This window comes from Peromyscus leucopus, chromosome 2 (assembly GCF_004664715.2).
Source record: "Peromyscus leucopus breed LL Stock chromosome 2, UCI_PerLeu_2.1, whole genome shotgun sequence".
Taxonomy (NCBI): domain Eukaryota; kingdom Metazoa; phylum Chordata; class Mammalia; order Rodentia; family Cricetidae; genus Peromyscus; species Peromyscus leucopus.
The window spans coordinates 136254894-136539055 of record NC_051064.1 but is presented as its reverse complement, the minus strand read 5'-3'; the positions used below and the strand labels follow the sequence as shown (position 1 = coordinate 136539055).

The window sequence follows — 284162 nt, the reverse complement described above, 5'->3', positions numbered from 1 at the left end:
CCATGTGGGTGCTGGGAACTCAGGTCCTCTGGAAGAGCAGCCAGTGCTCTTAACCACTTAGCCATTTCTCCAGTCCCTGAATTTTAACGGTAAAATATTCTGCTAGATACATGTATATGTGTTAGGCCATATTATATTTGCTGTATTGTAAAGCTGTTTGTTTTTTTTTTAAGTATAACATATTTCAGTCCTAACTTATTGGACCTTCCTTAATATCACTATCAATTTTGTTTGTATCTTGATATTTCTTATAGCTTTTGAGCTTTGATGATGCATATTAGCATTTATTTATTAGAAATGTCCAGGTTTGTAAGTTTGTAAGCAGGAGAGTAAGTGTGGTGACTTGAAAGAAAATGTCCATAGGGAGTGGCACTATGGGGAGGCGTGGCCTTGGTGGGGGCGTGTCACTGTAGGGGGGGACTTGAGGTCTTTTTCTCAAGTTTCACTCTGTGTGGCAGTCAGTAGACTTCCTGTTGCCTCTGAGTCAAGATGTAGGCCTCTCAGCTCCAGCACCACGTCTGCCAGCATACCACCATGCTCCCTACCATGATGATGATGGACTGAACCTCAGAAACTCTGAGCCACCCCAATGAAATGTTTTCTTTATAAGAGTTGCCGTGGTCGTGGTGTCTCTTCACAGCAATAAAAACCTTAACTAAGACAGAAGTTGGTAGGAGAAGTGGGGTATTGCTGTGACAGACCTGACCATGTTTTTGTTTGGAGTCATATGGACTTTGGTAGCTTAGGTTAGGAAAGCAGTGGAATGCTTTAAGCACTGCTTAATGGGGCATCCTAGTAGGAGCATGGAAGGCTGTGGTATTTGTTGTAGAATATTATTTTAAGATGTGTTACAGTTGTTCATGCTTTGGAATACTTGTTTAATGATGCAAAGATGTGTTGCATTCTTTTATGTTGCATTTGTTTAACTCTGTGAAGCTGTGTTACTGTGCCTGTATAAAACACCTGATGGCCTAATAAAGAGATGAACAGCCAATAGTAAGGCAAGAGAAAGGATAGGCGGGGCTGGCAGGCAGAGAGTATATATATATATTAGAAGGAGAAATCTGAGAGGAAAAGAAGAAAGAGCAAGAAAGCAAGGAAAGGAGGACACAAGGGGCTGGCCACCCAGCCAGCCATGGAGTAAGAGTGAAAGTAAGATATACAGAAGTAAGAAAAGAAAAAAGCCCAGAGGCTAAAGGTAGATGGGATCTGTAGCATGAATCTTAAAAGGTCTTATTAATAAAACAAACCCAGGGCCAGGTATTGGGGTGAATGCTGGAAGATCAGAGAGACAGAACACAACCCACAGCTAACCTCACCAACTTCTCAGCCTATCTTGTTTCCTCAAACTGGAAGCTTCTGTGTCCTCATCCAAATGAACTCAGATGAACTGTAGCTAAAAGCCTAAAATCTTAACAGACTCTATTTCCTGGTGCTGGTCCTCACACCTTATATACCTTTCTGCTTCCTGCCATCACTTCCTGAGATTAAAGGAGTGTGTCACCATGCCTGGCTGTTTCCAGTGTGGCATTGAACCCACAAAGATCTAGATGGATCTCTGCTTCTGGAATGCTAGGATTAAAGGTGTGTGTGCCACCATTTTCTGGCCTCTATGCCTATCTAGTGGCTTTTCTGTTCTCTGACCCCAGATAAGTTTATTGGGGTGCACAATATTTTGGGGAACACAATATCACCACAGGGATAATTTTAAGAAAAGCTGGCAAGAAACAAGCCAAGCTAAGGCCAGGCATTTATAATTAAGAATAAGCCTTTGTGGGGCTGGAGAGATGGCTTGGAGGTTAAGAGCACTGGCTGCTCTTCCACAGGTCCTGAGTTCAATTCCCAGCATCCACATGGTAGCTCACAACCATCTATAGTGAGATCTGGTGCCCTCTTCTGTCATGCAGGCATATGTGTAGACAGAACACTGTGTACATAATAAATAAAAAAATCTTTAAAAAAAAAAAAAAGAATAAGCCTTTGTGTGTGATTTATTTGGGGGTTGGGTGGCGGGCCCCCCAAACGAGCAAAATCAAACAACAGGTGTTGATAATGATTTAGAAGGTACAGATCTGGCTCAAGAGGTTTCAGAGAAGAATTTTAGTATGTTACCTAGAAATCATTCTTGTGATATTTTGATGGAGGAAGTAGCTGCCTTTTGCCTGTGTCTGAAGAGTCTACCTGAGGCTACAGTGAAGAGTTGTGGATTAATTCTATTGGCAGAAAAAAAAATCTCAAAACAGCCTAGTGTAGACTCTGTCATGTAGACATTAGTCACAACTCTAATGAAGATATATAATGAAAAGGAGCAAGCTGAGAAAGGAAAAATATTTGAGGAGAAAAAGGGTACCACAAAGTGGAATGGAGCTGAGTCCTCTGTTCAGGATGAGTGCATTAAGAAATGGAATAAGGGAGCGATGACTTCAAGGTAAGATCCCACCCAGCTAAGTTTCCAACTTTTGAAAAGAAACTGAAGAAAATCTTAGAGCGGGGTATGGCAGGGCACAGCTTTAATCCCACCACTGGGAAGGCAGAGGCAGGTGGATCTCTGGGTTTGAGGCCAGCCTGGGCTACAGAGTGAGTTTCAGGACAGCCAGGCTTAGGAGTAAAGGAGAGGAAGCTGGTGAAGTTGTAATTGAATGAGAGGGTTGTGTTCCAGCCCCAGCAAACAGCAGAACTTGGTAGCTTTGGCCATGCGGTTCTGGCTTTAGAGTTAAGAATTGAAGAAAAGAGTTAAGGAATAACCACTAAGACCAGGCATGTGTCAGGGATGTCCCTGGATGGAGGCCTGGTAGAGAGGCCATTGCCTGAAGCTGTAAAGCTGTCGCCTGAATTGCCTTGGAGAACCCAAAATGTTAGAGATGCCAGAGTCGTGGGATACCTGCCGAGGAGAGCTGCTAACAGGGAGTGGAACCAGCCCAAGAGAAAGAAGTGTGTTGCAGTCAACAAAGCTGAACAGAATTGGAGATGTGGAGAGTGTTTTGACATCTGACATGGAGATGCAGAGTTTGGAGTTTGCCCAGCTGGTTTTCGGTCTTGCTTTGGTCCAGTATTTCCTCATTATGCTCCCTTCCCTGTGTTTTGGAATGGTAATGTATATTCTGTGACAGCATATGTTGGAAGTACATGATCTGCTTTTTGATTTTGATTTTACAGGGGACTGTGGTTAGGGATTGCATGACTCTCAGAAGAGACTTTGGACATTGAAACAAGTTCGGGACTGTGACAGATGATGGGGACTTTTGAAGTGGACCGACTGCGTTTTTGCATTAGGATCTATCTACAAGTCTTTGGGGCCAGGGAGTGAGTGTGGTGGTTTGAAAGGAAACGGCCCCCAAAGGGAGTGGCACTCCTGGGAGGTGTGGCCTTGTTGGAGAAAGTGTGTCACCGTGGAGGGGGGCTTTGAGGTCTTTTTCTCAAGCTTCATTTAGTGTGGCAGTCAGTGAACTTCCTGTTGCCTCTGAGTCAAGATGTAGAACTCTCAGCTCCTTTTCCAGCACCATGTCTGCCTGCACGCTGCCATGCTCCCCACCATGATGAGAATGGACTGAACCTCTGAAACTGTAAGTGAGCCACCCCAATTCAGTGTTTTCTTTATAAGAGTTGCCATGGTCATGGTGTCTCTTCACAGCAATAAAACCCAAATTAAGACAGTGAGAGACTAAAGGAGATAGTGAGATAGTAGGAGATAGAGAATAGAACATATGGGGTGAGGGAGAATTGGGGACAAATCATGTGGATTGTAAGGAGGATGAACAGCTCGGGGGAGGGAAGGGCCAGGATCCTAGCCTGGACCTTACTGCCAGGCTTTGAAATGTGTACTTGTGACACAGAGGGAGCCTGGAGGTCAGCATGGGCTTTGATATGCTAATAGGCGTCACAGGTAGCCTTTGTCCCTTCTGTTAGAGGTAAAGGAAATGACTTCTTTCAAAAGTTCCAAGGAGCACTGGCTTTCATCTAACCATGAGGAATCTCCTAAAGTCCATCTTGAGCTCATTTCCGGATATATGGACAGTGTATGTCTGAGACCTGGCAGTAAGGTCTGAGGTGTTTTTTTTTTTTTTTTTTTTTTTTGTTTTTAATCAAGTTTCTTGTCTGTTTGTTGTTTTCTGAGGCTTCTAGGATCAGGCTAGCCTCAAATTTGCTGTGTAGCCAAGGATGACTTTAAACTTCTGATCCTCCTGCTTCTACCTCCCAACCCGCATTGTACACTTTTAAATTGTACTATATGGAGCAGCTTTGTGTGCGTGGTGGTGTGTGTTTATTTTTGAGACAGTCTCAGTTTACAACCCAGGCTCAATCCTCCTGCCTCAGACCTGTCTAACTCCCAGAGTGCCAGGCATGTCTTGCCATGTTCAACTGAGCAATAGTTTTCCTCTAGAAGTCAAATGATTTAAAGTTTTACATTTAGGTTTATATTTGGGCTTGAAGATGCAATGTCCCCCACAGACTCAAATCCTCAGCCAATGATGCTATTTTGGAAGGATCTAGAAAGTTTGGGAGGTGGCATCTAGCTGGAGGAAGGGTATGCATGAGGGCGTGTCATGCCTTTGGGGGTTATTCCAATTGCCGTCACCTCCTCTCTCTCTCTCTCTCTCTCTCTCTCTCTCTCTCTCTCTCTCTCTCTCTCTCTCCCTCTCTTTCTCTCTCAGTCTCTCTGTCTCCTGACCATCAAGCATGAGGCAGATCCTCCTCTTCCACGTGTGTTTTGTCTCTTAGGTGTTTTGTCTAAATGCACAGAGCCCAGGAACTTTGCCTGGAACTCCCCAAAACTCTGAGCCCAAAGACGTCATTTTTTCCTTGAAGGAATTCAGGAAGATAATTTGGTCACAGCGACACAAAAACAACCACTACCATGTTCGTTTCCCATGAATGTTGTGGTGTATATGTGTTGCTTTTCCACGGCTGTAACAAAATAGTGGACAAAAGCGACTTAAGGGTTTATTTTGCCACACGGTTTGAGGGCACAGGCAGTCACAGCGGGGAGACCTGGCAGCAGGAACATGAGATGGTAGGTCACGTTGTATCTGCAGTCAGGAAGCAGAGAGCCGTACATGCTGGGGCTCAGCTTGCTTTCTCGTTTTTTTTTTTTTTTTTTTTTTTATACATCTGAAGGCTCCAGCCCATGGAATGTTGCCACCTGTGGTTCTAGAAGCTCCCTCTCAGACATGCCCAGGGGTGAGTTTCTGGGGTTTTTCTTTCCTGCATATGACTGTTGTCTTGCCTATGATCTCACACAGAGAGAGAATCCTTTCTCAGCAAGTCTCCTTCCCCTTCTCCAAGACAAGCCCTGCTTTAGACATCCTCACGGCGGGCAGACATTTGTTCAATGAGTCTGTCTGCCTCAAGTGCCAGATGTCAGAGCTGAGACTGGTCTCCGAGGCTAGAGTCCCTCCTCCCATCTGGATGGATTCTCTAACTGAGGACAAAGCCACTCTTCCCCACAGCTCCTGGTGATAGAACCAGAACTCAGACGTGGGGCTCCTAAGCGCTTTTCCTAACCCTGGGATGGCTCTTGTCCCCAAGACCTGTAAATAAGAAAAGGATGAGATAAACAGTGCAACCCCGTGAACTTTCTGAGTGGATGAACCGAGCCATCCTTGGCTAGAGACAAGCATTTACTGTGCGTCTGCTGTGTTCCCCAGTGGTCTCAATGCTTCTGCACCCTGTGAGGGCAGCCATTGACGGTCACCACGCAGATCGGGAAACAGAGGCCCAGAGAGGTCGGGTGGCTTGACAAAGATGACACAGCACAGTGAAGAAGCCAGGGCTGGGGTTCAGGACTGTCAGTGGCCAAGCCTCCCTTTCCCTCAGATCTCCCTTCCCATCCTGTTATAACCTGGAGGGACCTGCTGGGGCAGGACAGCAGGCTTGCCCAATTCCAGAACCATACCGAGTTTTGCACCCCACCTTGGACAAGTCACTCTTCCTTATGTGGTGTTTCCTCATCTCCAACACAGCTCTGGCCATATTAACAGGGACTAGCCATGGCGCTGCCACCCTGGGGGAGGCCTCAGAGCCCTCTGGACACAAGAACGGGAAGTACACTGCCTCAGGAGTCGCTAGCTGGGCAGCTGGAGGCTATGTGAGCACACCTGCCTGCAGAAGGCCAGGGGAGCCTATGTGCTGAGTGGAAGAATGGCCGTGGAGGCTGCCGGGGTGCCTACAGCCTCCCAGTGAGCACTGGAGCCAGAGCTGGTCTCCTGGGCCTGTCTTGAGACTCAGCAAAGATGGAGAGGGGTGGCGGGCTCAGGCACCCTCCCTGGGCCTGAACCTGGCTCCAGGTAGGCTTTCTATACTGAACTTTGATAGACTTGTCCCTTGGGTGGGCCCTGGAGGCCTCTCTCATGCTGTGGGGGTGATCTGAATTCGGCTCATCGGATGGGTGCATGGGCATGTGCACCCATCTGGCACCCGGGATGGGAAGACAGAGTTGAAGATGGGAACTCCCCCTGCACGTACATCCTGAGAATAGGGAAGGATACCATGTGGGAGTCTGCAGAGAGTTCGGACTATGCTGTATCACAGAGCCTCTGAGTTAGAAGGGACTCTGAAGTTAGAAGGTTTTCTCTCTCACACCCCCCCCCCTCCCCTGTGAGGGAGCCAGGACACTGCTGCTTCAACAGGCTTTGCCAATACTTCCTGTTGCAACAAATAAACTCGAAATGCCTGGAAACTGAAAGCCACAAGTTATTCCGATTCTGGGGCTGGGAAGACAAGTTTGCTGGGTAAAGTGCTCACTGTGCATGCACAAGGACCCAAGGGCAAGCCCCAGAAGCCATGTGAAAAGGTAAGGCATGGTGGTATGTGTTTGCAACCAAACTCTAGAGTGTTGGAGCAGGCGGGTCCTTGGGACATGTTGGCCAGCTGGCCTAGGCTACTTGGTGAGATCCAAGCCAGTGAGAGTCTCTGTCTCACAAACAAGGTGGGTGATACCTGAAGAATGGCAGCCGAGGTTGATCTCTGGCCTCCAAGTGCACACACACACACACACACACACCACCACCACCACCACCACCACCACTACTACTATCACTATTACTACTGCATATATGATCAAAAGAACTGAAAGCAGAGGGTTGAACAGATACCTGCCTCCCAGTCACAGAAGCATCATTCGTAATATACAGACCACTGTACCAACCCACATGGAGACATCCACACAATTAACTGCTAGCCAGCCTTCTCCACCAGGGAGAAAGTTCTGACACCTGCTAGACTATGGATGAGCCTCTGCACCATCACGCAACGTGAATTAAGTTGAATACAAAAGTTATGATTACATTCACATGGCAGCCACGGTCAGCTCCCTAAACAGTGAGTACAACAGTGCTCACTGGGGCTGGACTGGGAGGAGAAGGGAGTTATTGGTGCATACAGAGTTCTTTGTCATATCAGAGCTTTGCCTGGTGTGATGTCACAGCCTCTGATCCGTGCACTCAGGAGGCTGAGGCAGGAGGATCAGGAATTCAAGCAAACCTGGGCTTCCATAAGGCAAACTTAGCACCACCAACAAGAAATGGTTAAAATGGTAAAATGTGTGTTACATACATTTTACTACAATTTAAAAAAGGTTTAAAATATAAAAGTTTATTTTTCATTCCAAATGTGTGGCTCCTGGCATCAGTCTAGAGAAGGATTTGCAAAGTAAACCCTGTGGCAAATCCAGCTAGTAGCTGGGTTTCTTTTCATGTTTATGGCTCTTGAATAAGAATGACTTGCTGGGTGGTGGTGGTGGCGGCGGCGGCGGCGGCAGCGGCGGCGCACGCCTTTAGTCCCAGCACTCAGGAGGCAGAGGCAGGCGGATCTCTGTGAGTTTGAGGCCAGCCTGGGCTACAGAGCAAGTTCCACAGGCTACACAGAGAAATGTCTCAAAACAAACAAACAAACACAACAATAAAAAAGAATTTTCCGTTGTTAAAGAGTGAAAGAGTTACGGAGAGGGTGTGTGAAGGGAAGAAGGAGGAAGAGGAGACGGGGAGGAGAAGGAGGGACTGTGAAGAGGGGCAAAGATCAAAAACCGGGAAAGAGGGAGGAAAAAGAAGATGTGACCGAGATCGTTATGAGGCTACAAACCCAAAATATTCAGAGTGCTGGGGATGTAGCTCCATAGACTTGCCCAGCATGTGAGGCCCTGGGCTAAAAATAAAAACAATAATACAAACAAATAAAATGTTTACAGAAAAACATTGTAGCCCCTTGCCTTTGAAACATTTCTATTCTAGACAGCTGAGTGGCAACACTTCCCTACTACCCATATTCCATTGGTTGGCCATGTTTAAGTAACTGCAAAGGTGTATGGGAAATGTAGTCTACCTAGGTACCCAAGAAAGGAAAAATGAGCATGATGGTCATCTGCAGAACCTGCTACAGCATGAGGAACACTGTGATTGTCCCCCACTGTCTGACTTGTCTTCTAATGAGGAGTAGCAATAACATGGGCAGGAGAATGTCCTGCTGCCCAAAGAACTACAAATCATGCAGAAACCCAGCCTGAGTCAGGTTGAGAACAGCCTTCCTCTGGTACCAGTTACTGGCTAAGGGCAAGCAGGACATCCCAGACAGAAAGAAGGTTTTGTTAGATGTGGGAAGAAAGTCTCCCCCCCCCTCTCCCCTCCCCCCTCCCTCCCCCCTCTCTTTCTCTTTCTCTGGCATGTGCCTGGGGAAAAGCAGTACCCAGAACAGCTGCAAGAGGAGCCAGCGTGAGCCTCCCCTGTGCCTTGCAGATTTGGGACCAGAGTGGGGAGTACCCGAAGGCCTGCAGACTCCGTGGGGTCACCACAGAGCTGGCCCAGAGACCTGTGCAGTCTCTGACTTGCAGACACAAGCTCTATAAAAATCTCCTCCTGTTTAAACTTTGAGTCACTGTTTCGTGTACTTTTAGCTGATCTGATGATGGCTTCTAGCATAACCCTGGCAATGGCCAGCCAGCTCTCCAGGAGCTCCTCAGGCCTGCAGCCTCCCTCCCTGGTAGACAGAACTGTCAAGGTTCTTTGTGTATGGAATCCACATTTGCTTATGACCCAAAAAGTCCGAGTCCTCAGAACCAAAGGTGCTAGGAGCCTCCATTTTGGAAGGAGTTTTAATTTTAGTGACTTACAAAGCTTTACTTTTGAGATTGCTATTAGATTTCTAATTTTCTGACCATTTAAAACAATTTCTGTTTTAGATTTTTGCATGCATGAATATTTTGACTACACATATGTCTGCACACCATGAGCATGCTGTGGCCAATGAAGGTCAGAAGGCGGCATGGGATCCCATGGGATTGGAGTTACAGACTGTTGTGAGCCTCCACATGGGTGCTGGGAATTAAACCTGGGACCTCTGGGAGAGCAGCCAGTGCTCTTAGCTGCCAAGCCCCACAGTTCCTCTTTTGAAAATGCAATCTCATTCTTCAAAATACTATCTGTTGAGCAGTGAGCTTCATGCTTTTCTTTTCTTTTTCTTTAGATAGTTAAAAATTAAAGACTAGTCTGAACTGTAACCTGAACTGAACTGAACCTTTTCCTGTGTCCCTTGAAGACCTTTTAGCTCAGCATCCGCCCCACTTCTTTCCTCAGTAAATGGAGCCCCTAACATGAGGCTGACCCACTTAAGGTGCGGTGGAAGCAAGTGTGGGCTGCTGGCCCAGACCTACCATCTCAAGGGACTGTCCATGTGGCTGGCACTCCGACTTGCCAATGACAGCTAGAGTCTTGCCAAGTGCTTACGCCTGCTTTCCTAATAGGTGGCCCATGGCCCCTTGGAAAGCATCCAATCTTCTGGTGTGAGTGAATGATAAGGATTGGGGAAGTTCCATGATATTTGGCAAAATGAAAAAGTGTGAGGTATAACACGGGCTGATCCTCTTGTTGGAAAGATGCCTCTGTAATTCGTTTCAAAGTCGCCACTTTGAAGTCACTCAAATGTAAAGTTGGGAAGAGTTGTGATCAGCTGCCCCTGAAGAGCTGAGATAAGCCAGCTTGTCTGGGTCATCTGGTGCATCACTGGGTCAGACCAATCAGAGTGTGCCTTAGTGATGATCATGACTGCCATTCACTGGACAGCTGGGGTATGGGTAAGTACCAGGACAGAGCTACCTCTTCCTGATTCTCTTATGTCTCTTGATTTAAAGGACTCAAAAAAAAAAAAAAAAAAAAAAAAAAAAAAAAAAAAAAAAAAAAAAACCTGTGACCTGAGGGGCAGGGAGAGAGGAGGGAGACCTGGGAGGCTGCAGACCCCATGACATCCAGTTTGTTAGCACACCAGTTTGCTAGTACTCACCTATGCAGCCCTTTAAAAAAGGTTAAATTATGTGCATATATGTGTGGGGGAAGCGTTGCACCTGAATGCAGTTCCCTTGGAGGCCAGAGAAGGCCTCAGAGTCATGGAACGCTGGAGTTACACGCAGTTGTAAGGAGTCTGATATGGGTGCTGGGAAAGGAACTTAGGTCTTCTAAAAATGATGTGCTTAGACACAGGGCCATCTCTGCAATCTTCCCCCCCCCCACTCCCAGCCCTTTATTAATGCTTGTATTCTTTAAATAATTTGTTTATTCTAGTTTAAGACTCACAAGGAATTGCAGAAACAGTTTGGAGGATTCCCATGGACCCTTCCCCAGCTCCCCCAGTTGCGACATCTAATGCAACCACAGAAAGTAAGACAGTAAGTTGACATTGGTACAATGTCATGAACTCAGGAACTTTCTTTAGAGTCCACAAGTTACTACTCAACACACAGCCTGTATGCTCATGGGCACATGCTTCTGTGAGATTTTATTGCATTGTCTAATCACCACCTCAATCAAGATACAGAACTGTTCCATTACCACAAAGAATGTCCTAGAGCTTCCTCTAACAAAAATGCACACATTTTCAGAAAGTCTACATATTGGCAGGAAGAGCCAATATGCTGGGGAGCAGACCTATGATTTCTAAGTCATAGTCTTCTCTGTAGGTTCCTGGGTGCCTCAGGTTGACATGAAGGCTCACAGAAGGGCTGTAATATGTGCAGGATGCTGAAGAATTGTGGGAGATGCTCATCAAACCTGAGTTCTTTCCCTTTCATTCTCAAGGGTCAGGTGAGGGGTGTTAGAAATTCTCGCTGCAGGCTTCTGGCTTGATGTGGTATTTGGGGCTTGCTCTATGAATAAGAAAATTCCAAGATCCAAAAACCTGCATGTAACTATGGTTGTTTCGCTGAAACTAAGATCTGCCCCATGTGCTCCAGAGACTGGGGTTAGACAGGTTCTTCCAACTAATACTCAATATCCACATGCTGGAAATGACCTTGTGTGCCCTTGTTACTTGAATAAGAAAGCAAAGAAACTGAAAAAAAGTGAAGGCCCCTAAGCTTTGGATATATTAGAGAATGGCAAAGGGCAGAAGGAACTTGAGTCATCGGGCAGTTAATGAGCCGTGCACTGGCTAAGTCCTCCTCCGGATTACAAGTGCAGGGATTTTCCAGAGTCCGCTAAGTGTTCTGGGAAGTAGGGAATATCATCATCCCTGCTAGAGATGAGGAAGACTTGGGCACAAAGAGATCCACATGCTCAGGGCAATAGATCTCCTGTGAGATTCGAACTCAGACTGCCTGGGTTCAGGCTACATACTTTGACTAGAAGGAGTCAGGACCCTTATTCTCAAGAGTGAGGGGGAATGAAGTTCTCCCTTCGAGTCTCAGAATGACCATCCTATATCACTTATGCAAATGAGACATCCTGGTGAATGCTGAACACACATTAGAAAAAGCCTGCAGTCATTCCACACTTGTGAAAACCAGACTGTTTTCGTGTCCCTACTATGTTTATTTAGCACCTATGGTGTGCACACTCTGTGCTAGGCAACAGGAATAGAATGGAGAGGGAACAGGTGTGGTGCCCGTTTTCCTGGAGACCACAGTCCAGCAGTGGCCCTGTCAATTAAAGGACCACAGAAATGCCTTGAAAATCAGGATCAGCCCAGCAATGTGATGGAGCAGTGTTAGCGCTCTTTCAGCAGAGGCTGTGGTCTAGCAGGAAGTTGGCCCTGAAGACCAGAGAGCAGAGGCCTGAAGGACAAGGAAGCATGCAGGAAGCCCTTGAGAAGCCTTGGGGAGAAATAAGGCTGAGTTGAACTCGTGAAAGACAGGGGCTGAAGAGGTGGAGAGCTTGCCTAGCATGCACCAGGCCCTGGCCTGGATCTCCACTGGGCTTCTAAAGGAGCCTTGAAATGATCCCGAGCTGTGTGAAAACAGTGAATGACTCTCTAGAGTGCTCATGTACGAGGCACGCTGTGTGTGCAGTCAGGGGACCAACACATCCCAGTTTACAGAACTTTCCAAAGGACTGAATAGTGACAGACCCCTGAAGCTAAGTACTCCTCCCTTGCCGGAAAGGAGGACGGCCAAGAGTGTGCTACCAGAAGATGCAAGGCTGGAGGTCTGTCTGCCCAGTGCCTCCAGGAACCACCCCCATCCCCACCCCCTTTCTCCATCTCTTCTCACAGCCCCACTGAATTCTGGTGGAGGCTGGGGGTGTACAAACTCTTGAAAACTTTGCCTACCCTTCTGGGGCGAACACATGAACTTCCAGGCACTACATTAAGAAACCCTGGCCCACGGAGGCCATGGCGTGATGGGAGAGCTGCAGACAGCACCCTAGGCCAGATCAGTTTCCTGTTAGGATGAGAACATCCTAGGGCCTAGGACCCAACGAATGAGATGCACCCAAAATCCACTCTTCTATATGAATGAGGAAGCCGCTCTCTATCATCTGGTACTCAATTCTGGGAACACAGAGGTGAATCAGACACAGATCTGGTCCTGGAAGACCCAGCCTAGGTTAGAATGGTTGGGATGAGAGGCGAGTGGAAAGGGCAGAGCAATCCTCTTCTTGCTGACGCTCTCAAGGATGAGTAGACGGCGATGATCAAAGCTAGGAGAGGCACAGCAGACATCGGAGAAAGTTGCCAGGAGAACACAGATGCTTGCTCCTGGGATCCCTAGAGAAGAGCTGAGAAATATTGACAGTTCAGTGATTGAAAACTTTTGTGTCGTGGTGGTTGGCTACCGGCTACCTCCTAGTGACAGGTGATCATGGCCAGCTTCTCTTTTCTGAACCACTAAAGGAATGGGTCTGTCTCTTGCAGAGAGGGTCAGCCCAGGCCAGGGCCAGCACACAGGGCAGGAACCTAACACTGACAGCATGATTACCCCCAGATGATGTCTAGGCAAAGAGGGCCTGCCTCGGGGTTCAGGTGAGCCTTAATGAGGCTAGAAGGCCTGGGAGGGTCTATCTGCTCCATCTTCTCCCTTCACTATCCTGAGTAAAATGCAGGTCACTTGGGGGAAATGAGGAGGGGGTAGTTCCAGGTGTGGAGTCTAGAGCTCAACCTGGGTTGACTTGAGGGTCTGGGATGGTCCACGGGAAAAGGGAAAATAACCTTCCTTCGTAGACACAGAGCTCCTAACTGCTCTCATTAGCCCGTGTGACTCTCAGAGTGACCACGTGAGGCCGGCGGGGTGAACCCAGAACTTGGAAGTGTAAGAACGAGCATTTGAAACCATGGGGGCCCACTCCAAGACCTGCGCTCCTGACCACGGTGCTCCTCGGCCTCCTGGGAAAGCTCTTGGGAGGGCCATGTACTTCGCCATGGCTCGGTAGTGGCTCCGGGTGGACCCACAAGCCCCAGAGCATCACCGCTGACTATGGCCTTTGTACCTTGCAACGGTCTTTCTCTCCTTAAAGCGCGGTCTGTTCCCCGTGACCCTGACACTCCTCTGACGCTGCGTTCATGGGGGCCGTCCTTAAATCCCGTCTAGGATTCCAGTCATTCTCTCCGCCCTTCTCTCTCCATTCAGTGGTTGGTCAAGCTGCCCGACACCTGACTTCGGAGACACCTCGCTGGCCACAGCCACCTAAACATGGGTATGATGGAGGAGCCGAGTCAATCTGTTCACCAAATGGCTATGAAGAAATAGGACCAGAGCGGCTGGTCAAACCGTTAACTCCCCCCAGTCCTGTAAGTTATGGAAAACGGTCTCTTTCCGTCTGACAGGGCAGCCGTCTCCCAGGTGACCCACGGTGCTGCTTCAGCTGATTGGGTTAAAGTGTTAAAGAGAGGCGGGTCTGTGTGGGCTCTGCCCAATAGGAGAGCTCGATCCTAGGCCATGCCGTCACAGGATACCCAATCAGAGCCGTGCAAGGACCACTGCTCCTGGGGCGTCATGGGACTGCAAAGTCAGGTTGAAAGTTTCCAAAAATGGTGCGGCTGGGCTTCGGTTTTTGTGAGCGTGGGGAGAGCAGCAGTTCGTTCCCCTCACGCCAACTCGTCCTCTTGAGACCCCCATGGGTTGTTGTTGGACTAGAAGCATTCTGAGAGTCGGGTCACATTCTACCCCTGTAAAGATCAGGGGACTCTTTGCACGAGTCACAAGCGCCTCTCTTCTGTTTCTTAACCCTTTGGTCTCACACAACCTAGCAAGGACTGGTGTTGTCAGGGCTGTGTGACTCCTCACCGCCATAGCCCAGGGAGGGGAAGAGGCTTCCTCAGACACACAAGCGCGAGTGGCCCAGCTCACTTTGGAACCTGGGTTTGTGTTCCAAGGGGAGCCAGAGGCAGGGAGATTGGGAACTCAAAGGCCATCCTGAGCCTCAGACCGAGACCCTGTCTCAAAAACAAACAAACAAACAAACAACAGCAAAGCCAAACTGAGCCTCACATTAAGGTCTGGCGTGGTTAGCTATTTCATGCATGTCCTCTTGGTTCACTGCAAGCCTAGAAGCATAAGAAAGGCATATCTTTCGAACACAGTAGATCATGATATGCAGGGCTGGTGAGACCGTGTCTTATTGTCTCCTTGCCTGGCTGCCTGATGTCACGAGTGGGTTTCCCGGTGACAGCACTTGACCTAGTACGAAGCCATCTGTTCTCTCAGGTGAGTACTTGAGAGAACAACAAGGTGGATGGGTGCCCCCCCAACAGACCTTCGAGGCTGGTGGGGTGGGCTGGCAGTGGACAGCACAGGCTCGGGAGCGGGAGCAAACTTCAAACCTGGCCTCTGTAAGTTAGTCTCTCTGGTCAGATCTAGTGTCGCCGTGTGTACGCTGGGCACATTTCAAACTCTTTCGAACAAGTGTGACTGGTGCTGGGGACACGGTCCAGTGGGGAGAACGTTTGCTGTGCAATTGTGAGAATGCCCGTGTCTGTAACCCTGGGAAGGAAGGCAGAAGCGGGTGGACCTCTATGAGTTCGAGGCAAGCCTAGTCTGCATGGTGAGTTCCAGGCTAGCCAGAGCTACACAGTGAGACTCTGTCTCAAAAACAAAGCAAGCAAGCAAACAAACAAAAACCATAATAAATAAAAATAAAGTGGAGAGTGATCCAGGAAGACATCCAATGTTGGCCTCTGGCCTCCACGGGAACACAGTCGTGTGCAACTGCATACGTAAGCCTACCACAGGAAGAAGGGAGGGAGGGAGGGAGGAAGGGAGGGAGGGAGGGGGGGAGGAAGGGAAAGAGAGAAAGAGGGAAGGAGGAAGCAAGCAAGTAAGGAAGGAAGGAAAGGAGGGAGGGAGGGAGGAAGGAAGGGCGGGCTTTGACAGTTTGGAAAACTGAGCTAAAAGGGGGGTATTCCCAAGTTACCTGACTCTGGATTACAGTTTTCCCTCCAGATTAATAATTCACTTTTAATAGGCTACCTGAGTTTAAACCTTGAATCCACAACTCTCTTGTTATCTGGTCTTGGATGAAGATGAATGAAATGGTTAGTGTTCAGCCCTGTTCTTCATGGTAGTATATCTTCATGCTTTCCTTTCTTTGTTTCTTTCTTTCTTTTTTCCGAGACAGGGTTTCTCTGTGTAGTTTTGGTGTCTGTCCTGGATCTCTCTCTGTAGACCAGGCTGGCCTCGAATTCACAGAGATCTGCCTGGCTCTGCCTCCCAAGTACTGGGATTAAAGGCGTGTGCCACCACCGCCGGCTTCTTCATGTTTTTCTGAACCTGCCTGCACACACACTCTCCAAGAGTACGGATTTTCTCTGTGCATCCTACGTGCCCTTCCATCCCCGCGGCAATGCCCATGCTATCCTACCGAGCAGATGGCATCCCCCCCCCTCCTCACAGACATGCTGGGAATGAGCCATAGTGAGTTTCTGTGGACAGATGTGGCAACTGAGGATCGGGCAGTTGAAGTAACTGAAGTCCCCCAGTGAGAAAGCCGCGGTGTCAGGTCCCCCCTCTGCCTGTGTGATTCAGAAGCACATGTGGGGTCACTGTGTCACCCCGCCTGAAAGAGAAATTGTTAGGAACCACGATGAATGGGTGAGGCACAGTACCGCTGAGTCAGACAGCAGGCAGACCTCTGCTTGTGTGTTTATTGGTCACCTGCCTCGTCCTTCCTCCATTGACATCCGGGGAAGGCCTTTCTCTAGCCAGACTCGCCTGCCTCTGGAGTCAGGCTGCCCTTCTGTGCCAAGATCTACTTCCTCCATCCTTGGCCTTGACCCCCTCTTGTGCCAGGGGCAAGGGGAAGCAGAAAGACTTGATGCCACCTGTCTCTACAGCAGGGGCTCTGGTCACTTTGTGGGCTGATAGAGACAGGGAGTGGGTGGCTCAGAGAACCCACGGGACACAGCCCTTGTTAGGAAACCGCCCTTGGTTCCAGAGCAGGAAAAATTCCTTCCTGCCCACCTTGGGAGGGACGGGCTGCCTGCCTCAGGGCCGTCCGCCTTCACAGGAATGGAGAAGATTTGGGGGCAGGGATGCAGGTGTGGCAGGTAGCCACAAAACTTTCCAGTCCCTACCCCTCTCCGCTCTGTGACATCTCTGTGATCAATCAGCTGGTGTGCTGGAGTTCTCAGCACGCTTTCACATATGTGACCCCATTTTTGAGCCTCACAGCGATGCTTTGCTGGGAGGTGTGGATGGGAGGCAGCTTGGCCCGGTGACAGGCCAGAGGTGTAGCCAAGCCAAAGTCATCAGATCTATGTTCAGATCCCAACCTGTGATGCGGGGGAAATTGACTCAACCTCCCTGGGTCCAGTCTTCCTCCATCTGTGAAATGAAGATTTATTCCTTCCTTGGCGGGGGTGGGTGGGGGATGAGGGGGTGGAGGGAGTGATGGGGGAAGTAGGTGACGTAAGTTAAATTTCTAAGAATTCTACAAGGAACACTTTAGAGTTAGCTGAACCCTCTGAATGTAGCCTATTGGCTAATGAATGCAAGGCTGAGCCAGGGTCACTTACATTGGCCTGTCAGTTCCCCTGTCTCACCGACAATATACTTAGGAGTAAATTCTAGTCCAGCTGACCCAAGTGAGACGGGAGGCGCGGTCTGGGAGGGCCTTGCCCTGTGTCTCAGCAGGGAGGGGGTGGGGGTTACACTGGGGAGTGGTCCTCTTCTCACAGAGGGTGCTGGAGCAGGATGGCAGGGCAGAAGGCAGGACCCCTCCAACAGTCCCTGCAGCCCTGTCAGCTCCCTGCCTTGGTCTCCTCCCTGAGAGTCCCCTGTTCCTGCTGTAACTTTCCAGTGTCTTGCGAGTTTCCCAAGACGAAGGCGCCACACCTCAAATAAGCTATTTGTCTCCATGACACGAGGCTCTTGGTTCATCCAGGGGAATGAATATTTATGAAACCTCTCTAAGGCTTACCACGGCTGGAGGGTGGAGGCGCTAGACACAAAAAAGATCTGGGCCCGCAAGGATCTTCGGAGAGCAGCAGCGGGTGGATGTGTTCCTGTGCCCTCCACTTACCTTCCATTCCTGCCCACAAAGGCTTTCCTCCTTTTAACTCTGCACGCAGTGGGTGGAGTCCGACTTCTTTAAGTCCCTAAGGGCTGTTTGGCTGGGTGGGTTTAGAGACAGCCAAACAGATGCTCTTAGACATTTCTGGGGGAGAAGGACTGAGTCACAGTTGCAGCGGGTGTATCAGCTGGCCCTCGTCTAATCCATCCTGGGTAGCGGGGACTCAAGAGAAGCCGGGCAGCCTTCCAGGTCTCAGGCACAGGAGGAGACAGGAAGTGCTTGGCTTCTGGGAGGACAAACCGATAGATGGAAGCCAGGATGGTTGGCTATAATATTGGCATTCTTTCTTGAGCTGGGCATTTCATCGGGCCTAGGCTTCCACTCCTGCAGAGACACATCTGGGAACTGCTGCTGCCCGAGCCTCTTGAGTTCACTTTCTTTGTTCCTCAAAAGAAACATCTTGCCTCTTGTTAAAATTGTAATGTAAGTCTAAACCACTTGGAAACGGGAAATGTAGAAAGAAATTTGAAAACCACACATGAACCTATTACCTGAAGACAACCTCAACGTTTGGTACATTTTATTTGAATCCTTTTTTTCCCCTTCTTTTCTTTAATCTCTTGAATTCTATTTTTCAAAATGCCATACTTTGAGACAATGCTAAGTCTCGTGATATGGACTGATGCTGCACAATCCCCCACATCCACGAGGTAGGTGGAGCGGCCAAGATGGTTGACAAGCAAGTCCATTAGAAGTCTTGAGGGATGCTGGAGAGCTGTTTGGGTGGGAGCAGAGTTTTCAGAATGAGCCATAAATAGTTCTGGAAATCCATCATAAAACCATGGATGGAGTCAACACTACAGCCCTAAAAATAGCTAAGGGGCTAGATAATTCTTATTGCCACAGTTTTCCTCCAACCAATTTCTTTTTCTTTTTCTTTTTCTTTTCTTTTCTTTTTTTTTTTTTTTTTTTTTGGTTTTTCGAGACAGGGTTTCTCTGTGTAGCTTTGCGCCTTTCCTGGAACTCGCTTTGGAGACCAGGCTGGCCTTGAACTCACAGAGGCCTGCCTCTGCCTCCCGAGTGCTGGGATTAAAGGCGTGCGCCACCACCGCCCGGCAACCAATTTTATAAACACGCTGTGCTTTGCTTTTGTATGGCTGCTGTATCACTTACGCCGTTTGTAGCCTGTTACATGTAAGGCAGGAAACCCACGTTCTTCATCGGCTGTGTTTGGAATGGCTGTGTGCCATTCCACTAGGTAGAGATAACCGTGGTTCACGCTCCCTTTCTGGATCCTTGGACTGTTATTTTACTGAATACACAAGAACACAGGGAACAGTTCACACGGGAAGGTTTTCTTTCTAGAGTTCCCGAGGCTCACCTCCCCAAAGAAGGTGATAGACGGAAGGAGGTGAACACCCCGGGGCTTTTCAATAGACATCGACAAATGGTTTTCCCCAAAGTTGGTACTCACTCCGCTCTCACGAGCCATGGACAGAGTGCCTGCTCCACAGCATCCTCGGCAGCCAGTGCATCGTCTGAGGGTTTTCTCGGACCTTGGGCTTCACTGAGAAGCTGGTGTTTGCACAGCGTTTGTTCCCATTCCTTTGCACACAGAGGAGAAGGAACACGTTTCCACAAGCTTGTGAGTTGTTTATTCCTCCTGACCTCTGACCCCTCCTACCCTGTATCCACTGAGCTCCAGAAGGCTTCTGGGTTTTTCTTACGGAGTTGTGTAAGTTCTCTCAGGGTGGAACTTGGATGAAATCACATGCACCATGCCCTTCTCAAGCCCTTGGCTTCTTTAGCATGGCTTCTTCCCATCTCTCCACTTCCTGCAAATTTTTCTCCCCCAGTTGAGGCTCCACCCTCTCTCCGGCACCCACCCTGCTAACCGCAGCGTCTTAGTCCATTTTCTGTTGTCAATAACACAACAGTATAGATTGGGTATGCTTTTTTGTTGTTATTAGTTTTGAGGCAGGCTCTCACTGTGTAACCCTGGCTGTCCTAGAACTCACTATGCAGACCAGACTGGCCTCAAACTCATTGATCCATCTGCCTCTGCCTCCCAGGTGCTGCATTAAAGGTGTGCCCCACTATGCCTGGTGGGAAAGCTATTAAAAAGAGATTCATTTTGACTCCTGGTTCTGATCCAAAGCCATGAGCCTGCATTCGAATGATGGCTTCCCCGTGGGGTATCTGGTGATAGCGTCCCCTCTAGTAGAGTTCCAGGTGGCACAGGGCATCAGATATCAATAGGCAGTGTCTCTTGCTCTCCTCACATTGGCTGATCATTCTCAAGATAAATCACTAACCCATTAGCCCATTGACCCATTAACAGCATGAGTGGATGTCAATATGTCTTAATTATCTTTGAAAGGTCCTACTTAGTCCCACTTCTTAGTAACTCATGGTGAGGATTGTGTTTCAACATGGATTTCAGGAGAGATGAAGTGTATTCAACTCATAACATTGGATCTCCATTTTATATACAGGCATTTTGTAGCACGGTGATCTCATGCAGGTCTTCAGTATGTCATAGCATCTTGGCTCTTCACAGATTATTCATGGATCTTCCCAGCTTTAGCACAATACTAGATGTCAGTTGCTGTGGGATGGTCTGTATGTCAAATGCTCTGATTGGTCAATAAATAAAACACTGATTGGCCAGGGCCAGGCAGGAAGTATAGGCGGGACTAACAGAGAGGAGAATTGAGAGAACAGGAAGGTGGAAGGAGACACTGCCAGCCTCCGCCATGACAAGCAGCATGTGAAGATGCCAGTAAGCCACGAGCCATGTGGCAAGGTACAGATTTATAGAAATGGATTAATTTAAGATGTAAGAACTGGATAGCTAGAAGCCTGAGCCATTAGGCCAAACAGTTTAAATAATACAAGTCTCTATGTGTTTACTCGGTTTGGTCAAAGTGGCCGTGGACTGGCGGGTGAGAGAGATTTGTCCTGACTGTGGACCAGGCAGGACTGGAGAAAACTCCAGCTACAGTCAGTGGAAGTTTCTATCCTACAAACTGACTCCCAATAACCACACAGAGACTTATTATTAATTATAAATGCTCAGCCAATAGCTTAGGCTTGTTACTAACTAGCTCTTACAACTTCAATTAACCCATTTCTATTCATTTACATGCTGCTACATGGCTCATGGCTTGTTACCTCATTTTCTACATGTCCTGCTCCCTCAGCATCTGGCTGACAACTCTGCCCTTCTTCCCAGCATTCTCTCAGTCTGGCTCTCCCATCTAACCTCTTCCTGCCTAGCTATTTTGGCCAGTTGGCTTTTTATTAAACCAATGAGAGCAACACATCTGCACAGTGTACAAAAGGATTATTCCACAGCATTTCCCCCTTTTGTCTAGTTAAAAAGAAAGGTTTTAACTTTAACAACTAGATGCAACTGTGAGGTGCGGTTAACACCTGGCAAGTGCACATGGCAGAGACCTGCCATCTCTCAAGCCTCCACTCTCTGTACCTCTACTCATGCCACCAACTTCTACTTCAGGAAAATCATGATTTGGTCACTAGTGGCCCTGGAGTCGAGCATCGGCCCCGCTGAGGACATAAAATGTAACTAAATTCCCTGCATTGCCTGAGCCTCTGCTGTTCTCAGCTGACAAGTGGAACGATGGCCTCTTCTTTCCTTAGCCATGTGGCAATTATTCTTATTTATGCATACGGGATGTGCTTGTGTTTATGCGTGTGTATATGCCGTGTGTGTGTAGTACCCACAGAGGCCAGAAGAGGGTGTCAGAGCCCCTGTAGCTGGAGTTACAAAGAGTTGTGAGCTGCCCCATGTGGGTCCTGGAACCCAAACCCTGGTTTGCTACAAAAGCAGCAAGTGCTCTTCTCTCCAGCCTCTTGTGAGACAGTGAAATAGGCAATTTAAAACCAGAGTTTGGAATACTTCTTGGTATGACATAAGTGTTAAAAAGTCGGGGATGTCCTTATTCCTTCACCATCAAGTTGTTCCTCCCCTTTAGAAGACTTAGCCTTTCTGAGATGTTGCCATATTGGTTTCCTGCCGCTGTGGTGAGACTTATCCCATTTAGTAGCCTCAAACAATGGAGGATTGAGGCTCAGTTTACCTAGCGTGGGGAGGCCCTGAGGGCTGCCCTCAGCACTGCAGACAGAAAACAACACCAAAAAGCAACCCACAGAGTCATTCTCTTACAGTGCAGGGGTCAGAAGTCTGAAATCGGCTCCATAGGGCCAATTCCAGCAGTGCCGCACCCTCTCCGAAGGCACAGGGAAAATCAATCTCTCTCTCTGTCTCTGTCTCTATCTCTCTGTCTCTCTCTGTCTCTGTCTGTCTGTCTGCCTGTCTCTCTCTCTCTCTCCCTCTCTCCAGCTTCCAGAGGTAGCCATCATCCCTTGGATCAGAGCCCTTCCCCCATCATCAAGGTGTGTCCCTCCAACCTCATCTTCACTGCGTCCTCCATGCCACCACCCTCACCTTCCTCCCTCTCTCTGACCTGCTTGCCTCCTTCCTGTGGTGACCACCCTGCCAGATAACCTCCACCTCAAGGTCTCTAACCTAATTACATCTGCAAGGTCCCTTTCACCTGGTAAGGTTACCACTATCCCACCTCTGAGCGGCAGGACTGGCGATGTGGAGTGCCCTCCAGCCTCTCATAGCATGTCTGAATCTGCTCATGTGGCTGTGTTAGAATATATAAATATATATGTATAATATACATATATAGAGAGAGACCCATGATTAAAAATATGGCTAATTACTGAAGAGAATACATCTATTTCTTACAGCCCCAGAGGCTGAGAAGTTCAAGACTTAGGTGCTGAATCTGGTGAGGGCCTTCTCAATGCTCACACAGTAGGCAGCATCTGCCACGTGGCCAGAAAGCTGGAGGGAAATCCAAGCCACCCCTGTGACAATTAACCTGATTTCACGATAACTACATTAGTCCATGAGCCAATCATCTTTTATCAGACTCCATCTCCCAACACTTTTGCACTGGGGACCAACTTTCCAACATATGGACAGTGGGGGAGACACATTGAAGCCATGGCAATACCCATGCCACTGGATTTAGAGTCCACTGGTGTGTGCGTGGAAAGGGAGAGATGGGAAATAGATACTGCTGAGCCAAGCCCCACTACTAGGTATTCCCATTCACCTGGGATAGACGTATCCTTCTGCAAGGATATCCAGGCATGGAGAAGAACAGTGTTTACTCACATCACCCAGGGACAAGGGACAGAGCAGGGTTACTGCTGCAGCCAAGGCCACCGACTCTGGGATCACATGCTCCTTTTGCCGCTGGCTGAGGTGGCTCTCTGCTCATTTGAATCCACGGCATGATCGCTCACGTGGTGTTCTGTAAATCAGTGCTCTAATTGCAGGCAAATCACTTTATCCTCTTCAACGATAGTTTCTTCCTGTGTGAAATGAGGAGGAAGTCACAGAAAAGGAAAAAAGGAGGCCATGAGCAATCCCTTCACAGGGCAGGAAACCCAAACAGCCAGGAACCATGACAGAGTGCCTCACCTCCGAGTAATCTGGGAAATGCAAATCAAGCACTGGGAACCAGAGAGCTTCCGGTCTCCTTCAGCAGGGTTAAGCCTTTGGGGTGACTGACGAGCCTGTTTATCTCTCAGTTGGCTTTCTGTGGCCAGAACAAGATGTCAGTGGCTTCAGATCCATCTCCTCTAGTGCCCCCCACTCCCCGAACCCTAAGAGCTCCATGTGGTTTGGGAGGAAATACCTGAGAGTTGCTAGCATGTTCATTAAGCCAACACCTTCGAAGCATATGGAGCAGCTCAGAGGATGAAGAGCCCGCAGTAGTCAGTCCAGCTTGTTCCCAAGGCAACCGTGAGGGCAAGACAGGCAACCTGTCTTCAATATAACTGCCTTCTTTTGTTTGTGGGTTTGCCTGTTTATTTTTTATTTGCTTATGATATCTACAGAGGTGAGGACCTCATCCGGGCCATTCACTAAATTCATTATAGTGCCTGATTCATAGATGGAACCTGGTGTGTGGTGCTGAACAAAGAAAACAAAGGGGGCTGGAGAGATGGCTCAGCCAGTTAAGAGAACTGGTTGTAGAGGATCAGGGTTCGAGTCTTAGCACCCACATGGTGGCTGACAACCATCTATAACTCCAGTTCCAAAGGATTGGACACCTTCCTCTGGCCTCCCTGGGCATGAGGCATGCATACGGTGAACAGACTTACATGCAGGCAAAACGCTCATATACATAACATAAAAATAAATCTTTTTTTTAATGCCCCAACCTCTCTTGGGACCTCTGTCTTTCCATCTCTGAAATGATAGATTTAGACTAAAATGATCTGATTTTATTAATGGCTTGACCCTGAACTTACTCCTGAATCTGTCGCGTTCCTTTCTCTGTTCCCGCGTGCTCAGCCCCCGCAGGGCTGTGTGTGCACCTGCAGTTTCTGAGATCCTATTCTAGGTCTTTCTCCATCAGCGTTAACAGACATCTCTTTAAGAAATCCAAAGCAGCGCATCCTCCGGGCTTCCAGAGGGTGTGCTGAGGCCTTTGTCATAGCACATCTGTCCCCTTGCCCTTACAGCTGTGCCCACTGGAGTGCGGGTTTGAGCATGAGCTAGGCAGTGGAGGGAACAAGAGAAACCCTGGTGTGAGCCTGTGCAGGCTCAGCAAGCTGCTCTCCTGCCACAGTCTCTGTTTCCCCATCTGAGAAATGGAGGTCCTGAAGCCTCCTTCCCAAGAGGACTGAGACAAACTGAATGCAAAATGAAAAGCATTTTGTAGCGTCTAGTACAGGGTGAGCCCCCGGGCACTCTGTTCTCTACCTTCTAAGTCCATTCCCATTGAGCACTGGGTCTTATCCATTCAGGAACTTTCTAGAAAATATAAAGAAAAGGGAAATTAAAAAAAAAAAAAACAATAATTGTCATTTCCTAGAGGCCGGGCATGGTACCCTCCATGCTCATGTCTTTAATGTTCACAACAATTTCATAAACAAGTCTAACAATTTCATATCTGAAGTCTAAGTTTGTTAACAGAATGAAGACCTGAGCTGAGAAATGAGTCTCCAGGGGCCAAACTGGCTAGGACTAATTCAGCTGAAGTTTCTTAGTGGGTCCCTTGGAAATGGTCCTCAACACCTACGGAATTATCAGTTCGCTGCTGTTTCCCTGTGAGACTGTGTACTCCCTGAGAGCAGAGCCCACGCTTCTTCTGTATTTCTGATAGCCCCAAGCATCCATGTGTGTGTCTGAGACATAGTCCTTTGCAGAAGAGCTGGATAGATGGGCGGGTGGGTAGAGAAATGGATGTACCAGTAGTAGGTGGGTGGATGAGTGGATGTGTGGTTGGGTGGGTGGGGAGGGAAATAGATTCACCAGAGGTGAATGAATGGGTGAAGGTGAATGAATGAATAGGTGGATGGATGCACTAGTTGGGTGGATAGGTGGATAGGTGGATAGGATTAATGAATGATGCACTGGTGGGTGAATAGATAGATGGATGGAAGGAAGGATGGATAGATAGATGGTTGAGTGAATGGATGGGTGTGAGATGTGAATGGATACACTGGTTGGTAGATGAATAGGTAGGTAGGTAAGTAGGTAGATAGGTAGGTAGGTAGATACATACATACATACATGCATACATACATACATACATACATACATGGAATGAAGGGTGTGTGGAAGAATGAATGCATGCATGGAAGAATGGATGGATAGAAGTATAGATGAATGGATGGATCCAACGGACACATGAACAGAAGAGTTCTATGTGAAATTTTTGCACACCAGACATTTCTCTCTAATAGTCTTCGTTCCTGTCACTAAGGACTAGAGTTGGCTTGCAACTGAGAAAGAGAGAAAATACAGTCTTGTGACATCAAGCCTCTCAGAACAGTGGATCCGGGCTGTAACAGGCATGCCCTCAGACGGCATCCCAGTGAGACACACTTCTCAGTCCCCATGAAGCAAGAGACCAAAGGCCAATTCACACTTAAGCCTTTCACGCCCCTTTCCCTCTCCAGCATCCACTGTCCCACCCTGAGGCAGGCCATGGGTCAAATTTTGCTGTCAAACTCTGACAAGAGGGTGAGGCCCTGAGGATGGGTTTGGCCCAGGAAATGGGTCAAAAGGCACTGGCTCATTATGAAAATGTAGCAAAGGCCTGCTGTGCTTAACCACTAGGCAGGGCTGATACCATCTGGTCTCCAGGTAGATACCCCAGGAGGAAGGGTGGGGACCCAGGGAGGGAAGACAGTGGGAGTGGCCCCGCCCACACTCACCTGGGCGGCACAAGACGGGGCCCAGTCTGTAGAAAGCCTTCAGAGAGTGGCAACTGTGATTATTAGAGTTATCAATGATCATTAAAGGCAATTAGCTGCTGTTGAACTGGGCTTCTGCTGGCTATAGCTAGAAAGGATTTATGACCCAGGGTTCCAAGCCCGAGTCTGTGTCACACCCCAAAGTGGCGAAAATAAAGATAAAAAGCAAAGATAGTGTTTGCTGCCAAGCAGTCCATCTGTGGGCTCCTACAGCTGCTAAATGACAGGTGGTGCCAGTGTTGCTGCTGGGCCGGAGGACCCAGAGACATGGTCAGGGTGGCTGATGATCCCAGAGCCTCTGTTTCCCACACCACAAAACAAAGGTGGGGGGAATAATGATCTGGATTCAAATCCCAGTGACTTTGGCAAGCCGCTCCGACAGGCCGGATGGCGTAGCTTTGCTTTGGGGGAGTGGGGACTTGTAAGGGAGCCGAGGGCAGCACTGGATGTTACTAGGTGGTCAGTAGATAATGACCTTCACTTTTATCTTACTTATTTAATGTACGTGTGTAGCTAGAGTTTTCCTGCCTTTCCCACAGTCAGGACAAATCTCTGTCACCCGCCAGTCCCACAGCCGCTCAGACCCAACCAAGTAAACACGGAGACTTATATTGCTTACAAACTGTATGGCCGTGGCAGGCTTCTTGCTAACTGTTCTTATAGCTTAAATTAATCCATTTCCATAAATCTATACCTTGCCACATGGCTCGTGGCTTACCGGCATCTTTTCATGTTGCTTGTCATGGTGGCGGCTGGCAGTGACTCCTTCTGCCTTCCTGTTCTTTTATTTCTCCTCTCTGTTAGTTGCTGTGGGATGGTCTGTATGTCAAATTGCTCTGATTGGTCAATAAATAAAACACTGATTGGCCAGTGGCCTAGGCATGAAGTAGGTGGGACAAGGAGAGAGGAGAATTCTGGGAAGCGGAAGGCTGAGGCAGAGAGACACTGCCAGCTGCCGCCATGACCAGCAGCATGTGAAGATGCCGGTAAGCCACCAGCCACGTGGCAAGGTATAGATTTATAGAAATGGATTAATTTAAGCTATAAGAACAGTTAGCAAGAAGCCTGCCACGGCCATACAGTTTGTAAGCAATATAAGTCTCTGTGTTTACTTGGTTGGGTCTGAGTGGCTGTGGGACTGGTGGGTGACAAAGATTTGTCCTAACTGTGGACAAGGCGGGAAAACTCTAGCTACAGTTAGTCCCGCCATACTTCCTGCCTAGCCATGGACCAATCAGTGTTTTATTTATTGACCAATCAGAGCAACACATTTGCCATACAGACCATCCCCCAGCACAGCCAAGTGCAGACCATCTCAGACACCTGCACTCAGGCCTGTGGTCCTAATCATCCTCTATGCAGACCTGCTGGGTAAAGCCACGAGGAACCCAAGAGCGGGCTCCCACAGGACATACAGAACATCCCACAGCATACGTGTGTGTGTCTCTGTGTGTGTCTCCCTCTGTGTATGTATGTGTGTATGTATGTGTGTGTATGTGGGATGTTACTAGGTGGTCAGTAGATAATGACCTTTGCTTTTATCTTACTTATTTAACGTGTGTGTGTGTGTGTGTGTGTGTGTGTCTCCCTCTGTGTATGTATGTGTGTGTATGTGGGATGTTACTAGGTGGTCAGTAGATAATGACCTTCGCTTTTATCTTACTTATCTAACATGTATGTGTGTTTATGTGTATATGCATGGTGTGTGTATGTGCATGTATGTATTTATGTGTGCATGTGTGTATGTGTGTATATGTGTGTATGTATGTATGTATGTATGTATGTATGTATGTGTATGGCTATGTGTGTGCGTCCATGTGCACTCATGCATACCATAGCATGTACATGGAAGTCAATCGTCTTCTTGCTCTCAGGTGTCAGCCTTGGAGGCAAGTGTCTTTACAAGCTGAGTCACCTCAATGGTCCCTAACTGTGACTTTTATCAGAAGCCTCAGAGCTAACCATGACCACTGTCTTTCTCCTCTCTCAGGGTGGCTGGTTTTGTTTGTCCATCAATCCCTTTGTTGTATTGAGGGTCAAGCCTAGAGCCTCACACACACTGAGCAAGCGGCTTTACCCCTGCACTCTATCCCAGCCCTTCTTGTAGTTTGAGAAATGGTTGCTCAGGCTGGCCTTGAATTTACTGTGTGACCCAAGCAGACCCTGAACTTGTAACCCTCCTGCCTCATCTGCCTAGGTAGCTGAGACGGCAGGCCTGTACCTCTGTTCTACAACATTTCACTTCAAAACTAAAACCCAGGGCTCTGCAGGTCTGTGGCAGCCCTCCTGGAGGCCACCTGGGTTCTTGCCGTCGTCCTGGTTCCCTCTGTCACCCACGCCTCTCTCCCTCCACAGTCAGAGACCCTTCCTAATGGTGAAATCAGAACCTGACACTTAAACCCCTCTAAACCACCGCAGAGTCTGACCTCTCGCCAGGCTTCAGCAACACCGCCCTGTTCTCTGTCCTTAAACTGTCTGCAGCCTCAGGGCCTTTGCACTTCCTGTTTTCTCTGTCTAGATTCAGCCCAAACCATTCTAACCTCAATACTCAGGTCTCAGAGTTACTGCTTCAGAGGTTTCTATGGCCACCCTCCCATTGGGACCACAGCTGGTGCGTTGGAGAGATGTCTCAGAAGTTAAGAGTACTTGCTGCTTTTGCAGAGGACCCAGGTTCAGTTCCCAGCACCCATGTTGGGCAGCTCTCAAGCACCTGTAATATAGCAGCAGGGGATCTGGCTCCCTCTTCTGGCCTCTGTGAGCACCTGCACTCAGGTGTACTTACTCTCACACAGGCACACACACACACACACACACACACACACAAAATTAAAAATAAAATTTCATTTTAAAAACTAAAAAGAAATAATTAAAAAATTTAAAAAAAAACTGTGCCACAGATCAAAAGTATGTTACATAACAGCATGGAAATGTAATCAAAGCCCATTATTCTGTGCAAATAGCATATACTTGTCAACAATAAAAATTTGTGCCATAATTCTCCTTTTCTGAAATTTTATTACCCAAAGATGTGCATAATGGAGCATGGCAGCTCTTCACATGTGAGGTCCGTAGCTCCTGTTTCAGTGTTTGGTCTACTGAAAACACACGTGGGCCGGCAACATGGCTCAGTGGGTAAAGGTACTTGCTGCCAAGCCTGATGATCGAAGTTTGATCCATGGAACCCACATAGTAGATGGAGAGAAGGCATGTACACAGGCATGCACACACGAACAATAAATGTGCGGAAAAGCGTGTATATATATACTCACATAAACATACACACAGATACATACTCCAAAATCTACAGAGGTAAATGACAAAATGTTTATTTATTTTTTTTTAATAATCAAGATGCAGCTGGGCGGTGGTGGCGCACGCCTTTAATCCCAGCACTCGGGAGGCAGAGCCAGGCGGATCTCTGTGAGCTCGAGGCCAGCCTGGGCTACCAAGTGAGCTCCAGGAAAGGCGCAAAGCTACACAGAGAAACCCTGTCTTGAAAAAAAACCAAAAAAAAAATAATAATAATAATCCAGATGCATGTATTTGAAAATAAAAACAGACCCATGTAACACTTTGTTCTTCTTACTTGGTGGTGGTGGTACTGGCGCTTGAACACAGAGTTTGTACATACTGGGTAAGCTGCCTCCCTCTGAGCAACATCCCAGCTTCCTTTTCCTCCTTGTGTTGAGGTAGGGTCACACTTTTTGTCCAGGCTGGTCTTAAACTCACTCTATAGCCTTAGCTGGCCTTGAACTCATGACCCTCCTGCCTCAGCCCCCTGAATAGCTAGTATAAGTCTAAGGCACCATGCCAGGCAGAGATTCTTTTTTAAGTTTTAAAAAAGTAATTAAAAAAAAAAAGATTGCCTGTATGAGCGGGGTATCGTGTCCCGTACATGACACATGGGCACATTGTGTAACGCTTACACTGAGTTAAACACACCTTCTCCCATGTCTTTGTGGCGAAACTTTCCAAATCTGTGAGCTTTATGAAATGTACAGTATGCTATCTTCATCTATCGCCTCCCTCCTCTGCAATAGCACCCCAGAATTTCCTGCTCCTGTCTAACTGTAACAAGGTACCCATCCATCAACCTTTCCCCATCCCCTCCCTGGGAAACCATCTCCATTAAAAACAAAACAAAACAAAACAACCACAACAAATGAGGTTCAAATATATAGTTTTAAAGGTTTGTTTTGTTTTTAGATAGGTTATCACCGTGTAGCCCAGGCTGGTCTCAAATTTGTTATATAGCCCAGGCTGACCTTGAACTCATCATCCTCCTCCCTCAGTTCCCTGACTGCTGAGATTAAAAATATATATTACACACCAGCTTAAAATCATTTTTTTAGGCCAGGCGGTGGTTGCGCACGCCTTTAATCCCAGCACTCGGGAGGCAGAGCCAGGCGGATCTCTGTGAGTTTGAGGCCAGCCTGGGCTACCAAATGAGTTCCAGGAAAGGCACAAAGCTACACAGAGAAACCCTGTCTCGAAAAACAAAACAAAAAAAAATTTTTTTAAATGAAGAAAGCAACCAGTGAGGAAAGGGAGGGCTCACTGGACTCAAGCCAGTGCTCACTTTGTTCCATTTCCAAATTCCCAATGGCCACAAAAGTCTTGAGTAGATCCCAGATTTTATGTGTGCTGGTCAGGGAGACATAATCTTTCTGATGTCAGCTCCAGGAGTAGGGCAGAGGGAAACCAGAGATAAGCGGCGTTGTGTAATGTGGTGAGCCATACCTCCGCTTCACTGGCGACACTGACATGTTCTTGGGTGGCTGTTTGTCACACCCACCATCTATAAAAACCAGGCTATAGCATCAAATCACAACTCAGCAAAGATATTTGTGCTTATAGCCAAGCTAGAGTGCTGTGGCTACATTACTCAATACCGGCATGAAATGGCAGGCGCTTCTGTAAAGTGTGAGCGTGCCAGACTCCGCTCTAAGCACCTTGCACACATCAGCTGGCGTGGTCCTGTCTGCCTGGAGACAGGTGCCGGGAGGCTGTCATCATATCCATTCCCTTTTTAAGGATGAGTGAGCATAGAGAAGTTCGGCTTCTTGCCTGAAGTCACACAGCTAATCAGTGTAAAGCTGGGCTCTGAACGCAGGCAAGCTGGCTCAGGTACCCAGTGCTACAGCCTCAAAGAACCAGGAATCTGGGGCAGTTACACCCTCATTTAGATTGAGGGGGGCTTCTCTTGTGCTCCGTATAGGTATCTGGATACTCCACTGCTCCAGCCAGGCCAAGCAGCTGTTTTTCAGTAGGGTCCAGGCTGGAAGCAACTGGTGCCTTGCCTCCCATGCCAAGGTGGGATGGGCAGAGACCAGTGCCCGGGGTTTGAATATCAGCCCCAGCACATTCTGCTGACTGACAGGAAACTCAATTACTCCAAACCTGTTGAGCCCTGGAAGACGCAAACCGACATCTTGGGGGTTGTGAAGGTGGATGCGGTTTTAGTATCAGCGGGCTGTCCCAAAGCCTGACTCTATCGAGAAAGACACAGATGAGTCCTGCCTGGCATGGTGACTTATGTTCAACTCACAACAACTGGGAGGCCGAGACAGGGGGATTTCTATATGTTCAAGGCCAGCTTAGGCTGTCCAGTAAATTCCAGATCAGCCTGATTTACAGTGTGAAGCCCTGTCTCAAATTAAAAATAAAAAATAAGAAAGAAACAGGGGAAAAATCAGTTCCTTTTCAGGGGTGCATTAGTTGCTTTCCGAGTTGCTGAACAAAATACTTGACAAATCGATTTAGAGATCACAGCTGAGGATCCATCATGGTGAGGGAGGGCATGGTGTGAGGAACCTGAGGTCACATTGCATGTCATCTGCCATCAGAAAGGAGAGATGAATGCCTGGGTTTGCTAGCTTTCTCCTTCAAAAATTTATTTATTTATTTACTCATGTGTGTGCACATACCATGGCATACAGGTGGAGATCAGAGGACAAGTTTTAAAAGAAGTGGCGCCAGGCAGTGGTGGCGCATGCCTTTAATCCCAGGACTCAGGAGGCAGAGCCAGGCAGATCTCTGTGAGTTCCAGGCCAGCCTGGGCTACCAAGTGAGTTCCAGGAAAGGCACAAAGTTACACAGAGAAACCCTGTCTCAAAAACAAAACAACAACAACAAATTTACATTTATTTGTGTGTGTGTGTGTGTGTGTGTGTGTGTGTGTGTGTGTGTGTGTACTCACATGTCACAGGGTGCATGCAGAGGTCACAAAACAACTTGTGGGAGCCAGTTCTCTCCTATCACGTGGGTCCTGGGGAGAGGGCTCAGGCTGTCTGGTTTGGCCACAGGCATCCTTACTGCTCTCTCAGGGCCCCTAGCCTTCCCCTCTTAATCCAGTCCAGCTCCCAGCCCGTGCATTGGTGTGACCCACATTTGGGATGAGGCAGGGTTGAGAATCCTGAAGCCACCAGATCATCTCATCGAAAGTGTCAGCTGTGTGGAGGGCTCCAGGCCAGGCTCTCTGTGTGCACGGATTCATGGGAACTTGGCATCACTCATCTCAGACAGATGTCACAGCTGTGCCTTGTGCAGATGAGAAAGCTCAGTGCTGTCCCGGCTTTTTTGTCTTGGATCACATGGCCAGTAAGTAGCGAAACCAGAAACTTGAACCCAAATGTCTCTGATTTCCAAGCCAGGTTCTACAACCTCGAGTTTCACCGGAGGAATCTGGGAGAATGCTTCAGAGGCCCCGTAGCCCTGACCTTGGCTAAGGGGAGGGAGAAAGGGTGCTGGGGAGGAAGGGATGATGGACTATGGACAGGATCCATGGTGAACTGCCACCTCTAACAGCCTGAAGCAAGACTCGGTAATGTGCAGTCTCTTAAAGACCCATTTTATTACATATAATATGTGTGTGCAGAAAATTATAACATACATAATAGAAAATCATGCCCACTTTGCATTTTTTCAAAGTGAACATTAATCAGTGTATAGATCCAGAAGCAGAATTTTCCAGAAACCCAGACAGACATTCACCTCTCCCAGGACCCGCCCCCATCCTGACCTCCACCATTGTTCTGATTTGGCTTTTTACAGAGCATGGCCACACAGCGTGCTCTTCTGCCCTAACTTCTGTGGTGTGACATCATGGATCTCACTTTTTAGCTAGGCTGGGCTAGAACTCATGATGTCACCTAGGCCAGTCCGCAACTGGAGCCAATCCTCCTGCCTTGGCCTTTCAAGTGTATAATGTTGAGAAAGCATTTTACACTTTATGTTCTCAAGCTGGCCACTGAAATAGTAGTGTGACTTTGATTGTATGTGTGTGTGTTTAGGGTGTGTATGCATGTGTGTGCAAGTATGTGTGTATAGCATGCATGTGTGTATGCATGTGTCTGTGTGTGTGGTGTGTGTGTAGTCTCTGTGTGTGTGGTGTGTGTAGTGTGTGTGTGTGTGTGTGTGTGTAGTCCCTGTGAGTGTGTTGTATGTGTGTATGGATGTGTCTGTGTGTAGTGTGTGTGTGTGTGTGTGTGTGTGTGTGTGTGTAGCCCCTGTGTGTGTATGGTGTGTGTGTAGTCTCTGTGTGTGTGGTATGTGTGTAGTGTGTGTGTGTAGTCCCTGTGAGTGTGTTGTGTGTGTGTATGTGTTGTGTGTGCAGTCTCTGTGTGTGTTGTGTGTGTGGTCTCTATGTGTAGTCTCTGTGTGTGTAGTGGGGGGTTACTCTAGAGCAGGCAGGCATCTTCCTCAACGGCTTTGCCACCCTACAAACTGCATTCAACTGCAGCTGCCTCCTCTTCCTTTAAAGCCTTCCCTCTTCTGTTATCAATGCAGCTGTTTTCCTTCATTTTAAAGGGAACTGCAGACTCGGTAATGTCCCTTGGAGACCTTGTGTGCATAGTGCTGCACACAAATGGACATCCAAAGGACAAAGGTTGTGAACAAATATTCTATATTCTTGTCCTTTGATGTAAAACACATGTGTTGGAATCACTAAGTCCATATTTACTGAGTGCAGATAACTGTGTGCACCTGTGTGGCCTCAAACTCTCTCAAGATGGCGCATGATCTCGTTGCCGTCCTCTCCCAGCTGCTTGCTCTGATGTATTACATCATCGATTGTCTTCAGGGGCCTTCAGCCTCGACGTAGACGGAATGAAACAGTGTGGATGCTTGTTCAAAGCTTCTCTTACACAACACAGCGCTTTTGAGGTTTGCCCATGTTGTTATGAAGACACATCCCCTCTCTGTCTCTCTGTATGCTGATGGCCAAACCCAGGACCTTGCACATGCTAGACAAGCACTCCACCAATGGCCGGCACCCCAGTGTTCCTCCTTCCTTTTCACTGCTGGAATGGGAACACAAGGTTTTGCTATCCATCCTCTTAGGGACACTGGCTGTTTCTAGTTTGGGGCTACTATGACAAAGTGTTATGAGCACTCTGATACAGCTTTTACGACAATAAGCTTTTATTTCCCTTTGGTAAATATTTAGGCGTATAATGACTGAGTCCCAAGGTAGATGTTTCATTTTTATAAATTATTGTTACATCTTTCCCCAAAGTGGTTGTATGATTTATTATACCACATTGTATCATTTTATTACCACTATGAACGAGCTTTCCCGTTGCTCCACAGCCTTGTCAACATCTGCTGGTGTCGGTCTTCATCCAGTTCCTGACTAATGTGTCGTGGCATCTCATTGTAGTTTTAACTCACATTTCTATAGATAGAAGCCTTTCCCTGCATGGACACAGGTCCCTTGTCAATCCTCTTGGCAAAACAAATAGAGCCATGCTCTCTGGGTACATGGCAGCTCTGCTTCTGTCCCCTGACTGTTGGGCACAATGAGCAAAAGCCCCTTCTTAAAGAACCATCTTTAAAGAAGAACGCACTTGCCATGCTCGCCGTTGGCCTCTGCGGTCAGACCATCTGACTTCAGATCCAAGCCTCAGCCTGGGCCAGCCGGCTGACAGTAGATAAACCACAGTGTTTCTAAGTCTTTGTGTCCCCAAACCTATGCCTAGATTTGTGATTTGATTGCACATCAGTTGCCCTGTTTATATCTAATTCAAAAAGTTATATACTATTGTTTTTTAAATATTTAATTTTTCCATTATTTTAAATTTATGTGCAGGTGTGTCTGTCTACATGTAGGTATGTACACATGAGCATGGGTGTCCTTGGAAGCCAGAGTCATTGGATCCCCAGGAGCTGGAGTTATAGATAGTTGTCAGCCACCTGATGTGGGTACTGGGAGCCAAGCTCTGATCTTCTGGAAGAGCAACAAGTGCTCTTAACTGCTGAGTCATCTCTCCAGACACCTATATTATTATTGCTGAAAATTAAAGGTGCGAGGTTGAGCCAGGTGGTGGTGGTGGTGGTGGCGGCGGCGGCGACAGCGGCAGCAACAGCGCACACCTTTAATTCCAGCACTCGGGAGGCAGAGCCAGGCAGATCTCTGTGAGTTCAAGGCCAGCCTGGGCTACCAAGTGAGTTCCAGGAAAAGACGCAAAGCCTGTCTTGAAAAACCAAAAAAAAAAAAAAAAAAGTGCAAGGTTGCCATAACCTGCACTCAGAGAACTATAATTAATACTTGATCTGCCGGGTGTCGGTTGGTGCACACTTTTAATTCCAGCACTTGGCAGGCAGAGCTAGTGGATCTCTGTGAGTTCGAGGCCAGCCTGGTCTACAGAGAAAGATCCAGGACAGGGACCAAAACTACACAGAGAAACCCTGTCTTGAAAAACAAAAACAAACAAACAAAAAGAGTTGAAATACTTGATCCATACTTCCTATAGATTTTTAAAATATATTTGATATCACAATATAAAATTGAATGTTCTCTTTCCTATATTCAGCTCTACACCTTTGATATCTTCTCATGTCATTGTATGCTTCTATATTTTGTTTTTAAAGTCTATACCTTTTTAGTTAGTTAATTAATTAATTAGCTTCTTTATTTGCTGTGGCAGGGTTTCACTATGTAACCCTGGCTAGCCCAGAACTAATTTCTAGGTGAGGCTAGCCTGCAATTCACGGAGATCCACCTGCCTCTGCTTCCTGAGTACCGGGATTAAAGATGTGCACTACTATGCCTGGCAAGTTACTTTATTTAACATTTTGTTTTGTTGGCTATAGGGTCACATATAGCCCAGGCTAGCCTTGAGCTCATAATGTAGCAGAGGCAGGCCTTCAACTCTCAAGTGTTGGGATTGCAGGCCTGCGTTACCACACAAACTTCCATTTTTGAGCTAGGCCCTCCTATAGCCTGGCTGGCCTCAGACTAGCGAGGTAGCATAGGCTGGTCTTGAATTGGCAATCCTCCTGCCCCAGCCTCTCAAGTGCTGGAACCACAGGTGTGTGCCACCACACCAGGCTCGAAGTTCTGCTATTAAAGACTGTGTCGTGTGCCAGCAGCAGACACCCCACACTTGCTCACACACAGGAAAGGTGACAAAGTATTTGGGTCTGACAGCAGTATCTCCAGACACTGTCTCAGACCCAAGTGGCTCTGGGTGAGACTCGGCCCCTTAGGACATTTGAAGGACTTCTGACAAATATTGCAAGTTAGAGCATCAAGTTAAAGCTGCATCATTTCAGTTTTCCAGGAATGTGATAGGAATGCATGACATAGGAGACAGAATAAAGTACTCCCTGGATCCCAAATAAGAGGAAGTGGAAGCCCGGCCACCCCCTAGTCTATCAGTGAAGGATGACGGCTTCCATATATACGCTACCATATGAGGATGGGAAGGTGCTCCAGGGCTCCCCCACACCCAGTTCCCGTCCTGGGCCCACCCTGCTAGTCATGTGACCTTGGGCAAGGTAATTAGCCTTACTTCTGGTGCTCAGAGGTCTTAGTCAGTCATTTTTAGAGGGATTTTTAAAGTGAGGGCCTGTTCCTGAAGCTAGTTGGACATCGTCCTGTGAACCCAGAGTACTGCTGTGTGGCCTCCCTGGTGGACGGCAGGCAAGACTGGGACCCCACGGTTCTCACCTTGTAGACAGTGACTCACCTGGGCAAATGGGGAATTGCATGCATGACCCATGCGGATAGATGGCTCATGCCAAGTTACCTAACATGCGCCCAGCTAGGTGTGGCTACCTGGGGACAGGTGGGTGTCTGGGTGTCACGCATTGACTGGAGACAGCAGCCATAGTCATCATGTCCCTGTTGAGAAGTGGGGGGGGGGTGCCACCCCAGGACCTCCCAATGAACCTTCTCCAGCATGGGACATCAAATTGAGGCTGTTCACCCGGCAACAGCTGGACTTGTGGATAACTGGCAGGTGACCTGAGCCTCGCTCAAGCCCTCCCCAGGAATTCCCCTCTGTCTGTGCCAGACTCCGCCACCATGGGGTCGCTTTACCTGTGTGGGTTGATTTCAGTCAATGCCACCGGACGAAGCAATGGCCATGGCTGACACTAAATCCCGGGGTGCCCTCTTCCTGTGTTTACACTCCGCAGGGTTCTCTCATCCAGGAGGAGGGGCCCAGGCCACATGTTTGGTTTATTTATTTACGTATCTGCACATCTGGCCAAGGTTGCATGGTGATTCATTTCGAGAGAGGTGTATCAGATGGGCTGGTCTCCAAGGAGTCAGAAAAAGGAGGTCTGAATCCCAGAATTACCTTTGAAGTTACCTCAGAGGCAGAGTACCTCTCTTCCCCTCCCCTCCTCTTCCCTCCCCTCCTCTCCCCTCCCCTGTTCTCCTCTCCTCTTCCCTCCCCTCCCCTGTTCTCCTCTCCTGTTCTCCTCCCCTCCCCTCCCCTCCCCTCCTCTCCCCTCCCCTCCTCTTCCTTCCCCTTCCCTGTTCTCCTCTCCTCTTCCCTCCCCTCCCCTGTTCTCCTCTTCCCTCCCCTCCCCTGTTCTCCGCTCCCCTTCCCTCCTCTCCTCTTTCCTTCTCTTCCCCTCCCCCTGAGTTGACTCCAGGAAAACCTTACCACCTCTGACTCTTTCTGAATGTTTTCTTCAGGTGAACAAGCCTGGTCTCTGGAGAGATGGGGTGACTCAGGGTGAATCCTCAAGAAACCCCCACAGGCTCAGCACGCTCTGTGGATCCTAGGCACTTAGCTAACCTTCGAGAACCCTGGTTTCCTCATCAACAAGATGAGGTGTTTCCTCTTGGGGTGTAGTTGCAGGGTTTCACTGAGAGAGATCACATTGCACACATCAGGGCTGCCTGTGGGCCCTCGCACACGCCACTCCCTCCTGCTGAGGCACCATGGCCTTCGCCCACCACAACCCCAGGTCCTTGGTTTGGTTAACACCCACAATCTTGCCTGTGTAGCTTCAATGCCATTTCTTCAGAGAACACCCAGCCTAGTTCAATGCCCAGTTAAAAGCACCCACAGTCCTTTGTACTTTTCCTCCTGGGCCTCCTGCCAGTTGTAATTTGGGGAACTCTTTGTTTCGAGTCTTCTGCCTGGGGCCAGACTGGGAGCTCCAGAGTGATGGCCAAGACTCCGTGTCTCACCCACCCCAGCTGCTCATGCAGGCCTGACACACTGTGCACCCTTGGGAAACAGTAGACCCCTTTCTATGACTCGGAAGACTAAGGCCTGTGGTTACAAATCCACTAGCATACACGTGAGGCCCTTGCACTTGGCATTTTGCCGGATAAGGATTTGGCCAAGGCCTCAGGTGGCCAAGGCCTCAGCATTCAGGCTAAGGGGCTTCTGAGCTCCTCTAGGTCAAGTTGGGGTTCAGTCAGTTCCTTGATTCAGTGGTCAGATTAGGGGTGTTCAGGCTCAGGCAAGCCAGTTCACAGCTTAGACCCCTGGGGCGGGCCAACCCTGTGCCTCACCCAGGCTGCCAAGGCCGCAGCACTCACAGGTTGCTACATGTCTGGCCAGATGCAGCGGGTTGCTCTCTGGACACTGCACGCCTACCAGCCTTCCTTCTTAACTGAGGAGAACCAGGCTGGGGAACCGGGGACGGGAGGGACGACTCTCCATGGGCCCAGCCCAATATGCCAGGACCTCCCTGTCCCCGAGCTCCTGGGAGTCACACAGAACGGAAAGCAAGCCAACAGCACTGGCCCACGCTGGCCACTCACTCCTCACTGAAGCTTGGAACAAGCCCGAGAGTTGTGCTACACACATCCCAAACGGCCAGCACCAAAGGAGGGCCTACTCTGCGTCGGCCCCATGTAAGACTCGGGTTCGAGTCCTGAGTGAGTGCTCCAGGCTCTGCCCTGGGGTAGCTTATGGCTGGAGATGGAGGAAGTCAAAGAACAGTTTATGAAGCAGCTCAGAAGCTGACAAGTGCCAGGACAGTGGCTGCGGGGAGCGACTTGGGGCTGGGTGGGGCAGTCCTGCCACTTTTGTCAGTCTGGTTGAGGAGGCCCCTCTGCCACCCTTCCAGAAAGTGGCCCTGTGACACTCACTACATGTAATCATTTTTGTATGTGTGTGTGTAAACATGTTCATGTGTGTGCCCTTGGATGTGGCAATCAGACATTAATTAATGCTGGGTGTTTTCCTCAGCCACCCTCCACCTTATTTTTTTTTTTTTTTTTTTTTTTTTTTTTTTTTTTTTTTTTTGAGACAGGGTCTCTTGCTACACTTGAGACTCGCCGGCTGGCCAATGAGCACCAAGGATTTGCTCGGCTCTACCTCCTTAGCACTGAGGTTATAGATGCTCACGGGTTCTAGAGATCCAAAGTACACCCCGCCCCCGCCCGCGCCCCCGTCCCCTCCCCCACTCCCCCCCCCCCCCCCCGCAAGCTGTCTCTACAGCCCTTCATAATAACCCTCTTAACTCCTGAAGTCGTTACTATTACAACCCCATTATCTGGATGAGAAGACTGAGGCCAGAGGGGGAAGGGAGTTGCCTAGGGTATCTCTGCCGGTGAGGATTGAACCCAGGCCTTCCTAATTTCAAAGCCTTAACTAGCCAAAAGGCCCTGTTCCTGGCACTGAGGCCTTTTGTGGCCCTAAGAGAACGGGAGCTGGAGCTGAGGGTGATCCCGGAGCTGCTGTAGAGTCTCCTGGGGCCTCGGTGTTCCCGCCGGACATGTGTCTCCACGTCAGACCTGTTTGGCCTGGACAGCTCACCGCTGAAGTTCTTTTGTGCTTCTCAAAGGGCCTCACAAGAGGGTTAGCCACCCTCATATTAGTGCTAATTTGGGGCTGACTTTCCTATTGAGGCAGGGACAAAGCCAGGTGTTTGCACAAGGCCCGGGGAACAGGACCACACGCAGCACCACACCGCCAGCGAGCACACCGCCAGCGACAGCGAGCGGGTTGGAGTCCCTGGCTGCCAGCCCTGTTCTCTCAGGCACCTGTTCCTTACACATGACTGGGGTCACTCTGGGACTGCGTTCCACTGACCTTCATCAGGTCTTGGCACCAGGCTCTTGATAACAGTCCTCGGGAGGAAGCCCGAGCCATACAAGGGCCCTTGGACCTTGGCTCAGTTACAGTTCCCCGCTGAAATATTTGTAGGGGCTGGGAACATCGCTTGGCTACGGAGAGCTTGCCACTAAAGCATTCAGTCCCTAGCCCTGGGGGAGAAACAAAACGAAATGTATCGTAATCATGAAAACCGGAAAGGAGGTGAATGTCCATTGCATGGGGGAAGTGATCCCATGCATAATAAAATGCACAGTTCTAACATACAGATGTTTGGAAAGAGTGAGGTCTGTTTGTGGGCCAAGTACTGCAAAAGCATCATGCAACTTGCTGTTACGTGAAAAGTAAAAGCAACACCTGGAACTCACTGTCTGGGCAGGCCGGATGGCCAATGAGAGGGCCCCAGTCTTCTCCTCCGGACCATGAGGCGGCAGAAGTAATGACTTCCAGAATTAGCAAAATAACATACCCAGTAGGGTCCCAATAGGTTAGTTTAGAAACAACCTGGTGACTGGGGAGATGGCCCATTTGGTAAAGTGCTTACCACACAAGCATGGCGGCCCAGATTTGATCCCCAAACCTTTAAAGCCATAGCAACGGCACGTCTGTCATCCTAGCACTCGGGAGGCAGAGACAGGACCGGTGGGGCTCGCTGGCCGCCAGTGTAACTGAATCTGTGGACTCCAGGTTCAGTGAGAGATGCTGCCTCAAAGCAATAAGGTGGAGGGCTGCGGAGGGGAGGTGCTCAATATGGCCCTCTGGCCTCTGTGTACATGTGCATGTACACCTGCTCATGCACATGAACGCATGCACACACACACACACACACACACACACACACACACACACACACACACATGCGCACGCAGCTGCCGAAAAAGCACAGGCCTTTGCTGGGGGCACAGATGTGTGTGAGTCTGAGCAAGATTACAAAATGACATCACATTGCTTAGAAAAATAAGAAGTATTGTGAGCATTTTACAAAAACAACCTGAAGAGAAACCATCAGAGTATAAAGGGGAAGTGTGGTTATCTGGAGGTGGAATTGAAGAATGAGAGTGAAAGTCTGCATTTTGTTGTTTAAAACATTTTAACACAATAAAACCATATGCATGCATCTTTGTGTATGTGTGTGAGACGTTGTGCTCGTTTGAAAGAAAATGGCCCCCAAAGGGGAGTGGCACTATTAGGAGGCGTGGCCTTGTTGGAGTGGGCATGGTCTTGTTAGAGGAAGTGTGTCATTGTTGGGGCAGGCTCTGAGGTCTCTTTTGCTCTAGCTTCGCTCCTTGTGACATTCAGTCCACTTCCTGTTGCCTTCTGATCAAGATGTAGCCAGCACCACGTCTGCCTGCACGCCGCCACGCTCCCTGCCATGATGATAATGGACTGAGCCTCTGAACTGTACTAAGCCACCACTTCAATTAAATGTTTTCCTTTATAAGAGTTGCCGTGGTCATGGTGTCTCTTCACAGCAATAGAAACCCTAACTAAGACAGAAGCCAACCTTAACATTTTTTTCCTTTTTGCCATGCTGGGGATCAAACCCCAAGCATGCTAGGCAAGCTCTCTGCCACTGACCTACAGTGCTAGTGCAGAGAGAAGCACTTCTATGAACTTCCGTTCTGTCCCATGCAGGTGGTCTTTATTGGCAGGAGTTATCCCACAAAGATGCTGAAACGCTGGTAAACCCAGAAGCATGACTCCCTGGAGAGAAAACAGCACTTTTGCCAAACGAGCAAATCTGTCACTTGTATTTGGTTCTGTTGAAATGCATCTTACTCAATAGAAGCCACACACTCTAACTCATGTGTAAATGAAGTTTACCCTTCATATATTTTCTTGGACCACAATTGTCCTATACTTCAGGACACACACTTGAGAGCCATGTGTGTATGTATATATACTGCTGTCGTGTGTGCAGGTGTGCAGATGTGTGTGCCTGTGAGTGCATGTTTATGTGGAAACCAGAGGGCAACCTTGGGCATCATCCTTTAGGCAACTTTCACATTGTGTTTTCTGAGACAGGGTTTCTCTCTGGCTTGGTGCAGACCAGTGGTAGGTTCTGGAGGTGGGACTTAGAAAATTACTGACTGAGTTATCTCCCCAGTACACCTGAGAGTCCTTCTGAGCCACAAAGTCACCCAATGAAAATCTCCAAAATGTGGGGAGTGAGGTATTATGTAGATCTTCCGAAGGATTCCTGTTCATGGGGAGAGCGCCAAAAGGAGGAAGAAGGAGGTCGATGCTTTGTTTGATCTCAGCGGGGTTTGGATCAGGAAACTAAAGCCTTTGCTACTCTGTGTGTGAATGATGGTTGATCTGAGGGCCACAAACATGCTAGCAAGTTGGCAGACATCTGCAAGGCTGATCAAGATTTCAAAATGATTGTATTTTGTTCATAAGTACAAGTCTTGTCAACATTTCTATGAAACAATCTGGAGAGAAACCATTAAAGTCTGGGGGTGTGGGGAGCAAGGTGGTCTGTGGGGTAGGAACAGAAGCTGTGGATCTGGAGACAGCAATCATCTGCTGTGTGGACTTCATCTTTCCGGAAGCTCCTCAGAAGGCTGTTTGGTTGCTGGAGCTTCTTGGTGTCCATGCCCCACCACTAACCGGCTGGTGACCTTGAGGATGTCAGCACCTGGTGTCTTCCCCTTGGCGTGGCTGTTGGTGTCTGTAAAACAGCTGGTGTAGCCTGGCATGGGTGTTCAGAAAACAGCCATTGTTACACTGGTGAATTCCCTGTGTTCCGTGTGAAGTGGGAGTGTTTGGCCAAGGTTTGGGGAGGGATGTCTTACGTTCATGCCCTCATGGTGCCCATCTAGTCCCTCTCTGGCTCTTCAGACAACTAACTTAATGTCAAAAATGACACTTAATAGAATGATTTCATAACCTTGAGCCAGATCGTAATGTTCCCATTTTCAAAGGGCAGCTCCATCCTCTGGTTTTTGTCATCCCTAAAATGGTCCTGGGTCCCTACTCTTCCCTGGGACTCACAGGAGACTCTTCCACAGGATCTTGCTGGGGTGTGGCTAACAGACAGGGAGAAACGCCGGGTGGCAGCTCACCCAGGGCAGGGCAGGGCTTCCTTCCAGCTCAGCCCAGAGCCTGGCACGGATCGGCACCCTGGCAATGGCTAAGCTGAAGAGAATAGGCCCAGACCAGCAAATGAACGGAAAGCAATTCTTCCCAGATTGCTGTGGATATTGCTCTATATAAATAAAACACTGATGGCCAGTGACCAGGCAGGAAGTAGGTTGCCAGGCAGGAAGTAGGTGGGACAAGGAGAGAGGAGAATTCTGGGAAGCGGAAGGCTGAGGGAGAGACACTGCGGCCACCGCCAGGACAAGCAGCATGTAAAGACTCTGGTAAGCTACCAGCCACGTGGCAAGGTATAGATTTATAAAAATGGGTTAGTTTAAGATATAAGAACAGTTAGCAAGAAGCCTGTCACGGCCATACAGTTTATAAGTGATAGAAGCATCTGAGTGATTATTTTATACGTGGATTGTGGGACTGCGGGGCTTGGGGAACCTGGAGAGAAGCCCTCCAGCAACAAAGACTACAGCTGGAAAAGAAGTAACTGACACACAGTGCAAGCTGGCACAGAGCCTTTCCCTGAGTGGCTGGAAACTCTCACAACAATCCTAGAAAACAGTGTCATTGTCCCCATTTTATAGAGGTACAAACTGAGGCTCTAAAAATCAAAGTCACAAGTCCAAGGTCCCATGACTCAGTCATCATTGGGGACAGCTGGGCTTGAACCCACATGGTTGTCTCCAGAGGTTGCCCTCTCAGAAGGTGGTGATAGCTCAGAGCTGCTCGGCCTGGGCTCAGGCTTCTCCTCTGGCCTCCTCCCAGGGCTCAACTGCCTGCTTCCCAGTGACCCTTTCAGCCCATCCCCTCACACTTCCTCCCTGCAGCCAAAGCTATGCCCAGCCCAGCAACTCCCTCTTCCCTGAGTGTGTTCCTGTCCTTAGGCCTCTGGGCAATTCCTTCTTCCTACTCAAGTCCATCCTGGAGGCTGCCCTGCCCATGCCACCCTCCTGCCCAGACCTGTGAGGATGCCGCCCACCTTAACCACCTCTGGGCTTCAAAAACCAGCTCTCTATCCCCTACCACCTCCACCCCAACTCAAGAAACTCCCAGCCCAGATCCTGAGGCACAAGAGACCATGAAGTTTGTATTCTGGTCCCCACTGCTGAGCTCAGTCCCTGGCAGTAAACGTGTGTGTCGAAGTGACCTGCTCTATGAGTCCAAGACAGGCACCCTGCAGATAGGCATGCCCCTGCCTCTGCATCTTCTGTACTAGGAATCAAGATGCTCTCATTCTGTATCATCTTCCATCATATCTCATGCTCTGGGTACTGGCCCCTCCATCTAGAATGGTCCTCTGTGGCTCTAAGCATCCACTCCTTTCAAACCCAGCTCAGTGTGTCTGTCTCTGGAAGTCTCCTGGCTCCTTTGCCAGAGAGCTGTAGTACATGGGCCTGTATGTCTCTCCTCTGGTGACCCCTGATGGCAGGGACATGTCAGATCATTTCAGTGTCCCCAGGATCAATTGTGCTGATTTTTAAAATATTTGTAGGATGGGCATCTTCATTCAAATGAAAAATCTGGGACTGGGGCGAGTGCTCAGTGGTTAAGCATGAGGCTGAATTCATAAACCCACATAAACCCTGAGGGGGCCTAGTGGTAGATTTGAAATTCTTAGAAAGTGGAGACAGGAAGTCTCCAAGCAAGCTCACCAGGGAGACTAGCCGTATCAGTGAGTTCCGGGTTTGATTGAGAGACCCTGCCTCGAGAGTAAAAGGTGGAAGAGTGATCAAGGATGATTCCTGACATCCGCTTCAGCTTCCACATGCATGCCCAAATGTTTGCACCCGCGCAAACATGCATGTGTGTCTACATACATGCAGATGTGCATACATATGTGCATGAACATACACCCATACACATGGGGAAAGAAGAGAAAAGAAAAACCTGTTTATCTCCATACAAAAGAGATATGAAGACAGCAGGGTTGGGGTTTTGTTTGTTTGTTGAGGCAGGGTGTTATCCCAGAGCCCAGGCTGTCCTAAAACTCACAATCCTCCTGCCTCAGCCACTTAAAGGTGGGAATTGCAGCTTGGAAGGCAGATCTTGACTGAGCTCACTGCAGACCTTGGATCTCCTGGGAATCCACCATGTTGGACTCAGCTCTGAACCTTCTGGCGGTGATCAACAAAGACTTGCAAAAGAGTCTGGAGCCATTCACCTTCAGAGCCCAGAAGGATGAGTTCCCTAGAGTGGAATCCAGTTGACTTCTCTGGAGATAGGGTGTTTTCAGGCTTTGGATCAGGATCTGGGGGTTCAGCCCGGCCAGTGGGACCTCAGCAAGCAGGATGTGATTGTTCTCCTAGCCAGGGCCCTGGGTTATGGCACGGGTCGGAGGTGGGGGGGGTGGGGGGTGGGGGGGGAGGGAGACCCTGTCTGCCCTGCCCCTTTCCTGCAACTACACTATCCATACCCACTAAAGACTACTAGCTGCAGACAAATACAGGCCAGCCTGCTGCAGCAGCATAAGCACAGCTCTGACACTATCTGCACATTGGCTCAGTGCCTTGGTTTACTCATCTGGCAAATGGGTTTATAACAGTTGCTCATGGGGTAGAGAACCCACAGAGCACAGGGTTCAAGTATGTTCACACTCCTTCTTAGAAACCTGGGCCCTTTACAAACAGGCTCTTGAGCAGCCTACCTACCTTCTTTGAGCCTCAGTTTTCCCATCTGTGAGAAGGTTAAAAACAGCACTTAGTAGGGCTAATAATATACTTGTAGTACCCGAGTTGACCGGGACACTCTGCATACCTGAGAGACGGGTGCTATCCTGCTGGGCCATTGGGAGGGGTCCATCAGATCATGGCCAGAGCCTGATGGGTAACAGTGCTGAGAGAAGCTGCTATTTAATATGAATTTGGCTCAAATTCAATCCATTACATCTGTGCTCTTGGGAGGGACCAATAAATGCCTGAATAGAAACCCTAGGCCTATGTCTCACTCGGCCGTCTCTTGGGAAAGGGATTGTAGCCACCTCTTCCCTGTGGATGGCGGCTCTGAGGTACGATTCTACACATGCTCTTCTATCCAACTCAGAGACAAGTATCCTTCCAGCTTGCCCCCACCTGGCCCACCTCCAAACCCTGTGATTGCCCATCCATGCAGAGATGTATGACCTGACCCCCTGAACAGAAGATGTCTCAATGCCCTAGGGGTCCCCAGTGTCGTAGGAGGGACCATAATTACAGCTTTCATCAAGGAAGTTCCTGCTGGGTCCTTCCCCTGCCCCTCCCACCTAGGTGTGCCCCGAAGCCCATGTCAACCCACAGTGACTGATGGCACATGCTAATAGCACTTAGTGTGAAGTATCTCATCTAATCCTCCTGATTTCCCCCAGTTTCCAGATCAGCAAGGCAAGGCTTACCAGCAGCATGCCTCATGCTGACTTCAACACCCGATCCAAGGTCTTTTTGGCTCTGTGACAAGAGACCTGAACTTCTGGCCCAGTTTGCATCCCCGAAGTACGAAAGTTAGGTTGTAAACGCACAGTTAGGAAGCTAGATGGAACGGGCCTGAGCTGAGCAGGGTCTTGTCTGACACTGTGTGACCCTGGCAGCAGTGTGCCCTCTCTGGGCTTTGGTTTTTTTTTTTTTTTTTTTTTTTTTTTTTTTTCCCCTGGGCCTATTGTGAGTGCTAGATACAGTAGGTGTAGGTGTCTAAAGGTGCCTGGGACAGAAAGGGTCAGCAAAGGTCAGATTCTTTTCTATTGCTGTCCTTAGCCTTTATGGACGAAGGGCCCAGAGTCACTGTCTGCATGGATACAGCATCGGGGCTTTAGGAAGCCTGTAGGTGTTGGACGTGTTGTGTGTGGTCTGATGGTGTATTTTCCTGCTTCATCCAAGTCCCGAATCACAAAACTGTGAGACTTCCGTTTGCTTACGCTAAGCCTCCATAGTGCACAAATCTATAGCAAGCCTTGAGATTGCTAGTAAAAAGCAGTAGAGAGCCGCTCCGATCTGTTGTGTGAGCGGGGTGTGGCAGCAACCCTCTCTGTTCCTTACTTTCTCTACAATTAAACGTGTCAGTCTACATCACACACACACACACACACACACACACACACACACACACACACACACACAGAGTTCTTGCTAGTCCTTCCTGGGTGTCCTTTCCCTTCCCCTAGGAAGGGAAGTGGGGGGAGTGTTGTTATGGGGGGGACACTTCCCTAGGCAGAGTGTTGAATTTCGTGTTACCCTGTGACCCACTTCCCTCTGTAGCCCAGAGCAAGGATGACTCTGATGGGTGGGTGACGGCCTCACCTTACTCATCCATGCCAGCCTGGGTGGTGAACTCCCCTCCCCTCCACAGGCCCACCCCCAGCCAGGAGGGTTCAGTGATATGCAGGTGCCATGTGCCTCTTACTCACCCACAGGCTGGAGACATGGCGGTTGCTCTCAAGAGTCCTGCCTTGGGACTTTTATAGGTCATTTATAGTCTTGCGAAGTGTGAGAGTGGATGGAACAGCTGTGTTTCTTCACTGGAAAGAGAAAGGGATGAGGACACAGAGATGCCCGGCGCTTCATCTCTGAAGTCAACATGGCCTTGACTGCCCAGGGCCTGAGTGGCCATTTCTTGTCTCTAGAGGGCAGGAGCTGGGGGACGTGTTCCCTTTAACACTGAGAGCCCCGGGAGCTGTCTCCAGAGATGGAAATATAGTGGGGTTTTGTTTGGTCGGTTTGCTCTTTTGAGGGGGCTCACTCTTCACAGTTGGCAAATATTCCACCAGCCCTCAAAATAATGCCATGCTGTCCTCCTTGGTGGGCTTTCTGTTCTGGGAGGCCCTCTGTGAGTTGTTTTCACAGAAGATGTTTTTCCTCAGCCTCAAGCTGAGGAGGGAGAAGAAAGAGCCTGGGGGGAAGATACACGGTTCCTGTCCACAAAACCTGCCTTCTTTTCTCTCAGTGACAGTGGTGATGTGAGGGAACGCTCAATAAAAGAGGCGGCAGGCCGGTGAGGCGGCCTCCGTGCTGACTCAGCTCGGCCACTCTTTCATCTCGGGCCCTGACTTAGCAGCAGCATTTAACGAGGGAAGATGGAGGAGTTACTCTTCCTGGGCGGCCACCTTGAAATCACTGTGCTTCACAGAGTCCGGGAGGCTGGGGGTGGGAGTGTTTCTGGTTGTATCAATAATTTACCAGGTGTGCCTAAGGATTATTGCTATGGTCATGAAAATTAACAAGAAAAAAAAAATAACCTGATGGTTTCTTATCTGGGACTCTCTCTCTCTCTCTCTCTCTCTCTCTCTCTCTCTCTCTCTCTCTCTCTCTCTGTGTGTGTGTGTGTGTGTGTGTGTGTGTGTGTGTGTGTGTGTGTGTGTGTTGGGGGAAGGGGGCTCTGTGTATAGAAAAATAGTTTACAAGATTTTAAAGTAGTAGCACTGATTGGTGAAGGGATATGGTTTTACACTTTGGTTTCTATATTGCCTTCAGTCATTTGGGAAAAAATTTGAAATACAAATAAATGAATCGGTTACGGTGAAGCCTAGGATACCCCTGATAAATCCAACCCTAGCTTTATCCCCAGTCTGTTAGAATAAGAACCTAAAAAAGTCTGTCTGGACCACATCCCCTCAAACCCAGGGAGGGAAGCTGAGCAGAAAGACTTCTTCCCATGTGGAACTCTGTCACTCTTTCTAGTCCGCCTCCTTCTGTCGTGAGAGCTGTCACAGAAGTACGCAGGAAAGGAGTGGCTGCCTTCCCACAGCCACAAAATATTTGCCCTCCCCTGCCTCCTCTCAGCCCGAGAGGCCCTGGTATTAGATCGGCTGTGCAGTTCTCAAAGAGGGTTTTGTTGACAATAATGTGCTGTTGATCCTGTGCCTGCCCGTATGCAGAGATCCGACCCCAGAGCAGCAAGATGTGGTCAGCGAGCTTTCTTCTGACCTTCTGGGCCTGCACCTGTCCCCCAGCAGGAGCCAGGAGCCTACAAGACCCTGGACTGAGCCTTCTGCTTGTCCCCTGTGCCTCCCTCCTGCCTACATGGCCCACACAAAATTGTGTGGTGCATTTTGGATTGAGAGGTCCCAGGCTGCAGAGGGAGGGGACGGCTAGGACACTTCCACCCCAAGTAAGCCTTGTATGAGGAAGAGGGTTGGGCAACATTGGGGACCTGCCCTCAGCTCACTGCTAACAAGGGCCTTTGGGGAGATCTGCCAGCTCTCCTCTGGCAAACGCTATTGCACCTGGCTCTCTGAAAGGGTGGACAGGTAAACTGAGGCACAAGCGGCCTATACCGTCACACCACTGAGCTGGGTGCCCAGCACCCAGTCCCCTAACACCAGAGAAGAAGAAAAGTGACCTAGCAAAGCAGGGACAGGCTAGGTGCTCTAGAAGACCCATGCACAGTGCTCCATTAGTGTCTGTGTCAGCCCCAGGCCTGTGGTAGCTTCCAGAAGAAAAAAAAAATCTTTTTTGGTAGATGGGAGTTCAAGTCCCAGCTCTGTTACTGAGCTGTGTGGACTTGGGCAAAGGGGAGCTAGGTGCCCACTGTTCTGGATGGTGAAGAGGATGGATGAGCAGGCTGTGGGCAAACAAGTCTTGCAACAATCTCTGGGCAGCCGGGTGGTGGTGCACACCTTTAATCCCAGCACTCAGGAGGCAGAGGCAGGCAGATCTCTGTGAATTCTAGGCCAGCCTGGTCTATAGAGTGAGTTCCAGGGCAGCCAGGGCTACACAGAGAAACCCTGCTCAAAAAACCAAAAAAAAGGGGGCGGGGGTCATTCAATCAGTGTCTTGTGTCAGCCTTTTGTTTTGCTTCTCACGACAGGGCTTCTCTGGAACAGCCTGTCCCGGAACTCCTCTGGCGTCTGCCTTCTCTCACGTAGCTTTCTTTACTCCCCTCCCTTCTTTTGACAAGGGTCTCACGTAGCCCAGACTGTCCCCAAACTCTGTGTAGCTGGAGATGACCTTGAACTTCGGATCTTCCTGTCTCCGCCTCCTGTGTGTTGGGCTTCCAAGCATGTGCCTTTACTCCTGCTTTTTAGGCAGTGCTGGAGAACTGAACCCAGGGCTTCGTGAATGCTAGGCAAGCAGTCTATCACTTGTGTTACACCCCAATCTGATTGGTATGTTCCCAAGGTTCTGTTGAACTTTGCTCTTATTTGTGGCTGTCTTATATTCCAAAAGAAGGAGCATATCACTTTTGGTTCATCGATTTATTTATCAACAGGTGGACATCTGTTGGTGTCCATCCATAGCTGTTTCCATGTTTTGGTTTCTGTCTCTTGAAACTACAGTGTTCTGATGAGGTGTGTTATAATGTAAATTACAGGTTTTGGATTTATACAAGAAGATTATAAAGTACCCAATTAATTATTTATATTCATGCACTTTGGAATTCCTTTTTCTAAATTAGGTTAAATGAAATTTTGCCCTTTTTAAAAAGAGAAAGCCTAAAAGAAATGCGGAGGAAGTGGGGACCCTTCCTCCTAGGGCCCTGGGTCAGCTTGCCGCACCCAAAAGTGGCCCTGCCGTGAGGTGAGGGGCAGGGTCCGGGAGGAGCAGTCATTCTGAGAGTCACTCTGGCACCTAGAGGAGCCACAGAGAGGACAAGTTGGGGCAGGAGTGGGTAGATGACTTCCCCCTGGGAGGGGACCCATGGCTGGAATTATCAGACAAAAGGAATAATTGGAGCGGCCGATGACAATGTCTCCGGCTGGCACCTGGCCTGGGCCGTGCTACGTGGCTGGCTCCTTTGGCTGAAGCACCCAGAAGCTCCTGGGCTCCCCTCCCAAAGGCAGCTACCTGAGAGGTTTTGTTGCCTCCCGGCCCGGGGGCTAGTCCCTGAGCTGCTCTGAGAGGCCGGTCTGCTGTCACCGACCTGCTGTTTGTTCTGTCTCTGGGTCAGGCGAGGAAACTAGATCAGACAGCCTATTCCCGACTCTAACATCTCGGGGTTTGGAGGATACTCCTGAGTCAGGATTCCTGGGATCGACTCCAGACTTCCTCCTCCCCGGTTGTTTAACCTCTCTGCTTGCTCCCTACCTTCCAAGGAGTGAAAAAATACAAAACAAAACAAAACAAATCTCACAGAGACCCAGGGCTCCCTGGGCAACTAACAGGGTCCTAACCCCTTTACCCAGATGGTGTGGCTAGTAGTTGAGGGTCAGTGCCCAGGGACAGCAAGGACTTTGAACTGAGATAGTCCACCTCCTCAACACCATGCAAACCTGTCTCCAGGCTGGCCAGGGGCCTTCATGAGTCATCCAGAAATGCTGGGAGGGGGACAGAAGCTGAACTCTGTGACTGTCACTTCTAGTGGATTGAGGAAAACCACGTCCAAAGATTGAAGCAACAAGTCCTGTACCACAGCCCAAATGGTGACAGTGTAAAACCCAGGCATCCTGCCTCATGGCTTTCTTGAGTTTTATGTGGTTATTAGACAAGCCACCCAACAGTCTGGGGGTTCGGCTACCCCTGCGCTTCACCCTCTGCCTGTGAAGGTGGCATCTAGGCCAACCCTTAGCTTCCTCAGCACAGACTCTCTGAGTTTCATCCAGGGACAGTTCTTGGTTGGGGAGGTCTCAGGTTGACTGAGAATCGGCTGTATGGACACTGAAGAAGTCATATATGGCTTCTGAGATGGAGCTCAAACACTTCTTGAATGTCTGTTGTGGACAGAATGTCTGAGGCACAAGAGATACACAGTGAAGAGGGAACCTCCACCCGCTATCCTCTCCCCGGGGAGTAGACAGTCTCTCCACAAGAAGTTCCGTTGCCAAGAATCATTGTTTAAGAATGCGCAATAATGGCAAAGCCCAGTGGCGGTGATGGTGCAGGGACAGAGGTCCAGGGAAAGGAACTGGGTCCTCTCCTTCCTCAGGGCACTTGGATATTGTGTAAGGAAAGTATCCATCCTTAGGAAAGGGGAGGAAGACCAGGGCAGGGAACAGAGGCTAAGAGACAGAAACAGGGCAGGTGAATATGATCACATAACCAAATACTGGATGTGATGGTGCCCACGTGAACGGGTAAACTGAGGCCCGGGCCCTCCCGTTGTCCAGTGGAGAAACCATAGGTTACAAATGCCGGCCAGAGCATGGCTGCACCCGGGTGACAAACAGATAGCATCTGGTCAATGGCACTTGCTGTGGTAGGAGCTGGTCACTGCTGTCACTTCCTACCTTATTTCAAGCCCCATAGTAGAGTAATATCCGCTCACCCCTGCAGGGAAACTTCTGTGTAGACAGAATGCTTTGACAGAATTAATAGACACAAGATCGAATTCTTGCCAGGGATGTCTAGGTAGTCCGATTTTTATTTTTTAATTTATACTAAGGGAAATGAATAGATCTTTGAAGGAGAGATCAATAAACTTTGGCAGATGAATCCACCCATGCAATCATGACCAGAATCAAGATCTAGACTCTACCCATACTGCCCCAAGCCCCTTTGTACCCCTTTGAGTTAATTACTACACCCCAAAAGCAACCACAGTTCTGATCTGTACCTAATGAGTTGGTTTTGTTTTTTCATCTTTACTTTTTGACAGGGTCTCACTATGTAGTGTGGGCTGGCCTGGAACTCATTATGTAGACCAGAGTGGCCTCAAATTCACAGGGATCACCTGCCTCTACCTCCCAAGTGGAGTTAAAGGCATGCACACCGTGCCCAGCCAAAAACTTCGGCTTTATGAATTTGCGCATCTTCCTGGTGCAGAGGCCACACTAATCGTCTCTGTGCCTTTCCAGTTTTAGCAGATGTGCTGCCAAAGCGAGCACTCTGTTTTTGAGAGAGTCTTGCTCCTCAGGTTGGCCTTGAACTTGCAACCCTCTTGCCTCTACTTCCTGACTGCTGAGATTATGGGTGTGTGCTGCCATACCTAATCAGTTTTGCCTTTTCCTAGCCTTCATACCCATGGAATCATTCTGAATGTCCTCTTTTTGGGCCAGGCCTCTTTCCTTTCACGGGGGGTGGGGGGTGGGGGGTGGTTGAGCCTGAAAACCATGGATGGTTTAAGCAGCATTGGAAGCAGAGGGGGAATCGAGTCAAAGGGGGTAGATTCAGAAAAGGCGGGAGGGGAGGCGAAATGGAAAATGTACCTGTGACCAGAGTGAGGAGTACAGGACTAGCTTGAGCATCCCTCGGAATATATTTGTGGCTTCCCTGAACCGAGCTGAGAGAATCCTGAAGTGGTTCAAGCACAGGATAAAATGAAGGTGTCTCGGAGTGAGGACCAAGGGGGAGGCGCTTCGGCATTGGTTCCGGCATGGGCTTCATCCTGGAGACAGTGAGGAGCCCTCCCAGAGCTGACTGCAAAAGTGGACTGGTGAGGTCTGGAGAAGAAACATGTGTGGCCACAGAAGACGACATAGCCTGGAGTCCAGAAAAGGCGTGGAGGCCAGTCATCCCATTGTCCACTTACTTAGTTCATCTGTCTGTTCATTCACAATGCTTCTCATTCCACCGCTGCCTGTCACCCACTCACTGTTTCTGGGACTTGGTTTTTGTTTGTAAGGATTTATTTATTTCTATTCTATATGTATTGGTGTTTTGCCTGCCTGCATGTCTGTGTGAAGGTGTCAGATCCCCTAGAGCTGCAACTGCAGACAGTTGTAAGCTGCCATGTGGGGGCTGGGAATTGAACCTGGGTCCTCTGGAAGAACAGCCAGTGCTCTAACCACTGAGCCATCTCTCCAGCCCTGGGACTTGTCCATTACATTTCATCCCCAGCTTTGGTCTCTGACTAAGTCATGTGCAGACAGTGAAGGTGGAGGTTGGGGGGGGGGTTGGCAAATCTTGCCTGCTAGTCATTCAAAATTCTATCCTCATCCCCAAATTCTGGAAAATTCTTGTTTTCTGATAACATTCTTAACATCTTAAGAAAATTCTTCCTCTATGCTATATTTTCCCTAAGAATTTGACTGGTCAGGGCTGGAGAGATGGCTCAGAAGTTAAGAACACCGACTGCTCTTCCAGAGGTCCTGAGTTCAATTCCCAGCACCTACATGGTGGCTCACAACCATTTGTAATGAGATCTGGCACCCTCTTCTGTATACATAATAAATAAATGAATCTTTGGGGAAAAAAAAAAGAATTTGACTGGTCAGATGTGATCTTATTTTGTGAGCCTGGTGACTCAACCCTGAGCAGCAGCAGCAAGGACTTCAATTGATAAACACAAGGTCACCTCCATCCTAGTAACATGTGGGGGATAGAAAAGTAAAGTTCTGGATTAAAGAAATTTTTTAAAAAGGGGGGACTCACACTGTTGGGCTTTCCGAAGGATTAACCGCCTTGTCCCTTTCCGGGAGGGTCACGGCTTCAGAACCCTTCCTGCCTGCAGCATCCTGGGCATCCTCATGTTCTTTGGGATGCTTTGTGGGGTTCCCTGGCAGGATCTCAGGGAACCCAGACGTAGGTCAAGTCCAGGAGAAAGAGGTCAAACTTCACAGGAGGTCTGAGTCGGAGCAGGGGAAGACTCTAGAGTTGCAGGGACAGGCCATGCTTCAGGCAGTCACAGAGACAGAAAGTGCCGTGGCAAAGATTCTGTGGCAAATGCAGAGGAAAGCCAGTGGTCCTCAGCCACTGGACGGGACAGCAAGTACAGTGCCGGCATACCCCACTCTCCAGGCCTGCATCTGGCACCTTACCACAGACAGATGCCTGAGGTAGGAGTATTCCAAGGTGGCCATCTGGGTCTTCTGGGAAACAAACCGCTTCCACAGAAGGTGGGAAGGTCTGCGCCCCTCAGTCTGGGTAGCTTCCCCGAAGGGACTCCAGTCGAGTCTGTATGTGAAATCAGGGCTGGCTGCAGCCAAGGTTCTGCAGAGCCCAGGGACTCATCCAAACCCCAGCTCTACCCTCTCCTGAAGTCAGTCTCTCTGCTGCCCTGGGCCTCAGCTGTCCCACCTGACAGGAAGAAGGACACAGTGAAGCTATTTGCTCCAGCGTTGGGCACAGGGAAGGGGGAATTTCTAAAGGGCTCGGGTCTCTTTAGTGAGAGCAATTCCCCTAAAGGCCTTTGTCTCTCTAAAGGCAAACCTGGAGTATTAAAACAGTTAAATGACTTTTTCTTTTTAAAACAGAAGGGGGTGAAAACTGGTAGAACAAGTTAAAATGGCCTGTATTTTATTTTCTGTAAATCCCACCATGTCATCCCCTCAGGGTTCATCAGGGCATCAGAATAGCCCAGTGGGGACCTCCCCCTCTTAGAAGCTAACTCCCCTCCACCCCCAACATTTGTCCCAACTGGGTGTGACTCGGCTGGGGCTTGAGGGGGGTGTCAGAGGTCATCAGGACTCCTAAAGATGATGTCTTTTTCCCAGACGAGGCCTCTTTTATGGTGACACAGAGCATCCTCCAGGCCTGTGGGACACCCTCCCTGTCACAAACTAATGCTGGGGCTGACTAGTTCCTTGGATTGTCTGGCCTCTTTGTGACTTTTCTGTCTTGACCTTTGCTTGCCGGCTTCTACCTCCCCTGGGGCCGTCTTGTGGCTCCAGAAAGCACCCTGGGGTCTTGTCAACAGTTCCCCCGGTGGAGAAGTGTCTTCCTTTAAGCTGTTGGGCACAGTGGCCTTTGAGGATGATATTAAACTCGAGTCACAGTTGATGAAATGCCGAGCCAGGCTTCAAACCTCAGTGTGTCTGAGTCAAGAACTTGTTAGCATTACCACTGACGGGAGGCAATAGGAGACTTTAACTTAGAGTCTTGATCTTCAATACCTCCCACCTACCTTGCAAGCTGCAGGCAACCCCACAGACTGGAGAACAGAGGGGTATGAAACGGGTCACGTCCTGTTTGGACTGTGTCTGTGTTATCCTAGGCTGCTGTAACAGCCAAATGAGATCCTGTGACCCTAGACCAGATCATCAGTCCATTCAGAGACTGTTGAAATGTGGCCAAACCACCGAAGCCACAGCCTAGAGAGTCAGGTCACTGTCCCCTGCCTATCAGGACCCTCATCTTGCCAGAGATATCTTCAGAGCCCTTTTGTGGGTCAGAGTGCCGGTGACCTGGGAAAATACAAATGGTGGAGCCCGTCTGTGCAAGGGGAGGGGACCAGGGCCGAAGGCTCCTCTCCACGCCATTTGATTGCTTGCTGCTGAGGCTGGGTGCTGATTTCTCAGGAACCTGGGCACAGAACAGCAGTCACGCTCACACCCTCTCGGGCAGGGGAATGTGGTGACTAAGCCTCATCGCCAGGCGGATCTGCCCAGGGTTGAGGGCCTTAGGTGGCAGATGCAGAGGAGACAAACACTCCCTGTGCTGCGGGGTGGCATACCCACCCCAGTGATAAGGATGATAGTCAACACTCACCAGGATGGAGCGAAGGGCTTTGTGTTGCCTCACCTAGCCAAGCCTCCCAGGGTAGGAGTCATGCCTGCCACTCTGCAGACTGAAACTATGGTTCAGAGTGCCCAAAGGGCTTGCCCCAGGATTTGAACTCAGAATCCAATTCTCAAGTAGCTCTGCTCTGTATGTGTGTTGCAGTGGTCTATTGTAGAGACTTCTGGACCCCCTAGGGTGAGGACCAAGAACTCTTATGGGTTCTCAACACATACAAGATACTGTAAAATTGGATAACAAAATTGATTTTGCAGAAGTTCATAGAAGAAAACAAAGTTTTCCTGAAGGGGCTTTGTGGAATTTCCCACAAGCTAAATCCGCCTAACTAATTTCCCTCCCCAGCGTGTGGCAGATGGGACACATACATACATACATACATACATACATACATACATACATACATAAATTTGATCTAGGCGAATCACCTCTGGGTGCAAAGTGCTCTAAAGGAGGTCGACCAGAACTCCGAGTCTGATCCAGGGCAGGGGCCCTGGGAGCTCCTGTTGGAACCAGGCCTTTGCCGCCTTCCTTCTGTGGTTCTCACAGAAGGCCCCTAGCTTGACTCCAGCAGAGGGGGTGGGCATGCCTCGGTACTGTTTGCCTTGGTAATGGCAGGATTAACAGGTTTTTCAGAGTTCATTTTTATTTGGAAGTAGGCAGTGTCTTGTTCTAATCGTCCTTTCCAGTCTAGTGATAGGCCCAAGGTACACGTCCCTGGGGGGAGTGGGTCTCAGGGCTCCCTTGGGACCCACTCAGCTGAGATGGCCTTTCTAACAAGCCTGCTCCTTCCAGGACCTGGGCCCTAGTGGGCCCCTCCCTCTTGGCTGCCTCCAGTTCCAGCCAGTTCCTGGCCACAAGGCCAGGACTCCCACACAATACTTTAGCATTCTACTGTTCCCTGCTTGGCTCAGCACAAGCCCGTCTGATTGGCTCCTTTTTAATAACTGTAAAATTCCCTTCTTCAACTTACAAAAGAAGTCATAGGGACAGATGAACGAAAATAATAAAATGTAAATTGCACCTGCTCCCTTTACAAAGTACAGCTTCCCGGTGCCTTCCTCGCTCCATCTGAATGGGCTCTATGGATAGGAGCAGACCAACTTATGGAAGGTAGAGTAAGCGATAGACTCAAAGCCAAGGGCTCAGATCACGGCGGCTCTGCTCGGGTCACCTCGGGTGAGGGGTGTCACTCTTGGGCTTCACTTTTCTCACGGCTGAGAGGGTTGAATGAGGAGGACTCACAGACACTGACAACTGTCCTGCAAGTCTAGGGACAAGCCTCCACGACCCCCTCCCAGATTACAGCCTGGTGTCTGACTGCATGCCGTGTCTTCTTTTATTTCTCTTAGCCTCCTCGAGGGGCACACGTACGAACTGATTTTTCAGGATCAGACGCAGAGTTCTGGTCGACCTCCTTTAGAGCCCTTTGCACCCAGAGGTGATTCGCCTAGACCAAATGTATGTGAGTAAAATTGCTAGACTGAAGACAGGCTGACGAGGTCCACATGGGCCTGGTCTTACCCTTGCCAATGCTGGTAGTGTGCTTCCTTCATCCTTATCAAGAATGATCAGGAAAAACAGCTGCTTATTTGTGGAGTGCCAGGAGATGGTCTCTCGTTTTTGTTTTTTGTTTTTTGTTTTTTTTCCCCACACCCCTCCGTCTCTCCTTTTAAGGCCAGACTTCAGAGTGGTTTTGGACCCTACGAGTTTCCAGAACCACTAGGCAGGAAGGTTGGTGGTGTCAGGCAGAACTGATAAGGATCTGAAGTACAACGTGTAAAGGGGGCTGAAGGTGGCCCATTCCTGCTCATGTCCTGGCCTTCTAGGAACACAACTTCCAGGCCAAACAAAACCTTCAACAGGGGGCCATGTGAGCAGTGGTGGTGCACGCCTTTAATCCTAGCACTTGGGAGGCAGAGGCAGGTAGATCTCTGAGGACAGCCTGGTCTACAGAGTGAGTTCTGGGACATGTCCTCTTTGCCTCCATTTAGGTCCAGTGATGATAGAGGACATCACAGCAAACTGTAGAGCTTGACAGACCTCCAGGACCCCTTGGGTCCATGCTGGTATCTAGGGTGATGCTCCATCCAAGAGTCCGGGTTCTTTGCCTAACCAGGGGCTCTCTCTGAATCTCAGCCAACCTTCCCAATGTGGCCAATGACAAATTCTGACCGTGCGCCCTGGGAAAGAGCTGGATACATAGAATGGGCTGTTGTAAGGGAGGCAGGGTAAGGATGCTGTGAACATGACTGTTCACACTGGAACCAGGAGCTGGTTGATCGGACCCCTGCTAAGCAGCGCCCGCCTACACAGCATTCCTTTATTAGGTACCAATTTTTTGCCACTGACTTTCCATCAAGGGCTTATCTAACTCAGTCCTCGGGGATGAGAGATGATGGGGAAACTTACTGATGTGAAATCACAGGCCCAGGATGAAGACCCTGGGAGCATGGGTTTTAACTTCAGGGGTCCCCTTGTGGGTGAGGGGAGAAGGCAACAACCAGCTTATCCAGAGTGTTAGAACCTGTTGTAAATGATACCCATATTTCCACTGGTTCAAGTTATTCATGGACCGCCTGTTGTGCCGAGGCCTGGGGCAAGTGCTGTGTAAGGCCTTTCTTTACATCATTTCCACTCTCTGGATGCTCACGGCTCCCACAGCTCCTCACACAAAGTGTCAACCACCTTGCCAACTTTCAGTCTGCCTTCCCCCTTTCCCTGTCAGGTCATGCTAGGCCCAGACAAGCTCAAAGGACTGTCTCCAGGCCTTTGGAAGGCTCTGGGGGCAGGCAGACCTCTGTGTGGTCCTGTCCTGGGACCACACGGAGAGCCTTAGATATGACATCACCTCTCAGGACTCAAGAGTCACGTGTTGCACACATCAAGCGTGAGACCTCTGCCTGGCCCACTGGAGTCCATCACTGTTGCCTAATCCTGACATCAGTGATGAGGGAAACTGAGCTCTGCAATCAGTGAAGGCTTTTGTCCAAGATCTCTGACACTTGACTCCAGAACTCACAGCCTTCAGTAAGGCAGAAACAGTTTTACAGGGAGCAGGCCCCTCTGGGAAGGGAACCCTGTGCTCCAGTCTTACAGGGAGAGGTTCCGAGAGTTACAGCTTAGTAAGTGACAGTAACTGTCATTGCCAAGTCAAGGTCAGGTCTAATATCTGTGCTCACTGCTTAGAGCTGGCATGTCAGCTGACTCCGAGTCTTCGCTTTGTGTGGGCACGTGTGTGCATGCTTGTGTGTGTCCAGGTATGTTCTCAAGCGCCATTTTTCAGGCTCACTCCATCTTGGATTCTTTGAGGCAGGCTCTCTCACAGGCCTTGGACTTACTGAGCAGGCTCGGCTGGGGAGCCAGGGACCTGCCTGTCTCTAACCCCCAACTCTGCGATTGTAAGCATGCACCACCACACCGGCTTTGGTTTGTTTTGTTTTGAATGTGGGTTCTGGGGACAAACTTGGGCTGTGATGGCCTGACAAGCCCTTTCCTGACTGAATCATCTCCTGGGCCCTCAGTCTGGTCTCTATCTCAACCTTCGCCCTGGGAAGGACAGGAACACAATGGTTATGCAGTCTGGTCTGTGGTCACTAGTTTTGGTTAATCACTTTCTGGGGTGGGAGGTGCCAGAAATCAAACCCAGGCCCTACAAAATCTGTGCCAGCCAGCTACATGCTTCGCCCTGTTTGATGATGGTGGAGCTGCAGAGCTGTGTAGTTCCGAAGTATTCAAGTGGCACAGACTGCCTGGCATGAGGGGGCAAGGGGTAAATGCAACCTTGTCATTCTGGTCCCCACAGAGCACCACTGCTGGGCATTCACCGTTTCAATATTTTCTTACAGGACACCAGATGTTCACGAGCTCTGGATGGCCAGGAAGATCTGGGGTGTTGGATGACAGGCCATCACATCGAATGTAGTTGTGGGGTCCCAACCTTCACAGGTGTTCAGAGCAACCCTGAGGGCCGGTGCCAACAGCACTGTGGTCCTCAGCTGACTCTTCTGCAGCAGGCGAATCATGAGCAGTCATCATTCTGGGAAGGATGGGGAGGGATGAAGGACGGTGCCACCCTCCAAGGGCACATGTCCCCAGGCCTGCAGAGACAAAGCAACTGTTCTTGGTGATAGTGACATGTGAACCCATCCACATAGTGATTCCCTCATTTGGTCTCTTGGGGGTGGGGACTCTGACTCAGCCGTAAGCCTTAGCAAGTGGCCAGAGGATAGGCAGAACCTGACCCCGGGGCAGTCACCGACTTAATGCAGATCTGAGAAGCACGGAATCCGAAAGAACCCGGGCTCCCATCTCAGCTTTTATTTGGTAGCTTCCGCCTTTCAGCCAATCATTTAGAACTTAGCCTAAGTTCTTAGCTTATAAAAAAGGGCTGCCATTTTTCTTCTGTAGATTGAAATGAAGTTGCAATGGGGAAGCCTGATTTGGAAACGGGTTTTTCTAACCACCAGGTCCTGGGTGCTGAGTACTGCACAAAAAACTTCATATGCACCATCTGATTCAACCCGGTCACCTCGTGAGGGGGAGCACGATTTTGTACCCAAATACAGGTGAGGAAAATGAGGTTAGACCATAGTCACTTGTCCAACCTCATGGTGCTGCTAAGTGCCTGGGCGGGGACTTGAAGAACCCAGTTCTGTGTCTTCTAGAAATACTATCCCCTAACAGAGGTAATGCAGACAGGGAATAGCAGCCATCCTTAGTTAGTGTGATTGTTAGTGGATATAATTATTATGTTACATCTGATTGACTGGCCTCTGCTTATAATTTCTTAGACAGAGCAACCAAGAACTGAGGTGTCCGTGCAAAGGCATGTTCCCAGGAGTAGGTAAGGCAGGCAGCTAGGCATGAGCAGTGTCGCTTCAGAAGCTTGGCCTCTCTGAGCTGTGGCAGTAAAGGTCTGCATTGGCCTTGCCACATGGCTGGGAGGACTCCTGTGACCCTGCCCACCGTCTCCTGGCATCCTTGGTTCCTACCCCAGACCACTAGTCCTTCCATCATCCAGGGCACCTTCTGGAGGCTCCCTGTGTAAGGAGGCACAAAAGCCCTCTGCTGAACTCCGATGGTGGCTGTGACTATAGAGCCAGGACCCAAAGAGGGAGAGGACCCATTTATAAAGGCCAGCGAGCAAAGACATGCCACCTGAGATCCCAGCACAACCCCCTCCCGAGCTCAGCCAGCATGAGTCATACCAGGGCTGTTGCAATACAGCTGACAGAAACTCTCAAGCCGCGCACGAGGCGAGGCAGACAGCTACAGAGAGCAGTGTGCCATCCTTCGGACGGCAGCGGGCCTGCAAGCTCCCGTCAACTGTCACCTCTGTGAGTGACCGCTGGCGGAGCTGGTCCACCGCTAACTCTGCCGCCGCCGCCTTCAACTACACGGAGCTGTTGGCACCCCTGTTCCCTCATCTCAGGGGATGATAAAGAAGTGCCTGGCTCCCTTTTGGTAATGACATGATGCCTATGAAGGTTTGGCATGATACCTGGTCTAGGCAACATGCAGAGCACCTACTGGGAGCCAGACACTGAAGCCAGCCCTGGACAGTGACCGAGACACTGCTCCCATGGAGCTCACATCCCGGAGGAAGGGAGGATAGATGCACTAGATGAGAAGACTACGAGAAAGTCCCAAGGGCTTTGCAGAGGACAGAATAAAGCGGTGTGAAATCCAGGGACGGATGTCTACTTCCACAGCGTGACTGGAGAGGGCTACTCCACAGAGCTGGCTCTCTTAGCAGTCACTATGGTTCTTCGCTGTTATCGGAGCTCCCTGGGGTGGCCTCTAAACAGACTCCAGTGAGAAATCACTCTGATGGTTCTTCAAATCCAGTACCCCAGCCTAAGAGGGCTCCCTTGAATTTCAACGTTACCCTGAAAAGCTCCATCTCATCAGAGGCTTTGCTTGCCTTTCATCAAGAGGGAAGGAGAATGCTCACAAGGAGGTGCCCAGGAACACAGAGCAGAGAAGTGCTTTGCCAAGCAGGGGGTGAGGGTAGCGGTGAGAAAGAGTAAAGGTACAATTCCAAGATGTGTGCCTTAGATTGCTTTTCCCACTAACCCCGATGGAAGCCCTGTGTTTCTGCTGGCACTTGCTGGCATTCTGGGTTTGCCACCCCAGACTGCTCATGGCCATTCCTCCGCCATCCCTTCACTTAAAAGGCATCTGATTTCTCCTGAGCGCCCAGCACAGAGCCAAACACTTAAAATGGCCAGCCAGCTCAGACTTCTGAGGCAACCACCTTCAACTTTTCCATCCTTTCTGGGCTGGCCAGAGGCATGTAGTCTGCCCACATCCCATTGAGATTGGCATCACACAAGATGAAAGGCTGCCCTGCCCTACTTCCCCACCCCTAAAACACACACACACACACACACACACACACACACACACACACACACGGGTTCGTGTGTGTGAAGGGGGTAGGGGGTAGCAAACTCCTCCCAAGCAGAAACCGGGATTTTTTTCCTCTGTTGCCCCAGAATCCAGAGTGAGACCTTGCACATGTAGGTGCTCAGTAAATGTCCTGTGGACTGAGGCCACCAACTTCAACTCAAGGAGCAGCTAGTCTCATAGATGACTGAGAGGGCTCTGACACTCGCTCTCACCCTTAGGCAAGCCCCCTTACCTCCCTCCTCCATTTCCTCCCCTTCATGTAAGGGACGCGGCTGGGGAGGGGGAGGGGGCAGAGTCGACAGTAATACCACCCTAGCTGGTCACTGTGAGAATCAGAAGAAACCACTTGGATAACAAAACTAGAAACCATAATGTACCTTAAGGGGAAAGTTCTGAAGAAAAGGGAGGGGTACAGAGAGCTCCCTTCTGTGAGAAGGGCAGAGAAGGTGAATGGAAAGAGATGTGATGTCTGTGGGGAGATGTTTCTGGGATCCAGGATACGAGCTGGAGGTGGGCCGAGACTTCCTTTGAGCCAAGTACCTGTCTGTTTCTGTATTTTTCCTCTAGTCCCGATGTTCCTTCCCGACATCTGTCTCCTCCCTCCTCCCTCGTCCCCACCCCCTCACCCCCTCAGCAAGGAGGGAATTGGCCAGCTCCACCCGGTCAGCCCCCCAGAGCTCCGCCCCTGCTGGTGGGCCAAGCGTTAACAGCTGCACCTGCTGCTGCGAAGTACTTGCAGTCGGCACCTGTGCCCGCAGCCAATCAGCGCCAACGCCGCAGGGAGCCGCTGTCAGCAAAACCTCCACATCCACAGCTCAACAGAAATCAGACACTTCCCCGGGCAGGGAGGGGATGTCCATGTCAGCCGCGAGTTAGAGACCAGCAGGCAGCGGCGGCGCCTGGGTACCTAGAGCAAGATCGCTGGAGCCCGACCTCGGAGAAGGAAGATGTCGAATGAACTTGAGTGAGTAAAGCGGTGGCTGCCGGGCGTCCCGGCCTCCCCAGCACACCCAGGCTAGCTGGGGTTTCCTGCAGAGGGAAGAGCAGGGAGGCCGGCGCCAGGATTCACACGGCAATTTGTAAGGGTGAATGAATGGGCTGACGATCCTGCCCTGGCGTGTTGAGGCACGTTCAGCTCTCTATCTAGGGCTGACTGTTTCCCTGGGAAAATAATTTTTCTTTCTCTCTGGGCTGAGCAGTTTCGAGGAAGAGAAACACAGGGCTGGCTGAAACTGTGAATTTTGGCATGGTGTTTTGATACTCTGAAGGGGCCTTGGAAATCAGAGACACTTCAGCCCCGTGGACGCTCTCTCTCCTCTTGCCAAAGGGAACTTCTTTGAGGCGGCTCTAGGAGCTGTCTTAGGCAAAGAGTTGGGTTTCTCTAAAGGTACTTGTTTGTTGAGTTGGAACAATCCCAAGAGACAGCAGTGGCTGAATACATGCTCTCTGTAGTGGTTTTCCTTAAGTTCAAACCCAGTGTCTGTCCCTCCCAAGCTGTTCATTCTTGAACAAGTCATTCGACTTATCTGAGCTTCATTTTCCTCATCTGAAAAATGGGAACAAGAATGTTTTTGTAGGATTCTTAAATGTGCTGAAAGCTGTAAAATGCTTACCAAAGAGCCAGGTCAGAAGCTGAGTTCAATAAAATGTGGTCAGTTTTACCCAGAGGCAGCTACGGTAGTTCTAAAACTGGGGAAGCCGAGGCGTGATTTTCGGTGAGGTCATCTGTATTGCCTGGCAGGTGCCTTCCTGCCCACATCTGGGATTCAGAATTCCCGACTGGCTGATGCTGACCTCACTCTGGGCCTCGGCTTCAGGTCCAGACTTAGAGAGGATGGGATAAGGTTAGGGTGTGGACCGGGAGCTAGCAGGAAAAGGCTGGAGTTCTTAAACACCAGCTTCCCTTTCCTCCCATCTTTCGAGGTGCGTGAGCAGATGGGAGAGTTGAACAGTTCTGTTTCCTTCCTATCTCTGTCTCTCTCCTTGGAGCTTTTCCTCGGCAGGTTAAGAATTTAAACACTTAAAGACAGAGGAGTTGGTGGATCCTAACACAGACAGGACTCCAGCATACCTGGTAGCTCTTAGGTATGCCTGGCTCGGCCAGCTCCATTCACTATGTGAATCACATAATGATTATATGGCGAGCGTCAGATTTCTTTTTGAATGGATTCTTGGTACAATGTGTTGACAACTGGATCACAACTAAGTAAAAGTAGGAGCACTGTCCTGGCACCTGGGTTCAAGTCTCCACTCCACTTATTACCTGAGTGACCTTGGGCAAGTCATTTTACCCTAGTCTCCTTCCCCGTAGACTGTGACCAGTAGTAGTGCTTATGGAGTTGTTAAGGGATTGAATTTTAGAACAGCCATTGCTTTAAAGCCTTGTAGGGAGCATGCTTTTTATTTTCCCATACTTTGAAAACACACACACACACACACACACACACACACACACACACACACTTGAGGTATGTCTCCAGCACAACTTAGAATGCCAATTAAAGCTGCCAAGACTGCAGACAATCTATTCAGGTTGCTCCTTAGGGGGTATGTGTCCTGAAGCTGGCCTATTTGAACAGAAGGTTTTCTGCTTGTCCGTAATGGTTTGGGTTTGAAGTCAAATCAGCTGACAGTAGAGGATTCTCCATTCCTGGAAGCCTGTACCTGTGAGTAATTGCAGGCCAACTTTGAAGCTACTATTTGCGACTACAATGGCTGACCCTGAGGGCTCAGCTGTTCCTATAGCTAGCTGGTGTGTGTGTGTGTGTGTGTGTGTGTGTGTGTGTGTGTGTGTGTGTGTGTGTGAAATGCTTGGCTTGCAAGTTCTGAGCGGCGGCGGCTGCAGCTGCTACTGCTGCTGCTGCCTTGGTCTTGAAGAGCCTTGCCTGGAAAATCATGTCAGGCCAAGCAGCCATCTCCATCCCTCAGAGAATGAACAGCTTTGTCGGCCCTGGGGCAATGGTGAAAAGTCAGGTTTGAATTTGCTTCCAGTCAAGTTGAATGAGTTTGCCCTCCCTGACTCTAGCTTCCTCACTAGTAAAATGGGGACTCTGACCACACCTACCTGGCAGGGGAACACTGAGCTCTGGTAGAGGACCACCTGGATCACTAGCCCCATTCCCAGGCCTCCGGTGGGAGGTGGCCCTGGAAAGGCCAGGCAGTGTAGTCAGAAACCAGCTCCAGGCAGCTGGTGGGTGGTGAGCACCCGGCCTTTCATGTGGTCAGGCCCAGTGCCTGGCGCCTCTGCCAGCCCCCCTGGTCCTTCCAGCCCGCAGCCTAGCAATACCCGGCGGGCGGTGAGAGCAGACTGCGAGGGTTCCCGCGGCTGTAGCCTTCTGGCTTCTCAGGGAACACAGCCTGGACTCGCACACTCCCCACCACGGGCCTGCTTAAATGGGCCGTCAGGCTAGTCTGGAGACTGTGGCTCTCTCGGGAGCCAGATCCCTGGTGGCCGTTGGCCTCTTTGGACTCTCTTAAGTGTCCTACACCTGCTGAGAGATGGAGGGCTTCACCACCATTGGTATACAGTTGGTGCATCCTGAGGATACCATGCCTCAGCACCCTGGCCTCAGCACCCTGGCCTCTGCATCCGGCAGCCTGAGCCCTCTGCTATTGGGAACAGAGACTGGAGAATGACCACGGAGGAAGGCCCAAGGCTTGAGGGCTCACAACGTGCCCCCTCCACCCCGGTCCACAGTGCTGAAAGAGTTAACCCGGAGCGCCGCCCCGCTGCGGTTTTGTGGTCGAAACCATGATTGCCAGGAGCAAATTTTTGTCGTGCAGGAGGTGTGTTATTAAAAGTCGGAGTTACGGGGCTGGTGAATGAAAAGTTAAAAGCCCTCATCAAGCTCCGGCTGTAAAACGGGGCGGAGCGGGGGCGGGGGCAAGAGTGGCGGTAGTAACGGCAGTGGCTGCGCACGCGCGGTCTGGGAAGCGCGCTGACCCGGTGCAGTCCCGGCCAGCTTCCCAAGCCTTGGGCGAGGTTTAGACAAAAAGAGGGACAGTGGCCGAGCCCAGGTCCCCGACTACACATAGACGACCTAACAAGCGCTTGATCAGCACGTCTCATTCGTCCTTCTCTGTAACCTCAAGAGGGATGGGTGTGTCAAGGGACACTAACTAGCCAAGATCTCCTGGAAGAGCTAGGGTCTCACCTGGATCCCAACCAGAAACTAAAGCTTCTATGCCTAGACACTAAGTATAAGAACATAGATCAATTCCCTGCTTTTTGTTTTTTCTGTAGATTCCTTGTATAAAAGACAGTGCCTCTGTGTACCCTGTCTGGAACTAAGTAGCTCAGGCTGGCTTTCAACTCGTGATCCTCCTGCCTCAGCTTCACCAGGGTTTGGGATTATAGGTGTGTGCCACCACACCCGAGTCACATTTTTATATACTTGTGTTTTACAAGCCTGTGTAACTTTTGAAATGAGGCAAGGGAAGAGAGAGTTATTATCTGTAAGAAATAATTATTATTGGCTCATCCATAACACCATTCTCAGAATGTAGCTGCTGTGACTGGCGGTGTAGCTCAGGTAGCGCATTTGCCTGGCACGTACAAGGCGCTGGGCTCAAACCCCAGCCCCACCACTGAAAGTAAGTAAATAAATAAAAGAGGTTCCTGGCTCATCCTCACATGGGAACTTGGATATGCAAATTCTTAGCCCTGCCCTAGATGTACTGAATCATAAACTCTGGGGGTGGGGCTGGCCATCATTTGTTTTAACAGGCCTCCCAGGTGATTCTGATGTGTGTTCGAGTATTAAAAACCACTGGCCTAGAAGACCAGGTAGAGGACTTTTAGGGAAAGGAGGTTCCCAGGTTGGCCACAGTCCTGCTGAGTCAGCAGACCTAGAGCAAGAGCGTGTGTGAGCGTACACACACACACCCTGCCCCCCCCCCACATACACACACAGGGTCACGCCTGTGTGTTTAAAGCCCAGCTCTACAGCTTGTGAATTGGTAACAAACTCTTCATATCAGTTTCTGCATGCATAAAAAAAAACACAGTGATTAAAAAAAAACCAAAAAAACAAAAAAACACCCACCTCTCAGTACGTGGGTGAGAAGGCCAGGGGCTCCTTTCCCTGACTTCTCTCCCTCGCTCTTCTCCATCTGCCTCCCACAAAGGCTTGATGGGTTAAGGCACTGGTCACCAAGCCCGATGGCCTGAGTTCAGTTTCTAGGCCGAGATGAGAGGAGGAGAAAACTGCCTCCTGCAAGCTGTCCTCTGAACACACATGATACTACACAGCAGACATGTGCATGCACACACACACACAGGCGCACACACGTATACATATATATGCATATGCATTCATGTAGAGTTATTCCCTTGAGTCTTCTCAAGGAGCCATCGAGAACTGGGGACAGGGGAGGGTAGAGTCAGCATTGTGTCCCCACCACCCAGCACACGCCATTCATCACAGAATAACCCTCAGCGAATGTTTGTTGAATGAATCAGTGAGTAACTGAAGGAAGAGGCACAGCTCTCTGATTGAGACGTAGATTTCAATTTTTTTTCCCACACCTCTATTGGACAGTAGAGAAAGAAAAAAAATCAGACAAGGAGCCAAGGGAACAGAGTGTAAAAGAAAAATTCCCATACAGGGGAGTTTTTCAAAGGGCAGAAAGTGAGTTTCTGGTATAATTAAGAAACGGCATGTAATTAATTCGAACGCAGCCAGCCATGTATCTGGAACCTGGCCTCCCTCAGCTTGCCCACCTGGATCCAGAGGAGGAAGTGGCCTGTGCTCTTACCAGCCGACTTCCAGAAAGAGATGACCCGTCTGAGAGAGGGGAGAACGTGGGGCTGGAATGACCGTTCAGCAGGAGCGCTGGGGTGATAATGGAGGAACAGTTTGCGTCATTACATACCCGCACTTGACCCACATTATCTCACTGCATCTTTCACTAGCGAAACTTCGCGGACTCACTGTAAAAATGAAAGACCACAAGTAGAATAATTTTAGCTTGGTACTTAGTGGTTCCTGAATGAATGATCCCTATCATCACTCTTGGGTGAGATTCTCACTCTCATCTTCCCACAAAGGTACAGAGATGTCAGGTCACTTGCTAAAAGTCACACAGCAGAGGCAAGACTGGAACCCAGGTCCGAATAGCATTGGGGCACACCCCTCCAACCAGATAGGCATGCTACCTCATTCAAACTGGAGCTGCCACACATTCATATCCTGTATTCCACCATCTCCCCCAGTGAGAGCACCCCCAGAGAGCCCCCGTTTCATGTGGGCAAGGCACATTTCACAACATGTGCAGCCAGAAAACCAGATGGGCCACTGGCAAGCACAGGAACCCCGGGGCGCCCCTGTCATGTTTAGGAACACCTTGCGTGGGGCTGGCTGAAAAATGATTCCTCTGTGAGCCGTGGTGGTAGGGCGTCCCTGTGGGTGATTGGTGAGTGTGATTGATTACTGCTGATGAAGCTGGGTGGCTCACAGCTGGGTTTGGCAAGTCACTAACTGGGTGTATCTGGGTGTCAACACCCAGTTCGGGTGGCCCCTGGAACTCTTCCTCCTTAGGCTTAGGGAATTGGAACCCAGCTTGCCCAATCTCTCCTGGGCTAGGTACTTCCATAGGTGAGGCTTGAGGCTGCCCCCTTGGGCGGTAGCCTTCCTCCCACTCTGCTAAACGCACACGCACCCCTGGATTACTGAGATGCCTTTGACAAGTATGGTTATTGATCTCAGAACAGGATGAGATGCTTCTAGACTCCTTTCTGCATTGGGTGTTTTTAGGTCTTACCACTTCTTTGGGACTTCGTGTCTAAGGGCTGCCGATACCTGGAATTGCCAGGATTCTAACAGAAGGAAATGGCACAGGAAGGTCTCAACTTGCAGCTGGGGTGGCATCTACTTCGTGTCCCTGGGGATCTGGAGTGGCTCAGCCCCAGTGCAGGAGCCCCAGTGAGTCAGAGCACAGCTGGCATAAAGCCGTGCTTCTCCACTCTCGGCTTCCTCCGTGTTGGGACGTGCGTGAGTCACGGCATGAGGCTGACTGGACATGAGACAGCTGATACTGCACCCCACCAGTGCCAGGGAAAGGCTCTACTGCCTCGGAACCCCGGCCAGGTGGATTGCACACCCCTGCTGGCCCGTAAGAGGCCTCAGCAGCCAGGCCTCAAAGCCAGGCCTGGAGGCCTCTGTCTTCATCTGCTTTTCAGCTCTCTCTCCACTGGAGAAGATGGGATGGGAGGCTCTAGGGCAGCAGCTTGGTGAAGGCTCTGGACGCAGTGACATGGCGACCCCAGTTCGGGCCTGTTGTGTTAGTACCAGCAGGTGGCTTTACGCGGATCAGGAGCCCTGTCCATGGGTGTTTTCTGTGCTATCAAATTGGGACAGTCATATCTTCCCTCCCTACCTTACAGGCACATTACAGGACCTCAGATATGACAGATGGATGACGGGTATGTGTTGAAAAAACAGCACACTATGCAAATGAGAGGAATTATCAAATCCTGGACTTGAGGTTCCTCCCCAGTCCCGGCTGGCCTTCCTTGAATCTAGACAATACATGCAAAGCACCTGCCTCACACCCAGCACACAGTAGGGCCAGGCCCAGGCGGAGACCTTTGGCCTTGCTTCTCAGAAGGTCTCAGGTCCTCCACAGCCATCTTCTCCCTGTACCCTCCCCCTCTTAATAAACATCCATCATTAACTCAGGCAGGCACAAGGCCTCTGGCTTCACGTTCTTCACTTATTTGGTATTGGCTGTCTGTCTTGTCTTCCTCCTCCATGATGACCAGGAGAACCCTGTCTTGCTGTCTCTAGAACAGGGGCTAGACCATGGCAGTCACTTGATCAATATTGGCTAAAGTGACGTGGGATACCATGCGAGTTTCCTGGGCTTTCCTTTGTCCTCCATCCTTTGGTGTAAAAGGGACTTACCATGGAGTTCCCAGGCCAGATTCTCAGGTCACCTCCTGTGTCCATTGTCTACTCTAGGTTCCCAGGTCACCTCCTGTCTCCATTGTCTATTTCAGGGTCTTTAAAGTGGGAATAATAACCACCATGTGTGTTAGGAGTCTCCGCCAGATAAGGACTTCGAAAGGCAAGGCAAGGGGTTATTATACTGTCTCCCTTGTCTTTTGACTAGAGCTGGTTCACAGCCCAGGGATTGGGGTGTGTGATCATCCAGGGACCTCAGGCAGTCTCCCCTCTACTCTCAGCCTGGAGTGCTGGGGTGATGGCCATGATGATGAGGGCCTATTTACAGTGCCATTATGGTTGGCAGGCTCATAAGCACATTTCTTATGTTAATGCATATAATTCTCCTAACAACCCAGGAGAGATTAACTCCGCTGTAAAGTAGCCACCCTGGGTGACTCTGTGTGATAGTGCTGTGTTCTCATTAATATTCTTCCCAGCATTTATCTCGAACTAAAATTAACTCACCTGCCTGTTTATAGTCTGTCTGCTCCAATTAGACAAAAAGTTCCATGGGAGCTGAGCCTTATCTGCCTTGGACTTGGCTGATTTCCCAGGGCCTAGAAGAGCCCTTGACTGGCACGTGGGAAACGTTCAATAGACCCATTTAATAGATGGGGAAATCAGCCGAGAAGGCTGGGTGCCTTCCTTCCTCAAGAGCACACAGCTCCCCAACTCATGAGCTTGTGTTTCTTCTTCCCATGGTGCACTGGGCTCTCTGTGCTGTGCCCTGATAAGATCTGAGGTCATCACAAATGTGGCCCAAGGACAAGTCCTTTCCGGACTCGCTCTCCCGCTCTCTGTCTTGGACAGGGACATGAACTGAGAATCTGGGCAGAACCTAGGGAAGGTGACCTCATAGGCTAGGTATCACCTGGCTTCCCCTTTGTTCTGAGCTGTCACTCGTGAAAAGGGCTAATTCTTTCTTGGAAGCCCTGTCCCATTGAGCCTGTGGCAGCTTCTTCGATGTTCGGTTCTGCCTCACCACTGGGCCCTCGGCCCTTGTAGTCTTTGAAAGAGCACAGAGCCCGGGTCCTGATGTCAGGGTTTGGCACAGAACTCTGCTCGCCCTATGCACAGTCAAGATATCCAGGAAGCCAAATGCTTTTTGGTTTTTTGGGTTTGTAGCTTTGTGCCTTTTCCTGGAACTCACTTGGTAGCCCAGGCTGGCCTCTAACTCACAGAGATCCGCCTGGCTCTGCCTCCCGAGGGCTGGGATTAAAGGCGGGCGCCACCACCGCCCGGCTACCAAATGCTTATCCTTAAAGTGTGAGGCCAGCTGGTGGCAAACACGGGCATGGGCACCAGGACTGGAGGGCTCTCAGCTCCTGCCCAGAAACTCTTCCTATCATTGTCTCACCTGCTCGTGCCTCCTGCCTGTGTGGGTGGGAAATTCCTCGGAGCCTTGCGGAGAACTGGTTCAGTGTATTCCAGAGGAGGGAATTTTCCAGACTAGGAAAGGCATCGAGAGTGGAGGTGAGCGGGGACTGAGAGCTGACACTTGGAGTCCCAGAGGTCCGAGTTCAAGTTGAGCCACCCCGCACTTCCTGGCTGAGTGGCCCTTAGATGGTGATTGTTCGAGTCTCAGTTTCCCCTTTTGTCAAAGGGGATAGTGGCATTCGTGTCTCAGAGCTGGTGTGTGACAGATGAAGTGCCACCCAGAAACATTTGGCACGGTGTCTGTCTATGATACATGTTTAAGATACCTGAGGGGCTTGTTTATTAAGGAGTCAGACTTGGGATCCCAAGGGAAGCATTGGAGACCCTTTTAGCCCAGGAAGACCCCCATATGAAAACTCTGTTCTTGTGTTTTGGGTTATGACTCTGCTGCCTTTTAAAATTTCTTTTACAAAAAGGGTCAGAAAATGGATAGTCCTACAAAACTGAGACTGACCATTTCTTAGTCAGTAGACCAGGAATGGGAGTCCAGACCTGTGTATGACCAGGCTGGCAATACAGCACCCTCTCAGCATCTAGCTCCAAGCCAGCCTTGAGCGTCAGTGCGGTATGCATACATTAGGTGCTTCTTATGTGCCGACAGGGCGTGTGTGCATTGAGCATTTATGTGCCAGGCAGGGTGCTAAGCATTTTCCCAAGTATGAATCAATGTTCTCAGTCTTCAGAGTCCTACATTTACGATCCTTATTCATAAATGAGAAACACTGTGAGCCCCGGTCAGCCTTGCTGACCAGTGGGGGACCAGGGAAGGTAGGGACCCTCAGACATCCCCTGCTTGTCCCCTGCCATCTTAGTTAGGGAGTTCCCTATAGCCTGGGGCCTGGCAGGGACAGGGGCATGTTTGGTAAATTCCTCTAACCCCAGGCTCAGTGAGGAGGGGCCACCTCACACTACTCTGTCTGAAGGCTTCTTGATTTATAGCAACAGAAACTTGGGTGTGCCTCACTCTTCACGCTCCTAAAGCAGGAAGGTTTCTGTCATTTCTCTTTCCTGTGTGACAGTTCCTGCTGCCTCCCTCTCAGAGTCCCAGACACCTACACCTCGGGGGCCCAGCGGGACGGTAGACACTATCCTGGATGAGAACTGCAGAGGAATCAATCGTCCCTGTAGTCCGCACTGCCTGGGCTCGGCTTGGCTGACAATTCCACTCGAGTGAAAGCCTGTACCTGAGGTACACCTGAGGCAGCAAGGCGTACACTTCCTCCAAGTGCCTCCTAGAGGCCCCTGCCCACCCAATGGTCTGGCACCACCCCTGCAGCTCCAGCACCAGGGTAGCCTCTTGCTCTGGTGAAGACTTGGGTCAAGGACAGGGAGCAGTGTGCCTAGTGGAAAGCACATGTCTTGGGAGCTGGAGGAGACTGAGTTGAAATCCTGGGTGTGGGCTGGGGATGTAGCTCAGTCAGTAGGGTGCTTGCCTACCATGCACGAAACTCCAGGTTCAGTCCCCAGCACTGCATAGACCAGGCGTGGTGCTGCACCCCTATAATCCCAGCACTTAAGAGGTAAATAAAAGAGGTCATTCCCAGCTAAACCCCTAGTGAGTTGAAGGTCAACCTGGGCTACACAAAACACTCTAATAATAATAATCCTGATTGGGTGGTTGACTGGCTGGCTGATCATAGGTGTTTTCTTTTTCTGTCCGAGTTCATAGTTCCTACATCTGTTAGGTGAAGCAAGGTCATCTCCATGTAGTAACGTGTAAGAGGCAGAGCTGCTGAGTGGGAGCAATCCAGACGCCATGTTTCACGGCATCTGGTGCTGTTCCTAAGACCCTAGCAGGGCGAGTCAGTCGGACCCATGTTCCCCTTATAGAAAGGGGGGCTCTGGGACCCCAGCAGACCTGAACACCCCACTTGACCTTTGAGCTGGGCAGCCATTCTCTCGCTTGCCACTTCTTCTGTGTGCCCAGTGTCCTAAAATAATCAGGAGAGCTTTGCGGGTGACTGCACCCACACATTCCCGGACACTCTGCAAGTGTGGTCCCCGGGGCTAGCGGCGGCAGCAACAGCAGCAAGGATGCTGTTAGATATTCACACTCTCAGCTACCCCGGTTGGAGGGAGTCAGAAACCCTTGGGCTGGGGGTGTAGCTCAGTTAGGAGAGTGCTTGCCCAGCATGGTGAAGCCCCGGGTTCTGTCCTCAACAACACATGTCAGTGGCCCACACTTACAATCCCAGCACTTGGGAGGTGGAGGCAGAAAAGATCAGACGCTGAAGGCCATCCTTGGCTACACAAGTTTGAGGCCAGTCTGGGCTATGTGGAACCCTCTCTCAAATCAAAAGACTCTAGGGGCGGCCTCAGTTGTTCTAACCAACAGGCCACGCCCTCCCTGCTTCAAGTCTGAGAGCATGAGGCCACTCCAGTACTGGACCCTAGAAGCTCCTCCACTCTCTGAACTGTCTCCTCCACCAGTGGAAAAAACAGCTGTGCCTTCACTGAGGACAGTGCATGGTCTGTGTGTAGGCTCAGTGCCCGAACATGGCCAGGGCACAGCAATGACAAGCTGTCACTGTCTTTTGTTTTTGAAACAGGGTTTCACACAGTAGCCCAGACTGGCCTGGAATTGCAATCCTCCTGCCTCAGCCTCCAGAGTACTAACAGTAGGTTTGCACCTCCCCGATCCCATACCCTGCTAGAGGTTGATTTTGTAATCATGTTGCTCCCTGTTTGCCTCCATCTCTTTCTTTGAGCCCATGCATACAGCTCATCCCTGGGCTACAGTGCCTTGTATTTATATGGGTGTCTTGGCACAGTGTCAGGCTGCCTCGGCCTGGTCATGAGCAGCTACTCAGGGACCTACCATACATGCCAGTCCAAAATGCCACTCCCCAGGACCAGGCTCTGCCCACCAGCTAGCTCTCTTGCTCTGATGTCCTGTCCTTCACTGTGTTTCTCGATTTGATCATCTGCAGGGCTCTGTGCCTTTCATGGTCTCAGGACCACCTCAGGAGTCATGCCGCACTGTCTGCAAGTTTCATTTGCTGGAAGAGTGTTGCCATGACTCCCTGTGAACAGTATTGCCATGGCAGCACTCTATGGAACTTCTCGGAGGCCTTCTAAGGTTGGCCAACACTATGGTCCTTGTGTCGGAGACCAGGGCTTCAGACCCCAGGTCTGCAGCTTCTGCATAGCAGATCAATTTGGCATTGATCTGTATCCGAGGCTCATTACCTAAGGTGGCCGAGGAAGAAGTCTCACGTTCCTAGGATTGGTGCCTCCGGCAGTGGCAGGAGCTGTGTCTTGGGGACCTTCCTCTGAACCTAGAAGAGAGAATTCTTATTTGTGTGTTTGCGTTTGCATATGCATATGTATGCAAGTATGTACACATGCTGGTGCATGTGCTGGTGCACACGTATATGTGCATGCATGTGGAGAGCAGATGACCACCTTCTCTGTCATTCCTCACATACTCTCCATCTTGCATATTTTTGAGGTTGGTACTTACCTGGAACTCACATCTAGACTAGACTACCTGGCTAGTGAGTCCCAGGGACCTTGCTGTCTCCTCTTCCGCAGGCTGGGATTAAAGGAGCACACTACTGCATCTGGCTTTGTTTTTTTTTTTTTTTTTTTTTTAAACCTGGGGACCAAACTCAACCCTTCATGCTTGTGTGGCAAGCATGTCACCAACTCTCCATCCTCAAGTGACCCTTCTTATCTGCCTGCAGTTTCAGGTCTGTGCGACTGCTAAAGAATGACCCTGTGAGCTTCCAGAAGTTTCCCTACACTAATGAGGACGAGGCCTGGAAGACGTACCTGGAGAACCCTTTGACGGCCGCCACCAAAGCCATGATGAGAGTTAATGGCGATGACGACAGTGTTGCAGCCCTGAGCTTTCTCTATGACTACTACATGGTACGCTTGCCACCCCGCGCCGTGAGCCCGGCTGCTAAGTCTGTCTCTGCTGTCAGGCCTCAGGGCTCAGCAGCCCCTCAACCCTGGGCCTCTGAAAACGCCATTTCCCTTTTCCTGAGTAAATCCTACTGTCCGCCTGGGCCTTAGCATGAATGTCACCTCATTTTCTCATGGTGTGGGGAGCGGGAGGTCCTCCTGGGTCTCCATTCTATATCACCAGTTCTTTCTATTCTCCCTATCACCCCTTTCCTTCAAAATACTGTGTGCCCACACATTTCCATCTCCCCACAAGACGGCTCCTGGAGAGTGGACACACATCATGACCATTGATGAAGCCCCAGCCGCCCGCTGTCACCTGGTGTACAGCGCATATTGGTTGAATAGTTTCCCGGCTTGGCCAAACACACTTCATGGCAACCATCCCCACTGGCCCTCCTTTCTGCCCTGTCCTTTGGGTCACCCCAGCCTCCCACCATCCCCACCCACTGGTGCCCCCCCCCCTCCACCATCTCATCACCTGCAGCAGGGCTCTCCTTTTCTTGATGTGTCTTCCTGTCCTTCCTGCCTCTGCCAGCATGCTGTCTTTTCTTGTCCCTTGGGCCTTAGACTCTGGGGACCGTTGGTTCTCAGGCATGGACACTGGGCCCTTTCAGCTCAATGTGAACCAGCCATCAGTCACAAATATGAACTCACAACATACCACCATCACCACCACCACCTCCTCTAGTGCCTGTGCCAGAAACGGCTAACAGAGCGCAGCCTGCATCCTCACAGGGCATCCGTGAGGCCTCAGTGTCTTTGCTGACCTGGAGCTCGGGCAGCCCTGCCTCTCCGAGCATCTGAATTGTCATGGAGAGCAATGCTGTCTTGCACTGGGGGGTTGCTCCAATAAATCTTCCTGGATTTGTTGAGACGGCTGGTCCTGAATATGAACATTCAAAGCCACTTTGTGTGGGGGTGGGGGTGTTCACCCACTCATGTTGGAAGGTGAATTCTCCTCATGACTTCAGAGGCCCAGGGAGACCAAGGTATGTGGTTCCTGACAGGAAAGGCCCTAGGCTGTCTCTGGTCCTCATTCCAGGCTAGCCTGGCTCCCCTGCCTGCCAAATACCCATAGACTGGCAGCCTCTGGATCCTGTCTAGCTCAGGTCAACAGAGGGGCATTTGAATAACTACTCCAGCTCAAGGCCATGATGGAAGCCAGAATTCTCCATCCATCTTCAGATCCCAGCCTGGGGTTCACAGGGTGAAGCTGGATTGTAAACTAAAATTCCGTGCAAGAGGCCGCTTCCAGGGCTGTGCCTTTGCCCCTAGACTGCCCTGAGCACATACAGTTCTTTTCAGGGCTAGTTGTGTCTTTTACACGTGAGGATATGAGGTCCAGAGATGTTAAGTGCCTTGCCCAAGGACACACAGTCAACATGTAGTATATCTATGAAGGGAATCGAGAAATGGACTTGGAGTCTATCCTCGCAGAAGAGGCTCTGGCCCTTGGTCTCCCCACCTAGGTCATAGTGATGGTGTTGATAGAAACTCAGGATGGTGAGAGACGTTAAATTAGGAAGCATTTTGTACAAGGTCTCACTTACATGATGTGCTCTTTTTAAAAGGGCCACTGTCCTTTTTCTATTAATCTATAGCTTTCGAATCTCCTTGAAGCAGGTATTATAATCCTCCATTTAACATTTGAAGAAACTGAGTCTCAGGGAGATAGTCATTTATCCAAAGTCACAGCACTTTTAAATGGTGAAGTAAGTCAGCCAGGCAAGTCTGACTCCCACTCCCATGTTCTCAACTAGAAAGCCCAGGGAAGTACATTCCCCCTGTCGCTTGGGTTCAGTCTCAGTGGTGGCTAGAGCACCAGGCAGCTTCAACTATTTTCTCCCAAGCATTCCAGGGCCTGGCCTCAGCCCCTGAAAGTTAGGAGGCTCCCAGTAGCCAGGTCCCAGCCAAGAACAACCTGTCAATCTTTCCTTCTTCTCCTCCCAGGGTCCCAAGGACAAGCGGATACTGTCCTCCAGCACCGGCGGCCGAAATGACCAAGGAAAGAAGTAAGGCTTCTCAAGGCCACCTCTGCCTCTTTAGACCCTTCACTGCTCTCCTGTCGGGGACCTTGAGTGCAGGCTGGTCTGCCTGTCAAGCATAAGGGGTGCGGTGCTGGAACCCACACACAGTAACTCTTGGGCTCCTGTATTTTAACTTCCTTTAAGATCAGAAGGAAACAATGTGTACAGTCCAGCCTGGAGTCTACCTGTCTTTATGCTTGCACAATAGGAAGGTTTCGGAACAACTGATACCTAGCTGGTAGTGTAGCTCAGCTGGTAGAGTGCTTGTGTACCGTGCACGAGGCCCTGGGTTCGATGCTCAGCACCACATAAGACCAGGTATGCTAGTGCATGCCTTCATGCCTGCCATGTCAGCATTTGAGAGGTGGAGGCTGGAGAATCAGGAGTTCAAGGTCATCATTAGCTACACAGTGAATTTGAGGCTAGCCTGGGCTATGTGAGACCCCATCTTAAAAAAAAAAAATCTGGTGATGTCAACAGAAGAGTTTTTCGAAATTATAATAAAGCTGTGCTTGAACACGTTAAACATGCACACACACACACACACACACACACACACACACACACACACGCCAGATCCCCATACCATGTGTGCTGGCATTTTCTGAAAATACACTTCAAAACCACAGCAGCAGGACAGCCTCAGAGGCAGCTTTTCTGTCCAGGCTCTAAACCCTTCTCCAAGGGGTCAGGTGACTCCTGGGATTCTACTCCCAGCCTTCTGGCCTTTGCCTGGCATCCACACCTTATGCCACAATGTTCTTGAGAAAGAATCCTAGACTGAGCATTGCCTGGTGAAGGCTGGGAAGGCGGATCCTGCCTCTCTTCCTGCACTTCCTCTCTCCTGGTCAATGGGGACCTCACAGAGGTCACTACATAGGGCCTGCCAGTGGCTTCTGGAAAATCCAAATGTCTGCAGCTCTCCAGGGGCCCAGTGTGAGCAAGAAGCTGGCTCAGGCGCTCCCCTGCACTGCTGGAGTAGGGATCTGGGTGCACAGGCCTCTCTGAAATGAATTCTATAGTTCAGTAGCTTCCAACCACAAGGGCAATGTCTGTTTCTTGCAAAGTACTCAAACTCCATAGACGTATATAGAGTAAAAAGTAAGAACTTTCGTACAGTCCTACGTAGGCAGATTTTTCTTTGGGCCTTCAGCTCACAAAATAAAAACAAACAAACAAAAAACACCGACACAGAGACTTACTATTATAAAAGCTTGGCCTATAGCTTAGGCTTGTCGTACTGGCTCTTATAACTTAAATCAACACATTTCTATTCATCTACGTGTTGCCAGAGACTCGTGGCTTTTACCTCTCCTTCTGCAAGTCTGTCCTCTCCACGTCTGCTGGTGACTCTGTCTTTCTTCTCCCCAGAGCTCTGTGTCCAGAAGTTCCTACTATACCTCCTGCCTAGCTATTGGCCGTTTAGCTTTTTATTAAACCAATCAGAGTGACATATCTTTAGACAGTGGAATCAAATATCTCACAGCAGTGCTCTACCTGCCACACTGATGGTTTGAGTATATTCTACTTGACCTTTTACTGGACACATGACCACTGTCTCACAGGTACACAGCCCCCCCCCCGACACACCCCACTCACTACAGCTGTTGAAGTGGGGCTATTTTGGCACAAGAGCACTTGGCTCAGAAACAAAGTTAAACTTGCAGTGTTGTACATTAACTAGTTGTGTATTAATAACTAAAGCAGGATGTCCCCTCAACCCAGGGCCTGAGAGAATATCAGTCCTCATACTTTCCTCCTTTCATCTCTGTGGCCAACTGGCCTGCGTCGGGTCGAGTGTCTCACATGCTGGGGGGGACGGTGGCAAACCTTACATGGGGTCACCATCAGTTCAGCCTGCAGAGGAAGAATGTGCTCACTTTTACTGTCTCTCCCCCCAGGTTCTACCACAGCATGGACTATGAGCCAGATCTTGCCCCTCTTGAGAGCCCCACGCACCTCATGAAATTTTTGACAGAGAATGTGTCTGGAAGCCCAGACTACACGGACCACCTCAAGAAGAACAACTTACTAGGCTTGGAGGGGGCGGTACCGACCCCCGGCAAGACCACTCCCCTCCCCCCAGGTCCAAGCAAGCTGGAAGCCGGCTCCATGGACAGCTACCTCTTGCCCACTAGTGACATATATGACAATGGGTCCCTCAACTCATTATTTGAGAGCATTCACGGGGTGCCACCCACACAGCGCTGGCAGCCAGACAGCACCTTCAAAGATGACCCACAGGAGGTGAGGGCTCGCCCCTGAACCCGCACAGCGTCCCTGGATAGATGTGTGCATGCACATAAGGAGAGAAGACGGAAGATCAGAGCTTTGCAATTGATGGGAGAAAGTTCTAGACCTAAGGCTGGGCTGCCACATATGCTGCACACCCTGTGTGGCCGTGTGTGTGTGTGCAGCCCTGGGCTGGGCCCCCTGCCGTCTGATCGCGGTCATTTATTCTCTTGTGGTTGTTTCTCTATAGTCGCTGCTCTTCCCCGATATCCTGAAAACATCCCCGGAACCCCCGTGTCCAGAGGATTATCCTAGCCTCAAGAGGTAAATTGGTTTCCTAGGACCCTTGGCCATTTGTGCCGGAAGCTGAAGACAGCTCCATAGTATCCCTAGAAACGTACTAGGCATCTAGTACTAGGCAGTGACAGCGGACTCTAAGCTCAGCACCCTGTTAGAAGACAGCCCTTGGGAGGTAGAACCAGGAGGATTGCTATGAGTTTTAAGGCAACATGGGCTTCATAGTGAGTCTGAGGCCAGCCTAGACTAAATATTAAATTCCTAGCAAGTTTGAGCTGCATAGCAAGACAATCTCTCAACCCTCCCAGTACAAAGAAAACTGAGGCTCGGTTGTCCTTAGTCCCCCATGGCTTTGTCCCTATTCTGGTTCTCCCTGGTTTTCTTTGGACCTCCTTTATCCAACTAGAATGTGACCCAACAGAGCCATTAAATAGACACACACCCACACACCCCCCACACCCCCCCACATCCCGGCCAGGAAAATGACTTAGATCACACAGCAAGCCTGCCACAGATCCAGGCCCCTGCCCTGTGCTCCAGGACACCCCTGCCTGGAGCCTGCCTCACCATCCTCTCACTCCCCACAGCGACTTTGAATACACCCTGGGGTCCCCCAAAGCCATTCACATCAAAGCGGGCGAGTCACCCATGGCCTACCTCAACAAGGGTCAGTTCTACCCGGTCACTCTGCGCACCCCAGCGGGAGGTAAAGGCCTCGCTCTGTCCTCCAGCAAAGTCAAGGTGTGTGGGGCAGCTTGGGAAGGGGGCACTAGTGAGCGTCGGGGGGGGGGGGGGCGGATGGACACTTGTCAACTAAGTGTCCAATAAAGCGGGATGCCGGGCCATGCTCTGGGAGGGAGCCTGGTGCCTGGACCTTCAGACCAGGGTGACATGGCTGCTGCACTTGCAGAGCGTGGTGATGGTTGTGTTCGATAATGACAAGGTCCCGGTGGAACAGCTACGCTTCTGGAGGCACTGGCATTCCCGGCAGCCCACCGCCAAGCAGCGAGTCATCGACGTGGGTGAGCGTGAACCCCAAGCCTTCCTCCTGCGCCCCTTTCCTCTCCTACCCCAGACCAAACCCAGCAGGGCATGGTGCAGGAGACTGCGTCCTCTGATGGACGCAGCAGGCGCTCTCTTCTGCTGCGCTCTGGGATAGACAGGACATGGGACCCGGACGGTGCCAATGAATATGATGTTGGCCACCGTGGGGAACAGCAGCGGGGCTGAACTGGTAGCTCAGCTGACAGAAGGCTTGCCTAGCATGCAGGAAGCCCTAGGTTGCATCCCCAGCACCGAATAAAGCTGGCGTGGTGGTACAGACTTGTGATTCCTGCACTTGGGAAGTAGAAGCAGGAAGGTCATCTTGACTACACAGAGTTCAAAGCCGGTCTGGGGCTACATAAGACTCTTAAAAAAAAAAAAAAAAAAGAGGGTTGGCAGGGGCACCATGTCCCTGGATCACTCCCACATGGCTCCATCCTTTTCTGCATGCCTTTATGACAATGTCCCCTCCCTTCAGTTTACCCAACTGTCTGTGGCTAGCTGCCTGGTTGTGTACAGATGGGAGACTCTTCAAAGACCTGGCTGAGAGGCTGGATGAAGGAGCGATTAGGAAAATGGGCTTAAGAGCCAGATAGTGGGCTCCTTGCTCTGCCTTTCATTAGCTGTGTGACCCTGAGCAAGAAACCCAGCCTCTCTGAGCCCCACTTTCATCCTATGTAAACTGAATATTCAGAGTTAGGAGGATTTGCCGAGGCTTGCATAAATGACAGCCGCTAGGACCGCTGCTCCTACCCCGCTGCCCTATTCCACGCCTCTTTCTGTGCTGTCCCTGACGCATTAGCTAAGAGATCTTCTGTGTCACACTTCCCACGAAACCTCTAAACCACAGCTTGGGGGCCGGGTGCATGTCCTTGCTAGAGTAAGGTCCAGTTCATGGAGCCCCTCCCCACAGCATCCTCATCCCTTTCCCACTGACCTGGGTGTCCTGCCCTTTCAGCCGACTGTAAAGAAAACTTTAACACAGTCCAGCACATCGAGGAGGTGGCCTACAATGCGCTGTCCTTTGTGTGGAATGTCAATGAGGAGGCCAAGGTCAGTGTGGGCTTGGGTGGAGTGACCGAGCCTGGGGAGGGCTGGAGGGGCCCCAGGGGGCTGATATCCACTGTGCTGAACACACAGGGAGGTGGTGGCATTCACAGGCATCAGAGGTACAGGCTCCGGGCCGAGAAGCTGGCCTGCTTCCAGCCCTTCCCCTCAGAAGCCATGCTGCTTTGTTAAGCTTATAGGCCCAGCTGAGTGGTAGTAAGGGGGATCACGTGACCCTGACAGATGTCAGTTTAGCAACTCAGCCTGCCTATCCATCAGAATAGGGCTCAAAGGCCCTAGTAGCATGCTAACCCAGATTCAGAAGTGGCAGGGAGGCCTTGATCCCAGACATTGGCTTCTTAGAGTCTGTGGGCTGTGGTCGAGCTCCCACGCCCACGTCTGAGAGGCTAGAACAAGGCACAGCCATGGGGGTCAGTCGAGTGAGAAGCCAGGAAGAGGGAGCCACGGGCTCCCTTCATGGCAGCTTGAACCCAGGCAGTCTTCCTACCCAGGCACCTGAGCCTATCACCAGTTGGGCACTTACGGCTTTTCTGAGCAGAGAGCCGTGTGGAAAGGGCACCAGCCTGGCCCGCCGGGTCTGGGTGACCTCTCTCCAGTCTGTCCTTCCACACCCTGAACAGGCTGATCACACCCACTGGGCCTGGGACCACTCATCCCAAAGGCATCTGTGGACCCCTTCCTCCCCTGGGGTGACATAGAGAAGACATGGAGACAAGGGTAGGGTCCAGCTGGGGTTGTTATTCAGACAGAGCTAGGGGCTAGAGGAGGAGTCTGCCAGTCATGGGAGGTGGGAGGGGAGGGGTGGGCCAGGGAGGTGGGAGAGTTTCATGGGAGGGGAGAGGTGGGTTTCGGTGAGGATTTTTCTCACAGCCTTCATACCCCCAGGCCTGGGTCTCAGCGCGAGCTGGGAGCTGGTGGAAGCTGCATCACAGCTGGGTGGGGTGAGGGGAGCTCCCCCAAAGCCTGTGACCGAGGGGGTCTGTGGAGAGCCCCCCGCCCCGTTCCCACCATTCAGGTCAGGGCTGTTTCCAAGGGAAATGTCCCAGAGACCAAGCCCAGACTGGAGCGGTAGGGTCTGGCCCCCAGCCTCCCAGGGCCGAGACAGCCCCAGGCTGTTCTTAAGAGAACACAGGCTGTAGGTAGACTTTGAAGCATCCCCTCACCGGAATGGCCAGTGTCCCTGCTTGACAAGAGTAAGTGTGAACTCTCCCAGCCTCACAGGATGCATTTACCCATCCCCATCTATAAAAGAGAGTCTGCCCAAGCCACAAGCTGGTAAACTTCCCCCTGCAGATCAGTGGGTCCAGGGCCAGGCTCATGTACCCCAACTCCCTGGGGAGTGGGAACACTTCTGTCTCTGCTCCAGAGCTGTAGACTAGAGATGACTGGGGGGAACACTGGCCACAGATGGCATGGGTCCACCTAAGCAGAAAGTGCTAGCATCCCATGCTGCCTGTGATTGGTCATTAGGATGAAGGGGCTCTGTCACCTTCTGTGTGCCTGGCTTAGCAGGAAAGCTGTGTTCCTAACTTGCTCCAAGCTGCGGAGTAACAAACCTTCAGATCTGCAGTCCTCAAAGGACCCTTAGTGTCCTCCCAGGGTGGGGTGCCCTCAGTGAGCTAGAAGGGGCATACCAGCCTGGCTCCACCAGCCCCCCCCTTCCCGTCTGTGAAAGGGAAGAGGGATAGTGATGCTTGCCTGCAGGGCCCAAGATGGCTGAAGGTATTCATTGAACACACAGGTCTGAGAAGGCCACTTATCCATCTCCCCACTCGGTCCCCAGGTGTTCATCGGTGTCAACTGTCTGAGCACGGACTTCTCCTCACAGAAGGGGGTGAAGGGTGTCCCCCTGAACTTGCAAATCGATACCTATGACTGCGGGGCCGGCACGGAGCGCCTGGTACACCGTGCAGTCTGCCAGATCAAGATCTTCTGTGATAAGGTGGGGGCAGGACAGGAGACACCACCTGCTCCTCTGAGAAGCCTGTCCCTCTCTGTCCCTTGCTTTCCTCTGGGTATCTGTCTCCACATCTGTATTTATGCCCCCTCTCTGCAGGGAGCTGTCTCCACATCTGTCTCCACATCTGTATTTATGCCCCCTCTCTGCAGGGATCTGAGAGTCTGGCTCCATGGCTCCTTTTTCTCCATTAGAACTCTTCATTCCTGCTCACCTCTCCCTCCCACTCCCCCCACTCCCCCCCCCACCTCTTCATTATCTCTATATGCTTCCTTCTTCCCCATCCCTCTCAAGGCCTGAGCTGACTTCAGGAAGCTGGGCCATATGCTGGTACCTTCCCATTTCCCACTTTCCTTCTGGCCTGGCCCATATTTAAGATGCAAAACAGCAGCTGTGGACATCCTCCCCATCCCACCCCTACCCCGCTGTCACCCCTAATGAGCACCACCCCTGACCAGCCCCGCCCCCAGCCCCGGCCCCACTCCCGGCCCCTGGTGAGCATCACCCCTCTTTGCAGGGAGCTGAGAGGAAGATGCGAGATGATGAGCGGAAGCAGTTTCGAAGGAAGGTCAAATGCCCGGACTCTAGCAACAATGGTCAGTGGACAGGGCCACCTGGGGCGAGCCTAAGGGAAGGAGGCCAGAGAAGCTGGTCAGGGGGTTGTGTGGAAGGGACCCCTGAGTTTAATGGCTTCTTTTCCCCAGCAGGCATCAAAGGCTGCCTGCTGTCAGGGTTCAGGGGCAATGAGACCACATACCTGCGGCCCGAAGCTGACCTGGAGACCCAGCCTGTACTGTTTATTCCCAACCTGCACTTCTCCAGCCTACAGCGCCCAGGAGGGGTGAGGGCAGGGCAGTGGGAAAGGGGACATGGGGGGGGGTGCTGGATCCAGGTAGAGCCTGTCTAAGCACACTATTGGGGGGTTTACCTGCCGCCGCCATGATTGCCCATTAGGGCATTTCCAGGTCCTGCTATTCATGAACTAAAAGAAAACTGCCTCTGTTGACCTACAAGGGGTTCGGAAATAACCAATGTGGGTGTATATCACCGAGCTGCATACAGCCGCCAGCACAAAGTAGCTCAAAGTAGGTCCTCCTGTCCATCAAACCATCCGAGCTCGAGCTCACATGGAGGATGTCAATTGGAATCACCTCTGGGCTGGGCGGCTGGTCCTGGTCACAAACATTATGAAAGCTAAGCAACCGAACAGCATCTTGGCCCTTACTGCACCCCTATGGGTCAACAATACTGGGCCCAAGGGTCAGGATGGAGGCACACTCCTAAAGTCCCATAGCCAGAGTCTGACCCACTCTGAAGCCCAGAGCAGGATCTAGGTGCCAGACAGGGTTGCCATCACTGAGCATCTTTGGCCAGGAGGCACCAGGCCTTAACTCAGCTACGTTATCTCCCTCTTGATTGGCCATCCTTTGAGGGAAACCATCTGTTCCCTTTGCCAGACAAGGCCAGCAGCCAGCCTCACTTCCGACTGCTTACATCTCTGTCAGCTAGCCTTCTCTTGAAGGCCCAGCTCCCATGGCTCCTCAGGAGCATGTGCAGACGGAGTCACATTGCCTGATCTGTGAATGGTGTCTGACTTCGGAGTATATCACAGGGCTGGACAAAGTAGCTCAGACACACCCATAAGCCTACCCCATCCTTCCCATTCTCCTGGAGGCAGCCTGGTTCTGCCCCCCCCCCCACACACACACACACACTGCCTAGGCAGTGACATCAACCCTTTTCTATTGGTTCCATCTGTAGCCTGAGGCCCCAGGAATGAGGTTGCTCATTTAGGTCTAGTGGCCCCAGCTGGGTAGGCAGATATTCTGTGGGAGGCCAGTGCCTGCACATAGTGGGGAAGAGTTGGCCCTGGAGAGAGGAACAGAGTACAGTGTGGCCCTGAGCCATCCCCTGCCCCCTCTGGGTGATGCTCACTGGATAGCGCAGTGGCAGTGGCGGTGGCGGCAGGCACCCAGTGTGCTCAGGGGCACCGCTTCATCTCCATCTCCCCGTTATCGCTGGTCCCCAGCTGCAGGCTCCCTAGCCACAGCTCCCTGCCTCTGGATTGGCTGGAATCACCACTCTGCCAGGAGTACCGCAACAGTCCCTTTGTGACCGTGAGTCCCCGACTCAGCAGCCCGAGTAGGACAGTTCTTCCTGACTTGAGACCCCAGTTCACTTAGGGATTCCTCTGTGCAGAGCATGCAGGGAAGGCTCTAACGTGGTACCCATCCCCCTTCCTTCCCAGGCTGCTCTAATTTTTCTTCTTGTGCCTGACCAGAAATGCCTTTTCTTTTTGTCGCAGGCTGCCCCCTCAGCAGGACACAGCAGTGCTGACAGGTATGGGAAGAGCAGCCAGGAGTCCTGTCCTTCTCCAGTCCCTGTATCCCTCACATTGCCTCCTGTCTTTCCCCTGCTGCTGGGAGCTAGGCCTAGATCCTTCCCACTGAAACCGCCTGGGTTTTTATAGGCTTGCCTTACACGGAAAGTTGGCAGATCTCTGGTGAGACACCTGCTTGTAAAAAATAAAAGGCAAAGAAAGGTCCCCGAGATGGGGGATACACACTCGGGGAGCACAAAGCAGACCTATGCTGGATACCCCACTCCCCAACACATTACCTCCAGAGGCCACAGTCACCCATGCCTTTCCCTGTCAGTCACAGCCTTTGCTCTGGCAGCCCTAGGGGACCCCTGAATGTGTGAAGGGTGAGGCAAGAGGGCAGGGCAGCATGAGTGCGTGGCCGCAATCAGCTTGGCCTTCCAGACAAGCCCTCTGCTGGAATCCATTTCTCCCCTATAAACAGCGTGTATGTTTTATATGGGGTTTTCGCTCCAAATTCTCTCTCTCATCACCTCATACCAACCTTGGTGGGTCAGGAAGACAGCGTCATGGCGGTTCCCTAATGAAGAAACCAGGGCTCAGCGAAGTAGTGCAGCTTACTCCTGTTCGTCCGGCTGTGAAGTAGCAGGGACAGGGCTTGACCCAAAGCTGGTTTCCCTCCAGACCCCTCCCATGGCTCTCCCCTTCCATGGCTCGCTTCTTCTAGAAGAAACTACGTGGATGGTGCTAACAGTCCACTTTGATTAAGGCCATGCAGGTCAGGCCACCTCCTGTAGCATGACGGCTCTCTCCATGCCCTGTTTTTCACATCTGTCACCTGTGGTCAAGGACAGGACTCCCGTCCAGCACGCTGCCGGCATGTGGCAGAGCTGGGGTCTGACCCAGCTAGACCTGCTCCCAGCTTGAGGGCTTCACCTCTATCCTGATGCTTGGCTATCCCTTCCTGGTGCCTTCCCTGTCCCAAGGGCCCCTGGAGGGGCAGCTGTCCTCACCGGTCCCTCTCTGCTGTCCCCACAGGCTGCCCCTGAAGCGTACCTGCTCGCCTTTCGCCGAGGAGTTTGAGGCTCTTCCCTCCAAACAGGCCAAGGAAGATGACCTTCAGAGAGGTAGCCTAAGCCCTCGGGGTCTCTCAGCCCTTCCAAATGCCCCCACAGAGCCTTCTCAGAAGCCCCACCCACCCACCCCATGAGGCTTTTCCTGAAGCCCACCACCCAAGGCCTGATTCACTCCTTGGAGTATGTTTAGGCCAAGATTTGGGGATGGCTGAGAACACTCCAGGGCTTGAACAGGTGGTCACAGAGACAGAGGACATCTGTGGCTTTGCCCCTGTTTGGACATGGCTGTCCCAGGGCAGCCGGGCACAGGCCACAAGCTTGTGAGGCCAGGCGAGGCTGGCAGTTCTCTAAGTGGATAAGAGTACGGTGGGCCCCCATGGCTGGTTGTCTGGCTTAAATCTTTGATTTGGGGGTGGGGCACAGGAGCCCCTGGAGGCTTAGGTGACCTTAGGGAAGCTCCACCAGCAGTCAGGAACCAAGCTTAGCCAAGAACTTAGGGGGTTTCTGAACACTGTCCCTGATTCCAGAGGCAGCTCTGAAGTAAGGAGCAAGAGCCCCATCTACACACAAAGAAGTCTCAACAGTGTTGCAAGATAGTCGAGCTAGACCCAAGATTCAACCCCCTCCACCCCAAAGCCAGGGCAGTCTAGAAAGGGCTGGACGTTGAAGACCCCTCTCCATCCGCCGAGAGCCTCCCACGCTCAGCGTCCTCTGTCCCATTGGTTTTCAGTCCTGCTGTATGTGCGGAGGGAGACAGAGGAGGTGTTTGACGCACTCATGTTGAAGACCCCGGACCTGAAGGGGCTGAGGAATGCGGTAAGGTGCCTCATTTCCCACAGGAGGGCTCTGGTGGGCTACTTTTCCAACCCCACAGAGGGCCAGGGCCCTGCTAGGGGGTGTGCCTTCCGATCTTATCACCTCGTCAGAACCCTGCACCACCCTGAGAGTCACACACACCATAAATCCTCCTTAATCTGATGGCTGCTGTCTGACAGGCCGGGGCTTTTGTTGGCTTTGCAAACCTGTTTCTGTTTTAATGGGAATGAAACCCCCACACACAAAAAGGCTGGGCCCAGAGACATTCATTTTTCCCTCCCGGGGGGGCCTCATCCCTCCTACTTGCAAGACTTGGGGGTGGCCGAGGGTGACTGTATCTGGGCAAGGAGACCTTCCCCATCCCCCAGGCACCTGAGGGCGGGCAGAACAGCCCAGTCTGGACAAGTGCATGGCATCTGGCTACCAGGGTCACCAGGGCCTTGGACTTGAAGGTGGAACCTCTTAGGACAGCCCAGCACCTGTAGCTGGGGGACCCTTAGCCACCTTCATGGGCTGCTTGGGGGAGGCTCGCACATCAGACAGTTACGTTTGCCATGAGTGCCTGCTTCCCCCTTTCTCCACTGGACACTGTCTAGCACCCCCTCACTCCAAGAGGTCAGAGACTTGCCAAAAGTGGTGTAAGTGCCAGTCCAGTCCAAGTTGTCTGCCCTCTGGGCAGTCCTGCTCTCATATCATCAGCCTGCTTGGCATCAGCCCCAGGAAACTGGGCTCACAAAAAGTCAATTATGTCACTTGAATAGAGACAGAATATTTGGGCTAAGCAGCCATTTACGGGATTAGCGTCATCTGCACCCGCTCTTGACTTCTCTGTTTCCAGGGGTGGAGAGCTTGCCACTTTTCCAGACAGCCCCCGCTACCTCTACCCAGCTTGTTCCCAAGGTCTTCCGTAGACAGACTTGAGATCTGCCCCCTGGCAGCATCCAGCTACATTGCCATTGAAATAAAATCTAGGAACATTTCTAGTTTAGAGGGATCTCTGTCAATCTAACCAGGACACTGAACCTGACCCTTATTCTAAAATTCCCAGAGGGCCACCTGCTACTGGCGTCCCAGGCCTGGGCTTAGCTGCAGCTCCAAGGCTGCCAGTTCCATGAGGCACCGGTATATTGGCACCGGTATATTGGCACCGGTATTTGACTGAGCCCCGACAGTGGGCCAGACCTAATCCTTTCAGAGTCATTCTACGCATATCCAACCATTACCACACCCATTTCACCAAAGTGAAACTGAGAGACATGGGAATGCTGTTCAAGGTTCTACAACTCTCGGGGTGTGGTGGAGCACACCTTTAACCCCAGCATTCCAGAAGCAGAAGCAGCTGCAGCGATAGCTATAAGTTCAAGGCCAGCCTGCTCTAAATAGTCAGTTCCAGGACAGCCAGGGCAATGTAGAGAGACCCTGTCTCGAACAACAACCAAAAGTTCTGCAGCTCCAGCACAGGGAGGGACCCCTGGCCGGGGCTCGGTCAGCCTGCGAGCCTCAGCTGGAGAGGACACTCCCATGTGGGCATAACAGGCTTTCAGGCTGAGCCAGGCTTGGGCACTCGGTGTTCTGCCTCCATCGACTGCAATTACTAACTCCTGCCCAGAAGAGGAACATGTGGGTCGCCCCACCTCACAGCAGGGCCCGGAGCGTGCCCATTGCTCCCAAGACAGCGACAGAGCCCACTCATGGAGGCTTTGGTACATGGCAGGACCTATCCTGAAGGTTTTACATCTAGTCTGTCCTATGGGGTGGACATTCTTGCTGTCACCGCAGAGAGTTTGCCTAGGGAAGATAGATCCTTCAGACACAAACATCAGCTGCTAGGTGAGAACCCAGGGAAGCAGCAGATGGTTGGCAGATACTTTATAGACACTAAAATGCAGTTTGCTATGTGTTTGTGATACAATGTATCGTAAGACCATACAAAATGATGTCAGCCCCCCACGGGTGGTGTAAACTTGGGCAAACACACAGCGCACCAAGGGGAAGGCATACACTCAGAGGCTGGTGGTGCTCACCTCGGGGAACTAGAATTGTTGTCATTCTCTTCGTTTTCCCGATATATATTACTTTTATAGCCTAAAAGGCAGTGGTATAAAGTGTGTATAAATCCCGTTATGGCCTCAGGCAGTGAACCCCTACTGTTTCCTTCCAGATCTCCGAGAAGTATGGACTCCCCGAGGAGAATATTTGCAAAGTCTACAAGAAATGCAAGCGAGGGTGAGTGTTGATTCAGCCCTGCCAAGTCTGTACCCGGCCGTGGTGGGTTTGCAGAGAGTATGCTCAGTACCGGTGGAGAGTCCCCCCCCCCAGTCAAGCCAAGGCCACGGTCACCTCTCCACCTGCAGAAACCAGACACTGCTCCTAGGCAACAAGCATGGGGTCAGGGTCGGGGGGGGGGCAGTTCAGGGGTCCTCTCAGGAGTGACCTAACTGGTGTAGAGAGGAAGTACAAGGTCACTCATTGGAAGACCCAAGTTCAAGTCCCCAAACCACAGGAGAACAAAGTCCTTTATTATTATTTTTATTATTATAGTGTCTGCTGTCACAGCCACCATTCACCTGACTCCCATATGTCTGTCATCAGACTAAGCTTATCTCCTCTAACCCTCCAATCGGACTGGCAGGTAGATAACATGACCCATATTTTACATGCAGGGAAACTGAGGCTCAGCGATGATAAGCAGGGGGGGTAGTAGTGAGCAAAGGCATGGTGAGGTGTGAAGGCCCAGGAAAGCCACCCCAGGAGAGCATCATGGGAAGGGGAAGGGGAAGGGGCAGATGATATGAGCCAAAGGGGAAAATTTGATGGGCGGGGGAGGGGCGGTTAAGTGTGAGATCCCGGGTCAAAGAAGCTCCAAGGGCCTCTTCCACCTACAGGCTGAATAGGCAGGAGAGAAGCAGGCCATACCCCCTCAGGGCCTCCCTATCCTCCAGCTGCTCTGCCTAGAGCACAGCTGGACCCCTCTAGATGATCAAATTCCAGCTGCACCTGCACACGACCCACACTGTGGTCTGTGCATTCTCCCATGGAGAAGGCCTTGCCCGCTAAAGCCCGTGCCCAGGCCTGGTTTCCTGCCTCCAGCCCAGCTCACCTTAGCCTGCTCTGGCTCCCAGCTAGCCTCCCATGCAGAAGGCTGGGATGTAGAAAAAGACCCGTTTGGTTTGGATTGCATGAGAATCTAGAGGATTTTGTCTGTGTGGGGTCTCTCCCCCATCCCACCCCACCCCACCCCACCCCTGTCCTCCACCTCCCACCAAGTTTCGGTTTCACACGGGGGCTCACACACTGGAGTAGAATCTACTTAATGTCTGCTTGCCCAGACAAGCCCGGGCCCCACTTCTCCTTTAGTGCCCCACCCACACACCCTGCTTCCTGCCTCTCCAGTGCCGGGCTCCCCTGTAAATCTCACCCCAGGCCAAGCTCAGGGGCCAGGGATAGCCTTTGTGTATGACAGGGAAGCCATGAGCTGTGAGGATCGCGTCTCTCTGGTTCCTGGCTCTTGTGCCAGAGGCCTTCCCATCGACCCCGACAGCGCACAAACTGTCATTGTAAATGACTTCCGGTGTAGAAGCTCTTCCCTCCGGCCAGATGCTGAACTCAGTGAGGCTTGGCGTCATCTTACCAGGCTTTGAGCTTGGTGGGATCTTCCCTGTTCCTACAGACGAAGAAGCTGGGTGCAAAGTGGTGGTCCTGAGTTAGGGACTCGCAAAAGGGATGCTCAGCATCCTAAAATGCGCTCCCCCACAGTTTGATCTCATCCCCTCTCCTTGTTCCTCTGACCACTAAGAAATATGCCAATGAAGTCTGCGGCCAGCCTAGCTACTTTCTTTGCCCAGCTCTACAGACCAGGGCATCACTCCATGGCCCACACGGCCATGAAAACCTCAGCCCAAAGATGGTCTCCAAGGTCTGAAAGAGCGTATTTCCAAATTCGAATTCATTCAAATATATGTCCACATCAGAGAAAGGTGGACCTTCTAGCCCCAAGCCTAGTCTATTCTCATAAACCCTCCCCAAAGTCCTCCCGACCAAGGTAGATAAAATCAATTTTACAAGCATCACAGAGTGCTTGAAAGATTAACCAATACACTGTTTTTGTTGGCTGTGGGCCAGGGGTTTAACTTGATGCTGGCAAAAGAGGCTGGAAGCTCGTAAGTGGCAATAGCTCTTGACAAGCCCCTGCCGCTTGGTACCCAATCATCACTAACCTCTTACGGGAGGGCCCACCTTCACACCACTGCCCAGAGACACTCCTACACTTGCCCAGTTCCCGGAAGCTGATGGATGCCACTGTGGGAAACCGACAGCCCAACCCTTAAGTTGCCAGAGCGCACCCTCTCTTTCCCATCCAGCCCTGCTCTCTGGCTTGTCTCTAGCCTCCAGCCCCCCAGACGAAGATCACCTTGGACGGGAGGGGCGGGAGAATCACCTTGGAGTTCGGGGTCCTGCCAGCCAGCTCCAGCCTCTGGGAGCCCCAGTTCCAACCTTTTCCCCCCAAAGAAGAAGCTGCTGCTAGGCTGGGGCTGGCAGAGAGTGCAGGGCGTAGACTGTGGGCTCCTTCAGGTTCATTGTCCCGTACCCCCCCTCCCAAGTCCCCACAACAGGAGGCATCTACCAGAGCTCTTCCCAAACATGGATTTTTGGTTTCCTTCTGTCTCCCACTTCCTAACTCGTATTTATAGGATTTTGTAGTTCTTTTTCCTTGTCCTTAAAAATGATATCATAGAGAGACAAAGGTCTGGATTTAAATCCTGAGCTCTGCTGTCTACTAACTGCAGCCACAGAATAACTTTACCTCTATGAACCCCAGCTTCTCCATTCTATGAACTGGGGTGACTTAGTTGTAAAAACTCAGTCTCCCTTTCTGTGTGAAATTCTGGTGGGCAGAATTCAGGTCCAGTTAATCTCCACACAGCTGTTATTTTTAGAGCAATGTCTTGCACATGAAAGGGTCCAGTAGCCAAGCAGTGGACAGATCTCCAAGTTCGAGGCTAGCCTGGCCTATAGAGTGAGCTCCAGGACATCCAGAGCTACACAGAGAAACCCTGTCTTGAAAAACCAAAAAAAAAAAAAAAAAAAAAAAAAAAAAAGAAAGAAAGAAAGAAAAGAAAAAGAAAGAAAAGGATCCAGCAAAGACTGAAGGATGAGGGATGAATGGGTATATGGAGGACAGATGGATGGGTGGATGGAGGAAAGAGGTGTGGTGGGGTGAATGGATGGATAGACGGACAGACAGATGTATGTATGGTTGAATGTATATACCCAACTCTATTACCCACTCAGAAGATTAGCAGGGAAGGGACTAAGTGACGCTCAGGTCCCCTCCAGGTGACTTTTTATCAGGGAAGCAGCTCTTACGGGGTACCCCTTGGCATAAACTATGATTTGGTCCTTTCAGAGTCTACAGTCATGGGGAGTCTACTTCTTGGGCTGGCCAGGTCCCTGCCCGGAGGACAGGGCTACATCCCTCCAGTCTATTACTTGACTTCTCACCTTAACAGGAGTCAACTGGGAGGGGTGTTGTATGGCCCCTGCCTCTGGCTCAGGCAAGCACACCTGAGTGGCTCAGTGTAGCCTTTCATTAAACCCAGATTGGCACACCTCCTGAACTTGAATTTAAAGTCCAAGTCCCCAGTCTAGTCACTAAAGAACACAGCATTTCTCCCAGAGTTGTGCCTCAGTCTCTCAGAAGCACCCACACTCAGCTCCTCAGAAAGGAGGCAGTCCACCATTAAACACCAGCATGGTATGAAGGGCAGGCTAGGGTGTGATCGGAGACTTGGCCACTGGAAACGCCCACCTTACAGCCCAGTTCTGAGGTGCCTACAGTGTGGCTGTCATCCTTGTTACTCAGAGGCCCGGGACACAGGGGCTTGTCACGCTTCAACCATGTCTCCCTCCTCGATCTTCCAGAATCCTGGTCAACATGGACAACAACATCATCCAGCATTACAGCAACCACGTGGCCTTCCTGCTGGACATGGGAGAGCTGGACGGCAAAATCCAGATCATCCTGAAGGAGCTGTGAGAGCCCAGCCTCAAGCATCCCACCCCAACCCAGGGCCTGGCTCAGGCCACACACAACCTGTCCTCGTGGGTCAGCGCCGGTATTTGAAATGCCTTTCTCGGGTAGAGGTCTCTCAAGCCACAGACTCAGTGATGTCAGGGCCAGGGAGGGACGATGGAGGTCCCAGGATCTAAATGTCCCATCCAGACTTGAACTCACTCCAGAGCTTCCTGCAAGTTCCCATCCACCAGAGACCAGGAGTCTGGGTCAACACAACTGCCTGCCTTCTCTTCTAAGTCCCCTCGCAGAGGCCTTCGAGGGGTCACAGCAGCCTCTCTGCAGGGTTACACCGGCCACTTTGATGGGTTCTGACCCTCTCTCTGTACCCTTCTGCCACTTCAGACCAAAGAATTCTCACTCTTTGGCTAATTAACTTGAAAACTCTTGACTTTCAGAACAAATACCTTTTTAAGGACACTGGAGAGGAAACGGTCTTTCTCACTGACTTCCAGTACAAGACGGAAGTCAGTCAGCATCATGGAGCTGACAGGAACAAATCCCCTTGCCACCTACTGTTGGACACATTTCTTATTTACAGTTTTCATTATGTTATATATATATAAATATATTGTATATATATGCAGCATTTTGTATGTTTATGTTACATTTTTATCATTTCAAAAATATGGATTTCATATTTCTTGGACTATTTTTTTAGCTGTTATTCGATTATGCATTTTGTATATTATAGGATTTAGTAATAAAAGCCTACCTGTGCACATGTCGCCGGCTTCACATGCTCCTTCTTTCTGGGAGTCTCCAGCCAGAAGAGAGGCTCAGGTGGAGGGGTCCTTCCTCTTTGTCTGTTCACTGTGGCCTTGTTCAAGGGCATCCTGTCCTGCACTTGAAGGCTGAGAATGAGCACAGCACTCTGAACAGAGGAGCTCATTCCGACAGGCTGTAGAATCCACATGAGGTCTCACAAGACTGCTTGTCAGGAGGGGGATCCTTGATGCCGAGAGCTAGGCCTGGAAAGGCTCACGGGGCATGATGGTAGATGGGAGGGAACAGAAGGGGAAGGAGGGGGAACAGTGGTTGGTATGTAAAATGAAAAAAATTTTAAATAAATACACATTTTTTTTTTTAAATCTCAAGAATTTAAAGACAGGATCTGCATTATCTATGCTTCCTTTGCCTGGCGCTTCGCATGGTTGGGTTGGTACAGCCCTGCTCAAGGGACACTGTGGAGCATTCAGGGCTGCCTCCACCCAGCTGGGCTTCCCTGCTGTTGGGACACAGCACTAGGCGTCAGAGCAAAGTCATGTGTGTGGGGGATAGGACGGTAGGGCGAAGCGACGGGCAGTACCAAGCACACCCCAGGACTCCGTGTGGGCACAGTTCCTTCTTAGCCCCCTGCACAGCTTCTGTCCAGAGCAAGGAGGAAACCTGGGGGCAGTCCTCGCTGGTGTATTGGGATCATCTGGCCACCCTCTACCTTGCCCTCTTCCCTAAATCAGCATTCTGGATGAAGGCCCAGGCAATGCACTGTTTGAAGATCCCTAGATGATCCTAGTGTGCAATCAAGGCTGACACAAAAGAGGCATGGGTGCCTTCGGGTCTCTGCGGCTGGCACATGCGCACAGAGGCATCAGCAGCCTCAGAGCGCACCTGCTGCAGAACACAGGATGGGTGCTGGCAGCCTCCACCCCCTCTGCATCTACAGCCTCCAACAAGCCACCAGAACATAGATGAGGGTTCTCAAGCTAAAAAGGTCACCTGGCCCAAGGGTAGCATTCTACAAGCCTTGAAAAGGTTATTCCTGCCTTTAGAGAAAGCCAGGAGGCCAGGGATGCCTTCCCAAGATTGTCATTCCCCAGTGAAAAGCCAGGAGGGACGGAGCGGCAGGGCCCTTCCAACAGCTCTCTCTTCAGGAGGGCAGCTGTTGGCGGGTGGGGAGAGCGCTGCCTGTCCACAGGTAACTGCTGCCCCGTGGATTCACAGCAAGAGAGTAAGGGCCAAGAGGGTAGGAATGAGGAAGGGAGGCGTCCTAGTCGGGGGTATTAGCACTGTGATGAAATACCAAAGCAGCTTGGGGAGGGAAGGGTTTATTCAGCTTACACTTGCACATCACTGTTCATCACTGAAGGAAGCCAAGACAGGAACTTAAAACAGGGCAGGAACCCGGAGGCAGGAGCTGATGCAGAGACCTCGGAGGAATGCTGCTGACCGGCTTGCTCTCCTTGCCTCACTCACCCTGCTTTCTTATAGAACCCAGACCCACCAGCCCAGGGGTGGCCCCTCCCACAATGGAATGGACCCTCCCACGTCAATCACTAATTAAGAAAATGCCCTACAGGCTTGCCTGCAGCCTGGCTTTATGGAGGCGGGTTTTTTTTTATTATTTTTATTTTTTTTTATTTTTATTTTTTTTCTCAATGGAGGTTCCCATCTCTCAGATGACTCTAGCTTGTGTCAAATCGACATAAAACCATCCAGCACGAGGAGAGTGAGGAGAGGAAAGGAGGAAAAATTAACAAAAAGATGGATGAGCCAGTAGAAGAAGCTGGAAGAAGTAGAAGATGAGGAACCGAGTGTGTTTCAGACCTGGCTAATCTAAGTACGGCTCTCAGGCATGCAGCATTGACATCACCTGGAATATGTCTAAATGCAGGCTCTCTGGCCCCACCCCAGACCCGCTGAGTCTGAATTCTAACATGATACCCTAGTGATCTGTGTGTGCATTATCACTGGGGAAGCCCTTTGGTAAAATAGCAGAGCATCCTGGGTCTAGCTAGCTCTGTCCCAGGCACACACAGGACTTCATAAGTCAGTATACTGCTACATGGCTGTAATCCCAGCACTCAGGAGGCTAAGAAAAGAGGCCCTGGAGTTTCAGAACAATGGACTACAGATGGATGCCTTGTATCAAAAAATTAGAAGTAAATTAAAAAAAAAACCTTTAATAACAATGTCTGGATTTGAGTCTGGGCATGTCTGTGAAAGTTTAACTGAAGGATAAAGACTCACTCTGAATGTGGGTGACACCATCTCAGGGACTGGGGGACCAGCCTGAGTAAGACAGGAGGAAGGCGAAAACCAGCTGAGTGCCAGCATTCACCTGCTTCCTGTGACTACAGAGTAACAGCCATCTCATGCTCCCACATCCTGAACTCTCTCTACCACCACACTGTCCCCATCACCATGTGGGACACGCTCACACTGACTTGCCATTCCTTCTGGTTAAGCAGCAAGAAAAATAGCTGATCCCGTGCCCCAATTCAATTCAATCAGAGCTTTTGAGATTCAAGCTGGGCATGACCCTGGTGTGGGACCTGTGTCTGCTCCCAGGTAGCCTGACGTCCATCAGGGGGGTTGAGACAGAACTGTGAGCAGCTTGGGACATCTTCAGAGTGTCGGAGGACCATCACACAGACAATCAGAGCTCAGGGCCTCAGCCCAGCCCCAGCCCCAACAGTGAATTCTAGAAGGTATGGTGAGGCCAGTCTCTCACTGCCTCAGAGTGGCCTGGTTCGTGGTCTACTTGGAGAGACCATCATTACTCAGTGGAGCATCAGGATGACTGAAGAGGCCTGATGTGACTTTCCAGTACATTGCCAGCCTCTGCCCAATGTGACCCAGGACCAGGGGACTCCAGGCCAGCCAGTCCCCAGGATCAGTATGATCAGAAGCCCCCATGCTGCCCCCTTATACCAGGCTACCTCATCATTCCAAAGCCCTAGCTTTCAGGAATCTGAAGTTCACAAAGAGCCCAGCTCTGTGAGAAGCAATAATTCCATTTAATTGGATAAGTTTCTTCATCCCTTCTCTCCCTCTTCCTCATGCCCCGCCCCAACCCCAAGAGAAAAGCCGATCAAGAAGCCAGTCTGGATGGGAGGCCCAGGATGCACAGTTCCCGGAGAACTTCAAGGAAGGGGCCCTGGGAAGCAAGAGGCCCAGGCATCCTGGAAGAGGATCAGGGGCTGGAGGAGGGAAGGGAGCCCAGGAGGATTCCATCTAGAAAAGTGGCAGACATTATCAACACCTGGGGAAAGAGAAGATGTGTGGTCAGTTTAATTTCGTCTCGGTTCTTGGTCAGCTCTTCCTCTAGCCATTGCTGGGGTCTGTTAGAGACACGGTCCAACTTAGAAACTGATGCTTTCTCAGAACTGGAGTGGGAAGTCAGGAAGGCGAGGCAAGGTTGGGGAAGTGAGAACATGGAGGAAGGGACACAGGTCCTCCCTGCCCTGGGGTTCCAGGCCTCCAGCTCCAGCTGGGTCCTGCCTTGCCTGCTGATGAATACAGAGCCTTCAAGTCCATGGTTGATGAGTGATTCATGACCGGTTTCCATGTTCTTACTGTGTGATAACAAGTCATAGCTAGGGCAGGGTTGCCCAGGGAACATCCCTGTGTTTCTGTTGCAGGCATCTCCAAGCCTCCTGCCTCCCAGAAGTCAAGGGCAATTGGAAGTCAGGACCCATGGACCAGGCCTCGGATCCCTGGCTGACTGGCTTCTAAGCAAGGAATTCACCACAGGCTGTCTTGGCAGGAGGCCGGGGCGCCACATCAGAGTCCATACTTCAAGATCCCTTAACTCTGGGGAGGAGAGTCACCCAAACCAGCTTGGAGGCTGACATAGAGGTAGCCAGAGAACTCTGCCTGCTCCTCCTTTCTGTTCAGGAACGAACGCATGGGAGGGGCAGGGGTGGCCAGTCTCCAGAAGGCAGCTCCAGACAGTATGTGACCCCGGGCTGGGTGACAGAGGAAAGGTGTGTTCTGCTGATGGATGTCCAGGGGAGCAGGGTCGGGGGCCTGGCTGGAGGGGCCTTCCCGCCAGCTGCCGTGGCATCACTAGATGGCTGGGATCCATTTGTTGTCCTCATTGTAGAGGAAGGACTGCTTCCCTGGGATCTCTGGCTTGTATGTGGCTAAAAAGAAAGAAAGAAATGATATCAAAAGAGAGAGAGGTGACTGGAGGGGCCGAACCCAGCCTCAGAGCTGGGAAGGGTGAGGGAGTTCTGCTCCTGCCCTGCAGCCCACATGTGTTGAGAGACAGGGAGAGGAGGCGACTGGACCTGTGGTACGTGGCTCTCTTTTTTAAAGGGTAGGGGCAGAGGTCACCTTCGAGTATCTTCCTCTACCCATCTCCACTTTTAATTTATTTTGAGACAAGGTCCCCCAGCAAACCTCCAGCTCTGTCTGTCTCCATCCTGGGTCACAGGCTCACACCATCGATTCTGGCTTTTGCATGGGTGCTTGTATGGCAAGCACTTGACCTACTGGCCCATCCTCCAGCCCTGTCATGGGTTCTTAACCTTGGCCTCTGAACTGTGGCTTCTGATTCTTCGACCTTTTATAACTTCTATAACAGAACCAACTTTACAATACTGCTTTCTAGAAAATGTGAAATGAACATTTCGAGTAAAACAGTATTCTTAAAGAAGAGAAGGTTTAGATGGTAGGATTTTGTGTTCATTCAAAAATTCCCCCCAAAAAAACTGAAAGCCACGGCCATTGCAAGACATATTTTTCTCTAGCAAACAAGACTCGGAAGCCACTGTCCCAGGATCTCTCCCGTGTCCTCTCAGGCTGCAACTGAGAGGAGCCCATGGGTCCAGGCTGACTGGTGCCTACTGGAGGCATGAGGACAGATGTGTACACGTGCACCCTCCCAGCATACCCTCAGGATCATCTTGATGGAGGTGACCACAGCAACAGAAATGGCCTGTTGGAGCACTGCCTTGGGGTCTATGCCTCGGGAACCTCTCGTGCTCAAGACACCATTCCCAGAGGACCTAGCGTACAGCCAGACCAGGAGCCACACCCACCCCAGGCCTCCAGAGCTCTAAGAGTGTTAGACACTGTTCTCCTGCACTGCTCAGATGCCCTCCAGGGCAGGACTGAGGCCTCACTGACCTGACTGCCGTACATCTGCAAAAACCAAAGCTGGAGGCCTGGCCTCCCTCCTCAGCATCCTCGACCACTTCATCGCCTGTGGGTGAAAGAGCGAAGGAGGGGATCTCTCCCGCCAGACAGATGTCTCTGGAGGCCAGCACTAGTCCCTAGGTCACCTCGGCCCTCAGCGGCTGCCCAGAATGGGGGTATCAACAGTGCTTGCCTAATGGCTGAGCCTGAAAGACAAGGTGACCACCTTGCCAGTTCTGCTTTCCAGTTCCTGTGCACATGGTACATGCCACTGCCCTGGCCATTGTCAGAGAGAGGCAATGGGGCTTTGGAGAGCTGCAGATGGGTGGGCAAGCCCAGAGACCACCCGTCACTGTGGAGTGAGCCTATCCAGGTGGAGGGGGCCCCCCAGGGCGCTAACTCCTGGAGATCTAGATGTACTGAGCAAGTTCCTTCAGCTCGTGGTTGGGAGGGAGGAGCTGATTGGCTTTCGAGAACCACTGCCTCAGTCTCCGGTATCCATCACAAACAAGGCACACCACCCGGAGACTCGGCCCGACCACAAACGCCCCAAGTACAGACAGCTTGCCCTTCAGACCTTATCTACCTTTAAAATTCCTTGGCCAGTCTATTCTAGATGCTTCAATATCCTTAAGAATAAGAAGTTTTAAGAGAATCTTACAAATGCCCTGGCCCTTTCCTTCTAAAACAATGTCTGGGGCTGGAACAATGGCAGGAGCATGAGGACCTGACTTCAGCTCCCGGAGATCATGGGAAAGCCAGGGTGACGGCAGGCACCTGCAACCCTCACATGGGCAGCACGAAGACAGGCCGTCCCTGAGGCTCCCTGGCCAGCTGCCTAGCAGAATCCATGAGGGAGCTTTAGGTTCAGGGAAAGACCTTGTCTCCCAAACTAAAATCGAGGTGTTGAGATGACTCAAGTACCTACTGCCAGGCCTGACAGCCTGAGTTCGATTCCCAAGACCCACAGGCTGTCCTCCAACATCCGCTCAGGTCATGGAATGCGCGCGCACGCACACACACACACACACACACACACACACACACACACACACACACGAGATAAGAGGAGGGAGGAAAAGAGAGGAGAAGAATGGAGGGGAAGGATGAGTGGAGGGGAGGGAAGGGAAGGGGAGGGGAGGGCAGGGGAGGGGAGGGGAAAGGAAAGGAGGGGAGGAGGTCTGTGAGGTACATACTTCAGCCAGTGAAGTCACTACTACCCAGAGTCTCTGGCCTTTTGGACCTCCCAGATTTGGTTTCAAGTCCAAAGCCTTCTTTATATTCAGAAATAAAACATTTGTGTGCTCTCAAACTGTGAGCCGATGACCTGCAGCCCACCTCACCCTTGTAACCTGTTTAGCAAACAGCCCATAAACTGGTGGTATTTGATGGCCTTGGAATGACAAAACAGAAGATTTGGGGTCACAGTTCTCTGACCTGGGCCGGGCAGGCTTGGTTTGGATGACAGTACTGGCCACCGGCTGGTATTGGACACAAATGACGCACTGGAGATGAAATGCTTAGGGGGTCCCTCGTAGTCCACAATCTCGTACTGACCAGGACCAGGGAGAGGCGGCTTTGGGGGCAGAGGCAGAGGGTGGGCAGAAAAGTTCAGGAGCGTACCTTTCCTTTGGAAAAGACAAAATGGGAAGACGTCACCCCAGCAGCTCTGTGGAGGAAATGGGAGAGTCTAAAGTGCAGGTGATGCCTGCTAGCCTCCCCCAATCCCACCCCGCCCCCCACCCCTTCCCCAACCCCCTCCCCAGGCTCACCCTGGGCAGTATCTATCCTAGTTCAGTTGCCTGTGAGCCCAGGGCCTCTAGGCCTCATTTTCCTTGTCTGTACAATGACAACCGTACCTCACAGGCTTGTCAGGGTTAAAATGAGGTGTGGTATCTAAAACAAGGTCCTCAGGGCCGTGAGAGCACAGACACATATAGCTGCCTGTGGCTGAACTCACTGGGAAAAGCAGGTAGCATTGACTGTATGTGCTGGCTGTGATCAATTGGTAGAGTCTGGCTGGAGCTCTGAGAAATGAAGCCTGGGTGAAAGAGGCCTTGATGAGCCACTTGTGATGTCTGCATGGCCAGGGAAGAGGAAGCCTCATCCTGTCCTCCAGGGATTTGCTGTCCCACAATGGGCAGATGTCTATTGACATTCCAGAACCCTGGTAGCTTCCCCTTAAGGCTGGAAGCAGAGGTGGAAAAGCGTAGGGCTGGAATCTAGAACCTGCACAGGACACTTAGTGCTTATATTGTAACTGTTTCAGACTGCCATCTTTCCTTCCGGAAAGGGATTCTATTTTGTATAGCATCTTTGACCTTAAGTCATTAAATAAACACTTAAGTAGGACCAAGCCTTCTTAACAATTCTGGAACACAGTTTACTCACGTGTGAGTTGGGGGAGTTGGATAAGAGGACCTTTGAGGACTCATCGCTCACCTCGACCCACACTTAGGGATGGTTACTGGGTGTCCAGGTCATTTGGGGAGTCAAGTCACTGTGCAGGCGAAGGACCTGCCTCCCACCTGAAGTTACTTCTGGGGCTTCTCATGGAAAGGGGAGTGAGGTTCTCAGAGCCCAGAACATCCCAGAAGGGACACTGTGCCTGAAACCCTAGGGGAGTCCTGGCTTTGGAGACTCTGCTGACCTTAGGCCTCTACCTTCCTAACTCCAGAGAGCCAGGACATCTAGAGATATCTAGTCAACCTCCTTATTTGCTAAAGGAGCCAGTGTCCAGAGAGACTACGGTAGCATACATAAAGTCAGAACCAGTTGCAGACTTGTGGCCCTATAGTATGGGGTCTCTTAGTACCAGCAATTTGGAAACACGCCATGACAGAGGTGCCTGGGTTTCAGAGACACCTGCACGGAGTATGAATTCTAGTCACGCCACTGACTGGCTGTTGGGGTCTCAGACAAAGACCCTATACCTGGAGCCCAGAGTGAGAACCTCTACTCTTTATAGGGGAGCTAGGAAAACAAAATAAAAACGACAGAGAAGATCTGTGAAGCATCATCCACAGAGCTAGTGCACAGTCAGTCTTCACACCAGCGCCACTCTGGGGTGTGGGGATGTGCCCACTGCTGGGGAGGCCATGGAACGCTACCTCGCCCTGCTGGAGGCTCAAACCTTGCAACAGCTGGCTGGCTTGGACGTTTGTATTAGAACAAAGGTACCCACAGGAAGAAGGTAGAACGTACCCCTCTACTCTGTATGGAGGACCGGGCTTCAGAGTGTGGTCAAGAGCCTTTCTCCTTATAAATAAATGCTACCTCACCCTTGTTCTGGCTGTGACTCCCTCCCCAAGGCATCCTGAGAAATTTCATGTATGTGTGTGGCTGGCCACATTATGAGGCAGACCTGACTCCTGGAAGTCACGAGTGAAATGAGCCAACTGTCAGATGAAGCCATTCATCGGTCTGGGTCACTCCCAAGCCCAAGAGTCCCACATTATTTCCAGGGACGACCATGAGGTATCTGCTTGCCCAAGCAGGGGTAGCTGCCGAAGGCTGATGCAGGCTGGACCCACGTCACATACCTGCGCGTTTGGTTGGAGTGGGCCCCTTCCTGCATCCTATCACAGTACTAGGGATGCCCCACATCCTCAGCAGAATGCCGGGGTCTCTGGTGAGCAGCAGCTTTGTGTGCAGCTCTGGTCAAGCACATTTAGGAGTCTAGAATGTTCTGGACTAAAACAAAGATCTTGAGGGCTGGGTAGTCCACGGCTAGTGTCCATCTGAATGGTGACAGTGAAGAGTGCAGCTGTAGCTGAATGTCCCCTTCCCTGCTCACTGGCTACGTGTTCTCAGGAAATCTGACCCCCCCAGACCGTATGCGAGGAGTAACTAGGTTTCACTCCTATGCCCACCAGGAAGTCTGTTAGAAAGGGGAGTTTAAAAGTCCTGAGCACAAATAGAGACACACGTCTGTAATCCCAGCACTCAGGTAGCCAAAGCAGGAGAATTGCCACAGATCTGAAGCTCTGTGGACTGACTATATGGAGAGTGTCTGGGCAGCCTGGGCTACACTGTGAAGCCCTCTGACATGAGAGCAGAGACAATTCCCACCAGAGGATCCAAACCTGCACCCTGGAAGAGGTCAGCAGGGAACCTTCAGGCAGGGAGAGCAGGGGACAGCACTCCAGTAGTGGACACTGGGCGGACAGGGTAGAGAGAGCAGCTGGCCTCAGCCCTCTTGGGGTATCCAGGCTCCATCAACCTCTTTGCCCCCTCCCCTTTCTCTGTATGTAGTTCAGTGAGGGGCTAGTGGCCTCAAAGCTGAGTAAGGCAAGATCACCACCCCTAAAGAGTGAGGCAGGTAGAAAACATGGTAGGCTTGTGTGTGTGTGTGTGTGTGTGTGTGTGTGTGTGTGTGTGTGTGTGTGTACGCACACACGTGTACATGCAGGTAGAAGACTCACTAGGGGAGGGGCCCAATAGGTGGATGTGCAAGGGTGGAGCTGAGCTTATAGGGAAGTGCTCCTTTAGGAAGGAACAGCAGGCAAGGCACAGGGATGAGAGCCGCGCTGTTCTGGGTCTTTCTGGGAGGGAAAGTGTGACCGAAAGGCTGTGATCAGAGATCCCTCTTAACTTCACACTTACAGGGTCTGTGGGGAAATGGGGGAGAGAACGGTGAGAAATGAGAGAACCACCTAGAAATAATGGGGGGGGGCTGAAGGCAGACAGTATCATCATGTTTCCTGTGTCCCAAACTCTGTGTGTGTGGAGAGGGGAGGGGGTAGTGTGCAAAGAAGGTGATGAACTCCAGACACCAAATTTCCCCTTACCCAGGGCTGGTTCCTGGTGGCATGGTGCAAATGGGAAATCATGGAGGTCCAGGGGTCACACCCAGGATGTGTGTGATCAGCAATGTAGTGCGACCACCAGTGTGGGTTCCGTGGCTTAGTAATGAATGAAAACATCTATCAGGCTCCCCCAGTAACCACGCTGGGGATTATGCACAATCCAGCTTCCTAGGGAGCCCTTTGTCAGTGGCTCAGAGATAATGGATGTCTTCAAGGTCTCCTCAGGTCACTTGTAGAAGGCATCTAGGACTCGTCGGACACTCCCAGGCACAGGTTCTCTGCCTGGGGGATTCCCGGGTTTGGGAGGGATAAAGGGGCAATTTCTCACAACTCCTCTCCACATTAAAGGGCCACCGATTGCCTCTGGGGTGGAATGCGGTATCTATCTGTTCTTCAGGGTAAGGGCAGTGACAGATGAGCTGCCTGGGAAGATGCACCCCACAGCGAATCGACAATCCCCAGGAACTTTAGGTGGGCCCAGCATAATTGGCCCAGCGTAATTACTGAATTGGAGCCGGGCCAAGGGGCTTGATTCTCAGGCCACCCTTGACAGGACAGCACGCTATGCAAAGCCTTCGGCTTAGAGACTCCAGGAAGTGGTCAGAGAGGAGTCTCGGGGTGTTCCTCTACCTGGCAGCAGGTGGCACCGGGAGGACCCCATTCTGATCTCAAAGCCCTCACCGTGCCTTGCCCTGCCTCACTGAGTCACCCCCAGGATGGGTACTGAGGAACTTGAGAAGTGAAACCCTGGCTAACACTCACAAGGCAACAAATCCTCCTAGCTTTGAGTCAGCTGGGCAGCTGAGGGCCGAGAACACCCACAACTCGTTCCTCAGCCACATCTTATGAGGCACAAGCGCCAGCCTCCGGCGTGGCACTGCCCTACAGCTACCATTCCAGAAAGCTCCGGAGTAGGCCCTCCCTCCTTGTTGAAGCGTCCAGATCCAGGCTGTGGGTTTGAGCCACCATGCAAAATTGCAGCTGTATCCTATTTCAGTAGGCTATAGAATAATCTCAGCTGTAATGAGTAAGAGCCAGATGTCTGAGGGGACAGACGCGTCTCCCAGTTTGAACATTAGGTAATGCATCCAAGCATCACATGGCCTCCATAAATATGCACGGCTTTTATGCGTCAGCTGGGAAAAAGTAAGAACTGTTTCCAAGTTCTGCTTCATTCAGCCTCGCAGGAGTCACAGCGTAGAAAATCAACTCCACTCAGCAATGAGGCAAGAAGGCTCCATGGAGGATAATCCTCTGCCCCTTACTGCAACATTTCCCAGGGAGACCAAGGAACAGTTCCTGTGCAGAGGGGACTCGAGCCAGCCCGAAGGAAGGAGTCTCTGACCTTTAGAGGGGGAGTAGCCCTGGTCTCCTGTCCCAGGGCCTGGGAGGATCCTGCAGAATCCCACAGTGGAACCACAGAGGGAACTTACTAGTAGCCTCCATCGAAGCCTGAGTCCCTTCTCCAGCTCCCATTTGACTTAACAGAGTCCTGAATTCCTGCCCCCTGCCCCAGGCTGACGACAGCCAGATGGTGCCCAATGTTTCCAGCCCCGTCCCAGCTGCCTGGATGTCCAGCCTACTGCAGCTGTGGCCGTGACACCTGCCTGACCTCTGGGGAGGGGCTCAGGTGTCCCCACACTCAGCCCCCACCCTGGTGGTCGCCCTTGCCATGGTTGGACCTGCAAGGGGGGATGCAACAGGAGCAGACTCAGACAGTGACAAGATCGACGTTAGGTGCAATTAGTTCTAGAAGTTCCACAGCCACTTGAGGAATTCTTAAGCACTGAATGCCTTTGAGTCTCTTAGATGAAAGTAACATTAGAGATGATGTATAACAGGGCTGGAGAGGGGGTTCAGGGGCAAGGAGCCCTTGTTCTTGCAGGGGACTGGGGTTAGGTTCCCAGTACCCCCAAGGCAGCTCACAACCATCTGTAGCTACAGTTCCAGAGGACCCCTCACCCTCTTCTGGCCTCCATGGGCAGCGCAGACACGTGGTGCACAGACACACATGCAGGCAAAACACCCCCACACATAACATAAAAATAAAACTTTTCAGACAGCATCTATTTTAAACGGCGACACAGCTCTCAATCCTCCCAACCCTGCTTTGATGAAGCAGGATCTGGCTATGTAGCCCAGGCTGGCCTTGAATTCTCAATCCCCCTGCCTCAGTTTCCAAAGTAATAGGATTACAAGCATGAGCCAAACCACATAGCTCTGTTTCTTTTTAAATTTGTGTTAATATTAAGTCATCATTTGTGCCTACTGCATGCCTGACAAATTTTAATTCTGAAAGTAACCCTATGAGGCATGAATTAAACCCATTCAGCTTTTCAGAGAAAGGCAGGAGAGCTCACAGAATGTAACACATGCTACCCAAGGCCACACAGCATGCACACAGCAGAGCCAAGTTCAAATCCAGCCGTTCCCCGTCAGTGCACCGGTAAGTGCGCCCCAGCTTCTACATCTCCCCAAGTGAGCACAGGGGAGGTGCCATATTCTAAAAACAGAGCGACTGTGGCCCCAGGAGAAGTCAGCTTCGTGGGGAACACAGCAAGATCCTGACAGCCCAGAATTCTGTTGGCAGGATGTGAGCTGTGCGGACTCAGGCAAATCCCTCAACCTTCCTGAAACAAAGCTCCTTCCTCCAGGAAGCAAATACGGTGATTCTACTATTGTGGTGGGGGGACATGTTCCTAACAGATGCTACTCAGTTAAAGTCATATACTCTCCAATGGCTTATTGAGCATTGTAGCACGGTGGCGGGGGCCCCTGGGCTGGGTCCTGCTTAGATGGTGCCCGTTCTCATCTTGCCCCTTTGAGCATCCCCTGGAGCTACCTCAGAAGAAAAATGCAGGACTCACGGGATATGAGGCTTTTTCAGAATCTTGGTGTGTTCATTGGGGTTGTAGTAACCAGGCCCCGGGCCTGTTGACGTCAGTTTTAATCCACGACCAGTTTTGGATTTGAAGCAGGACACTAAGATCTTTGGTGACTGCTTTACCAAAGATTCATTGACGTTGTAATGCCCTGAACAGAGAGAACATTGACACAGGGTGAGACACTCTTCCCAGAGCGGTGGAAAGCAGCACCTGCCACCAGCTCTCACAGCCGGCACAGTGACGACGTCACTTCAGTGGGTCCAACGGGAAGGTTGCCTGTGTGGGCTGAAAGCCAACCTTCCACTTGGATCACACACTTCAACCTGTGGGCCTCACAGCAGCCTGGCCGTGTGGGGCTCACCCTTCCTACCTATACCCAGGGCCCTGCTGCCCAGAGATGGGAATTAGCTAGCCAGAGGACATCCGTCCAGTCAGTCACCTAAAGCACACCCCAAACACTGGGGCAGCCCTGGGCTGGCACAACTTGCCCTCTGTAGAGTAAACACTCAGGGTTCTGGGCACAGGGTGGTTCCAGCAGCTGAGCGCTAGCTTAACAGTTTGTAAATGTCAAATAAGCAAAAGATGTGTGCAACTGTGTGTGTGTGTGTGTGTGTGTGTGTGTGTGTGCGTGTGCGTGTGCGTGTGCGTGTGCGTGTGTGTGTGTGTGTGTGTTATACATTCATGGATGTGCAGGCATGCATGCCTGTGTGCACACAAAGACCAGGGATGCTCTGCCATGTCCTGTCGCTTTTTGCCTTATTCCAGAGATCGCTCGCTGACCAAGCTGGTGGCCAACAAACCCCAACAATGCCTCTGCCTCTGCCCTCCACAACACTGGAGTTATGGGAGCGTGTGTGATCACACCCAGCTTTCTACATAGGTAATGGGGATTTGAACTAGGATCCTCATGCCTCTAAAGCAAGTACACCTATCCAAGGAACCACCTTCCCAGCCCCTAAGTAATAGGTTCCTAATTTTTTTTTTTTAATTTTATTATTCTTAGGTGTCTTTGTTTGCATGTGGGCATGTTGAGGGATAAGTGTTCCTAGAGGGGTCAGATCCCCTGGAGTTGGAATTCCAGACAGTGTGGGCCACCACAAGTGGATGCTGGGAATTGAACCTGGGTCCTCTGGAAGAGCAGCAAGAGCTCTTAACCACTGAGCCATCTCTCCAGTCCTGCATGACAGGCTCTTACTGAGAATCTGCCGTGCGTAAAGCCCGTACCCCATGCTCTGTCTGAAGAAACCCTAATCAAATCCACTTCACTTATGCACAAAGCTTAAAGGAGGAGAGCACAGCCTGAGCTGGAGGGAGAGCAGGGAGCATTCTCACCCCCTAAATTCTCGCAGCTCAGGGAGTGGATGCAGGTGTTTGGGAGACATGAAGTGTAGTACTGGGCAAAGGCCCTCACAGACACCTGCTCACATGGGTCCAAGCTTCCCATCACTCAGAAGTAAGGGGCACTGGTCAATGGAACGGAAGAGCTCCAGGCAGGAAGCTGGACACACAGCAGACCCCTCGGTGTGAACACTGGGTGTAGCCTCAGCATCCAGGAAAGTATGTGGAAGGCAAGTTCCCCATGACACTCTCGAATGCCAGGAGGCCGCCTGCGCACGGCCTGGGGTGTTTTGTTGTTTCTGTTTGTACTTTTCGTTATTTGCATGTGTGTCTGCATCTGTGTGGATATGTGTGCACTTCTAGGTGCTGGTGCCTGCGGGGGCCAGAGTTCAATTCCAAGTGTCTTCTTCAACGACTCTCTGCCTTTTACAAGTCTTCTCATTTATTTATTATTTATTTACTCGTGGCACATATGTGTGCGTTTACAGATAGGCCACAGCATGTACATGGAGGTCAGAGGACAGCTTGAGGAAGCTGCTTCTCCACCATTTGGTCCTGAGGAGAGCAATGCCGTGGCCTGCTGGCCCATCCTGCCAGCCCTCCTTATATTTTTGAGACAGGGTCTCTCACTGAACCTGGAGTCCTGGGATTTGGCTAGACTGACCGGCCAGCAAGCCCCCTGGTTCCCCGCCCCCCTGCTTCCCGGCTCTGCCTCCCCAGCTCTGGAATTACAGGAACCGCCCACTCCCCCGGCTTTCTCACTCCATGGGAGAAATCAATGTGCCCCCATCTCCCAACCCCACCCCCTTTAAAAAACAGAATCTCCTATAACAATTCTCCTGCCCCAGCCTCCCAAACATCGGGATTACAGGCGCCACGTGCTAATATATTTCTAAAGATGTACATGGATGGAAAGTAACACAAAACTTGAAAATCTATACATACTATCACGACATTTATGCACAAGTGACCAGGACTGGATCAGGGCTGGGGTGGGGTCAAGAGGAGTCAGGCCAGGAAAATAAATTTAGTAGAATTGGTGGGATCTGGAAAACTGGGGAAAACCTTTATGAGTTTTTGTTTTAGAGAGGGGACCTCACTCTTTAGCCCTGGCTGGCCCCAAACTCAAGCACTCTTCCTGCTTCCTGTCTTCTGAGGGGGTGACTTTGTTTTAGACAGAATTCACTTTTCTACTGGAAAAGCGATGAGGAGGACGCAGGGCGATGCTATAGGACGTCAGTCATCTCCAGGAAAGGCACCAGGGAGCGGCTGGATGCCCCCACGGAAACAAGGGGACACTCACCCTGTGCTGGAGGAGCAGTTTGGCCCCCATTCTGTTCTTTGTTTCGGGGACCCCGGGGAGCCTCTGTGTTGAATGTGAGGCCCCATCTCAGGGCTCTGGCTAAACCCCAAGGGTGCCAGCTTTGTTCTGCTGTGTAAACAAACAAGGTGGGGCTTTGTGGGGCTGGTGCGGGGGAGGAGGAGGGGGTGCATTGTGGCTGCGCTGAGCCTCCTAATTAGCGATGGTTTTGTTACTCAGCTTCAGCCTGATCTTCTGGCTTTAATCTGGATTTGCTGAAATCTGACGTGCCCTGCAATTTTCTCCACACCCTGTGCCTCCCTGCCCTTCCTCTGGGTTCTGGGGCCCAAAGCTCCAGGCTTGGCCGGGTAAGGCTGGGGGTCAGGCTATGTGGACTCTTCTGGACCCCTCTGAACTGATCCACATCCTCCCAGGATGTCCTCCAGGGAGGGAAGTGTGGGAGCACAGGGGTGTTGCCACCTTTTGGAATACAGCAGAATCTAATTCTGGTGAGCTCTGATGTGTTCCTGGATCCTGGTTCCAGAAGGCTCCAGAAGGGGAGCGGGGGTCTAGTCAGGCATCTTTGGGTTTAGAGATGCTATTTAATGGCCAGTGACACTGGACAAGTTTTGTAACTCTGAGCATCTTTCCTCCGTGCGTGAACTACAGGGCCATGGACACAGGCAGGCAGAACACTCCCTGCGGACTAAACACTGGGAAACGCAGCCAGACCCACCTGGTGCACTATTTAGGAATAGACTGCGAAGTGACCTCTGAGGCAGTGTCACCTCCTCTCTCCCTCCCTGTCAGGGGGAAGTGGCGGAGGCTGTTTTCCCACCTGGCTGCCCAGAGCTGGTGTGTCTGACCCCAAAAAGTCATGTCAAGAAGGCTGCTTAGGGGACAGGTGCAGAGCTACTGGGTCCCTTATCATCTCTCTGTTCCGCACTTTCTCTACACACACACACACATACACACACACACACACACACACACACACACACACACACACACACACACACGCCAAGCTTCTTCCAAACAGGTTCCCTGCAGGGAGATGGTGCCCAGAGAAGCAGAGCCAAGCCGCTGCTTACCTGGAGCTGGCCCTGCCGAGCGGGTCAAGGGGAAGACTCCTCTTTCTGTTTTTGACAGAAACCCAACTCGAGCAGAGAGATTGCTTCTCTGTTTGCAGCTGGCGCTGGCGGCCTGTGTGAGAGAAAACACACTCTGTGTTCGGTGCCTGCCCCTCTCTGTCTTTGTCACTCTGCCTGGACAGGCGGCAAATATGAGCCACATTTAAACGTGTCCTTTTTAGGAGAATTGACGTGAGTTGAAAAGGTGACTATGGCTGTGACTTCATCTACTTAGCTCAAGTGGTCTGTGACAAGCACGCACGCACTCACACACTCACACATGCATGAATACACGCATGCACGCACACCAAGGTGAAGCCAGAAGAGAATGGCTGGAGAGAAACCTGAAGAGCCTGGTCTCTGGCCCCTCTTCCGCCGCCTGCCTACGGCTACGCTGCCCTGCTGGGGTGGTTTAATCTCCCTGAGCCTGAGTTCTCTCTCTCTCTCTGTGAAATGCATCTGATGACCCCCACTCTGCGTGTTTCAGAGCATCGTTGTGGGTAGGGGGGGACATCACAAACCATCTAGAGAAAGTTGGGGGTTTTTGTTCCTTTGTTTCTTCTCTGTCCTAGCTAGGGTCTTGGGCCCACGGGTCGGCTGCACCCACTGCCCGTCGGGAGGTGTTTTACCGAGTGTGCGGTGCGGTGCTGCCACAGTTGGCTTGTATTTCTTTTGCTGACGTTTTCATCCTTTCCCGAACAAGTCCCCATGCCTCCCAACCTGGTCCCTGGCTGCATTCTTCTCTGTGCAAACAGTGCTCTCTAAACAGGGCATGTGGGGTGCACCGAGTCCTATCGCTCAAGATTATGATCAGGTCTGCAATCACTCTCTTCTCTCTGCTTTTCTGGACAGACCAGAAGTTAAGAATTTTGGCTGATCCACGCACTAGACATGTGAGAGCGTCCCATGTGTTCAGAACTCTAAAAATGATGGGGGGGGGGGTTGGGCCTCAGGGGGCCTGAGATCACTCTTCTGTTATGCACGAATCACAAATATTTGAAGTGCCTATTTGCAGTCAGTCTCCTGTAGTTGTAGATAACAGGAGCAATAAAATTGTGCCCAAGAGTGCTGGGAATATTTGCTGAATGAGTGAAACTATTCGCTGGGGGCTGGGATGGCTTGATTCTCCCTGATACTTCTTTGTTTGAAAAAAAAAAAAAAAGTTTCTTGAGACATGCAGGTGGCATTTTGATTTTGTGCTCACAGAGGTGGAGGAATGTAGCTTTTCCCAGGGTCCTGATGGCAGGTTCCGTGCGGAGAGCTCCTGCACAAAGGCCAGATGGGCAGGCTAATTACTGGACAGGAGAGGACCAGGCCCAGAGGGAAGATAATAACAACCCCCACAGCAAAGGACTCCAAAGGGGAAGCCGGACCTGAGCCAGGCAAGTTGCTCAGGGCACAGCATGGCTAACTGGATTATGGCCTTTGGGCTCCTTGCCTGATGGCGCCGCCATTGTTCTCCTGGTTGGGGAAAAGCCTCCTGCAGACAAAACAGTTCCCTGGCTTTGTTCTTACCCAGACAGAAAACCTGTGGAAAACAGGGCATTTTTGTACGCCTGTGAGTCCACAGGAAGATTTCGTCATTAGCCTAAGAAAATACTCAGCAGGTAACAACAGAACAAAGCTGAGTTACTGAAGCTCCGTGGAGAGGAACTCCAGGTGTAGCTAAGCAGAGAAATACACCTAGACCCATGCAGGGTGACTCCAAAACAGACAGGAGTGTGTGTGAATGTGAAGACCCTGAAGGAACTGCACCTGGCTCTTGGAGGCATTTGCCTTGGGAACCCACATTATATGGGAATTGGCACGGGGCGGGAGAGATACTTCAGCGGTTAAGAGCACATACTGCTCTTGCAGAGAACCAGAGTTCGGTACCCAGCACCCACACCAAGCAGCTCATTACTTACTGCCTATAACTCCAGCTCCAAGGGATTGATGCCTCTGGCCTCCAAGGGCACCTGCACTAAGGTACACACACACCCTACACACATATACACATAATATTAAAAATGAACTTTAAAAAAGGGAAGTAGAATTACATAGAAATTCTACTCTGTATGCTGGATTTCTCCAGGGCTTAATTGCATATTATTCAAAATATACTTATGTTATGTTCAGTTACAATGAAACAGTCATGAACAAAATCCATGCACTCTATGTGGGTGGGGGAATGGCTTAGCCATTAAAAGGATTGCTGAATAAACATACAAACCCAAGTTCCCACCTCTAGCACTCAGCATAAAAGGTCAGGAACAGTGGCACACATCTGGGGAGGCGGAGACAGGAGGGTCCCTGAGGCTCACTGGCCAGCCAGCAGGGGAGGACCTTTTCAATAGATAGATAGATAGATAGATAGATAGATAGATAGATAGATGATTGATAGATAGATAGATAGATATAAAAAAATAATAGAAAAGGTAGACAGCAATAGAGGAAGACACCTGATGCCTTAACACATACACACAGGTGCACACACATAGGTGCATGCACACACACACACACACACACACACACACACACACACACACACCATGCATGTGTTGGCTTAAAGAAAAAACTGGTCTGGACCTTGGTCACTTGCAGCTTCACGGCTGTATGGTTCCAGAGGTCACTCATTTGATGACGAACATTTAACACATGTTGCTGTGTCCAGGGCGCCACGGGTCAGTACAAGGGTGAAGCCGGCTGCCTCGGATGCATACAGAGGACTGGAAGCATCCAGGCAAAGCTCAAGCTTTATCAACCTTCCACTGCAACCAAGGAGGCCACGGAGGGGTGCTCAGAGGACCAGAGCTATGCCTGTCTCCCAGGCAGCCAGGGCCGTGCACCTGTGCAGACCAGATCATTCTCAGACCGTACATTTCCTTTCTCCTGCAAGCCTAACAGTCTCCTCTCCGGAACCACACTGCAGTCTGGAAGAGGTGTTCTAGAAACCTCCTCAGGTTATTACCACCCTTCCCAGACCCCCTCAGGGACTTCCCCGGGCACAGAGAACAAAGTTCAGACTTTCCCCTGGGGTCTTCAGTGATATGCTGAGATAGCCACAATCAACCCTGGAAACATGACTGACTGATCCAAAATTAAGACAGGCTGTAAATATCAAATACACGTCAAACTCCATAAACTTCCAAGGAGACAAGGGTCCTCCTGAAAAACCTTGTTAATAATCTTATAACACACACACACACACACACACACACACACACACACACATCTTAGCATCCTCTACTATGAACTGGAATCAGGTAATCCATGAAATACAATAAAATGTCTGGTACTCTACTGGAAATTAGTGCAAGGACCACATGATTCATAGACCAGCTGATTCAGCCTGTGCAAGGCACACCTCTGCTATAATCAACACATCATCATCATCATCATCATCATCATCATCATCATCATCGTCGTTGTCGTCAGGGTCCAGTTATTCCAGGGAAACATTCTAGAACAGCATGGCCAATACAGTAGCCACAATCAGCCCTGGAAGCGTGACTGATCCAAAATTAAGACAGGCGTAAATAGCAAATACACATCAAACTAAAAAAACTTCAAATGAGACAAGGGTCCTCCTGAAATAGCTCATTAAATAATCTTATGTCAATATGTGATTGATGTCAAAACAATGACATTTCTAATCTACTGGGATATATTAAAATATATTGCAAAAGTTAATATATATATATATTACAAGATATGTTACAAAAATTAATTTCGCCCATTCCTTTTTAGTTCTATATGCTGCTACTAAAAATCTCTAATGATGCAGCTGTCCCCATTAAGTTACTATTACCCAGTGCTGACCCAGCAGGCACCACCCACGCCTGCTCTGAGCACAGTACAGTCCACTGGCCCAGTCTTACAGGGCGGGCAGGAGCTCTGTAGACAAATCAATATGACTTATAAATCGTGTTTCAAAAGAGGAACTTGAGAATGAGGTATCTGAGACCAACGTCCTTCGAAATGCAGCCCTTTGTGGCTCACACTTTCTATATGGGATTGGGGGTCACATCCTGGATTTCAGGGTGCTCATGTGGGTTTATGCTCTCCCTGGCTTTTACATCACCCCAAAAGCAGATGTCACTGCTCTCATTTTATAGTGGTGGCTCACAGAGCCCCTGACCAACCAAAGATGGCCCACCCCCTTCCCTGGATCACTGCAGACCATGCGCCGGGTGCTGCACTCATTCCTCAACCTAGATTCTCCCGATGAGTGTCTTCATCAAGTCTGGAAGATGAACACATCTCCCCCCAAATACAGATCAACAACCCAAGCCCTGAAAAGGATGTTGGAGCATGGGCCAGGCACAGAGCATGGCAGAGTGGAGATCTGAGCTAAAGCTTCCTGTCATGGGATAATCTTTCTGTACACTATGTTTAACCTCACCTCCTAGGCACCTTCTGATTGGTTTAATAAAGAGCTAAATGTCCAATAGCTAAGCAAGAGAGGATAGGTGGGACTTCCGGAGATAGGAACTCTGGGAAGAAAAGAAGTGGTGTTCACCAGCCAGACACGGAGGAAGTGGGGCGCACAGTACTGAGCAGAGGTAACGAACTATGTGACAGAATGTAGATTAATATAAACAGGTTAATTTAAGTTATAAGAGCTAGTTGGGAACAAGCCTAAGCTAAGATCAAGCTTTCATACTTAGTAAGAAGTCCCCAAGTCACTATTTGGGAGCTGGTAATCCAAAGAAAGTCCAACTACAGCTTCCTACAGGCACCCTTTCCCACCCATTCCTTTCTGCTCAGAGCACTACTGCTAACACACACACACACACACACACACACACACACACACACACACACGATTCCAGACACCTTTAATCCCAGCACTGAGGGGGCAGAGAGGTGGATCTCTGTTAGTTCAAGGCTAGCCTTGAATACATAGCAAGTTCCAAAGCCTTGACTACATAGCAAGTTCCACGATAGAGTTACATAGTGAGATCCTGTCTGCAAAAAAAAAAAAAAAAAAAAAAAAAAAAAAAAAAAAAAAAAACCCTGACCATTTTCAGATATAGGAAGAAACTGGGTTTTCCTGATCAAATTCTAAAAAGTGCATGAATCGTGTCAGCAGCTGGGATGGTGAGTGTGCATCTGTTAGGACAGAGGAGGAAAACCCTTCCGGGCTCTGCGAGAGAGACGAGGAATGAAGTGGCTCCCTGCGGCTCCCTGCCGCCCTCTACCGTTGCCCAACCTTCAGATTCTCGCCTTCGCCTCGGTCACCCCTCCCCTCCCCCAGCTTGCTCACGTGCCCACCGGCTGACCCTCCGGGTTAAAATGCTCTCCCCTGAACACTGGCCACACCCCCTTCCAGCACAGGCCCTGGACAAGGGCAGGCGGTGTCCTTACGTGGTACTGGTTTGGGGCAGGGGTTTCCGATTTGACCACTTTCATGAAGCTTGGCAGCTGGAACATGCTGGAACAGGAATTGCTGAAGTCCTTCTTGGAAACCAACTCTGAGGGGATGGTGTAGGCATTGGCAGCAGGATATTTAGAAATGATGTTGCCCAGCCGGGCACACTGAGGAAGGAGGGAAAGAATCAGCATCATCACGTGACCCCGGGGCCGTGAGGACAGGCCAAAAGGAAAGCACCCTGCCCCAAGTCCATGGCTGTTTGGTCGCTTGCTTGCTTGTTTGCCTGGTTGTTTATTTGTTGCCACAGGGTCTCACTGTGTAGCCCAAGCTGCCCTGAAGCGCACTGTGTGACTCAGGCTGGCCGCGGACTTGCAATGTTCCTCCTGCTTCGGCCTCCCCAGTGCTGGCAGGCTGGGCACTGGCCACCATGCCCAGCTTACAAGCATTTTTTTTCCCCCTAAGAGGCAAGACTGTAGCAAGCAACAGTGGTAATTGGACCTCGGGCTTTGAGGGCTCGCTCTTGGGAAATGCAAGTTCAGACCCATTCCAACTTCTGTAAACTAATTTAAAGGATTCGTCATCTGTTTGGGACCGGGAGAGAGTGACTTTCCCAGCAGTGCCTTCTCACTGCACCCTGCTCCTGGCCACTTCCATCTGCCTCAGCAGCTCCCGGGGTGACTCCTGGGATAGGAGGGGTTAGACTGGCCCCAGCGGTATCTACGGGCAGCTGCTGCAGCTTAAAGGGCAGGGCTATGCAGGGATGGCTCTTCATGCCCCCCATTCCCACCAAATCACTGTTTTCACGCCGGGCGCAGTGGCACACCCCTGTGGTCCAGAATTTGGGGGGGCAGAGACGGGAAGACAGTGAGTTTGAAGCCAGCCTGGGCTGCACAGTGAGACACTGTCTCCAAAAAAACCCAAACAAACAAACAAACAAAACCCACCAAGAACAACAACAAATCACTGCATTCATAAAAACCCTATAACACTTGAGTTTCAACAGAACCAATTCCCGTCCCTTCCAGAGACCATGATAAACTATTTTCAGTTCAAAAACAAACACAATCAGTGTTTGCCACATGAATGGGGGCAAAAGTCACAGAAACTCAATGATAACATCTCCTTACCCTATGACAGCCTGGCCAGTATTAGAATCTGATAAAACAAGAGCTTCCCATAATTTAACAGTGAAAAGCTTGGGAACACTACCCTGGGTTTTCTCCACTCAACAGAGGTCAACACCACCCAGGCACCCAGGAAGTGGGGGAAGCCAGGAGCAACCTTTACTTCCCCTACCCCCTCTTCGAGGGCTGGGTGGGCATGACTCTCAACGGTGGCGTGGAGGTGTGGCTTTCACCAGAAGCAGGGTCATCCTCATCTGGATTCTAACCCGGGTTCAAATCCCAGCTCTAGCTGTAAGGCTCTTCAGTGTCTCCCACAGCAAGGACTACGCCCCTGGCAGCAGCCTTCGCTTCCGGCCACCTGTTTCCCATTTGTTGTTGTCTTTGGTTTGTACAACTTTGAGCAGCAGACATTAGGACCATTTCAGAGAAGAAAAAACTCCACTCTGCTAATAAAACGGTGCTGGACCACCGTCTTCAGCAAGGCCGGCTGCCTCCACCCGATGACCCGGATCAGAAATGCACGGCCCTGGAGGAGCAGCAAACGTTTTCACCCTGGTATCTTTTTTGCCTCCAGAGACATTGCTTTTATGTTGGGGGGGGGGGGTGGCAGGGCAGGGTGGGGTGGGGAGGAGAACGTTCTTAAAAAAAGTCCCATGGTGCCAAGTTCCCTGAGGCGTCATAATAGGATTAGTGTCTGCAGCACTCAGTGCCCAGCTGTGCACCCTGCACTTACCTGCCAGGCCTGTGGTCTCCAGTCAGGCCCCACACCAGCCCTTGGCAACTCCCCCCTCCCTCCCGACACATAGTGACTCCTCCAGAACCACCCTGCCACTGTGCAAGCCAGAAAGACCACCAAAATGTCCACATCATCTCCCCCTCCCGTCCCCCCCCCACCCTGTCCCTCTATCTCCCCACCCCCAACCCCCAACCCCATGCAGTCTCATTTAGCTTCTTGGTCAGAATTGTAGAAGACTCTAGAACAAAACTTGGAGTGCCTTAATGAGGTGCTTTATATCATTTAAACTTGGAGAGACCAAGCCTTCTCAAAGGGCTGGGTGTCGCCCTGACAGCCATCAGGAAGTGGGTAGAATTTATAGGCCCACGGACATTTTTGGCAGCCTCGCCCCAATCACACTCCTCTGGGCCCTTGTGATCTTCCTCTGAGGGGGGAGACTTGAATTCCCTCGAGTCTTGGAAGGCAGAAGTGGGGAAAAGGCCCTCTGTCCCTCATCTAGTTTGGACAGAAACTGGAGACTATGTGGGACCTACAGTCCAGGTATTACAAACCACTTAAGGCCCCCTTCCCAAGAACAAAGAAACGCAAGTATTTAAGAATATAAAGCTGGGGCTGGAGAGAGGGCCCAGACATTCTAGCATTTCAGCAGAGGACCTGGATTTGATTCTTAGCGCCTACATCAAGCAACTTAGACCAGCCTATAACTCCAGTTCCTGGGGACCTGGCACCCTCTGCTGGCCAGTGCAGGCACCTGCACTCAATCCTAGACAATTTAAAACCCACCTTTTTCTTTAAAACAACAAATATAAAGCTGAAGTCTCGCACCAAGGGTGGAGCAGACCCACATCTCCTTCTTCTGGGGCTTTTTTTTTTTTTTTTTTTTTTTTTTAAAGAAGTAAAAGGCCTGGTTGGACTCTACAGTTCAGGCCTTCTCTGGATGGACAGCCGAACCATTTGAAAGTCACCGCCGGAGAAGACTGGCAGGGTCCTCACTGTGTCTCCAATCCAGCCCCTTCTTGGCACCAAGGAGGAATGGTAGTGCACTGTCTGGCAAAGGAGTCCCCAGAGAGAGCCTAGGCGCTTTGGGCAGTCTGAAGGGTGACTCAGGCGGGCGACAGTGCGAGATCATGGCCTGTTTACACTGTTCTGCACTTTCAAAGTCTTGCTCACTGCAGTTCGCCCAGAGCCTCCAGGGAGTCTCCGAGGAACTGGGACACAGAAGGGTGACGTGCTTGAGGTCACATCCAGGCTCCACAGCTGAGTCAGGATGAGGTCTCGGTGCCGGGACCGGTGCTGCGGCATGTGCCTGTGACGAGGCACTTCTGTGACGGTTGCTTTGGGGTCTTCCTCCTGTCTATCCCGTGACTTCGCTGAGGGCTCGGAGACTGTGAACTTTCACTCCTAAGTCAGTTTGTTCCTGAATATTCCACCCTGCCAGCCCGACTCCCAACAAGAGGTGGCTGCATTGGGCGGGCCCTAACTGGTCCCACTGTGTGAGGGTGATAGAAAGTCAGGCCCCATGTCAGACATCGGCTGTGTCTATGCAAGAGACCGTCATGACCTTCACAGGGACAAGCAGGCGCATGTGTTCTATTGATGGCAGCAGATTCTGGCTCTGCTTCCCCTGCTTCTCACCTCAGGCAGCCTTGCTCTGTTTGGCTCGCTCCCTCGCCTGAGTCCCTTAAGGCTGAGGCCATAGCTCAGTGGTGACAGCCGTGGGTGCCATCCTCAGCACACACACACCAACCCAGAAACAGAAGAACGCTGTCTTCACCCACATCTGCTCAGGCTCACTGGTGCTTCATTTGTGTATGGGACGGCAAGGATTCTCAGCAAAGATAAAGTCACGAGTGGTAACACCAAGATTCCTGTATTTCAGGCCCAGTGTGCTCTCTCTCTCTCTCTCTCTCTCTCTCTCTCTCTCTCTCTCTCTCTCTCTCTCTCTCTCTCTCTAGTATGGGGCAGGACGCACATGCCAGGCAGGATACGAGCATGGAGATCAGAGGTCAGCTCTCTTCTCCCATGTGGGTCCCAGCAATCCATCTCAGGCCATCAGCTTTGGCCGAAGCACCTCCTACCCTGCATGCCCTCAAACAGCACCCCTAGTTTCTTTCCTTTTCTTTTTTTTTTCTTTTTGGTCCATCCAACTTCCCAATGATTTGAACAACCCAGTTATATGAAGCAAGTGTTAAAAATCATTTTGGAGCTGGATGGTGGTGGCATACATCTTTAATCCCAGCACTCGGGAGGCAGAGCCAGGCGGATCTCTGTGAGTTCGAGGCCAGCCTGGTATGCAGAGTGAGATCCAGGACAGGCACCAAAACTACACAGAGAAACCCTGTCTTGAAAAAACAAAACAAAACAAAAATTATTTGGGGTCCAGACACAGCAGTTTCCCTGGCATAGCTAAAAGCCTCAGGAAGGCAACCAAGCCATGGCTCTTCCCCCACCTCGTCCACACACATCCGTGGAGACAAGTGGCCTAAAGACACGGGCTCAGATCCATCTTTGCGAATTCACAGGAAGTGGCTGCTGTCTTAATCAGAACAGGGACCTTTGGAGAGAAAGGACCAGCTGTCCACTGTGTCATTATGCAGTGAACAGAGGGACTGACGGAGTGGGTGACACCCAAGGGCTCTCACCGTGGAGGGAAAAGTGCAGGTTCCTCTCTTGGAAAGAGAGACATTGTTGAACACTGGAGACTGGTGGATGACGTTGTAGAACCCAGGGCCTGGGACGTCGTCCTGAAAAGGATAAGAATGCAGCGTCATTGGGCATGGTAACTTCAACCCGCTTTTCTGCCAGCTTTCCATCCATTAACACTAAGCCTTCCTCTAATCCTGCAGGGCAGGCTCCATCATTTTCAGGGGTGACAGCTTCACGCCACCATTTCTCTGACTTGCCCAATCGCCATCTCAGTTACCGAGGGAGGGGCAGGAATTCTAATCCAGGTCGGGTCTCCCAAAGCCCCTGCTCTCTCCACTAAGCCCCCAGCCTGGGTTCTACAGGAACACTGTTTTGGGGAGGTTTTGTTTCTCGTGTCATTAGGGAAATGTGCCGGTGTGCATGTCAGCCTCCGTGGACCGGGTCAGCCAAGCCCGAGGTAAAGAGGGAGGGTGACCGATTTTATGGTAACCACACCCACCTGACTCAGCTTCCTTCTGAGGCCTCTGAGAAGGGAAATTGGGGAGTGTTTCTGTTTATAAAGCAAAATGAAACAAAAACAACCTTCATTCCAAATGAGGCCATCTTGAACTTGGAAACAAAATAAGGTGAGCCCATGGGGCCCGAGGGCAACTTGAGACTGGGGCGCCAGGGAGCAGCCAGCAGAAGCCGTGTTCAGAGCTAGCTCTGCTGCTGAAGCTACCTGGGCTTCCGGAAGCTTCTAGCTCATTTCTGGTGCTAGTTACTAAGGGGACACCAGTGTTGAGAAAAGCCGGAGGAACAAGTGGCATGAAATGAGGAGACGCTTCACTGTTGGGACAGCTTCCCCGGTCCTGCCTGGTGCTGGGAGCCTCTTAAAGCTAATCTCATTTTCGCCATCACCCAATGAGGAAGGGATTACTGTCCCCATTTCACAAACGAGGCACATGCAGATGAATTTGTCCAAAGTCCAAATGCTGAGCACATGGTGAGTGCCCTTGGAAGTGGGTGCGTCACCAAAGCCACCTAAGGAAACGGAAGCTGGGCATGTGGGGCCACAGCCAGTAAGCAGTGAACCCCAGACTTGAGTCCTTGGACCCAGATTCCAGAGTTGGCTAGCTCCACTCAGTCACAGATACAACCTACCTCTATTGTCCCTGCTGCTTTATCTAGGTGGAGAGCTTGAGGCACCATCAGTGCCTTCCAGAACTTTCCAATCTGGAGAGTGGGCACAGAGTGATTGAAGTTCGTTATAAAGAATAGAGGCATAGGTTAGCAGGATCTTGGGGCTGAGTGTGTGTGTGTGTGTCGGACTGCTGTTCGCCCACTGTACCCAGCACACACTGACTCTTCACAATGGCTCTCTGTCTCAATGACTCTTCATTGGGAAACTGAGAGGATGGGGTCACAAGAAACACGACCTAATGTTGCCCAACCAGTGGAAGTCAGAGTCAAGGATTTGAACCTGAACAGTCTGAAGAGAGTCTCCTAACCACGGTCACCAACTGCCTCTCAGACGAGACTGTATGGGATGAAAGAAAAACCCTTCCCCAGGGTCATGAATTGGAAAGTCTGTCCTCTGCGCTAGTCAGCTACCTGATCTTGAGTAACTTTAACCTCATTGGACCTCAAGGTGCTGGGATCCTAGTGAGATCTCAGGGTCCCTGTCACTAGGGACAGCTGTGCAGGAATCATAGTGTCACGTGTGACTAATTATAATGATGTGTATGAGTGTCTCGCCTGCATGTATGAGTGTGCCTGGTGCCCGTGGAGGCCAGAGGAGGGCATTGGATCCCCTGGAACTGGAGTTACAGACAGTTGAGCTGCCATGTGGGTGCTGGGAATTGAACCTAGGTCCTCTGCAAGAGCAGCCAGTGCTCTAACACCTAAGCCAGCTCTCCAGCCTCTGCTATGCGACTCTTAACAGGTATGAACAGTGGGCAGGGAGGACACATCTCTAGCACATCTCTAGCACACCTCTGCCCACACCCACGGCTTCCTCTCAACCTGCCCAGGTAAATTGAATCACAAACAGTAAATAGCTGTTTTTGCTTAAGCGTAGCCCATGAAGTATTTGGGACATACTTATGCTAAGATAATTACCTATCTGCAATTCTAATTTACCCAAGCATCTACATTTTCCTTTGCTAAATCTGACAGCTTTACTGGACATCCATCAACTGGGTCAAACTGCAAAATGGCTAGAGTCCAAGGCACATGGGAACAGGGCTGTCTCTGTTTAGCCTGTGGGGACGAAATCTGCTCTTGATAAAGGTCCAAAGAGAATCTCTTGGGCTGCTGCATGCCGGAGCTGGCCCGTGATGGGAACCATTAAAATCCCGACATTGGTCATTGGGATCGGCCATGTAGGAATATTTACCCTGGAGAAATCACCCAAGGCTACAGTGGAGGAAGAGCTGGATTCCATAACATCCAGAGGACCCCCAAAGGTGCAGAGAACCCAGATGCAGAGGGACCTTGTGAGGCTGCTGGAAGTGAGGCAGGACCCTCAGGGTGGGCAGGATAAAGCCAGGTGTGGACAACCACCCCCATGGTCTCTTAGATGAGACACTTCCAAGTAAGCAGAATAGAAGTCATTGCCCACCACAGCCCCCTCAGATCCTCAGAGGACCATCTTGTGGGCATGGGACTGAACAAGCAACGCTTGGTAGGTGTGTCCCCTCCTTGCACCCAACACACAGCTTGGGTGACACTTGGCTGAGAGACACTTGGAGAGCTCATTGGATGGGCAGTCTCTGCAGGTTCTAGAAGTAGGACATGATCCCTATCCACCTAACCTTGGGATGTGCCTGAAGAGGTCATGAGGGAGCCAGCATTCAGCTCCTGGGCCCAGGCTTATGCGGGAGGTCCTGCTGCAGATCCTAGAGCCAGGCATGGCATCCTACACACTTGGCGTCATAAATTCTATCTGAGTTAATCCGTAAACATAACCTTGCATGGTTTCATAACCATTTAAACTCTGGTCCCGACTGTTTGGGAGGGTAGATCTCCGGTCAGACCCTGTACAGAACTACCAAGTTAGTTAGATAGCTAACTAGTTTGGTTTTGAGCTGGCTTTCTCTACGCCAGGCTGAACTTTAACTCACTATACAACCAAGGGTGACCTTGAACTGCTGATTCTCCTGCCTTGGCCTCCCAGGTGCTGGAATGGGCCAACACACTCCATTTCGTTATGCATTTTAAGAGCCACCATATGGGTGCTGGGAATCGAACGCGGGTCTTCTACAAGGGCCACAAATACTCCAAACCACTGAGCCATCTCTCCAGCCCCTTCATCATGCAGCTTAAATTGTGCCCACTTAGAAGACAGAGTCCCTGTCCTGCCCACATGTATTCATTCAAATGGAAGGCAGCAGGTGGGTGGCATGCAATCGTCACTCCCAGGAGAAGCTAATCTAGTGTAACACTCTGCTTTTTAAGAGGAGGAAACAGATGCAGAGACACCAGGTGTTGCCCTTACAGCTACATAGCTTGGGAAAATGGGAGAGATGGAGCTGAAGTTGGGAGAGAGGGAGGAAAATGTCCAAGGGGCTGCTGGACAGGGAGGACTTTGTCACCGAGAGGCACGTCTCCTCGGGAGCGTAAAGGTAGCTGCACATTTCTAAATAATCATGAAGTTTATTCCTAGCAATCCAAAGTGCCAATTTAGACACAAGTGTGTGCAGGACCCTCACACCCCCTTGTGGTGAGATTCCTTTACTTTAAAAGAGAAAGTGTGTGTGCAAGGGTGCACACATACCAGCACATGAGAGTAGAGACCCAGAGGACAACCAGAGGAAGTCACTCTGTCCTTCCACAGGGATCCCAGAGACCCAACTCAGATCATTAAGTTTGCCAGGGGATACCTTGACCCCTGAGCCATCTCACTGGCACCACGGAGGTGGGAGTCTTGTAAGGAATATAAACTGGCCCCGAGGCTCAGCTGCAGTAAAGGTGAGTGCCTGCCTCTGAGGGCACCGTGGTAAAGCCAGGCTAAGTGGGTCACAGCTCCAAGGTGAGCAGATGACCGGGTGTGGGCTCAGCACAGGGTGTGTGCGCCTCCTGTCTTAAGAAGGGTGGCAAGGCTGGGGAGGTTTCGAATCTGTTGTTAACTTGCATTGTCTCACCAAATTACTGGGTGATGCCGCGCAAGCGCATTACTTCTCCACGCTCATTTCCCCCGGGAAAAATGAGAATGTCAGGCACGGAGCATGGACGGAGTGGATTCTCCGTGCTTAGGACACGGGGATTATATAACTCCCCAGGAATTACACAACCCCAACCTTTATGTTTCAGATGAGGAAACTGATGCCCAAAAGGACAAGTGACCGCTCTCAAGGCTGCTAGCTAGGGACAGAGAACACAGAGGGCTGGGTCTGTAGAGACCCAGGCTTTTGAAGAAAAAAAAAAAAAGCTCTCAAAGGCTCAGATGAAAGCTTTTGCATCAAATGGATACAACCACCTTGGACAATTCCGAGTGGTCTCTGTCTGTATCTATGTGGCTGCCGTTCTGGCTGGTGGCCACGCCAGCTCCCTGGGCAGGAGACATGATAGGATTTCACACGGTACTTTGAGCTCCTGGATCAGTCTTCAGAGCTTGCCACGTGGGATGGAGCCCCGGCAAGGAGCATTTATTGCCTTCCCTGGAGATCCGTCTGTTTTGCCAAGGCTGTTCCAGAAGCATGCTATGCTGACTTTCATCAACCAACTTTACAGCCTCGAAGACCACAAAGGCAGGCGTGGCCCGTGTGGAAAGAGCGAGAGGCTTTGGATTGAGCTGCGCCTGGGTTGAGGTCCTAATTCTTTCAACGTTGATTCAGCAAATATTTATTTAAAGCCTCTTATGTGGCAAACCCTGGTTGTGTGACCGAGGGTGGGTCACTTAGCCTCGGTTTCCTCTTATGTTCAATGAAGACACCAAACCCTTCCTTTTCGCATTGTTCTGGAGAGAAGTGATACGATCTGAAAATGCTTTAACACATATTAGGGATTGGTCAGTGACAGCTACTATTCTTTTTATTGGAAACTAAGCTGCAAACACCCTGGACATGGAGAGCTAACAAACTATCATTAAAGCAGATCCACGGGAACCCACCCAGCTAAGTGGGGAAGAGGCTGACAGCTAAAATACAGAGAAACTAGAGAAAAAGGAAAAACGCCTGAGCAAATATTTATCATCCTGAGCAAAGCTACCAGGGACTGATTCTAAAATATGTGTGTGCTATATCACTTATTGCAGGCTTCATAGCATCCTGAGGTAATTCAGAGGTTAAAAGAACTTAACCCACTCTCTAGTTCCGCATTCCAGCTCACAAAGGAAGAGTCCTTGGGGTGAGGGCTCTGGGGCGGGGGTCGATGGCATACCTCACCTGTGTTCAGAACCGGGGTCCTCCCACCCCTTCTCTGCCATCTAGGGAAGGTGGGAGGATGACAGTCACCTGCAGACTGCAGCAGAAGGTGACTGGGATGGCCACTTCTCCAAAGGCATGCTACTCTCAGGGTCCTGCTTAAAAGGAGGAGGGATGTGAAGAGGTGAAGCCTCTATGGAGATGCCTGTGAGTTGCTACAGCCCCCTGCTGGTAGGAAAGGAGAAGGTCAGACCCCAGAAATAAGTTGAAGGTTGGCCAGGAAACAGCCAGAACTTCCCAGACTTGGAGATCTAGAGAAAAGGGGATGGACAGAGAAAGCCAAGTAGAGCATTATTTTTAAATTGCATTTATTTATTTACTCATGTGTGTGCACATACCATGGCATACAGGTGGAGATCAGAGGACAAGTTTTAAAAGAAGTGGCGCCAGGCAGTGGTGGCGCCAGGCAGTGGTGGCGCATACCTTTAATCCCAGCACTCGGGAGGCAGAGGCAGGCAGATCTCTATGAGTTCGAGGCCAGCCTGGGCTACAGAGTGAGTTCCAGGAAAGGCACCAAAACTACACAGAGAAACCCTGTCTCAGAAAAAAAAAAATTTTTAAAAAATAAAAAAAGGATTGGCTACTCTCCACCATGGGGCTCAGGGCTCAAGGCTTGGTGGCAGGCACTTTTGCTTGCTAAGTCGTCTTACCAGGCCCCGTAGTAACAATAAGACATTGCTAAATGAATTTTATTTTATTTTTGTTGTTGTTTTAGGAAATTTTTAATGGGGGAGCTCATCACAAACACAACTGTAAGTTTATTAGAAACTTGTTTACCTATGTGTTAGCTGGGGGATTATGTCATTCCCTCAGATAGATCAGGGTGGGGTGGTTTTTATCGTCTACTACATGTACATACGCTTTGGAAGATCTTGTATTTTTATTCTTTTAAAATTAAAGATAATTTTTGCTACAGGGTGTGGTTGCACATTCCTCCAATTCAAACACACAGGTGGCCAAGGAAGGAGGACCCTCAGTTCAAAGTCAGCCTGGGCTACATAGCAAGACCCCTGATCATGTTTTCCAAGCACATAGTATATGCAAAGTCCTGGGGTGAATCTCCAACACAGCAAATCAGCAGATCGATCCATCAATCAATCATGAATTAATTTCAGGCTGGTTCTTACCATACTGACAGTGTGCCTCCTTGGAGGATGGGCAGCTCCTTGGGTGATCCTGCCCTCTGCTGTTCACAGAGGAACACAACAGCTAAAATCCAAGCAAAGGATTTTGAAGGCAATGTCATTTACCTTTTTGTGATAGAATCTCCTGGCTTGGCTGTTAAATCCCTTTTTTTCTGATTCCGGGATTATTGATATTCTGTATTTATAAGGAATGGAGGCTTGGGTTGGGTATGCAGCGGTAAAACCTAAACAACAAAAATAAGACAGCATCAGCAGCGGTAAAACCTAAGCAACAAAAATAAGACAGCATCAGCAGTGGTAAAACCTAAGCAACAAAAATAAGACAGCATCAGCGCCACGCCGCTAGTGTTTGCTCCATGTGACCGCTAGGTAAACGCCGTAAGGAGTCATCCTAGGCTGCAGATGGAGCTCGGCTGGTAGAGTATTTCCCTAGCATGCACAAAGCCCTGGGTTCCATCCCTAGCACCACATAATACCCGTGTGATGGCACACACCTGTACTCACAACACTCGGGAACTGGAGGCCGGAGGATTAGAAATCCAAGGTCATCCCTTGGCTAGATATTGAGTTCAAGGCTAGCCTGGAACATATGAGACACGGTCTCAAAAAATAAATAAACAACCAGACAAATAGTTATCCTAGTGAGCTAACAAAAGAGAACTCAATATAGGCAGTCCTTACTAGCGACCAAGAGGTTCAGGGGGTCTGCCCACCTTTGTGACTCAGAAAGATACCACTTTTCCTTTTCCTTTTTCTATCTCTTTCTCGTGGATTCTGGCCAGAACAAAAGTATACTTATATTAGTAGTTTAGACTTCCTTACTCTTTCTCTACAGCACCGCGCGCGTGTGCGCGTGCGCGCGCGCACACACACACGCACACACGCACACGCACACGCACACGCATGTGCGCCATGTGGCTGCCTGATGACATGCGGCCAGTGTGGCATTTTCTCCTGCTCTTCTCTGTCTTCCTCCTGGCAGCTGCTGAGATTTACTGCTTGTCTGCTCTAGGTCTTTTCTTTTAAGCACCAATAAAACTGTCCTCTTTGGATTAAAAACAAAAGTTCAATACAGGGTCAGGTAATGGCTCAGTGGGCAAGGGTTCTTGGTGCCAAGCCTGAGTTCAGTCCCCAAGAACCCCACGGTGGAAGGAGAGAAGCGACTCCCAAAGCTGTGCTCTTGTCCATGTGCCTCATCACAGGCACATACAAAATAAATGTGTGATTTCTAAAAATTAAAATGGGACTGAAGAGATGGCTGCAAGGTTCAGAGCATTAGCTGCTCTTCCGGAGGACCCAGGGTCAATTCCCAGCACCCACATGGCAGCTCACACCCACTGTACTTAAAGTTCCAGGGGATCCAACACCCTCTTCTGGCCTCTTCGAACACTGCATGCACATGGTACGCGGCCCCAAACATACAAAATAAAATGAAATGCTTTAAAAATTAAAATATTCAATAGAAAAGAGTGAACCAATAAAGAATGAACAGATAGGACAGAAAGGAAGTCACAAATCAACAGACTTACACATTCCTAAGCACATTAAACGCTAAGTGGTCTACACATTCCAGTTAAAAGACAGAAATTGTCAGACTGGACAAGAAAGACCCAACTAGATGCTGCCTACAAGGAACATATTTCAACTATAAACCCAGAAAAAAAGTGAAATGAATGAGAACTTGCAGTAAGCATTTAGTTGTCAGAAATCAAGCAAGACCTGTTACACAATTAAATCCAAGAATGTGACTCTTGCCGGATGGCACAGCCATATCTTAATGGAATGGCAGAAGTCATAAGGCCAGCACAGCTGCTTGACAAGGATCCAGCAGAGTTGAGCCACATGAGGGCTGCCATGCCACCTTTGGTTTTCATCTCCACCTGTTGCATACTTGGGGCACTTTTAATATTTGTACAATTTGAGGATATTGGGTTGATGGAAAATTCCTTATGAATCATTTACGCCTTCTCCCAGGAATGTTGCTTCTAAGCTTACCAGGAAAGTCCTGAACATACTATTCCCCGCCCCCACTTTGAGGGAGATATCCTTATCTACTTGAAGGTCTTCCTTATGCCTTGGAGGTTGTGACACATAAAGAAGCCAGAGGTCTCTTCATGAGGCTATGAGACATTCTTGAAACATCTGTCCCTGTACTTACACAGGAACAAGATATTCAAAACAAAGTAAAATTAAAAAGGTCGACAAGATTAGGTAGGCTAGAGGAATTGTACGCAGTTCAGATTACAAGCCTCTTCCCACTGTACACTCAGACAATTATGTGGCATACAACTCTGCCCTACATAGAGACATATTGATAAGTAAAGTATGGAGTAGAAAGGTAATAAAAGTATGAGATGTTAGGACCTCCCTCTATTAGAAGTTAGCTCATGCAGAGCCACTATAATGTCATATAACCAAGGAACAACAGAATGCCAGGATTAGACATATAGACAAATTCTATAAGGATATAAATATAAACATTGATTGTATTATGCCAGAATTTAAATAATAATTGCAGCAGCTTTAGCCTGAGGATTTTTCCTGGGCACTCTGACCACTAAGAGTTAATAACACACTGCTTGAGACATGGCAAAATGCCCAAGGTGGTTGAGGATTTTGTTTTGGTCTAGTGTCCTTGAAGCAACCAAAGCAACCAGCCTGAGCACAGACTGTCATATGCCTCTAGATTCTCAAAAACTGGGTTATGGGGTTAATGAGTAAGAATGATAACTCTGTTTATTAATGATGTCAAAACTTGAGGGGAAATTATTGGAAATGATAATTCTGTTCTGTCATAGTTTATTAATGATGACTAAAAGATGAGCAAAAGGAAGTGAAACACATGTCCAAAACCAAAAATGATATGATCTATGTTTTGGAACATCATGAATGTATCCCTGCTAACTAAATTCTGTATAAATTAAAAAAAAAAAAAAACCCACCACTCTGGCTGCTAGTCAGTCAGGCTTCAAGATTCTCCCGACTACTGTGGCCTGGCTCACTTCCTTCCCCGTCGACTCCTTACATCCTCTGCAGGACCCATGCACCTCCGGGGATGGCTCCCAGCAGTGGACATTCGGAAATAGCACATTATCGTTTTGTTGTCGAAGGGACAGCCACCTTCCCATTCATTCATCCCTTCTTACAGTTTCTCCCCATCTACATTCTGGTCAGCAGGGCTGAAGGCAATCCATCTGATACACTATCAGATGATGGCCTTGTAGATAACACCCAGGGTTTCCTAATCCTCCCGACTGTGCTCTTACATAGAGTGGGCATACTGGGATTTAAATCCACTGCACCTTTCTGTACTTTGTCGCCATGCTTGATCCGTTTGCCAGGGTCTTCATCTTTCAGGAGAATGCTGTCCATGTTAACTAAGCTCTGGGGCATGTTCAATCCCTTTGAGGAAAACCTCAGCCTCACATTCTTCTAAACACCTGAAATAAGATACAGCATTTTCAGGGGTCATTTCACACCACGGTCAGCTCTGTGCTAATGGTGGGTTAGGTTGAGAGATCTTGTGGGGCAGAAGCTGACCAGATGCTGTGCCACCGCAGATTCCAAGCACACAGCACTGACAGAATCAAGGAGCTCACACTACTGATGGAATCAAGGAGGCCACACAAGTTCACCCTCACCGCTACATACAGCCACTGAAGCTTTAGATATTATTTTCATTTTTTTTCTGAGACAGGTTTTCTCTGTGTAGTTTTGGTGCCTGTCCTGGATCTCACTCTGTAGACCAGGCTAGCCTTGAACTCAGAGATTCGCCTGCTCTGCCTCCCGAGTGCTGGGATTAAAGGTGTGCGCCACCAATGCCCAGCTATTTTTATTATTAACTTAGCTTGGCTGAGATATAATCTACATATCATAAAATTCTTCAGTGGTAAATATATGAGTCTAAGTTTTGACAATGTGTGCAGTTGGGCTATATACCACCAAGACTAAGACATTAAGGTTATCCAAAACCCAAAAAGTTCCCGTGTGCTTTTACAGTCATTTCCCTCTAGATCTGGCATCTGCCAATTACTGAGCTTCCTGTCACATTAACTGCCTTTCTACAATGCCACACAAATGCTACCATCAACAGATCAACTGCTACCACACAATCTTCCTGGGACTGGTGAGGCAGCTAAGTGGTTAGAGCATGTATTGCTCTTACAAAACACCCAGGTTCACTTTCCAAGAATCCACACATAGAGCAGTTCAAACCGCCTGGAACTCCAGCATCAGGAATCAGATGCCCCTTTCTGGCCTCTACAGGCACCTGCACTTTATATGTATGAGCGTACACACACACACACACACTAAAAAGTTTACTCATTAAAAAATTTCTTACTAGATTTTGATTGGCATGGCATCAAAAATTCAGTGAGAATATCTTAGCATCCTTGGGGATTCTGATCCACTAATATGGTGTATCTCTCCATTTATTTTGATATCTTTACATTTCTCAGCAGTATTTTGTACTTGTAAGTGCATCAATATTGCATATTTTTGTGAACCTCAGTGGCAGGGGTGGGGTGTATGTGTGAGGGGGGCATGCATGTGCCACAGTGCGCATGGGAAGGTCAGAGAACAACCTTGGGCGTTAGTCCCCACCGTCTGCCTTGTTTGCTGTGTCCTGCTTTTCAGGGGTCCTGAAGATCCAGACTCAGGCCCCCAGGCAGCTTTGACTCATGAGCCCCGCTCCCCATCCCAACACAGATTTTCATGGATGGAACCCTAGGGGTTTCATATTTCTTTTCTTTCTTTCTTTTTTTTGTTTGTTTGTTTTTGTTTTGTTTTGCTATTGTTTGTTTTTTTTCGAGACAGGATTTTTGTGTAGGCCTGGTTGTTCTGGAACTTGCTCTGTCGACCAGGCTTGCCTTGAGCTCAGAGTTTCGCCTGCTGCTCATATTTTATGTCATGAAAATGGAATTTTGCAAAAGTCTTGACATGAGACCCTGTCTCCAAAAAACAAGAACAAAACTGCCTTTTGTTTTATGATGGTGGGGGATTGTATGATGCCACTGAGCTGAATCCCCCAGCCCCCCAAAATGTCCATTTCCAATTCTCTATTTCTGGGGATTTTTATGTATTGATCTTGTGTCCTCCAACTTAGCCTCATTTTTCAGTAATAAAAGCTTCTCTGCAGATTAGAAATTTTAATAAATATATGCATCTATACATAACGAAGGGGTTTATTTCCTCCCTTTCTGTCTGTCTGGCCGTTACTTTTTCTCTTATAACATTGCATTGCACAGGGCACCCAAGCCACCTGGATGGAGCTGATGATAACTGGTATTTATTTTAATACCAGCTTGAGTAGGTATGCACATGGTCTTTCTACATTAATTAGGACGTTAGACATTTTTTGTTTGTTTTTGGTTTTTCACTTGTTTGGTTGATTTTTGAGACAAGGTCTCTTTATATATTAATAGCCCATGCTGGCCTAGAACTTGCAAATCCTCCTACCTCAGCTTCCTGAGTGCCAGGAATGAAGATGTGTGCCAACACATTTGGCTCTAGGAAGTTTTTGTTGTTGTTGTTTGATTGGCTGGTTTTTCGAGGCAGTTTCTTATGGTGGTATTTTATTTGTACTGAAATGTGATTTTAATTGTATGTTAATAAATAAAGTTGCCCGGGGGTCAGAGCTATTAGAGCCATAGCAAAAGCTGGGCGTTAGTGGTGCACGCCTTTAATCCCAGCACTTGGTAGGCAGAGCTAGGTAGATCTCTGTGTGGTCAAGGATACAGTCAGCATTGGAGACACACGCCTTTAATCTCAATACCATAGAAGACCTGGAGGGCTGTACATACAGGCAGTGACGAGGCAGTCATGTGGTTGGGTTTATAACCAATGAGAAGGCAGAACAGAAAGTCTATATAAAGGCAAACACACAGGAAGTAGGTCTCTTTCAGAGAGGTCTCTCGGCTGAAGAGGCTACCTGAAGCAGGCGGGTAAGGCTCTTAGCTCTGATCTCTTGGCTTTCTTCTTTGCATTGGTTCTGTGTTTCTTATTTAATAAGATGATTGATTACATCTACAGTTTCTCTCTGTGTAAGTCTGGATGTCTGGAACTCACTCTGTAGACCAGGCTGATCTTGAACTCAGAGATCTGCCTGCCTCTGCCTCTTGAGTGCTGGGATTAATGGTGTGTGCCACTATGCCAGGCTAAAATTTCTGGAATTAGTGCTACTTGGTTGTGATGTAGACGTCCTCACCTATGTGTATGACTATTAGATGCTAGCTTTCTTCTTTTTTAAAATGTCTTTGACTTTTGCTTCACAAAATGAATTGAAAAGCGTTTATTTCTTCTTCTTTTTTTAACATTACATTCATTTGTGTGTCTGTGCATGCACATTGGAGGTCAAAGGACGATTTGAGGAAGTCTATTCTCTCCTTTCCCCATGTGGATCCCTGAGATTGAACTCGGGTCGTCAGGCTTGGCAGCAAGCGCCTTTCCAGGCCATCTTGCCCACCCTAGTTCTCTTTATTTCCTGGTGTTGGCATTATTTCCTCCCCAAATGTTTGGATTGATATTATTTCTTCTTTCCATTCACAAATGGAGTCAAGGCCTGATGTTTCCTTGGGGCAAGGTTTTCAGTGACACAGTCCTTTTGCTTAACAGACACAGGGCTCTTGTCTGTTTCCTGCTTTGCTTTTGTTTGTTTGATTGGTTGGTTGGTTTTTTGAGACAGGGTTTCTCTGCGTAGTCAGCTCTGTAGACCAGGCTGGTCTTGATCAGAGATCTACCCGGCTCTGCTTCCTGAGTGCTGGGATAAAAGGAATGTGCCACCACTGCCTGGCTAGTCTTTGGTAATAAGCACATTTCAAGGAAATTCTTCCATTTCCTCTTCAGGAGGTTCATTGGCATGAAGTTGTTGGTAATGGTCTTTGATTATCCTTGTCACTTTGCTATGTAGACCAGCTGGCCTGTGCCCAAGTGCTGGGTTTAAAGGTGTGCACTCCCATACCTGGTCAAATTGTCCTTTTAATATCTGTGGCAATGTCCCTCCTTTATTGCTCATATTAGTGATTTATATTTTATAGACTTTTGTTGGCAAGCATGACCAACCATATTTTCAAAAGCAAACAGCTTTTCCATGTCCTTTCTTCCTCTGGGTCATATGCCTTTTTTTTTTTTTTTTTTTAACTCTTAGAAGAAAGTTTGGGCCACTAAACTCAGATCTCTCTTGCCACTTAGTAAAGTAATATTTACTATCTTAAATATGTCCATAGAGGCAGTCTTAATGGCATCACATATTTTAATGTGTTACATTGTTCTTTTCCTTTCAGTTTTTTGTTTGTTTGTTTGTTTGTTTGTTTGTTTGTTTGTTTTTTAATGCAGAGGTCTGCTTTTTAACCTCTAGGCAGTTGGGGACCTCCTAGATTTCTTCTTGTGGATTTCTCTTTTTCCGATATTGCTGGACGGTATTTTGCACAAGTATCAACCTGGTCAAACTGCTCGACCTTGGTGTTCAAGCCTTTTCTGTCCCGATTTCCCATTTATTCTGTCAGTACCAAGGGATGTGCTGATGGTCCCTGTACCACATCACTGTCCGCTCATCTCTGTGTTCAGTGTTCTCACTTGTATTCTGTGTATGGAGAAGCACTGTGTATGGAGAAGCACTGTTAACAACTACCTGCACACATATGATCTGTATGTACTTTTGAAATACCTCTTTATCCCTGGGAATATTCCTGTTCTGTCCATTTCTTATTATTACAGCTCCTCCAGCTGTCTTTTGATTACTATTAATATCTGTACCGTTTCCCAGCCTTTTGTTTTGAACCAAATGTGCCTCGTATTTAAAAGTGGTTCCTTTTCTCTTTTTCTTTTTTTCACTGGAGATTGACAGGACCTTGCGCTGGGCCCTAAATGTGTTTTTCTGTTGTTTTGGTGCTGAACACTGAACTCAGGACTTTGATCATGCTAGACACCCACTCCGCCTCCGAGCTGCATCCCCATCTCCTGACCCCCATGGTCACAGAGAAGAAGTTCAGTGCAATCCTTACCCTCCTTCCTCTGTGAGCACTGTACCCTTTTCTTATCTTGTTGTTTGAGGAGCCGTTTTGTTTTGTTTGAGACAGAGGTGTCTGTGTAGTCCTGGCTAACCTGGAACTACTTATGTAGACAAAGTTGTCCTTGAACTCACAGAGTCTGCTTTGTGACTTTTTTTCAAAACCCACCTAATTGTTGTTGTTGTTGTTGTTTTGTCTTAGAGACAACATCTCACTATGTAGCCTGGGCTGCCCTTGAACCTGCAGCGTCCCTCTTGTCTCTCTCTCTCTCCAGTGCTGGGATTTTAAGAACGTGTCATACGACAGCCTTCAGCTATTTTATTTGTATTGTCTTTTTTTTTTTTTTAAGACAGGATCTCACTATGCTCTGGCTGTCCTGGCACTCACTATGTAGACCAGGCTAGCCTCAAAACTCAGCTCTATCTGCCTCTGCCTCCTGAGTGCTGGGGTTAAAGGTGTGTACCACCACACCCCACCTAGGTCCCTGCCTTGACTTTCTGCCTTGACTTCCCCTCGTGATGGTCTGTGAGCAGAATGTAAAAACCCTTTCCTGCCCAAGTTGCTTTTGGACACGACCTGTATCACAGCAGCAGAAAGCAGATTAGAACAATGGCGTTTCCCCCGGAGGTCCCCTGCCGCCACCACCGCTGTTCTGTCCTCTGCCCCTCTGCCCCCTCCGCCCCTCGTTGACCTGATTTTGATGCTGCCTTGGCACGATCGTCTTCAGTCTTTTTAATGTTTGGGATTCGCTGCATTTCCTGAATCGGTAGGTTCATGGTTTCCATCAGATTCTGACAACATTCTGTATTCCTTCTTCAAATAGTTTTTTTTCTGCTCTCCTTTTCTGGGGTGACAGTTATACGTGTGTTAGATCATTTGGTGTTTTCCTAAAGGTGGCTGAGAGCCTGTTGTCTTTGAAGCTCAGTCTTGTTTAATCTCTGAGCTCTGTTCAGACAACCTGAATTGTTCTGTCTTATCTGTGAATCTCACCAACCAATTGTTTTCATTTTAATTGTATTTTTCTTTTCTAGACACCACACGATGGCCTCTGTGTGTTCATGTGTATACATAAGTATGCGTGAATGTGAAGCTCCACATTGTCTTCCTCAATTGCTCACTTTATTATTTCAGACAGCGTCTCACTCTGAACCTGGAGCTGACTGCTTTGACTTGCTGACCTGGGGGAGTCCCCAGGATCCTTGTGTTCTCATCTCCCCAGAGCAAGGATTCACAATTTGTGGACAACCCGTGGGAGCTGTAAAGGAGGAATCTGCCCCTTGGTGGAGATGGTGGAGACAGGCTTCTGTCTCCTCCCTTGAGGGTTAATCAAGTGGAAGGCCTGGGACCTGTCCAGGGGACATCTCTACCTTAAGACGGTTTCCTTCTCCCCTAGTGGAGTCCCCACCAGCTGCCCTGGGGTTCTGTGGATCTGACCACCCAGGTGTAAGGATTTCTTCTTTTTCTTTCAGATGCTGGCCAGAGCTCTTGTGCTTTTAAACTCCCTAACGCTCTGAGCTTCCTTAATCTTTTTCTAAAGATCTTGTCCCTGCCATGTCACTGACCTCCATCCTGCTCCTCCCTTCCGGGCAGCTGTGAGGTTTACAGCTCACCCACCCTGGGCTTCTCCTTTCAAACTCTAATACATTGTCCCAAGCTCCAGTTTGAGTTAGTTCTTATTTTTATTTTGGTTTTTCGAGACAGGGTTTCTCTGTGTAGTTTTGGTGCCTGTCCTGGATCTCACTCTGTTGACCAGGCTGGCCTCAAACTCACAGAGATCCGCCTGCCTCTGCCTTCCGAGTGCTGGGATTAAATATGTGCATCACCACCTCCCCGCAGTTGTGTTCATTCTTAAATTCTTTTCTTAATGAAACTGAGACCCCCCCAAGAAGAAGCCCTGATTTCCCAGCTATCGATCGTATGTATGGGGATCTGGTGGGACGCCCCAAGATCCTGGATAACACTTCTCTACTGCCTTTTAATTCTTTAACCAGCAGAGAAAACTAACCCGTCCCTGCACCCCTAGGCAGCATCTTTTCCTCTCTTTCTGTTTTTTAAAAGACCTTCCTGTCCAGCCTCGGGATGACCGTGCTCTCCCTCAGCTCCTGCAGCACTTCTGTGGGGGCCCTTTTCTGCTGATTCTGTCACGTGTGTCACGCCTGGCACTGCTCCCCTGCTTGGGGACACATTGTCCTGGATCTTTGTACTGGGTCTAGATTGCATGAAAATTCCATTCTTTCACATTCAAAGGTTTTCCTGACTCCTTTTTAAAATTTATTTATATTTTATGTATGAGTGCTCTGCATGTATACCAGCATGCCAGAAGAAGGCATCAGATCCTATTACAGATGGTTGTGAGCCACCGTGTGGTTGCTGGGAATTGAATTCAGGACCTCTGGAAGAGCAGCCAGTGCTCATCCGTTCAGGTTCCTGGCTTTATTTTTAGTAACTTGCAGATTCATCTGACCCCTCCAAGTTTTCAAACTGTGAAAGATTCAGAACAACTTTTTTTCTGGAAGAAGTTTATCTTTACTAGTAAGGCATGATACTTTTTTTTTTTCTTTTAACAGTGTCTCTTATAGCCTGGGCTGGCAATTTCACTACGTAGCAAAGGATGACCTTGAACTTCTGATCCTTCTGCCACTCTCTCTGACTGATGGATTGTAGGCATACACCACCATCCATGCCCTCTGTGTGCGGTACTGGGAATCAAATTCAGGGCTTCATAATGCATGCTAGGCAAGACTCTGCCAGCTGAACCACACCCTCAGTCACGAGGCATGGCACTTCTGTAGAGTCTGCCCACCCCTTATCTAACAGTGTCCTTCCATTCTGGCTATGGGAACATGAATATAATCGCTTATGTGACCACAGGAAATGGCCTGCCTCCTGCTTCCTTGTTGGACACTTCTCAAGCTTGGGCAGGTCTTTCTTCAGCCAAGACTCAAAGAAATCTCTTCAGGTTGCCAACGTTTTTCTCTGCAACTTTCTCCTCTGGTATTTTAGATCATATTTGGGTTCTTTGGCTTTTCTAAACTCTGCCCTCCGTGTCCTTATGTTGGTGGCCTCCCTACCACTGGAACAAAGTACCAAGGACTTGCATTGGCTCACAGCTGCAAGGGTTTCAGTTCCCAGCCACTGGTCCTGCTGCTCAGGGACTGCGTCAGCGCTGTACATGACGTCAGGAACACAACGCAGTGAAAGAGGGCTCTTTACTGCCTGGCAGCCAGGAAGGAGGAAAAAAAGGAACAGGAAAGGACCAGGTCCCAACATCTCCTTCCAGATTACCTGCCCAGTGACAACTTCCTTCCTCTAGGACCCGCTTTCTAAAGGTTCACAATCCCCAATACCACCAAATAAAGGTCCACAACCCCCACCCCAATACCTCCAAATAAAGGTCCACAACCCCCACCCCAATACCACCAAATAAAGGTCCACAACCCCCACCCCAATACCACCAAATAAAGGTCCACAACCCCCACCCCAATACCACCAAATAAAGGTCCACAACCCCCACCCCAATACCTCCAAATAAAGGTCCACAACCCCCACCCCAATACCACCAAAGACCAGGGACCAAGTTCTCAACAAACAGGCTGTGTGGCCATCCAAGGTGCAATCTCTAATACACTTCAACTCAGAAAGCTAGAGTCGGCTTCCCTTCCCGTCCAGCCTGGGGGGCACTCCGGAAACTCCTCCCTCACTACCTGAAGGGAACCATCCCTCGGGGACTGCATCTTCGTGCCACCTGCTGCCTGATCGTCAAGAGTTTTCCAATCTATGCAGCTGGGGCTGTTTTGTTTTTGTTTTCTTTTAGTTGTAAATAGCACAAACACTTTCATCTCCAAAGCAGTTGATTTTTCATGGGCAGACTCAGGATTCACTCTACCCTTTCCCCCGAAGGAACTCACATCGTCTAGGAATGGAGCACTAAGTAAACAAAGGTCTGTCTAGACCTTTCTTCCTCAGTGTGTGCTCCTTGCTGAATTCATCTTCACAGCTGTAATTTGTAGCCTTTTTGGATAACTGAAGATTTTAACAACAGCTTTAAAACATTAAGATATTTCAGGACAACGATCAATAATGACCCTAGAACATCTTTTAGTGTCTCTGAAAGCACTCAGGATTCACCTCTCACATTGCAGTGTGACCTTGCTATTTAAGTAAGAACTGTTTGCAGCCCCACTTTTACAGAAGTAGTTTGAGAATGCTGGGGATGTGGCTCCTTTGGTAGAATATGGTCCAACAAGCACAAAGTCCTGGAGTGATCAGCAGCAGCAGCACATACTGTAATCCACGCACTCAAGAAGTAGAGGCAAGCTGGGCGGTGGTGGCACACACCTTTAACCCCAGCACTCAGGAGACAGAGCCAGGGGAATCTCTGTGAGTTCGAGGCCAGCCTGGTCAAGATCCAGACAGAGCAAGATCCAGGACAGGCACCAAAACTACACAGAAACCCTGTCTCAGGAAGAAGAAGAAAAAGCAAAAGGATCAGAAGTTCAAGATTTGCCTGGTCTACACACTGAGTTCGAGGCCAGCTTGGGCTATATGTTAAGACCCTATCTCAAAAACCAAAATGACAGTGCTGGAGAGATGGCCCAGTGGTTAAGAGCACTGGCTATTTTCCCCCCTAGAGGACCTAGGTTCGATTCCAAGCATTCATATGGAGACCCACATCCATATGTAACTCCAGTCCAAGAGATCCGATGCCCCCTTCTGGCACCAGGCATGTACATGGTGTACAGACACATATGTAGACAAAATATCTATAGACTTAAAGTAAACAAAAATTAGTTTAAAACCGGCAACAAAAATCACTGTGGAAGTCTAGTGTGGTGGGTTAGTTATTTAATGCCTGCTCTCAGGAGGCAGAGGTGACTGGAACTCTGTGAGTCTGAGACCAGCCCTCCATAGAGCATTCCCGGCTAGTCAGGGCTACAGAGTGAGAAGTGTCTTTAAAAAAAAAAAAAAAAAAAAAAAAATTGCAAGAGATTTTAAAAAATTTTTCTTCTCATGCAAATTATAAAATTTTTGGAAAATTTAAGAAATTACAAAAATGTCAAAAAATACACTATCCCACCACCCAAAGGTAACACTGTCAGTCTTGTTTTCCAGTTTTCCATGGAATGCCGAGGCAGGTAGAGAACAGGTGGGCCTGACTCTGGACAGGATGCTGCCCAGGTGAGCCTCCTGCACTTGATGGGTGGTCAATGGCCTAGAATCTACACTGATTTCCTCCAACTTAAAACATCATTCCTGAGGCAAGTGGGAGACGCGTGAGACTCAAAGGACTTTTGAAGCCTCGGGGGAACGACCCATTAGGTATTAGAGAGTGTGTCAGAGGCCTAGATCAAACAATAGCAGCTGGCGAGTGGCCCCAAGATTCTAGTCTCACCCTTTCATTTTACAGATGGGTAAAATGGGGCCCCCGATTAAGGGAGACTTGCTGAGAAAGACCCAGTGTACCAGAGGGGTTCTATCATCAGAGCTCCTGGTGGTCTACCCGTGCGCAGCCCAGTACCCCAGTACCGGTGCTGAAGCGGGGGAGGGGGGGGAGGTCAGATGTCCAGACCACTCATAGGGTCTGAAGGGAAGGCGAACCATAGTTGGCAGCACTTTTCAGATGGGTACACTGAGGTATACACTGACCCCACCCCCACACCAAGTAGCACCTTCTGGCTCTGGAGGCACCACCCAGTTGGGCACAGAGATTCCGCACGCACCCAGAGTCCGGAGGTCTCAGTGGGTGTCCCATGGAGTACGCCGAGTCCTCCTCACGACCTCAAGGACCGGCCCGTCAACAGGAGCTGGCTCCTACCTAGTCAGTCTAGCCTCTCGCCGTTCAGTCGCTATGGCAACCACTGGCCTAACATTCCAGGGTCCGGTGGCAGGCGGATGGCTAACTCTAGCCAATGATGTCCTCTGTTTCTCTAACGTGAAAAGCTGTTGGCCAATCGTTAGAGCCGTTTCAAACTCAGCAGAGAAGCTAACAGAATTTTAGGGTTTAGGTTGATTATGCCAGGACCTGAGGCAGGGAACTATTTATTTAGGGGTTTTGTTTCTGAGTTTGGGATTTTGTGGCTGTTGTTGTTGTTCTGATGACTCCTTAAAATTCTTAGAACCAAAGGCTTAGGAATTTTGCTCACTCAGAAAATCCTCTCCAAGGAATAAACCTGAGTATTTGTATCCATCCACGCCCTGACTGTGAGAAAGGGTTGATGATACAGTCCTCAAGGGCAGCCGTGCAGTTTTCCAAGAGCCCCTTACCCGTTTCACGGCCGCCACAGTGCGCCTTCGCAGCCCGGCTTGAACTCATCGGTGGCCCCTTTAAATTTATGGGATACGCCTTTTATTATAAACTGTCTCCGGCGCGTTCCCCAGATCACAGCTCCTGCCACCTACGCCTCAAGAAAAAAAATCTTGCACCAGCCCAGCTGGTCTTTAGGCATCTCCCATAATACAATATGGCAGCTCCAGCCTCTCTTAAGTGCTCCCTCCCAGCTCTTCTGGCCCCACACCTGAGCCCCTTCCCATGGTCGAGGTCGCCCCAATGTCATTTCCTCGTAAAACTCTCCCCCAGAGGTTGCTGTAAGGCTCTGAACCGAATAGCGTGTGCAGAAAAAAATGTGCGAGGTGGAAGCTCCGCGCGCAGGTTCAGGGTCACAGCTGGACCCCTGGGAAATGGCAGAGTGGGGCTAGGATGATTGACAGCCCTCTGGGACTGCTGAGCGGCAGGCGTGCTGGGAGATTACGGATGCAATACAGCCAACAGGTGGGACGCAGGCGCAGGGAAGAAGGGGTACGCATGGTCCCCGAGACACGTAAAGGCTCTGCTGGGTGTCGATGTTGAGGGACTCACTACCTGGTGGGAAGCAGCAAGGGCCACCTCCCGGGATTGTGGTTGTTAGCGCAGGTTGCGGGGACACCCGGCGGACTGCTCAAGCCCATCCCACCCGTCCGGCAGGTGGAGGTGAGCTGCCGCAGCCTGGGAACCAAAGCAGTCGGGACTTCTTCCCTTGGCCACTAGAGGGGACTCCTCCAGGTGAGCGCCAGGTCTCGGCCCTACGCTTCAAGCGAGCTTGGCGGCGCAGCCAATTTTCTCAGGATATCCCGCCCATCCCCTCCCGACAGCCACTCGCCTGAGCAGAAGCTCGGCCAGCTTGGGACTGGCAGACAGGGTGACAAATCAAGTCTCGACCTTTGAAAGCAAAACACTGACAGCAGCCCCCTGGCAACTCGGAGCTGGGAAAGGATCCAGGAGGCTGTACCTCGGGGTGGCACGGAGTGTCCCGGTCGCTTCTCCGGAACCTGGGATAGGTGGATCTAGAAGCAACGCCGCGGGTGAGTCGTGGTCAAGACTGAGGGACGGGGAACTTGAATTCAGGCTTGATGTTTTAGGGAAAGCAACGCATTTTTAGCTATCTAACACCCCCTAGTATATAAATTCGATCTCCCTTGCTGTGGCCAGCCTTGTTGGCTTGGGTCCTGTTGCCTCCGATTTTTTTTTTCTTCCATATTTGCAAGGAGGGTGGGCACGGGTTTGCCTTAATGAAGGTGATTCTGGGCGTTACCAGATGAGGAAGTGGAAGGTACTGCCGGCTCCAGCGTGCTGGAAACAGCCGGTGCAGCTCGCAGATGGATGGACGGAGCCGTGTGCTGGGAACAGAGGTGTGTCTCTCGGGCGCTCGAATGTCCAGCTCAATGGGAAAGGACCCGAGAATGCCACCCTTCGGTGCTCAAAAGCCTCGGGAAGGGAAAGCTTGACATGAAACCGATATTCTCTAGTCAAACTAAATCGTCAGGTGTTGACAAGACCTCCCTGCACACACACACACACACACACACACACACACACACACTTGTTTTCAGTTACAGCTAATTTCTAAACTATTTCTCATGCCCGTGAGGCTCTGTTTTTCTCTCTAGAAAATTTGCTCGGTGGGATTAAGGAGTGATTCATTTATGAGGCCGGGGGATTGGGTGGAAGCAGGCACTTGGTGACTTCTCTCTCCTTTCTTGGGTCAATGACCATGAGCTGTGACTGACTGTCAACACCGAGTTGGCTGTGTGCCCCTTGGACATATGTCAGCCCTGGAAAAGTGCTTTGAAACCAACACCAACCCGTCAGCAGGCCAAAATGTGAGCCTTATAAGGGAGTGCAACTTGAAGAGTCCACGGAGGCTTTGGGGGTGACTATGTGCTAGCCCAGGAAGGACCTTCCTCTCTGTGTGCATTCAGAGCCCTGCGGGTTCCGAAGGTGGAGGGGGAAAGCTGCTGAAGCTGCTGTTTAAAAGCCAATGAACGAACACACACACACACACACACACACACACACACACACACACACACACACACGCAGGAGGGAGAGAGAGAGAGAACCAGCTGGCCTGAAGAAGGTTAGAAGGCCTGAATTCCTGCTGTCCTTCCTAGCTGGTCCCCAAGGCCTGTTTGCTTTCTCTAACATCCTGTGGGTGGGGCTGGGTATCTGTCTGTGGTCATGCATCCTGAATAAGGCTTTTTTGTTTTGTCTTGTCTTTTTTTTTTTTTTAACTGCAGTGTATCAGGGAGCTCTACATTTAGTCAGGAGTGGGTATATATGCAAGTCACCTTGCCAGGCTCTGAGCTAGGTCTCCAGAGGAAGCAGGGGACCTGACTGGTGCCTTCAATCCAGGGCCCCTTCAACACCAGGCTGGATGCAGCTCTAGGTCTCTCCCAGGTAGAAGGAGCCCTAGACCACCCTCACATTAATGATGCCAAGACAGAGATAGAGACATTGAACACAGCATTGCTTTCACACACATGCAATCTAATGACAAGTAATTATGCCTTCACAGACACTGGTCAATCCTATATTCATTTGGCCTCACAGGTAAGAAACATAGAGTCAACGAGTTCCTCGATGACGATGTCTTGGGCAGGAATACTGTCTCAAGTGGGAGCAGCAGCAATGATTTAACGTTCAGCCCTTTCACAAGGTGCAGGTCTTTATGGCTGCCTTCTTAGTACAAGCCTGCATTTGGCATCTTGTAGGTGCTGGGCATGATGTCTGTCTTGTGACGTGAGTGCATGCCGTTGACATTCCTAGGCATGGAACATGGGGCAAAAGGAACTAGAAACTACGGGATACACAGTGTTTTGAAGCCTGGGCCTTGGCAGAGACTGTTTAGCACATGCTGAGCCCTGGACTCTCCCTCGGGTGCGCGCTTGGGAGATAGGAATGTGTAGATATGAATAAACTACAGGGTTAAATTGGGGAGTGGGCCTCAGTGGCTTGGTGGGTCGGGGTACTTGCTGCTAAGCTTGATGAGTTGAGTTCAGTCCCCAGGATCAACATGTAGGGTGGGAAGAACTCCACAAAGTTGTCTTCTGACTTCCATGTGTGTGCTATGTCATGCATGCATGCATGCCCATACACACAATAAAGAGTGTTAGAAAATAAGAACTAAATAAAGTAACGCTAGTGGCGGTTGGCACCTGCCAGCCATCTATGATGTCACCTTTACATGCCATATTCCATCAGATTCTTCCTGCAGCCTGTGGGAGAGAAACAATATAAGCCATATTTTATGGCTAAGGAAATGGACTCAAAAGTTGAGTAGCCAGGTCAAGAGTACCTAAGATAGCACATGCCAGATCAAAAGCAATTCAAAATGTCTGAAGGGGCCAGTGAGGCGGGTCAGCCGGTGAAAACCCCTGTCAAACACAGCCTGAGTTCAATCCCTGAAACCCACTGTGGGAGGAGAGAACTGACTTCCACAACCTCCACAGGCACATGATGGCATTCGTACACACACATCCATGACGATAATAAATGATTATAACATAGAACATAATAAACAGATTATGCAATAGAATCTAAATCCATATGGGTTTTGTTTGGTGCTTTGGGGAGGGGTTGTTTTGTTTGTATGTTCATTTTTTTTTTTTCTAAGCATAAGAAGACTTCATAGAACCTTTTGCTATGGTGGTAGGGTTTCGACCATGAGCTCTTGGTACAGATTTCCTTTCCTGTGTTTGGGAGAAGTTTGAGAAACACTGAAAACACCAGTCCAGTGACATTAACAGGGTGATTGTCATCCTGCTTGAAGCCACATGACTATCCACACTTTACAGATAAGACGCTGAGTCACCCACAGCCAAACTGACATGGGCATCTGGTCCCACCTCCCAGTTCAGTGTCCCTCCCCCACCCCCCATGCCAGGATTATCTTCACATTCTTTCCTTCCTAAGTTGAAAACCCCATGATTTGATGTTTGATTTGGTTTGAGTTTTATTGTTGTTACTGTTCATTTGGTTTGCTCTAAGACAAGACCTTATTATATAGCCCAGGCTATCCCATAGTCCTTCCTGCCTCAGCCTCAGCCTCCCCTGAGTGCTGGGATTGCAAGCATATGCTGCCACACCTGAGGATGGCTCTTATTTGATGCTACTCATGGGATCTATTTGTTGATTTTGGAGACCTGGAGAAGTGGATGTAGGTTTTTTTTAAATCTTGTCCTGGAGGAGGAGAAGAAATGGGATGTCTAAGGGCCAGGTATAAAGCTTTTCAAAGAATATCTCTTTATTCAGGAGGTCTGAGGCCCGATAATCATGCCTTCAGGGTCCCCTTTGGGTGGCCAGTCATGCTTCGCGTGAAAAGCATTCTTAAGCAATGTACTTGGGTGCTATGTCTCATGTGCATGAATTTTTCATGTCCTTCTCCACCACCCAGAGCTTGGCCAGAGTCAGAAGACACACCCTTGCCTTTCTGCTTGGGAGAGACACACAAGCTGCCTCTTTCTCGCGGAACCTGAGGAGAAGGCTGTGAATCAAGCAAAAGAGTCCAGAGAACGCAGTTTGCTGAGGAGGAGACCTGGGAAGCTGCTGGGAGGAGGTGGACCCTGGGAGAGATGGCTTCCAGCCTGCACCCTGCCTAGCAGCAGCCCCAGCGCCCAGCCAGGCAAGATGTGCCACTAGACAGCCATGGACGGGGCCCACAGCGCAGGTCTGCAGCTGCAGCAGCTCCCACCGACCAGCAGCTCCATGAGCCTGAGCAGCAGCGAGGCCTCCTTCTCCTACAAGGCAAGCGCTTCACTTTCCTTTGGGAGTTTTGTGGGTTTCTGACAAGAGGGACACAGGAGCTGAATGACCTCACAGGTGTGCCCTGCGTCTGTATGCCGATGACCAGCTGAGACAGGCAGGTCCTCCACACATACAGTACAACCTGGAATCCAGAGAGAAGAAATGCTCATTCAAACAGATAAAAACAGGGCTGGGGAGATGGCTCAGGCAGGAGAGTGAGGTACTGGACAAGGGTGAGGGCCAGAGTTTGGATCCGCAACACCCATGTAAATGCCAAGCAATTTTGGTAGGCCGCCTATAATCTCAGGACACAGGAAGTCGAGACAGGGGAATCCCCGGAGCAAGCTGGCTAGCTAGACTGGTCAGGTCAGCCCGCTCTGAGTTCAAGCAAAAAACCTGGCTTCAATAAATGAGATGGAGAGCAAGTGATGAGAACTCTGGAGGTTGACCTCTGACCTCCGCACGCCCATGCACCTGCACACACACACATACACACATGCACACACACACACACACATACACACACGCGCACACACACACACACACACACACACACACTAAAATAACATTAATAAAATAAATACAAATGCTGAAAAAAATAGAGAAGTAGAGACATATCTTAATTGCAGAATTTTAAAAGGGATATACTTCCAGTTAGGAGATTTGAGATTTGTTTATTTTGTTTTTTGTTTTTTGTTTTTTCAAGACAGGGTTTCTCTGTGTTGTTTTGGTGTCCTGGATCTTACTCTGTAGACCAGGCTGGTCTCGAACTCACAGAGATCCACCTGGCTCTGCCTCCCGAGTGCTGGGATTAAAGGTGTGCACCACCACTGCCCAGCTTGTTTATTTTTTTTAATATTTGTTTTATTTTATGTATATGTGTGTACATCTGTACACCATGCCCAAGGAGGTCGAAAGCAGTGTTTCCTCTGGATCTGGAGTTACGGATGGCTGTGAACCAGTATGTGGGTGCTGGGAAACGAACCCAGGTCCTCTGTAAGAGTAGTGCATGTTCTTAACCACTGAGCCATCTCTCCAGTCCAGAAGATTTGGGTTTTAGTTGGAGAGCCTCTCTGTTCACATCTCAGTCTACCTTGTCTTTTTCTAGTATTTTAAGACCTGGTGCCACATTGTTTAGAAGGTTTTGGATCTTGGTTGTTTCAGTTCCCCTTCCTGGTGGACCACTTCCTCATGGCACTGACGGTGGAATACTTCCCCACAAAGCACGCTGCCAGAATGTCTGCTAGTCACCTGTTGAGCCGCTATATGGGAATTTGCATGAAGGCTTCCCTGTTGGTGGGCACTCAGGGTGTTTAGAATATGGGATGAGATGAACTGCGAACATGACTGAGTGCCAACCCTGGTGCTCATCTCAAATTATTTCCTTGGGTGTGTTTCAGATTGTTTCCTATGAATAGGTAAAAGGTTTTAGTGTCAGATTTCGGTGTTCCTAAGCATGTAAGGACTGGAATCGTTTTTAAAGCTTGTTGTTTTTTCTGAATTAGTTGGTTTCTTAGTTTCATTTCCTTTCACTGTGATAGAAGCAACTGTAGGGAGAAGCTCATAATTCCAGGTCACAGACCGTTATAGCAGGAGCTTGAGGGAGCTGGCCACATGACATCCATAATCAAGATCAGAAAGTAAAGGATGTGTGCATGCTAGTGCTCAGCTCGCTTTCTCCCTTTCCCCAGGACCCAGATCTAGGGAATGGTGCCGCCCACAGTGGGCAGTTCTTCTCACCTTCCCACATCAGTAAGCATAAGAAGGTCTCCACAGACATGCCCTCAGGCCAACCAGATCTAGACACTCCCTCACTGAGACTCTTCCCAGGTGACGCTAGGTTGTGTCAAGTTGACAATTAAAAAGAACCATCAGCCAGGTAATAGTGGCGCACGCCTTTAATCCCCGCACTTGGGAGGCAGAGGCAGGCGGATCTCTGTGAGTTTGAGGCCAGCCTGGGCTACAGAGCGAGTTCCAGGACAGGCATAAAGCTACACAGAGAAACCCTGTCTCGAAAAACCAAAAAAAAAAAAAAAAAAAAAAAAAAAAAGAACCATCCCAGGGGCTGGAGAGGTGGCTCAGTGGTTAAGAGTGCTTACTGCTCTTGCAGAGGACTCAAGTTCAGTTCCTAGTAGCCACATGGCAGATCCAGGGCATCCCGCTCCTCTTCTGACCTTCCTCAGGCACTTCCACATGCATATTTGTGGTGCCTGTACATATACTCAGGTGCACACACATGCACATGAGATTAAATAAATACTTTTTTTTTTTAAGATAGCCCTCCCAGTCGAGACTGATAACACCCTGGGCTGAAGGAGACTTAGAGATCATCGAACACTCTGATTTTATGGGTTGGGGAAATGGAGCCAAATGATGGGAAGTGGCGTAGTTGAGATCATGTAGCACACGGCTAGGAAGAACTACGACTTATTTTTAGCTCTGAGTGATGATAAGAATCTCCACAAGTCACGAGTGTTGAGCTTTCATTCTGCCCCAGTGCTGTGCCGAGTCCTTCGCGTGTGTTTTCCCAGGCAATCATCTCATCGGCACTAAAAGGACCCACATTTTTCCTCATCTGTAAAGTGGGGTGACAGTAATACCTGCCTCCTGGCCGTTAGGAGGAGCAAATGAATTCGGCCACATCAAGCTTGGACCAGTGACTAGCATATGATGGCTTGCTTTCAGCAGGTGGCCGCCAGCAGCATTTCCGTCTCTGCTTTGGGGATGAGGAAACTGAGGCATGGGGTTATATGGTAGCATGCTCTTAACCACCTCACTGGTGTCTTGGCTTCTCAGTTGGTGCCCTCTCTCTGCTTTAACACACTGATGACCCTGTCACCCTGTAGGCCAAGGCAGGTGCTAGGGAGAGACACAGGAGGAGAAGGAAAGGGCTGGTTTCATTTTACTTCCACCCAGTTTGGGAGGCTGAATACACCCGTATGGGAGTCCTGAAAGTCTGCTCACTGTGGAGAGAGCAAGGACGGGCCGTGACATTCCTCAGTGATTCCATCCCACCTAGGTAGCGCCCATGCAGAGTTGGGTCTATTTCAAAGCCAAGGCAGCATGATTTTCTTGCTCTCTGATCTTTCCATGGAAGCCTGTCATTTCCATCTCCCACGTGGCCACTACCGTGTTCTTGGAGGAGGGATGGGTGATGTGCAGAACAGCTACAGTGAAGATCGGGAGACCTGGGATCCAGCTCAGCTTCGTCATCACATTTGATCTCAGACAAGTCAGGCTCTCTCTTTCAGTGCCTCAGTTTCCATCTTTGTCAAAAGATGGGGCGGAGTTTGTGGTGGTCCCCAGGCCTGGCTGGTTACCAGACATCCCTTGGGAGCTCTGTCTCAGCCTTGAACACATTTCTTTGCCTGTCTCTCTCTTTACAAATCCCGGTCCAGCAAACCTGGGCTAGAATCCTGGAGGCCGTGGTTTATAGACCAGCCTCGGTGGGTCAGGCTGTCAGCCTGGGCTGCTATGTGGATGGATGACAGGTGCATCTTCCCTGGAGTCCAGGAGAAAAATGGGGAAGACAGGTCTCCACAAGGACTTGCCATTAAGAAAAAATGTGGTGCTGGGCATTAGTGGCACACGCCTTTAATTCTGGGACTTGGGAGGCAGAGGCAGGTGGATTTCTGTGAGTTCTAGGCCAGACTGGGCTACATAGTGAGACTCAGGTCTCACCACCACCACAAAAAAGAAAAAAAAATGGAAAGAGGGAAGGACAGAAGGAGGGAGGGAGGGAGGGCTAAGAGCAGAGTGCTGAGACCTCGGACTTTGGACTCAGACAGGCCCTAGCTTTGATTGATCTATCTTGAGTTAAAACCTGGAAAAGTCACAGACCTGCAGGTCAGGCCAGAATCAGCCCTGTAGGGTAATTAGGAGGATGGTTGGAATGCCCAGAATGAGGAACTCCAAGCTGCATGAGTCATCCATTTCTGCCTGGGAAACCCTACCATCCACCCAATTCCTTTATCACTTGTTCCAACACTTCCCAATGGGAAATACAGGTCCTCTGTCCACAGTCAGTTAACAGACACTGCCATAAGCATCATAACGGCAGCTAGTGTGTGTGTTGAGCGTTGGCTGTGTAGCAAAGACTGTCCCAGGAAGTAAGTCTGTTATAACTTCACCTTACATGTAAGGAAACTAGCACAGAGAAGTCCATTAACTTGCCTGAGGCCACACAGTCAATAGAGTCAGAAATGCTGGAATTTGAATCATCTTCTCATCGTCAGGGTCCAGGGTCTTGGCCACCATTTTGTGCCGCTCATATTGTGCCAGGCACTCAGCTAGGCTCCTTCTGTTCCTACTTCTGGTGATGAGTGTCGTCGGGATGCTTGCCACAAGGCAGGCAATACCTCATCTGTTAAAGACAGTGTCAGGGAGGTGGCCTGAAGCCAAGCTGCAGGTGTGGCAGAACCTGGTTCGCTGAGATGCGTTCTCTGGAATGCCAGCCACCCAAAGCGAGCCAGGATGCAGCTTACCTGTTTACAGCTCCGGGCCCAAAGCATTGTGGGAGATCAGTTTACCCTCCAGTTGTTATCTGTGATGGTGGTCATATTTAAATGGAGACTGGTGGGAACAGACCTAAGGGGGACCTAGGCCACGGCATGTGAGCTGACTCACTTGGATGCCAATATCCACATACGGGGATTGTCTCTCGCCTACAACTGCCTTTCTGGAAACACTTCATTTTCTTTCAGAGTCATGCGGAATTTAAAAAAAATCAGTTTGGATTAGAATATATCAGCTTCAGGGCCCTGCACCTTGTGGGATAGCTGGGCCTGCCCCTTGTCAGCCCACAGCTTGGTGGTGCAGGGAGCAGCGTGGGGTGGGCACAGGAAAGCTTTTATTCCAGTACTTGGGAGGCAGGGGCAGGCAGGTCTCTGAGTTCGAGGCCAGCCTGGTCTACAGAGCTGGTCTAAGACAGCCAAGGCTACACAAGGAAACCCTGTCTCAACAAAACAAACCAAACAAACCAAAACGGACGATAGTAAAGGTGAGCCCATAGGAGCCAGACTTGGCGGTACACTTAGGTGTGTGGGCAGTAGGGTTGTCCTCAACGACATAATGAGTTCGAGGCTACAGGAAACACTGTCTTTAAAAAATAAATAAGTAAAAAGACATGAAGACAAACCATAGCAGTTGCTGGAGTCATTTTAGGATTTACTATTTTGTGTGATGCTTCAGCTCCCTTTGGTGGAACATCATCATAGGGGGGTTTATAATCTGCTTTCATTTTAAAACCTGAAGGCGGAGGCCCAGAGACTTGAGGTCATTTTCCCCAAAATCACACAGCAAGGAAGTACCCCACTCAGGTCTGCTGTCCTGAATCCATACAGGAGCAGAGAGAGGTGTCTTTGGCCTTTCCATTGTCTCCCTAATACTGAGGTTGCGGGGAGCTTGCAGCCCTGACTCGAAGCAGTCTGAAATGTCACTGCCTCTGTCCAGTGGTGCCCTTCCAGGTTTCACTTTGAGGACACTTTGGTCCAAAGGTCTCACTGAATAAATAAGGGGAACTCTTGGCTCATGCCACATGAGTGGGGCACCCTTTCATTCTACAGGTGTCTCCATTTAGGTAATGTAGGGTTATCCTAAACATAAGGCTCATTGCTACTTCTCACCCAAAAATTATAGGGGAGCAAAGCGTCCTGGCTTGAGCTGGGCTCTGCTGGCCATGCATGGGCCTGAGCTGCACCTCTGGCCTGGTCTCGCGCCTCCTCAGGTAATGTCTGTGAGAAGCCGTGCCTGGCAGCATTTGCCTGTTCATCCCATCACCTCGACTCTCTGCTGGAAAGCTAGGAGACTGACGAGGACTGATATGGCCTGGCCTCAAGCTACTCGCCCCTCTGCGGTGACAGGTTCTCAGGGCACACAGCCCAGATGAAGCCGTAGCCTTAGCCACCACCAGGCAGTTTGGACCACACGTCCCTCAGCTGAGACCTGCTTGTCCCCAAGTGCACCTTAAGGGCCACGTCTGTATTCCAAGTTCCTAAGAGTCAGTGTTAGTCATACACTTGGTACGTCTCACTGTGAATAGTCCCCACAAGGACCAAGGGTGACGCTTCAGCGACTGAGGGAGCTGCTGGGGGTCCAGTGAGGAAGCCATTGGCCATGCTTCAGAACTAGAGTCCTGTCGTCCAGCTCTGAGTCTGCAGGAGGAACTTCGGGCAGGATCCTTCTTGGCTCTGAATGCTTCGTGCCAAGCCCTGAGGGCAGCTGGTGAATGTGTGTTCAAACTGTGTAACCCCTGGGCGGTGGCAGCTGTCCATGACTTTAAATGTTCATAAAACAAGACCACGCATCACTTCACAAGGGTTCGGGGGCATAATTAGCGCTGATGAGGCCCTTGGAGACACTCAGATCCGAGGGCCTGAGTGGTGTCTGCTGTTACTCACCATGTCTGTCTGTAACCGGCTATTAGACGTTAAGATTAACGTGCCGCAAACGGCTTGAGCAGACTCAGCTGCCTGCGTCAGCTCCGAGTGGAGTACTTACACAGTGCCCCACCCCTGCCCTGAGTTCCTTCTCCCCTTCGGAATCGACTCCTCGGAGACCACGTGGGGCCAGCATTCTTATCAGGAGACCAGAAGTCCCACTTCCAATCCCAGGCCCTCCTGTCTGTACCCTGGTCGGCTTGTGTCACGTCTCCAGAGCTCACTCTGTTCATCCGTGAGCTTCCAGCTTTGGTGCTGAGAAGAGATTCAAGTGGACCACTACCTCTTAGGGCTGCTTGGAGGTGTTTGCTGTTTCATTAGTTTGGGGGTTTGGGTTTGGTTTAGCTTGGTTTGGGGCTTGTTTTTGTTTTTGCTTCTTATTTATTTTGGGGTGTGTGTGTCTGTCTGTATCTGTCTATTTGCCTGTCCGTCTGAGTGTATATATGTGCACCATGTATACTCAGGAGTCCTCAGAGATCAGAAGAGGTGTTGGGGAATCTCTGGAATGAGCTACAAGTTTGTAAGCTACCATGTGGGTGCTGGGAATCAAACCTGAGTCCTCTGCACGAGCACTAAGTGCTCTGAACCACTGAGCCCTCTCTCCAGCCCCATAGGTTTTTTTGTTTGTTTGTTTTGTTTTGTTTTGTTTTTATGACAAGGTAGCCCAGGCTAGTTTTGAATTCACTATATAACCAAAGATGGCCCACTTCTCCAGGACTGAGATCATCATTGTGTCCACCACTAAGCCCAATTCTCCTAGGGTTGTATGTGACCCACAGAGAATGTATAGAGGGGGCCTCCCCATCACGGGTGAGCACCCTGTGAATGCCAGCCTTGACCAGGCCTCCCCATCACGGGTGAGCACCCTGTGAATGCCAGCCTTGACCAGGCCTCCCCATCACGGGTGAGCACTCTGTGAATGCCAGCCTTGATCAGGCCTCCCCATCACGGGTGAGCACTCTGTGAATGCCAGCCTTGACCAGGCCTCCCCATCACGGGTGAGCACCCTGTGAATGTCAGCCTTGACCATTAGAACCCTTCAGTGTGAGAAGTTCTGGTGCGTAAATTCATTTGTCCTTGTGGGTTTTTCTAGTTTTCACTTCTCCATTCCTTCTCATCAGCCCTCCCTGAAACGGCATTGGCATGTCTGTGTGGCAGGAGACTTTTTCCTCTTCTTTAGCCCTTAACTTCCCCTTGGCATGAAACAGTACTTCTCATGGGCCACGTTCTTTTAGCCAGCAGGCCATCAAAGGACGGCCTGGTCTCTCTGTGAAAGGAATGGGGGCCCAGTTACAAGTTGAACCGTATGGAACCGCCACATTTCTCTGTCAGAAACAGTCGGTACGGGGACTGGGGAGGTGGCTCAGCAATTAGGAACACTTGCTATTCTTGCAGAGGGCCTGGGTTCGGTTCCCACTCAAGTACATACACATAAATAAAACTTTAAAATGGTGACCTGCGGCGGGAGCTGCAACTCAGGTGGTAAGGCACTTGCTGACCTTTTAAAAATGATGAATGTGCCAGGCGGTGGTGGCGCACGCCTTTAATCTCAGCACTCGGGAGGCAGAGGCAGGTGGAGCTCTGTGAGTTCGAGGCCAGCCTGGGCTACAGAGTGAGTTCCAGGAAAGGTGCAAAGCTACACAGAGAAACCCTGGCTCAAAAGAAAAAAAGAAAATGATGAATGCAATATGCCTGACAGAGAAGTATGTCCACAGTATGTTGTATACATCAGTGCTGTGCTGGGGGTGGGGTGGGAAGGGAGAGGGGAGGCTGCAGATCCCCAGGAGCTAGAGCTACAGTCCATTGTGAGCTGCCTCAAATGGATGCTGCAAAGGGAACTTTCAGAACATTATGCACTCTGCATGGAGCCCTCTCTCCAGCCCCATGGTTTTATGGGTTTTGAGATAACATCTCATAAGGATGACCTTGACTCTTAATCCTCCTGCCTCTACCTCCTAAAGTGCTGGGATGACAGGTGTGGCCACCACATGCTGCTCTTAATTATTCTATCATAAATATATGTTGAGTAATTCTTTTTATTTAAAAAAAAAATAGCATGCCAGGGAACCTGAATCTCACGGCTAGGGTGATATAAATGAGTTTTGCGTCGATTAAATAACTGAAAAGTCCCCGCTGATGCTGGCTATTGAGATGTTCTTGCTGGACCGTCAGAGGACAGGAAGACTCCCCTGGCGAGACGGTAGGAGCCCCAGCCTGCCTTTCTCTCATCCACACTGGTTTCTACACATTGCCTGTCTGTACAAGCCGGGTGATGCCCAGGTGGCGAGACTCCAACCTCAGGTCTGGAGGGAGAGAGTGTGGGCCTCGTCCTGGTTTTGTTTGGGGGCAGACTGCTGGATATCACATGTGTCCTGGGACCCCTTGGCCTAAGTGCCACTCACATCCGTTCTGTGGCCCTTCCTTCTAGGAAAACTTGATCGGCGCTCTCTTGGCGATTTTCGGGCACCTCGTGGTCAGCATCGCCCTTAACCTGCAGGTGAGTCTCAGATGCCAGCGCTGTCCCCTGCGGAGGAGGGTCTGCTGAACTGCTCTCTGGGGGGGGGGGGCGCGGGGGGGGGGACCCTGTCTGCTCCCTGAGTCTCTCTGCAGTCCTACTTCCCCTGCCCATACCCGCCAGGCTCCCATAGGTCAGGACCTCCAGTTTTGTGTGTGTGCGCACGTGTGGGCAGGTGTGCACCCCTGCATATGGAATCCCGAGATCAAAGGCGAGTGCCGTCCTCAGTCGCTCTCCACCTTATTTATTTTTTAAGATTTGCTTTACTTTGAATTGTGTGTCAGCAGTGGGTGTGTGCACCCCAGTACAGGTGCCTCCGGAGTCCAGAGGCATCAGATTCCCCTGGGGCTGGAGTTGTGGGCGGTGCCTGAAGTGGGTGCCCAAACTCGGGTCCTCCGGCAGAGCAGCACTATCCTTAACCGCTGACTGGTCTTACATACTTTTACCACTGAGTGGTCTCTCCAGCCACACCTTGTTGTTTTGAGACAAGGCCTTTCATTGAACCTGGAGCTTAATGACTGCAAGACCAGCTGGCCAGCAAACCACTTCCTGTTCCTTTCTCCCCAGTGCCGGGGTTTCAGGCAGCCACTGCCACACCTGGCTTTCTACATGGATGGTGGGATCCAAACTCATGCTTGTACAGCAGACGCTTCTCTGATAGTGCCATCTCCCCAGCCAAGCCCCTGGCCTCTAGCCATGGAGTGACATCTTAACCACAGGCCCCGGTCTTGTCTCACACTGCCCCGTGCCTCCAGCTGCTGGGATCATCGTGGTACCGTGGTACCGTCACCTGTAGCTCTGATTCCAGTACTGTGGACGCCTCGAGTCTCAGGGACAGGGCCTGCCACAGTTACCGTAGAGCCCCACAGAGCCTGGCCTGGCCTGGCCTGGCAGTGGCCACAGCTGTGCTGTGGAGCAGCCTGGCAGCTTGAGGAGCTTCCCCTGAGGTCCAGGGAACTGGTACACATGTGTCCCAAGAGACAAGAGTGTCCCCATGCTAGTGACAACAGGAGTCAGTGGGTAAATGTCCTCTGTTAGATTTCTCAGAGGTTCTCCGAGGCCCTGAGCTCCAGGCACAGTGGCGCATGCCTGATATCCCCGAACTCAAGAGGTGGGCGCGGGAAGATTTCAATTTCTTTTTCTTTTTCTTTTTCTTTTTTTTTTTTTTAGATTTATTTGTGAGTGTTTTGTCTGTCTGTATGTCTGTGTACCATGTGTGTGCCTGGTGCCTGTGATGTCAGAAGAGGGGACTGGATCCCCTGGAACTGAAGTAATGGATGGTTGTGAGCCACAATATGGGTGCCGGGAACTAAACCCGGCTTCTCTGTAAGAGCAGCCAGTGCTCTTAGCCACTGAGGCATCTCTCCAGCCCTGAGGATTGAAATGTGAAGACCAGCTTGGGCGACATGAGACAGTGTCTCGAGAAAAACAGAGGGGCTGGAGGATAGCTTAGTGGGTGAAGCCCTTGCCTTGCAGGCCTGAGGACCTGAGTTCAATCCCCTGAGCCTCTGTAAAAACAGCAGGTGTGGTGGTGTGTATTTGTAACCCAGTGCTGGGGTGGCAGACAGGTGAATCACCAGGACTCACTGGCAAGCCGGCCTAGGCTACTTGTCAAGCCCAGGCCACCAAGTCACTTTGTCAAAAACCATGGTGAAAGATTGTTTTCTCTAGCCTACATACACACACATACACATGCATGCATATCTACATACATGTGAATATGCATGCATACAAAGAAATGCCAATTTCCAGGTCTCACCCACATCTCCCCCAAACCCAACTCAAGGCCCCACATATGGTTTTCAAAAGTGGAGCATCAGCTTGGGTTCCTCATCAGAGCCTTTGATTTTCTCCAAACATCTGGTCTAATTGCATTCCTTCTCGGACTTGTAGAAATACTGCCATATCCGCCTGGCAGGCTCCAAGGACCCCCGGGCCTACTTCAAGACCAAGACATGGTGGCTGGGACTGCTCTTGCTGCTGCTGGGCGAGCTGGGCGTGTTCGCCTCCTACGCCTTCGCCCCGCTGTCCCTCATCGTACCCCTCAGTGCCGTCTCAGTTATAGGTAAGCCCCCCGCCTTCTCTTCACCCAGGATCCATCGTCGGTGTGGCCCAAGTGCCACCATGAAGCTCAGAGCACTCACATTCAAAAACCACTCTTGGGGCCAGGTGGTGGTGGCGCACACCTTTAATCCCAGCACAGCCAGGGCTACTCAAAGAAACCCTGTCTCAAAAAAAACAAAACACAACACAAAACTACTCTTGGCAGCTAGAGAGATGGCTCAGCAGTTAAGAGCACTGACTGTTCTTACAGAGGACCCAGGTTCAGTTCCTAGCACCCACTTGGGGGCTCACAATGGACTGTAACTCCAGTCTCAGGGGATCCAATGCCCTCTTCTGGCCTCTGCAGACACTGCATGCATGTGATACACGACCATACATGCTGGTCAAACACCCATCCAAAAAAACCAATATTAAAAAACAAAGCACTCTTGTGGCCATCGGTTTGAGAGGGAGTGAAGCAGGGGACGTGGACAGGGCTTAGGGAGAAAGGGAAGAGGGAAAGTGATGTGATTATATTTTAATTTAAAATATTTTAGGGCTGGAGAGATGGCTCAGAGGTTAAGAGCACTGGCTGTTCTTCCAGAGGTCCTGAGTTCAATTCCCAGCAACCACACGATAGCTCACAACCATCTACACAATGAGATCTGGTGCCCTCTTCTGGCCTGCAGGCTGAACACTCACTGTATATATAATAAATAAATCTTTAAAAATAAATAAATAAATAAAATAAAATATTTTAAAAATAAATGATGGTAAAAACAAAACAAAACAATGACAGTAAGAAAACACCCTTGCTTTGGCAATAGCATCTGGCATCCGTGTCATACACAGGCCCAGCTCTGAAGCACTCTGCTGGGCTTCCTTCTTCCTACCTTGCACCCATTTTACAGATGCAGGAAGTAAGGCACACATCACACAGCCGCTCAGTAACAGGGCAGGGATATGAGCCAGGGTCTCCACCTCCAGACCGTGTTTAAGATTCAGAACATTTTTTTTAGAATTGTTTTTATGACCACTTGCAAAAGGAAGTTAAGCCTTAATCTAAACGTCTTTCACACTAACAATGCATACTAAACTTTCATCTGGTCACCATTCTGCACCTCTGAGAAGCACTCATTCATGCTCAGATCTTTCTCTGCCAGTCACATGCCATCATTACCTCTCCCACCTGTCCTTTTCCCGTGATTTCCACATCAGAGCACCTGAACCGACCAAAGATGAAGAGCTTTAATGCCCCAAGGTCACGCATGAAATCCAATTCTCATAGAGACAGATAGATGAGTGCACAGTCACCTCCCGTGCCCAGGAGCTGGAACTCATCTAGAATGTTTCCTTCATTTTGCTAGCCCCTCTCTGCCTGGCTCTCCCCTGCTCTCAGTAAAACAGCAAATCTTGGTGTCTCACCTCTCCTTGAATTCAAGGTCCTCTTCACCACAGGAGGGCCTGTGTGTGGCTCATGTATGGGCTCAGGGCAGACATCATTAATTGATCAAAGCTTTTGGACCTCAGAATTCTCTGTTCTGCAGGCAGCCACTACCAATTATAAGAAACTGGAAAATGGGAAACTTGATTGGATTTCTGAATCGCTCTGGAAGAATCCCCCTTTGTTGAGCAGAGCTGGTGACCTGGTGGTCTGCAGGAGCTGTGCTGAGTTTTTCCCACCCAGGATCTTTTCTGTTAAGTGTTGGGGATGAAACCCAGGCCCTTGTACCTGCTGGGCAAGTGCCTACCTCTCAGCTACCAGGCCGGACCAGTATTTTTTCTTTTCCCAGTCGTTTTTTCTAAAGTGGTTTGAATGTCTCTGGTTAAGGCGAGGTCTTTAGCCATCTCCATCTTCCCCTGTTGTCCTCTGGACTGCTTCCTGCATTCAGGCCATCACCGAGCCCCATCGATAGTTAGATTTACGTCCTTGTCACTGTTCTGTCCACTGTTGGGGTCCCTAAAGACCTCTTGGAACCTTCATTCACAGCGAGGAATAAGTGACTGAGGGGCCAACGCTATAAATATTAGTCTTTGATTTTGAGTAAGTAACCAACTTTAAACTTAGAGGCTGAGAGCTGGGATGCAAAATGATGGCCCTAGTCAGTACCAGGTTTGGTTCTGGTTTTGATGCCCAGTGCAATAATAAATAAGTAGGGTGAATTGTGGCAAGATTTGGGGGTCAGCCAGCCACTGGAGGTTAAGAAGCTCCTTGAGCTTCTGAGGTCACCCTATGAGAAATATACTTAACATAGTAACAGCTCATCCATTGCCTACTTAGGACTTTTCCATCAATGTTCCAAGTACTTCAATAACAAGAATCGTTTTATTATGAACATTTACTGTATGCTAAATGATTTGCATTTAGAATCTTATTGCCCTACAACTCAAAGAAGTAGTAGTTTTCAGTGGGGTTTGTGGACCGATTCCGGGGTGGGGGGGTGAGAAGAGAAAAGGAAATGGAGATAGGAGTGATCACTAAGATGGGAGAGAAGGGCCTCTCACTCGGATTGCTGAATTGTATGCTGTAAATGCATCTGCTCTTCCGCTTCCGTGGCCAAGTTCAAGCCCCCTGTGGCCGCCTGAATATGTGACAGCAAGTTGGTGCAGCCAGACCCAGAACACCATCTCATAGAGTAGAAGACTGTTACTCAGGAAGTGACCTACCCAGGGTCACACAGCCAGGAGAGGCCGAGCTGGGCTAGTAATGGAGTCATTCACAGTGGCTGCCAGCCCTGTCCATTAGGTCGGTCACAGGAGTTTAAGTTGTGACCCTGCAATAGAGTAAGACAAGCACCATGAGGGAGGTAGGATACAGTAGAAGAAGAAGAAAGGCTCTGGTCCTGAGTTCAAATCTTGCCTTTTTATATCAGCTTCACCTCTTTTAACCTCAGGATCCCCATTTATCAAATAAGACTAATGGTAGCCCCCACCTCTAAGGTTGAGCATGCCAAAAATCACACATGGAAGTTACCAGCTGCACAGTGGGCGCTCAGGGCCCAGGACCCTGGCTTATGAGAAATCCCACAGAAGGCTCTAGAAGGTCCTCTCTCACGGATGGGAGTGGCTGAGGCTGAAGGAAACCAAATTCTAAAAATCTCTGGGGACAAGTGCAAGAGGCTCCATGCAAACGTGCCCCCCAGAGGACGAGGGTGGGTGAGCCACCCCTCTGCCTGACTGCAGCCTTACTCCTCTTCTCTGTGCTTGGCCTTTCCCAGCGAGCGCCATCATCGGAATCATATTCATCAAAGAAAAATGGAAGCCGAAGGACTTTGTGAGTAAGTCTCTGACGGAGCCAGGCCGGCCCCATGGACAGCCCCTCCACCTCCCACTCTCCTTTGGGTTCCGTGTTCCTGGGAGTGAATGTTAAGTGTCCCCAGCCTGGCTATGGATCACAGCTGTGTCTGTGGTCCTGTTGAAGATTAGCCTTTCTTCATTCCCTTCCGTCAATAATGATTGAGCCTCTGTTGTTGGGGTTTTAGAAAACCTAACAAAAACACACCTTCCCTGGGTTTTAAAGCCATGGGAGTTAGACCTAGGAGGCCAGAAACTCTGCTTCACTGTGATTAAAGGCTGAATTTGAGCTTGCAGCCTAGTGAACCTGCTCACAATCCCCCCCACCCCGAAAGATTCCTCTAGCTCAGCTAGACCTGGGCCTGGCCCCCTCACCCCAGAAACATCTGGGTTTACAGAGTAAAGGTATTGACCTAGAAGTATTGTCTCACATTATTTAGAAGCACAGAAGGGAAAAAAAAAGATCCAAGTTGCCATTTTTTTATAGATAATTTTTTTATAGATAATTCTAGCCTCCTCAGGGAAACATGGACCTGTAGATCAAGGGGCTTCAGTGTTACATTAATTGAGGTCCCTCCACTGGAAACCAAGAAAGTTTTAAGATATTTAGAATGACATTTAAGGGAGTAAATGTGCACAAAGTACATGATAAGCACATGTGAAGATACCATGATGAACTCTCCCCATAACATTATAAGCATGATATCATATACCTGTGATTGATTTCATACAGGTGGCATACAAATACACATGCATATACATAAATAAAAATAAATCTTTAAAAAAAAATGGGCTGGAAAGATGGCTCAGTGGTTAAGAGCCCTGGCTGTTCTTGCACAGGACCTGGGATTGGTTCTTAGCACCCACTTGACAGCTCACAACCACCTGTAACTCCATGCAGGCGAAACACCCATATAAATAGAATAAATTTTTAAAAAGTTTTGTAGAAAGTTAATCAAATCAAGTAAGTAAACAAATTAAACACACACATATTAAGGGGACCTGGAGAGATGGCTTAGTCGTTAAGAGCACTTGGTGTTTTTTCAGAGGACCTGGGTTCAATTCCTAGGACCCACATGTTGAATCACGACTGTCTATAACTCCAGTTCCAGATCTAATGCCCTCTGACCTCCAAAAAGCATCAGGTACTCACCAGTGCACATACATCCAGACACATCACTCATACACATAAAAATATACAAATAAAGCTTAAAAGAACACATTAAGAAAGGTTACTCTTTTCAAGTAAAGAACAACCAAAAATACAAGCAGTGCCAGGCGCCTGTCACAGGCCGAGTTAAGGTTTCTGTTGCTATGATGAAATGCCACAACCAAAAGCAAGTTGGGGAGCAAAGGGTTTATTTGCCTTTCGTTTCCACATCCACAGTCTTTCACCGAGGGAAGTCAGGACAGGAACTCAAGCAGGGCAGGAACTTGGAGGCAGGAGCTGATGCAGAAGCCATGGAGGGGTGCTGCTTATTGGCTTGCTCCCCATGGCTTGCTCAGCCAGCTCTCTTACAGAACCCAGGACCACCAGCCCAGGGGTGGCCCCTCCCACAACAGTCTGGGCCCTCCCCCATCAGTCACTAATTAAGAATATGCCTCCGGTTTTCCTACCACCTGATCTTGTGGAAGCATTTTCTTAGTTGAGGGTCCCTCGTTTTTCAGATGACTCCAGCTTGTGTCAGGTTGACATAAAACTAGCCAGGACACAGGCCAAGGCTGCCCTGACTTCCTAAGGGCCCCCTCTGTGCCTGGCCCAAGCCCTGAGCCCCTGACCATCCTCCCTCCCTCCCCACAGGACGCTATGTCTTGTCCTTTGTTGGCTGCGGTCTGGCGATCGTGGGCACCTACCTGCTAGTGACATTTGCACCCAATAGTCACGAGAAAATGACAGGCGAGAACATTGCCAAGCACCTCGTGAGCTGGCCTTTTCTGCTGTACATGGTAAGTGAAGGTCCCATCCTTCTGCTTGAACAGGCTGAAAGAGGATCAAGTCCCATTCGCTGGACCCTAAAGCTGGCAGTTGGGATCACTGAGGCACAGTGTGACCACTGAGCTTGAGGATGTGCTGGGTTCACATGTCAGACTGGTGCCACGTTTGTCCTGGGCACCATCCAAATCCATCCACGGTACACTGCCAGTCTTGGGTCAGCAGAGGGCTGTGAAGGTGTGTGTACAACCCGTGTCTGTGAGGGCAGGTGGAGAAACAGAAATTCTGGGTAGTTGTCTCTAGGAGATTAGATTAGGATGTAGATTTTATTTCTACTCCATTCTCTCGTGTCCAAAATGTTAACATCGTGCATCTAATTTTATTTTTATTTTTTGTGGTACTAGAGATCAAACCTAAGGCTTCACATATGCTAGGCAAGTTCTCCCGCTGAGCCACGCCCCTGGTCCTCTTTTTACTTCTTAAATTTTGAACCAGGATCTCACTAAGTTGCCCAGGCTATCCTTGAACTCTGTGTAGCCCAGGCTTAAGGTCTTGATCCTCCTGCTTCAGCTTTTCATGTAGCTGTTCCAGTAGGTCTAGCTTTTAAAGTTTTTATGGTAATGTTGTGAGCATGGGAGAGCTATCCTCATTACTCACCAGTCATGTGGCGGGCATGGGTGGGGAAGAGAGGTCCCCCCCACCCCGTTGCCCATCTGCCCCTCAAAGCCCATCAATGCCTGAGGCAGATGGAAGAGCTGGCCCTGAAGTCATAAGAGCAGGAGAGCTGTCCCTGCCCCTCACAGCTGCAGCCCTTGGGAGGGTGGCCCCTATGCCACACCTGGACACACAGTAGAGCTGGCCCTGAAGGTGTATGTATGGGAGAAGGACCCTGAGGATGTGAAAGCAGAACTGACCCCACCCCTTGCTCATCGCTGCAAGGGGTGAACTCGACAGGACAATGCTGGAGAGCTCACCCTGGTGGTGAGGACAGGGGGGAGCTGGCAGGCTGACCAACCCTGCAACTACCCAGGACCAGAACCAGGGCTATGTGTTTGTCCACCCCAACATCCACCCCATCTGTGATCTCCACGACACAGGGCAGCAATAGGACGTCTAGGAAGAGTCACAGGGAGGGCCCAGCGTCAATGGCGTAGCAGAGACCAGGGGCCTCGAACCAGACCAGTGATCGTTTACGATGATCACCTGCATGTAAAAATGTATGGATAAACTGTGTGATTCACTGTGTCACACTACAGCTTCCGTGATGGGATTTCCCTCTTCCTTTTTTTTCCCTTAAATTTTATTTTATTTTATTGGGGTAGGGGAGATGGGTGGGATTGGGAGGCATGATGTGAAAGGCACAAAAAAAATAGGAAATTGAAAAAAAAAGTTTTTATGATAAAAGAGGGAGTTAAAAAAAAACTGAGTTAAAAAAAAACTCAGTTGACAGAGTTCTTCCCTGACATGCACGAAGCCCTGGGCTGGATCCCCAGCACCACATAGACCAGGTGTGGTGGCACATGCCTATAATCCCAGCTCTCGGGAGAGGGAAGTAGGAGGATCGGAAGTTCAAAGCCCTCCTCAGCTACATAGTCAATTTAAAGCCAGTTTGGACTTGGACACCCTGTCTCAAAAAATAAACAAACAAATAAATAAATAAAATTAAAAACAGCTTTTTTTTTTAAGCTAAGAATTTAAACAATGTAAGAATGCTGTTTTTTGAAGTATCACACAGCTGATAGGCAGCCAAGGGACAGAGTAGTGTTCTATCTACTTCAGATACACAAACACACTAAAAAAGAAAACATCCCTGGTGCTCACACAGCTGTTGCTGTGAGCTGGCCTCATGTCCACACAGTGCAAAATGGGTTTATGTGTCTCAAATTCCCTCAACTCTTTAAGCTGCTTTCCTCCTGATCTCATCGATGGAGACACTGAAACTCTGAGCAGTCAGAATGCCTTTTTGCCTCAGAAGGCCCACAAAACAGAGGACGGGATCTCTGGAGGCCAGGGCTGTGTCTGCCTTGCCTCTAGTCACCCCCTAACAGGAAGTGTTTTAGCAGAGTCTAACCCCGAAACAGCCCTCTCACTCAGGGAGAGCTGGCCTCAAAGCCTGTGTACTGTGTGGCCTTGGACAAGTCTCATTCCTTCTCTGTGAAATAGCAAGAGACTAGACTTGGGGTTGTTGGGGTGCAGCATGAGGCTGCGAATGAGTCACCCAGAGTATGGAAGATGCCCCCTGGAGGGCTGGGTGACTTCACCAGGCCTGGCAGTAAGGCATTGCCACCGGTTGAAGGTGTAAACCAGAGGCTTTTCTCTGTCCTGCCCCATCCTGCAGCTGCTCTAAATAATCACTCAGAGGCTTATGTTAATTATAAATGCTTGGCCAATGGCTCGGGCTTATTACTATCTAGCTAGTACATTTAAATTAACCCATTTCTATTAATCTTTGTATTGCCACATGGTCCATGCCTTACCAGTTCTTTCACATTTTGCTTCTTGCACAGCTCGAAGCATCTGCCCTGATCCTGCCCTTCTTCATTTCTATCATCAGTCTGAATGTCCCACCTAACCTTATTCTGCCTCATCATTGGTCAAACAGCTTTATCAGCCAGTGAGAGCAACATATATTCATAGTGTACAGAAAGACCATCCCACAGCATGAAGGGATTGAACCAAACTCAAGAAATACTTGTCTAGGGGGGGTTCCCTAAATGCTGGACATTGTGGGTATGGAAGGTCACTGAGCTTGGCTCACAACTCCTGGTCTCTCCCAAGATGCCCACACATGCACTACCCTCTTAGGGTTTAGCACCAAGTGCTGTCCTAACATTCACTGGCAAGTCACAAAGAGTCATTTCAGGGCTGGAGAGATGGCCCAGAGGTTAAGAGCACTGGCTGTTCTGCCAGAGGTCCTGAGTTCAATTTCCAGCAACCACATGGTGGCTCACAACCATCTACATGCACGAAGCCCTGGGCTGGATCCCCAGCACCTCATAGGGCTTCGTGCATGTCAGGGAAGAGATCTGGTGCCCTCTTCTGGCCTGCAGGCAGAACACTCACTGTATACATAATAAATAAATAAATGCTTTAAAAAAAAAAAAAAAGAGTTATTTCAGGCAATAGCTGAAAACAGAGGAGCCCCCACCCTGGCACACGCATGGGAGCGTTCACCCAGCACAGCGCTGACTGTTGCCCTGTGAGTGGGATCATTCCTACTGTGCAGTGGAGGCAGCAGGGGTTTGGAGATGTCTAGACTTGCCTAGGGTCACATCAGCAATTTAGAGACAGCTGCAACTTCAGCCTGCGATGCCCAAACTCCACTCATCTTCCTTTTTTATATTTGGAGACATAGTCTCATCACATAGCCCAGGCTAGCCTATAACTCAAAACCCTCCCACCTCTGCCTCCCCAGTGCCGGGATTTCAGGTGGGCCACCATACCCAGCAGTCTTCCTCTTTCTCGGAGCTGTGTCCAGCTGAGGCTCAGTGACAAAGAACGTGTTCCTGTTGTTTGACCAAATGGCTCCCTGAGTACGGGTCTCGTTTGGGGGTGGCATTTTGCTTTTTGGTTTGGGTTTTGGTTGCTGGATCTAGAACCCAGGGCCTAGGATGTCCCTGAAAAGCGCTCTACCGTTTGTCTGCACCAGCCGCTTTTTACTTTCTTATTCTGAGATGGGACCTAAGTTTCCCAGGCCAGCCTTGAACCCCCTGAGCAGCCCAAGCCAGCCCCGAACTCTCACTCCTTCTACGGCCACCTCCCAAGGGTGCCCCTGGGCCCAACACTTGTCCTGCTCTTTCTCTGCTTAGTCACACACACACTGGGGCCCGGGCGGGACGGGGGACACACTTTGAATTCCTGACTAAGTGCTGGGTGATTGCTGGTGTCCTCCACAGCTGGTGGTGATCGTCCTGTTCTGCCTGCTCCTGTACTTCTACAAGGAGAGGAACGCCAACAGCATCATTGTGATTCTCCTCCTGGTGGCCTTGCTTGGTAAGCAGTTTCTGGATGATGGGGCTTTGCCACCCCCATCTCCCCTACTCATGGCTCTTGGCTCTGTATAAGGCCAGTTCAAGACAGTCTGTAGCACGAATCTTAAAAGGTCTTATTAAAAAAAACAAACAAACCCAGAGCCAGGTATTGGGGTGAACTGGAAGATCAGATGAACAGAACAAGCCACAGCCAACCTCACCTCACCAATTCCTCAGCTGATCTCGTTTCCTCAAACTGGAAACCTCTGAGTCCTCATCCGAATGGATCTCAGCTAAACTGCTGCTCAAAACCTAAAAGGCTCTAGTTCCTGGTCCTCATACTTTATATACCTTTCTGCTTCCTAGCATCATTTCCTGGGATTAAAGGCGTGTGTCACCATGCCTGGCTGTTTCCAGTGTGGCTTTGAACTCACAGAGATCCGGATGGATCTCTGCCTCTGGAATACTAGGATTAAAGGTGTGTGTGCCACCATTTTCTGGCCTCTGTGTCTAGTGGCTGTTCTGTTCTCTGACCACAGATAAGTTTATTAGGGTGCACAATATTTTGGGGAACACCACAGCGGTCACTCCACAGGGAGCAGGGCTCCAGCTGAACGAGGTAGCTCCTACCATTTCTCACATTCTGGCTCAAATCTCAAGTCTTCTAAGGGTCCAGAACTGCAGGTCCACACAGTGACTCTTGAGAGGACTGTCTTCAGCAAGAGAAAAGTGAGCAAACCCATGGGCCACAGCCACAGAAGTGTGGACCGAGACCCAACAGGAAAAAGAAGCAAGGAGAGTAAGTTTAGTGAGGTCAGAGGTCACCTCAGAGCAACCTCTGAACTGTCCAGCAGTATCCGCAATGGACTGTATAGACACAGGGCAGGAATGGAGCCCGAACAGACAGGTTCTCCTTACTTTAAAGAGACGGGGCTAAGCGGGGAAATGGTCCCCAGACTGAGGCAAGGATGCTGCTTGTCACCAGTGTCCAACAGAGCAGGAGACAGGGCTGGCCATCTGGTGTCTCCCCTTTCTACCACACTCCAAAACGGACAAGGAAAATACCCGGTTGGGAGGAAGGTTAACTGATATGGGCAGAGGCACCCACATGTTATTCTCCTCACCCCACCTTGATGACAGGCCCCCCAAACCATGCAGATACCTGTCACTGAAGACAGACTGGCATTATTTGTTCTCCTCTTAAAAACAGCTTTATTAAGATAGAATTCATATGCCACATGGTTCATCTGCTCAAGGTAAGCCACTGAGTGGGGTTTACTGTAGTCATAGATTCGCACAGCCACAATCTAATCGTAGAACATTTTCACCTCTAAAATACTCAGTGCCGGTGACTCCCATCCCGCGGCCTCCCAGCACCGGGCAAACACTAACCTACCTTCTGCGTATGAATGCACCTTTGTGAACGTCTTCTATAACTGGAATTATATCCTGATGTGGCTCTTCGTTTGTTTGTATTGAGACTGGGTGCCCGGCAGCCCAGGCTGACCTTGAAATCTCTGTGCTGCCGCCTTGAACTTCTCATCGTCCAGCTGGCACCTCCTGAGTGCTGGGATTGCAATCCACCCTGTTTAGGCAGCTCTGGGGACTGAACCCAGGGCTTTGTGCACGCTAGACAAGCCCCCTCTCAACTGAGCTACATCTTCAGCTTTAAAAAAAAAAAAAAAAGATCTTCTTTTGTAGACAGTTAGCCTTGAACTCTTCATCCTCCTGCCTCAGCCTCCTAAGTGCTAGGACTACAGGTGCACACTACACACCTGGCCCTAAGAGGCCTTTTTGTAACGGGCTCGTTTGAACATAACAGTCTCAGGTGTACCCAGGTTGCAGCACAAGCCAGTCCCCTGTTCCGCTGTGACTTTGTTTGTGGTGGTTAGAGCCTGAGTCATCAACATCCCCTCCTTCATGGCCTTTCTGCTGTTTGGTAGCGTGGACAGTATGATGATGCGTGCTGGACGTCAATGGCTGCCGGCGCCTGCAAACTGGTACACTGGCTGAGGGTCCCAGAAGGCACTGGGTGCTGGATTGTTGGCAGAGGAAAGCGAATGAGGCAGCTGACAGAGGCGGAGGCAAAGCAATTCAGCCAGGGCTGTGGCTTCCTCCGTCTCTTCCTCCAGCTGTTTTATCTAACTCCAGCGTGGCAGGAGATGTGGCACTTTGTGAGCTGAAGCCACTTGGAGGTCAGCAGTGGGTCTTCGTAGTGAGGTAGTCACGACATTTGTGAAATGTACTGGAAGAAAACATAACTTCCGCCATTTTCCTCCCATCCTTTAAGTGGTTACATTTCCTGTGCATGTTTTATAGCATATAAGGTGCATGTGCATATCATATAAATGCATTGTTACATAGTTATGATTTTGAAGTGAGTGAAGACATGTTGGATGTGAATTTGCATATGCATAAAGTTACAGAACACTAGAGACTTCTTGGGGTAAAGAAATACATGGAAGGAGCTTGAGGGATGGCCCCGTCAACAGAGTGCTTGTGGACCTGAATTCGGGTCCCTAGCACCCACATAAAAATGGGTACAGGCTGTGCACCTGTAACCCTTGCAGGAAGGAGGCAGAGACAGGAGCATCCCCAGCGCTCACTAGCAAGCCAGTCTAGCCAAATGGACGAGCTCCAGACTCAGTGAGAAGTCTGTCTAAAGGGGGAGGGGAGGAGGGAGAGAGAAACAACTGAAACAACTGGAAGACACACAAAGAGGTTTTTAAAAAAGATTTATCTGTAATTTTTATTTGTGTGTGGGGGTATTCCGTGTGTGTGTGTGTGTGTGTGTGTGTGTGTGTGTGTGTGTGTGTGTGTGTGTTTGGGGGGGGTATTCCGTGTGGGGGGGGGTATTCCGTGTGTGTATGTGTGTGTGTTTGGGGGGGTATTCCGTGTATGTGGGGGGGGTATTCCGTGTGTGTGTGTGTGTGTGTGTGTATGATTGCCATGAAGGCTCAAAGATGTGTCACATCCCCAGAATCTGGACTTACAGATGATTGTGAGCTGCCATGTGGGTGATGGAATTGAACTCAGGTCCCCTAAAAAAGCAGCCAGTGCTTTTAACCACTTAGCCATCTCTCCAGTCCCTAAACCCACAGAAAATGCACGTGACTGAGCATTTTGAAGCCCCAGTTCCTGAGTTCTTTCCTCACCTATTATCCTGGATTAGCAGAAGTTGGGCTCGGGAAGTTTGTGTGTCCATTCAAAGAGCCACACCCCGCTCCCCACAGCCATGTAGTCTGGGGACAGAGACCTGAACTTGATGCCCACTAGGGTACAGTGAAGTGACATTTAGAAATAGCTGTGGGCACCTCACATCCCTCCTTTTTTTTATTCTTTTTTTTTTAATTTTTATTAAGAAAATGTTTTCATTCATTTTACACACCAATCAAAGATCCCCCTCTTCCTTCCTCCTGCCCCCCATCCCACCCCAATCTACCCCCCTCTCCTTTCCACAAGAAGGCAAGGCCTCCCATGGGGAGGCACATCCAGTAGAGGCAAGTCCAAGCCCCTCCCCCTGCCTCAAGGCTGCATGAGGTGTCGCATCATAGGTAGTGGGCTCCCAAAAGCCCCCTGGGGGTCCTGGGCAAGGTAGACCTAGCCAGTGATGTCTTCTTACCACGGGAGCTCCATGGCCCTCTCACCTCTGTCCCCAGGTCCTTTCGGGATCTGATTCCTCACGTTCTCTTGAGGCCGCCCACACTCTGGCTTGCTCTCCGCAGGTTCCATGACGGTGGTGACGGTCAAGGCTGTGGCAGGGATGCTCGTGCTGTCCATCCAAGGCAACCTGCAGCTGGACTACCCCATCTTCTACGTGATGTTCGTGTGCATGGTGGCCACTGCCATCTACCAGGCCACGTGCGTTGCCTTGCCTCCACTTCTGGGCCCGGTTCTGTTTGGTCCTGAAGTTGTAGGGGAGCCAGAAGATGCCAGGAACCAGTTTAGCATCAGGGTGGAGATGAGTTCGTGGCGGGGGTGGGGGGGTGGGGGAGGTGGTCGAGTGGAATCCAAATTCACACACACCTGGGAGAAGGAGTCCAAACACACGCATGCACGCTTGCACGCACGCACGCACCCCTCCCTGTCCCGAGTGCACCTTCTACCTCAAAGTATGAGAAACAGGCTCACTTCCTGTCATCTGCCCTGTGGGAACTTGAAGAGAAGCCTTGCAGTCACCTAGGAATCACTTGCTTGTCTGCTTGGAGGAATAGAGTTGTCATTTCCTGTCTTTGAGAACTCTGACCCAGATCCTCACAGAGAAAAGAATGCATGCTCACTCGTTTCTACCTCTGAATATGGGTGATGTGAATCTTTGAAATCCTAAGAGTAGACTTCAGTCCTGCCCCCTCTGAGTCCTAGAGCCCTGCCAGGGGACTGGAAGGGAGCGGCATTCCATGAAGATTGTAGGCGACAACCTGAGTCAGTCAGCCAGGATTCAAGATGGTGGGTGAGGTTGAACCAGCCTGGAGGTCAGGTTCCTTGGTCTGGCCTGGGCTCAGCACCCACCAGCCACCTGACCTTGAGGACCATAACAACAGCTGATGCTCATGGGGGCCCCCATCTTCTCTTCACCTATGTTCACAGCACCCTCTGGGGGGCACGGCTGGAGATGGAATTGTCTGTCGCATGTTGGGAGGCAGAGGGAGATTAGAACCAGGACATGAAGGTCGAGAGCTAATCCTAGACGTCAGACCCCCAGTGTGGGCCCCTCTGCATCTGCTCCACCAAGTCTCACCGGGCTTCTCTGGGGCTCAGCTTCGCCCTCTGCAGCTGACACCCACAGATCTGCCTGGGGTGCCCCAGCTCGGTGTCCACACACGTTACCAGCGTTATCGCTACCGCCCTTTCTACCATTATGACTTTTAGCCCTTCAGCACCATTATAGCCCTCCCATGTGCTATAGCCAAGCACACAGGTTCTGTGCTGAGAGATCTGGGTCACACAGGCAACCAGGGACTCCTGCCACCCCTCAGGAACTTCTGGTCTCCCAGTCAGGACAGTCTCCCAGCACCCAGAGCCACAGTCCTCCTCACTGCTCTCAGGGACACAGCCCATGCACAGACGGTTGGCTTGGTGGCTAATGTCCCTGTGGACAGCTGTTCAGTGCCGACTTGGATGTCAGCAGGGAATCAGAGAGCATCAGTTCCCATATGAAGGTGGTGTCTGCCATAGCTGAGGAGAGATGCTGACCCTCTCCTATATTTCTCCCATTCATTGTGGTAACCACTAAAATATGTTTCTAATATTTTAAAAATTACAACATTGGGCTAGATGTGACAAGTCCCGGGAGAGTGTCCTGGGATGTGTGTGGGACCCAGGAGCAGCTCTGTCCAGTGAGGTGGGGATCAGGAGTGAGGAGAAGGGCAGACGGGCGTGGCAATGGCCAGAGTCATACAGTCAGAGGCATGCTGCAGACCGGCCTCAGTCTGTGGGCCAAGCTCAGACCCCAAATCTTGGGATGCCCAGTGCCCTGTAATAGGGAGAGGCCACTCTTATAGACCTAGAAACCCTCCCCCATGCCTTGCCTTATACCCCAAGTTCCACTCTTACCCCTTAGCCCACTGACCCAAGTGCCTGTGTGTTGCAGGTTTTTGAGTCAAGCGTCTCAGATCTATGACTCCTCCTTGATCGCCAGCGTTGGCTACATCCTGTCCACCACTGCGGCCATCACAGCAGGTAAGAGTAGCCGCTACTGAGTTTCCGTCTCTTGCCTAAGCAGAGGGGCATTGTCCCTGGGTGGGGGTGGAGCCTACCTCTCAACTGATTGGGCTTTCTGGACTTGCCTGCAGTTTTTGTGGAGGGTGTGGGATTTGGAGGGTGTGGGATCAGGGAATGATCGGTTTACCTTCTCTAAGCCTTAGTTCTGCCTTCCTAATAACACTTCCTCTCTGGAACTGCAACATGTACAATCCAAACATCCCCTCTTCCTCCTGCTTTCGGGTTCTGGGCAGGGCTTCTTCAACAGTTTTGGTCATGGGGGCTAGGATGTGGTTCCGTTGGCCGAGTGCTGGCCTAGTGTGCACAGAACCCTGGGTTCCATCCTCCATGCTGCATTAACCAGGTCTGGCTCTGCATATATGTGTCATCCCAGCACTTGGGAGGTAGAAGAAGGAGAAGTTCGAAGTCATCCTTGGCTACATAGAAGGAGTTTGAGGCCAGCCTGGGCTACATGAGATTCTGTCAAAGAGGGGGGGAGGAGAGGGGGAGGGGCATCAGGAGGAGAAGAAGGAAAGAACAAACAGACCAGGGACGCTGGCTGGAGCCTGTAATCCCAGCACTTGGGAAGCTGAGGCAGGGAAATTATCGTGACCTGTGGTTAATGGTAGGAGATGCTGTTAGAGGAAGCATCTACGAGAACTTTGCTATTTGGAGCGGTTTAATACCATCCCAAAAGTCTGTTTGAATATGGAGATATAAAGAGCCTGAGAGGGCCGTCAGAGAAGACTGTCTGCCTCCAAACTTGTCAGTCCTAGTGGTTTTGGTCACTTTGGTACCTGCACAGAAGAGCCGATAACCAGACCTCCCCGGGCGGGCACGAGGCAGGTCTGGAAACGGTCGTGATCTTTTCTCTCCCTCGCCACTGTGCAGGTGCGATCTTCTACCTGGACTTCCTGGGGGAGGAAGCTCTGCACATCTGCCTGTTTGCACTGGGGTGAGTCACCCCCCATCTAGCCAGACCTCCCCCCCCCATTGCTTCAGCCCTGCTCCTGGAGTTGGGAGAGCTGCTAGCTGGAGGGTGCTGGCCCCCAAAGTGAGCAGCTTGCTCCCCGCAAAGGCCTGCAGTCTTCTCTCTTCTTGTCATTTCTGGTAAATGTACCTCGTGGGGAGAGAAGTCGGGCAGTAGAGACTCTGGGCGTGGTGGGGCATGAAGAGGAGAAGACACAGGTCCTTCCAGGAAACTGGGCGAGGGTTCTTTTGATACAGTTCCTGCCTGGCATGCTCCAAACCCTGGGTTCCATCCCCACACCGAATGAAACCAGGCATTGTGACACACACTTCTAATCCCAGCACTTAGAAGACAGAGGCAGGAGGACCAGTTCAAGGTCACCCACAGCTGCATAGAACTTTCTAGAGCAGTGGTTCTCAACCTGTGGGTCGTGACCCCTATGGGGGTTGAATGATGCTTTCACAGGGTCACATATCAGATCTCTAGCATACCAGATATTTACATTATGAGTCATAATAGTAGCAAAATTACAGTTATGAAGTAGCAACAAAGTAATTTTATGGTTGGGGTCACCACAGCATGAGGAAGTGTAGTAAAGGGTCACAGCGTTAGGAAGGCTGAGAACCAGTGACTTAGAGGCATAGAAATCTTTTGACCTTGACCTGGGAGGTGAACACACACACACACATTATCCATCCTTCTTGAGATTTATACATTACTGCTTGTAAATTGCACCTTGATTTTGAGCAGCTGCTTGTTTACATAAACTGAAAGAAAAGGAAAACTGAGTCAGGTGGAGGCACACACCTGCCCTGGGGGTGGCGGGTGGGGCAGAAGCAGTTAAATCTGTGAGTTCAGGCCAGCCTGATCTCCATAACAAGTTCCAGGCCAGCGAGAGAGAGAGAGAGAGAGAGAGAGAGAGAGAGAGAGAGAGAGAGAGAGAGAGAGAGAGAGAGAGAGCAAGTGCTTGAAGAATATCCAGCCCCTGAGGGAGTTGGATTAGGAGACAAAGGGACTTCCTAGTATTTATTCATTTGCATTTTGCTAGACTTTTATACTGACTGAATTCAAATCATAAAGAATTTTTTTAAAGCCAGGCAGTGGTGGCTTTGATTCCAGAACTCGGAGACAGGAAGGTTTGAGGCCAGCCTCATCTACAGAGCAAGTTCCAGGACAGTGAAGGCTACACAGAAAAATCCTGTCTCGAAAAAACAAAAAAAATGAAAAATAATAAAATATAAAATGAATGTTTTTAGTTTTAAAAAAATGGGGCTTTTTAAAAGACATGCTTTTGAGAACACTGGCCGGAATGAAGCAGACCAGCCACATGCTGCAGGCGTTTGCCCTGGAGACTTTTGTTTTGTTTTGTTTTGGTTTGGTTTTTTGAGACAAGGTTTCTCTGTGTAGCTTTGTGTCTTTCCTGGATGTTGCTCTGTAGACCAGGCTGGCCTCGAACTCACAGAGATCCACCTGGCTCTGCCTCTGGAGTGCTGGGACTAAAGGCGTGCGCCACTACCACCGGGCTCCCCTGGAGACTTATCAACAACTCTGAACCCCGTTTGTGGGGACTGTGATGTGTGCACCCCTCCCCCGCCCCCCCCATTCCCCCCCAGCTGTTATTATGCACAGTGTCTGTTCCTTGCTGGTTGCAGGCCTCGTGGTCTCAACCTCCTCTTTAGCTGGCCCTCAGCCGCTTGCCCTTGAGTCCCCCTTCCCCTCGCCATTGCTCCTGGTCTCATTCCTCCTCCTCTTCTCCTGTCTCCTATCTTCAGGTGCCTCATCGCCTTCTTAGGTGTATTCTTAATCACTCGAAACAGGAAGAAGGCCATTCCGTTCGAGCCCTATATTTCCATGGACGCCATGCCAGGTAACAGTGCCCCCTCTGCCACCCACACCCCACCCCCACCCCACCTCCCCCACCCCGTGCCCTGCTGGCTGCCCTTGTAGAGTGACTGCTACTTGGTGTTGGAAACGAGGTGCGGGACAGATGTGCTGTGGCGTGAGTTCTAGCTGTTTTTTGTTGGTTTGTATCCCTTTTAATGAGGAGGTGATGACTGAGGCACCTCGGTCGGCCTTGAGAACCCCTTGCCAGTTCCCAAGTCTGTCACGGGGTCTTCGAAAGAAAACCCTGACTCACACCATGTGTGGTTCCAATCAGCGGTACCAGGCCCTGAGCCGGCGAACAGAGACAGAGTGGTCACAGAGAGGAAGAGAACTAACATGAGTGAATCCAACGCTCTAACTCCATCCTGCACCATGGTGCTTTCCCAGGGCCCACCCTGAGAACACCAGCTCAGATGGTGTTTAGCCTTGGCGAGAACATTCAGCAGTCAGCCAAACACAAGGTGCTAGGGAAGAGTGGGGCTTGTGGTGAGCTAGGAAGACTGAGTGGGACAGTTAACACTGGATTAGCGGTTAGTTCGGCTGGTATCATTTCTTCAGGCTATTAATGTCAACTAACATTACCACTGCAACCCAAAGGTAACCTTTATTTGAAATACATAAGGTGCGACTCTCTGTCGCCATTACTGGGGTGTTCCCCCAACAAGGCAGCAGTGCCCGTGAGTTAGTAAAGGGCACAGACATAAGCTACCCTGGAGACATGTTCAGGGAACCCCGTCTGCTTTATTGCATGTGAGCAACCACGTATACTGTGGAAGCCAACTATGATTGCTTAGCACATTACCTCGAATTGGACAGTGAGCATTCATACCATCAGGATCTCTATGCAGAAAAAGCACATTAAAGAAGATATATGGGGGCTGGAGAGATGGCTCAGCAGTTAAGAGCACTGGCTGCTCTTCCAGAGGTCCTGAGTTCAATTCCCAGCAACCAGATGTAATGAGATCTGGTGCCCTCTTCTGGCCTGCAGGCAGAACACTGTATTCATAATAAATAAATAAATCTAAAAAGGGGGCAGGGGAGTGGAGTGCAGAATCATCTCCAGGCCAGGAACTGGCTACTCAGGCTACTTCAGAATTCAGTGTTCTGACTTTAGGAGCATGGTGTGCCATGCTTCTTATTTAGAGGTGCAATATGCCAGGTAGGCTAGCCGCCAGGTCATGCCTGAATCTTCTTCTACATTTTCCACAGCATAATCACCCATTCTCCAGTCACATAATCTGTGGACATGGCATGAACACATACATATGTCAGCCACATAAAATACTCCCTAGTCGAGAGCAGTTCTTAAATGTTCGTAGTGGCATGCACCTCCAATCCCAGCATTTGGGAGGCTAAGGCAAGAAGGATCATGCATTCGAGACCAACCTGGGCTGCATAGCAGCGCGACCCACTGAGCTTTGAGGTTCCGGTGCCATGACCCAAGTGTGTTCTCACGACTGGTCGATGTGCTCCCGTGTCGAGCGGCCCCGGCTGCATCCGCTTCTTACTGGTTTGTTTGTTTGTTTTATCTTGCTCTACTAAGCTGCCATCTGCCCTGCTTGCTGTGGCCAGCCTGCCTGAGTAGGAGTAGAGAACCCCATGACAGCATTGCCATGTGACCCGACTCAGCCACGCGTGGATAAACGCAGAGTGGCTGAGTGGGGCCCTGAGGTTTCTCCTGGCAGTTCAGGGCTCGGGCTGTAAGTGCGTGGACTGTGTTAACGTCGAACCTGGCTGCTCAGATGCCTCTTCTGCTTACTTCCTTGTTTCTCGGCTGTGTTCCGGATAGATGAGGGCGCTGGATAGCTGAATCCCAGATAGGTGAGGTGTCAACTCTGTGTGCGAGTATGTGTATGTCCCTGTGTGTCTGTGTGTTTATAAACTGTGTGTCTGTCCATACACATGTTCCTATGTACATACATACAGATGTCTTTCTCTGATGGGAAGTAGGGGGTGACATCAGCTGATCCTAGATACCAGGATTCCATGACCAGTTTGTGGGTGTGGCTCTTATACCTCATGACCAGTAGGAAATGAGGCGTTGATGATGGAAGCTACAATTGAGACAATCCTGCTGGACGCATGGTGTTCACGTGGCCTGATTCAGATTCAAACTCTGCCACCTTCCGCCATGTGACGTGTTGAGGCCTCTCATCCTCACACATAAACGGGGCCCCTCATCTCTGGGTTATGGGGTGCATGTGTGTCAAGGCTTTGGGCACAGTGCCTGGGATGTAGTAGATGCCTGATGAACTTTGCCTTTGCTTCCGTTTTTCTTGAAAAACTTAGAAGTTTTGGGGTTGGGTAGATGGCTCGCTGCCTGAAATCCTTGCTCTGCAGGCATGAGGACCCACATACAGATCCCCAGCACCCACATACATGAAAGCCCGGCCCAGCAGCGGGTGTGGAAAGTGCTAGTGGTGGCAGGGACAGAGTAACTCATCAGTGAGCTCAAGAGTCAGGGCAAGACCCTGACTCAAAAAAACCCAAAGCAGAGAGTGGTCAAGGAAGACACTCAGCATCAACCTCCAGCTTCTACATGCATCCACGGGCACATTTGTACACACGCGCACGCACACGCACACACACATACAGAGTTCAGTATTTCAGCACTTGACTGGCCTGCTCATCCATAGAGCCACCTCTCCAGTTCCTTGGTTTCTCTGGTCATGTGGTCTGGCCTTTGACTGTGTGGTTTGGTGACTTCAGATTCCAGGATACATCACAGTTGGAGGCTTTCCTGGATGGGTAAAGAGAACAGCAGCCCTGGCCATCAGGCTCAATGGGGCCTCCACTGGCTCTGTTGTCCTTGGCCCAATAGAAACCATTTCTCAATCAATGAGCCATGCTCATCCAGATGGGTGTCTACATAGACAAGAGCACTCCGTTACCATGTCTGAATACAGACCCAGCATGAACATTGTCCAAACCACGGAAAGCAGAGGTGCTGTTCCTAGCCCGGCTTGAATGCCAGTCAGTGCTGACTTATACCACAGCCTAAGGCCTAACCAGTCTTCTAAAAGACAATCTGTAAGGTCTTCGGGGACAGAAGTAGCCCATTTCCTAACAGCATCAAATCCTGAACTCTCCTCAGGCCCCCCAACCCAAACCTAAGACTCCTAATAGGTACCCCTAAATACCCCATGTTCTACAGTGCATATCCACACCCATCACACTCGTGTGGACTGGTGGTATAAGACTGGAGGCGTTGACAAAATTCAAAGCTATACAATGCTTGGTAAACTAGCTCTGCCCTGAGCAGTAGACACACCCTTACCTGCTCTGCCGCACCTATGAGCCCCAAACCATAGACTTTTTTTTTTTTTTTAAAAGATGGAGTCTTTTGCAGCCCAGGCTGGCCATGGACTCTCTATATGACAGAGGATTGCCTTGAACTTCTAAACCTCCTGCTTCTGCCTCCCAAATGCTAGAATTACAGGTGTGTGCCATCATGCCCAATTTTATGTGGTGCTTGGGATCCAAAGCTTTGTGCATGCTAGGCAAGCAGGCATGCACTCTGCTGATGGAGCTGCTGTCCAAGCACAGACCATCGGCTCTTAACCTGGTCCCTGAAACAGGTATCAATTGCATCTGTGTCACCCGGAAGGCTAGCGGCCCTCCTCAGCTGATGTTACAGCTGCAGGCTCCTGAGCTAGGTCCCGGCTGCTCTTCAGCTGTATGACCTTGGGCATGCTACTACTCTGCCTCTTGGAACCTGGTTTTTTTTTGTGTGTGTGTGTTTTTTTTTTAATCCAGGAAGTAAGGGTACTAGTTTATCTCTGTCCTAGAGTTGGTTAGGGATTAAGTTCAGTCTGTAGGGAGGCCGAATACCACTCCAGTTAAGAACCTAGGCTTTAGATTTAAACACCCTTGTGTTAAACGTTGCCGCTGCCTCTCAACAGCTGTGGCTCTCGGGTAAGTGGCTTCCAGCTCTCTGTATTCCTTCTCCATGGCCTCAAGGGTCAGATGAGACAAAATCGGGTGAACATTTGAAACAGCACATGTTGCTATCTCAATACCAGCACGCCTCAGTCACCGCCAATGCGCCTGATGTCGGCCTCCGGCTGTGCGGTGTTAGCCCAGTGCGGAGGGAATGCCAGGCAGTGAGAGGCCGACTGCTACCATCCTTTCACGGGAGACACTTGGCATTGAGTGAGGGAAAGAGTTGGCCTCCCAGTGATCCCCTGGAGGGACTGTAGAAGAAGGTCACAGGAATTGAAGTTTAAGTTCTTTAAGCCAGGCATGGAGGTGCCTGCCTATAACCCTAGCGTTTAGGAGGCAGAGGCAGTGGATTGAGGGCCAGCCTGATGTGCTTAGAAAGTTCCAGGTCAGCCAGGGTTATAAAGTGAGACCCCGTCTCTAAGGACAGTAATAACACAATAACAAGAACAAAACTGGGTATTTGTTTCCCCTAAATGGAATTGGAAATCACACCTCACCCTGCATATAGATGTGGAATCTTAAGGTCAAAGGTCAAACACTACCTCCAGTCATCACAATGCCACTCTCACACTGCTGGGTATCCAGGATGCAAAAGTCGCCCTATTTCCTCAATAGTAAGAAAGCTTCCTGGATCCCTGAGTTCATTCAACAGCAAAGTGGCATCTACCACGTCCGGGGCACGGGGTTCTGTCCTGTCCACCTGCCGCTTGGGATGCAAATTCGTTCCTTCCTCCCATGTAAACATGAGTCCTTCCTCTTCACTCTAAGGCATCTGGGGGATCAGCACTGCACTTGATCAGCCCTTGAGCTCTGGTTGGTCTGTGGTGGGAGAGGGGGAAACGAAGCCTCCCTTCCTCCGTGATGACCGGGGACATGGATGTCATTTCAGGGATGCAGGACATGCATGCGAAAGGGACAACGGTCCAGCCTGACCTCAAAGCTTCTTTTTCCTACGGGGCCTTGGAAAATAATGACAACATTTCTGAGATCTACACCCCGGCCACACTGCCCGTCATGCAGGAAGAGCATAGCTCCAGAAGCACCCCTGGGGTTCCCTACCGTGTCCTGGAGCACACCAAGAAGGAATGATCTGCCTCCCTTGGGGGTATCCCTGCCCACAGGCCACTCACGGTTCCACCCTTTGTCCAACCTGCCTTTCAAGCATCCCGGTTTTAAACTGAGAACTCTGCAAGATGATCTTGGGAGGCCCTCGTCTCTGACAGAGAAGCTGTTCAATGACCTTGACCTTGGAAGTTTCAAATAGTTGGGGAGTCTCCCAGGTGAGCTGTGTGGCAGGTTAGCCCAGTGGGGGTGGAAGCCGTTTTACCTCCTTGGACGGTCAGTGAGCCTCTGGTGGTGATTGCAGGCTACCACACATTCCTTAGAGCGGAAACATGACAGTCTGCTCCCTCTTTGCAAACCCAGCAAAGTCGGTCTTTACCCGCCACGCACGCCTCAGCTCTACCTGGCTCACTCATGAGTCCGTAGCTCTGACTGTATTTATTGGTGTCCCTTTTGCCGGGCCCAGCAGGGCCAGCCCTGAGTGGAACAAGCTGTCATCTGCACTGTGGTGGTGTGCACCGGCCTTCCTTCTGTGAAGACCTGGTGGGGAGTGTCTGCTGGGCCTGTTCTGAAAACCGGCTCGGTTCGAGTCCTGTGAAGATGATTTATTTCATTGTGTCCTCCAGCCAAAGAAGTCAAGAGGGCAGAGGGCGAAGGGGACAGGAATGGGGGGGGGGTGCCTTCAGCCCTCTCGATTTCAAACTGGTAAGAAAAGTTCCCAGTGACTTGCCTGTCCAGCCTCACAGAGAATGTGCCGAGGTCCGAGCAGGACAAGCCACTCTGACGGGCACACCTGGCTCCTGGGAAGAGTCCAGAGCCCTCCTGCAGATCCACATCTATCTGCCCCCTTCCTCTTCCTTTAGACCACCCGCTAAGCTTCATCTGCCGTTTCCCATCTTTGGGCCACCGGGGTCTCTGGCCTCCAGCTTGGTCCAGACAGAGCAGGTATTTTCACACACCGGTCTGCAGCTTTCTTCCTGTCTCTTTCATAATTAGCTCCCCCACCCCCACCTCGGACCCTGGACCAATAAGCGCATTTGAGAGTGGCAGGCAAAGGCTTGCAGGCTTTTATGGGCATCAGAATTCCATAGGGATTTGTTTAAAATGTGGGTTCCTCATGCCACCTGTAGTGACCTGGTTCAGGGGACCTGGAGTGGGACCCATTATTAGTGGGCATCACAGGAGATCTTGAGTCCCAGAACCCATAGAGCAGAGAGCATTCTCCCTCAGAAGCCTTCTCATGGGCCACTAAATCCAGAGGGGCGACACACCCTGCCAGAGGTCCAAACCTCCAATTTCTTGCCCTCTCTGGCTTCTGTGGGCAAGCTAGATGGCCCCCTAGGACCTGCGGCAGCCCCTACCCAGTGAACCCCACTCTAAGGTGACAGTGTTAATAGGTCAATGTTGATAGGCCATCCTCGTCACAGCTCTTCCGCCCGAACAGTGCTCTGACTCCAGCACTCTGCCGCTTCTGTATTCCATCTTGACCATGTCTGTATTGTGGCTTACGTGCCTGAGGTTGGGATGGCAGCAGAGAGAGGACTCTCCAACTCAGCTCAGCAACATCTGAGGGGTTTTTAATCCCTTTTTTTAGCCCACATAGTTCTGCTCTCCAGGCCTACAGAGGGAGACACATAATCTTGAGTGGGGCAGGCTGTGCCACGGAGAAGCATAGAGTCACAGAGGCCCTGGGGAGGCTGGCCCCTGAACTCAAAGGGTGTTCAGAATTGGAGGTGATTTTCATGCATTCCTAGGTGGTGGCAGAAAGAGCTAAGATTAGAGAGTTAAAATCAGGTTTTGCTTCTGTTCTGATAGTGCCTGTCAGTGCCTAGCAGTGTACATAAAGAAGTGAGCGGGGAGGTGAAGTGTGGCAAACCCAGGTGGGCACCCATCATTTGGGCATGGTATGTGTGCCCAGCCTCCCTCTGCCCCTTCCCTCCCTCTTCTGTGGGCTGTTTAGCCCTGGCCAGCCTGAGGTACACACGCACTGTAACTGCAGGAAGGCAGGCGGGGTGGGCAGTGCCACCCAGGAACTGCTTCCTGGGCCTGGGCAGCTCCATGGCTTTTAGGTTGGGGACAGTGGCCACCCTCTTACAAGCTGAACCGTGAGAGCTGAGTGGAGATGGGGCGGGGCCGCGGGGCAGTGGGAGACCTGTCTCCAGAGTTCCCACCCTGTCCTAGACGCCCTGCTTGGCCCCCAGGGGTCAGCGGACAGCAGGGCTACCCACTTCCCACCCGCAGCCCTGACTGTTTTCACTCCTGGCTCTGACACCACCAGTCACTCCCCTTCTTACCTACGCTCACCCTGAAGACGGGCATTCAGTATGTAGCCCAGGCTGGTCTTGAACTCCCAATCCTCCTGCCTCAGCCTCCAGAGTGCCGGGATTATGGCCGTGTATTACCTTGTCCAACTCCCATCTGAACTCTCCTGGTAACATTAAATGCCACGCTGCTGCTGCCTCTCTGCCAGCCACAAGGCACCCAGGTCATCCAGTGTGGGCCAAGCTTCATTTCTTCCAATGTGGGCCAAGCTTCATTTCTTCTCTTCCTCTCCCACCCCGAAGCTGGCTCACTGTTCTGTCTGCAGGTTGGGGTTCTGGGTCATGACTAGACATGAGAACAAGTGTTCTTGTTCTTTGAAGAGGGGAGCCCTGACCCCACACTGCAGCCTGATGACACCCTCACTTTCAGCACCGGGGTTGGGGAATCAGTGAACTGAATGCTGGGCCGGGCAGTAGTGGCACACGCCTTTAATCCCAGCACTCAGGAGGCAGAGCCAGGTGGATCTCTGTGAGTTCGAGGCCAGCCTGGTCTACAGAGTGAGATCCAGGAAAGGCACCAAAGCTACACAGAGAAACCCTGTCTCAAAAAACGAAGAAGAAGGAGGAGGAGGAGGAGGAGAAGGAAGGAAGGAAGAAGGATTTTCCAGTGGACCCATCCAGATGGAGGGCACCATGCAAATGGATGCAGGTGGCCTTCAGAAAAGGACTAGGCCCTCCCAACCCTGCAGTCTCACAAATTTCAAATGTGACCCAATCCTAACTGACACTGGAGCCGCCTTGTTAAATGAAGTCACTCTAGAATATAGTCTCTAGATGCTTATATTTTGTTAACATCAAAACTAATACAGCATGTGTTAGTTCACAAAACCGTGTGTACTGTGTGCAGATAACATTATAAAGTGGTATTTAATTAAAAATCAGCAGTACCCGTGGAGTCCTGTGTCTGGCTAATACTTCAGCAGCCATCTAGTGGAATGTTTCATGCCAGTTCTGCCTAGCCATCCACACGTGGTTCCTGAGCACTCTAAACATGGCTAATGTGACCAAGGAATTAATGTTTTTTACATTGTGAGTGTGTGTGCGCACACGCACCCACGTGAGCCCCACATGTGAAATTGGTGGCCAGTTCTCTCCTTCCACCATGTATGTGGGTCCCTGGCATCAAGCTCAGGTGGACAGGATTGACAGCAGGTGCCCCTACCCACCATCTCACTAGCCCCAGAATGTTCTACCTCGGAACCGTACCCCTGTATTAGTTACTTTCCATTACTGAGATAAAACACTGGCCAAAAGCACCGTGTACCAGAAAGTTTATTTTGACCTCGGGCTCCAGGGGGTGACAGTCTAGCATGGTGGGGAGGCAGCAGGATCAGGGGGCCGAGTCTTCACATCAAGAAGCAGAGAAAGCAAACCAGAAGTGGGCAAAGGTATAAAACCCTTCTTCCAGGAAGCCTCCACCTCCTAAAGGTTCCAGAACCTCTCCAAACAGCACCCAACTGGGGACCAAGTGTTCAAATATCGGGACCTGTAGAGACATTTCTGTCAAATCACAATTCCCAAGTCCCATTCTTTATCACATCATCATCATCATCATTTTTGCTGTAGAATAAAATTGAGCTTTATTTAGACAAAGATTATCTGGCACATCAGCCCCAGAGTTCTGCTGTTGGTTTTTTGGGTTTTGTTTTGTTTTTTAGTTTTTCAAGACACGGTTTCTCTGTGTAGCCCTGGCTGTCCTGGAACTCACTCTGTAGACCAGGCTGGCCTCGAACTCACAGAGATCAGCCTCCCTTTGCCTCCTGAGTGCTGGGATTAAAGGTGTGCGCCACTGCCTCCCAGCTCTACTGTTGGTTTATAAAAATCTCAAAACACAGCAAGCAGAAGGTCAGCTGATAAATACACAGAAAGTGCAAGCCAAGAAACAGAATCTTCTTTCTCATTGTCAGGAAGTCAGGATGTTCCTAGAGCAGGCTGTTCTGTGAAGGCCGCTGGTGTGGGTGATGGGAGGCCGAGTCGTGTTGTTGTGCATTCAATGCGGAGGCTGCACCTTAAGCAAATGCTGTCCCAAACAGCGACTGCAGCTCAGCAGCGGCCAGCAGTGGTTGAGCGCACAGGGCACAACCAGGCAGGAATTCTGTTCCCTCGGGCACTGGCTCCGTCACAGCCACTAAAGGAGACCGAATCCTTCTATAGAATTCAGGATTCAAAGACTGAGGTGAAATCCTGCTCACTCGAGGCTGGAGGCAAGTAGCTACCTTCCTCTCCTTGCTCCCGTCTCCCGGAAAAGGGCATCCTTCTGCTCAGCCCCCAATTAAGAACCTTCGCTGTTGTTTTGAAAATGATAAATGGCGCTGGATACTGTGCAGAAAGGTCACAAGCCACGACAAAACCCAGTATCAGAGCTTTGTTGGGGAGGAGGACAAAAGAACCAGGCCTGGGGAAGAAGCACCAGCAGAGAGAGAGAGAGAGAGAGAGAGAGATGGGGGGGAGTGGAGGGGGGGAGAGAGAGGAGAGTGGAGGTCTTTTTAAGGATTCCCATGCACATGCACAGGTAGGCTTACAGAGCTATGCAACACAGCACACAGGTGACATAAGACGCAAGATCTGTTGCTTAATTACTGAACTGCGCATGTGCGGTCTGCAGCTGGAGTGGTGGCAGAATCCTAACACTTGCTACCCTTAGTTCCTCCCTACCACTTCCTGTCAGCTAGTTGCTGACTCAGCCTCCTGACCCCAGGTTGATTTTATTTAATCAAACAAATGTAACACATCTTTGCATGTTAACAAAAGTATCAGAAACAAATGTAACACAACTTTACACCGTTAAAATAATATTCCATGACAGAGGGGCCCTGAGAACAGTGCCCTGCCTTCTCCAGGGAATCTGAGACAGCTCAGTGTGGCTCTCTAGAAATGTCCACACCCTCCACTCTCAGGTTACTTTCTAGCTGGAAACAAATAAAACCGCAAAGTCTTTGTTTAACTCTCCTGAGCTTGGCTATCATAACCCAAAGGCACCAGAAACACAGCAGGGCTGTTATCCCCCGTGCTAACCTTCCAACCTTACAGTGCCAACCATGCCTGCTGCCCAGGACACCAGGAAGCTGGGGAGTCATGTCTTATTACACTGTCAAAAAGTTACTAAATACATTCTATGAAAATGTTCGCCAGGCGGTGGTGGCACACGCCTTTAATCCCAGCACTTGGGAGGCAGAGCCAGGCAGATCTCTGTGAGTTCGAGGGCAGCCTGGGCTACCAAGTGAGTTCCAGGAAAGGCACAAAGCTACACAGAGAAACCCTGTCTCGAAAAACCAAAAAAAATAAATAAATAAATAAAGAAAGAAAGAAAGAAAGAAAGAAAGAAGGAAAGAAAGAAAGAAAGAAAGAAAGAAAGAAAGAAAGAAAGAAAGAAAATGTTCAAGTTTGTGGTGTGGTGGCTGGAGAGAAAACTCAGAGCTTAAGAGCATTTATTGCTCTTGCAGAGGACCTGGGTTTGGTTCCCAGCACACACACCAGTTCACAACCATATGCAACTCCAATTCCAGAGGATCCAACATCCTCTTCTGGCCTCTGAAGGCACTGCACATATATGGTGCACAGATATAATACAGGCAAACACCCATACGCATAAAAATAAATAAAAAAAATTTAAGGTTCAAATTGGGCCGGGGATGCAGCTTGTTTGATAGAGTGTTTGCCTAGGATGCGTTAAGCCCTGGGATTGGTCCCTAGCTCCACATAAACTAAATAAATCCAGCACTAGGGAGATAGAGGCAGGAGGATCAGGAGTTCAGGGTTATCTATAACTATATAGCAAGTTCCAGGACAGCCTGAAATACATGAGATCTGATCTTAAGGAAGGATGTAAGTTCAGGGCCAGTGAGATGGCTCAGCTGGTAAAGGTGGCTGCCACCAAGCCAGGCAACCTGAGTTCAATCCTTGGGGCCAACACAGTGGAAAGAGAACTAACTCCCAAAAGTTGTCCTCTGTCCTCTACACACACATACATACACACACACACACACACACACACACACACACACACACACACACACACGCTAAACAAATGTAAAATAAAAAGTTCAAGTTATAGTCACTTTTCCTATGAGTGAGCATCTCTGCAGATGGCATGTGCCACATGTCTTTCTGTGACTTGCCCATGCTCTGCCCATCTTTCAGTTCTTGGTCTCTTATGACTGAAAGTGCTCTTTGAATTGATTAACCCTGTCCTTGTAGTATGAACCACAAGTATTTCCCCCTAGTTTGTTATTTATTTTTTACTTGCTCAATGTGATGGCTATTCTTTGTTGTCAACTTGAGTACACCTGGAAATAACTAAAACCCAAGCGTCTGGGTACACCTGTGAGAGACTTTTTTTCTTAATTAAATCACTTAAAGAGGGAAGACCCACTTTTAACCAGGGTCTTCCGAGATCCACCTTTAATTTGGCAACCTACATAAAGGTCGTGGAAGAAGGAAGCTTGCTCTCTTTGTCTGCTTGCTCTTGCTCTTGCTGGCAAGTCCAGCTGGAAAGGAGGGAGGGGGATGAGAGAGAGAAAGAAAGAGATTTTCATTCTATCAGTTCTGTTCCTCTAGAAAACCCTGACTAATACACTCAGGTATTTTTCTGTTTTGTTGTTGTTGCAAAATATGTTTCCTCCAACCTGTATCCCAGCATTAAGGAGGCTGAGGCAGGGGGATGTTTGAGGCCACTCTGGGCCACATAGTGAGTTCCAGGCCAGCCTGGGTTACAATGACACCCTAGCTTGAAACAACAACTCAGAGAGTCTCTTTTTCCTTGTTTTATGTATATAATTGAATTCTCTCTATATAGTTGTTTATGTATGTAGTTTATGTCCATAATAAGTGTCTCATGGTTTCTGAATTTTGACTCATTATTTAAAGGATCTGTGAGAGTCACTCATTTTTTTTCTTGATGTCCAATGCAAGGTGTAGAAATAAATATATTCCTTGTAAGATGGCCACCAGGATATCCTAACAAAGTTCTTCCCTAAAGAACTGAATGCCATGTGCATATTATTCTAAGTTTCTGTATCTTGGGGACTCTGACCTATGTCCTGTCACACATGGTAACATACTATCTAAATTACTGAAGCTTTCCAGCATGCTTTAATAGTTGCTAGGACAAAGACTTGTCGCCTGAGCAAAGGCTTGTGAGTATATTAGTTATGCTTCTCCTTTCTGCCACAAAACATTGAGTTTGAGACTAATCTGGGCTACACAGAGTTCAAGGCCAGGCTGTACATACAGAGACCCTGTCTCTCCCCACCACAAAAATGGAATTGACCATATGATCCTAGAATTCCATTTCTGGGTTTATACAGGAAAAGTTGAAAATGGATTTTTTTTTTTTTTTTTTGAGACAGGGTTTCTCTGTGTAGCCTTGCCTGTCCTGGAACTCACTCACTCTGTAGCCCTGGCTGGCCTCAAACTCACAGAGATCCACCTGCCTCTGCCTCCCAAGTGCAAAAACGGGATAATTTTTTAAAGATTCTGTTGGGACTGGAGAGATGGCTCAGTGGTGAAGAGCACTGACTGCTCTTCCAGAGGACCTGGGTTTAATTCTCAGCACACACATGGCAGCTCACAACTGTAACTCCAGTTCCAGGGGATCTGATGCCCTGACACAGATATACATGCAGGTAAAACACCACTGTACATAAAATACAAATAAATAAATCATTAAAAAATAGAAGATTTTGTTTATTTTTCTATTACATGTATGAGTGTTTTGCCTGTGTGTGTGTGGATGTGCACCACATGTATGCAGTACCCTCAAGAGCCAAAAGAGGGCATCGGGTTCCCTGAAACGGAAGTTAGAGACGGTTGTGGCCTGCCCTGTAGGTGCTAAGAACTGAACTCAGATCCTCTGGAAAAGCAGCCAGGGCTCTTAACCCCTTAGCCATCGCTTCAGCCCCCAAAGTGGGACCTTGAACATGTGTTTGTGCCAACAATAATCACATGCCGTGAGTTGGGAATGTAGCTAAGTGACAGAAGCACTTGGCTGGCATGTGCTGAGGTGGAGTCCAAGTCCCAGCACTACAGCCCAGGTGTCCTCCGATGGATGAGGGATGAACAAAATGTAGTAGAGTGTACAATGGACTATTCACCCCGAAGCAGAGGAGCTTCTGGTGTGTGGTACAACACAACCATGAACCTGGAAGATACTGTGCTAAATGACTGACTCAACAGGACTGGACAGGGCACACAGATGGCTCCATGAATAGGGGGCTCCCTGGAGTGCTGATATTCACAGAGGCAGAAAGCAGATGACAGCTGGGCCGGGGATAAAGCCTGTTCTCCTTTCAGTCTGTTGCTGCGATGAAACACTCTGAGCAAAGGCCACTAAGGGAAGGAAAGGGGTTGTTTCCTCTTACATCTCCAGTCACAGTGAGGGAAATCAGGACGGACTGCTTGCTGTTCCGTGCATTACCTCCAACCAGGGAACTCACAGCCAAAAAAGTACAGCAGAAACTACGGAGGAGGATGCTTGCTGGCTCACTCACAGCCTCATGCTTAGCTAGCTTCTTATATAGCCTAGGACCATTTACCTAGCAATAGTACTACCCACAGTAGGCTGGGCGCCAAATCTACACAGTGAAACCTATCGGGGACTATTGGGGTCCAGCCCCTAATAGTCTCCTTTCCAGGGTCCGCGGAAGGATCTATCAACCAGCTGAGAATCTATTCTTTAAGGTCGGTAAATCAGTCTACGCACGCAGAGTTCTTTGGTCCATTTGCTTTTATTCCTCCCTCGTCCCTTGCTTTACAGTTATATATCCCCCCAGAAAACACAATCCTCCCCTCCACCCAGGAAACCCAGCCTGAACTTCCTCAGGCAGTGATTGTCCATTATCAGGATCAAATGGAGGGTTGATAAGAATTACAAAGAGGGGCTCTAGTTGTTAATTACCATTTGTGACCCAAAGGGGAAGTGACTAATGAACTAACTAAAGGCTAAATATGGGTAATGTCTAAGAAGAGGGATCTTACGTGCACAACTATAATCTTAAATGTGTTTGGTAAAAGATGTTAAAAATCTATGAGTTGCTAGGTCAATGGGAGAAAATAAAACTGTCTTCTTTTTTCCTGTGGCTCCTATCTGTTCAAGCTGTCTGCCGTTTTTCTGCAGGGTGGGGAAAAGTGTGCTCAGTCTCTAGGCAACCTGTGTATAGCTAGATGCCTCTGGTGATAGTTAAAGGGAGATCTGGAACTGGAGGTAAGGTTTGGGAAAGGAGGAAGTTAAGCTTAATTAGCACATCCACCGGGCCTTCTTAAACAGGTAGCCTGGATGCTTAAGTCTGTTCTTAGAGAGTACAGAGGTATCTCTGATAAGGTACTTTCCTCCATCCAGTGATGGACCTGGCTGGATGCTACCAATAATGATAATTACAGGGAGGCTTGAACTGGGAGTTCTGGCTGAGCATAGCTGTTAGCACAGAAGGTTATCTAAATATCCCTAGAAGTGGTTAGGTAAGTAATTAGAGGTCTATAAAGTTAGTAAGGCTGTAAGAAAGGAGGGGTCTGAGCTAAATTGTGTAAAGCTATTACTTAATGTCTACCTGACTTGCGCGGTGTCCCCTTGTGGAATTTACCTTAAGTCAGGAGACTCGCCTGTGGGTTGTTATCACTGTTAATCCTCGGAAATTGGGTGACCACCTGGGTGATGTCTCCTTTAGTCCTTGAAAGTGGCTAGGGGACATATCTGATACCAGAGAAAGCCTTTCCCGAGGCTGTTCTCAAAATGCCTGGAATGTGTATGTCTAGAGAGTGATCAGTCCACACTGTTAGCTCTTCTTAGGGAAAAGTCAATTGGGAAAACTATGAAGGCACACATGATTTTCATAACAGAATACAGCTGATATATAACAAGCCAAGTAACACCAAAAACTCCTTGGGATTTGGCTTCCTCTGGAGGAATTCCCTGATTCCTCCAGGTAGTGACTTTGCCATAACCAGCTGAGTTCTTATGATATATTCCTGCGGCCCGCAGCAGAAACCCTGTCTCAAAAAACAAAACAAAAAAAGTCCTGGATAATTTTGAGGCTTGGATGTGGAAATGTATCCTTTTCAGGGTGTTTGGGATCACAGGTAAAATTCCATCCTGTCTTGTGGAGCTACATGACACAGAATCCGGTCCATGACACAGGATCGGGTCCACCTGTTTGAGCCTCAGAGACAGCTCGATCAATTACAACAGTTCACTTGTCTTTTTTTTTTTTTTTTTTTTAAGGTGTCTGATGTATCTGAGGCTGGCCTTGAACACAATATAGAGCCAAGGATGACCTTGAACTTCTGATCCTCCTGCCTCCACCTCCTAAGCATTGAGATGCCAAGAGTGCACTGTCATGCCTGGCTGTTAAAACTTTCCTCACAGTGTCTGGAAATAAGAATACTCTGACATTCCCTTCTAGAGAATAAAACTAGACTTATCTAAACAGTTTCTATTAACAGATATCTAAATGTAAGATACAACGTGGCTAGGCATGGTGGGAAAGGCAGATGGACCTCCATAAATTCAAAGCCAACCAGGACTATAGAGTTCCAGGCCAGCCAGGACTGTATAGTAAGACCTTGTCTAAAAAAAAGGAAGAAAGAAAACAAACAACCTGGAAATATATGTAATATGACGTATGCACACATACATACTGCTATATAGTTGCATTTATATGAAACACTGGGAAAAATGGGTTCTTTCTCAATTTGTGTATGCATGCCCTTGTGTGTGTGTGTACTCACACATGTGCCTGCCATGGCACACAGCACACCTGTTGAGGTCAGGAGTCAGCTCTTGACTTCTGGCTTGCTGTGGCTGGGTCTCCCTTGCTTCTAGTGGATTTCTATCACCTCTGCCCATCTCACTGAGGGAGTTCTGGACAACAGATGGGCACGAACACATCCAACTCTTTACATGGATTCTGGGGATCCAGCTCACTTAGGCTTGTGCAGCAAGGACCTTGACCTGCTCAGCTATCTTTCCAGCATGATTCTTTAAAGTCACTGGAAAAAATAATTTACAGAGTGAAGTGTGAAAATTTACATTTGTAATTCCAGCACTCTGGAGCCAGAGGCAGGAGGATTGCCTTGAGCTTGAGGCCAGTCTAAATGACACAGTGAGTTTCAACAAAACATAAGACAAAAATATGAGTATTACATGCCAACAGGATGGCTCAGTGGGTAAGGGTCCTTGCCACTAAGCCTGGTGACCTGAGTTCAGCTCCTGGGACTCACATATAGAAAGAGAAAACCGACCCCTTCAATCTTGTATAATATTAAAAGGACCAGCCTTAATATTATACTTCCCAGGGGCTCAGGAGAGAAATTAAAAACAGCGAGAATTATTTTCGGGAAATGAATCTAAGTACACCAAGCTCTTTGTCTGTCTACTTTATTCCTGAGATAAAATCCTATCTACACAGCTTCGGTTCTGTTCTCGTGCCTAGCTCCTTTCTTACCTGATTTCTCTCTACCTTTATCTACTGTTCCCTCTAAGTTCTATCTTAATTCTCTCGTCATAATTCTGCCTCATCTAGGTCCTTCTCATCTCGTTCTTACCTGCCTAGGACTTCCCCATCTGGGTCTTCCTCATCTTCCATCTCGTCCACAAGTTCTCTCTGGTCAGAATCCTCCTCATCCCTCTCAGTTCTCCATCCTCAAGTTCTCCACTCCTCTCTTCCTCTCCGTCTCCTTATACCTCTAAGTCCTCTCAAGTCTCTGAGGTGTTCAGTTATAAACCCAAGCCATAGCAGTCCTCCCCCTCCAGCCAGGCCACCAGGCTTGAATTCCTACAGGGTCATAAAGGCAGGTAAGAATTTTCCTCAGGCAGTGACCACCAGGCTGTCTTTTACAACCTGAAAACAGAGTGGTTAAAGGAGGAGGTCAATTGAGAGCTAATGATCAGTTAGTATATCAAGAAGGAGATCTATGTGCTCAGTCGACATTCCTGGAAGTAGTTGGGTAAGAAATTAGGAGTCTATTAGTAAGTAAGGCTGTAAGGAAGGAGGTTCTCACCCTAGAGATAAATATCAAGAAATAAAGCTATACCTCCTGACCTAGGAGACAGGTGTTTTTTCATTTGGCCTTGGATGCTTGATAGGTATTTTAGATAAATACACTGTTAGGAGTTCTTGGAATCCCCCATAGCCTTACAAGAAAATCACTGTAGGAACCAGCTAATATATAGACAAAAGCTAAAATATCACCAAGACATCATAAGCTATGGCTTGACCTTTGGAGAAGTCTTTGACTTTTCCAAGTAGTAGCTTTTGTGATAGTAGCTGAATTCCATTACGTTTTCCTGCGGCTTGCAGTATTTTAAGTTGTCCTCTGTCCTACACAGATAGAGAGAATGCACGTGCACACAGAAATAAAAAAAATGTAATAAAAAGTTCACAGTAAAATTGAAAGGTAGGTACAAAGCAATAGCATAAAAAATACAAATCTTAACCAGAGAGAGAGAGAGAGAAAAAAAAAAAAAGGATTTCAAAAGGGAAATGGTCCAGCAAATGCAGTGTGTTCTGTACTCAGTCAAGCCATGCTAATAGCTCAGTTAGGGAACCCACAGTGAACTTGGGCAGTTCCCCTGAGGAGCAGATGGAGTCGGGGTCACCCCACCCTGTGATCCAGACGCCATGTTGCGGCTGTTGTTTGCTTTCTGCCTGTAGAACACGCACAGGAAAGCCTCTTCAACGCCTCAGTCAGTGCTATGAGGGATGTGGTGAGGTACACATGGAGGATGTGGGAGGGGTGGGCGCTGTAAGCCTCCTGTAGTGGGTCTGTCATTTCCTGAGTTTGTGTATGCTCATGCTCTTTGGCCTGCTGTCCTCTTCTGGAACCCTGAGACAAACATGGATGCAACAATGTACTCTGTACAAAGCATTCATTGGATGGTTAATTGTACAAGAGAAAGTTTGCAAGAGACCTCAATTCACCAATTAGCTAACTGATTGCACAGGGTGAAGTTTTAGATCATTATTTTAAAACACTTGAAAATAATTTTTGAAACACAAGCAAATACTTACTGGCATTAAGCAAATAGATGGGAGGTCCAAATTGAATGATCCCAACAGCCAATCTAATTATAAAAAGGAAATACACCAAAATATTGAAGAATGGCTAGCTCTGGGTTGTAGCTGATTTTAGTTTTCTTATTACCATTTGCTTTCAAATTATATATAAAGGCCAAGTTCAATTTTTTGTTTGTTTTTTTCAAGACAGGGTTTCTCTCTGTAGCCCTGGCTGTCCTGGAACTCACTCTGTAGACCAGGCTGACCTCGAACTCAGAGATCTGCCTGCCTCTGCCCCCCAAGTATTGGGATTAAAGGCGTGTGCCACCATGCCCAGCTGCCAAGTCCAATTTTTATAATGAGAACATTTAAAATATCCCAAGTCTACAGAACTCATTTCCCAACCAATGTTGGAAGTTGTGCCTTTAAGAAACTACCTGAGGGGGCTGGAGAGATGGCTCAGAGGTTAAGAGCACTGGCTGCTCTTCCAGAAGACCTGAGTTCAATTCCCAGCAACCACATGGTGGCTCACAACCACCTGTAATGAGATCTGGTGCCCTCTTCTGGCCTGCAGTCATACATGCTGTATACATAATAAATAAATAAAAAGAAAAAAAAGAAAAAAAAAAAAAAAAAAGAAAGAAACTACCTGAGGGCTGGAGAGATTGGTCAGCAGTTAAGAGTACTGACTGTTTTTCCAGAGGACCCAGGTTCAATTCCCCAGCACCCACATGGCAGCTCACAACTGGCTGTAACTCCAGCTCCAGGGAACCCAACACCCATGGCAAAACACCAATGCACATAAAATAAAAATAAATAAAAATTAAAAAAAAAAAAAAAGAAACTACCCGATAACAGGGCAGGTAATATAAGTTCAGTGGATAAAAGGTGCTTGCCCACAGACCTGACAACCTGAGTTTGATTCCCAGGTCCCACAGTATGGAAAGAGTCAACTCTTAAAAGCTGCTCTTCATACAGCTGCACACATGGGATGTGTACACACAGGTACACCAAACATATATATTTTAAAATCTCTGGATCACACTGTGGCTCCTGATGGGGAGATGGCTGATTCACCAGAAGAAGTATGTATGGTAACATACAAGATATGTTACCAGGGAGACGGATCCATTTCAGGAGCTTCATCTACCATAGATGGTGGATTCCTGAATTTAATCAGTAGCACAGGCAGGTAGTTGGGGGGGGGTGAGGGGGGGTGAGGGAGGGTGGTATTGACCCCTAGAGTTCAGCCCCCAGCCTCTCAGCTTCCTTTCCCAGTGTGATCTCTTCCGAGTCCATCTCTCTCACGAACAGCAGCAGGTGGTTCCTGCCTCCCCTTCTCTTCCACAGTGGTGGAGCCCTTATGCTCTACCAGCTCCAGACACTGTTATAGGAGCTGGGGTCACATCATCGAACAGACTAGTCCCACACCTGCAAAACTTGCTCTAGACCCCTAATCTTCTGGGGTCAACATCCCACATGTAGCTGCCATCTTGAGAGTTACTTCCTGGTCCATAATGGCTGCTGCAGCTCCAGCCACTGTCTTCACATTGCAGGCTAGGAAAAAAGAGGAATAGCAAAGGCAAAGAGTATGCTTTATAATAAAGACAAGTTCCTGTTGGAATTCCCAGCCACTCCCCCAGCTACATGACCGCATGCACTGGAAAGATGCTTAGTCATCCTAGGGCCTTATGTCCTAAAATCTGGGAGCTGTGTGATCACATAATTTGCACACAGCAAAGATCACATAACCTTTGTGCATGTGTGGCGTAGCTACTAAAGCCAATATGCACATGTGCAGGGGGGGGAGGGGGTATCCTATAACACATCTTTCTTATTCCTTTCCCTCAATAAACTCTTATAGTGGGTTTTGTTGTACCTCGTGGGTCTTCTTGCATGGTAAACAGTGCTGCTTAATGAATAACATTGCGCCACTTAGTAAATAACAGTTCTTTTTGCTCATATCTTACTAGATTAAAAAAAAAATTAACTTGCAGGCTGGGGATGTAGCTCATTTGGTAGTGTTTGCTTAGCATTTACAAAGCCCTGAGTTCCATCCCCAGAATGTCATAAATCAGGTGTGGTAGTACACACATGTAATCCCCAGCAGTACAGAGGCGGAATCAGGAGGATCAAAAGTTCAAGGCCATCATCCACTACATGGAGGGTTCATAGCCAGCCTAGGCTAGAGACTTGGTCTTAAGAAAAAAGAGAAAAGGGGGAGAGAAAAAAAGAAAGTAAAGCTTGGTTCTGTTAGTCAGTTAAAAGAACTAAGACAGATAGCACAGATGTTTAAGATACCGAGTCATTCAGCTGATGGGTATGTGAGACACTGCCAACTTGGAGATAATATGAATGAGTAAACACATCCAGAGAATTCATAGACAAGTCTCTTAAAAAAAAAAAAAAAAGTGTGGCTGGGCAGTGGTGGCTCACACCTTTAATCCCAGCACTCAGGAGGCAGAGGCAGGCCGAGTCTACAGAGTGAGTTCCAGGACACCTAGAGCTGTTACATAGAGAAACTCTGTCTTGAAAAACCAAAAAATAAAATTAAATAAAATGTTTTAAAAAGTGTGTGTGTGTGTGTGTGTGTGTGTGTGTGTGTGTGTGTGTGCATGCGTGTCTGGAAAGGATCAGGGACATCAAGTCTTCCCCAATTGCTTTCCACTTTACTCAGTAAGGCAGGGACTCCCAAGTGAACCCAGAGCTTGCCTAACACAGCTAGTCCAGCTTGCCAGCTTGCTCCAGAGATGTCTCAGTCTTCTGCTAGAATTACAGGTAAACGCCACGCCCCTCAGCATTTACATCAATCCTCATACTTGTGCAACAGACATTTTATTCACAGAACCATCTCCCTACCCTCTTTTCTTTCTTTTTAAGGGTGGGAGTGGGTGGGGTGGACATTCCTCTTCAGTACATACACAGGAGTGGAATATCTGGATCACAGGTTAGGTGTACATTCAGTGGATAAAGTGGCAAACCATCTCTGGAAACAGCCTTTATATACCCCCCCAGCAGACCATCAAGGATGCTTTCAGTGTATTGACAGCTTAATCCACGCACATTGGATGCGAAAATCGGAAATGAGATCGCATGTCTGGAAACTTCCCTGCAGGAGCCATGCCACTTAGGACCGGAGGCATCAGCTAACAGGCTCTCCTTGAGTTTTGTGGGACAGGGAACACTTATCAACCTTAGCCCTGGTTTCAATGGACTGAGCGATCGTTTTCTCTCTGCCTGTAACTCAAACCATGGAGATGAGGCGAGGAAGGGCGCCTCGGAAATGGGAGTCTGTGCCAAGCTCATTCATAACAAACATTCCTTACACACAGTGCCCGTCGCCTTGCCAGACACAAAGGGGAGGAGGGAGGGTGTGGAAGATTCCATTCCTGCTCTCTCAGTCTCCTGCTCTTGTTCACAATACAGGCAGCAACTCCTCTTTGCTGTGAAGGCAGGCACACAGATCTGACCTCTGGCTTTTGATCTCTGACCTTTGCGTTTTGTTCTGCCTGCTCTCTCTGGGTCATCTCAGCTGAGCCCATGGATTCAGCCGACACCACACTGACCTTCACTGACCCGTGGGGGTCCCAGGAGTGTGTTCCCCACCCACCTCCACCCTACATTCTTCTCTACTCATAATTTCCAAGCCTCTCATGAGTGAATATTGTAGCTTTGTCTTTGGGGTACATCCACAGTCCTGCCATTTCTCCCCACTGCCACCTCCATGGCTCTCGTCCAAGCCATAGTCACCTCTGATCTGAATTCCTCTTCTATGGGTAGGAAGCAGTGGTCCACAATGCCAGCTCTCGGTCCATCACCTTTCAGGAATAGAAACAGGTTTCTCTGACCTCCAGGGTTCCAGCAGATGGGACCATTAGGAGTTTATGTACGTATGTGTGTCGGGGTGAGCTCCCTTGGTGAGTTCCTTGAGCTGTCCCTTTCGGGCTCAACCCCCAGCACAGGGCCTTAATACCCAAGGGAAACAGGTATGCAAGGCTGGCCCAGGCTTTTAACTTAGACTGGCTCACAGCCATTCCTGTGCTCCCATAGCGCATGTATCCCTAAGCAGGGATGGCGAATGCAGCAGTTCCCAGACTCCACTGTGTAGGAGTGTGATAGATACATGTCTCTGTGTTTGCACACACATGCACATGTATGTGGAGGCCAGAAATTGATGTTGGGTGTCTTCCTCAACTGTTCCCTATTTGCTTATTATTTACCTTGAGACATGGTCTCTCACTGAACCCTGTACCATCTCAGAAACTGCTGTGTTAAGAGAACTCCAGATGAGGAAAATGACTACGGTTCCTAGAGTGACCCTGACTTTGATGAGAAAAGTGAAGAACTCAGCCTGTTAAGATTGCTCAGCAGCCCCAGGGTGGGAAGCTGCAGAAACTTCCTGAAGCAGAGGGATACAACCCTGTGACCCTGCTGCGGACTCTGATGAGGATGCTACGAATTTTATTGCATTTTGTGTCCAGGACCTGAGTGACAGCACTGTGCCCTTGACTTTGACCCCTTTGTTTCGTTTGTCCTTCAAGGGTCTTGAGTGATAAGAGCCGATTTTCTTTTGCCTTATTGTCACCACCACCACCACTACCCCCCACCCCCACTACGACACCCCCACCCCCACCCCCACCACCACCACCACAGGTTTCCCTGTGTAATAGTCCTGGCTGTTCTGGAACTCACTTTGTAGACCAGGCTGATCTTGAACTCTTTTACTTTTTTTTTTAATTTGGAAGACCAGCCATGTGGAGGTCAAGGAACAATTGTGGGAGTTGGCTCTCTCCTTCCACCATGTTGGTCCCGGGCTGGGAGCCAACACCCTCAGCCGCTGAACCACAAGGCGAGCAGATTCCTTCTAGCGGGAGCTGAGACAAGATCTCCGGCTCCGTACCTGTCACCCAGTCTGTGAGCTGAAGGCAGGCACAGCTCCCCACCAGGCTGGTCTCAGCAACAGTAATTCAACTACCGCAGTGCTGCTAGCCAGCCTCGGTGCGACCACTGGCTGAGACCTCGACCTAGACATAATTAATGCCCCCTCGTCTCCAAGGGAGACAAGCAAGACTGCGCGTGGAAAGGCAAACGCAAATATCATTAATATTGCACATCTGTGCAGGGTGCAACGGAGGGAGGGGCGGGGCGGGTGCAGTCACACACCTGGTGACACCCACAGCTCGGCGACGTCGCCGTCGCCTCTGCTGGGCGGCGGGGGCTGCGGGGCGCGGTCTGGCACATCCGGCTGGCGGGTTCCCGGGAGGATCCCCGGTGAAGCTCACAGGAACTGGCCCTGAGAAGGTTCCTAGTATCCTCGCTAGCTGTTCCTATCACTGTCCCTGGGGGGGGCCAGCAAGAAGAAAGAGGAAAGGTTTCCAGGTCGCGGCGGATGTGTAGGGGGTCGTCAAAGGTCTCGTTTTGGAGGTCACATAAAGCCTCGGCCTCAGGGTTCCCGCCCAAGCCCCTCACAAGCGGGGCCAGAGAGCCAGGAAGAGCGGGCTAGTGCGCGCGCGCAGAACCTGCCCCGCCCCCCGGAGCCCCGCCCACCACGCCGCGACTCCCGCCCACCCAGCGGGCAGCCCCGCCCACCTGTCTGTGCGCCTGCGCAGCGCGCCCCGCTAGGCGGGAGGAACCGAGGGGAGGGCGTGAGGCGCGAGACGCCGGCAACCTCGCTCGGGCCCAAGTCACCGCCCGCGTCCCCGGCTGAGGCGGCCGCAGGGGCCGGCGTCGAGGGCGTGGCGGCCCCGGGCGGAGGGGGGGGTCTGTCCGCCCCAGGCGGTGCTCGTCACCCCCGGGCCTCTCCCCTCGAGTGCACAGGTGAGTGTCCCCTTCGCAGGGCGGGGCCGGCGCGCGGCCGCCGGGAGCAGGTTTGCAGCAGCGCTGGCTGATGGATGGATGCCCAGGACCCTTGAAAGTTAAAGCAGCCGCAGCCGCAGCAGCAGGCGCCCAGAGCTGCCCAGACCCCTTAGACGCTGCTAAGGGCCAGCCCCCTGGTCCCCAGGGTCTTCCCCGGACGCAAAGGGGTGACATCCTACAAAACACCCCTCGCCCCCAAGTCCTTCCTCCTCCGCCACCAATTTCTCCCTCAACTGCACGACTTTTTGAAAGATGGCAGGCCCAACCTGCCCCCGAGGGCAGGAAAGGTGTGGCCAGTGAAACAGGGACGGCAGCAGGTGGAAGCCCCAGTCTCCTCCCCCCCACCCTCCCCCAGGATGCAGGAATAATCATCCGTGCATCTCTGCTTCCCTGGCTTCTGGAAACTTGTGACCGCCTCCTGAACCGACGCGCTTTCAATAGCGGTCTGTTTCCAGGTTGCCCGGTTCCAGCTTCCGTGCGAAATCTCATCATCTCCTCAGGGGATTAAGATTGTAGCAGCTCACGTCCGTGTTTCAGATTCAAACTTGGATTATTTAGAGCGATGTTGTAGTGTAGGGTTTAAAACCAAAAAAATACTCACGTCCCCCTACTGAAAGCTATCTAGTACAACACATTTACTTGAACTTTTCGTAGAAATCTTTCATCTACTGTTTGGCCAGAGAAGTAATTTCATCTGTATCTGTAATTAGAGATTACTTAAAAGTCTTATTCTGAGAACTTGGTGTGGCACACATTTATACTCTCCACACTTGGGAGGCTAGCCTGGACCACATAACAAGGCCCTGTCAAAAAATAAAAAAAACAAAAACCTATTGTTTTATCACTAAGCCATTGCCTCTGGTCCAATATATCAAACTGTAAAACGATATTTGCTTCTGTGTGATGGTTCAGCAGGTAGATGCTGCAAAGCTGACCACTGGAGTTCCTGGATCCGGGGAACCCACGTGGTGGAAGGAGAGAACCAATTCCTGCAGGTTGTCCTCTGACCTCCACGTGAGTGTTGCTGTGGCCACAGGCAAACACGTACATTAAATAAGTAAATATAGTCCAGCAAAATACTGGGGGTCTGGCTCGGCTGTTAAGAGCACTTACTGCTCTTGCAGAGGACTGAGATCGGATTCCCAGCATCCATATGACAGCTCGCAAGAGTCTATAACTCCAGGTCCAGGTGATCCCAACCCTCTTCTTACCTCTGAGGGCTCATACACATTCCTGATGCACATACACACACACACACAGGCACACACATACAGGCAAATAAAAAGCCAGAATAAATTAAAAAATATATCAAGTCTCAGCGTCTAGATGTTTATGCAGCATGCAGAGTTGTTCTTTTTGATTGGGATTTTATCTTAGCAGTCTGATAGACTTTGGATGTAGGAGGGTTATGAAAAAATTAAAATTAGTGTCCTATTAGTCTTTGTTACAGCTTTACTTTTTACTTCATTGGCAACCAGTTTCCAAGAGAAGAGGTTTTAGTGCTTTTGGGAAACACGGGAGTTTTTCTTTACTATTCAATTGTGATACATTTTTAAGGTTTTAAAACCTTGTAGTCTTAGGCTAACAAATGAGAAGCAATGCTGTATGATGTTACAGGGAATGTGGATCCAAAAATGGGGAAAGGCGTGAAAAACAGTGTGACTTAGAACTCCATTCATCTGACCCTGTGTGGTGGCTGCTGGCTTTAATGTTCAGAAGCATTTGACTTAGCTTCAAAAACCTACAGAAAGCTCAACTCTGCCTGGAGCGATGTAGCTCCGTGGTAAAGTGCTTGAGGTCCTAGGTTCAATCCCCAGTATGAGAACAGGAAAAAAGAAATCCTTCAGCCATCGAGTTGAGGGTGCATCGCCCTGGAGTGAAGTGATTATGTTCAGGGAGGATGAGTTATCTGCAGCAGAGCAAGTAGCATCAGTTGCTCTCCAAAGCCCTGCCAATCATCACTTTCATTCTGGTCTTTCTCATACTAGTAGGTAGAGCAGGAACATCAATGATGATGATAGGAACAGTTACAGACTAGCAATAAAGTGGTGTGACTTTGGGTCCTGAAAACACTCAAAATACAGAAATGTCATTTTTAAGTTTTTCAAGGTTTATTTTATGTGCATGAATGTTTCATCTGCTTGTATGTATATGTACCACATGCATGCCTGGTGCCCTCAGAAGAAGATATTGGATATCCTGGAATTATTGATGGTTGTGAGCTCCCATGTGGGTTCAGGGAACTGAACCCAGGTCTTCTGCAAGAGCAAGTGCCATCTCTCTAGCCCCAGAAATATAACTTTTTAAAAGATTTATTTATTTATTTATTTATTTATTTTTTTGGTTTTTTCGAGACAGGGTTTCTCTGTGTAGCTTTGCGCCTTTCCTGGAGCTCACTTGGTAGCCCAGGCTGGCCTCGAACTCACAAAGATCCGCCTGTCTCTGCCTCCCAAGTGCTGGGATTAAAGGCGTGCGCCACCACGCCCGGCTAAGATTTATTTATTTTTAATTATGTCTGTGTGTGAGTATATGCACATGAGCACAGGTATCTGTGGAGACCAGAAGAGGACATTGGATCCCCTGGAGCTGGAGTTGCAGGTAGTTATAAGCCAACTCTGGTCCTCTGCAAAAGCAATACATGCTGTTAACTGCTAAGCTGTCTTTCTAGCCTCCAAAATCTAATCTTTATAACCTATTTTACACTAACCTTCCACCAATTTTATTATGCCGATTTTTGTTTGTCATTACTACTTAAAAAAAAAAAAAAAGGTAGAATTCTACCTGTCAATGATTGATAAGAAGGAATGGAAGATAGAGGAATCATGGTAGACTTCAGAACCCTGATGTTGGCAGTCCTGAATGTTCTTTTGGAAAATTTAGTCTAAATTAGAAATTCAAATGAAGTACACATTTGCTTCTGGTGTTTTTGTAGGCATTTTGCTCATTTTTAAAAAAAAGAATCTGGCTAAGATATTAAAATGTATCCCAAGTTGGGAAACTTAATATTTTTTAAAAGTTCTAGGGGAGAAAGAATTCACCTTTCCCTAATGAGCTGAAATTGCTTGGCATCCAGCCCTGGTGGATTAGTTTTGTCCCAAGGCTGGTGCAGCAGAGCAGATGGCCATGACCCTTGGAGCTTTCCCACTCATTTAATGTTTTCTGTGAAGAAACCATTTGCCAGAAGCCAGCCAGGGCTAGAGCAGCTCTGGAGATGTTGCTAAGCCAGCATTGGCTCAGGTGGAGGTTGCAACAATTCCTGTATCAGGAATAGAACCTCTGGGCTGTGAAAGGATCCCAGGGTCTCCTAGTGCCAGGCGAGGGCTATAGCACTGAGCCCTAGCCCCGCCTTCCTGCTGTTTGCTCATGGCCTTAATGAAACCTCCTAAGTAGCTGCTAGGTTACCATACGTGATGTCCATGCATATCTCTCTTTTCAATTTTAACTGCATTTAGAATGCCAGGAAATTCTGAAGTGATTGGCCGTGTTGACTTCAAAACAAAAACAACAAAAAGCCTCGTGTGTGTTTTTAGCAAGATAGCCAACATCTGTCAAGTAATGGCTGATACCATATGCGTTGCGTTGTGACAGATAGGGCTGGTGGCGTCTTTCTGTTAAATCTGTTTTCACACTAGACGCAGATATCTAGATGAGTGGCTGCTCAGGAGCTCAGTTTACGGATAAACCCTCCCTGCTTTTCTCGAGGTCATACAAACTTGGTGATCTCTCAGAGGGTTGTTTTGTTGTTGGTTTTTTACCCCTCCATATTATGACTTAAATATCATTTCTACCAACAGATCTGATGCTACCTGGGTCCTTCCAACCAACAAGGAAACCCATGCTTGTTTTAAAAGAATTACTTAACATTGGTCATGTGCAAAGCATTATTCTGAATATGAACATTTATTTCTCCCAACGTCTTTATTGAGTAAAGTTTATTATTATTATCTCTGTTTTGTACTTGAGGAACCAGGGAGAGGCAGGCAGGTTTGGTGAGATGGTTCAAGGGGTAGAGGCACTTGCTGCCAAGCCTAACATGGCCAGAGTCCCATCCACATGGGAGGAGAGAATGGACTCCCAAAAGTTGTCCTCTGACTTCCACATGCACACCATGGCACATACCAGCACACACGCATGCGTAAAAACACAAATACATAAAGAGATAATAGAAAAAACAAAAACAAAAACAAAAACCTAAACCCACCAGAAATAGTTAGGTAAGATAGGTAGAGTATCTGTGGGGGCCAGAGTTCCAGGGTTGAAGGTCTGAAGGTGGATCCTGGCCCTTTCTGGAGACACTCAAGGATGGCTCAGACATGTTCATAGTTAGGTGTATTTCCACAGTCTGCCCTTTTTAAGAATATAAATGTGTAAGTCTCATAACAAAATTACTTCCTGATAATCTAAAGCCTTTGATCTGGGCTTGGTGGCATAGGCCTGTAATCCCGGCTAATGGAGAAGCTGAGGCTGGAGGATCAAAAGTTCAAGGCCTGCCTAGGCTAAAGTGGGTATTCGGAGCCAGGCTGGACAACTTAATGAGACCATGCCTCCCTGTCTCAAAATACAGGAAAAAGAGGTCTGGAAAGCAATGCAGTGGTAGAGCACTTGCCTAGTGTGTGGTAGGCCCTGGGTTCAACCCTTAGTGCCACAACAAATAAGTCATTTTGAAGGAAAAATCACTATTGTGGCCATTATTAGGATGATTAATGAAATTTGAGTAGAGACTAAAATAGATAATACTATTACATCATTGTTAAATGGATGGGGTTTGCTACTGTGTAAGAAACTGATCTGGCTCCCACATGCTGATTTGGGAGTATATTGCTATACTTTACTTTTTTTTGTTTTTGTTTTTGGTTTTTGGTTTTTCTAGACAGGGTTTCTCTGTGTAGCTTTGTGCCTTTCCTGGGACTCACTTGGTAGCCCAGGCTGGCCTCGAACTCACAGAGATCCACCTGGCTCTGCCTCCCAAGTGCTGGGATTAAAGGTGTGCGCCACCACTGCCCGGCCTTACTTTTTAATAGTATATAGAGAGAATGATAAAGTTAAAAGGCAGTCTGGTACCTATATGTAAAGATGTGTTGGTTTTGTTGTTGTTTGGTTTGGTTTGGTTTGGTTTTTATGTGCATTGGTGTTTTGCCATGGTGTTGGGTCCCCTGGAACTATAGTTACAGACAGGTGTGAGCTGCCATATGGGTGCTGGGAATTGAACCTGGGTCCTCGGGAAGAGCAGTCAGTGCTCTTAACCCCTGAGCCATCTCTTTTGGATTTTTGAGGCAGAGTTTTTCTATATAGCTCTGGCTGCCCTTGAACTCAGAGATCCACCCGCCTCTGTCTCCTGAGTGCTGGGATTAAAGCTTTGTGTCACTACCCCCAGCTAAAATGTGTTGTTGTTGTTTTCAGAGATAGTATCTCACTCTGTAACCCAGGCAGGACTGGAACTCACTATGTAATCCAGGCTGACCTCAAACTCATAGCAGTCCTCCTATCCCAGGCTCTGGAGTACTGAGATTATAGACATGAGCTATCATGCCTAAGCCCATTTCTATCATTTATTTTTGAAATTATATCAAAAGAAAGTCACCCCAAATTGAAGGTAGAAAAACAGGAAATGAATGAATAACATTCTAGGTCAAGCCAAAGATTGTTTCCTATGCTCTATTTTTATTTTAATCTTTGTCATATTGGAGGAAGAACCTTGAAACAAAGTAATAATTATCAAAAGTAGACTGGAGACTAGGGCTGTAGTCCAATAGTAGAGTATGGGCTTAGCATTATCAAGGCCATGGGTTTGATCCTTAGTGCTGCACATATGTAGGCAGAAAATAGGCTGGCTTTCTTCCCCCTGTCCCTTTCCTGAAGGAGCTCTGCCTGCCTGGAACTGGTCTAGAACTCACTCCCTGTGTAACCAGACTAGCCTAGAACTCATGGAGATCCACCAGCCTCTGTCTGCCAAGTGCTGGGGTTAAAGACATGGGCTACCACGTCCATCTTTCTCACAACTTCTTTATTTTGGGGGGGGGTGTCTTTATTTTTTTTCCCCCTGAGACAGGGTTTCTCTGTGTAACAGCTCTAATTATGTTGGAACTCACTCTGTAGTTCACTCAAACTCACAGAGATTCGCCTGCCTCTGCCTCCTCAAGGCCGTACGCCGCCATGACCACCTGGCATCTGACATCTTTAAAGTGGGGGAATAAATAAAAAAAATAAATGGGGGATTACAAACAAACAAACAGTTAATGCCTCTAATAGATCAGCCACAAAGAAAGCCCACTTTTATACTCAGGTTAAACTAGGTCGGTAGCTAAACACCTTTACCAGCTTTCCAGCATTTCTCTTCCTGACGTCGTGCACACATGCCTGGTGCCTGCCTGCACCCCATTCTTTGCCTGCTATGTCCTCCACAGCTGTTTTAGGGGCCCATCTCTAATTCCTGACAGAACTGAATTTTCTTCTGTCATTGAGGATGTGCCAGTGACCTGGAGACATGACATGAAGCTCAGTGCTGTCTCCTGGTGTTGGGCAGCCTTTACTAAGCAGCTGTGAGTTGGAAACTGGCAGGCCCTGGAAACTGGAAGGCGTGGGCACTCTGGAGTGGTTTGTAAGCAGCTGTATAACCTTAGAACAGAGAAGGGAGCGAAGGACGATGAGAACCCAGGCCCTCCCTGATGAAAGCCATAGTGAGACATTCTCCTTGGGTAGTTGGGGGGAGGGCGACTCCCCTCAGACCAAAATGTTCTCACACAGCAATGAAAAGAATCAGCTAAAAATGACTGTCTGACCTGGGGGCCACCAAGGGGCAGCTCAGAAGCTCTTGGGGACATGGTATACTTTCCAGACTTCCATTTTGTGCAGTGCACAGTCAGCCATCATTTCCCCATGGCTTTGAGGCCGTCCTTCATGGCTTAGGAGCAGTTGTATGAAATACACCATGGTACTGGCACATGGGGGACCCAGAGAAGCAGGAAACCAAGTTGGGAACTAAGAACGTAAAGGACCTAGAGTGGGCAGCGCTGAAACCACAGAGACCCAAGTGTAAAGAGTGACCGCCTTCAGGGAGAGACTGCCGTGAAGGAAGGGGCATCGAGGGTGACTGCAGAAGGTGGTTTCCGATGCTTAGGAGGCCTTTCTTGTCAGTAGTGAGGGGAGTTGAAGCCAAGAGAGAAGGGCAGCTGCCTGGCAGACAAAACCCTGGAGAGAGTGGAGTGGAGGAGATAAGCTAGGTGAGCCCACCCTGCAGGGAGTGGGTAGAAGAGGAGAGGTGGGTGACGGACAGCAAGGTGGGGATGGTGGGGATGCAACATGAACGGGCTTATGTGCCGAGGTGGATGCAATGGATAGTATGGCAGACAGTTGGATGAGGCCCTGTTGGGGAATGTGACTGCATGGCCCTACAGGAGACTCTACTCTGGTGTCTCCCAGTGCCTGGCGGTAGGTGCCCAGAATATTGACAGAAACAAGTATAGAGATGCAGTTTTTTTTTGTTTTGTTTTTTTAAGATTTATTTATTTATTATGTATACATTGTTCTGTCTGTACATATCCCCACAGGCCAGAAGAGGGCACCAGATCTCATTACAGATGGTTGTGAGCCACCATGTGGTTGCTGGGAATTGAACTCAGGACCTTTGGAAGAGCAAGCAGTGCTCTTAACCTCTGAGCCATCTCTCCAGCCCGAGATGCAGTTTTTTAAGGTCTCTTGAGTGGTATAGAATAATGGGAAACTCCGCTATTTTTATCCCATAGTTAACAACCAGTAGGAAATGTATCCTATGTAAGCAATGTATCTGCAGCCTGTGTCCTTTGAAATGAAAGGGGAACTCACAAGTGCAGTCGTAATAATCATGATCACTCAGTGTCTCTGTCACTCATGTGTTTTCTTTAGTTCCAGGTCATCAGCTTGAAACATGTCGTGTCCAAAGGGACACTGCATGATGAGTGTGGTGTGGTTCCCTGAAGAACCAGACACAGGCAGATTCTGCCCCAGTGTTTTACAGAGGGACAGTGCCAGCTCGAGGCCTCTGACTTCAAGTGCACAATGTCTAAAAGTTCAAAAGTGTGTCCTCTGGATTGTCTTCCAGCTTTAGTAGTGTGTTTACACACTTGTAGTGTGTGTCCACAAACACCTTATAGAGGGAACTCAGGGACCTAAGCAACTTAATTATTTGAGAGTCTGCCCAGAAAAACCCCCGACTGGTTACGAAAGGCAGAGCCTCACAGACAGCACTTCAGGGTGCAGATGGCGAGCAGACCGTGTGGGTGTGATTCTGCTGGGCCACTTCCAGTGTTTTCCACCTAAAACCCAAAACAAATATGTGAAGGCCGCTCTGGCTCCCACTTTGCCTCGCTCTGCTTGTAAACTAAAGTACATATTGACGCGCTCATGTCACATCATCCTCTTCATCCCGTTTTCACTAGGAAGTGCTTGCTTTTTTGCTTCTTCATATTTCATTGCCCCATAAAATCTGCTATGCAAATCAGATTTGTAGATAGAAAATTTCATTTGTGAGAGCTGGAGCTGACTTAGATGCTGATTGATCTTTCCTGGATAAAGTCGTTTTGCTTGATGAATTGCTGTCTTGAGAAATAGATTGACTGAACATGATAAGGCCTTCAGTTTTTTTCTCTGTTGTTTTCCTTTTTTTTTAAAGCAGTAAGTGTCTGGCAGATATCCTAGAACTTTACCCACAGAGAAGATGCTACGAGACACCATGAAGTCTTGGAATGATAGCCAGTCAGATCTCTGTAGCAGCGACCAGGAGGAGGAAGAGGAGATGGTCTTCGGTGAAAATGAAGACGACTTGGAAGAGATGATGGATCTGAGCGACCTGCCCACCTCACTTTTTGCTTGTGGTGTCCATGAAGCAGTGTTTGAGGTCCCAGAGCAGAAGGTAGGCACGCCCCGAGTCCCTGCGCTCTCTCTATGGGAAGCATAGATAGCTTTGGGCAGACAGGTCTGAGGGCCCGTGACATGAAATAACACGGTATGTGCCACACAGGACCACTCCCTGTATCTTAGGAGAGTCTCCGTCTACCACTGACAGGTGTGCTTCAGAGCCCGTCCTCCCGCTCCACTTGAGAAGCATTGGCTTCTAGTGAACTCTGCAATCGAGACTCATTAAATGTGCTTTTTATTCATTCATTGAGTTTTGAAGAAAAGCTTTTTGTTTTGTTTTGTTTTTTTGGTTTTTCTTTTTTTTTTTTGTTTTTTTTTTTTTTTTTGGTTTTTTTTTTTTGGTTTTTCGAGACAGGGTTTCTCTGTGTAGCTTTGCGCCTTTCCTGGAGTTCACTTGGTAGCCCAGGCTGGCCTCGAACTCACAGAGATCCGCCTGGCTCTGCCTCCCAAGTGCTGGGATTAAAGGCGTGCGCCACCAACGCCCGGCTTTTTTTTGGTTTTTCAAGACAGGGTTTCTCTGTGTAGTTTTGTGCCTTTCCTGGAACTCACTCTGTAGACCAGGCTGGCCTCGAACTCCCAGAGATCCACCTGCCTCTGCCTCCCGAGTGCTGGGATTAAAGGCATGTGCCACCACCACCCCGCCGAAGTAAAGCTTTTTTAACATTTTGCTTGAAGAAATTAAATATACATAATGTGATTCATTAGCAATTTTGTTTGTGTATATAATATGTTTCTGCCATATACATCCTGTCCTCCTCTCCTGTGCCTTTCCTACCTCCACTGAATCCTCCTTTACCCAACAAATACTGCTATTGTTTGAGACAAGGTCTTGCTTTGCAGCCCAGGCTGGCCTGGGACTTGCTGTGCGACTCAGGCTGGCCTGGGATAGGCTGTATGGTTCAGACTGGCCTGGGATAGGCTGTGTGGCTCAGGCTGGCCTGGAATAGGCTGTGTGGTTCAGGCTGGCCTGGGATAGGCTGTGTGGCTCAGGCTGGCCTGGGATTTGCTGTGTGGCTCAGGCTAGCCTGGGATAGGCTGTGAGGCTCACGCTGGCCTGGGATTTGCTGTGTGGTTCAGGCTGGCCTGGGATAGGCTGTGTGGCTCAGGCTGGCCTGGGATAGGCTGTGTGGCTCAGGCTGGCCTGGGATTTGCTGTGTGGTTCAGGCTGGCCTGGGATAGGCTGTATGGTTCAGGCTGGCCTGGGATTTGCTCTGTGGCTCAGGCTGGCCTAGGATTTGCTGTGTGGTTCAGGCTGACCTATAATTGGCTGTGTGACTTAGGCTGACCTGGAATGGGCTGTGTGGCTCAGGCTGGCCTGGAACTTCCAGTGATCTCTCAGCTCTAACTCCTGAATACTGAGATATGTCACAGGGATATGTCACCATTCCCAGCCTCCAAGCACATGATTTTTTTGCCTGGCTTTCTCCTTATGCATTCACTAAAGAAGGAATTCAGAGGCAGGCAGTGGTGGCATTCGCCTTTAATCCCAGCTCTAGGGAAGCAGAGGCAGGGGGATCTCTGTGAGTTCAGGGCCAGTCTGGGCTACAGAGTGAGTTCCAGGAAAGGTACAAAGCTATACAGAGAAACCCTGTCTCGAAAAACCGAGAGAGAGAGAGAGAGAGAGAGAGAGAGAGAGAGAGAGAGAGAGAGAAAGAGAGAGAGAGAGAGAGGGAATTTCATAAGGAATTCAGCTTTTTTGGGGGGCTTATTGCAAGTAGGCTATTAGGTAATTATTAGCACATTGTTAATATTTCTGGTATTACTTTCTACATTCATAAAAGCCTACATACCTATCTTCCCTTCTCTTTTCCTCTCTTCTCTTCTCTTCTCTTCTCTTTTCCTCTTCCCTTCTCCTCTTCTCTTCTCTCTTCCTGGCATAGTCTCACTGTGGTCTAGGCTGACATCTGGGCAATCCTCCTCAGCCTCCTGAGCACTGGATAGAAACCACCACTCCTAACTTGGTCAATAAATGTTACTATGTACATAAAGAATTTTCCTTTCAGTGACACCCATTCTCACTCTATAGCTCAGGCTGGACTTCCTTTAGTGTCTTTTGGGACAGAGCTGGATACATGCTCAAACACCTGTAGTGTAAGGCTCCATGCCGGTTAGGTTGAGGGATAGAGTGCAAATTACACAGCTTTTGAGTCATGGGTATACAGTCCTGTAGTGGGGCTGATGGATCAGTTACAAAGTGGAAAGTTAGTCCCTCTAGGAACATTGGAAGTACATCGAGGTTTCAGCAGACACATTCACAGCCAGGTTCAGTAAGTCTCTAGGAAGGGCATGTGGCATTGGGGAAGAGCTGTGAGAATTAGAATTTTAGCAGAGAAAACGAAGGAAGTTTTAGCCAGAGGAAACCAGATATACTAAGAAACCTAATTAGGACAGTGCATGGCAGGAGAGAGTAAAAAGCATTCTGTATGGTTGACACACAGGCAATAAGTACCCAAGTCAACAACACGTGGCTGGGAGGTGGATGTTGGGCCATCCTGTGAAGCACCCTGATGCCAAGTGGAAGAGCTGGCCCTTCTGCAGAATGTGGTCGCTACAGCTTCTGAGCAAAGGGCAGCAATCCAAACAGTCCTGGGCATATGAGTGGGGTGGGGGGAGCGGCTCAGGGGTCCTGCCTGAAGGTGAGAGCCTATGCGGCAGGGACTGGCCAGCATGGTCATCGCAAAGGGGTTTCTTTGCAAGTTGTTTTATTTCACAAATGCTGTTTCCTCACCCAGTTCAGCCACAGTTTAAAAACCTGAAATCATCCATCCCGCTTTTCTCATCTGTTTAAGAGCTCTGAATTTCATGTTAGAGACAATTTATTTGTTATTGTAAGAAAGCACAGGTATTAACCCAGCCTTTTGTATCTCAGTGGATGTAGCATCCCAGAGTTCATTCACTGGTGGAAAATGTTCTGTTAAGAAATTGTATCTAGCACTACACATGTACAAGTTTAATCCCAGCACATGGGAGGCAGAGACAGGTGGGTCTCTGTGAGTTGGAGGCCACCCTGGTCTACATAGTGAGTTCCAGGCTAGCCATAAGGACTGCATAGTGAGACCCTGTCTTAGAAAAGGACAGAGGAGAAAAAAAGAATAAGTTGTTTCTATACTGAATATTACAGATCTTTGTCATTCCTAAGGAATACAGTATAAAAACTGTTTACATTGAATTCCGTGTAGATCATGGAGAAGTGGGCTAACAAACGGAGAAGTATGCCGGTTCTTTGCAAAAACTGCCCTGTTTATATCCAGCAGTTACTATACAAGCATTTTGGAATCTGAGAGGATCTTAGGACCACTTTATCCTAAAATCACAGTTGCAAGGATTCTTTGGGGACAGTGAGATGGATCGCTGGGAAAAGGTGCCTGCCGCTCAGTGATGCAAGCCTGACAGCCTCCCTAGAAACCCACAGGAAGGTGGAAGGAGAGCACGGATGCCACACAGTTCTGAGACCTCCACCCATACACCCACTCATGCACACAAGTAATAATAAATGCACATTTTAAGTTTTAAAGAGATTTATTGGGAGGAACTTCACACAGTAAATCTACTTCCATTTTTTTCCCACACATGGCCTGGGAAGGTTGTGACTCCATGAAAAATTGAGTTCTTGTTGGTTTTCTTTTGTTCTTCTTTTTCTTTTTAAGTTTTATTTGTATGGATCTCCAAAGAAACCAGATGAGGGTGTTAGATCCCTTGGAACTGGTGTTGTAGATGGTTGTGAGCTACCTACAATGTAGATGTTGGAAAATGAATCCTGGTCCTCTGCAAGAGCAGCAAATATTCTCCACCACAGAGCCATCTCTTCAGCCCTGGTTTTCTTTCTTTTTTTCCTTTTTTTAAATTTTGTTTTTTAGAGACAGAGTTTCTCTATAACAGCCCAGATAGTCATGGAACTCACTTTGTTGACCAGAATGGCCTCGGACTCAGATCCACCTGCCTCTTCAGAGTGCTGGACTAAAGGTGTGCACCACCACCACCTGGCTGTGTGTAGCCCAGTGTCTTAGGGTTCCTATTGCTGTGATGAAACGCCATGGCAAAAGCAACTTGGAGACAAAATGGTTTATTTGGCTCACACTTCCACATCACTGTTCATTGGAGGAAGTCAGGACAGGAACTCAAACACAGCAGGAACCTGGAGGCAGGAGCTGATGCAAGCTACCTCACCTCGCCGGATCCTCAGCTGGTCTTGTTTCCTCAGACTGGAGGCCTCTGAGTCCTCATCCAGAATGGGTCTCAGCAAACTGCTGCTCAAAAGCCTGAATGCTTAACGAGGCCAAATGCTTCTAGTTTCTGGTCCTTACGCCTTATTTATCTTTCTGCCTCACTCCCTGGGATTAAAGGCCTGAGTCACCATGCTTGTATCCTTGAACACATGGATTTCTGCCTCTGGAATGCTAGGATTAAAGGTGTGTGCTACCTCTGCCTATCCTAAGTATCTAGTGGCTGTTCTGTTCTCTGACCCCAGATAAGTTTATCAGGGTACACAATATTTTGGGGAACAAAATACCACCATAGGCAGGGCTGATGATGTGTCCGCCACAAGCTGGGTTTGTGCCCAAGTATGGCCAAAAGCTGACCACGTTAGATGGGGACTTGGGTGGATGGCAACTTCAGGGACGAGAGCTGCGTACTAGCCACCAAAAATGCAGAACTGGGCTTTTTGGTGCCTTTCCTTGGTTTGGAGACTCTGAGTGGGCAGAGTTTGGAGAGGGAGGGAAACAAGAATAGGGCTTTCTGGACCAAGCAGGAGTGAGCTGGAGGTTCCAACTGAACAGTAGGTAGGTAAAGATGACCTTGAGCTTGTGATCCTCTTGCCTCTGCCTCCTGAGTACATGCTGGGAGTATAAGGGTGTACCAGCATGCCCTGTTTTCTGTGATGCTGGGGATGGAACCTGAGGCTTCATGCATGCCCTGTACAAACTAAGCCACATGCCAAGCACCTCACCAGTGGTTTGGTTTGGTTTGGTCTCTCTATATAGCCCTGGCTGTCCTGGAACTCACTATGTAGATCAGGCTGGCCTCGAACTCACCTGCCTCTTCCTCCTGAGTGCTGGGAAGCATGTGCCACCATGCCCAGCTCTCATCAGTGTTACTTAAAGATAGTACACATGTGGGGTGGGAGGGGGATGTAACCCTGAGAAAATAAACCATAAAAGGAAACTAAAGGCAAGGCTATCTCCTTGCTTCTGTGGATTTTCACACACACCATCTTTTTTTTTTTTTTTTTTTTTTTTTTTGGTTTTTCGAGACAGGGTTTTCTGTGTTGTTTTGGTGCCTGTCCTGGATCTCACTTTGTAGACCAGGCTGGCCTCAAACTCACAGAGATCCACCTGGCTCTGCCTCCCAAGTGCTGGAATTAAAGGTGTGCACCACACAGCCCAGCTAGTGTTTTATTCTTCTTTAACACATTTGGATTTCCCCAATGTCGTTAATTGCTTGTTTGTTGTTTTTAACACCAAGTTTTCCCTTTTTTCAAATTTTTTTAATTAAAAAAAAAAATCTTTACTTCTGCAAGCCACAGGAAAATGAAGTGGAAATTCAACTGTTTATGACAAGCTAATAGCTGGAAGAAGCTGAGGGCCTTCCAGAGGAGTAAGCCAAATCTCAGGAAGTATTTGGTGTTATTCAGCTTCTAATGTATCAGCTGTTCTCTACTATGAATTTCATGTGTGCTCATAACCTCTCCAAGAACTTTTAACCTTTAAATACCTTAGTGGTATTTATACTGACATTATAGACTCTTTAACATTTTACCTAACCATTTTTTTTTTTTTTTTTTTTGATTTTTTGAGACAGGGTTTCTCTGTGTAGCTTTGCGCCTTTCCTGGAACTCACTTGGTAGCCCAGGCTGGCCTCGAACTCACAGAGATCCGCCTGCCTCTGCCTCCCGAGTGCTGGGATTAAAGGCATGCGCCACCACTGCCCGGCTTACCTAACCATTTTTAAGAATGTAGTTTTGAGCACATAAATTCCCTTTTCCTGATATAGCAACCCATTTTAGCTTAGTTGACCTCCTCCTTTATCTTTCCCCTTTTGGGTTGTAAAAGAAAGCCTGACAGTCACTGCCTGAGGAAAACTCTTGTCTGCCTTTTTGACCCTGTTAAGAATTCAAGCCTGGGGATCTTGCTTTAGCTAGAGCACTGCTATTGCATGGGTATATAACTGTAAACCTCAGAGAAGGGGAGAGGATTTTGACTAGAGAACTAGATGGAGAACTAGAAGAATGAGATGGAAGATGAGGAAGAGCCAGATGGGGAAGAACAAGATAAGAAAGACCAAGATGGACCAAAACTAAGATGAGAGAATTAAGTTAGAACTCAGAGGGGACAGCAGATAAAGGTAGAGAGAAATCAGGCAAGAAAGGAGCTAAGCATGAGAGCAGAATAGAAGCTGATTAGAGAGACTCAGAAAAATAAAGGGAATAAATCAAAGGTTTTGTGTATGTAGATTTAATAGAGAACCCCTCAGATTACCCCACGCCGTAGCCTCCTCCCCAGGACTTTGGGAGAAATCTCCTCAAGGCAGCCCCCCCCCAGGAAATTTTGATCCTTTACATTTATTTAGGGGTGGAACATATTCCATCCAGAGTCTGTGGGCTGTTTCTACCATGTGGGTCAGGGGTCAAACTCCCTGGGGTCGTCAGGATTCCTGGCCCACTGAGCCATCTCCTAGCCACCAACTTTCCTTTTCTTAAAATAGGAAACAGATTGAGCATGAGTTTGAAAATTTAATACATTTTTTCCTAATGTGTACCTTAGGTCTGTGTGTTGTAGTGGACTCAGTCAATGTTAATGCAGAGTGAAGTTTGGTATATATGTATGTGGGGTGTGTGTGTGTGTGTGTGTGTGTGTGTGTGTGTGTGCTTGTGGGTATATGTGCATGCATGAGGAGGACAGATGTTAATGTCAGGTGTCTCTTACTGAACCTAGAGCTCACTGATTCGACTAGTCTAACTCTCCAGCTCCTGTCTCCCCTTAAGCACTAGGATTACAGGCCATCATGCCTGCTCAGCTTCTTATATGGGTCCAGGGTATCTAAGCACTGGTTATCACACTTGAATGCCAAGTGTCCACTGAGGCATCTCCCCAGCCTCAGAGAATTAGTCTAGGATGTTGCTGGAGGGCTTCTCTCCAGGTTCCCCAAGCCCCGCAGTCCCACAATTCACTTATAAAATGATCACTCAGACGCTTATATCACTTATAAACTGTATGGCCGTGGCAGGCTTTTTGTTAATTGTTCTTTTATCTTAAATTAACCCATTTCTATAAATCTATACCTTGCCACGTGGCTGGTGGCTTACCGGCATCTTCACACGCTGCTTCTCCTGGCGGTGGCTGCAGTGTCTCTCCCCTCAGCCTTCCGCTTCCCAGAATTCTCCTCTCTCCTTGTCCCACCTACTTCCTGCCTGGTCACTGGCCATCAGTGTTTTATTTATATAGAACAATATCCACAGCACTTCCCCTTTTTTCCTTTTTTTTTTTAAAAAAGGAAGGTTTTAACTTTAACATGGCAAAATTATATATAACAAAACAATTACCGAGCAAGAATTATAGTTACAATATTAAAGAAGATGTCCTATCTATCTTATATTTGTGAGTTTAAGGTTTTATATCTAACTTATCTTTTATCATAACTGAGGAAATTACAACTATCTAGTTTTCAACCACATCAAAGACCTGAGAAGGAACATAATGGTACCTGAGAAATGGTAGATGGATGCAAGCAACTTTTGGGAATCTTGCAAAAGTAGACCAAGACAGCTGGCAGCCTGGACAGTCACCTAATGTTTCTCAGCATTGTTGGTGCATTCAGATTGGCTACAGGCCTAGAATATCTGACAGACCATTTTCAGAAGCAGGAATTTTGAGAGACCATCTTACCCTGTCTTGGCAGAGTACAGTGGTCGCTTTCCTTGTGTCCCGCTTGTCCAGAAAGGACAGCATTGCATTTGTACTGTCAGCCATCAAGGCAAGGGCAGTTCTTTGCCCAGTAGGCCATTTTGTGCCAAAAAGACAAACTTCCAAATGGAAATGTCTTAGAAGCCCAACATTTTCTCGGGATCAATTGGTGCAGCCAGGAGCAATTGTGTCTCACATCAACAGAATTTTAAGTTATTTAAATGCCATATTCTCTAGGTCTATGAAGTGTTTGAAGATTACCTATCTATCTGAAATATATCTATGTATACCTAGAAGACTTAACTAACATGGCTACAAATATGATTATCATAGATGACTGATTATTAATCTATTTTTTAATTATCCATTACAATTTTAAATGAGTTACATAAACATAATACCTCAAACAAGAATAGAAATACATATATACAGTATAACAAAATTAACTTCAAGTTTGTATCAATAAACTAAAATCTATACCAATGTAAAACATTTTAAACAAGTTGTTCTTTAAAAGTAGATTCATTAATCTACCCTTTTATCTTATCATCTCTCTATCTTCCTATATATTTATATCATATCCCCTTTTCTTTTTTAGAAAGAGATCAAATTTATAACCAACCTGTTTTAAATAAAAATATTGGTTTTTCTCTGTCCCACACCAGAGGGCTCTTCTGATTTGGGACGCAAGAATCTCTTAACCATTTATTTTTTAATATGTCTGGGTTTAGAGGGGAGTGAGCCAATTCCACCTCTAAAGCCAGCTTGGTATATTTGGGAATTTGGGCGTAGCATCTCTTACTACTTCCTGCTGGAGGGGGGCGCTGTATCTTATGGGGATACAAAGAAAATTTTAGGCCTATGGGGTAGTCCTTGAGGCTGTATTGTATGAACCAGTTGCCTTGAAATCGCTCTGGATGTTGGATCATCTGGGCCATGGTGTCATCGGAGACCTTTCAGGGGGTCTTGGCTGGTGAAACCTGATGTATCTTAATCTGGAACAAATCCACAGCCTCTGGCTTTCTGTGGAAACAAAAGCAGAACCTCTTTTCCAAAGCAACATATCCTTAAATCTAAATTTTGAAGTCAAGGTACCTTTAAAATATACATTTTGGCATAACTCAACAGCTTTTGCAATCAAATGTTTTTCTTCAGTTACAAATATCAAAGACAACATAATCCAGATTCTCTGTGTGGTAGCCATCTTTACGTGGCTTATTTATCTTAATTTATCTTTTTTTGTCTCTTTTAAGCCTTCATATTGTGAATCTATTGCTTTAAACTGTAGTATTTTAAGACTGAAACGGCGCTGTGGCTGCTGGCTCTGCCCATTTCAGCTTCCCAACACGGTGGCTGTACGCTTTCTGCCAGTTTTGTGAGTCATTAAGTCTCAGAAATAGTGGGTCTAAGCTTTTATCAAAGCAGCGTGTAGCCCAGAAACCTCTTTTTTTTTTTTTTTAATACTAGTAAAGACTAAATCTACTACACAGGGTAATGTGCCGCTGGCAGACGCCTCATTTCCGCCATACTGCTGGTCAAACACACACGCCAGGAACCCGCCAGTGTCCAAACTTGCATTTTGCCGCATCTAGCTGCCCGTATGAGACAAGAAGCAGGAACCTGGTTTTGGCTCTGTTTAGAATTGGTTATTAAATATTGTCAGGTTTAAGGTGGAAACTCGAGCCGTTGGGCGCCATTTGTTGCTGGAGGGCTTCTCTCCAGGTTCCCCAAGCCCCGCAGTCCCACAATTCACTTATAAAATGATCACTCAGACGCTTATATCACTTATAAACTGTATGGCCGTGGCAGGCTTTTTGTTAATTGTTCTTTTATCTTAAATTAACCCATTTCTATAAATCTATACCTTGCCACGTGGCTGGTGGCTTACCGGCATCTTCACACGCTGCTTCTCCTGGCGGTGGCTGCAGTGTCTCTCCCCTCAGCCTTCCGCTTCCCAGAATTCTCCTCTCTCCTTGTCCCACCTACTTCCTGCCTGGTCACTGGCCATCAGTGTTTTATTTATATAGAACAATATCCACAGCACTAGGAGGCCTGGCTGGTATGAAATGTCATGTGTCCCTTTGTATACAGAATATCTATCTGTTGATGTTTGAGTGGTTTTCTTGTGGTGATGGGGCATGTGAAGGCAGGTCTGTCTGACCCCCAGTCCTGTTTTTGATGGGGACACTCAACATGACCAAGTACAGAGCAGCAGCTGGATTGAATACTCAGGTCATCGGGGAAGGCAGCAAGCACCTTTACCCATGAGCTATCTGCTGCCCCATGGGTAGTGGCTGAGGACAGATGGTATAGGCTGCCCAGGAAGCAGGCTGAGTGGCAAGTAAGAATCTGTTCTGAAATGAGGGTGTTCTAACCCCAATTCTTTTATAGTCTGTATAACCAAAAACACTACTAAAACTTGTTTACTATTTGAATTTATTTATCTATTTTTTTCCCAAGACAGAGTTTCTCTGTGTAAGAGCCTCACAGAAATCTGCCCCCCCCCCCGCTAGGATTTAAGCCATGCACTACCACTGCCCAGCTTAACATTTGAAGATTTTAAAGGCCAATCTAATAATTCCAGCATTCAGGAGCAGGTGAGTTTCAGACCAGCCAGGACGACATAGTGAGAGACACTCTCAGGACAAGACAGTGAGTGGGAAATTGGCTTTATTTGCATGCACACATCACACGCACATCGCGTGTACACATGCTGCTTCTGACACGTTCCTAAAGCTTAAGGATACAGAGAAGTCCAAAGCAGAAGTTAGGAAGCTGCCAGGCCTGCTGGTACCTGTTACCAGTTCTCAGAGCTGGAGGTAGGAGAACCAGGAGTTCAAGGCTGTCTTCAGCTACTAGCAAGTTAGAGGCCGACCTGGACTTCAGGAGAGCCGAGTCTCGAAAATAAAAATAAAAGACAAAAGGTGGGAGTGATTTCTCTGTGTTTTATTGTGCGTACATGCTGGGGGAGGTGTTCAGGTTCTAAGAGGAAGCAGTCGCCCAGTGTGTCCGACTTAAGCAGCAGACAAATGCCTAGCACTGTGAAGAAAGCAAATGCCAGAGATGTTCCTTCAACAGAGGAGCCGCACGGCTGGGTACGTAGGTGGCCGTGCTCCTGTTCTGTGTGGAGACGTGTGCCGCTTAGACATCCTGTTTATTTTATGACCTTTGAAGCTGCAGTATTTAACACAGCTAGCCGTTTCCAGTCAGTGCAGACTGCAGGTGGAGTCTGCACAAGTCACACGATATCCACTCCGAATACCTTTGAGAAAGGGGCTTTTTATGGAGAAATGTAGTGCACTACCCAGGGAGTGTCACCGGCCACCTCTCTTCAGCAGGCTTCCTGTTAATGGAGTATTTGTTCTTTCGTCCCCCTTGTCTCCGCCTCGCAGGAGAGGTTCGAAGCTCTGTTCACCCTCTATGATGACCAGGTCACGTTCCAGTTGTTCAAGAGCTTCCGCAGAGTGCGGATCAACTTCAGCAAGCCCGAGGCTGCGGCGAGAGCTCGGATAGAGCTCCACGAGAGTGACTTCCATGGCCAGAAGCTGAAGCTGTACTTCGCACAGGTACTGCGTGCCGTGTCGCGGCTGCGTGCCGTGCGGAGCGGCTGGGCGCCCCGCGGCTGCCTCTCCATCACAGCTCTGCAGTTCTCCCTCCAGCCGTGGGTCAGAGGTTTGTGAGTCAGCGTTCCTGCGAGCAGACGATGGAATATTTTCTCTTACTTTACCCATACACAAGTTCCTCTATCTTAGGAGCATAGTAAGCCTGCTGTCTTTGTTTGCTGAGACTAATAGTTAAAGGATTCATTTTTCTGGCAGCTTTGCTCGACTGAGGTTCTGTGAGGGTTAAGCCCTGGCACTTGAGGTTAGTGGATTAAATGTTCTCTGCATCTAAAATGGCACTTAGGATGTGTCATCCATGGGAGAACAGAGAGGAAAATCTTCAAGGGCCATCAAGAGGGCTCAGTGGGTAAAGGTACTTGCCACTAAGCTTGAGGACCTGAGTTTGATCCCTGGAACACATACATACATAATGGAAAGAGAGAGCTGACCTGTGACCTCTGACTGCCACACAAGCAAGTTTATCTCTTCTAAGACTGGAAGTTAGTGTGTTAGTCACTATTCTACCATAGTACTATCCCACTGAGTTAGTTAGGGTTACTGTTACTGTGATGAAACACTATGACCAAAAGCAACCTGGAGACAAAAAGGTTTATTTGGTTTACATATCACCTTCCATTGAGGGAAGCCTAGGCAAGAACTCAACCTGGGCAGGAACCTGGAAGCAGGGTACAGTGGCCATGGGGATGCAGCTCACTGGCTTGCTCTTCATGGCTTGTTCAGCGTGCTTTCTTAGAGAATCCAGGACCACTAGCCCAGGGTGGTACTACCCACAATAGGCAGGGCCCTCCGCATCAATCACTAAGTAAGGAAATGCTCTACAGGCCTAAGCCCAGTCTTAGGGAGGCAGCTTCTCAGTTGAGGTTCCCTTCTCTCAGTGATGAAAGCTGTGGCAAGTGACAGAAAACGAGCCAGCACACCCTCTGTGACCCATTCCTGGGGTAATCAGCTGCAGAGGAAAAAAGTCTGGGCTCATGGTTTGGAGGTTTCAGTCCATAGAGGATCGTCCCTTTTCCTTTGGACCTGCGGTGGGGGCAGCTCATGAAGGCAGAGCAAAGCTGTTCACCTCCTTCATGGAAACAGGAAGAATAAGGGGCTGGGGTCCCACTGTGCCTTAGAGTACGAGCCCAGTGACTAATGACCTCCCTGCCTCCTAAAGGCGCCCCTCAGGGGAGCAAGCCTCTGCCACACAGACCCTGAGGAACACTTAGAGCCGGATCACAGCCGTGGTTCCTGCTGTGCATTTCTTTGACCATCTGTCTCTACATGTATTCTTTCACTCAACCCCTGTCCATCAAGGATCCAGTGTGTGTGGCCTGGTGCAGTGAGCCAGGTGAACCCAGTCCTGGAAGATCACAGATGTTTTAGAGACATGTTTAGTCACCCCTCTAAGAAAGTAGCAGTTACCATAAAGATGACAAATGAAGAAAAGGAAGATGCGTTTGCAGAGTGCTGGTGACCCTGTCCTTCCCTGCAGGTGCAGGTGTCCGGGGAGGCTCGGGACAAGTCCTACTTACTGCCACCACAGCCCACCAAGCAGTTCCTCATCTCCCCTCCAGCCTCCCCGCCAGTGGGGTGGAAGCAAAGTGAGGATGCCATGCCTGTGATCAACTATGACTTACTCTGTGCTGTCTCCAAGCTGGGGCCAGGTAACGGGTTCTGCTTTGCTCTTACCATCTGTCCCCGGGAGCTTTGTGTGTCAGAGACCACGTTCAGTAGGCTGTGGAGGCCAGCAACAGTGGCACTGCCCGGTGGACACTGCAGTCACACCAGTCTGGGTCCACGCTCTAACTGCATTTCCCAGTGCTGCGGTCCTCAGCCAGTTGCCGATGAGCCCGAGTTACCTGAGCATGGTTAGGTGGTAAGTGCAGCATGGTAATTTTCACTGTTAGTGATTCAGCTGGGATTTGACACAGGCGGCTAGAGAACACTGGCTGCTTTCTCTCTGCAATCCAGCACTATGCAGATGGCGGCTGCTCTGTGTTATTTAGTGACGGCCACCTGTCACGCCTTCCAAAGTTTTTCTTTATTTTTTCTTTTTCGTTTCTTACTTTCCTTCTCTACTTGTCTCTCTCATCGCCTTAACAGTATGAGGAGCTGATTCCCCCGTTAAGGACAGTGTGTCTCTTCAGGGGAATTCAAAGGCATCTGAGAAAGAGCTTTATGCTTGTGGACATTTGAACTCACTCTTTCAATGTCAGGTCCTACACTAGAGACTGCAGCCTGGAGCCTAGCCAGTTCCCCCCATGGGACCCAAAACCTTTACGAATGTAACTAACCCACCTTAGTTATTTGTAGAGAAGCAATTAGCATTTATATTAATGTTTTAATTAGTATTTATGTAATCTAATCAATAGATTCCCATCTTAGTGAGCACAAAGCCAAAGTAAGCAAAGAATAGAAGAGAAAGCTTTATCACTTGTAGGAAGATACAGGAGCTGTTTCCAAAGCCAGGCCCTCCCCGATGAAGGAAGCTGGTGTATATTCATATAGTGGCAGGCCCATTCCTGAGCATGTTCACTGTAGAGTTATGGATATTAACATGTTGTTCAGGATGTGGTCGTGAATAAGGGTAGTTTCAGGGTGTGCTAACAGAATTCTGTCCTGAAGGTGCCTGCGTGCTTAGCAGCCATGCTTGGATCTTAACTTCAGGGCCCAGGACATTTTTTTTAAATGGAATTTCTGTGGTGGCACTTACCTTTAACAACCCTTCGGAGGCAGAGGCAGGCAGTCACTAGGAGTTCCAGGCCAGCCTGTGTGGAGACCCACAGAGGTTTCCTAGTGAGAACTTACTCAGGGTCTAAGAATCTGAGTTTGCTTTACCCAGCAGGGCTGCATAAGGGGATGAGCTGACCACGGGCATGGTTACCAGGTGTTTGGAAGGGTCTATGCTTGGCTGTGTGGTGTGCTTTGATCTTGCAAGGGGGAGTCTTTTGCCCCGACCCTTGGCATTGTTATTATTTGAATAAACGGAAGAGGCCGTTGGATAGTGATCCAGGCCCTCCCAAGGCTATCCTATGTTCTGTCTTTCCTCTCATCCTCTAGGTGTCTTTCTACCTAATATTTCTTTCTTTCTTTTTTTTTTTTTTTTTCCTCCTGAGACAGGTTTTCTCTGTGTAGTTTTGTGCCTTTCCTGGAACTAACTTTGTAGACCAGGCTGGCCTCGAACTCACAGAGAGCCGCCTGCCTCTGCCTTCCAAGTGCTGGGATTAAAGGCGTGCGCCACCACCGCCCAGCCTCTACCTAATATTTCTTATCCCTCTCTCCTCCTCCTAAGAACCCTTGAGAAGGTGGGAGCTGGCCTCCCACAAGCCTGTCTGCATAGTGAGACCCCATAGAGAGGGGGGAAAAAAGGAAATTTCTTAATCCCAAACACGATAAGCCTCCAGTGAAGGATAGATAGGTTTTACAGACTGTAAGCCACAAACACACTGAGTCAGTACATGCTTACAATCTTAGCACTTGGGAGATAGAAGCAGAAAAATCAGAGTTCAAGGCCAGCCTCAGCTACAGCAGCAAGTTTCTGACTGGCCCAGATTTCATGAGACTCAGTCTCAAAAAATGAAAAATAAAAAAATCAGCAGCTGTTAAATGAATTAGTGCAAGAGGAAGTTGGGAGATAAAAGAAATGAATTCCTTCCACTGGCAGTAAGTCTCTTTGCTTGCTTACCTTGGCAGGGGAGAAATATGAACTGCACGCAGGAACCGAGTCCACCCCCAGCGTGGTGGTACACGTCTGTGAAAGCGAAACGGAAGAGGAAGAAGATGCAAAAAACCCCAAACAGAAAATCACGCAGACTCGGCGCCCAGAGGCCCCCACGGCCGCGCTGAGTGAGCAGCTGGACTGTGCACTGTGAGCCCTGCCGCCGCATCTGTGCTGCTGCTGCTGCTGCTGCTGCTGCACCTGTGCTTCCTGATGCTGCCGCTGCACCTGCTGTGGAGCGCAGCCAGGAGATGCCGCTGCATCCATCGGGCAGCCAGGCCAGCCTTGCCAGGCCGGAACGTGGGGTGAAGTAGCAGATGTGGCCAGCTGTTTGAAATTTTGAACAATATTCTAAATGGCACTTTACGCGACAAGGTTAGCCCCCACTGTGTGGCACCTGACTCCTCCCCCAGAAACCTTAGTTCCCCTGAACGTGTAGATCGTTGGGTACCAAAGGCCAGAACTAGAATCACCAGTGCACTACCATTTTTACAGATTTAAAAATTAGTCTTACAATTTCAGTAATTTGGTGTGGGTATTTTTGTACTGGTGTGGTAGTGTCTAACAAATACATTGAGCAAAGGCTGAATGTTACTCATTGTACATGACTTTTTTTGTTAGATATGAAATCATGTGTAGAAGTCATTTTTCTCCAGTATTTTTCCACTAGCCTTGGGAATGAAATGCCAACTGGATGAGATTGTCAGCTCCACACGGCATGCACAGATGTGCTCTTGGCTCTCAATATCCCTCTCGCAGTTGGTGGAGGTGGTGCACAGAACCCTGCCCCCAGGGCAGCCCTCCCAGGTAAGCCTGGGCTCTGCAAGCAGACTGTGTCACCGGAAGCTTGGCTGCTGATGACAAGGAGTTGCAGCCTGGGGAGGAACAGCAGCTCTTCAGGTAATCTCCTGGCCATCCTGATGCTGGCCTGTCACTGCTGGAGTTGTCCTGCCTTGTGTGGAGACTTGGGGATGCTAGTCACAGTCTTCAATTTTAGAAAATAATAAGACTTTCTGAAGACCACTTTAAATCGGGAGGAGTTGTTTCTTTCTCTTTTTTGTTTGTTTGTTTGTTTGAAGACAGGGTTTCACTTTGTAGCCCAGGCTGGCCTTGAGCCCAAGACTGTTCTCCTTCCTCAGCCTCTTGAGTCCTGGGATTGAAGGTATTAGGCACTGGGTGCAGTTCCTGCTTCCCTTTTTAATGAAATTTTCCACCTTAGCTTGCAGTTGACATTTATATAGAATTGCTTCTTGCACATGTCAATGCAGCATCACTAGCGTGCTGGGGCTGCAGTCCCTCTGGAAGAATGCCCTCCTGCCCAGGAGTGCCCTGCTCCAGGTGGGTCAGCTGGCCCCACCCTCTCACTGTGCTTTCTTAATACATGGCACGTATGCAGAGCTGGCTGGTGTACATGAAGGGACTAGACATAGAACTAAGAAACGAACACAGCAGCTACTGTAAAGAAGAGAAATGGAGAGGTTGAAGCCATGATGGCTGTGTTCTTTGGGTGACATGTTAGGGCTGAGTGTCTTTTGTGGTAGAATTGATTTCTGAAGATTTAAACTGTATTACACGCACACACAAATGTCTTCTAACTTGTTGAAACAGGGTCTCATATAGTCCTGGTTGACATCAAACTTGCTATGGTCTCAAGGATGACCTTGGACTCTGCTCCTGCCTCTGTCTCCTAAGTGCTAGGATCTCAGGCAAGCACCACCACACCTAACAACAGCAACACCAGAGGAGTTGTCCTTGCCCTCCGACTCTCGGCCCTCAGATGCCAATCTGTTCGTGTTTGCCATTGGGAAACTCGGTGTGGATTCCATTGAAGGTTGCGATTCCTTCCACACTGGTTGTCGGCTCCAGATCGTCATCTGTCGGGCTAACTGAGAGGCTCTGCTCTGCACCCACCTTGACTTGGCAGTTCTGAGCTCAGCAGTTTGCTTCTTTTGGTTGCAGGACAGACCCTAGCTGCCAGCAAGCAGGTAGATTTTCAGCAGTTGGGAAGTTTTTGTGTTCCCCATTATACAATAGAAATTCTCTCCAATTTTCTAAGTGATCAAAACCCAATTTTTAAGTTTGTCTTGGCTTTCATTTTCTAGCTGCCAATTAAAGAAAAAAATGTTTTAAAGAACATCTCCTTTTTTCTTTTTTCTCAAGACAGGGTTTCTCTGTTTTAGCTCTGGCTGTCCTGGAACTCTGTAGACCAGGCTGGCCTCGAACTCACTGAGATCCACCTGCCTTTGCCTCCTGAGTGCTGGAATTAAAAGTGTGTTCCACCACACCTGGCCTATTCCTTTTTTATTTAAGTGAAGAAGTACAAACTACTCATCTCTAGATTTTTTGAGAGTATTAAATTGTGTGTATGTATGGGGCTGTGTGCAAGGATAAGGGAACTCATTTAAACTTTCCTGGATAGCAAATGTTAATATTTTCCTCTTGTCTGGTATAATATTCCCATAAGACAAACTCTAGAAGAAAAAATACCCATCCATTTTGCTGTTGTTATTGTTGTTTTTGTTTTTCAAGACAGGGTTTCTCTGTGTAGTTTTAGTGCCTGTGCTGGATCTCGCTCTGTAGACCAGGCTGGCCTCAAACTCACAGAGATCCACCTGGCTCTGCCTCCTAAGTGCTGGGATTAAAGGCGTGCGCCATCACTGCCCAGCCCCCACCACCACCTGGCCCCCATCCACTTTTAATGAAATCAATGAGAATATCTAGGACTCTGTTTTTAAGCTCTTTCTATGCCCAGTTAATACAGCCATTTCTTAGCAAGTGAGTCCCATTCTTTTCGCTTGTTTATGAAAAGGTCTCAAGTAGCGAAAGCAGCTAGTCTCAAATTCACTGTGTGGCCAAGGATGATCTTGAATTCCTGATCCTACTGCACTCGCCTCCAAAACCCAGGATTACAGATGTTACAAATGTGTACCAGAGCACACAGCTTATCCTTTATCTTCTTTCCAGTTCTCATAGTAGATTTATGTACATTTTTTCTTTCAAATTGAAATCTTGTTTTGTTTTGTTTTGTTTTTGGCTTTTGGAGACAAGGTTTCTCTGTGTAGCCCTGGCTGTCCTGGAACTCACTCTGTAGACCAGGCTGGCCTTGAACTCACAGAGATCCGCCTGTTTCTTCATTCACAGTGCTGGGATTAAAGGTATGCACCACCACACCTGGCTGAATTTTTTCTTTTTTCTTTTTTTCTTTTTTTCTTTTTTGGTTTTTCGAAACAGGGTTTCTCTGTGTAGCTTTGCGCCTTTCCTGGAACTCACTCTGTAGACCAGGCTGGCCTGGAACTCACAGAGATCTGCCTGCCTCTGCCTCCCGAGTGCTGGAATTAAAGGCATGTGCCACCACCACCCGGCTGAATTATTTCTTAGAAATAATTCTACTAGGGGATTCTAGCATCCCCCTTTTGAGATCCTTGGGAGCTCTTTCTCACTTTTCCTTTCTACAGACTGCAATCCATTCTACAGAAAGAAACTCTAAAAGTAACCATGATTTCTTCAGAATCAGAACCTCTTTGTGGGAATCAAACTATGAAGAATGTAAGGAAAGAGAATGGGTTTTGTGTTAGGAAAACCCTGTGGAGGGTAATGAAGCCGTGACACTTAGGAGGACTGGCCAACAGGACTCCAGTAGTTTGGCTCTTAGATTCTAGATTTTCCCAACACACCTACCTGCAGAAACCATATAAAGAGGTGGAGAGGCAGAAGAGATAAGAGCAGCCCCTCATCTTGGAAAGCTGATAGTCAGGAACTCTTACAGCATCCCTCAAACATTAGGAAGAGGCCAGGCAGGCTGGCACACACTTGTAATCCCAGCACCTGGGAGGTGGAGGCAGAAGGGTCAGAAGTTCAAGGTTGTCCTCGACTAAATAGTGAATTTAAGGTTAGCCTGGGCTACATTGGGTTATCTCAAAAAAGGGGAGATTATACAGAGAAGATTTTAAGTTCCACATAAAGGTTTACATAGATCATTGTGACCACTAATGGGCAGTTTGAGTTGAGGGGATAACCAGGGGGACAGGTCAGGAGCAGTTTGTCCCACAAGGGGACAGCTGTTTGCCATTTTCATGAATTCTGTCTCGAAAAGTATTTTAAAATTGAGAATATAGATTGGTAAGGTTTAAAGATTTATTTTTATTTATGTGTCGGTGTGTATGTCTACATGTGTACATATGGGTGCCCACAAAAGCCAAAACGGCATTGGATCTCCTGGAGCTAGAGACAGTAGTAAAGCATCTGAAGTGAGTACTAGGAAAGAACTGAACTCTAGTCCTCAAGAACACCAAGCATTCTTGCACACTGAGCTACTACTCTCTAGCCCCAGGCCTGCCTTTGTAAAATGTCATGATGATGGCTGGCCATGATGGGAGAACCTTTAATTTTAGTACTTCAGGTGGATCTCTGAATTCAGTAAGTTCCAGGCCAGCCAGGGCTACACAGTGAGCCCCTGTCTAAAAAAGCAAATCAGACCAAAAAAAGTGTCATGATTATCAAGTGAAATGCTTTGACTGTCTTAGAATCAATGTGGCTGAGCTGGCACCAGACTTACAAGGAAGTGCACATCGCAGCAGGGACTGCAGTTGGCCTTCCCCGTTCTTCCATGTCTTTTCATGCACTGGGCTCTTAAAATAGGGAGGATGCTCCTCCCTGTCACATAGAGGAGAGCCGAAGGCCCAGCAGGTAGGAGAGACTCCTCCTTAGGATAAATAAGAAACATCAATGATGGAGGCAGTGACTTGGGAGTTGTTAATCAGCTGGATTGTGGCTTGTGTTTTCATCACCATTGAGCTGTGGGGTTGCAGTCTGCTTACATAATCCTCGGTCACCAGCACTTATGTTAGCACTTTATGTGGGCTTCCCTGGATAGCCACATTCATGCAGTCAAAACACAAACAGTCATAAGAGAGGACCTGGACACAGAGGCCACATGCATGGAGTTAAAGGTTTGCTGGGGGAGGTCTCACTCCCTCAGTGCTTAGAAAATCAAGTTCTATTCAACACTAAAGATGGACATGGGCTTTATATTTTTATGTAAACTATTTTATAGACTCAAGGATTTATTCTTTAAAGGAAGGCTTTAGGTATAATTATCAGTGGAAGTGTATGTGATTCTTTGATGCCTGGGGTTCATGCCTGCCAGCTTGCCCTCTTCTCTGTAGAGCCTTGGCCCTCACCTATCACACAGGTGAGCTTGGTCACCCTTCCTCCTCCCTCTGTGTTCCTTAATACATCTGTGTTAAAGGAAACAACTGTCTGGGTGTGGTGGCACAGGCCTGTAATCTTAGCCTTCAGGAGGGTGAGGCAGGGGGATTGAGAGAATGAGACTAGCCTGGGATATGTAAGCAAAAGCCTGTCTCAAAGGGGGGGGAAAAAGGATTTTTCTTTTCTTAGTGACAATATAGAGGAACAAAAGTCCTGGGAAAATATTTGTTTCCAACCAGGAAGCCATGTTCTAGAGACTCGTTCTACGCAGTTAAGTACATGGGAAGAGTGCGGTATATGGACCCTGACACCACATGACAAATGACTGTTGGTGTTTTACACTCCCCTTGCAGTGTGGTTCTCCAGGGCCATCCTCATCCTCAGCCTGCCACAGTTCCCTTCACTCTTGAGTAGAGCAAAATGAGATAGTTCAGAATCAGGATTTCCAAATGCAGTCAAGCATGGCGACATACGCCTGTCATGCCAGCACTTCAAGGCGAAGGTAGGAGGATTATTGCAAGTTTAAGGTCAGCCTGGTCTGTGCGTCAGACCCTGTCTCAACAACAAGGGTTACTGGCTGTACACACACAGCCCAGCTGCAGAAAATAGCAACTGTTGGGTCTCTGGCCAGGGCTGGAAACTTGTCCTATTCCCTGTTAGGTTTCTAGTCAAGGCTGAGAAGTGACCTCAGGGAAGTGACCTGCTAACTTGGATTTGTGCTTTCTCTTGGAAACCTGCAACCCTTGAAGTGGGTCCTGTGTCCCTTGGAGCTCCCACATGGCCTTGACTAGGTGTGCATTCTTGTCAGAAGGAGGCTTTCTTTTCTATCTATGCAGATAATTTGTGTTTTCCTGTACTGTTCCTGTTGGTCTCCAGTCTTCCTAAGTCAGCTCGAGGACTAAGGAGAGACAACAGGTGTCAGTCCGTGACTGTGCCATACCCTCTGCTTTCAGCCCCTGAGTATTGATTCCTGTCACTTGTGTGCCCTTTGCATTTTTGAAGTGTGAGAAAGCCTTCACAGCTGCTGTACTTTGTTCTTCATAACCAAACCTGCTGGATTTCTTCCTGAATCTGGACATGTCTGTAATCTCCCTGGTCCCGTGCACTGTAGTGAATACCGCCGCACTTGTGAAAAATGGTCAGTGATTTTCGTCCGTGTGTCCTGTGTTTTAGTGGGCTTGACGTGGTGGGCCATAGTTCATTATCAGCTTCAACTGTCCTGTGTGCCGAGGATCTCTCAACATCCCTTGTCCTTCGAGGGGACAAAAGCAGAATGTCATTTGGGGGACACTTTGCAATTACCTGTAACGAGTTTTGATGTTGAAACTAATAAAAAGTTGTTGTTGTTGTTTTAAATCAGCCCATTGAGCAGAGTTCTCTGTGTGCAGTCTCTTCACTGTGTGTGTCTTAGGACTGATGGGTCAGGAAAGTCAAAAGCCACATTTGATGTGTGAACAAGAGTCCTGCTGCACATGGGTGCCACCCTGGGCCACACACAGTCCGAAGGGTCACCGACTGCAGATGATGCTGTAAGTCCGCTCTGCCAGGGAAAGTGCTGCCTGCCGTACTCCTTAGCTAAAATGATACATCGCTGGGGAAAAAATAGCTCCGCATTCCAGTATTGAAACCAGAAATGATTATAATTCTGTTACTGTTTTCTTTTGTTTTTGACACAAGGGCTCAGTCCAGGTTGCCCTCACACTCCTTATTGTAGCCTGGGCTGGCCTTGAATTCCTTCCTAATCCTCCTGCCTCTACCTCATAGGTGATGGGTGGATTACAGGGGTATCCTAACATGCACTGTTGCTGATACTTATTTATATATTTATTTGTATGGGTATTCTATCTGCATGAATGTGCACCACATGCATGCCTGATGCCTTCAGAGGCCAGAAGAGGAATTAGATTCCCCTGGAACTGGAGTTACAGACCATGGTGAGTGGCCGTGTCGGTGCTGGGAATTGGACCTGGAGTCCTCTGGAAGATCATCTAATGCTCTTAACTGCTGAGCCATCTTTCTAGCCCTTAATACTTCCTTAAGCTCTACAAGTCTGCTCTTTGTAAGTTATTTAACTGCTTATTTATTTTTGCATTTCAAGACAACATCTCGTGTAGCAGTAGCCAAGACTGGCCTCAAACTCACTAGGAAGCTGAAGATGACTTTGAACTACTGACTCCACCCCCCCAGGTGCTGGGATTAAAGATGTGGACCACCATGCCCAGCTTCCTACTCTGTTCATACAAAATCTGACATGATATAAAATTTATTTTAGTAATTAAGGACTTAGAAAAAATGGTCCAGTGGTTAAGAGCACTGGCTGCTCTTCTAGAGGACCCAGGTTCCATTCCCAGCCACCCACATGGCAGCTCACAACCATCTGTAACTCCAGTTCCAGGGGATCCAGTGCCTTCTGTCCCCAGGCACTGCACACACATGATGTACAGACACTCAGTGTGGGCAAAACACCTGTGCACATAAAACTCAAAATAGTAAATCTTTAAAAATAGGAGCCAGGCATGGTAGTCCACGCCTTTAATTCCAGCACTTGGGAGGCAGAGGCAGGTGGATCTCTGAGTTTGAAGCCAACCTGGACTACATCATGAGTTCCAGGCCAGCCAGGGCTGCATAGTGAGACCTTGTCTCTCACAAAAGTAAACAAACAGCTGCTCTGTTTGGGAATGGAAAGGAGCAGAACCCTCAACCTTGGGTGGATGGGACTGGTAGCGCCCCTGATCCTCCACCTCCTACCTCCTCTTCCCTGTCACCTTTCCCAGAAGACACCAGAAGCAGTGGCCCAAGTCACAGCTGGTCAAAATAAACCTGGGACTAGACCGCATCGCTGCATCTTCTTTCTGGCACTCTGTGCTCTCTTAAGCTGAAGTCTGTAATTCTTACGGAAATATGTAGGACTCGGAGGTTCTGTATACAATTGGGAATAAAATGATCACGGAGCGGGCCGCAGGTTCCACTTCCACGCCGGCGCCTGTTCTTCCGAGCTGCCACCAGGTGGCACTGCGCCTCCAGGTTGGGGCCTTGGGCTCTGCCTGAGGCTCTAAAATAACTTGGGGTTCAAAATTACCTTAGCAGGCTGGGGGTGTAGCTCAGTTGGTTTAGTGCTTGCCAGCATAAACTTAATCCCCAGCATCCTGGCCATACCTTCAAATCCTTACCGTCAGCACCAAATTTCTTTTGGTTGCTCAGGATCCTTTGTGTAAAACAGTGAACTGAACAAACTAACAAAAAACAAAAACAAAAACAATTTTGAAAACACAGACTAGAGGTGTTTGAGTCTGAGGTGTGACTCAACTGGGAGAGTGCTTTCCAACCTGTGTTGGGTCCCCTATACACATAAAACTAGGCATGATGACACAGGCCTATATTCCTAGCACTTGGGAGGAAGGAGAATCAGGAGTTCAAGGTCATCCTCAGCTACACCACAAGTTTGACATCAGCCTGGGGCTACACAGAGCTGTGTCTCAAAATAACAAAATGATACAGGATAAGGCTAGACATGGCAGTGCACATCTAAAATCTCAGTTCTTTGGATTTGAAGTCAGGAAGCTCAGATATCTATCTATCATGTCATCAGGCTACCGGTCATCCTATAAGTCCCAGCACTGACCCACGTAGAGGTACATGGCTCATTACTGCCCTGTGTTTCTCAAAGGGAATAAGCCTCAGAGCCTGTCTTAGTTTCTTTTTGCATTACTGTGATAAAATGCCCTGACAGTAACTGCAGGAAAAGTTATTTTTAGCTCACAGTTCCATGTTACAGTCCATCATGGCAGGGAAATCAAGGCAGCAGGATCTTGAAGCAACTGGTCACATAATGTCCCAATCAGAAGAGAACAATGAATGCATGCATGCTAGTGCCCCATGCATGCTAGTGCCCCATGCATGTTAGTGCCCCATGCATGTTAGTGCCCCATGCATACTAGTACTCCATGCATGCTAGTACTCCATGCCTGCTAATGCCCCATGCATGCTAGTGCCCCATGCATGCTAGTGTCCCATGCATGCTAGTGCCCCATGCATGCTAGTGTTCTGCTCACTGTCTCCACTCTTATACAGTTCAGGACCCCCTGCCTAAGGAATGATCCTGCCCACAATTGAGATGGGTCTTCCCAAGTCAATTATTGTAATCAAGATAATCTGCTTGGGTTTTTGACTAGGCACAAACTATAGAGTTATCTGGGAAGAGGAATCTCAACTAAGAAAATGCCTACATCAGATTGCATGTAGGTGAGCCTGTTGGACATTTTCTTGATTAAGGATTGCTGAAGAAGAGCCCAGCCCAATATGGATGGTACCATCCCTGGGCTTAAGATATATATATCAGGCTGAGGAAGCTATGAGGAGCAAGCCAGATACAAGCTGACCATGAAAACAGCTGAGTGGTCAGTATGGTGACCCATGCTTGTAACACAGCACTTGGGATGTGGAGGCAGGAGGATCAGGAATTCAAGGTCATCCTGAGCATGTGAGACCCTGTCTAAAAAACAATAATGCTTTGTAGCAAAAGTGGGCGTAAGTGAGTCACGTCCATAACACCTGTATTTGGAAAACAAAACAGAAAACCGTGGGTCCTGCACAATAGGGCAGCAGAGGATGACTGTTTGATAAGCTTGGGTATCTCAAGGACCATGTGCCGTGAACCGAGAAATCTGAATTACTCTTAGGTCTTACCCAACCTTCCTATGGGCCTTAAGAAACCGTTAGCCCAGGGCTGGAGAGATGGCTCACTGAGTAAAAATGCTTGCTGCCAAGCCTGATGACCTGAGTGCCATGCCCAGAACCCACAGTGGGCAGAGAGAACTGACCAACACACATCTGCTATGGCATGTGTGCATATATACACACACACAATCACTAATAATGAAGAAACACTTTCAATTGTCAAAAGTGTGTGTGTGTGTGTGTGTTTCATGTGCACGTGGATGGAGGTCAGAGGACAACTCTCTGGAAGGTACTCCTTTATGTGGGCTCCAGGGATTAAACCCAGGTCTCCAGCCATGCCAGGTAAGCCATCTCACTGGTCTAAAATAACAATTTTTTTCAAAACTATGAATACATCTGCCTTCTTCCTGCCTTGCCGCTGTGTTAAGGCGAGTTAATAATTGCATGTTATTTTCTCTATTTCTGTTGTGAGAAAATATTTTGCTGTGATATGTTTATCTTGTATAATATTAAAAGGACCAGCCTTAATATTATACTTCCCAGGGGCTCAGGAGAGAAACTACGAACAGCGAGAATTATTTTCAGGAAATGAATCTAAGTACACCGAGCTCTTTGTCTGTCTACTTTATTCCTGAGATAAAATCCTATCTATACAGCTTCGGTTCTGTTCTCGTGCCTAGCTCCTTTCTTGCCTGATTTCTCTCTACCTTTATCTACTGTTCCCTCTAAGTTCTATCTTAACTTAATTCTCTCTCTTAATTCTCCCTCATCTAGGTCCTTCTCATCTTGTTCTTACCCGGCTAGGACTTCCCCATCTGGGTCTTCCTCATCTTCCATCTCATCCACACGTTCTCTCTGGTCAAAAATCCTCCTTATCCCTCTCAGTTCTGTCTTCAAGTTCTCCACTCCTTCCCTCCTCTTCGTCTCCTTATACCTCTAAATTCTATCCTGCTTCTCTGAAAATAAAACTGCCTTTTTATCCCTTTGACCTGTGTGTGTGTGTGTGTGTGTGTGTGTGTGTGTGTGTGTGTGTGTGTGTGTGTGTGATTTTTGAGACAGGGTTTCTCTGTGTAGTTTTGGTGCCTGTCCTGGAACTCGCTCTGTAGACCAGGCTGGCCTCAAACTCACAGAGATCCGCCTGGCTCTGCCTCCCTGAGTGCTGGGATAAAAGGCGTGCACCACTGCCACCTGGCTATCCCTTTGACCCTATCTGTCCAAGCTATCTGCCATTTTTCTGCAGGGTGGGAGGAAGCATGCTCAGTCGATAGGCAACCTGTGTACAGCTAGATGCCTCTGATAGTTAAAGGGAGATCTAGAACTAGAGGCAAGGTTTGGGAAAGGAGAAAGTTAAGCTTAATTGGCACATCTGTTAGGCCTTATCAAACAGGCAGTCTGGATGCTTAAGTCTGTTTTTAGAGAGTACAGAGGTATCTCTGACAAGGTACTTTCCTCCATCTGGGGATGGACCTGGCCGGATGCTGCCAATGACGATAATTACAGGGAGGCTTGAACTGGGGTTCTGGCTGTGCATAGCTGTCAGCTCAGGTTATCTAAATATTCCTAGAAGTGGTTAGGAAAGGAGTTAGAGGTCTGTAAAGTTAGTAAGACTGTAAGAAAGGAGGGTCCGAGCTAAATTGTGTGAAGGTATTACTTAAGGTCCACCTGACCTAGGCAGTGTCTCCTTCTGGAATTTACCTTAAATCAGGAGACTACCATGTAGTGGTCTGGACTGTTATTTCTGTTAGTCCTTGAATGTGGCTAGGGGAGATATCTGATTCCAGCACTAAAAGGAGAAGAAACAGATGGGCCTGAGGGAAGGAAGTCTTTCTCGAGGTCGTTCTCTGAATACCTCAAACATATATGTACAAATAGTGATCAGTCCACACTGTTGGCAATTCTTAGGAAAAAATCAATTGGGAAAGCTATGAAGGCACATGTGAATACACTGATATATAATAAACTATATAACACCAAAAGCTCCCCGGAATTTGGTTTCCTCTGAAGGAATTCCCTGATCCCCTCGGGTAGTGGCTTTGCCACAACCAACTGCGCTCTTACAATATATTCCTGTAGCCTGTAGCATGTTTAGATAAAATGAAGGTTTTCTTGGTGACACTTGTGCCTTTTTTTTATTTTGTTTTGTTTTTTGTTTTTTTGAGACAGGGTTTCTCTGTAGCTTTGGAACCTGTCCTGGACTCGAACTCACAGAGATCCGCCTGCCTCTGCCTAATCCAAGTGCTGGGATTAAAGGCGTGCACCACCATCACCTGGCAACATTTGTGCCTTTTATTTGAGGATAAATATTTCAGAAAAGTGCCCACTGGTGCTCAGTCTGTGGCTAGATGTGTGTGTGTGTGTGTGTGTGTGTGTGTGTGTGTGTGTATTTCCAGCTAAGAGTACACAGATGCTTTATTGAGTTTACTCCAAATGGACAGAAAAACAATCACTCACTCTTCTCTGCATGTGGTTCAACCCAAGTCACCATTTCCGTTCAGTTCAGAGACGTCATCAGCTAAGCCTCTCTTGGCCCGGCGCCATCTTTCTTGGGCATCTTTTGAACATCTGAAATCTTTAGTGGAAAGTTATCTATCTTCTGTGCCTCTGGATTCTGTCGACCCTTTTCCCCAGAAGAGGGAGCGAGAGTCCAGGTGCTTTCTCAGAGCTTGCCCTCATGGAAGTCTCTCATAAGTTGTGTTTCCTGGTATTGTGTTACTGATTTCCTGGGCCACTCTAGTCATTTCTGAGATGATGTATTCTGTCTCGTTAGGAATTTCTAGTAACAGCTGGTAATGCTGGAATGGAGAGTGGTCTCCGCAACTGAGAAGCAGCCTTTGGGTGTGAAGTGACTCACTGATTCAAGGCTCACTAATAAGTTCCCCTGTGGAAGGGCAGGCACACACACACACACACACACACACACACACACACACACACACAGCTGCCCTCCTGCTCAGGCTGGACCCTGAGTTATCCATATAAAAATGGAATACCCCAAAATGTCTCTTCCTCAAAAGAGATTTGCTATGTGTTCATGCTAGAGAAAATAAATAAAAATCCATTAAGGGCATATTAGCCATCTACTGCCACCCAGCTGATGCCCCAAGTTCTACAGCTAGTAACAGCACAACAGTCGCCTTGGGCCTCACCGAGCCTTGGTCAGTGCCTGGCCCACTGTCCACTCTTGGCACATCTGCTAAGTGAGTTGGGCTTGTGCCTTCCGGAAAAAGCGACTTCCTATCCCAGGGAACAAGATTAACAAAGGCCAAAGGTGTGCCCCGGGAAGATTTGGTATTGGAAGGCACTGTATTTTCCAGGTGGTGACTGGCTCTGCAGAATCTGCCTTCTTTCTGAGAACAGCATTCAGACATCAAACAGGCTTCATCAGGGTCCCCCAACAGCCACAGCTCCCTGCTGGCTCCTCTAGGCTGTGCTCAGTTCCTTCACCTTACAGAAAAGCTCTTGAGAAAGACTGAGATAGAGACAGGTGTGCCAGGCAGTGATGGTGCATGCCTTTAATCTCAGCACTCTGGAGACAGAGGGAGGCAGGTGGATCTCTGAGTTCAAGCCAGTTTGGTCTACAGAGTGAGTTCCAGGCCAGCCAGAGCTACATAGTGAGACCCTGTTGTCCCCCACTCCACCCTCGAAGCTGAAAGTTAGAAGAAAAAAATCTAACTACTGCCCACTGAAGGTCAAGGCCACCCTATGAATGCTGGGGCAGGAGAGGTGGCTCAGAGCTTACGAGAGCTTGTTGCTCCAGTATGAGGACTGGAGCTGAGACCCCAGCATCCTCGGAGCAAGCTGGGAGTGGGCTCCACACCTGTAACCCCATCACTGAAAGGGAAATGATGGGAGGACCCAGGGGCTTGGTAGCTGTCAGCCTGGCAAATAGACTCACACTGCCCATTCTGCGAGAGACTCGGCCTCAAAGGAACAGACAGAGAGTGACAGAGGAGGATGTCTAGCACCCGTTTCTAATACTCAGACATACACACACACACACACACACACACACACACACAGACACAGACACCACCATCATGACCACCATCATCTCATAGTTAGTGGGGAGGGAAACAGTGCTTCTGGAAGTTTTATTTATGACAGTGAGCAGTGACCACAGAAGGGCTGACTCCAAAGGCTACCACACTGTACTAAGACAAAGCAAAGAATAACAGAAACCAGGCTTGAGAGAGGACTGTGACAGCAGGTCAGAGAGGCAGAAAGTAGAAAAGTGGGGCTGGAGGGATGGCTCAGTGGTTAAGAACACTTGCTGCTCTTGCAGAAGACTCAGGTTCAGTTCCCAGCACATCCACATGGTTGATCACAACAATCCATCACTCCAGTTCCAGGGGTGTTGTGGAATATTGGTTTTAGATGTGTTGCATTTGTTTATGCTGTGGAACATTTGTTTAATGATACAAATATGTGTTGCATTCTTTTATGCTACATTTGTTTAACTCTGTGAAGCTGTGTTTCTTTGCCTGTCTAAAACACCTGATGGTCTAATAAACTGCTGAACAGCCAATAGCTAGGCAGGAGAAAGAGTAGGCGGGGCTGGCAGGCAGAGAGAATAAATAGGAGGAAAAGAGAGAAAAGGGAGTGAGGAGTGAGAGAAGGAGAGGAGGACTCCAGGCCAGCCACCCCACTACACAGCAAGCCAGGAGTAAGAAGTAAAGAAAGGTATATAGAACAGAGAGCGATAAAAGCCCAGAGGCAAAAGATAGGATAATTTAACATAAGAAAAGCTGGCTAGAAACAAGCCAAGCAAAGGCTGGACATTCATAAGAAAGAATAAGACTGTATGTATTTATTTGGGAGCTGGGTGAAAAAAAAAGGGGGTTCTAAAACCTCCTTCTGACATCCCCAGGCAACAGGGATACATACATCCATGCAAGCAAAGAACTCTACACATAGGATAAATACTTTAAAACTTAAGATAAAAGCTGGGCAGTGGTGGCGGATAGGCTCCAAAACTACACAGAGAAACCCTGTCTCAAAAAAAAATTAAGATAAAAATGGTCCTTCATCTTAGTGCAAGTTGTCCGGAGCCCAAGTGTAAGCAGGTACATTGTGGGAGAAAATTCCAAAGAGATGGGCTAACTCAAACCAGAGCCAACCTTGAGTGCCAGCCTCATGGCTTTCTACTTGGTCCTCTGAGGGCTGGTGGCAAGGATGTTGGGAGATGGTCTATTTTGGTGAGTTCTGTGGTTTGAAGTGACAGACTTTCTGCCCCAGCCACTGGCCGTGATTATTAAAACATCTGTGCTTTGTGCTCGACAAACAGCAAAAGGAACACTCTGAAAAGGAATTTTTAGGGTCTGGAGAGCCGGCTCAGCAGTTAAGAGTACTTGTTGCTCTTGCAAAGGATCCAGGTTTGGTTCTCAGCACCCATCCACAAGGTAGCTCACAACCATTGAATCCAGGGAATCCAATACCCTCTTCTGACTTCCATGGACACAGGCACACATGTGGTGCAGAGGCATACATGCAAGAAAAATACTCATACACATAAAGTAAAATAAACCTTACCCCAAAACTGTGAGCATATTTTCTGTTTACTGCCTGCTACATACTCACTGTGGTTCTTGCAGCTGTTCCATGGAGTCAGACTTCATAGTTGGACTTTTTCATTGGACTATCAGCTCCCCAATAAAGACAGGGAGACTTATTATTAATTATAAAAGCTCGGCCTATAGCTCAGGCTTGTTCCACAAGCTCTTTTTTTTGGGGGGGGGGGGTTCGAGACAGGGTTTCTCTGTGTAGCTCTGCACCTTTCCTAGAACTCTCTTTGTAGACCAGGGTAGCCTTGAACTCACAGAGATCCGCCTTCCTCTGCTTCCCAAGTGCTGGGATTAAAGGCGTGCGCCACCACCGCCGGGCTCCACAAGCTCTTAAGTAAACCATTTCTATTCATCTACATGTTGCCACATGATGAATACCTATCCTTTTGCTCTTCTCCTGCATCTCTTGCTTCCTCTGCATCCGGCTGGTGACTCTGCCTTTCTTCTTCCCAGAGCTCTCTCTGTCCAGAAGTCCCCGCTATACCTCCTGCCTAGCTAATGGCTGTTTAGCTTTTTATTAAACCAATCAGAGTAACACATCTTCACCGTGTACAAAAAGATTATTCCACAACAGTCCCATACTAGGTGGACACTCATTTTGTAGACTACTTTTGATGTGTGTGGTTATTTTTTCCTGGGATAGGTCCTCTATGCTCTGGCCATTTGACTCTGGACATCTGCTAGAGAGACCTAGAACCCAGAGACAGCATTGTCTGGGCCATTCCAGTAGCCACAAGCTCTCTCTAAACTTGAACTCAACTCACTTGTGGAGCAGGAAAGAGAGAAGGACAGAGAGTCCCACAGTGTCCGGGCCAGTGAGTAGCCAGGAATCTGTCTTTAACAGGCTGGAGTCTGAGCTGTTCTAACCTTCAGTTGCCCTGGGACCTAAGTAGACTCTATGACAAAAAGCAGCCAAATCTAGGACCCCAGGAGCTTTAAACACTTGGCACAAACATGGTTTTCTCACTGGGTGGTACCCTAGGTGGAGCAGTTCTGGGCAAAAGAAAAGTTATGGCCACATCAGGAGTGGACCCCAACATCCTTCAGCCTGATGCTGCTTCCAGAAACAACTCTTAAAAAAAAAAAAAAGATTTAATTTATCTACTTTTGCTATGTATACAGTGTTCTGTCTGCATGCATGCCTGCAGACCAGAAGAGGGAGCCAGATCTCATTACAGATGGTTGTGAGCCACCATGTGGTTCCACTATGTGGTTGCCGGGAATTCATCTCAAAATGTCTGGAAGAGCAGCCAGTGCTCTTAACCACTGAGCCATCTCTCCAGCCCCCAAAACAGCTCTTTTAACCCCTCCTGGGTATGGTGGTTCACACCTATAATCAGAGCACTTAGAAGACTCAGGCAGGATGATTGCCATGAGTTCAAGGCCAGCCTGGTTTATAGAGTGAGTTCCAAGATACCTCAGCTACAAAATTAATGCCTATCTAAAATAAAGTTTTAAAAAAAAATGGTCAGGGGCCATGTAAGAGGAGCTGCAGTCAGCAACAGAACTTATGGAGTTCAAGTCACAGAATAGCAATGCTAAACCCTGAAGAGGCAAAGTGTGTTGTCATCCCCTCCCCCCCAGGGGGGCCCCCCGTATCTCCAGAATGACCCTTGCTTCTGCTGTGCTGTGATTACTATGTGAAGGGGTCCCACTGTATCCAGTACAGTGTGACTGTTTCTTAGGAAAACCCCACTTCTCACTGGGCAGTTTACTTGCAGATCATAATGAAGACGATTCTTTTAGAGCTATGATGACTGGTTAGATCTATGATATAACTGAACTTTCTCAGTTAGCCTAAAAGATGCAGGTGATTAAGACAGTAAAGATGATTGGGAAAATGGTTTAGGTTATTCTGCCAATTCTCCAGTAAGAGATACAAAAAAAAAGGCAAAAATAGGCTAACAGTCACCTTCCCTTTGCTAGGTATGAGATTTACCGAAGATGAAAATTAAAAACAAGGAAGTTTCATGCATTATAGACCCGTGAATGCTGCCTGTGGAAAAACAGGTGGATGATTAAAGAAAACAATTATGTCCCTACACCCAAGGTCAGGCCTGAGTTCTTGGTCATGTAACTTACAGAATTAATCACAGGTCCCAGTATGCACCTTGAAAAAACAAACTTGTGAAAGGAAATTAAATGACCCTATTGTGTGTAAAGAAAAATAGACGGTTAGCTGACCACTTGTTGAAAGTTTTTTATAGGATAGGAATCTGCTACCCTGAAGCCACAAGCATCGGCTGCCAGTACAAAGGGAACTAGCTAAAATACACGTAGCTTGCTTAAAACTTTGTGAATCAGTAATAAAAAAATCATTGCTTTGAGGAGAAGATGTTATGGTGGGAAAATGAATACAAAGAAAAATGTTTAACTACTTGTGGGCTTCTAAGGAAAACATGTAACTTGTGACCTTCATGTGATTTCTTCCTATGTAAAGATTTTAATTTGTTCTTGGAAAATAGTAACTTATGGTTGTGAGGTAATCTTTTCTTGCGTAGAAGTCCTTGTATTAGGAGGTATAAAAGGGATAAGATGAGAGCCAGAGCTAGGAGAAGGGAAAGGGAGGGGAAAACATCAGGGATGGATAGAAGAGAAACAACTGGGAAGAAGAAGAAGAACATCTGGGTGAAAGAACAAACGGAGAAAGAACAGAATAGGAAGAACAACCAGCAGAGAGGGAAATAAAATGAGGAATTAAGCTTTGGCCCTCAGATAAAGTTCCCATGTGTCTCTGCACATCTGTTCTGGTAGTTCACCTATCCACATCTCCTCTCCAGTTTCTCTGACGTGCTGAGAGCTTCCTGGAGGCTGGGTCCCTCGGTGGTTTTAAAAAAAAAAAATCTGTCTGAGAGTTCGGGAAAGAGAAAGCAAAGCCAGATCGTTGTCCTCCAGGAGCCCACAGGAGCCATGGATCCCAAACATCCATCTGTGAGTCAGACAGAGAGAACTGAGGACAGATGGGGCATCGCAGTTCCAGGACAGGAACCCCCTCTGTGGACAGGTCACAGGCAGGGACAGGTCCAGTTGCTGGGGTTTGAGAAACAGGAGTGGCTCTAGGGCATTGGTATGAGGAAGGTGGGGCCCAGGCGGAGCTGGGAAGGGAGGCCCCAAGACTGATATCTGGGTGACTCCACCCAGACTGCAACAAAAGGTCAGGCCATGGCATCAGTGATGTCTCTGCCCAGGGCTGTGTTCCCCAAGATCTGCCAGATCTCAACCTCCTTGCCTAATGCTCCCCTGGCTCTGCCCCTTCCACAGTGATAGGTGGTTTTGGTTTTTGTTTTGTTTTTTGTTTTTAGCTAAGTCCAGCGCTCTAGGGCCAGGCTCTTGGGGTGACTTTGGGCAAGTCTAAGACCTGCCTAACCCTGGGTTTCTTCAGGTACAAATTGCAGTAGCAGCACCCACCCTACCAAATTGTCCAGACAGGTAAGGGAGCTGTGTTTTCAAGGCTCCCTCAACACAATCTATACATTCTACTTCTTTTATCTATTTATTTATTTTGACAGGATCTAAGTAGCTGAGAGTGGCCTTGAACTTGGATTTCCCTGGCCTCCACCTACTTAGTCCCCGGATTGCAGGCATCCACACTAAGCCTGGCTTATGAGGTGCTGGGGATGGAACCCCCGCTTTTGTACGTTCTAGCCAAGCACTCTGCCAACCGAGCTGCGTCCCCGTCCCAGAGCCGTCAGGTGCTTCTCCCTCAAAGGAAAGAACCAACCTGCAGGAAGGTGGGAGGGGCTGGGCTATCCCCGAGGGCTTCCTGCTACGTCACACCTGGTGGTGACTCACTCAGTGTGGGGAAGTTCAGGCCTGATCGCCAGCAGCCCTGGGTGCCTGCCAGTGGGCAGGTCGCTCCCTTTGTATAGCCTCACTAGTCACATATTAATTAGCATTGCCTAATCTCAAGCTAGGGCGGTCTGCCCCTGCCCCAGAGGCCTGCTTCTCTGTAGCCTCTGAAAAAGTCTTTCAAGATGTGCCCAGGGGATACCCACTTTTTAAAAATGTGTATCAGTGTTTGCCTGCATGGATGCCTCTGCACCACGTGCAGGCCTGGTGCCTGGGGGGGCCAGAAGAGGGCGTCAGACTTTGAATTACAGATGGTTATGAGTGGCCATGTGGGTCCTGTGACTCAAACCCAGGTCCTCTGGAAGAGCAGCCAGTGTTCTTAACAGCTGAGCCATCTCTTGAGCCCCTCCAAAGGGATTCTTAAAATAAATAATAAATAAATAAATAAACAAATAAATAAAAATAGAATTTTTTTGAGGCAAGATCTCTCTATGTAGCCCTGGCTTCCTGGAACTGTCTATGTAGACCAGGCTGGGCTCCAATTTACAGAGTCTGGCTCTGCCTCCTGAATGCTGGGATTAAAGGTGCATACCACCACACCCAACTTAAAAAGAAATTTGCATTGCATTTATTTATTGTGTGTGGGCATGCCAAGTGTGTGCACATGGAGGTCAAAGCACAATTTGTGGGAGCAGTTCCTGATTTCTACCATGTGGGTCCCAGGGATCAGGTCATCAACCTTAGCCCCAAGCACCTTTACAAGCCCAGCCATCTTGACAGCCCAAGCATGCAGGAGAGCCTGGGATTCTAAAGGACAAGCAGGGCTGAGGACATTGGGGTGGAGGACAGTCAAGTTCTTTCTCCCCAGATCACTGCCTCCACCTTGGGCCTTTGGAATCTCTGCAGATGTTTCCCATTGGACAGGATGCCCATTTCCAACACTCCACTGTTTTCATTTGCACTGCGCATTACTGTCCAACAGAATGACACTTGGGACTTCCTCATCCCCCCAGAACTCTGGGGTGGGCAAGCAGGCAGATGCCATCTCCAGCCCTCCTCACCCTGCTCCACAGTACTCACCTCCCACATTGGTGTCATCGGCCTGTTTATTTCCGTTGGTTTCCTATAGTGGAGTATCAGCTTCGGCAGAGACGGCCACCTCTTTTGTTCATCGATAGCACTTAGCAGGCTCTCCATGACTGTGGACTGAATTTATAAATGTTGGAAGAGAACAGAGAGGCTGGGAGATGCTGACAGATGTCACACAGCGTGCAGAGAGAGAAGCTGCTGAGTTTCATCTATTCTGTGTCTCCTCTTTTCTGACATGGGGTCCCAAGTGGTACCCCAGATTCAGCAGCCGAGATGACTCTGGATGAATTGACTGTAGCCAGGAAGAGCTCTTAAAATTTTCTAGATGTAGCCGTAGGTTCTCAGGGTGAGGGTCTACCTTGGCAGATGGCTGGAGGTTAATCTTAATTTATAGCTTCTCATTTTCATTGTGGGGATAGAAATTTTTCCTTCTAATTAACTTGCAAATAGCTTGTCCAAACTCCTAAAGTATAGCATAAAAAATGAGGACACTGTCAGAGGATTGCCTGGGCTGGTTGGAATGGTGATAAAAATCAAACTTACCAGCAAGGAGATTCTAAGACACCTGCACAATCTACCTGCCAATCACACATGAGAAGACAGAGGCCCAGAAAGAGCAGATGTTTTGCTGGGGCACCACCCTTTGGCTCCTCACCCTTCATCTGGTGTAGTCAGAAGTTTCTTGTCCAGTCCACCTGTTCCCAAATACCCAGCAGTCGCTTTCCAAATTACCACACAGAGGCTTATATTAATTATAAATGCTTGGTCAGTAGCTCAGGCTTATTACTAACTAGCTCTTACACTTAAATTAACCCATAATTCTTATCTATGTTTAGCCTTGTGGCTTGGTACCTTTTCTCAACACAACATCCTCATCTTGCTTCTCTGCATTTGCTGGTGACTTCTGACTCCACCCTTCCTCTTCCCAGAATTCTCCTAGTCTGACTCTGGTGCTCAACCTCTTTGTGCCCAGCTATCAGCCAATCAAATTTTTATTAACAAATGAGAGTAATACATATTCATAGTGTAGAAAAGGATTGTTCCACAGCAACCTGGGCCAGAGAGATGGCTTGGCAAGTCTTGTGACCTGATACCAATACCTGGGACCCACGTGAAGGTAGAAGGAGAGAGCCCACTCCACTGAGTTACCTTCTGATCACCATGGGTGTGTTGTAATATGCACACACACACACACACACACACACTCATACACCCTCACACACACAGATAACAATACTAAATAATTATTAAAGGATTTTGTTGATTAAAGTTATTCGTTTTCCTTTCGTGTGAGTGCTCTGCCTGCATGTTTGTACTCCACACGCCCGCCTGGTGCTCACAGAAGTCAGAAAAGGGCATCAAACCCCCTGAAACTGGAGTTATGGGTGGTTATGAACCACCGTGTGGGTGCTGGGAATCGAACCCAGGTCCTCTGCAAGAGCAAGTGCCCTTAATCTCTAAGCCATCTCTCCAGCCTTAAATAATTTAAAAAAAAAAAAGAAAGGAAGGAAGGAATGAAGGAGGAAAGGAAGGAAGGAAGGAAGGAAGGAAGGAAGGAAGGAAGGAAGGAAGGAAGGAAGAGCACCACAGCCTGAATTTTTCTGCCTCTGCTGTTGCCTCGACCTCCTTGACTGAAAGCTGACAAATTGGTTTCAAAAGGGCTTCCACACTTTCTGGCACTAGATTAATCAATGTACATGTGGGTGTCTCTGTATCTGACTGTGCTGTCTCCCCACTGAGACTACATTTTAATCCTACACGACATGTGGCTGGTTTCCCTAGCAACCATCTCCAAAGCCATAAACAGCAGACCAAGGCTTTGAGAGAAGAGAGACTGAGCAATCCTGACTGAGAGATAAAAACCTCAGAGCTGGGCTAGGGATGTGGCTCAGTGCTTGCCTAGTGTGCTCAAAGCCCTGGGTTCCATCCCCAGTACCAAACAAGTCAGGCAAGTTCAAGGCCAGCCTGGATCCATGAGACACCAAAACAAAACATCTCAGGCCTCAGAGGGTGCTTCACTGGGACATCCTCTGCTAACAATACTGGAAAGGAGCCCGATGCATTTGGGGACCTTCCACTGAAAAGGAACATCAACCCCGGTCCTCCTTCTTTTTGTTCATTTGGGTTTTTTGTTGTTGTTGTTGTTGTTGTTGTTGTTTGTTTGTTTGTTTTTGAGACAGGGTCTCACTATGTAGCCCAGGCTGGCCTGAAACTCACTATGCAAGCCAAAATAGTCGGGGTTTTGTTTCTCCACCTGCCTCAGCCTCTAGTTCTGGTATTATAGGCATCCACCACCATGCCCAATACTGGAGGTTTTGGTTTTATTTGTTTTTTTGTTTTTGGTTTTATTTGTTTTTTGTTTGTTTGTTTTTGGTTTGTTCTGGTTTGGCTTTTTTGGAAACAGGGTCTCACTATGCAGCAGCCTTGGCTGGAACTCACAGTGTCAAGAGGCTGGCCTCAGACTCACAGAGAGCCACCTGCAGTGTCAGCCCCCAGGATTTCTGTAGGGTGCACACAAGTCACCGGCTTGCTCCTCAGTTCCCTAGTGCAGACTCTGAGTGTGTCCCCAGGGAAAACTAGAGCAGTCCTGGAGAGCCCCCTGTTGGCAAAGGAGGCTCAAGATTCTGATGGTGTGGTCCAGTAGTGAGCCCCCGCCTAGTGTACACAAGGCCTTGGGATTCTTGTCCCAGAAGCCTCCAGAGCTGGGGACATGAATTGGTGCATCAGTGACCAGGGCACCACACAGCCTTCTTAGACATCATCGGTCCCCTGTCTGCCTCCCTCCAGCTAAGCCCCAGCCCTGACCATGCCCCTTCACCCTCCCACCCCACACCCCCTTCCAGCTGGGCTCTCTCTATCCCTCCCACCAGCTCCAGTCATCTACGAAGAACCCAGAGCAGACTAGCTTGTGACTTTCCTCCTCACCCTATCCTGGCTTTCTACCACCCTTAGCGGAGAATCTGAACTCCTCCTTCTGGCAGGCTAAGACCTCACCACATCTGCGCTCAGCATTCCCCTCACAGCCCCCACTGGTGATGGCTTTGCACACACAGGACCCAGCCCCATTGTCCTTTCAGTCCTGGCTGGCTCCTCTGTGCCCCTCCAGATGGTGTTTGCCTGTCCCTCTCCTGTGGAGAGAGCCGCTGCCTGCCTTCCCACCTTCTCCGAGGCAGATATTACTTTTCCTTCCCAAAGATGTCTTGGGTTGTGTCTTAGTTAGGGTTACTATTGCTGTGAAGAGACGCCATGACCACAGAAGCTCCCGTAAGGGAAAACATTTCATTGGGGCTGGCTTACAGTTCAGTGGTTCAGTCCATTGTTGTCATGACTAGTGGCGTGCAGGCAGACATGGTGCTGGAGAAGGAGCTGAGAGTTCTGCATCTTGATCCGCAGGCAACAGAAGGAGTCTGTGACACTGGGCATAGCTTGAGCATATAACACCTCAAAGCCCGCCCCCTCAGCGACACATTTCCTCCAACCAGGCCACACCTCCTAATAGTGCCACTCCCTACAGCCAAGCATTCAAACACATGGGTCTATGGGGGCCATAGCTACTCCAACCACCATGGGTGGTCTCCCTTTTGTAGAATCATCTTGTACCCCACCCCACCACACCTCCCTGGAGGTGAGGTCCCCAAGCAGGGCAGGGCTTCCAGGGTGGTGCCCCATCTCTCAAAGAGCCTAACCCAAAGTGAGCATTCATGGGCTTTTAATGTGGGAACAGAGTAGGTGATCAAAGACACCCTGAGTCTTCCACATTTGGGCTGCCAGGAGGGTTGGCTCTACAGGCTGGCCCTGGGTATGGATAAAACTGGTGAGAGAAAGGGCCTGTTCCCACATGCCTCCATAGAGGAATGCGAGAAGTTGTTTTGATGTAGTGTGGCCTGGCAGTTTGGATTAGGGGAGAAAAGGCAAGATAGGAGAGAGACACAGAAGACCGGAGGACCAACAAACAGATCTCTTGGAAGGGACTGCCACAGACACGCTGAAGCCCCTTTGTGTGTGTGTGTGTGAACTTCTGGCTCCTACAGATAATGTGATCGACCCAGCCTGCCCATTTCTAGTCCTTGAGATGGTAGCACCAGGCAGAGGACATGATAGCTGCTCCTGTCTTGGAATTAGTAAACCATGGATCAGAATTTGAACCCAAGACCATCTAACTACTGAACTCTTGTCCCACACCCAGCACCAGAAGAGCTTCGGGAAGCATCCCAGAATGTCCCGAAGATACCCTACTCTAGTTCTTTGGGACTGGAACTCAGATCCAGGAGTTTCCCTACATCCTCCTCCGTTTATGTGTGACCACCCCTTGAGAGGCTCTCTAGTGTAGGCTGGCTTGTGTCTTTAGTGAAGTTGTGAATTATGGTATTGTCCATCTTGATCAGCGTATATCATCAAATGCCACCATGGAATTTCCTACCAAAGTACAAGGAACTCTTCCCAGGCTGGGCACCTAGGAGGAAGGACATTGGCTGGGGTGTGAGCATCTCACAGCTATTTGGTCCAGATCCAGTCACCTCCTGAATATGAACAAAAACTACTCCTGGCCTGTCACTGACCTCCTGTGTGACTTGAGGCTTACCTCTCTTTCCTGAGCCTCAGTTTCCCTGTTTATTCAATTTATCCCTTCTTTTAAATTGAGAGCCTACTGTGTGCCCCACATAGAGTTCAGGGCTTTCAGGAGACCCTGAGGAACGAGACAGTCTGATTGAAAGTAGAGGTTTGCTGTTCCTTATTTTTGTTGGGGGGGGGGGTGTTAATTCTTCTTTTAATTTTGTACGTGCAGGTATGTTCATGTGCAGGAGTGAAAATGCATGTGTGTGCACAGACGAACTTCAGGCGTCTCCCTTATCTTTTCCTATTTTGTTTTTCTATTCATTCACAATTTCATATATATATATATATATATATATATATATATATATATATATATATATATAAAACTTTGGCCATGCCCCCTCCTTATTCCCTCTCATCCCCTTCCCGCTCCCACCTAGCCCTTCCCCTTTCTTCCCAACAAGCCCTCCTTCTGCTTTTATTACAAGACACACACACACACACACACACACACACACACACACACACCGCCACCCTACTGCATCCCATTAGGGCTGCATGGGTATAGGTTATTTACCCGAGCACAGGTAACTTACCAGTGCCTACACCACTCCTCCACCAGCAACCTTTAGCTGTCTGTCAACTTAGTTTTTGAGACAGAGCTCCCATTGAACCTGGAGCTCACCAGTTTGTCTAGAGGGGATGGCCAACAAGCCCCCAAGGAACCTCCTGATTTCGCTTCTCCAGGCCTCAAATCACCAATTACCAGAAGGCAGAGGCAGCCAGCTTTATTTTATTTTAAAGTGTGTGTGTGTGTGTGTGTGTGTGTGTGTGTGTGTGTGTGTGTGAAGAGTTGGTGTGTGCACATGAATGCAAGTGCCTGCAGACGCTGGAGTTACACGCAGTTATGAAGCGCCTGATGTGGGTGCTTGGAACCGAACTCCTATGAAGTCCATCTCCCCAGCCCACACGACCTGGCTTGTAGATTGGATACTGGGAATTTCAACTCAGGCTCCTCACAAGCACTTTGTCCACTGAGCCATCTTGTTTTCTACTCGGTTGTAGCTCAGGCTAGCTCGAACTCACTGTTTTCCAGAGCTAGCCTTGAATTCACAGCAACTCCCTTGCCTCTGCCTCTTGTGAGCCAGGATTAAGGTGTGAGCCACTCCTGGGTTGAAAGAATAGTCTCTAATCTTGCGCAGGAGGAAGTTCTGTCACCTGCCAACTGTCAGTCCTCGGGTCCTTGGGTCCCACAGCCAGTCTACAAACCCCACTCCATCAGCTCACCTCAACCGGTCTGCGCGGGGTCCCTTCCTCTTCTTTTGCCTTCCCGGGCGTCCCACCTGGAAGATGAGACCGCGGGGGGTGCCAGACCTGAAGTCCCCACCAGTGGCTGGTCGAGAGGGCGGCACGTGGACACCGCGGGGCGGCGCCGGAGCACAGGGCGGGCGGGGGTCACCTGCTGGGCGGGGCGGGACGGGATGGGGCGGGACCCAGAGGCGACCGGGGCGGCCACGGAGTCGGGGAGCGCGGTCGGCGGGAGGCGGAGCGGGCGTGCCAAACAGGTAGGGGCGCGGGACTCGGGGGTGCGGGAGGATAGCGTGCAGGGGCTCAGGCCCGCAGAGGATAGCTCTCGGGGCCGCCCGGGGGTTCCCCAGCTTGGCGCGCCTAGCCAAGTAGCTGGAACGAGTAGCCGAAAGGTCAGCAGCATCTCCCGGATGTCTGCAGACCCTAGTCTGCATTCGGGGTGACATCTCAGGCACGCGGAAAGCTGGTGGTTTCCTTGTCCCCTCTCGCGAAGTCACCGAGAGTGACCATGACTCCTGGGGGGGAAAGTCTTGAGGAGGTAGAAGGATGCTTGGCCCCCCACTCAGGTCCTAAGTTCGCCTGGTCTTTGAATTGAGCATCCTGGAGAGGGTGCCCCTTCAGAGGCCTCAAGATCTCTGCTGTCCAAAGAGACCAAGACCCGGGGGAGGGGCCCGGGCTTCTAGCAAAGTCAATAAGCAAGATGTTGAACAAGCCGCTCCTGGATTGGGGGAGGTTCCAGTCTGGGTTCTTTAAGGTGGAAGGAGATGTCTGTGATTCCTGCCTCCAATGGGGCTGGATTGGGAACTGAGGAAGAGTCTTCTTGCAAGAGGGTTTGAGGGACTTGAGGAGCTGCGAAAAGAGCAATGAAGCCTGAGTGCTTCTCAGTCGGAGTCCCTGCCTGCTCCGGGCTGCGTGCCGCCTGAGCCCTGTCTTTTCTGTGCAGTTCGGGTTCCTGTACCTAAGTGAAACAATCTCTTTGACAAATTAAGTCATGGTTTTACGTAAGCTATTAATTTCTATCAGACCGGCTTCTTGGGGACAGGAACTGTGTCTGGTTCACCACTGTCTCAGCAGTTCCCGATAGGGGCTGGGTTCCCAGTAAACACAGTGCCTGAGGTGGCTGCATGGGGTGGAGCCAGCTACCTCCTGGTGTGTGTGGTGAGCAGGCCCAGGTGAGATGGGCTTGAAGATAGGATCGCTTGGTCTCTGTGGTCATCACGATTGCCTTAACACCTAGTTCCCTTGTCCATCTCTGGACTCACATCCCACGAACTGTAGCTCAGGCTGGAGACAGGATTGTGTGTTAACAGCTCTGAGCAGTATCCTGGGCCTTTACTGTCCTGGCAAACTCCAGGTCATTGTGCTGGGCTTCCTTCACTCTGAGTTGACTAAAACTATGAAAGAAGAAAGATCTGAAATGGAGAATTGAGATTGGAGGGGGTGCAGCTATCCACAGAAGCAGGAAGACACGGCCCGCCCCCCCCCCCCCAAAGCCAAGTTCAATGTGTTAGCAGATTTTTCTTTGGGCTGCCAGCTCACAAAAAAAACAACACAGAGACTTATTATTAATTTTGAAAGCTCAGCCGATAGCTTAGGCTTGTTCCACTTGCTCTTATAACTTAAATTAACTATTTCTATTCATCTACGCACTGCTGCATGACTCGTGGCTGTTACCTTCCCCCCCTGCACGTCCTGTTTCCTCTCCGTGTCCTCTGGTGTCTCTCCTGCACCTAGATTCATCTCCTCTCCTTCTCTCTCTGTCCAGAAGTCCTGCCAAACCTCTTCCAGCCTAGCTATTGGCCATTCAGCTCTTTATTAAACCAATCAGAAGGTGCCTTAGCAAAGACACATCTTTACAGTGTATGTACAAAAAGATTATTCCACATTCCCACCTTTTTGTCTAAATAAAAAAGAAAGGTTTTAACTCTAACACAGTAAAACTATATACAATAAGAACAATTATCAGGTACTGTCTAAATAAAAAGGGAAGGTTTTAACTCTAATATAGTAAAACTATATACAATAAGAACAATTATCAGGTAAGGATTATATTCACAATGTCCAGTCTATTTGCATTTGGCAAATTCAGAGAAAATACTCCATTATCTCTCCTATCTTGGTGAGTCCAAAGTTTTATACTCAATTTACCTTCTATCATAACTAAGGAAAAACTATAAGTATGTTCATATTTAAATTAGTCTTCAACTCCATTAAAGGTCCCAGAAGGATATATTACCTGAGTCAACAGAAAGTGCAATGCAAGACACTTCAAAACTATAGAAATGACAGACAGCTGGCTGCCTGAACAGTCACTCAAGGTTCCTCTGCAACATTAGAGCATCCATCTTCATTCAGCCTACAGGCCTAGAATATCTGGCAGACTCTTCTCTGATGCAGGGATTTTGAAGGACTGTCCCATCTAGTCTTGGCAAAGTTCAGCAGTCATTTTCCTGTGTGTCCTGCTTGTCCAGTTTGTACAGCATTCTGTCAGCAGCCAAGGCAAGGGCAGTTTCTTGCCCAGATGGCTGGCTTTGCCACAAGGAAAGCAAACTCCATATGGAGGTTCTTTGATGCCCATGATCCTTTTATGAAGTAGATTGGTATTGCCAGGAGCACACCTGTCTCACTGTCATGAAAAGCCTTAGGTTGTTAGACATCTTAAATGCCATATTCTATAGGTCTTTGAATGTTTGAAGACCATCTATTGATCTACAAGTTTGATTATTACAGATGACTAACTATGGATCTGGATTTCTTAATTATACATCACATTTTAAAATAAGCTGCATAAGTATAATGCCCCAAACAAGAGTAGAAACTAATAGAGTATAGCAAAAGTAGCTCTAAATCTGTATCAATATACCAAAACCCATACCAATGTAAAATATTTGAGGTTAATAGTTGTCTTTTTAGCCAGGCGGTGGTGGCACACACCTTTAATCCCAGCACTCGGGAGGCAGAGGCAGGCAGATTTCTGTGAGTTCGAGGCCAGCCTGGGCTACAGAGTGAGTTCCAGGAAAGGCACTAAGATACACAGAGAAACCCTGTCTCGGGAAAGGAAAAAAAAAAAAAAAAAAAAAAAAAAAAAAAAAAAAAAAAAGATCACAGCACTTTGGGAATCCAGGCTCTAGAAATCCACCTGGTCTTGTGCCAGAACTGGGGTGGGGAAGCCAGCAGGGACTTCACCCCATGCTGGACCCTTGCATCTGTGTCTGGTTCAAACCTCCTGTCTCTGAACTACCATTCCCTGACTCATTAATCAGAGATGATAATGTCCACAGCAATCACTTAATATCAGCATCCTCTTTGGAGAGCCTTGTATCTGAGGCCTGCTATGACAACTGTTAGGGCACACTGCCTCCAGATTTTTTGTTGTTGTTGTTGTTGGTGGTGGTGGTGGTCTTTTGTAGGTTTCTTTTGTTTTTTGAGACAGGGTTTCTCTGTGTACTTTGGAGCCTTTCTTAGAACTCACTCTATAACCCAGGCTGGCCTTGAACTCACAGAGATCCTCCTGGCTCTGCCTCCTGAGTGCTGGAATTAAAGGAATGTGCCACCACTGCCTGGCTTTTTTTTTTTTTTTTTTTAATTTCCTCCTTTTTTTAAGCCATCTCTGTATTACTGCTGAAGCTTAAGACACCTAAGGCAGTGTAAGCAATTTTAAGACTATTGTTTTAGGGAATAAGAACCAGATGCAGAGTTTTTCAATGTGTTTCTTTGTACAGGGGTACAGGGAGGGAAGGATGCCAGGGCACTCATGTGGAGGTCAGAGGACAACTTTTGAGAGTTGGTTCTCTCTCACTATCATGTGGGTCCCAGGCCTTGAACTCGGGTCATCAGGCTTGGCAGCGGGCACCTCTACCCCATGAGCCAGCCAGCCAGCCAGCCAGTTTCTGAATATATTCAACCGTGCCCTGCTGAGCCCAGGCACATGAACCCTGCAGACCCAGAAGGCTGACTGCAGAAGCTTTCAGTGTGTGACGACTGCACACATACCTAACCTGGACACACCTTCCACTGTCCAGGGCTGGGGAAGGTCGCCTGCTTAGGTCTCTGCCCTTGTCTTGGGCCAAACGCCATCTGCTTCTTCTATGCAGAAACTGGCAGCTGCCATTAAAAGGTAAAGATCTGGGCATCTGAAAGCTGGGGGGGGGGGGTTGGTGAGGAGTTGACGAAAACAGACAAGACCAACTCAAGCATGGTGCACAACCCCAACACTCAGGCCGCCGAAGTGGGAGGATGGTAAGATCTAGGTCAGCCTGGACAACATGAGACCCTCTTAAAAAAAAAAAAAAAAAAGCAAACTCTCAAGCACGCTGCATCCTACCCCCACCCCCACCTCACTTCAGAGTCTCCACAAAGAGGTCTACCGCCAAGCTTGCTCCTGTCTGGGAACTCACAGGTGTAGGCTGACAGTCACACCTCACAGAGCATCCGCCAGTCAGAGTGGCCAAGGATTCTTGTGTGGCTCTGCCCTGGGACAGCCTTGTCCCTCTCTTGCCCCTTGGTCACTCCCTCAAGGCCATTACCAGGCAGTAGCTCACACATCCGAGAACCTGGACCCACCTGCCCAAATTCACGCCAGGTTAGTTACTTTTCCGGTGGCTGTGACAGAGACAAGAGGCTCTTCTGGGCTCACAGTTCAAAGGACTACAGTCCACCATGGTGGTGCTCCACGGGGGGAAACCAAGGGTTCCCTTTGTGGGTGTTGAGTCTAGTTAATAAAAGAATTGAATTACACAGAGAAACCCTGTCTTGAAAATCCAAATAAACAAATAAATTTAAAAATGAACTTGGAAGGAAGCTGGAGGTCAATTTTGTTAGCATTTGAGAAACCAACGACAGAGCAGACAAACTATGACTCTCAGCAGCTGCCACACGAAGCAAGGGGAGAGGGAGACTTCAGAGAAAAGTGAGGGAGCCCAGAGTGGTGGGGAGAACATGCTTAAGCTTTGGACAGAAAAGCTGAAATAAAAATGGGAAAGGGAAAGTTCCAACCAGGCTCTGCAAGTGTCTGTACAGAGGGAGGGGAGTAATAATCCGTCTCACTAAGGCACAATTGGTCCTCTCATCTCCTTAGTCCATCTTCCGCATTCCTGGGGGAGGGACTCCTAGCCAGATGATTGACAGGTCTGGCTGGATTAACTTTTTTTTTTTTAAGATTTATTATTCATTTTCTTTTCTGTGCATTGGTGTTTTGTCTGCATATTTGTCTCTGTGAGGGTGCCAGATCCTTTGGAACTGGAGTTCCAGACAGCTGTGAGCTGCCATGTGGGTGCTGGGCATTGAACCCGGGTCCTCTGGAAGAGCAGCCAGTGCCTTCACCCTTGAGCCGTCTCTCCAGCCCCTGGATTAACTCTTAAAAGGAGGCAATAGTGTGTAATGTTTCTTGTGTAGTCTAGAATGCCAGAACCAGAGGTCAAATTTAGATTCTATTTCTTCGTCTAGGAAGAATTAGCTCTTCTTTACCGGCTTCAATGAAGCCCCACCTCTGCCAGTGGAAACTTAAATCTTAAGGGGGGAACGGAAGGTAGGGAAGCTACTTAGCGGTGGGGAGGGTACTGTGGCTCCATCTGTGGTGGCAGAGGCTTGAGGAGTGGGTCACTCAGAACCAGTTCAAGGGCCACCCTAGAGACTCACTGTCACCAGCTGGAACCCCCACACACTCAAAGGTTCTACAGCCTGCCAAAACAGTCCCAGAGCTGGGCACCAAGTGTTCAAACACATGAGCTTATTGGGGACTGGTGGCTTGAATGAGAACGGCCCCCATAGGCTCATGTGTTTGAATGTTTGGTCCCCAGTTGGTGGAACTGTTTGGGAAGGATTAGGAGGTGTGGTCTTGTTGGAGTAGGTGTGTCACTGGGGGTGGGCTTTGGGGTTTCAAAATCCCATGCCAGGTTCTCTCTCTCTCTCTCTCTCTCTCTCTCTCTCTCTCTCTCTCTCTTTCCTCTCCCCTTCTCCCTCCCCCCCACTCCCCCCCCCCCGCTGCCTGCAGATCAGGATATAAGCTCCTGCTCCAGCATCATGCTGCCCTGCATGCCACCACGTTCTCCACCATGATGGTCATGACTCAGCCTCTGAAACTGCAAGCACGCCCCCAATTAAATGCATTTTCTATAAGTTGCCTTGGTCATGGTGTCTGCTCATGCTATAGAATAGTAACTAAAGTGGGGACATTTCGGACCCAGATCACAACAGCAGCTGAGAAGTATGACTTCTCTGAAGGAAAGACAGACAGTCGAGCCACAGGCAAAGCACAGTCACTAAAGGAGATGGACAGCATGTCCTCACACAGGCGAGTGGAAGGGCTGGGCATCGTGGTGCACATCTGTCATCCCAGTACTTGGGAGGCGGAGGCAGGAAAATCAGAAGTCCAAGGTCAAGGTCACCCTCAGGTACATAGAGGTCAAGGCCAGCCTGGGCTAGGTTAGAACCTGTCCAAAAAAGAAGGGAACAAAGAAAAGAAAGAAACCCAAAGAAAAAGTTAACAAGGAAATCACTGAGAAAATAATGGAGGTTTAATATTCCCAATGACAGGAGAGTACATGAGCATAGACTGAAAGGTCTCAGAATGATGGACACGGATATCACGGTGAAGCTGAGATTGAAAACGGGACAGGCAGGCTGGAGAGACGGCTCAGCGGCTAAGAGCACTGACTGCTCTTCCAGAAGTCCCAGCACCCACATGGCAGCTCACAACTGTCTAACTCCAGTTCCAGGGGATCCAAGTCCTCTTCTGGACTCCATGGGCACCAGACATGCAGGAGCTGCATAGACATGTGTGCAAACAAACACACGTACACGTAGCATAGAAGTTTTCTTTTTAAAAAGTAAAAGGCTAAGAACAAAACGGAGAGCAGCAGATCACTCGCCTGATAAGGGAAGTGGAGGTGGAGGTGTCCTCGGAATTGAAAGAAAAGAACTGTTCTATCCAGGGCCGTACAGCCAGCCAAACAGCCATTTAAACATGAACTCACCATAAAAGCATTCCTAGGCAAATAAATAAAGCCTCAGAAGGTAGAACACACAAAGACCCATAGAGACTATTCGGGAGGAAATAGCTAACTATGAAAAGAAACAAACCCCATGATCACACTGCAAAGTGTGGGGAGCCAGGGTAGAGGCAGCGTCCTGCACTCTAGGGTCGAGGGTGTTTAGTTTTGTTTGAGACAGGCTCTTCCTGCTTCTGCCTCCAGGGTGCTGGGGTTACAGGTGCATGCTGCCATGCCTGACCTGAGCGGTGCTAGGCAGGCACTCTGCCAACTGGGCTACACACAGACCTTTGTTTAGTTTTGTTAGAGACTGGGTCTCACAACACAGTCCATGGGGACCTTGAACTTGAGTTCCTCTGGCGTTCAGGAGTTCTTCTAAATATTGGAATGTCAAGATGCTCCATAATCGCTGAGAACGGGCCAACCTGGGAGCCTGGCAGCCTAACCCATCAAGCAGGAACGGCAGGCTGCAGGAACAGTTAAGCCAAGGGCATGCTACGGCTGCGTTCCATCCAGGGACGCCTAAGCTGTTCTGTGCTGGTTCTGAGCCTGGTTGCTACCTCACCGAGGTCGCCAAAGCACTTGTCTTTTTCTTTCCTTTTTTAAGACGAAGTTTTATGTAGCCCAGGCTGGCCATGTAGCCAAGGATGACCTTGAACTTGTAATCCTCCTGCCTCTGCCTCCTGAGTGTAGCAGGCTTTCTTTGGGGCCACCAGCCAGCTCCCAAATCAAGACACAGAGACCTATTATTAGTTATGAATGCTCGGCCTTAGCTTAGGCTTGTCCCACTAGCTCTTATAATTTAACCTGTTTCGTCAGGCGGCAGTGGCGCACGCCTTTGATCCCAGCACTTGGGAGGCAGAGCCAGGCGGATCTCTGTGAGTTTGAGGCCAGCCTGGTCTACAAAGCGAGAACCAGGACAGGCATCAAAACTACACAGAGAAACCCTATCTCGAAAAAACCAAATAATAATAATAACAATAATAATTTAACCAGTTTCTCTTCATTTATGTTCTGCGTTGGGGCTTCTTACATTTCTTTCACTCTTCATGTCCTACTCTGTGTCTGTCTGTCTGGCCCTGGGCATCTTCCTCTTTTTCTCCCTCATTACTTTCCTAGTCTAGATTTCTCCTCTTATTCTCTCTGCCCACCAACCCTGCCTATCCATCTTCTGCCTAGCTATTGGCTGTTCAGATTTTTATTAGACCAATCAGGTGCCTGAGGCAGGCAAAGCAACACATCTTTACATCATTAAACAAATGCAACATAAATAAATGTAACATGCCGGGTGGCGGTGGCGCACGCCTTTTATCCCAGCACTTGGGAGGCAGAGGCTGGTGGATCTTTGTTAGTTCGAGGCCAGCCTGGTCTACAGAGTGAGATCCAGGAAAGGCGCAAAGCTGCACAGAAAAACCCTGTCTTGAAAAAAAAAAAATAAAGTAACACACCTTTGCATAGTTAAATCAATATTATGCAACATAAACAATGTAACACATCTTTGCCTAGTTAAATATTCTACAACACCTGAGTGCTAAGATAACAGGTACACACCACCATGCATCCTCCATTGCCCTGGAACTCACCAGTTAGGCTAGGCTGGCTGGCCAAGCGAGGTCCAGAGATTCCCTATCTCTTCCCCAGGGCTGGGACTAAGGCCAGCACCATGCATGGCTTTTTATTTGTTTTGTTTGTTTGTTGAGATAGTTTCTCTGTGTAGCTCTGGCTGTCCCGAAACTTGCTCTGTATACCTGGCTGGCCTCAAACTCACAGAGATCCCCCTGCCTCTGCCTCCTGAGTGCTGGCATTAAAGGTGTGCACCACCACTGCCCATGCATGGTTTTACGTGGGTTCCAGGGTCTGAACTCAGGCAAGACCTTCACTGACTGGGCTGGCTTCCCAGTGCAGGATGCTGGTTTCCTTTGCTGGATTAAATTAGTTCCGTACAATTTCATACTAATGTATAATACATCCTGGTTGCTCTTTCCTGCCCACCCCCATCTCTTTCCCATCCCTTCTTCTCTTTCTCTGTCTTCTCTCTCTCTCACCCCTTTCAACCTGCCCTCCTCCCTGCCTGTCCCTTCCCCAGATTCCTGACTTTTGGCTTTGTTGTGTGACCCACTTAACTAGTGCCATCTGTGTGACTGTTGAATTGGGACAATGCTTGGGCCCCCCTTTTGGTGTGGTTTTGTTCATATGTTTTATTACATTTGTTTATTTTGGAGGGGTCTGTACGGCATGGCACACATGTGGGGAGTTGGTTCTCTCCTTCTATCTTGTGGGTTCTGGGGATTGGACTCAGGTTGTCAGGATTGTAGGCAAGTATCCTTACCCACTGGGCCATCTTTCCAGCTCCTGGAGCCTGACTTTTTGAGACAAGACCTCAAACTCACTATGTAGCTGAGGCTGGCTTTGAACTTCTGATCCTCCTGCCTCCAATCTGCAAGTGCTGGGATTAAGATCATGAACCACCACACCCAGGTCCAGTGTCCTGTTTTGTTTTTTGTTTCTGAGACAAGGGTTTCACTGTGTAGCTCTGGCTGTCCTGGAACTTGATATGTAGACCAGGCTGGCCTGGAACTCACAGAGATCCACCTGCCTCTGCCTCCCGAGGGCTGAAATTAAAGACATGTGCATGCTGCCATGGCCAGCATCGGGGTTGAAGCTGTGAGGTCCCTCTTCTACACCAAGTGACAGAGGCACCGGTGGCTGTCGCCTGACCTCGGGGACTCGCCGTTGTCAGAGCAAGTCCCTCTGTGTGCCTCCACGAGGCTCGGCTCTCAGACAGCTGGTACACCTGCAGGCTTCCCCTCCTTTACGCCTTCCAGGGCCTTCCAAAAGGCAGCTCCGGGCCGGGTGCTGCAAGGTGGTGATGACTGAGGCACGTTTGTTCTCTGAGAGCACGGAGGACACAGGGTAGCCAGACCTGGCATGCCCATGTGCCAGCTGCTGCAGGAGGGGACTTGGGAGAGGTGAAGACAAGTCCCTGGGGAGACTGGCTCCTAACTAGAGTGAGAGTCCAGGACTTCTTCGGTCCCCGTGGCTGGGCCACTAGGGGTCAGTGCACCTGGCTAAATGACTTAGGAGGTGAGACTCCTCCTGGGCCTGGTGTCCACGCTAAGGCTAAGCCATTGCCACTTGTTATTAAGAGTTATCTCTGATGACAAGGCACAAGCCAACTGGTGGTAATGGAGGGGTTTAGGGAGGTCATAGCTAGACCAGAATTCAAACCCAGGACCAATTCCGAAACTGTCCTTCTCACCACACACCAGGATATGGAGGACAGAAGACAGGACACTCAGGAGACGGATGACACCCTGCTGGGAAAACCAAACATTCTGAAAGAGTCCACTTGTGGTGTGTGTGGGTGATGGGTGGCGGAGAAGCAGGAGAGGGGGGAGCAGGAGCGGGGGGGGGGCAGGAGATGGGGAGCAGAAGGCAGGGGGAGCAGGAGACGGGGAGCAAGAGAGGAGGGCAGGAGAGGGGGGGCAGGAGAGGGGGGAGCAGGAGAGGGAGGAGAAGGAGACGGGGAGCAAGAGAGGAGGGCAGGAGAGGGGGGGCAGGAAAGGGGGGAGCAGGAGAGGTGTCGGGCCTCATGTGTCCTCAGGGCTGTGACTCTCAGGCCAGCTGCAATCTCCTCCTGTTCATGCTGCTGTGGAACCTGTCAGCTACCTAAGCCCTACTAGGGACAGCTCTGTGTCCTTCCAAGCAGGCTGAACCACCCAGAATTCGGGCCTCACCTGCTGCCTACAAGTCTGTCCTCCCTGGGGCTGGGCCTGTTTGCTCAGAACCTGGGCCTCGGGGCAGGGAGAGGAGACCTGGGGAAGTTCAGTTGCGTAACTCCGAGTTGACAGCAGGAGGGAAGGGAAATTAAATTATCTCTTTATGTATTTGGAATCTGGATAGCTTGACGTCCCCCCCCCTTCTTCTTCCCTTAGAGCCCAGGCTGGTTTACTCTCTTAGTTTTGTGTGTGTGTGTGTGTGTGTGTGTGTGTGTGTGTGTGTGTGTGTGTGTGTTGGGGGTGGGGGGGTGCACACGGTGCACAAATATGGAGGTCAGAGCACAACCAACCATGGGAGTTGGTCCTCGGGCACCTTCTACCTTTTGTTTGAGGCGAAATCTCTAATTGGCCTGAGACTTCACCACATAGGCAAACACCAAAGCCTAGCTGGCCTAGGTGTTTCCAGGGATCCACCTATCTCCACTACCCCATTTCCCATCTCTGAAATGACATACATGCCCTGCCACGCCCAGCCTTTTTCCTGGGTCCTCGAGCTTTTGAGGCAAGCGCTTGACTGACTGAGCAACAATCCTAGCTATGATTTTTGTCTTGATTGGAATGCAAGCTGGGAGTGTGTGGGGACGTTCCAACAGGTTGGGGTCGGGGGAGTCTATTCACTGAAGTTTCTGCCAGCTGGGGACTTTTTGTGTGTATTTCATTCTGTTCACACAACAAGCCTACGTTGTCTCAGCTACTGCCCTGTTGCTATGATAAAAACACCCTGATAAAAAAGCAGCTTTAGCCGGGCGGTGGTGGCTCACGCCTTTAATCCCAGCACTTGGGAGGCAGAGGCAGGCGGATCTCTGTGAGTTCGAGGCCAGCCTGGGCTACCAAGTGAGTTCCAGGAAAGGCGCAAAGCTACACAGAGAAACCCTGTCTCGAAAAACCAAAAAAAAAAAAAAAAAAAAAAAAAAAAAAAAAAAAAAAAAAAAAAAAAGCAGCTTTAGCTGGGCGGTGGTGGCGCACGCCTTTAATCCCAGCTCTTGGGCAGCAGAGGCAGGTGGATCTCTGTGAGTTTGAGGCCAGCCTGGTCTACAGAGTGAGATCCAGGACAGCCAAGAATACACAGAGAAACCCTGTCTCAAAAAAAAAAAAAAAAAAGGGCAGCTTCAGGGGAAAGGGCTTATTTTGGCTCCCAGTTCAAGAGTGCAGTCCCTCACTGTGTGGAGGTCATGGTGGCAGGACTCTGAGGAGGCTGGTCACATTACATCCACAGCCAGGAAGCACCAAGTGACAAATACTGGTGCTCAGTTACCTCTCCTTTTGTACTGTCCAGAATTAGCCCAGGCTACCTCCTTCCCCTTCCTGAGTGTCTAGCCCTCCCCAATCCAGTCTGCATTCCCACAGTTGAGCCCCGCCAGGCATCTCTTCCTCTCTCTGCCTAACAAAATGATGTCTACTGGGTCAGCAGAAGAGCTGGGTGTGATCTAGAGGAGGAGGTAAGCCCCTAAGGTAAACTTTGGACCCAGGACCTCCTGCTTCCTGCCCCTTCATCCTCTGTGACTGAGCTGCTCCCTCGAATCCACTTCAAGGTCCCCAGCGGACAGAGCCCATTCCCCGGCTCTGCAGCTCTGTGGTGTGCGGTAAACAGATGTGACTCTGGGCCTCATGATGAGGAACGAAGTCCCCATTAGCCTGTTTAGCCTGTGAGCACCTCCTGGCCAAGGTTCCCCCACACTTGGGGCCAATCAGGGACACACAGTTCCCAGAGACGTGCTGTGACAGGGCACGTCTTCCGCTCAGCACCCTGGCACAGCCAGGGCATCTTCCCAGCCTCTCCTGTGCCCAGTACACTTGCCCAGTGTCCTGCACACCTCAGACTATTTTCCACACTCCCTCGGCATGCTGAGGGAGACGGTGGGGTTGTTGGGAAGTACGGGGTGAGGACTGGATCCTGCTCTGATACCCATGAACAGGATGAGTTACTAAGCCTTGTTGGACCTAAGTTTTCTTGGTGAAAAGTGGAAAGGGGTAATGATGGGGCTTCAGACCCATGTGAGTGTGAGACCTCCAGACCCACGTGAGTGTGAGACCTCCAGACCCACGTGAGTGTGAGACCTCCAGACCCACGTGAGTGTGAGACCTCCAGACCCACGTGAGTGTGAGACCTCCAGACCCACGTGAGTGTGAGACCTCCAGACCCACGTGAGTGTGAGACCTCCAGACCCACGTGAGTGTGAGACCTCCAGACCCACGTGAGTGTGAGACCTCCAGACCACGTGAGTGTGAGACCTCCAGACCCACGTGAGTGTGAGACCTCCAGACCCACGTGAGTGTGAGACCTCCAGACCCACGTGAGTGTGAGACCTCCAGACCCACGTGAGTGTGAGACCTCCAGACCCACGTGAGTGTGAGACCTCCAGACCCACGTGAGTGTGAGACCTCCAGACCCATGTGAGTGTGAGACCTCCAGACCCACGTGAGTGTGAGACCTCCAGACCCACGTGAGTGTGAGACCTCCAGACCCACGTGAGTGTGAGACCTCCAGACCCATGTGAGTGTGAGACCTCCAGACCCACGTGAGTGTGAGACCTCCAGCACAGGCATCAAGGAGCTGGGAGGAGCAGTTAAAGCTGTGAGTGCTCACACACACACACACACACACACACACACACACACACACACACACACCCGCCACCTAGGATGTCTCCTCCATGCCTGAGATTCCTGGGACCCCATCAGCCTCTAAAAACAGAATGTATGCAGCCTCGGGAACAAACAAAATGGGTACCACACAGAAGGGAGGACATTTGTCACCAACCAGGGCCCTGAGCTCAGCTCTGCAGAGAGCAAGGCCTCCAGTCCCAGGACCCTGAGCTCTGTGGAGGAGCCTCAGAGGTGAAGACATGGGGCCCAGCAGACCTGGGAGAGGATGCCCAGACAGACTGGCACCTAGAGAACCCTGAACCCATGTGAAGGCCATGTGACACAATCGGGAGGCCCACAATATTCTGAAGGTCCTCCAGTGAGATCATAGCTTATTTTAAAGTCAGGGGTGGGGAGGGGTAAGTGTGAGGAGTCAGACCTGGAACCCCAACACTTAGGAGGCTAGGGGAGGGGCATTGTGAATTTCAGGCCCACCAGGGCTACAAAGTGAGACTTTGTCTCAAAAAGGAAAAAAATAAAATTGGGGGGGGGGGATACTTTTTTAAAGTGGAAGAAAATGTGCCTCCCCCCCCCATATTAGTAAATAAAAAGTCCTTGGAGGTGTGATGGGCACTACAGAGAGTCATCTTGACAGGACACCGAGTCACTCAAGAAACAAGTCTCTTGGCCTGTCTGTGAGGACATTCCTAGACTGGGATAATTAAAGTGAGACCCCCATCCTAAGTACAACCAGCGGCACCACCGGGTGCCCTGGGATAACAATGGGGATGCCATCTGAGTACCAGCAGCCACCGTCCCGCCTCCCCCACCATCCCCTTCCTTAAGTTGGCTTTGTCAAGAATTGTGTCACAGCAACAAGACAAGGAACTAGCACTCTGTTTGTTGAGATGGGGTCTCATGTAGCCGGGCTGACCGCAAGCCTGCTCTGTAGCTGAGACAGTCTTTAACTCCCGCCTGTTGCTGGGTTTGGTTTTTTTGTTTGTTTGCTTGTTTGTTTGTTTGTTTACTCTAGCCCCACATTTGAACACCAAAGTGTAGTTAGTTGGTTGTTTTTTACTCTTTTGGCTCTCTGTGGGGCTGCCCCCCAGCTCCCAAATAAATCACATGGAGGCTTTCTTACGCATGCCCGGCCTTAGCTTGGCTTGTTTCTAGCTAGCTTTCCTTAACTTAAATTATCCCATCTACCTTTTGCCTCTGGGCTTTTACCTTCTCTTACTTCTGTATATCTTACTTTCACTCTTACTCCGTGGCTGGCTTTGTGGCTGGATCCTAGCGTCCTCCTCTTCTTGTTCTCTTGCTCTTTCTTCCTCTCCTCCCAGATCTCTCCTATTTATTCTCTCTACATGCCAGCCCTGCCTATCCTTTCTCCTGTCTCACTATTGGCCGTTCAGCTCTTTATTAGACCATCAGGTGTTTTAGACAGGCACAGTAACACAGCTTCACAGAGTTAAACAAATGCAACATAAAAGAATGCAACACATCTTTGCATCATTAAACAAATGTTCCACAGCATAAACAGATGTAACACATCTTAAAACATTCCACAACACCTGCCCCTTATACTTCCACCTCCTGTTGGGATTACAGGTGTGCACCATCATGCCCAGTTTATGCTGGCCTGGGGATCACATCCATAGCCTTGTACATGCTGGGCAAACACTCTACCAGCTGAATTGCATCCCCTACAGGCAGCATTTATATCTAATTCTGTCTGGGTCCAAACTTGGTCATCTTTACTATACCCCTCCCCCGGGTGTTCACAAATCACTTTATTTAATGGGGTCCTCTCAGGCCAAGGTTAGGACAATCACCCCATTTTACAGCCAAGGAAACTGAGTCTGGAAGAGAAGGGGATTCTGCGCCCTTAGTCTCTTATCTAGCCAGAGGGGAAGTCTAGAACCAGTCCTTCGCCTTCTTGACCAACGCTGGCCATGCAGGGCACTGCCTGTCTTCCGCTGTTCCCCGCCTCTCCCCCGCGGTGACCCTCACTGCTACACCCTACACAAATCATGCCCCTCCTTTCTTCCCACCCCTTCGCTTGCCCGGCTCCCGCCGTACAGAGGGTTCTGCCCAGCATTCCTCTCCCACCTCACAGCCAAGCAGGAGCTGCTACCGCAGCCGGAGAGGGTGTGGAGGGAAGGAGGTGCCTTGCCAAAGCCAGAGCGCGGGTTTACACGAGGCTGTGTGTCCCCGGACAAATGCCCCTCTGTATCTTGAGGCCTGTTGCGACGACTGGCAGCCATCCAGCGCTCACCGCGGGCAGCTTCAGAGGCTGGGATTGGCCTCTCTCTTGTCCTCTCTGCAGCCCAGACCTGCCAGGTCCTGACTCGGGCAGGAAACAGGGGGTGTGCTCTTTCTGGAATGGAGGGTGTGGGAGGCCGGCCAGCTTGAGGAGGGTGAGGGGCCACGTCCTGAACCACTCAGGAAGCCTGAAGTCTTAAGGTAGAAGGCTGAGAGGAAGAAGGTCACTGGGCCCCGGCTGGCCGTTCCCCTGGAGAGAAAACTGCATTCTAGACAGAGCAAGTGACTTTGGCACAGTCCCACAGCAAGTGGGCAACAAAGGTAAGGTTTTAATCCAGGACTTCTCCTCCCAGGCCAACCATCCAACTACCGGGGTCTCCACCATGGCCCCATGAACAGGCGCAGCCGTGAGACCATAGATCAGGACAAGTGGGCTCCCAGAAAGAGTGGCCTGCCTAGATAATAGAGCACTGGGTCCCTGGCTCTCCCTCCTTCCACACGATGCTCCAAAGTAGTGGTTCTCAACCTTCCTAACACTGCGACCCTTTAATACAGTTCCTCATGCTGTGGTGACCCCCAACCATGAAATTATTATAGTTGCTACTTCATAACTATAATTTTGCTGTTATGAATCATCAGGTAAATATCTGATATGCAGGCTAGCTGATATATGACCCTGTGAAAGGGACATTCAATCACAAAGGAGTCACCACTGGTCCAGAGATCTTTTCTCGACATAAGCCGTCCACATCCACAGCAAGCACATAGAGCCTGCCGTGTCCTCAGGAAAGACAGGAGAGGCAGAAACCCAAATCCAGATCACACCGTACCCAGTGCATAGGTCTGAAACCCCTGCGCTGGAGAAGCCGAGGTAGGGGGTGGAATTTAGAGCCAGCCTGGGTTACACATTAAGACCAGGGTGGACTCAAACTTGTAGCAACCCTTCTTCAGTCTCTAGAGTAACTGGGTTATTATAGTGCTCTACCCCTCCCAGCAAGTCATGCTTCTTTTTTTTTTTTTGGTTTTTCGAGACAGGGTTTCTCTGTGTAGCTTTGCGCCTTTCCTGGAACTCACTTGGTAGCCCAGGCTGGCCTCGAACTCACAGAGATCTGCCTGCCTCTGCCTCCCGAGTGCTGGGATTAAAGGCGTGCGCCACCACCGCCCGGCTAAGCCATGCTTCTTAAACCAAACAAAAACAGGCTGGAGAGGTGGCTCAGTGGTTAAGAGCACTGGCTGCTCTTTCAGAGGACCCGGGTTTGGTTACAGCACCCACATGGTGGCTCCCAATCATCCACATCTCCAACTCCAGAAGATCTGATGCCCGCTTCTGACCTCTGTGGGCACCAGCTAGCACGTGGTGCATCAGCATACAACCAAAAGTCTCACACACATAAAATACAATAAATAAATCTAAAAACCATCAAGGGGGGCCAGAGAGATGGCTCAGTCAGTACAGTGCTTGCCACACAAGCATGAGGGCCTGAGTTTGACCCCTCCCCCCACACCCACATAAAAAGCGGGGAGCATGATAGGGCATGATTATAACCCCATAGCCAGCCAGGCAGAGACAAGAGGGCCCCTAGGGCTCACTGGCCAGCCACTCTAGCCTACGTGTGAACTTCAGGCCAACAAGTAACCCTGTCTCATAAAATAAGTGGATGGCACTTGAGGAATGAGACCCAAGGTTAAGCTCTGTCTTCCATGCACACCAACACATAAGTGCCTATGGGGGGCATTATTATTATTATTATTATTATTATTATTATTATTATTATTTATAATGTATGTGTGGGCACATGTGTGCCACCATATGTGCATGTGTGTGTGCATGTGAGAGAGAGAGAGAGAGAATGAGACAGAGAGAGAGAGACCAACCGACTGACTGACAGAGAGGAAGACTCTGGGAGTCGGTTCTCTCTTTCCACTATGAGTCCCCGGGATTCGAACTTGGGCTCTCAGGCTCTTACTGCTGAGTCATCCCGCCTGCATCTTGCTTTCAGTGAGTGACTGGAAGTGACTCCGAACCCTGGGTGCTTTAGGAGCAGGGAACAGTACCGTCGTGGCACCGGGGCACTAAAGAGAAACTGAGGTGGGGGGGACACCTGTGGGTCACCAGCTGCTTATTTGGTGCTGTGTTGTTCTCCCGACCTGCTCTGCACTGTCAGAAAGACACAGCCAGGAGCTGCTCCTCAGAGAGCGCCCTGAGGCTCTCTCGGTCCTCAGTTTCCCCGTTTGTAAAGGAGCGGGCAGCGGGCTCCACAGTATTCAGACTAGCAGCTGCCTCCTGGAGTTCTCACGGAGGGTGTGAGGATGAGGAGGCATTGGGGGGCTGTTGATGTAGCAGGGGATTCTGCTCCGTTGGCCTTTGAGGGGAGCTCGGTTTCCAGTGTAGCACAGCCACCAAACTCCAGCAGGCCAGTCAACTTCCAGTCCAGAGAGAGTGGAATCCTCTTCCTTCCCCTCAGGCAGACATCTCACCCCGGGCATGCGACCTGTCTCCTGATGATCCCCTGCCTCTATTTCTGCCTCCCAGAGCGCTGGGGTTACAGGTGTGCCTGTAACCAGCTTTGCAGTGTGGGGTGTCCGACCCAGGGCTTTGGGCATGCCAAGGAAGCACCCTGCCAATTGAGCTACACCCCAGCCCCCGCTTCTGCACCCTAGGCTGGCCTCGAACTCCTGGTCCTCCCGAGTGCTGGGATTCTGGGGGGTGTGCTACCACACCCAGCTACATTTTCCCATCTACAACAAGGCTACAGAAAAGCTCTGTTGTAACAGTCCAAAAAGCAACGGGTGAAAGACCCTGGGTGAGGAGGTCCAGGGAATAATGACAGAATTCAGGTACCCATCTGAGACTAAAAAATGCCGTTCTGAGCCGAGTGTGAGGGAACGTACCTTCAATACCAGCACATTGTAAACATTGCCTGTTCCCTCCCACCTTAAGGATTGTTGAAATGGAAGATATTTAACCCAGAGAAGAAAACGGTCGAAGACCATAGAATTGCTATTTTCCAGGGCAGAAAATCCTTAGACAGAAAATCCTTAGTTCTACAGTCTAACCTACAGCTCGCTGTATCGCCACCTGCTGGACAGAAGTAGAATTACCACACTGCTGTCCACTGACCTAGCAGTTGAATCTTTCACACAGAGCTGAGCTCTTAAACCTGACAGGGTTGTTACGTGGAAAGACAGAAGGGAACAGTGCCAGTGGGTGAAACCCGCACTGTGCCGACATGAAGGCCAGTTGTCTGCAGTTTGCATCAGCCCCAATGTTTTGGAACGTCAGGGCTTTCTTTAATCTTATTTAGTTTTTTAATGAATCATTTACTTTGTGTGTGTGCATTGATGGTGCATGTGTAGAGGTTAGGGGACAACTTCTAGAAGCTGCCTCTCTCCATCTATCATGGGGGCCCCAGGGACTGAACTCAGATCATCAGGCTTGGCAGCAAGTGCCTTTACCTGCTGAGCCATCTTGCCAACCCCTATTTCATTTTTAAATTAAAAAAAAATTTTTTTTGAGAGGGTTCTCATGTAGCCAAGGCCGTTCTCAAACTTGATGTGTAGCCAACGATGATCTTTAATTTCGGATCCTCTTGCTCCATCTTCCAGGTGTGCACACAGTTTATGCAGTGTTGGGGGGACTGAACCCGGCGCTGCTTCATACACGTTAGGCGAGAACATTCCCGGCGGGGCTACGTCCCAACCCTGTGATAGATGGACGGCTTTCATGGGTTACGGTAACTCTGGGCTGCAGTTGCTCATTTGTGGCTTTTTTCTGCTGGGAATTTGTTTTTCTTGTCTTATCCAGGGAGGGGCTTGGAAGCCCAGAGAAAGAGGGGAGATGTTGTCTTGAGGAGTTGGGGGGGGGGCAGCATTCTTCCTGATAACAGCTGTCCCACCCTGGGGAGAGGGATGAGCAAACAGTCCTGACCCTCCGACACTTCCCAGCACAGCTCCCACACAGGGCGGTTTGTTAACGAAGGGAGGGGGCAACAGTGGAGTCTGTGAGTGTGCCTAAAGCTGGGCTGAGGCAGAGGTCCCCAGTGTGGCCAGTAAGGGGCGGGGTCAAAGGTCAGGGCAATTCTCTGCTCTGTGGGCGGGCGGAACCTTCCTTCGCCCAACACTGCTGCCGGCCATCTCTTCTGTGTGTGTTCTCTGGGAAGCAGTGTCAGGCGAGTTCATGGAGATGGGGCTGTGCCGTCCCAGACCCCCACCCACAGCCTAGTGTAGCTTTGGTTAGCGCCTACGTTAGGTGGGGCTCCTGTCTGCTCTGGGCTCCTGGTGCCCTATCGGTTCAGTGGGCACAGTGGCCACGTATTCCTTTCCAAAAGGAAGATGAGGATGGAATGGGGTCTCGCCTGTGAAGCAGGCCATGCTCACACTGCAGCTGTGAATCGGTCTCACTCTCTGAGAAACAGCCTTGCCTTCCCCAGAGTGTCCCGACATCCCACAGCCACAGGCACGCACAGGGCTCAGTGTCCCATTCCCCGTCCTCCGTCCTCCGTCCCTGTCCCCGTGTCCGTCCTCCCCCCACCCCACCCCCCGTCTTGGGCCTGACTTGGTTAACTGCAGCTGCTGGGGCCCCCACACATGAAAACATCCACCTCCTTGGCCGTCAGTGTTCACCGCCTTCCTCCCACCTTCTGTAATGTGGCAGGAACAGAGATGCCATTGAGAGCCCTCGCTGCCCGGGTGAGGCGAGATCGGCTCTCGGGTTGCACACTGTTCTTGAAAGAGAAGTAGCTGACCCGCTGGCACCTGGAACCCAGCACCCAGGAGGTGAACCCAGACGGACCTGAGGAGGAGCCTGTGTCCTGTGTCCTTGGGAGGCTGCTCACTGGTCAGTGTGTGTGTGTGTGTGTGTGTGTGTATGTGCACATGTGTATGTGTGTGTATATGTGTGTGTATGTTTGAATCTGTGACTGACTGTGAATAGGTATGAGGGTATGTGTATATGTGTGTGTATGTGTTTATGTGTGCATAGTGCGTATGTATGTGTGTATATGGGAATATGCGGAGTGGGTGTGAGCCGGTATAAGGGTATGAGGGGATGTGTGTGTGTGTGTGTGTGTGTGCATCTGTGTATTACTGCGGTGACTGGCTGCAGCCCCCACCAGGTGCATCTGAGGGCAGGTGGGAAGGCAGGAAGAATTCAGGCTTTGCAGTTGGCAAGGTCAGGTTCATGCGCTGCTCTACAGCTTTTGGGCTAAAGGAACAGGAGAGTGAGCTCCACAGCCCTGAGCCTCGGGGTCCTGGTTGGAAGCCATGGAAAGGGAAACCCTGTTTTCTGTGGCGTCCCGAATTGGAAGCGGTGGGGCTAGAAACAGGCTTAGGCAAATGCATCTGAGTACCTCTGCCTTGCTGTGATGGGAAAGGCAAGGGTCTTTCCTCAAGAACAAAGCAAGGAGACAGGGAGTCCTCCATCCCAAGTTCTCATCCTTGGCTTTTTATATATATATAATTTATATATATAATATATATATACATATTATATATATATATATAACATAGTATCTCACTTATCCTGGGCTAGCTTCAACTCCTTTTGTAGCCGAGGCTGGCCTTGAAATCCTGGTCCTCCTGCAGGCATCTCTCTGGCACTATGATTACAGTCACTGAACTCTGAATAGCCCTTTTTAGACATGAGATATCACCCAGTCGGCAGAGTGCTTCCCTAGCAAGCATGAAGCCCTGTGTTCAATCCTCAGCGCCACATAAACCAGGTGTGAGGGCACACACCTATAATCCAGCACTGGAGACATGCAGGCAGGAGAGTTAGATCATGCTCATCCTTAGCTACATTGTGAGTTCGAGGTCAACCTGGAATACATGAGACACCATCTCAAAAAACATAAAGTACTATTTACACCTCTAACCCTCAGCTTCCTTAGGACGAGCCCCTTTATTTCATAGACAAGCGAAACTGAGAGGAATTCTGTCCCTTACCACAGCCCTCCCGCTGGCAAGGGGGAGATGGTGGTTTGTCTGGGGGACAGATCTGAAAAAGAACCAGACATGGCTGTATCTTCAAGGGCTGCCAGGGAGCATGCAAAGCCAAGCCACAGACACTAGCCCTGCTTCTGGCTAATGGTGGCAGTGAGGAGGAAGAAAACAACCTCCTTAACTCAGTCTGGGTGGGAGTCATCTGGGAAGGGTGTCTGGCTTGAGGCTGGGGAGCATGTGGCTCACCTCAGCCTGTCTAAGGGAATCAGGTGACCAGAAGCCCAGGGCGGAAGACTGATTATACAAGCGAGGTTAGGCAGAGCCCTGTAGGTTTCAAGGAGTGGGCACTGAGCCATAGGATGCCCTGAAGATCGCAAGAACCAGGGCGACAGGTGGAACCCTGAACCTGCAGTGGGGCAGAGAATGTGAAGGCAGAGCCTGTCCTATAGATGAACATGGCCGGCCACCGGGAGCCTTCTTATGGCCAGAGCTGACAGAGCCTCCAGCTGAGGACAGATGGCCTCCCTCTTGTCTCAGGCAGACACTCACCCATGTTTCCATTAGAGCTGGGAGAGTGGAGCCGGGGGTCCTTGGGGAGGCTTACAGTAGAGAGTAGGATGCTGATGCCTGAGACAGCCAGCACAGAGCTATGTGGGAAGATGGCAGGTTCATGTCTTAGCAGCCCAGCAGAGTTTGTACTGGTATCAGTACAAAACTGCTTTGAGAAAACAAGTTCTGGGTCTGGAGGGATGGCCCAGTGGTTAAGAGCCCCGGCTGTTCTTCAAGAAAACGTGGTTCTGTTCCCAGCACCCACGTGGTGGCTCACAGCCATCTGTAATGCCAGTTCCGGGAGGTCTGACACCCTCTTCTGACTGCCATCTGCACCAGGCACGCATGTGATGTCCATACATACATGAGGCAAAGGTACTCATATCCACAAAATAAAATAAATCTAAATAAATAAAAATAAAAATAATTTAGCTGGACCATGGTGGTGCACGCCTTTAATCTCAGCACTCGGGAGGCAGAGCCAGGTGGATCTCTGTGAGTTCGGGGGCCAGCCTGGTCTACAGAGCAAGATCCAGGACAGGAACCAAAACTACACAGAGAAACCCTGTCTTGAAAAACCAAATAAATAAATAAATAAATAAATAAATAAATAAATAAATAAAATAATTCAAGGAGGAAAACCACATTCTAAGTTCTTTGCTGAGTATGGTGGAACAAACCTATGATCCAGGCACTAGGGAGATGGAGTTCAAGGTCATCCTCAGCTATATATGGAGTTAGGGGTCTGCCTGGGCTATATGAGACCCTGTCGGAAGGGAGGGAAGGAGGGAGGGAGGGAGGGAGGGAGGAGGAGGGAAGTAAGTTAGTTCCTTACAATTCTGGGGTACTGTTTTTACACACACACAGTTTCTAGGAATGGGCCTTATTTTTACTTGCTGCCAAAAGAAACTGCGTGCTTGAGGATTCTAGAATCATCCAGGCAAAGAGCAAAAGAGGCATCATAGACGTGGTGAGACTAACCCTGGTTTTAAAGCAAAATTTCTTCTTTGTTCTCAGCGGGATCAAGATGACCACAGCCACCACTTTGGGGGACGCTGTCTTCTCGCTGAACATGACCAGAGGAGAAGACTTCCTGTATAAGAGTAAGGTGGACTTGGGGGAAGGTTGCCAGGGCCAGCTTCAGGGTCAGCTTCCTGGTCCCACCACTTGCCAACCTCAGGCATGATTTCTTTGCCCTGGGCCTCAGTTTCCTTGCCTGTAAGATATCAATGGGGATCCCACAGGAGGTGTTGTGAAGACTCAAACGAGTCCCGGAAGTCCTGGCTCCTGTAGATGTGCATTGAGTACCCGACAAGCACTGTGACAAGGATTGTGACCTCGGATCTCTGCTCCTTCTCCTGACTCCTCTCTAGCAAATCTTGGAGTCTAGGGCGTGATGGAAGTGTGAATCTCTTTCATGATATTGAAATAGGTACCCTTGAAAAGTAACTACTTACTACGTGTGGTGGAGCACACCTTTAATTCCAGCACCAGGGAGAGGCAGAGAATCTCTGTGAGTTCAAAGTCCAGCCTGGGCTACAGAGTGAGATCCTGCTTTGGCTACCATAACAAAAGCATTAAAGAGCATCTGTCATGTACGACTTCGTTTGTTTGTTTGTTTTCTGAGACAGGGTTTCTCCATATAACAGTCCTGGCTGTTTTGGAACTCACTCTGTAGACCAGGCTGGCCTCGAACTCACAGAGCAAATGAATGAAGGTGGGAACAGGTCAGTCCTGGGAAGTGTTTACCCAGAACCAGGGGTTCCCAGGATGAGAAAAGTGGGTGACAGCTCTTCAGAAAATCAGACCCAGTATGTAGCTCAGTTGGCAGAGGGCTTACCTAGCAGGCATGAGGCCCTGGGTTCGATTCCCAGCACTGGATGAACTGGGTGTGGTGTCGCATATACATGACCCCATCACTGTTGCAGTGGAAACAGGAAGATTGGGAGTTCAAGGTTATCCTCCGCTAATAACAATGCTTGAGGGCAGCTTGGGCTGCCTGAGGCTGTACACTAGATTGCCTTTCCACTGCTGTATGTATGTCACTAAAGCAACTTGGTGAGGAAAGGGTTTATTTTAGCTCACAGCTCACAGCCCATCGTCAGGGAAATCTGCGGCAGGAACCTGGAGGCAGGAACTGAGGCAGAAACAGTGGAGGCGTACTGCGTACTGACTTGCTCCCATGGCTTTCTCAGCCTGGATTCTGATACAACCCAGGACCTCCCGCATCAGTCAGGAACTGAGAAAATGCCCTGCAGACCCAGGTCCACAGGCCAATCTGTCTGTGTCAGGTTGACACAGACTACCCGGCATATCCTGTAAAATGTGAAAAGCAGACACAATAGTTGTGTAAGGAGTGTGGGTCCCTTACAGAGGTTTCAGCCAATGTCTTGTCCACTCTACATATGGTTCAGGTGTCCCCAGGAGTAGGTACAGTTTCTACACTGGGGGGGGGGGGCAACTTGAGGTTTGGAGCCTGCAGATGACTAGATGGAAGGCAGGATGCATCCCTTCCATAGAGACCCAGAGGCGGTGGTTTCAGGATAGGGTCACCAGTTCCCCTTGCCCACACATGCCCCTTTGTTCTGATCCTTGCTAGGATAGGTGTTCATTTAGAAGCAGCTCAATATGTCTCAAATGGTCCTGAAGGGAGCCACAGGAGGGGAATGACCGAAAGCCAGATGGGAATGATTCTGTGTTTGAGACAAGGTCTCCATAGGTAGCCCGGGCTAGGATGGAACTTGCAATCCTCCTGATGCAGCCTCCAAAGTAGCTGGGGATACAGGCCTGGGCCATTTATTCTTTATATTAGCAAATCTTTGTAAAGGCATTAAAAAGTGCACAAATTGTAAGTGTAACATTGGGTAACTTTTCACAAAATGCACACGTGTGTCCCCAGCACTCAGGAAACAGGAAACAGAGAATACCAATGACCCCATGGTCATGTACCCTAAGAGCCCACCAAATACTGACATACTGATTAGTTCTATATGGTTTTGAATTTTGTGTGAATGGAAAGAGAACCAGCCATGTGTATTCTTTTTTATCTGATTTTTTTTATACATGTATCAGTGTTTGCCTGCATGTGGGTAAGTGCACTGTGTGTGTAGTTCCCATGGAGGCCAGAAGAGGGTGTTAGAAACCCAAGGACTGGAGTTACAAATGCTAGGAATGCTGGGAATGGAACCTGGGTCCTCTGCCAGAGCAGCCCGTGCTTTTAACGACTGAACCATCTCCCTGGTCCCATCTGGCTTCTTTAGCTGAACCTTGGGTTTCCACACATGTATGCTAGTGTCGCACAGTGTCTTATTCTAGTCTCCAGACCTGAGATGGTCTTAAGTCTTCCTATGTCATCTACACTTTCAAAAGCATCACTGAAAGCATTTCATAGTATTTTATGGACTAGTCTACCATGCCTTATTAAATCACTGAGTGTGTCAATAATCCTGTAAACAGACATTCTCATTCAAACAGTCTTCCAGCATTGGGGATTGATTATTCCCTCTGAAGTGATAAGTTGGCATCAAGCATGGCCATATTTATGGTTCTTGAGGTTTTCAAAACTCTGATGTTGCTCTCAGTCCTGAAGTTAGAATTTGCCATTGACAGTGTATTGAAATTAGACTCTGACATAGTGAGCTACAAGGACTTGCATACTAGCTTTGTTTATAAGAGCAAAAGATTGAAAACATAAACAATCTCACCAGGGACTTGGTGAACAAATCATGGTGTAGCCAAACACGAGTAATGTTCAACCATCAAAACCATGAGAATAGGTAAAAGCATGGAGAGATAATCGTGATAATACCGTAAGATAACATATGCAATCTGGCTGGTTTTGTTTTTTAAAGATTGATGTGTGTAGAGAGTATGCATGTTTGTGTACCAGATCCTCTGGAACTGGAGTTACAGGTTGTGAGCCATGTGATGTGGGCGCTGAGAACCAAAACTGGGTCCTTTGCAGGAAGAGTGTGCACTCTTAGCTGGCTCAGCCATCTCTCCAGCACTCTTATTTTGTTCAATCCGCTTTTGAGACAGGGGAGATGTAGTTTAGACTGGCCTTCAACTTTCTATGTAGTTGAAGATGACCTTGAACTCCTGATCCTTTTGCCTCTACCTTGAGTGATGCAATTCCAGGTATGCACCACCACAGCTGGATACATAGGTGTCTTTTTAACAATTGCCTGTGTTTCCATATGTAGGAATATTTCCTTAGGATAGCTGTTTCAGATGTAGAACTGATGTTTTTAAAGATTTGTTTGTTCTTGTTTTATGTATGTGAGTATTTTGCCTGTGTGTGTGTGTGTGTGTGTGTGTATGTGTGTGTGTGTGTGTGTGTGTGTGTGTACCATGAGTGTGCAGTGCCCAAGAATGCCAGAAGAGGGCATCAGGTCCTCCAGGTACTGGAGTTTGTAAGTCATTGTGTGGGGAACTGACCTTGGGTTATGTGCAAGAGCAGCCAGTGCTGTTAACTGTTGGGCCTTCTCTCTCTCCAGCCTCTATTCCTAAAATCTGAACAGGCTTTGTTTTGTTTTGGTTTTGGTTTTGGTTTTTCAAGACGGAGTTTCTCTGTGTAGCTTTTGGAGCCTGTCCTGGAACTTGCTCTGTAGACCAGGCTGGCCTTGAACTCACAGAGATGGGCCTGGCTCGGCCTCTCAAGTGCTGGGATTAAAGGCATGCGCCACCACCGCCCAGCCTGAACAGGCTTTAATATGCACATACGTGGCTGCACAGATGAATGCCTAGGTGCAGACAACCAGTGACTCGTCCTTTCTCATGGTTTGCTTAATTTTATATTTTAAAAATTATCCCCAAATCACATCAATTGCATGTTATCAAAAGCGGGGGAAGGAGTCTTGCTGATCCGTTCCACAGAAGTTGAGAGCTGTGCCTGGGCTGATAAGAAGACTCAGGCAGGTGTAGTGTGCCACACCCCAGCAGTTCCAGCCCTTGAGAGACAGAGGAGGAGACTCGGGAGTTCTAGGCCTTCCTGGGCTACATGGGACTCAGTTCCTTATTGCTGTTCCAGAACATCTGAAAACAAAGCAACTTAAAGGGGGGAAAGGTTTGCGTGGGCTCAGGTCTCAGTCCTGGTGGCTTGGCCCCACCACTGTGGGCCTGAGCTGAGATAGTGTCAGGCAGAGAGGACATGGTGAGCTGCCCACTCATGAGGGCTGGGAGGCAGAGAAAGAGAGTGGGAACATGGCAAGATGGCCGTCAAAGACCCCTAATGACCTACTTCCTTCTGCCAGGCCCCTCCCTCACACAGTTTCTGTCGTCTCTCAATAATGCCATCAAACTACAAATCCAGTGGTTTAATCTACTGAGCGGTTTGAGGTCCTCATGTTACAGTCGATGATCAGTAATGCAGCCCATCAACTGGGGACCAAACCATTAGTATGTGAGATTTGGGGGGACACTTTATATCCAAATCATTCATGACAAGTGCCCACTGGGGTCCCTCCCAGTCTGCATGTCTGCTCAAGGCTTCACCATCTCTGCTCTCTCTTATTTTAATTCATTCACTTTAGTGTGCGTGCGTGTGTTTGCTCATGTGTGTTCATGTTGGCATGGGAGTGCCATGACACATATGTGGGCATCAGAAGACACCCTCAGCATCGGTCCTGCCCTTCTACCTGGCCTGCAACAGAGTCTCTTGGTTGTTTTCTCCCATCATGCATCAGTACCCAGCAGGCTAGGGGCCTGCAAGCCTCTGGGGATCCTCCTGTCTCTGCCCCTGATGCCCGTGGGAGCCCTGGGATCATCACGCAGACGCATGTGGTTTCCGGGAACTCATCTTTGTTTGCCAAGTGCTGCCACCCACTCTCGGCTCCCGCCTCTCTGCAGGTTCTGGAGCCATCGTGGCTGCCATCGTGGTGGTGGTCATCATCATTGTCGCCTTGGTTCTGATCCTGCTGAAGATGTACAACAGGTACAGGATGCCCCGAACTGCCTGCTTCCTTCCTGCACGCTCCTCCCCCATTCCTGGTGCAGAGTGTTAGCTCACCTGTCCTGGGTGGCTCTGCCCTCTTTGTCAGAGCTGAGGTTCAAACCCAACCCATCTGGTTTCAAAGGAAAATTTCCCACCATAACATGTAATAATAACAGGGGACGTGGTCCAGTGGGTAGAGCACTTGCCTAGCGTACATGAAGGCCTGGGTTTGATCCCCAGCACTGCCTAAATAAGTATGGTGGCACTCAAGAGGTAAAGGCAGAAGGATCAGAAGTACAAAGTTATCCTCAGCTACATGATGAGTTCAAGGCCAGCCTGGACTATATAAAACCCTGTTTCAAAAACAACAGCAACAATAGTAGCATCCAGTGTTATTTTTAAAGTCTCTGGAGTGTTACCATGTGAGCCTCTTGGAAACAAGGAGGTGGCATTGAATTCCAGGTCTCCTGTCATTCTGTTCATCATTGCTGAAGCTTTGATTGACATGTGGGTGGGTACCCCTTCACCTCACACTGCTTCCACTGATACCTGAGCTGGAAATGAGGGAAAAAAATTAATTAGGATCTATCGATGGATGAGATATCGCAGACATCGGAAGTCATTATTGTGAGCTATTGAATCTAATGGTATATAAAATGAAGATAGGATGTACATTTTACTAGATTGTTTGAGACAGAGTCTTCCTATATAGCCCAGGCTAGCCTTAAACTCTTGGTGTTCCTGATTCAGTCTCAAAAGTCCTGGGGTTGTAAATACTTTAAGTCTTTTCTCTTCTCAATTACATAAGATGTTCTTAAATATTCCTAGCAAAATACTTAGCATGCATAATCATGCTGTAACCCTTGAGGCTCCACTCAGCCTTGAAGGTGGCCACTGCTCTGACTCTGTTCATTGTCAGGGGCAGAATGAAGTTTAGCAGTTCAAAGTTAAACAGAACATTCCGAAGTCAGCCAGGCTGGTGTCAAAGGTCCTTCCCTATTGGAACAGTGGTAACTGAACAATGTGCCTTTCTGATGGGCCATCATCAAGGAGCCCATTCCTCGTTGTCTCTTACAGGAGAATGAGGACCAGGCGGGAGCTGGAGCCCAAGAGCCCGAAGCCACCTGTGCCTCCTGCCCTGGACCCAAACAGCAACGGTGGCCAGCAGCCTGCGACTGTGACCTTCAACCCTGCAGACAACCAAGTGGAGACTCGGTGACCCTGCTCCACGCCATCCCTGCCTCTGCAGAGCTTTTACGACCCAGAAACACTCTTCTGGCAGCTTCACTGAGTTCTTTCTGGTTGGGTAAACTGAGGCACCTTTCATATAGCCCCTGCAGCTTGAAGCCATCCTTAACTATGTTCTGCTCTGGCCTCCCAGCTGTGTCCATATCCCTGCTGCCACTGTACCAAAGAGCTAAGGACATTCTTTAGGACATTGTCACCTGATGAGAAGCACCCTGCTGGGGATACTGGTGTGAGTCTGTTTGTTGCCCCACAAATGCTACAGCTAGACAGCTAAACAAATAGACAGACAGACATCCGAGTGTTCTGGTCAGGGGTCAGGGAGTGCTAATGATAATGTCACCCAGGGTCTGCCACTGGGAGCATCTTGAGCGTCATATCCACAACTTGGCGGAACAGATTCTCAATCCCATGTCAGGTGCAAGGAAACTAACTTGGACTAACTAAGCACAAAACCAACTTGGTAATGACTAACCTATTCCAGGACTAGATGACCACTAGCCAGCTCATGATGGCTGGTTAGATCGCTCTTCCCCCTTAAGGGACAAAGGGTACAAGAGGCTGGACTTGGTGGCACATGCTTGTCATCTCAGCACTCAGTAGAGGCAGGAACATTGTGATTACAAGGCCAGCTTTGGCTGCACATGGAGATATTTAACTAAAAAAAAAAAAATTACAGAATAAACAGTGCTCTCCAAAAAATTCTACTTTATTAATAGTCAGGAGAAGATGTCCCAAGGAGCAGAGGCTATCTCTAGGGTGAGGGGCAGAGGCTAGCTCTAGGATGAGGGGCAGAGGTTAGCTCTAGGGTGAGGAGCAGAGGCTAGCTCTAGGGTGAGGAGCAGAGGCTAGCTCTAGGGTGAGGAGCAGAGGCTAGCTCTAGGGTGGGGAGCAGAGGCTAGCTCTAGGGTGAGGAGCAGAGGCTAGCTCTAGGCTGAGACATTGTTACGATGCCCATGCCTGGGTTGTGTGGTAGCTGCTCAAGAGACCCTTCCTTCTGCCCCAGGTGGACTAACCCCGCTCCTCATTTTCTGGCTCCCTTTTATTTGGGTGCTAAGCTCCCTTGAGAGTCCCCTTGCCTCCTGGACAAGCCTTTTGAGGCCCATTAAACTCTGCATTTCCTGTGTCCTTCCTGCACCTTGCAGAGACAGTGAACGCACACAGAGACAACCGATCCTCTGTGCCAGCTGACCTCCAAGCTCTGGGCCGGAAGACGGTCCACTAGCAGGGACAAACATTTGGAATTAAGATTGACATCCACGCTGTACTCTCTTATTGACCTTGAAAAGGTGATTCCAAGGCTCATGTGATGACTCAGTGGGTACATGTAACCAAGTCTGACCACCTAAGTTCGATCTTCAGGACCCACACGGCGGAGAAGAGAACGGGTTCCTGTAAACTACCCTCTCGTGTCTACATGTGTGTTGTGGTGCACCACAAACACAATAAACAAATTAAATATAAGTCAAACAAATTTGAAAAGAAAAGATTCCTGGGGGATCTAGGAAGATGGCTGAGTGGCCAAGAGTGCTTGCTGTACAACCTGAGTTCAAAGCCCCAGAACTCACCTAAAAAGCTCCCAGAGGTGTGGTGAGACACACCTCTAACCCCAGCCCTGGGAAGAGGGAGAGATGGAGGAATCATTGTGGCCTGCTCATCGCCAGCCTGGCTTCAGAATCAGTGAGACGTCTGTGGCAAAGGAGTAAAACTGGGAACAATAGAGTGGGCCACTCGATGTCCTGCTCTGGTCCAAGTATGCCTACAGGGGAGCGTATGTCACACACGTAACACACACAAACACACACAAACACACACAAAAGTTTTTTTGAGACAGGGTCTCTCTACATAGCCCTGACTGGCCTGGAACTCATTATGTAGAGCAGGCTGGCCTTGAATCCACAGAGATCCTCCTGTCTCTGCCTCCTGAGTGCTGGGATTAAAGGTGTGCACCAACTACACCTGGTTAAAAATATTTAAGTGATTCAGGCTTGGCACGGTGACTCCCAATTATAATCCCAGCATTTGAAGGGAGATAGAGACATAGGAGCTCTGATCAAGAGTTTAAGGTCATCCTTGGCTACACAGAAAATTGCGGCTCACCCAGGGCTGCAAGAAATCATCTCTCAAACAAACAAAAACAAAAAAGCCTCCTTTGAGTATAGCTGTAGAAAATTACTAAGAAATTCTCATCACTCCTCAGCCAGCAGTCTTTCTGTCCTTCTGTATCTAAATACCATCAAGCCCCAGGCACTGTGAGGGCGTCCACTAAGTTATCTCACAGAATTCCATTCCCTCCATGAGCCTAGGAGGTCATCACTCTCAGATGAGAATTTCCAATTCACTACCGCACCTGCCAGAGTCACGTGGCTGGTGCGGTAGAGACGGCTCAAGGTAAGCTAGGTTTAACCTTGACAGGAGCCTTCTCCCCATTCTGTCCTCTTCTTCCCACCTGTCTCCAAAGATGTCAGCTCCTCTGGGAATGGATGGAGAGAGCAGAGCAGTCTTGTGTGGAGGACAGGGATCTGGCTTCCAAACTGAAAGTGTGGGCAAAGCCACTCTGGTGGGCTCTTTTTTTTTTTTTTTGGTTTTTTGAGACAAGGTTTCTCTGTGTAGTTTTGGAGCCTGTCCTGGATCTCGCTCTGTAGACCAGGCTGGCCTCGAACTCACAGAGATCCACCTGGCTCTGTCTCCCGAGTGCTGGGATTAAAGACGTGCGCTACCACTGCCCGGCTATCTGGTGGGCTCTTGTGGGCTCTCATGAACCCTCTCTAACTCACCCGGGCTCTGAGGGTCCCGCTTCACCTGCTTCCTGCTTAGGCCTGGTACAAGCACTAGCATATAACGCTTCTCTGCTTTAAAAACAAAACAAAACCCAACAAACCCCTTGTGCTGCTGGAGACACAGCTCCTCCAGGCCCTTCCCTCCATCCCCGGTACTTGGGGAGGGGGGGAATCAGCCTGAATGTCCAGCCTGAAAACTAACTGCTCCCGCCCACAGGAAGCTCTTCTTTTGCTAAATTGTGCTTGGGAAGGAAGGAGGAAAGAGGTAGACAGAATGTGCGGAGTGGGAGCCAGTGAGGCAATTTATGGTTTTGCTTTTTAATAATGAAGATAACCCAGTAAGGCTTCCATAGTGGCTTCTCAGTACAGGAAGACAGGGCCCCTGTTTCAGCTGGGGATGGTGCAGTCCCCTTTGTTTCCTGTTCTGAGAGGTACCTCTCTCACCTAGGTGGGTTCTCCTTCAAGTGGCCATGGAATCGATGAAAGATAGTAAATCCCTAAGTTTTCAAATAAAGAGGTTTAAACCAAGCATGTGTTGTTCATTTCAATTATGTGCAGTGTTAACAAATGCCTTTTTTAAAAAACTCCCTTGCCGGGCAGTGGTGGCACACACCTTTAATCCCAGCACTTGGGAGGCAGAGCCAGGCGGATCTCTCTGAGTTTGAGGCCAACATGGTCTACCAAGTGAGTTCCAGGAAAGGCACAAAGCTACACAGAGAAACTCTATCTGGAAACCCCC

General features: G+C 49.3%; 5 protein-coding genes, 1 long non-coding RNA gene and 1 other non-coding gene across 18 annotated transcripts; 4 read left to right on the top strand and 3 right to left on the bottom strand.

The window, feature by feature from the left end:
- Nucleotides 1–53043: 53043 nt before the first annotated feature.
- LOC114697266 lies at nt 53044–53147 on the bottom strand. The gene has a single exon (XR_003735137.1). It is a non-coding gene; the product is annotated as a U6 spliceosomal RNA (small nuclear RNA).
- A 10685-nt stretch (nt 53148–63832) lies between these two features.
- Nucleotides 63833–96062, top strand: Grhl3 (grainyhead like transcription factor 3). 2 transcript variants are annotated; one of them, XM_028875450.2, is made up of 16 exons: nt 63833–64093; nt 76199–76385; nt 78375–78436; nt 80353–80698; nt 80934–81007; nt 81568–81721; nt 81891–82002; nt 82983–83077; nt 84876–85034; nt 85567–85645; nt 85757–85890; nt 87355–87389; nt 88408–88496; nt 89176–89261; nt 91423–91487; nt 95184–96062. In XM_028875450.2, exons 1-16 carry the CDS (start codon nt 64077–64079, stop codon nt 95296–95298), a joined length of 1809 nt encoding a protein of 602 aa, XP_028731283.1. In that variant the 5' UTR covers nt 63833–64076; the 3' UTR covers nt 95299–96062. The 2 variants fall into 2 exon arrangements, with proteins under 2 accessions (XP_028731283.1, XP_037058964.1); XM_037203069.1 differs by having other exon boundaries at nt 85754–85890.
- A 2989-nt stretch (nt 96063–99051) lies between these two features.
- Stpg1 (sperm tail PG-rich repeat containing 1) lies at nt 99052–143285 on the bottom strand. Of its 3 annotated transcripts, none has more exons than XM_037203068.1 (9): nt 142802–143285; nt 132375–132512; nt 129178–129296; nt 122519–122620; nt 118010–118180; nt 112622–112733; nt 108875–109040; nt 102823–102827; nt 99052–100202 (listed from the first exon to the last, which is right to left on the bottom strand). In XM_037203068.1, the coding sequence occupies exons 2-9, from the start codon at nt 132463–132465 to the stop codon at nt 100126–100128; spliced, it is 843 nt and encodes a 280-aa protein (XP_037058963.1). In that variant the 5' UTR covers nt 132466–132512; nt 142802–143285; the 3' UTR covers nt 99052–100125. The 3 variants fall into 3 exon arrangements, with proteins under 3 accessions (XP_037058963.1, XP_028731288.1, XP_028731287.1); XM_028875455.2 differs by having other exon boundaries at nt 102637–102827; nt 142751–143036; XM_028875454.2 differs by having other exon boundaries at nt 102637–102827; nt 142802–143036.
- Nucleotides 143286–144222: 937 nt separating this feature from the next.
- Nucleotides 144223–182399, top strand: Nipal3 (NIPA like domain containing 3). Of its 3 annotated transcripts, XM_028875453.2 has the most exons (13): nt 144224–144419; nt 147791–148140; nt 157006–157074; nt 158986–159157; nt 162354–162413; nt 164231–164376; nt 168259–168355; nt 172059–172194; nt 173924–174012; nt 174925–174988; nt 176776–176870; nt 178677–178708; nt 181719–181804. In XM_028875453.2, exons 2-12 carry the CDS (start codon nt 148042–148044, stop codon nt 178691–178693), a joined length of 1044 nt encoding a protein of 347 aa, XP_028731286.1. In that variant the 5' UTR covers nt 144224–144419; nt 147791–148041; the 3' UTR covers nt 178694–178708; nt 181719–181804. The 3 variants fall into 3 exon arrangements, with proteins under 3 accessions (XP_028731285.1, XP_028731286.1, XP_028731284.1); XM_028875452.2 differs by lacking the exons at nt 178677–178708; nt 181719–181804 and adding an exon at nt 178431–178659 and having other exon boundaries at nt 144223–144419; XM_028875451.2 differs by lacking the exon at nt 178677–178708 and having other exon boundaries at nt 144226–144419; nt 181719–182399.
- Nucleotides 182400–200822: 18423 nt separating this feature from the next.
- Nucleotides 200823–227306, top strand: Rcan3 (RCAN family member 3). 3 transcript variants are annotated; one of them, XM_037203067.1, is made up of 6 exons: nt 200823–201017; nt 201969–202070; nt 209707–209943; nt 221242–221415; nt 222947–223118; nt 225148–227306. In XM_037203067.1, the coding sequence occupies exons 3-6, from the start codon at nt 209749–209751 to the stop codon at nt 225324–225326; spliced, it is 720 nt and encodes a 239-aa protein (XP_037058962.1). In that variant the 5' UTR covers nt 200823–201017; nt 201969–202070; nt 209707–209748; the 3' UTR covers nt 225327–227306. The 3 variants fall into 3 exon arrangements, with proteins under 3 accessions (XP_037058962.1, XP_028731290.1, XP_028731292.1); XM_028875457.2 differs by lacking the exon at nt 201969–202070; XM_028875459.2 differs by lacking the exon at nt 201969–202070 and having other exon boundaries at nt 209704–209943.
- A 10093-nt stretch (nt 227307–237399) lies between these two features.
- Nucleotides 237400–251474, bottom strand: LOC119087464. 2 transcript variants are annotated; one of them, XR_005090932.1, is made up of 3 exons: nt 251341–251474; nt 245488–245959; nt 237400–237626 (listed from the first exon to the last, which is right to left on the bottom strand). It is a non-coding gene; the product is annotated as an uncharacterized LOC119087464 (long non-coding RNA). The 2 variants fall into 2 exon arrangements; XR_005090933.1 differs by lacking the exon at nt 237400–237626 and adding an exon at nt 242806–243547.
- Nucleotides 251475–251556: 82 nt separating this feature from the next.
- LOC114697152 (non-compact myelin associated protein) lies at nt 251557–282107 on the top strand. Of its 4 annotated transcripts, XM_037203064.1 has the most exons (6): nt 251559–251618; nt 270584–270711; nt 271632–271814; nt 274484–274569; nt 279314–279398; nt 280476–282107. In XM_037203064.1, the coding sequence occupies exons 4-6, from the start codon at nt 274494–274496 to the stop codon at nt 280615–280617; spliced, it is 303 nt and encodes a 100-aa protein (XP_037058959.1). In that variant the 5' UTR covers nt 251559–251618; nt 270584–270711; nt 271632–271814; nt 274484–274493; the 3' UTR covers nt 280618–282107. The 4 variants fall into 4 exon arrangements, with proteins under 4 accessions (XP_037058960.1, XP_037058959.1, XP_037058961.1 ...); XM_037203065.1 differs by lacking the exon at nt 270584–270711 and having other exon boundaries at nt 251557–251618; XM_037203066.1 differs by lacking the exons at nt 270584–270711; nt 271632–271814 and having other exon boundaries at nt 251564–251618.
- Nucleotides 282108–284162: the final 2055 nt, after the last annotated feature.

Excerpts from the sequence above, each read along its gene's own strand:
- Stpg1 (XM_028875455.2), bottom strand. The coding sequence starts at position 132,465 with ATGCCCCAGAGCTTAGTTAACATGGACAGCATTCTCCTGAAAGATGAA. Across the intron at positions 129,297-132,374 it reads TGGCGACAAAGTACAGAAAG|GTTTTACCGCTGCATACCCA; the intron begins GTGCAGTGGATT and ends TTTGTTGTTTAG. Across the intron at positions 109,041-112,621 it reads CTCGGCAGGGCCAGCTCCAG|GGCATTACAACGTCAATGAA; the intron begins GTAAGCAGCGGC and ends CTCTCTGTTCAG.
- LOC114697152 (XM_037203065.1), top strand. The coding sequence starts at position 274,494 with ATGACCACAGCCACCACTTTGGGGGACGCTGTCTTCTCGCTGAACATG. Across the intron at positions 274,570-279,313 it reads AGAAGACTTCCTGTATAAGA|GTTCTGGAGCCATCGTGGCT; the intron begins GTAAGGTGGACT and ends GCCTCTCTGCAG. Across the intron at positions 279,399-280,475 it reads CTGCTGAAGATGTACAACAG|GAGAATGAGGACCAGGCGGG; the intron begins GTACAGGATGCC and ends TGTCTCTTACAG.
- Grhl3 (XM_037203069.1), top strand. Across the intron at positions 81,008-81,567 it reads GATTATCCTAGCCTCAAGAG|CGACTTTGAATACACCCTGG; the intron begins GTAAATTGGTTT and ends CACTCCCCACAG. Across the intron at positions 87,390-88,407 it reads GGACACAGCAGTGCTGACAG|GCTGCCCCTGAAGCGTACCT; the intron begins GTATGGGAAGAG and ends CTGTCCCCACAG.
- Rcan3 (XM_028875457.2), top strand. The coding sequence starts at position 209,749 with ATGCTACGAGACACCATGAAGTCTTGGAATGATAGCCAGTCAGATCTC. Across the intron at positions 221,416-222,946 it reads TGAAGCTGTACTTCGCACAG|GTGCAGGTGTCCGGGGAGGC; the intron begins GTACTGCGTGCC and ends CCTTCCCTGCAG. Across the intron at positions 223,119-225,147 it reads TGTCTCCAAGCTGGGGCCAG|GGGAGAAATATGAACTGCAC; the intron begins GTAACGGGTTCT and ends TTACCTTGGCAG.
- Nipal3 (XM_028875451.2), top strand. The coding sequence starts at position 148,042 with ATGGACGGGGCCCACAGCGCAGGTCTGCAGCTGCAGCAGCTCCCACCG. Across the intron at positions 159,158-162,353 it reads CAGTGCCGTCTCAGTTATAG|CGAGCGCCATCATCGGAATC; the intron begins GTAAGCCCCCCG and ends GGCCTTTCCCAG. Across the intron at positions 174,013-174,924 it reads CACTGCGGCCATCACAGCAG|GTGCGATCTTCTACCTGGAC; the intron begins GTAAGAGTAGCC and ends GCCACTGTGCAG.